A 268,096-nucleotide genomic window follows, 5' to 3' on the forward strand; every position below is an offset into this window, starting at 1 on the left:
TCCCCCTGAATCTCAATTGTTTTGTTTGTGTTGTATTTTGCTATACTACCATATTCAGTTGCAGACTACATCTCATTGTTCCACTGCAACAGGTATGACTTACTTTTATCTCTAAATTCAACCGGCTTACAGCCACTTATCATTAGAGAATACTGACATTTGAGTTGAAGCTGTCTTTACGTCACATTTATATGGCAAAACCACCAGTTGTTTACTTCCAAAGGTCATTGTACATGCAGTTGTTAAAAGGAAAGCGCCCTGCATTAGAAACACAATATTCACTCTTCAAAACTCTTCAGATCTGACAAATCAGACTTCCACAATGGTGAGTTTTATTTTTGCCAGTTCAGAAGAAACTCAGTTAACGGCTGATTTTGACAGGCTAAAGTAATGACAACATTATTATCAAGTGTGATGTTTACTGGTAATTAAATATACATAAGTACTTTGATGGTGCCTAATCAAACTGCAATTTTCCCCCCAAAGAAATACTTGGCTCTGGCTCTGCTGCTGTGCGCTCTGCTGTCACTGACAAATAGTCAGTGCTTTGTTAAGCTTCAGACATATGGTGAGAAAAAAGGAATAATACATACTGAAAGACATAAAGTATATTCTTTGTGCACACACATAAACATTGAAAAATGTTCATGATCTTTTTTTCACTCATAGGTATGACCCATTGTAAGGATGATATGGATGAGACATGGCATGCAGTGGGATCTAAATGGAGAAACAGTAAATGCTGGGACTGTACTTGCCAAGGATGCTGTGCTGCGTAAGTACATTTATTACTGTTATTTAAGTGGAGGAAAACATTAGTCATCTCGACTTTACATAATACACTGTTAACTGTGTTAACTTTACTTTATTGTCACAGGTATGCCACCCCACGACAGTTCCCCGACGACTGTGTGTCAGTGTTTGACTCAAAGAGATGTGAATATGTAGTGCACAAGAGAGATAACCCAACAGAACTATGCCCAATTTTTGCTGCAACGGGAAAGTGATTCAATCAATATTTAGAGTCTTGAATAAAAATCCATAAATATGTCTTTGGTGAGTACCACTGAATGCAAAAACAACTAAATGAAATTATTAAAAGAAAAATGTTGGTGGTGATTCTTTTTATTTAGTCATGACTGCTATCGCCTGTCTGAGTTTGTCTTATACCCACTTCTTCAACAACTCTCTGACACTTTTTTTGACTCAGCTATCCCAACTTCCATTTCCACCCCAGCTCCAAAGTCCAAGACAGAGATCTCTCACTCTGTCACCAAATACACCATCCCTTCAGCTATGAGATGAGATGTCTCATGAAGCTCTGATTTATTTGTTCTTGGTGTTTATCTTCAGTCCCAGTTAGTTTATTCAAACACATATTAAGCTACACTGTCAGCTTGCTATAATGCGGAAAATGGGATTAAGACATTTTCACCCAATCTGAGTACTCAGTGTCATGGTTCTGGGTCTCTGACCCTGTGTGGAGAGGTTGTTGGACTTCGAGGCTTTATTTATTTGTATTATCTCTTTGTTTTGTGGTTTGGTTGGGGTTTTACATTTAGTGTATTTAGTTCTCTTCCTTTAGTTTATTCCTCCCTCAGTGTTTATCCTTTCTTGTCTAGGCTAATGTATTGTAATTGTGTTCATGCAGATGTCTGTGCGTCTCTTCAATTATCACTTTTCTTGCCTCCTCCGTGTTGTGTGGTGAAGTCTCTGTCTAAGTGTTCAGTGTTTTCATGTTTTAATTATTTCCTGTCTTATTTTGATAGTCCCTCACTGGAAACAAAACATACCTGTAATAGTAAAGCACAGTGACAACTCATCATGTGATATCAGAACTGAATATCTATTTACCTTGAAGAAAGAACTAAATCATTTTCCAAAAAATGCTGCCTGACCTTTGAAATTAAACACAAGGGAGGGGTGGTCTATCCTACTGCCCGTAACTTCCAGTAAGCTTGTACGCTTGCATGCAAACTGTGTTTGTTTAAACTTGGCATATCAAGTTATTTCTCAGATTTAAAAGAAATAAAGAAGATCTGAATATTTGTTGATTTGACTGTTTAACTAATTCTTAAAATGAGTACAAACTAATAGAAAAACGACTTTCTCGAGCACCAATTTTGGTTGTTTGCTTTTTGAGACATTTTGACCTCTTCCACATGTATGTAGCGAATCTTCCCATCTACATCTACATCCAAAGGTGTTTAAAAGGAACAGTCAATTGTTGCTCAGACTGTTGCTTTTCAGCTCTATCAAATCTGACTTCCAGGATGGTGAGTTTCATTTTTGTTATAGTTAACAGTTGTTTTGTACATTTCTGACAGGCTAAAATTATATAAATTATGGCAATAAGCAGCAATTTTATAAAACTTAATGTTTACTGGTAATTAAATGTACAGAAGTAATTACTTAGATGGTGCCTAATCAAACTGCAATGTTTGCTTTCCTCTGAAGAAATATTTGGCTCTGCCGCTGTGCGCTCTGCTGTCACTGACAAATAGTGAGTGCATCAACAAAAAAATTAGAACCTGGTAAGAAAAAAACAGAAATAACAGACAGAGATAAACATACACTCACATTTTTTTAGTTCAATAGGAACTGTGCCAGAATAATATCTATCTATCTATCAACCCATTGTAAGGATGACAATAACAATTGGCATGCAGTGGGATCTAGATGGAGAGCTAATTGTTGGGACTGTACTTGCATGTTGCCGTGCCTGAGTGTTCACATTAAATTACTGGTATTTAAATAGATGGAAAAATCAATTATATTTGACTTTACATGATGCACTGTTAACTGTGTGTCTTTTGCGTTATCACAGGTGTGCCACCCCACAACGGTTCCCTGATGACTGTGTGTCAGTGTTTGACCCAGAGGCATGTGAATATGTAGTGCATAAGAAAGACGAACCAACAATACGGTGTCCAGTTTTTAGTGCAGTATTGAAGTGATTTGTTTTTTATGGCGTTCTGGAAGTCTGAAGATGGGTGTTTCATATAAATGATGCCTTTCATATCACTTTCGTGCCATTTTTCAAAATGCCTGTTAGTCGTTTTAGATTCTTGAACAAGAATTCATATGAAACCAACTCTCAGTCACTTTTTCAGCTCAGGCATCTCAACCTTCAGTTCCACAGGCAGAGATCTGGCAATCTGTCACTCACCAAAAAACAGACGTGGGAATTATTAAAGGAAAAACACATCATTATTATACTTTGGGAGACTTTTCAAGTACCTTTGCTTTACTTGAGTATTTATTAGTTAATATTTCTGAGTATTAATAGTATTATTATTTATTCTGAAAACTTTTCACTTATATTCCCTACATTTTTACACAAATATCTCTACTTTCTATTGCTGTATATGTATCTGTATATGATGTGAAGTTATGGGTTTTTTTCTGGTTTAAAGATTTTTTTAAAAGTATAAACAGCACACCTGGCAATATGTTGTTTAATTCAGCTCTGCAAATTCATAAAGAGGAGTAAACCTCAGCAGTGTAGATCAGTGTAGATTTTCACAAAGAAAATCTACTAGAGTTCATGGAAATTATTGTGAGTTGTGATTCTTTTCCCCACGCATGATCACTAAAACCCCCATCTGCCGAATCCCACTTTAACCCCTGACTATACTCACTTTTCTGTTTACGTGTGGAGGCAAAGTCACCTTCTAAAATTTAGGCAACTTAAAATAGAGGGTTTTTTTTTAAAGTTTTTAGTTTTCTTTGTTTGTGTTCAAGGTGATTTAATGCATTAGAATTAGAAATTCAATTGAACTAGAGTTCTAATACAATTCTAATATTGTGTTATATTGAATAGCATGAAGTCCTTTGCACAGATGGAAATGCCCAACAAAGAGCTGCTTTTAATGTATTATTTTGAGATTTCAGAGCCTGTACTTTTTCAGTTTTACTTGAGTAAGAAGTTGAATCAGTATTTGAGCTTTTTGAGCATTTTTTAATTATGTAGCTGTACTTCTACTTAAAAAAGAATGTCTGTACCTTTGCCAACTCTAACCCAGCAGGGATCAGATAATAGTAGACTAAGCTGCTTCACACTTGGTGGGTGTTTTACGGATGCAAAAGAAATTCCAGCATCGAGGGGATGAAGTTGCTTGGAGCAGTAGTTCTCGTAACTTGTGCGCGTGTGTGGTGAAGTTTTAATATTAAAACATTATTAGAAGAATAGTTAAATTACAACAGAAACTATGTAAAGCTGGTTGTGATGGTCAGAGAGCAAGTAGATGGACATAGTGGTGTCAGCCATTGGTTTTGGACACTGCACACTGATATTATATGAAATACTTTTGAGCTTTTTATATTTTAAACGCGATCTCACCTGGACAGGAGGATAGATTAAGTAATCAAATTACAATTATGAACGTTATAGTTGCAACACAAATAAATATTGCTGTGGCAGTTTTTATAAAGGCATGTCACTGCAGCACACTTTCAGCTCCAAATACAACCAAGCTATGACAGGTTATTGTTAGAAAAGAACAGAAAATTAAACGACATGTGACTTCAGTCTTGTAAAATGTTACACATGATTTTAATTGAAAGCTGTCATCCCTAGTCAGCCTGCTACCAAAACATATTTTCCTCATTGATTTCCTTCCTTTCTGATTTGTTGGTTTTCCCAAATCTTAATCTGAACCCAAAATTATTTTTTTTAAAAATCACCAGGAGCCTCTTGTTTTTGGCAGTTATCCAACCCTTGAGAATACCTTTATTAGTGATATGATCTATGCCTTTATTGTATAATCTATGCCTCAAACCGTCCTTTCTGTAACTTAGACTGAATACAAGTCATAAAACAGACTTGTTACTCAAAATTAGTGACTGAGACCATATCGAGAACATTTATAATGAGGTAAAAAGCAAGGGTCGTTTTCTGTAAACTTTTGTAGGCTTATTAGTATTTTTGCAACTTATTGCTCCATTTTGGCTTTTAAAAAGAATGTAGGTTTAATGCACATTCACACTGGCTTCACGGTGGCCATATAGGGGACACTAAAAATATTGGAGTGGCACACCAAAAACAGAATTTTCATTTTTATTATGCTGTTCTCAAAAATAGGTTCCTTGAAAAATATGACAAAAAAGAGAGACAGAAAAGAATTATATCCATATATTCACTTCCACTTATCCTTTTTCAGGGTCGCACTATCCCAGCTGTTTTAGGGCAAAAGGCAGGGTACACCTTAGCCAGGTCACTAGTCTGTCGCAGGGACACAGACAGCCATTCGCACTCACATTCACACCTATGGACAATTTAGAGTTTCCAATTAACCACTAACTGCAGGTCTTTGGACTATGGGAAGTCCACACAGAAAGACCCCTGATGGTGGAACTGAACTCAGGACCTTCTTGCTTCAACAAGGCTAACCACCTTGCCACCGTGTTGCCCTGTCTAGTTAATTTCCTTTTATTAAAGTTAATATCTCTGAAAACAGGTACATATGAAAACCAAATAATAATAATAATAATAATCTGTTTTAAGCAGGAACAAATAAGTTAATGTTTCAGCTCATTGCAGGGTGTTTTCCTCTCTTTTGTGCTCACTTTTATTAGAATTATTAATTAATTATTACCAACATAGGACAGCCTTGCAAGGCTGTGTCTGGTGGCGGATGTGTCTGGAGCAGATGTGTAAAGTCCAAAGTGGCCCCAGTGTTATAGGAGCATTAAAGCATTATAAGACAACAACCACCTGCATGGCTGCAATTTGAAACCTGACGTGTGTACACGTAAAAAGAAGAACTCACTTTTGTAGGGAATTGTGAGGTCATGGAGCATGTCAGTTGTTTAACACACAATAGGAACATTTATAGATTTTTTCCTTCCCCTGAAACCGGTTCATTTCTCTTGTATTTAATTAATTGTAGTTTTTACACTGAAACAGTGGCTTTATTATTGGTTTAATGAAAAGCTGAAACGGAACAGGATCCGGTGTTACTGTCACTGTCATCATTCACCGATCTGGAGTTCTGAAAGTGAAAGTCGGTTACTAATTGTATTTTTCTTGTTATTTACAGTTTTTTAAAAAAGAATTTAGCAAGGGATAGGGGGTGTGCAGACGGGTGGCAGGGAAATTCCTTAGAGCAAATCGCATCATTACATTACCTCTTTCAATGATGAGGATGTACACATCCTGGACAGGGGGGATCGCCGGTTTGAGCGGAGTCAAGGAGGCTGTTTACGTGAAAAGGGAAAGACCATCTCTGAATCGAGGAGGGGGCCTACGGGTACATCTTTCACCATCTTGCAATGCTGTGATTGCAGCCATTCCCCAACTCTCTGAGAATAGTACTCATGGCCATTGATCAGTGGTTGTTGATCAATGGTCATGAGAATTTGCATACTCATGATGAAGGAACTGACCTCCCAGCACATTGTTCATTCAGTGGTGCTGATTTCAGTCAATATGCAAATGTACGATAAGATTGGAGAAACCTGCAGTCAGCTGAGACTGAAGAAGTCATTTGGATGAGTGACGAAATGTTTCTCCCACTCAATACGCTATGTCCAGATGAACAGAATCAACCTTTGAAGAATGAAAGTCATGAAATATATATATATATATATATAAACACCCAGCACGCCCATGCAGGCGGTTTATCCTTCAAGCTCGGGTCCGCTACCAGAGGCCTGGGAGCTTGAGGGTCCTGCGCAGTATCTTAGCTGTTCCCAGGACTGCGCTCTTCTGGACAGAGATCTCCGATGTTATTCCCGGGATCTGCTGGAGCCACTCGCCTAGCTTGGGAGTCACCGCACCTAGTGCTCCGATTACCACGGGGACCACCGTTACCTTCACCCTCCACATCCTCTCGAGCTCTTCTCTGAGCCCTTGGTATTTCTCCAGCTTCTCGTGTTCCTTCTTCCTGATATTGCTGTCATTCGGAACCGCTACATCGATCACTACGGCCGTCTTCTTCTGTTTGTCTACCACCACTATGTCCGGTTGGTTAGCCACCACCATTTTGTCCGTCTGTATCTGGAAGTCCCACAGAATCTTAGCTCGTCATTCTCCACCACCCTTGGGGGCATCTCCCATTTTGACCTCGGGACTTCCAGGTTATACTCGGCACAGATGTTCCTGTACACTATGCCGGCCACTTGGTTATGGCGTTCCATGTATGCCTTGCCTGCTAGTATCTTGCACCCTGCTGTTATGTGCTGGATTGTCTCTGGGGCATCTTTACACAGCCTGCACCTGGGGTCTTGCCTGGTGTGATAGACCCCAGCCTCTATGGATCTTGTGCTCAGAGCTTGTTCTTGTGCTGCCATGATTAGTGCCTCTGTGCTGTCTTTCAGTCCAGCTTTGTCCAGCCACTGGTAGGATTTCTGGATATCAGCCACCTCCTCTATCTGCCGGTGGTACATACCGTGCAGGGGCCTGTCCTTCCATGATGGTTCCTCGTCTCCCTCCTCTTTCTTGGGTTTCTGCTGCCTGAGGTATTCACTGAGCACTCGGTCAGTTGGGGCCATCTTCCCAATGTATTCTTGGATGTTCCTTGTCTCATCCTGGACTGTGGTGCTGACACTCACCAGTCCCCGGCCCCCTTCCTTCCGCTTAGCGTACAGCCTCAGGGTGCTGGACTTGGGGTGAAACCCTCCATGCATGGTAAGGAGCTTTCTTGTCTTTATGTCAGTGGCTTCTATCTCCTCCTTTGGCCAGCCTATTACCCCAGCAGGGTACCTGATCACGGGCAGGGCGTACGTGTTGATGGCCCGGATCTTGTTCTTACCATTCAGCTGACTCCTCAGGACTTGCCTGACCCTCTGCAGGTACTTGGTGGTTGCAGCTTTTCTAGCGGCCTCTTCATGGTTCCCATTCGCCTGCGGAATCCCCAAGTACTTGTAACTGTCCTCTTTGTCTGCAATGTTGCCTTCTGGTAGTTCAATCCCCTCAGTTCTGACTACCTTCCCTCTCTTTGTTACCATCCGGCTACACTTCTCCAGTCCGAACGACATTCCAATGTCATTGCTGTATAGCCTGGTAGTGTGGATCAGTGAATCGATGTCTCGTTCACTCTTGGCATACAGCTTGATGTCATCCATGTACAGGAGGTGGCTGACAACTGCTCCGTTCCGTAGTCGGTATCCGTAGCCAGTCTTGTTAATGATCTCACTGAGGGGGTTCAGGCCTATGCAGAACAGCAGTGGGGACAGAGCATCTCCTTGGTAGATCCCGCACTTGATGGTGACTTGTGCTATGGGCTTGGAGTTGGCCTCTAGTGTTGTACGCCACATCCCCATTGAGTTCCTGATGAAGGCTCTTAGGGTCCCATTGATCTTGTACAATTCTAGGCATTCCAGTATACAGCTATGGGGCATTGAGTCATAGGCCTTCTTGTAATCAATCCAGGCAGTGCACAGGTTGGTCAGTCTGGTCTTGCAGTCTCAGCTGATTGCTCTGTCTACCAGTAGCTGGTGTTTTGCGCCTCTGGTATTCTTGCCAATTCCTTTCTGTGTCCCGCTCATGTATTGACCCATGTGCCTGTTCATCTTAGCCGATATGATGCCTGACAGTAGTTGGACCAATAACTACCGACCAATAACTGTGCGTAACTGTAACTTGTTAAAAATGAATCCTACCATTTCCAAGATAAAACACCCAGCACGCCCCTGCGGGCGGTTTATCCTTCAAGCTCGGGTCCTCTACCAGAGGCCTGGGAGCTTGAGGGTCCTGCGCAGTATCTTAGCTGTTCCCAGGACTGCGCTCTTCTGGACAGAGATCTCCGATGTTTTTCCCGGGATCTGCTGGAGCCACTCGCCTAGCTTGGGAGTCACCGCACCTAGTGCTCCGATTACCACGGGGACCACCGTTACCTTCACCCTCCACATCCTCTCGAGCTCTTCTCTGAGCCCTTGGTATTTCTCCAGCTTCTCGTGTTCCTTCTTCCTGATATTGCTGTCATTCGGAACCGCTACATCGATCACTACGGCCGTCTTCTTCTGTTTGTCTACCACCACTATGTCCGGTTGGTTAGCCACCACCATTTTGTCCGTCTGTATCTGGAAGTCCCACAGGATCTTAGCTCGGTCATTCTCCACCACCCTTGGGGGCATCTCCCATTTTGACCTCGGGACTTCTAGGTTATACTCGGCACAGATGTTCCTGTACACTATGCCGGCCACTTGGTTATGGCGTTCCATGTATGCCTTGCCTGCTAGCATCTTGCACCCTGCTGTTATGTGCTGGATAGTCTCTGGGGCATCTTCTCATCCTGGACTGTGGTGCTGACACTCACCAGTCCCCGGCCCCCTTCCTTCCGCTTAGCGTACAGCCTCAGGGTGCTGGACTTGGGGTGAAACCCTCCATGCATGGTCAGGAGCTTTCTTGTCTTTATGTCAGTGGCTTCTATCTCCTCCTTTGGCCAGCTTATTACCCCAGCAGGGTACCTGATCACGGGCAGGGCGTATGTGTTAATGGCCCGGATCTTGTTCTTACCATTCAGCTGACTCCTCAGGACTTGCCTGACCCTCTGCAGGTACTTGGTGGTTGCAGCCTTTCTAGCGGCCTCTTCATGGTTCCCATTTGCCTGCGGGATCCCCAGGTACTTGTAACTGTCCTCTATGTCTGCAATGTTGCCTTCTGGTAGTTCAATCCCCTCAGTTCTGACTACCTTCCCTCTCTTATATATATATATATATATATATATATATATATATATATATATATATATATATATATATACATATATATATATATATATATATATATATATATATATATATATATATCTTGGAAATGGTAGGATTCAAAATGAATATATATATATATATATATATATATATATATATATATATATATATATATATATATATATATATATATATATATATATATATATATATATTGGAAATGGTAGGATTCATTTTTAACAAGTTACAGTTACGCACATTTCATGTCATTAAATCGTGTATTTTATTTCTGGGGGACCGATAATAATCCAGACTTTTATTAATCCAGTCCATATTTTGCGTCATTCTCTGTCTGACGCGCCACGATCAGGGTTGCCAGTTTGGTAGAAACAGCAGGCCTGACTGAGCCGCTTGAATTTAGGGCCTAGAAAGGGAGGGCGCGGAGCCTAACAAGGCAACGAAGCGAACAAAAGGAAGTGGCTTTTACGAGCTAAATGTTTATGTTTAATATAACCTCTTTCATTGCCCGGTAAATACGCCGTTCTTATATTTGCTTTGCTCGAAGCAGGAGCTGAAGCCGTCGCGGACAACATGGAGTGATCAAAGTAAGAGGTAATGAGCGGTACACCATTTGCTTAGCTTGTAGCTCGCTATGATTATGCTAGCATGCTAGGTCATTACGCAGCTTTCAGTCGCGGGTGAATTTGCGAATGTATTTGTGATAAATATTGAACCTATTACACTTAACCCACGTATTAAGTGGAATGTTTTTGGTTATTTGCCACACGCGACTCAATATGTGGTTTATAATGGCAAAATAATATCCAGTACATGGTAGAAGCTAATAGGTGGTGCTTAAAGAGTATAAACGTGTTAAGCGTCAGTCTGACTCTGTACCAGGACTGAAACTGTTTCGCTATCGCTCGTAGTGCTGTTGTTGTTAGTGCTTTTATTGTTGCTTTGTGGCTTTTTAGGCTGTTGTTGTTGGGTTTTTTTTAAATCAATAACTTATAAATAAGTTATATTTGGAAAATAGCGTAAAGCCCTGGAGCTCAACGCATTGTCAGTATGCATAAAAAAACTAGAAATTGTGTAAGTGCAGACCCTTGAATGTGCTCGCTTCCACAGAGCTGACTGTAGTTCAGTTATTCCGTTGTCTTTCTGATATGTCAACACTTAAAGGGCTTTAAAGGCTTTGTCTGGAGCTATTGCCCTACCACAAACTTTATGGATTTATGATGTAAGAGTTTCAATATTAAAATTGATACAAATCTTCTCTCTCACACACACACACACACACACACACACACACACACACACACACACACACACACAGTTTTCCTCCCACATATGTGTGCGTGGGCGTGTGTGTGAGTTCTATGTTTCACAACTAATATTTCTGTAAAATTAGCAATACCACTTTAAGATAAAGTCATTTTTTTGGCAGACAAATTTGATAATATTCTTCGATTATTTTGCATAAAATACAAAAACAATTCTTCCCTTCTTTCCCAAGTTTGTCCTGAATCAGCACCAGTTGTTAAGGTCTTCCCGGGGCCCTTTGGGGCCCAGGAAGAGGATGCATCGTGGTGGAGATAAAGACTTCCAGACCTCAGCTCGAAAGATGGGCACATCCTTGTTGTTCCAGCTCTCAGCCCATGAAAGAGAGTTAGATTTAGTATTTCTGGACCACAGCTATGCCAAACCATGGAATGCCCACCCAGATGCCAGCAGTGCTCGACCCACGAGGACGCTGTTTGTTACCCCACGTCGCCAGCCTGAACCCGTTTTGTGAGTTAAAAATGCTCCTATTAGGCTGCTTCTCTTTAGCCATGGTAAAATTAGTAATTTGATGCACATTTTTAATCACTTGTAGTGATGCGGTATTTTTTTTCTTTGTCTGCAGAGATTCAGATTCTTTAATAGATGTGGAAACTGTAACGCCAACACCTGTTCTTCTATATGATAACCACAAAGCCCTTAGTGTGATGAAGGAGTGCGAGCGGCATGTCCTGTTTGCTCGTACAGTTGCTGAGAGTCCGCCGCCCCCTGATGACTGGGAGGAACATGTAAACAAGTAAGCAACCACCTCAATGCTCCACCTTTTATCATGTAACGTTATCCACTTGCAGTAAATCTCTTTGAAATAATTCTGCTTCAGGACTGGATGGACAGTGGCCCAGAACAAATTGTTCAACAAGGTCATTAAAGCTCTGCAAGCGGAAAGACTAGCCCGTCTGGCCAATGAAAATGTAAGTCTTTTTTGTTGTTTGTTTGTTTTGGGTACTAAAGGGTACTAAGAATTATTCACAACTTCTTTGTTTGACTGTGGGAAAAGATTTAACAGTTGAAATGATATATTATATATAATAATGGCACTTTGTGCCAATATGTTGTTGCCTAATATCTAAATATGGATATACACAGCTGATGCAATAATAGAATATGTTCCTGCATCAATAAATTAAGAACATTTTTAAATGCAGTCTGTTCTGTTTGTGAAGCCCATAAACAAACACACTTGTATATGAATGTCTGATTTAATTATCTGTTCAGTTTTACATATGTGGCTGCAGCTAAGTTATGAGGATAAGTTACTGCTGTTTGAGATTTGCAAAAGATGCATTCAAGCCCAATGGGGGTTGGATGCTAAGATCTGTAATACATTGTAGTTCATCACAAAAAGTTTGTAGTGAAGCACCCCCTGTTTGACTTACTAAATAGCAGGACAGACTTGCTGCAGTTATTCTCCCCAAGCTTCGTTAACATAATCCTCCCTTTCATTCTTATTTTTTGGCGGGGTTCATTTTAGTTTTTCTTTCAGGGCTTCAGGTGTCTAAAAGTGTTGTGCAGCCTCGCTCTGGCCCTCGGGTCATGTTTTGCCCGTGTGTGATTTAGGTTTTGAGTCCCTAGTTCTGCCCAGAGAAATTCATGCCCTATTGCTCCTTTGGTTAATAAATTTAATAAACAAAAATGAAGAAAGCTACCGGGTGATGCACTGATGGATAATCTGTTCACACAGAAGCAACTAAAAGCATGAGAGGAGAAATTTACAAAAGTTTTTTACCATATGACAACTAATTTTAGGGCTTACCATCTGAACTCGCCAGCTGAGTGATAGTGGGGATCCCTGGTTCTGTAGGTTATATTTCAGACGTAAAAATGACTGAATTGTTCTGTGATCTTGTTTCTCACAGACTTCCAATGAGCCAATTTTGCGAAGGATAGCTGTGGACAAGTGTGCGAGGAAGGTGCGGCATGCGCTGGCCAGTGTGAACTGGGACACCAAACTGACACAGTGGTTACACACCACTCTAATTGAGTCTTTAAGCCTAGCCATGCTTGCTGCATACCTGGATGTGCTGCAGACTCTCAAAAGCAAGGTACGTAATTGAATAAAGAGTATGAACTGATGTACATTTTTCTGTTAGGCCTGTGCCAGAGGGATAGGCTACAAAGTTCAACCCAGCCAGGGTTTCTTTGCCTTAGCTAGCTCAATGGGTATCAGCCAGGTTTCTTGCTTCAGGATCTGCACATGCTCACATAAAAGGGGTGTTTCACGCATCATGTTACTCTTCTTTCGCACAAAATTTCTATGATTCCAGCCTGCTTCTGAGATGTTCTCAAATGATAATGATGGTGAAATGGTGATTTAACAATCTATAAAGAACATTAGAAAGTTCAGTGCTACACTATTGCAAATAAGACAAAAGATTAATGCTGCAGAAAATTTTTAATTTGGTGATTTAGTGCTCAAAGCAGTACAATAAAGATTTTAATTCAAGGTAATTGTTTTAGCTCTCAGTGCTGCTGTGTTTTTTAGTTTTTCCCTACGGTGACGGCTGCACATTAGAGCGCTGACACTTTAAACAGGATCCATTTAAAAGTTAAGTATTACCGTCCCACAGACTAATAAAGGAAGTTTGGAAATTGCTTTCGTTTGCAGGCAGATTGAAGTGAAATAAATTTTATTGAATGAAGAGCTATTGCTGGTGTTAATTCTTATAGCTGCAGTTCCAGCAGTATAAAAGATAATCTGCAGTGATTTATTTTTAGTTTTTTATTTATTTATTCATTTATTTTCATTTTTCAACCCAAACTTGGCGTATAACCTGCTCCATTTTATGTGTTCAGCATAAGTTACTATGGTGATTTGGGTTAACAGAGGGCCTCATTCATGACACAGAAAACTGACTTTAAGCTCAACACAGGTCGCCATTAATTAATGAGACTGTTGATCCATTGTTACGTTCCTCTGTCTGCTTAGTTGCCCTCGCTGATCGACAGAATGTTGCTGTCATCGGCAAAGACCGGCGCTCCAAGCGCAGAGGCGCTGTCACTGCTACTGAAACGGCCATGGGACCCAGCTGTTGGAGTTCTGTCTCAAAACAAGCCGGTAAAATTAAATCAGTCGCTTTCAGTTTTCAACAGAAAACGTTTTCATTTAACTTTTTGCACATGTGACCCCTGAATCCTTTTTTTTTTTTTTTTCTCCTTGCAGAGCAAGCTTCCAGGATCCCCGCTCATCCTTATTGCACCATCAAGCCCAACCAATCCCGCCCTCTCCACTTCACGGAGAATGAGATTCTGGCAGTCACAGCTCTCCTTTTTTGGAAAGGTCAGATGTCCCATCAGATCAAATCTTTGTGTTTACAGAAATATTTTTCTTCCCTGTTTTGTCACAGAAAACTGCCTAAAACAGCTGTTTTTGTGTTAGGTCATCCCAATACACACTCATGTGAACAGCGGGGCCAATATTGGCATCACCCAGTGCCTAGAGCACATGTTGGGTACTGTCAGGGCCAAGGTCATGGAGGTAGGATGTTGGTTTTTATTTGATGCATTAGTGACTATAGCTGCGATGTGATTGTGATCTTTATTTTGTTAAATTCATGTAGATGAATGTGGCAGATTTTTAATTATGCACATTTCTAATTGTATTTATTAGGTAATGACTCAGATCACTGTCCAAACTAGAGATGCTATATAATGGTTATTTATTTTTTTTGTTTGTGCGTCTGTACCTGCACTGATTGCATGTTTTTATAAATGTAACCACCAGGTTCACAGTCACTTTCCTCACAAACCCATTATCCTGGTCGGCTGGAACGCTGGGGCTCTTATGGCTTGCCATGTAAGACTTTTTACCATGTATTTATCATAGTGATTTAATGTGATGGCACTAATAAAAGTGCACTATTGTCAAAGGTGTGCAATAGAATACATTTTAATAATAAACTTTGACTCCAGGTGTCCCTGATGGAGTATTTGACGGCTGTGGTCTGTCTTGGCTTCCCCCTGCTAACAGTCAATGGGCCACGTGGGGTATGACCTAAAGCATTATCTAGCTTCAGCACTGGTTTTTATCTTTGATGTTTTACTCAACTGTTAGAAAAAAATACTGTCTTCTTCTTCTTCTTCTTCTTCTTCTTCTTCTTCTTCCTTTTTTTTTTTTTAAAAATATAACTGAAAAACAAAACTTTGCTTGTGCCAGTTTTTCACATATTGCTGGTTTACAGGATGTGGATGACCCGCTCCTGGACATGAAGACACCAGTGTTGTTTGTGGTCGGCCAGAACGCGCTCCAGTGTAGCACAGAAGGAATGGAAGAGTTCAGAGAGAAGCTCAGGGCAGACAACAGCATGGTGGTGGTTGGAGGCGCGGATGACAATCTGAGGTCAGTCACAGCCTTAAAGATCTGAAAAACATAATATTTTAGCAGGGACCAGAGATGATGTTCAACGAGTCAAATGCAAGTAGATTCCTCATTATGTCAGTGAAGCTTGGAAGATATTCGCTTCACAGCAAGTAAATGCCTGTATCGAACTTATCACTGGGATGAGAAAGATTTACTCAAAAGCTTAATGTACAGTTTTGTGCACAAGTCCTTCTTTTCTATATATTTAGCTTTTAAAGTGCTCATGAGCAATCGTTCTCCAGGCTTTCTGAAGGTCTCACATAGTTTTTTCAGAACAAATTGACTGAAATTTTCAGACCGATGCTTGTACCTGACCACTTTCAAAACAAATCTATGAATGGTTCAAAGATAAGAAGGCACTTAACTCAAGAGATGGCACATAAATGAGATAAGTTTGCTGGGCAATAATACAGTTTTTTTTGGGGGGTTATATGGCATTTCTTTGCTCAAGTGTAACTACTTTGTTTGCAGCGTATATGACACTGAACTTCTTGATGAAATGTTCTGAGACCACATATATGTGATGCAAAAACGCATTTTAATAGTTTGAACAATTGATTGGCTACATGGTCAAGTATGACACTTAATATTTTTCCACTTCTGACTCTAAACCACTCCACAGAATCAATTCAGCAAAGATGAAATCAGAAGGACTGACGCAGACCATGGTGGACCGCTGCATTCAGGTGGGCCCTCATAGCTAGAAAGCATTTTTCATCTGCTGCAGTTTATATTTTGAATATTTATATTTTGTTCTTCTCTCACTGGTCTTTAGGATGAGATCGCTGACTTCCTTTCAGGTGTGCTTACACGGGCGGAGGGCCACGGTCATGGCTCAGGTGAGCTGAGAGACATGGACACAGAAAAGAAGAAAAGGCCTCGACGGGAGCTTCCCTTTGACATGGAGAGAGGACGACCATCCTCCCCTGCACTGAGAGTTCCTATCTCGCCGTCAGGATCTGAGGTAAGAAGTCTTCTGTATTTTTATGAAATAAAAAATGTTTTATGAAATGATGGTAAATTATACAATGGTGTGTATCATAACTGTTATCATTCAACAGTAGCTGTTGAGTTTTAATAATAAGACCTTGTATGGTGGAATTGCAGTCATAGCATCGTGTCTTATGATTGTAAGAAGCTACACTGTCTGCATATGAGTCACCAGGTGCTCATGTTCGCTCGATCCTCAGGATCTGTCTAGTGTCTGCAGCAGTCCCACATCCAGTCCCAAACCCAAGACATCTGGTCTTTCTCCGGCACAGAAGTCCAGCCTTATCACTGCTACACAGTTGCTCAAGACACACATGCAGCGCTCCGGCACAGTGCTCACTCACAAGCAGGCTCAAGGTCAGTGCACCAACTCACTCAACTCTGAATTCATTGAAAAGGGCTCTGTAAATACGCTTGTGCACTGTGATCCTTGGTACCTGTGTGTACACAGTTGTCCCGTTCACCCCACTTGTTTATTTGAACTTGTTAAAACGAGCCATTGATCTTAACTCCAGTGGAATTTTTGCAGAGGTGTTACAAGGTAACCAGACAGGGTAGAATGCAAGATGTGAAAATGATGGTAGAAAACAAAGATTTTGAAGAGATTATCAAGTCACGACATCTGATGGGGGAAGATGGAACGTGACTGAAATACTTTCCTCTCATCCTCTTGTCTCTTCTCTTCCTACAACTTTCCTTTCCGGCTCTTTTTTCCAATTCATTCCAGCTCAGTTTGCTGCTTTTATGAAACAAAACATGCTTGTGAGGAAAAATCTTCCTCCTGGCACTCCTCCTTGTATTTTTGGTAAGTGTCTATCCCTCTTCTTTCCTTTTTTTCTTTCCTCTTTCCCTTTCACTCTCCTTCCTTTGTTTCCGCTGCTTTAATTATAGACTAATGTGACTACTTTACTGCATTAAAACTTTATAAAGCTTTTGAGAGCAAATATTAACTTCAAAGCTTGGGGTTAGTTAAGGATAAAATACCACAGGTTCGTGTCACTTCAGTCCTTCACTGATAGTTGTGTGTTCGTCTGTGTGTTTGTCTGTGCCGTGCAGTGCCGGTGACCTCTGATCAGATGGAGGGCCTGGACAGAGATGAACTGCGGTCCCATGGCAAGAGGAGGCAGACACCTAGTCCCACTCCAAGCAAAGCCTCCAAGAGAGCAAAGATCAAGGTTACTATTGTTTCCCAAAGCGATTCAGCAGGGGGCAGCCTCAGTCCTGCTGCACATGAAGGTACAAAACCTGGGATCCTTTAACAGTGGTTTGATTTAGGAGTATTGGTAATCAGAAATTGTGTAAATTGGTGCTGATACTCGTGAAATTTTGATATTCTTGATATTAAAGATGATGATAAACTAAACTGGTTCACACACAACAAGCTGACACTTGCTCGGCGTTGTATCTAGACTAAACAACCACAAGGGTCGACTTCTGAATGTCACCCGTAGCCCAGCCCTGCTCTCCACACAACACTTTTAGCATATGCAGTCATGAAAAAACTCTGTCGGGGGAAAAAAATCCACAGTCCAATAGACCAACTTTGGATAATTGCAGTTTAAACCAGATGAAACCAGCAAGTAGGAAGGCCTAAATGTAGCAACCAGATGGACTACTCCACTGGCAGCATCTAAGTAAACAAACAGCTGGCAATAGCGTTCACTGTTAAATGACCACAGCTGCATATAAAACCTCTGGTCTAAGTGAGGGAGGTCAAGCTCACTTTCTATCAAGTTACTTTGATCTGAAGTGGGCTTGACCAGTAAATCATCTTACTGTCAGTTTAAAGAAGATTAGCTACATATTTAATTTCTGAGATGTCTTAACCCTCTGGGGTCGACGGATGCACCGACGCGTCAAAATCACATGACCAATTTAAGACAACACGGCTACAAGATGCAGTGACCCAGAGTCTCCAATTCAATTTGGACTTCAAACTATATACCAGTTTTTAAATTGTGTCGATGGGCCACGTAACACCAGAGTTATGATTAAAAAATACACGCGATGTTTCTTTCTGAACAAAACAGCGGTGTGCACGGCAGAAAGAAACGGTAAAAATGGTGTTTTCTAAGGACAGTGCTAGCAAACACTCTCCGCTTGCGAGTGAAAAAATAAAAAACACCCGTTCCCTATTGGTGTTAAAGTGTACCATGTGAGCCAATCAAAAAATGATATGGCAGCATGTGGCACTTGGTTGTTTAGGGAGAAGGGGAAGTTTTAGGAGTGACGCCCACGAGAGAAATCGGGCGACTGAAAGAAAGAGAGAGGGCGAGTTTTCACATGTGAGACATTAGTGACATTTAGCGTGTTTGGAGGCTATAGTTACTGTATTGTGTACTTTTTGTTTTGTGTGTCAGGTATACTAGCGAATGTCACATTTCCTCCAAAAAAGCCACCAAGGGCAGATTCCAGTGTAAACGCTGTGTCCACATAGAAAACTGGACCGATACACCTCCTGTTGTCAGACCTGCAGGGTTTAGGCCAGGGTTGTGGCCAGATTTAGGTAAATGGTACCATACCTTTCTTGTTTGCCAAACGTGCACAATTTTTAGAAATGTATAATTTCTATTTGGATTTCAAGTTATGAAAATGATTCGTTAAACACGTTAAATATTTAAAATGAAACATTTTTGTCTGAGTTTAGATCAATTGTGCTAATATAGTATGTCAAAATGAAAAAACAACTCCAATGCCAGATATTCGAGGTTGTGCTGAAAATAATGATACCAAACAAGGCAAGATAAACAGTTTTTTAAATGTGAAATGTAGAGGTGAAATCAAAAGTAATCAAAAACGGCCAATTATACCCTGGACCGCAGAGGGTTAATATAAGATTTTTTAAAAACGTATAGCTTCAACAGTGTATCTAAGTTTTTCTGTGCAATAAATATGTAAAATTACAGAAAAGGTTCTGATAGTTTATAGCCCAAAGCAGTCTGTAGTTATAAAACATCATTTTTGTTAAAAATAAATTTAAGTGAAGTTTCTATAGATGGTAAAAAACTGTTATTTTTCTCTAAAATAATTATTTATCTGCTGCTTAAATCAGTGCAACATGGACATTCCCAAAATGGCCAAAAAATGCCAACTGCTTTGAATTGCACTAGATGGATTAATTATTTACTTGGTTGAATTGTCAGTGAGGCAAACCACTTAGTTTGTGAAATAAAATTCCAATAAACAGCCTTAAAAAAAACAAAAAAAACACACAGACACACACAAAAAGAAGGCAGTGACTGATTCAGCCAATCAGCAATACATTCCTGCAGTCACCCACTATAAGGTGTTGGGTAATTTGCCTCTCATGTCATACATAGCTTCATACAAACTTGAATCTTTAAACACTGAGAGAACTTGTCTGGGCTTTTTTGTTTGTTTTTGTCAGAATAAAAAGATATAGTTCATTCTTTCATGCGTTGATTAAAATCACTTGTGGGCAGACAGATGCTTTGAGCAGGTTGAGTTCATTCAACTGTGCAGATGAAAAATGTGTTTTTTGTTGATTATGCATTATTAAATTTAAACTAGGGCTTTGCTAAGCCTTTTATTTTGAAAAAACAAACATTCTGCCTGTCATTAATGACCAGGTGGTTGTTTTGAGATTCACCCTTTTTCTAGAAATGATCATAATTTATTTGTTGTTTTTTGTTTTTGTGTTCCTTTTTTGTTTTTACCAAAGCGAGATAACTGACTGTCCTTCATATTTTCTTTTTTTTTTTTTCTTGCAGTGGGTGTCTCAGGAAAGCCCTTAACTGTGACAATGGGACAGACTGTAGCTGGTGCCAAGGAGCTGTCTGGACTTCTTACAGGCCAACGGTAAGCAAGCCAGCGCCATAACACACACACACACACACACACACACACACACACACACACACACACACACACACACACACACACACTGACACATTGAGGTTGGAGCACTTGAAACCCTAACTATCCCTACACCCACATCCACTCCCATTTGGTGGGGTGTCTGGTGCAGAGGGATTGGTTAGAGGTGTACTTGGAGTTTGGGAGCTGAGTGATGGCCAAAGCAGCACTTGCTGGGGTAGCTCCTGAGTAGACTGGTGGTTATGTGTGTCACTGCAGGTCTGGTAGTCTCTCAGAGGTGTCTGGTGCCCTGTCCCCAGGCTCCAGCTCATTCAGCAGCGTGCAGCCTTGCATGGTGTCGGGGCCTTCCACACCAGCCCAGGCGCAAGCTCCAGCCACTGCCCAAGGTATCTTCGTCTTGTCCTGCCTTGCACGCTTGTTTGCACTCTTAATTGTGCAGCTGATCTCAACATAGTGACATCAAAACACAAGTGCAGTTCTGCTTGGTTTTATTGTGTGGGATCCAGTTTGATCGCTGAGCTGAGAATTTGGACAACATGTTTTAGCAAACATCATCATTGATCACCTCTTGCACCATCGCTGTCAGTCACTGACCCAAACCTTGCCCTGGCTATCGTGTGTGTGTGTGTGTGTGTGTGTGTGTGTGTGTGTGTGTGTGTGTGTGTGTGTATAATTTCTGTGATGTTTCGTTGGGATTGATTTAACCCAATCAATGATTGATCTGTGTGTGTGCAGCACCTTCCGCCAGCAGTCTTCTACAAGGCCTAAGTTTCAGTCTTCAGGAGATCGTCACCAAAGCTCCTAATGTTCCCTCAACAGCAGCCAACACAGGTGGCACCCAGGTAACACTTGGAGTGGTTGTATTCGATTCCTAAACCAGATTTTGAACCATCCATTTGCGATAAATTATGTAGACTATTTATAACACTCAAAGAGGGTTTTATTTATTTTTATTTTTTTAAAGTGTGTAGTTATGTGTTAATCTATTTTTTTGAATATGCCACATTTGTAATTGGTTACCCAAATGATTAAAAGAACTGAAAACACACAGATCTAGTGGAACTTCCATGGTTTAGGTACATAAAAGAGAAACTGGAGCATATGTTTTATTGCCAAGGAAAAACTTTTTTTTTTTTTTTTGTTAATAGACATCGTCATCGCGTCTAATCGGCTTCAATACTACCAAACTGCTTTTTTTTTCTTGCTTTTTTTCCCTTTTAAGTGACCTAATGGAATAAAAGATGATAAAATCATCTTTCCTGTCCACTCATCTTCCCTCATGCTGTTTGTGCCATTCCACAGGGTCCGGTCCTGAGCTCCGCCGGTACCAGCAGCAGTACTCTGCTCCGGGCAGTGCCTGTGGTCACCACAGGAGGAGTGGCTAAAACCACCGCCATCCATCAGCTGCTCACTAATGGTGGGCTGGCCAAACTTGCTAGCAGCTTGCCTGGCTTGGCGCACATCACCAACCAGACCACCGGTATGTCTCGAGCTGCCAAGACACGACGGCCACGTTGAATGCCCAGAGTTTGTTCATCCTTTGTTTTGGAAACAGTAGTGCAGGAGGTCTGTAGGCCGGACGTAGAGGAATGTAGAGGACATCTCTGATACTTGCAGAGATGGTTTGCCTGGAATGAGCCTAACTGTTGTAAGGTTTGCAGAGGAATGTGCAGCTTACACGTACAGCAGCCAATGGCAGATTAGTGGCGTACATGTTTTCATGTTCACGGAATGGAAAGTCACAATTTAGAGTTTCCATCTGATGTCGGACACACAAAGGCATGAAACAGTTTGATCCTGAATAATTGTGAATTAAGTTAAGATCAATGTTAAGAGGGTTGACCAAATTTTAATAAGACTCCTGTTTTTCAGTCAAAACTGCTTTCTGCGTCAGCTTTGTTTGTTCAAGCGATCATTTCATGTTTGTTTCTTTTTGTTTGCCTATTTTGTAAACCCATTAAATCACCTGCTTTCAATTATTCATTTATATTAACGCTGACCTCCTAGAGAGTTGTGTTGAGAAGCAATAACGTTGGCACATGGCATTACCCAAGCTGTTCCTGTTGTAATAAAGACTGGAATCAAACTTGTGTTTTCATTGTCGTCTTGTTGTCATTTTATTTTGAGTGTAAATCAGTTGGCTTTCTCACCCCTTTCACTTACCTGAACCTCCAAATTTGCTTTTACCTTTCATGGTCACCTAATATCATGAACGTGCTTTAAAAAACAACAACAACAGCTATCCTTTAGATGACTTGCATCACAGCATGTTTGCAGCAAATTATTATTTAGTCTAATCTGGTGTATTTGGACGTAAATCATTTATAGCTTGTTATTTCTGTGTATGTTGGTGTTTGTTGTCAGGAGGGCAGAAAGCCCCCACTTCTATAACGGTGACCCTTCGAGGAGCACATCCGAGTAGAGTGGGATCTGTCAGCCAAGCTGGTGGTGAAGCTGTGACTTCAGCTCGTACCCATGAGCCCAAGGTGCGCCTCAGTTCAGCACCTAAACAGACACACTTAACTTGGAGCTTTTTTTTCTCCCCCTTATTCTTGGTTACATGTTTTTCTGACTAACACAAAGTTTGACAGATTTCTGTTATCACTGCAAATGTTCATGCAGCCCATTAAAATTTTCAGTTTGATAGCTTGTAATGGTTCTCACTGACATGGCACCCCAGTGCCTACTTTTAAAATGATTTTGTTGTCACTAGTCTATAATTTGTTGTGGAGGCAGTCTAGAAAATAATTACCGGCTTTACTGTATAGCCTTTGACCCAGTTGTTCACAGTATCTTGTAGCCTTGTGTATTTTAGGTCACATACAGCCACTGGGGCATAAACTGAGGACTGAAGGTGCATTAACAGAAAAACACTGAAGTGTTTGTTAGACATGACACACTGAGGTGAAAGTGTCAGTTACAGCTTTTCTTTTTCATGAAGAGATGACAGCGTTTGAGGAAACGGGCAAAAGTTAAAAAAAGCAAGTGAATTTCTTTCACTTTCTTAATATTTTGCCTTCACATAGCCAGACTTTCTTTTTACTCATTTTGAGTCCAGTCCTTATACCTGACCATTTTCTGAGAAAGTTGTTCGTTTGTTAAGCCACTTAACACTGACATACGAAGCATGCAGGCAAAAAAGGCACCTACATGAAGGGCTCAACCAACATTGTGTGTACGCATGAGAGACAACTTAGCAAAGATCTATTCCTAAATCATATCTTTAGGCAATCTGTTACTAGCAGTTTGTCGTTAAAACACATTTGTTCCCATTTCTTTGTTTGAATCAATGAAAAATGTCAAAAATAATATAGTTTAACAGGCACACTATTTTGCACCACCAGGGTAATTATGTACATGTATATATCACTCATCATGATGTGCAGCCTATGGACGTCATGTTCTTTAGATATAGGAAAAAATTCAGCAAAGAACTGACACAGGATCTGAGAGATACATCTGGCCCTTGAGCTCATCCATCTGCTGTTCACTAAAGTCTCGTCAGAAATGGTCTCAGTGGCTGTCAAGAAGCCATTCTTAAGGAAAGGAAAGGTTGAGATATGGCAAAGTGCACAAGAACTGGTCTCATGGAGTAATGAACACAAATGTTTGTTTGTTTTTATTTCTGGTTTAGATTGTCATGGGAATTTTTCAGCATGACAATGATCTCATACACACTTCTAATAAAGTAAAAGAAAAACAATTGATCACTATTAATCATGGATTGGCTTCCCCAGAGCCCACACTTAAACATTATTGAAGCGGTGTGGGATCAGTTTGACAGAGACCAAAACAAAAGGCAGCTTTGAATGTGCTTACAGAAAGCTGGATAACTATTCCTGAAGACTAGTTAAAGAAATAAGAGGGATGCTTTCCTAAGGAAGTTCAGACTGCTCAAGAATAAAGGTGGCCACACCAAATATTGACTTTGAAGCTTGTTAAAACAGTGCAAAAATCTTTTCTTTTTTTTTTTGCCTTATTTCCATATATGTTTGCATGTTTTAGTAAATCACCATATCCATTAAATCCCCATTTTCCATAGCAAAACATAAAGCACTGAGAGGTGGCTCGAGACCTTTGCACAGCACTGTAGAAATAAACACAAAATCCTCCCATGCCTTGTCTTTTTCAGATAAGTATTAGAGTGTGGATCACAGTGTGCTCCACTTCTGAAACTGGATGCAGCTGAAAATATCTCAATATTATATCTGAGGATTCCGAGCAGACTTTAAAGTAAATGTCAAACATGTTATTGCCCCGAAGAATTTAATATAAACCAAGAATGGACTGAGAGTTAATTAATTGCACTGTGCCCTTTTGCAGCACTGAAATCTCGGCTCACTGTGGGCAAATCCCTGATGCAAGATGGTGATGTGCAAAAGTACCTTAGGAGCCACAGCCTGCTGATGAGACTGCTCCCTCCCCATAGTGACGAACACACCGCCGCACAGTGTGCAGAAGACCTCGCCTCACAGAGGGCTCCCCTGTGGAGATGGTGGGAAAAGGCCAGGCAGTTGCTTTCAGTTGTGGACAAGTCCGAGTCTGTGCTGGATAGAACAGGCACTGCTAACTTCAGGGGATGTCGTCGTGCTACAGCCTGCACTCCTTTATTACACCTTTGACTTTAAACTGACAGCATGATCACATGTTCTTGGGAGAAAATTATATGCTGAAGGTAAACTGTAAACTACCTGGAGTGTGGTGGTGCAGCCCAGGTAAAGCCTACAAAAGGACAGCTGTGCATCTCAACAAAGATAATGTTTGAAGTCCTTAGCGTACTCAGAATATATTGAGTTCTATCATTGCTGTATCCATATATGACCATATAGATCCAATAACAGTAATCCATATAATAAGTGTCTGTCATAATTGTTTCTTTTTATGTAGCAATTTTAATAATAATATAATTTGATGTAATGTGCTTCTGAAAGGGAGACGCGTATTGCGATGCTTAGTTTGAGGTATTTGCACTTGTAAAACTCCAAGCTTTTGTTGCACTCGTTTCCACCTGAACCTGTTTTTCTATAGCCTCAAACACTGGACCAGGGTACTGCTTCCCATCTGTACCGTCTCATGACTTCACTGCACGCAGAGCTTATGTTTGAAATAAACATATTTACCTGAATGCAATGCTTTTGCTTTACTTAGCTAATGTAAACATTTAGTCTTGTGTGCTAAACACTTGTAGCACTGAGCGAGCTGAGAAACTCCGCTCTTGTTCAAAATGTTATGGAGGAGCTCGCTCCAATGCGTGATAGTCGCACTGCTGTGTTTACAGCCGCAGCATAAATACAGCCCACTTATTGTAGACGACATCCTGTCAGCAGTCAGATAAGATATAGATAGGAGTGTCTCTCTTCCTCTGTATGTAAACCTTTGTATACATTAGATAGCATGAAGGATCCCATTTAGACAACAGCAGCTGCTGGTATTTCCTCACATCATTGCCACCAGCCCCTCTTGAAGCAATCCATCTGAGATTTAGTCATCCAATCACGTCTGCAGGCCAGCTTTACTGTCCTGCAGACATTGAAGGTGAAGTACAGTGAGAATAGAAGTGTTTTACTTACACTTTACACTTCATGTTAGTAAAGCAGGCAAAACAATGAAGCAGGATGTGTGTATATTCACAGGTACAAATATGTAACATATTTTTTGTACAAGGCCCGAACAGCGCAGGGGGAAATCAGCAGTATTGGAAAGATGGAATGTGAATGAAAAGCGGTAACAGAATGAATTTAATGGTTAATATGTGTAAGCTTTAGGTCCCTCATGCTACAAGCATAAATAACATAAAAGAATGAACAAACTATTAATATCCAACACGAACTCAAGAAATGCTCCACACAAACTGGATAGGTGGAAAAGTGGTTCATCGGAGGACTTCAGTTGGAATCTGTTGGGGTTTTTTTATCACTGCTTGAAGCACAAATGAGATATGATCTCATGAGGAAGAAACTGATCCAACTTACACAGATAGAATAAAGCAAGCTGTGACACATGGCATCTTACCATGCACTGTCTCAGGGCTCCCTTTTTTCTAGGATTAAGAAAGCTTATACATTTTTCATTTTAGTAGCTTGTAATTAAATAATAATAATAATTATAACAAACTGCATGTGGAAGCTTCTTTCTGCCACTGAAATAAATAAATTACCATTTAAAATTTTGGGCTATTATTCTACAATAAACAACATAATAATACACATTTTTGTATTTTTTTTTCTATGGCAAAAAAACCCCAAACAAGTTTCCATAAACCAAACCCTGTACAGGTATGAAGTCACAAGGAATAAACAGACTTATAGAGTGGATGAAATTTCCATTGGTAGGATAAAATAAATGGGCTGGTTCTTATATAGTGCTTTTCTACTCTATCCGAGCACTCAAAGCACTACAGAAAACATGCCTTCCTCACCTATTCATACACTTCTGTCCATGCTTTTTGTCTGACATTCACACTCCAATGGATGCATCAACTTGAGCTTCAGTATCTTCCCCAGGGATGTTTTGGCATGTAGACAGGAGCAGCCAGGGCTCGAACAACCAGCGGGTTAGTAGATCACCTGCTCCACATTTTGACTTACAGCCACCCTAGAGCACCTGTCAGGTACAGCCTACCCTTCAGGGTTCAGGGCCACACGTTTTACTAAGATTAACAAACCTTCTGCTGGAAATAAGAATAATAATAACTTGAAATTTCAAGTTATTTTCTCAGAAGTTTGATAACATCGAAATTTTGACTTATGATTGTCTTTTTTCCCCCTCACTAGCGGAAACAAGCGTCCCACATCTCAGACTATCCTCCGTGGTTTTCTCTTCTTTGTTGTTGTTTTTATTTTTACTTTTTTTATTTTAACTCTTTGTGAATCTGTCTAAATGTGTTCCGTACATTACCGACAGGTGGCGCACTAACCGCTTCTGTTTCGCTCGTGACTCCTTTACTTCAGAAGGGTCTGTTTGTTTGTTTGCGCGTGCATGTCATAATGCGAGTGGGCGGCCGTTCGGTAGTGTGCGCGTGTGAATAATTGCGCTCGTGGAAGTAAAGGGAGAGGGGGAAACAACGTGGAGTGTAAAAACAAAGAAAAAATCACGAATTTACGCGCAGAGTGCGGCTGAACTTTTATAAACCGGGGGGTGTTTACAAAGCGGTGGTTCCGGGGAGATCATTCGGGTCTCTGACCGTGTGTATAGCAGAGCAGAGGGGAAACTACCGTCACTATAATAATTATCCACAAAGAGACATTCCCGGTCGGCCGGTTTCTCGTCACTCACACGCTGTTCACGCGCAGACAAGGTAACAATAAAAATTCACACGTGCATCTGTGGTAATTGGGGATTTTCTCCGCCCCTGCTGGGCTGCCATATCATCAAAGTTTCTCGGGCAGTCCTCCGCACTATCCCTAAGCTCCGGCTGGATGAGAGAAATCACTGCCCCCAGAGCCAAGAAAACACCGGAGAGAGGCTGGATTTAAAACCCGCCCTCCAGAGGGATCTCGTCCCCCCCGACCAAAAAAGAAAAAAGAAAAGAAAAGAGAAAAACCTCCCATTTTCTCTCACTCTATTTCTCTTTCCCACTTCTGTCTCTCTTTCCCTCTGTCCCTCTCTTCTCCTCTACCTTTATCCCTCGCCTTTCGCCGTTTCCCCTCCACAAACATGGATCTCTCGGCGAGGTGTTTGGTTCTTCTATCATGTCTTGGCGTGATATTGGCGATCGATTTGGACGCGATTGATCCAGGCTACTATGTGGAGCCCACTGCCACATCAGAGACGATCGACTACAAGGATCCCTGCAAAGCTGGTGAGATTTGATTTGTCATCGTTTTTTCTTTTTCTTGTACTGTGTATGATTTTCTTTTTAAAAAAAAAACCATATTTATGTGGAGGTAAAAAAAAAAAATGCCACGACTCAACGTGGAGCTCGCACAGAGCGGCCAGAGCAACGCTTTTGAAGAGATGACAGTAGTGGATGTAGTTTTTAAAAGGCTTGAGGGAACATTGTGTGCAATTGTTTTGTAGTAAGTGACATAGTTTCTGCAGTTTGAGCCATCCGAGGCGTACACAGTATAACCCAGCTCAAAGAGCGGCTCCACGGATCGTAGGGATGAAAACGCATCGATTGAAGGCTTTCTGTGTGCATTTCGCGACACATGAAAAGTTTTCTGGGGGGGTTTAGTTTTCGGTTGAAAAAGTTGGAGCCTGCTGTTTGCACTCGTGCTTAAAAATGTGATCAAATCCCTCCTGCAGGCTGTCTCCTCTGTTATATACTTAAAAATAAAATAAAAGTCTGCGCTGTTGGGGAAACAAAGGATTTTTACACTTTGATTTGCAGACTTCTTCTCCCTTTGCTGGCCGCTTTTGTCAGTGCACAGATCTCCTCTCGGTTTTTTTTTCTTTCCCTACCGGTTGTTTGCACGGCCACTTAAAACAAAGTGGAGGAGGGGAGAAAGTAGAGTACAGTCGAGTTTAGATATTTATGCACATATTTTTCTGCTGGCGGTTGTCTTTATTTGTTGCAGTACAGGGAAGAAGTAAGCCTCCACTCCTCCACAGTAAGAGCTAAAAAAAACCCCAAATCATAAATTTACAGTACTGTACAGTAACTGCATTAAGTGTGAGTATTTAAACTGTAAAGAAGACACAGGCTCCAAAGGGGAAGCTGAATAATTCAACAGACTATCTCAGATCTGGGAACACTGACACAAAAGTTAAAAAAGCTTTGGATTGCTGGAGCAAATTCAGGACGACTGTGATTTCAAGTTGGCCTTATTTCCTTGCAAATATTTCATGAAATGACCTGAGTGGCATAACTTTCCACAGCAGCCATTTTGACATGTCCTTGCAGGGTTAACATAGGTGTAATTAATATATGTAGACCAGTTCCATTCAGATGGGGGCAAAAAACCCCTGGCTTTGGCTCGCATGGGCGAACTGGGATCGCTGTGACACACTAAATTTGAGCTTAATTATTACTTACTTTTTTTTTTTTTATCAATTAGACCTGTGTTTACTTTGGGTTACATGTCAAAATGGCTGCTGTGAAAAAGTGCCTGTTTTGGACCCATGTCCTCAGTGAATTTGAACAATGTGACTGTGAGACTTGGCACAGATGGAAAAGCCTACAGGAAGATCAGTTACCAAGTGAAACGCAGGCGCAGCAGAAATCAGGAGGTACTAGCCGTGGTGCCACTAATCAGAGCTGCAGTGGCTGTCCTCCTGAAATGACCCCACGGACACACACACACACACACACACATGTAAACACACAGTGCTCTGCTTGCACAGTTTGGCTCTGAAAAAACAAAAGGACGGGTGCATCAGAGTTGGCACGGAGATCAGTTTGTGTGACAGCTCTCTAAGGGTATTCCACAATGGTAATTTCTAACTCTCAATTGCTCTCTGACAACAACAACGATAAAAATCACAAGATTAAGCTTAGCTAAGGAGATAAAGAGAAGCCTGATTAATGTTAGGACCCTATTCTTTGGTCAGACCAAGATCTGTTAGTCCAGCTCAGAGTGGGTGCATCCAATATGGACTGCCGTACAGTGGGGAAGGTGGCACTAAAATGACTAAAAAGCCGCCTCGTGAGGATGCTCCCATTCTCCAGAAGCCTGGGAACGGACCAATATTCCAGTAAATGATGATCCAAAACCCTCTGCCAAAATTAAAGTCTCTAGAGAAGAAAAAGAAGAAAGGGGGAAAAAACAGTAAAAACGATGGCCTGTCCAAGTATGTCACTTGACTTGAATCCAGTGCAGCACCTTTTCGGGGGAATTTTAAAGAGAAGCAACAAAAACACCTCAATCAAAGCGGAGCTGGAAATATATCTAAAGAAAGGCAGAATGAGACCTGTTTTTAAAATAGTACATTTAAGTATTTATCTATTTCTTAATTTATCATGAAGCAAATACTTTACTGGTCATGTTCCACAGCGGTGTACATACTTCTGGTTCATCCTTTATATATGTGCTTCTTCTGCCTGTGGTGAGACCTGCATAATTTCCCTCTATATTTGCCAAAGATTATCCGAGTTGTCATTGTAGTCTTTTCTTTTTTTCTTTCTTTCTTTGTACTGTGAGCTCACTGTCTTGCCAAATCCCTTTGGGGAAGTTTGAACAGATTGCCTTTTCCATCTGGTAAAAGTATTCAGGTTACAGATACAGAGAGTTGGCTTCAGTCACAATGACCTCTAAAGTCCTGGAAGTGCTTACTGATTTTTAGCATTTGACTGTCTCTGATGTGTCAGACAGTTATACAACAGAGTCCAGTCCTCCTACTTTTAGTTACCCAACTACCCAAAGAAGAGGAGTAAGGATAATCTAAAGACTGCGCTTTGAGAGTGTTGTTGTTGTTGTTGTACATAAACATGACAAAAACAGGCGAGTGAAGTCCAAATGATGAAGATGTTCCTTCCTGTTTTCGCTGTCCTCTTATCTGAGTCATTCAAGTGCTCGTACCGGACCTCTAGTATGGATTAACTGGTAAATGTTGATTCTTGTTGCTGAGCGGTAAACTGACAAAACAATGACAATGTCAGTTCTAGGAAGAAACAGTTTTTTGTTTTGTTTTTTAGTTAAATATTGATACAGAAAAGAAAGGTCTCATTGCTTAATAATCCTCAGTCCTGACTGATGTTTATCTGGGTCAGGATGTTATCGTTATTTGTTCTGTGGTTTGTCCAAGGTGTCGTGAGCACGGTTTTGTTTACGGTCCTCTCTGAAGACATGCGCTTTGGAGATGGTCACAAGCATGAACTCCCACTCTTTCGAACCCTCCCAGTCTCCAGCTCTTTCAACACCCACCTGCTTTTCTTCTTCCTACTAAGCAGCAAAATGTCCAAGATCTCCTCCTCACTCCTCCTCACTCAGTTTAATACATCAGAGACGGAGACATTCATTCTAGCAAAAAACCCCAAACAAATAAAACCAGACTTGTCTTTAGGCACCAGCAATGATTTTGTGGATTATTGATTTTTCTCTTATTTTTCCTGAGCCCATCACTATGAGTCAATCTGATCTCTTTCTGTGGCTGGAGGTCAGCATTTTCATGTTATGCTGCTTCCACCCAGGAAAACGCTTACTGTGAGGAGTGTGTGTGCTCGTCCTCTGTAGGGCTGTCCTTGCTTCCACACAGTGAAAGGATTTTCACAAATTACTGCCGGATACATGAAATTGAATGACTCCCATTCAGATTTTTGTAAGCGGGGGTTGGAAATCACATCTCAATATGATGCCATCTCAGTACTTTGACTCCTGATGATAGTGTCGCGCTACAGCTGCTTGATGCGTTCTTCTACGATGGCTCACAACATCAAAGAAGAGGAAATGCGCTCAAAGGCCAGAGGCAGGGATTTACCTGCTCACTGCACTGTGGTGTCTGGGCGTTATCATTCAATTTTATAATTAGTCAATTCAATTATCTCTGCTTTCCCATGCTGCCTGCCATTTTTGTCCCCCCCGGGAGTTTCCTCTTTAAAGCAAGTTTTCTTCCTTTCACTTGGCCCTCCCACTTTACACGCAAGTACCACCATGAGAAGTCATAAAGTAGTGACTGTGGTTAGCCTGGTCAAGTCTGGGAAATGAATTTAATGGGTTTTAATTAAAGTTATTTGGCACCAGTGTATCATTGCAGGAGGACTCTCTAGCTGTTGTGCTCTGCTTATTTGCAGTGCTAGTTAGCTGAGACTATTTAACTATCTTCCCTGAATAAGTCAACATTTTATTTTATTTTTTAAGTTTTACACTAACAAAGGTTTAAATGATTCATCTTTAGTCCAGGCACAAAAAAAAAAAGTATACTGATTTAATCTAGCAGTGCAATAACACTGAAATCAGGCCTTCTATTTAGGAGTTAACCAGTGGAAAATTCCTTAGTTTGCAGAACTCCTAACTTGGCAGCATCCCAGGAAAACATTTAAGACTCTAACAACCCACTGAGATTAGCGCCACTCGTTTTCAAAATGAAAAATGGATGAGAATCAGTCATGCTTTTGTTGTCTTCTCTGCTTAAATGATAATCGGAAAAGTAGTCACTGTCTGAATGCATGCATTCATTCATGAAGCAGACATCTTAATCTATTAAATACTCTGTGACAGCGTAGTCTGAGTGGGCTGACCGTCGTGCACATTAAAACTGCAGCAGGGAGAAATGTACAATGCAATTTTGAAAACAGACAACAGTTCTCCTGCAGCTCTCTCCGCTATGCTCAGAGCGTTGGCACATGCTCACGCGTCATATGGCACGGGTCTAAAATGAAAGCCGCTTTCACACGTGCACTGCAGACATTTATTTTTTCTAACGAGATTAGATTGTTCGACTCCTTTGCTTTGGACATTAATTGGACTTTAGGTGTTAAACGACCTGTGATTGGCAAAAGTCTGCTGCCCCAGCTGGGGTTTTTTTACAACTTGAAGGAAGTGCAGGAGTCCAGTTTCCCTCTCAGACCACCAGTTATTATGGATAATTTCCCCAAAGATCTGAAAATAGGTTACCTCAGAAGGCTTCTTTGCTGCTGTGGCCTCATCTGCAGACAGGTCAACCTCTGCACCTCTTCTCATCCACTCACCTATGCAAGTAGTTTTCTTCCATTTCACTCAGACTGGCCAAAACAAGACAGACGGGGTCATTCACCATTTGCCAAGAGAAAGCACGGCAACAAGATTTAGGGCAGGCCGGTCTTACCGTGCCACACTATCCCAGGTGAGGTTAGTGCGACCCATTCATGAAGGGGCCTGGTACGTTCACCCCGGTCTGCTTTCTGCTCATGAAGCATTTGTCGCTATCAACAGAGAGTTGTGTCACCCCTCACCTTTTGGTATCCGACTGTGACTCATTTGAAATGACTTAAGCTGTATGTTTGTGATGCTTTTGCATTTTTGTAAAGGTTAACAATCCTGTAGATGTAAAATCAGCTACATGCTGGCATCCCATGTGTAAGGACAAAATCCAAGTGGCTGGAAAACAGCAGTTCAAAACAGATGCCGCTCATTATCCAGCTCTATCTCCGGCTCCTGCTTTGGGGTGATGGGGCTGCCTTGTTGAACTTCAAGATGAGGCCCTCAAGCAACACTTAAGCAGATGCTTTTCTTTTATCATGGAATGCAGGCCGTATAGCCGAGCCCACACTGAGTGTTTGTTTTTACATTAAAGAGCCCCTGCCACTTCTCTCTCCGCAGGGTTCAAGTGATTAGGGAACCAATCTATAGGCGTGATCTCAGGGCTTTAGTTTGAACAATATGTTTGTCGTCAGAGCTAAGTAATAACTAATCTTGCATTACAGAAAAGCCAAGGGTGAGTGCAGAGCCTGAATGCTTTGCCAATGCTCACTCAAGTGGCTCAAATGATGCCTAATTGGTCTGGAATGATGAGCAACCTAACAGTTTTTCCTTCATTGTTTAGTTTTCCCGGAACGATTCATCTGTGCTGTGTTGAATTGTTATTGTTTTTGTTTTCTCTCTTTCCCCCACCTGTAATGAATACTAAAGGTCTTTTCTTTAACTGCAGATGGTTATTGTTTATTGGAAAGCTATGAGTTAAGGATTACTCCCAGATTAAGTTCACCCACAAGCTCATTTAAACTTTTGTTTGCACATCTGTTCTGAGAAAAACTCACACGAAACGATGTGTTATGCAAAGAGTGGTCTAAACTGAAATATTAAGCCTGGATGGTGAAAATACGTTTTGTCAAAGGTGAGAATCCTTACGGTCTGGCACTGAATTATTCATCTGTGTAAGGAGCTCAAGTAGTGTGTAGTGCTGGCATTGGGGGGGAGAGAAATGGTTGGAGAGCTGGTGAATCATTAGAGGTAGTTTGACTGGTAGCGGGGTATATCAGTAATCAGTGGCGAGGATGAGCTGGGAAATCCAATCTGCTAATGGGCTTGATGGAGTGTGAAATGTTAAAGGGGCGGCAGTCTCTCGCTGTGTGCCCTTTGCAACTGAAGCCCCTCTGTCAATACGATAGACGCTGCAGGGCGATGACAGCAGCTCGGGCTTGATCGCAGCTGTGGGCGACGAGACGTCAGGCTTTTATTGGAAAATAATTGCCTGAATCTCGAGCAGTAGTTTGTTACTTTTGTCAGAAGCTTTCTTCTAATTACACATTTGTTACATTTTTTTGTTTTAAGCGAGCGCAGTGCAAATATGCAGTTTCTTTCTTTCTCCTGCCCTGTGCTCAAATTGCAGTGTTAGAAAATGTCAAGGTAAGCATAAATAACAGCTGGTGTTTTCACAAAGGACAGCTAACTGGCATCACACTCTTCATTCCTTAGTTTGTTTCCTTATTCTTGTTGCACAGACTTTTTTTACCTGACTATTTTTTTGTGTGTATTTCAGTTTCAAACAGCTGCTAAAGAAACAAAAGCTCCTCTTGAGAGGGTTGGGGGGCTTCTACCTGGGAAAACTTAGTGATACACTCATCAGATGGTAATTGCCTTACCTCAATATACCACTGACCTCTATTGGAATTCAAATTGCAGCATTTGTCAGCAAACACAGTGGTGAAAGGCGGTGCCGGGTATTGTGATGCATTCCGTGCTTGCATATTAGCCAAGTTTTTCCCATCTGTAATCACTGGGTCACATACTGGGGGGATGCTGTAAACCGTGTTCTCCCGAGTGGAACTGGCCTTCTAAATATAGGCTGATTTCAGTGTCTGTTTAGGCTTAGTATTGATGTTTGTGCAGGTTTCAGTGGCAGATGTCGTGGTCTGGTATTCACGGAAGGAGATTTATGGGAATAGTCCAGGAGTATTTGACACCATAGAGGTCGAGGCTAGGGCATTACACGAATCAATGGGATTAATTTGATTGAGGTCTCATGTGTAATCTGACTGGATATGCTGATTGATGGGCAGTCCAAGATGAGAAGGATTAGGATGGTTTAGATTAACTTAAAAAAAAAAAAAAACAGTGATGGGGGAGGTTGGACTTAATCAGATGTCAATTTATTTTTTTCAGTCCATTGATTTAAAGATCGGTCCTGTATTTATGTGTGTTTAAGTTGCATTCTTATGCAAAAGGTGCATGGATTATTGCACAAAAAGAGAAGAGAAAGCACACTGCCTTCACCCAGCTATTCTGCATGGATATTAATATTATTATTCTAGTTGCAGCTGTTGTCAATTAGGTAATGAAAAATGTTTGGAAAGAGATGCAGCACTGTACTCCATGGTGATCACTTGCCATCTGCCGCACTCATTTGGCTGTAACCTGCCATCTCACTGTGTTTGTACTTTGCATCATGTCAGCGCTCTGTTTCCATGCAAGTTTATCACCTTTCTCCATAGCCTGTCCTCATTCCCAGCCCAGAGTTGTACACAAAAGAATCCTAAAACCCTGTGTCTGTGGATAATTAAAGCCAGGAGACAAGGGGATTAATTCACAATCCCTGAGAGTCTTTCCATAAACCTGCAACAGCGTCTCCAGGACGACTGCTGCGCCTGGGGGAAATGAGTTCATAATGCCACCGGGCTGTGCATTTGCTCACTTCATTCTCCACTGTTGTCTGAGAACAATGACACTGCGGATTAACCGGCCTGTCTCCAGAACAGTTGTGGATGATTGGGACTCGGAGAGCGCAGGGGGTGGGAGAAAGCCCGCACCCCGTTTTTATTTTTTGTTTGTTTTTTTAAATCGCTGCTTTTCACGTTAGATACCGAAACGTTACACGTGAAAGGACGTGTTGTCCAGTTTTTCTGCTTCAGTAGTGTTTTATACATTGTCTGTGTTGTCTTATGTAACTTGGAAGTATTGTCTGTTCTTTTCAGCACTCGGTTAGTTCAGGGAATCGAATAATCCGAAGATAAAAGTGGGAAAAAAAGTCCTTTTGTTCCACTGCTCAACATCTGGTTGCTGTCCCTTAACAGTAGTGTTTTTGGCAGTGGCTGTCAGCGTGAGTGCTGATTGTGAGAGGTCTGTTTTGTCTCAGATTTGGACAGTTTCTTTTTTTTTGTTGTGGTTTTTTTTTTGTTTGTTTTTTTTGACTTGCAGAAATTAGAGGACCTCTGGAATTTTTTTTTTTTGCGTGTCCTGCCATGCCAGCTGTCACAAACGCCTTTTCCTATTGTGCCATTAGCCTCTAATTAAGTCATTCAGCTGTGCATCCTTGTAGGACCTTCAGGGTAAGAAAGAAAAAAACAAAAAACAAAACAGCCTGCATCTACCAGAGCCAGCTCCAGATTGTTTCAATAATACTCCTTTGAATGCCAGAGCCAAGTAGGGGTTTTCTTTTGTGTCTCTATTGTGCTTTCCATCCCTTTCTCTCTTGTCTCAGACCTCAGTAAAACTTTTATACACATACTGGGAAAAAACTGTCATATCTGGCCAAATGTACGTGTTGCATTTAAAGAAACCAAAAATATCCTGAGCTCAGAATGAAACAAAATTAATTTCTTGTGTGTTCTGCGGTAAGGACACCTTGCATTGGGGTGTCAGATTTAAGATCACAGACTAAAACTTCTGACAAACACGCCCGCTATAAATCACTCCCATGTACTCTGCATTTTAAAGGTCCTCTGGGCTTCTTGCCCCCTGAGGGTTTGGTCTCTACCTCCATCACACTAACCCACCAAACAAGCATGCAGAAGGCTGTCATTTTCTTTCTGCTCCACAGCTGCCTTCCCTGTTCTTGTGCCGCCTTCCTCTCTTCCTTCTCAAGTTGTCATGTCCTGGTTAGCGATGGATTACAGTGCAGCCTCTTTGCCTTCTCTAGAAATGGCCCCACTCCCCATCCCCTCCCAAGTCCTGCATGCAGGCCTGGCTATAAATTCCGGAAACGTGCTGGTGTTAAAAGCCCGTAAAACCAAGCACCCAGTTTCTGCAGAGTGGACTTCTAGCAACGGGAGATTTTTAGTTTAAAAAAAAAAAAAATCTAATAAAGGACATTCTTCATTAAGTGGGACTGTTTAGTTATTTCTCTCTCTCCTTGGCCCCATTAAAGAGCTATTACGTGTTCAAGGTGCCCCATATTACTCGGTCAAGGCAGTGTCGGTGTCTCATTGTAGCATATTTGATAGCTTCCATTAACTATCCAAGTGTGCCACGGCACAGTACGTTATGTTACCTTCCGGACTCGATTCGTTTTCATAAATCATGTCAGTAGGTTATCAAGTTCATGCTCTATGCATTACACAAGTCAGTGTGTTGTTTTTGTTTTCTGTCCTGTAACTGGGTTAATACAAGGCAGCCTTCCTGTTATCTGAACTGACACACTTCTGTTTCACAACTTTACTTGGGTTCCACAATAAAGAGAGTAAACAGAGCCAGAGTCCAGAAAGGAGTGAAGTGTGTGTGTGTGTGTGTGTGTGTGTGTGTGTGTGTGTGTGTGTGTGTGTGTGTGTGTGTGTGTGTGTGTGTGTGTGTGTGTGTGTGTGTGTGGCTGGACTTCCCAGTCTGAGCAGCAGGAAAAGCTTGAGGCTACAGGACTGTGCAAACGGATGCTTCATATTGTGCGATCGCCTTACACATAGTCTGACATGTGCTGTCTCTGTGTGTCTCTTTCAGCTGCCTTTCTGGGAGACATTGCTCTGGATGAGGAAGACCTGCGATTCTTTAAAGTGGACAGAATAATAGATCTGGCAGCGAGAACCGTCCAGGTTGTTAATCGCACAAATACAGGTAACAACAACAGACAGAAAGACCTCTGAGGTTACAGTATGATGTAAAATGTAGTTATTGTAGCACCAAGGCAAAGCAGATTATATTGTTAGTCTAAATTTGCAACAAAAGAGCTGAAATGAACAAGGTTCCCACATTGTTGGGTGATTATTGCAGACAAAGACGTTGTGCTCCCAACACTACAGCCGTAAAACCGCTCCAACCTCTCGAACTGAGAGTCGGCTCCAGCAGCACCTGCCGGAAGGCAGCTTTGTGTTTTTAATGAGCCCTCTTCAAAATGTTTATGCCTACAACTGTGATGATATCATTACGTTGCTACACCTGTAGCATCATGTTTAAGAATGATTGCTGGGCTTTGTCAGTTTTATGTTCTCCAGTGAAAAGTGCTATTTAATCAACCGCTGTGAGTCAGCCGGGACCAGTGGACTTCGCAATCCTGTAAATTCTGAGCGAACATGAACCAACAAGCATATCCACATCTGTCTGTGCTTGAGCAGTGCTGTTTGTTCGAGTTAATAAGCGCGCCAAGGAAAGCAAACTTTTTTTTTGCGGGGGGGGAGGGGATTATGAATACATTTCCAGCAGCTTAAAGTATTCACCGTGTTGGTTTGATTTTTAGTATTTAGTAGTTTTAGTATAAATTTTGACCCAAGGTGGGGAATTAAGATGAGACTCGTGAATCAGAAGCAGGTTGCAAGTTCAGCCTCACCTTTTGAATAATTATCTGTGTGCTTGAGCAGTTTAGTTACAGCAAATTCGAGTGTTAAGCAGTGGAAAGGTATAGCTCAAAATAGGAAAACACAGCCGGTATAACTGTGCATTGCACAAGGTGGCTGTTTTCCACCCTGATCAACATTCATTCATAGAAACGCTTGGCGCCTCGGGCTGCACGCATATCAATACCTGCTCACCCTGCACAGGTGTGGATCCTAATTGGCAGTGAAGATAACTTTGATATGTCATTTTTCTCAATTATCATGTCACTTTAGAGGTCAAGTTAAAAGTCTTGGGTACTTTATCTTCAGATTAAAGCCTTGACCTAAAAAAACACCACCCAGAACATTCCCCGTCTAAATACGGACGAACATGGAAGATTTAATCGTTTTATTTTAATTAACACATCACGCACAAGTTTTTGCCTCCCCAGGACTTCTTATCAGTTAGCTGAGCAGATTTGGCTGTTATCAGCCTTTTCCACAACACATGCACAAGTGTACGTGCTAATTGATCTCGCCAGGCTGCTAAGATTTAGTCCTGCGGACTGAAATTCAACAGAACACATTGTTCCAGCAAATTTAAAAAGCGTGCTGCAATCTACGGCATGCGTGTTAATCAAATATACTAAGAGAAGATGAGCCGAGCCGCACCGTTTCAAGTATAGCTATGAAACAACAACCAGCGCTTGTTTTTGCAGCTTCAGGCCTTCATCGGGGTCACCCAGGTGACGTTTCCCAATAAAGTTTCTAATAATTGTACACCTTGGAAGAAGGTGATGTCTGTTTGTACCTCAACCACAAAGCGCATAGGTCAGTGTGTTAATAGGTGTTTTCTAATAGAAGTGTTACACAATTTTTTTTAAAATAAAGTTTAGACAAGCACCCTTATATCAAATGGATTCTGCTGGTTTTTGTTAATAGAACTCACAGTGATGACACATTTATTTTACACATCTTTGCTGCAAAATGAAAAACTAAGTGAAATCAGCTTTGGAGCCTTTATCTGGGAACTGTAGACGTTGTCCCAGCTCTCTGTAATACATTAAATGATTTGGCCAAATAAAAGAATAATGTGACAGTACAACAGTTCTTTGTTAAGCTTTACAAACATATGATTGTGTAAGAAAAATGACTTCATCCCAGCGCACGCACTAAATTCACTTGGTGCATATGTTTAATGGGCTTTCTCAGAAGTTTAAGGTCATCAGACTGCTGAAGTTTTCACTCCTACAGATTTCCTCATGTTTGGAGTCACTTCTTTTTTTTTATAGGGGATTTTGTGTGAAGTTGCAACACACCACATTATCGAGAGTCACATCATCCAGAATTATTAATAATAATTCTGGATGATGTTACAAATACAAGAAAAACCCCCTGATGGTGTTTGCCGCAGGAATTTAATTGTTTTTTTGCTCAATTACGTATAAATCATTGGCACCTTTTGTTTGTTGTTTCTACCAGTTAAATTGGTGTCCTAACGTAGAATGCAAGATCCCAATTAAAACCACAGCAGTAACTGCTTCATCAGATAAATCACTTCCATCTGTATTTCTGCAAATATGCATCATTTAATAGATCGACTGACTAAGCCTACATCCACTTGTGGCTTATTCATCACATGCACTTTGAGCTCATGCTTGTTCTGCAAGTTTATCAAAGTTGAGGTTCGCATAAGGATGTTTCTTTAATAATAATAATAATAATAACCAGGTTTAGGTGGGGGCTTAGTCTGTATGGTGGCATTTATGTGAGGATGAGTGACATTAAAATTAATTTGAAAGAAGAAAAGACTCGGCTTTAATAAAAATCCATTCAGCGCACAACGAGAAGTACAGTGTTATTTGAACTGTCTCTTTGATGGAATTAATGTAATTACTTAAATTAGTTTTTTAATAACCAGCCAACATTAATATAACCGGCTTCAAGCCTTGAAGAAAGCCCTTTGGTTTTTGCAAATAAAAAAATGGAATCTATTAAGTAGAAGCATAGCTTGTTATCTCTTTGTGCCAATGTTGGAGGAACGGCTGGGGGTTTTTTTCACCCAGGAATGCTCTGAGTGATCTTTATTTTGTCTCGTGGTTGGTTCAAATCCTCAGGCTCAAACATTCAAAGCAGGCAAGGTGCACGGCGCAGGAAAAGAGCTGCCACATCCAGACCGGAGCGCATTTGGCCCGACGGCGTCATCCCTTATGTCATCAGTGGAAACTTTAGTGGTAAGTAACATGTAATGTGCTCACGTGTGACCAGATGTGGTAAACATAATTAGCATCATTCATTCCCATTTAAAGTCACAAATCACGGTAAACTATAATCTGTAAAACAATACTAGATGTCTGCAAAGTAAAGTACGTGGTACCCTTCATAGTGTTTTGCTTCTAGAAATAACCGTATTTACTTCTGAGGTCTTGTGCGATCTTGTTACATCGCCTAAAAAATTGTATGCTTGTAGTTGTGCAATTTATTAAAAAGCAAACCAAATATTGAATTCTTGACATGATAAATATAACATTTTGGGACTCTTTAAATTGCGTGTGTGTGATGGTGGTTAACGATGAGAAAGGCACATTTTGAACTTGGTATGACTTTACTTTTAAGCCTCGTCTGTTCACTGTGTTTCTATTCATCTCCATTCTTCCATGAAATGCTGTTGGGAGTGCGTTTTCTCACCCTCTCCGACTTCCCTTTCAGGCAGCCAGCGGGCTATATTCCGCCAAGCCATGCGGCACTGGGAGAAGCACACCTGTGTGACCTTTATTGAGAAGACGACTGAGGAAAGCTATATTGTTTTCACCTACCGACCATGTGGGTGAGTCAGTGGGGTTTTAAGCTCCCACGTGTACAGTAGGAGCTGAACAACGGCCTGTTTCTGTTCAGTGTCTGCAGCTAATTATTTAGCGCCCTAATGCTTTTCCTTGCTTCTTGCTCAGCAGAGTTTCTCCATTGTTCATCCTCTCCTTGCAGTCTCTCTGCAGTCAGTAGGAATTGTTTTGGGTTTGGGTGTTTTGTTTTGTTTTTCTGCCCCCCTGCCAGCCCTTAAAGCGCAAACCATTCGGTGGGCAGGAATTTCCTGTGCCTGATCATCACACTGCATCAGTCACTGAGTGCTTAAATCATACCCGGTGTGCAGGACAGGGCACGAGGGAGAGACTTCCTTTGCCTGTTTGCTGCACTCTGCTGAAAGTCGGGCTCGGTGTCCACTCAGCATTTCTCTTTAAACAGATACGCAGGGGAAGTGCTGGTGGTGGCTCTCGTTGCTAAGCGACTATTGACAACCTGTTTGGATGTGCAGGGCTCTTTCTTTGTAAGCCGTCGTGAAACAGTTTTTCATTAAAACATTTGGTGTTGAAGAATGCAAATCCATTTAGGATTTTGAGAAAAGGAAGTCAGAGTTGTTAAAGAGGTTTCCAGGGAACATATCAACCTCTCAGATTTAGTCCACAAGCCGGATACCATCATGTCATTACTCAAATGTACCCCTCCTGCTGATTTATATCATTCAGTACCAACAGGAAAAAGGATGCAACTCATGAAACTTTTTCTAGCCAACTGTTAAAAGCCATTTTTAGCCCAGTTGCTGGCCTCTGGAGCAACAACGATGACATTATCCGCACAGGCAGCAGCGGTTAGCAGTGGGAACGCTTGACTCTGCTGCATATTCAGCAGGCCCCCATCTGTCCTGTGCAAAGTTCAAGGCGTGTCTCAGGAGAGCCTGACTTGGCTCGCTGTAATTAGAGAGCGGCTGTCTGGCCCACAGGGCCATTATGTGTGTGCCCATCCTGCAGGCTCCCACACTCAACCTTTCATGTCACATCGAGATGGAGCGCTGCAGCCAGCTTCCTCAGTTACTCTCAGCGTTTCCACTAGCAGACAGCTGAATGAATGTCACTCCTGTATGTGTCGACTATAAAACAGAGCAGAGATTCTGAGGTGATTTCTTTTCTAGTTTTATTATATACATAAGCAGCATGTTGAGATAGATAGAGTCAGAGATGCATTCCTTTTTCTCTCTTTGCTAACCTCGTTTTTTTCCACTCACTACTTTTTTTCTTTCTTTTTTTTAAATGAAGTGAAGCATAAAGTCTAGTCTCTGTGTTTTGACTTACACACTGCCTGCCTGTGTTTCCATGTGTGTCTGCCTGCTGATTCATAGGTGTTGCTCCTATGTGGGTCGCCGCGGAGGGGGCCCCCAGGCCATATCCATAGGGAAAAACTGTGACAAGTTTGGCATTGTGGTGCACGAATTAGGTCATGTTATTGGGTTCTGGCACGAACACACACGACCCGACCGAGATGATCACGTCAGCATTATCAGGGACAACATTCAACCAGGTAAGACCTCAGGTTTCTCCGAGATCCCCCAGCAATAATGTGTGTAAGTGAAAGACGGAGACAGAGAGTTAGATAAAATATTAAGAGTCACACATTTATTCACACACTCTGAGCTAAGAATAAAACGCCACAAACTTGCAGAAGTGTTTTCATGAACCTAATCCTGAGAGTCTATATTTACGCCTGACGTAAGGGTTCGGTCTGAATTTTTCTCTTTTACAGGACAGGAATATAACTTTTTGAAGATGGAGCCAGGAGAGGTGGACTCTTTAGGAGAAGTCTATGACTTTGACAGTATCATGCATTACGCCAGGAATACATTCTCCAGGTAGGAGCCAAACCCAAAGTTCAACTCCATAAGCCCCAGACATGAGAACTAGTCTAAGAGCGAGTCAGACTGAACCATTTCCAACTTTGGTCTCATCTCGTTTTCCATTTCCATGTTTCATGACTGCACTGGTGTGTAATGCTCCAGGTTTGTGTCTGCGAGCAGCCGCTCAGTAATGTGGCACAAATCCCAATTCTTGTAGGAAGAAATAAATTAAAAAAACACGTATTTACTTCTTTACTAGAAAGTCCAGTAGAGATCAGTGCAGCTGTACAAGCTCATCATATTAAACTCTATATTAAATGTACACACCAGACCAGCACATGCAACCTGATCTACAGAAATCTACAGCAGTGGCATATTTGTTCTTAACAAGAAATTGCTAAAAAATTTCAAAGCTTGCTGTTGATTTAGTGTCTTTTGTCACTAAGTGCAAAAATAAACCGATTTCTACCCGATATCTTTTGGCATGACATTTTAAAAGAAATAAATTAATAAATCCTCACATTGCATTGAGCCTAAAGTCAACTGGAGAAGTAGTACTATGATTTTTAAGTGATATTTGGACAAGGTTAGGTTACCTGCTGGTGTACTGGGAGTCGTATATCAGGTAAATGGAGGAAACTAAGAAGAACTTGGATGCCAGGTTCCATTTCAGACCGTGACTGGGTCTCTTTGGACTGGTCTGTGGTCTTTGTTTATAGGGTTTACCTGTAAACGGTATCATTTACACTTCTCGCTTTAATTTTGGCATTTGCCGGATTAGCAGTATGACAATAGACACATTGTAACTCTAAATAAGAAAAGTGAGATGTGAATTTTTGCAGGCGTAGTAAAAGTGTTTGTCTGGGATATACTCGCTCTTTCACACTGCCTGTTTTAAATTAAGGCTCCTTTGTTTGGTTCCTGCTGTTTTTTCCTGCAGTAGCAGCCCCAATAAAGCAGCTAGCTCAGCAACAGTAGCCCTGCCTCATCACAACAGCATTTATGGACACCACCTTCAAGGTTGTGTGAAGCTTCTCGTAAAGGGTTTCATCCATAAACCACCTCATTATGGTCCTAAGAGTTCTTTGAAAAGATTTTCATGGTGGGACAAATGATGTCACCCAAGGTTACTGCAGAGACCTATATTCTGGAGTGGAACATTTTGGCATCTTCACAGCACTTTGGTGTTATGACTACCTCCAAACTGAATGTCTTCACACACCTAGCAGCATTTTTTTAATCCCTAAATAATCTACATAGGATAAAAAATGCAAATGTTTTCCTTTTTAATGCTTTACAAACTAAATAGTCACATGATTTGAAATTTGTGCGTCATAGACTTGGGACAGTAACGTCAGTACAAAGAACTGCAGAGGACCAGCTGAAATTTTGGCATTAAATCTTCCAGAAACTTGTTGCTTAGAAAAACATGCGCTTGTAAAAGAGGAACTGTTTGTATTCTTAGTGATACTTAAATTTGTCATCGGCTGACCTCATTCTTCACTCCCTGTTGTATTCTATGGGAAGGCCTGCCAGATGTTGTGCTGTTGCTTAGCACATCACTGGTTAGCTACAGTGTTGGATGAAGGATCCATCTAAGGCGGGTGGGGGGAAAAAAAGGTACATGACTAACACAAGGCAGCCTGGTTTCTTGACCTAGTCATCAGGGACTGTGGTTAATTTCAAGTATTTTTACCATCTGGATGACTACAAAGCCAGAATAGAGGAACTAGGAGTATTTGACTCTTTCAGCTGCTGATTCATTATTGTAATTCCAAAAGCAGCACTACACTCACTGCAAGTGGCTTCAAGACAACTTGGCAGTATATGTTAAATTATTTTTGAAAGCTGTTACAACCCAGGTTTGCAGGCATGTGAATATCATGGCCATCTCCTAATGTCATGTGCGGGATATGATACTAGTTTAGTGTGTAGAACTGTCCCTCCATCTACCAGACAGCCTTCAGTCACTCAGTATGGGTGTAAATTGATCTCTGGGCACCTAAAGTTAAAGCAAAAAAAACAAGTAAGCGCAGACTATAATCATTACTACCTCCGCCTGATATAAGAACCAGCTGTTAGCCCTTCCCTCAGCTTTGCACATGCATATATTTTTATATTTCCCACCACTGGCTCTCCCATGCCCGAGGTTACAGTCTAAGAGTTGTGGCCTCTTCCCAGATAGCTGCCATGCTCTCGCAACAAACAGACAGTGGGGAGTAAATCTTTGTCTAAACAGAGGCTGAGGCTGGATGTAGGCCAGTATGCAGAAATTCCTGCCTGGCCCCGTGCATCCAAACTGTAGGTTGTTAATGCACTTCACGCCGAGCGGAGATGAATTACTGCTGCTTTTCCAGTGTTTGTTAGTGTACAGAAAAAGACTGCAGAACAGAGACAAAGGGGAAGAGAGACATTTGTACTCCTTCTCCATGCAAACAACAAACTTTTGTCTTGTCTTAGCTTCCAGGTTTACAGGAAACAAAGCCCACTACTTCCATGGAATTGAGGTTTTAAAGAGGGAATGGTTTTTATCTTGTATTGGATTTCAGTCAGGTCAGCACATGTCCATTTAGCTGTGGTCACTCCCAGGTCATCATTTGGACTTAGGCTCTTAATCTTATAAATTTGCAGTATGTTCTACAGCTGGCTGCACAATGGGGTATATTTATGTGAGGTAATCCACCCTGATCTGTTTTCAGTCCAACTCTGACTCTGTTCCTATACAAACTCCTCTGATCCAAAAAGGCTGCTTAGAAATGAGAAGCGGTGGCTGTCACTGCCGGGGAATGTTTCACAGAGCTGTATTAGCAGACGAGGGGCTCCTGTTGGCTTTTCACAAGTCATTCCAAGCACTTTCTCTTCAGCGCTGATTGGCTGATTTACCTGTGCCAGTGTCATTCTTTGTCGGTCCATTGTTGGCCGGTGTGTTTGCTCTGTGTTTTACAGTAAATCACCGTGGGAAGCCAGGGCCTTTGCCGCGGGTGTTGTTCGGAAGATTTCATGGCCTGTCTTGATGTTTTGCCGTGTCTCCTGGGGACAAGCAGGGCTGATCCCTTGCTTTTTGTCTCGGGTGTGTTACCCGACCCATGGCTCTGCCTTCCCCCTCCTTTTGCTCGAGAGATTTTTTTTTTTTTTTTTTTTTTTTAGGACGAGTGTGTGGAGCAGTGCCAGCTCAAATAGAGATCTGCCAGTGTCCCCTTTTGTCTTTTCTGACACCGACTGGAGTGGCATTGTTTTGTTTTAATTTTTTTTTTTTTTCTTCAGCAGCCAGCATACGGGCTCCTGGAAGCTCGCAGACAGGCAGAGCCTAAACTGTTAGCTCAGGCTGCTCTGTTTGCACATGCCTGGCGTTGATAGGCATGTCACCATGGGAACAGCCAGGGAGCCAGACCATTTCTTGCCAATACTTACAGAAAAATGAAGATGATAAACTAGCAAAGTGTCAAGTGAGGCAGCTTTGTAAAAAGGAGTCTTTCTGGACTAACTGTTCTGTCCTGTCTCATTTTTAACATTTGCAGATGTTTTATCTAATTTTATTTATCTTTATAGTTTTCATTTTGGATGTTTATCAAGAATGTGGCTGATGTTCATTTCCCTGCCTCCGCGGCTTATGGAATTTATTTTGAACTCCCAGTAACTCTGGAGAAGGGCTTAAGCTCTTAGTTTTGGGTCTATCGCTTGTGTGTGTGTGTGTGTGTGTGTGTGTGCGCGTGCGCGTGCGCAAAGGATGATATCTGAGCATTAACCTCTGAAATGGACTGTGTGACCTCAACCTTAAAGAAAGACTGAAATTCAACAGCAGTCCCATATCAAAGAGATGAGTAGATCTGAAAAAACTGCAGAGTAGCACCGGATGCAGGGAGATTCAAAGCCCAGGCGCACACATGTGGACACTGAACGTTCAGTATGCTGAGTAAAAGTGCAGGAAACATTTTCAGATGGTATCGTAATTTTAATGAACCTCATTAGAGAGTGAGCAAGGGTCAAACAGTAAAGTATGTCAAAGCATATACTGACTGGTTATGCTATCAAAAGTGGGGATATTCATAGATAAGAGGTTTGATGTTCATCTTAATTAGGTCGTTTCTTACTGTACAAGCAGCTGGGTCTTTATCTTAATGAAAACCCTCTTGTGTCCACATGGGTGTGGGTGAGCAACAGCTGGTTAAAGACAAATAAATTCTGATGGCATCTCATTACAAGCCTTTTACTTTTTTCTGATATCCTGAATCTTGTTTTAAATGCTAATCCAGAAAGTAAACATGATAATGAGCACTCCATGTGTGTCTTGTCTGGTAGTTGGATTTGCTCTTTTTTTTTTTTTCTACAAAAGCAATCACATTTCTTTCTGACTTTCTGACTGTCAGCACTCCTTTTTAACTGGGTATGTAGAACTCTTAATTCTTTAGTTAATGTTGACAGTGATTGAACTGCACTGATTGATGGTAAGTTACCTAATCCTGTGAACAAACACGTTTTGTGGCATGTGTGCATGCTGGAGTAGACTGCAGGAGGGTGCGCATGCAGTTGGGGTTTTATGCAACATTAACATCAGTCTCTCTCTTTCTCTCTCTGAATTACAGAGGCATCTTCCTGGACACCATCCTGCCACGCTACGATGTGAACGGCGTGCGACCACCCATTGGCCAAAGAACCAGACTTAGCAAAGGGGATATTGCACAGGCACGCAAACTCTACAAGTGCTCCAGTAAGGCCAAAATGACAGCTCTTGTCTGCTATGGGGTTTTTCTTGTCTATTTTTGAACGTATGCATAGCACAACCCTGAGAAAGAAGGAAAGAGAGGAAGAGAGAGGTCTGTAACTTCTCCTGGCCTCCGCAGATGCAGCTTACGCTGTGCACATCGGCGATTGATGTGGTGCGGTTCCTTAGCTATAGCGTACCAGACTCCCAAGCAGGGAGGAGTGTAAACACTACCCAGGGACAGGAAGTTAGTCAGTCTGTTTTCCCAGATAGATGCAAAAGAACAGCTGTTCTTCTAAAGACAATAACCGAAATGACTGTACAAGCTGTGATGTGCAGACACGCGTGTTTACTCCCAACAATGTAAACCACGTGGCTATACACTAAGGAGAGTTATGTAATCCTGGTACTTTTCTGAAGCTCTCTGTGTGTTTATGCTTCCAGAGGAGAGAGAATCTGATGCTGTTGAAGTAAACACAATTTATAGCATTAGCAGATGTACGTTGAAGAGCAGCCTTCTGCTGAATGCATTTGGTGTCAGACAGTTAATTGCAGGTAAAGCTGGGACAGCTGAGCAGTCAGTTTCAATGAGTAAACATAGTGCTTGGTCACCACAGTGGATCATCCAGTGTGGTTTCAGGGCAGAGGTGGAAGTTTTAAATGTATCTACGTGCATCACTGCAAGTGCTCTGTCTCTTTCATCATGGCAATCGCTGTCTCCTGAGGAAGACTGGATGATGTGGCACGTGCTGTGGGGGGATGAGGTAGTGAGTCTCTCCATGTGTTCTTGGAAAAAACAAAAAATTCTTAAAGAGCCATGGATCTCCCATTCATGCAGCATTCCTAGGAGTGTTTGTCATCCCAAATGTGTGTTGGTTAATGGCTCAGGATTGGCAGAGCTCCGCACAAAGCGTTATTTCACACAGCTTGAAGCTCGGGGCTCGTCGGTTTCTCGCTTTGAACGCAAACAGGCAAGGAGAGTGTTTTCTTAACTCTTACTAAATGAAGTTCAAGGTAAAAGAACAAAAACCCAAGGGTGATTGTAAATGCTTACACGCCACCCAAGACGGACAGCTGAAGATGCCAATCTAGCCTTCTATTATTTCCTCGTGCCTTAATCAAAGGCATCTTTCCCCCAGTTGGCTGGAGCCTCACGCACTCATTCTTCTAGGCTGCATATTGTTTTGGACTCAGTCATCGCACACTTAGTTTTGCCAATCAAACTAAAGGTTGTTTCTGTTTTGTTTTTTGTTTTTTTTCACTGGCAACACGTACATAATGCATCACATCCTCCAGAGGGCCGGGTTATTTATAGTGGGCCAGGTTTATTTTCAGAAGATGCTCAGAGAAAGTGTCTCACACTCTCTTGTTTCCTTTGTGTGATCATCATCTGGAGTAGGTGGGGGAGGGGATGGGTGAGATGAGGGGTTGTGGCTGAATATTATCAGCAGATGTGCCTTTGAACATGAAAGCACTGCCCTTTTCTTCACATTGAGTGTTATAATTCCAGCATCAAGCATCTGTCTCCGCAGCCGCAAGTTTCAGAGGATCTACTTCAGAGCTGTTGTGTTTTTTTTAGTAGCTTAGGTGATTTCAGACAGAGACTGACTGGCAGAGCATCGGGTCTGATGTGCAGTTGTGCGTTTGTCTCTGTGCACAGGATGTGGAGACAGCCTGCAGGACAGCAGCGGGAATTTTTCCTCTCCTGGATTCCCAAATGGATACTCGGCCTACATGCACTGCATCTGGAGAATATCAGTCACACCGGGGGAAAAGGTACGAGCTTACGGAAAGTGTCTGATCTTTGCTTAAAGGCACCTCAAATCAAATCTCTGGCTCCTTCATGTTGATGCAGTTCATTGGTTTCATCATATTTATCTGAGATTTAGCAATATGTGACCTTTGCCCCCTGCTGTCCCAATAATGGGTTTTTATTTTTTTATTAAGATCATTTTGAACTTCACCTCCATGGATTTGTACAGGAGTCACTTGTGTTGGTATGACCACGTGGAGATCAGAGATGGATACTGGAGGAAGGCACCACTTAAAGGTCAGTTTTAACTGAATTCAGAGAGCAGCTAACGAACAACAAACCTCCAGATGTCTCCTGGTCAACTTTTGTGTAAGGGAAAAAAAATTAAAAGACATTCAGTTTCAGAAAACAACTGCTGCAAGTGAAAGCTGGGTGCAGTCTTTGGTGGATGCAGTGTGCTTCGTGTGAAGTTCTGTAGAGCTCTGGAGACAGATTTCTGCCAGTACTGCGGATGTTGTGAGGTTCAAATGTTTGATTTTATGTTTTCACCTGTGACCCAGGTCGTTTCTGTGGCGATAAGCTGCCCGAGCCGATCATCTCCATTGACAGCCGCCTGTGGATTGAGTTCCGCAGCAGCAGTAACTGGGTGGGAAAAGGTTTCTCTGCTGTTTATGAAGGTGAGCACTCATTTTCTTCCATGCATGCTGAACGCAGGGTCGGATCACACATCCAACAATATGTGTAGAGGCTGTAGCAAAAAACCCCCCAAAAAAACCCTTTTTGGCTCTCCTACTGCTGATGTGTCAGGCATTTTATGCTGCATTAATCAGATCTTGGCCAGGTTTCACATTCAGCTCTATTGTTTGCAGACCGTGCAAAGGGATGATGTATGTGTGTGAGTGTGAAGGCATTCAGTTAATCCCCAATGCATAAATCAGTGAATCAGCAGTGAGCACCTTATTTTTTTCCCAAAGGAAAATACTGATGATATAGCAATGAAATAGCTCAGTGTTGTTTTAACTGTCACATGCAGCCATCTGTGGCGGGGAGGTGAAGAAGGACAATGGCCAGATCCAGTCTCCCAACTACCCCGATGACTACAGGCCAAACAAAGTGTGCGTGTGGAAGATTTCTGTCGCTCAGGGCTTCCACGTAGGCCTCACCTTCCAGTCTTTTGAGGTAAGACACCAATGCATTTTTAATGTTTTTAACAGAATAGTGTTCATGCTTTCTTCTGGATTTCATGACTAATTTTTCCCCTTTTTGACACCAAATCTTCTGCTTTTCTTTAGATTGAGAGACACGACAGCTGTGCATATGACTATCTAGAAGTGCGCGATGGGATTTCTGAAAACAGCCCTCTGCTGGGCCGCTTCTGCGGCTATGACAAGCCAGATGACATAAAAACGAGCTCAAACCATCTGTGGATGAAATTTGTCTCAGATGGCTCTGTCAACAAGGCCGGCTTTGCTGCAAACTTCTTCAAAGGTGAACTTTTTAAGTGCTGACAACATCTAGGAGAGAATGTCAGCATCTGAATTAAAGCATGTTCCAACATTCACTCTGTAGGTCATGACCTTTTTAAATTTTCTTTCATATATCCTTGTTCTTCTTGCACCTTTGCGTTCTGTGCGACCCTCTTTGCCCAACTCTGCTGTTGTTTTGGAGGGTTTTCTCTCGTAAGCCACTGAGCCAGGGGGGCCAGCTAAAAGGGCCATATCTTTGTGTGTTCAGAGATGGATGAGTGCTCCAAGCCGGACAACGGTCGCTGTGAGCAACGCTGTGTCAACACACTAGGCAGCTACAAGTGTGCCTGTGACCCAGGCTATGAGCTGGCTGCTGACAAGCGCAGCTGTGAGGGTAAGTACAGGGAGAAAAGTCACCAGCCCTGCTCACCATGTCATTTACATGCTAAAGCACTTTACACAGTTAGCCACCCAAATACAATAAGTACAGTCAGTCCTGCTCCTAACAGCCAGCATTAATAGTGGTGCTGGCCAGCCACGGCCTTTTCTGATTTGTGTTACAACAATGAAAGCTTTATTTTACCTCAAATTATATGTTGTTGTTTAAGACCCAACTGCTAGCACACACAGCTGCACAACATTACCATTTAATCCCTTTCTGCCTCTACAGGAAGTCAGCCAGCTACCCATCTCTTTGCTGTGTGTACAAATATTTCGCTGATGTTGAATTAACGGGGCCTGAAATTAAAGACGGACACATTAAAATGAATTAAAAATGCACATAACTGAATGTAGTTCTCTTATTAATGTGTTAATATTAAAATAATGCATATTAGAAAGGATATACATTCATGGTGTACGTGCAATATTTCCACATGAAGCTTGCAGACAGTTTTTTTTTGTTTTGTTTTGTTTTTTTAGCACTAACCCCCTGTTATGTTTTAGATGACTGATGCACTCGTATACACAAATATTCAATTTCTTGCTTCAGTAAACTTCAGGGTTCAGGCTTTACATGGTTAAAATACATTTTTTATATTTTAAACCTGCGTTTAAATTGAGTTAAAATCATCCCTAAAACCTGTGCTTATATAGATATCTGTTAGATATTGTGCACTATTATTATTTCTGGATTTCAACACAGTCCATGTGTCAGCACAGCTTTTTGTTTTACTTAGTTAATGACTGACGGAATTAACTAAGAATAGCCAAGTGATCTAATGAGTATCACCAGCTGCTGCTGTTGTGTTATATCCTGCGTTGCTACTACAAAGCTTTGGCAGAAAGGTCAGGCAGTAATCACATTTTTCCGAGGGTTGTTATGTTCAAAGGAAATCTCAGATGGCAGCGTAACATTTGGAACCAATCCTTGAGAAATATACAGTGATATCATGTATTTATTTATTTTTGTGTGTGGACACCTGCACGCATATCAAGCTGCTTATTTTTCTGTCTTTTGTGTCCAGCTGCTTGTGGAGGTTTCATCACCAAGCTGAACGGTTCGATAACCAGTCCAGGCTGGCCCCGAGAGTACCCCCCAAACAAGAACTGCATCTGGCAGCTGGTTGCCCCCACGCAGTACCGTATCACTCTGCTCTTTGACGTCTTCGAGACTGAGGGCAATGATGTGAGATTTGGGGTTATGTTAAATGAACAATGGGTGGGTTTGTTCTATACTTTTGCTCCTTGTCACTGCGACGCATCTCTCCTTAATCATAGCAAATGAAGCATTTCTCTCCTCCTTGAGTTTTGTAATTTAAACCAAATAACACGTCCTGTGCAGGTTTGTAAGTACGACTACGTGGAGGTACGCAGCGGGCTGTCGGCCGACTCGAAGCTACACGGGAAGTTCTGTGGGGCAGAGAAACCAGAAGCTATCACTTCGCAGTACAACAACATGCGCATCGAGTTCAAATCCGACAACACGGTGTCCAAAAAGGGATTTAAAGCGCAGTTCTTCTCAGGTAAGTCTTCTGGCAGGGTTCTGCACGGTCTCTGCTTTCACTCACTCAGATCTGCAACCTGTCAAGTCTTCAAAGCGAGCAGTCGTCAGCGTTGTTGTGTCCTCTGTGGTCCTGCAGATAAGGACGAGTGCTCCAAGGAGAACGGTGGCTGTCAGCATGAGTGCGTCAACACCTTTGGGAGCTACAGCTGTCAGTGTAGGAGTGGTTTTGTGCTGCATGAGAACAGACACGACTGCAAAGAAGGTATTGCACGTAACATTTTTTGTCTTTTGTCTTTTTGAATAGATCTATCTACTCGTCTTCTTCTTAGATTTTGGTGAGAGCGATAAACAGTCTGAGTGCAGTGCTTGAGCCCATTGTAGATTAGCCTGACGCAGAGCACCGTGTCGACATTTTATCTCTTTCTTTCTTTCTTTTTTTTTTTTTTGCAGCTGGTTGTGATCACACTGTGAATAGTGTGAGCGGCATTATTACCAGCCCCAACTGGCCAGATAAATACCCCAGCAAAAAGGCATGCACCTGGGTGCTCACCACCACTCCAGGTCACCGCATCAAAATCGTACGTGCCACAACCTCCTGCTTGTCAGTCATTTATTTATTTGTTAGCAGCTTTATCTGCATAATTGAATTGCTAAATCCGCTGAGGACATCTGTGTTTACTGTGCTCATGTCAGAAACTGTTATGGCCTTCCTAATGATGATGTGTGGCTCCCCCTTCTGTTATTATTTTTGCATTTTTGCCCACTGTGCCACAGATATAGAGTCTGTTATTTGCTGAAACAATGTCGTGCGTTGATCTTCCGTGTGCCGAGTTAATTAAGTTCTTATCTTCTAGAAATATTCCCTTACTATCTCGCTAAAAGACAAAGGGCTTTAATGTCTAAGCCTTATCTTCCTCTTCATTTCTAACAGGCCTTCAATGAGATTGACATGGAGGCCCACCTGGAGTGTGCCTATGACCACATTGACATTTATGACGGGCGCGATGGAAAAGCGCAGAAACTGGGTCGTTTCTGTGGGACTAAGAAGCCTCCACCCATCACATCCAGCGGCAACAAGTTGTTCATTCGCTTCTTCTCTGATAACTCTGTGCAGAAAAAAGGCTTTGAGGCTTCCCATACTGCGGGTGAGAGTTATATTACAGCATTCAGGGGTTTTTCTCCTAAAAAAAACAGTGTACAGTTTCTCATCGGTTTTTGTTATTTTTAAGTCAATTAGTCATATCAAACCTCATGAAGGGCTTTAGATGTTCTTCCAGGATTTGTAGGTCAATGTTCACCACCCTGTCTCAAAATGGGATGATTCAGACCATGTTCTCCTTTTGTAACAGGATGACTCTAGACACAAAAGCACAGCTGGCCCTGATTCCCATCAGCCCACTTCTTTTTCTCTGCAAAAATGCTTAACTCAACTTTTCTGTTCAGAGTGTGGAGGTCAACTAAAGGCGGAAGTCAAAACCAAGGACCTGTTCTCCCATGCCCAGTTTGGAGACAATAACTACCCCGGAGCCTCTGACTGCGAGTGGGTGATTTCGGCGGAGAAAGGCTACGGCGTGGAGCTCATCTTCCAGACCTTTGAGATCGAAGAAGAGGCGGACTGCGGCTACGATTACATGGAGCTCTTCGATGGCCCTGACACAAAGTCTCCACGGCTGGGACGTTACTGTGGCTCAGGGGTAAGAACATTATCCAATAATTCTCTGAGATTCTTTTTTGGGTAACTCCTTCTGCAGGGAAGCACCGTGACTGCCCGGATGTAATTATCAGGGAGTTGTTGGAATTATTAATCCTGTCAAAATGGGGTGACTTTTCTGACCCGGCCTGGGGATTTTGATTCTGGCTTTAAGCCAGCGGGCTCCTCCTGAGTTTAGGAGTGCTGCTTGGGAGGTGGCTACAGGTCAACATAGCTGGTCACTCCCTGGGTGTCGCTGGACTCTCTGGCACTTACTTCCAGCGGTGAAATAATCAGCCGATGGAGGCTGCAGCTGGTCTATGAAACAATGAGTCCTGTGGGGAATAGTAACTCGAGTTTCATCAGGTTAGAGAACAGCTTGATTTCATTTACAAGATTTTCTAATAAGCTTTGGCCTCTTATTCACGCACATTCTTATGAGTCATTCGCTGTAGGGGACGTAACACCCCGGGTTCCTCGGGGAGCAGCTCCTCAATCAAGTTTCCTTTTATAAAACAGGTTGAAATAAACTGACACAGTTCAGTCCAAAGTAGAGTAAAAACTCATTACGTTGTGGGGGAGGTTTACTTTCAGCCCCGAGGCTTTTCTCAGTTACACAGTAGATTGTTTCTGGGTCTACAATAAAATAGAATGGGCCGCTTTCTTCTTGTTTAAAATCCCTTTCCCAATAAACCAAGACTTACAGGGCGTTATGTTGTGGCGAATTTTCACCGGCGGCTTTAATCGGCAGTCCGGTGTGTTTACAGTTGGTTGCGCGGGCTTTGACTGCTCTGACACTGCAACGCTCGTCTTTGTGACAACCACAGGGCAGCTGATTCGGCGCCTTAACTAATGATTGCTCGAATTAATTTTTTAAAATCAATTTTCACATGATAATGGTGTTCTGAAAAACACTTAGGTCAAATGTTTCATATTTTTGTGCTCACGTAATGCAATTACCTCTTTTTGAAGCATGTGTGTAGCAACACATTATATGGCTCTATTCAGGGAAGAAATAAGCTTTCTGCAGCGGTGCACTTCAATATGAAGCTCAAGCAAAAAACAAACAAAAGGGGAAAAAAAAAAAAGAAGAGGAGAAAGCTGCAGAAGGCTAGTCTTGGACCCAGACCCTCACATGGCCCCTGGCTTTTACAGCAGTAGCAGTCAAGAAGCTCTCTGTCAGACTCACTGATTGGACTTCAGCATGTGTGAAGTCCTTTTAGTTTGAATTGAAGTTCAGGGAAGCAGAAAGCCACAAACGAATCTGTTGTTTTGTCCCTCCTGACAGCCTCCAGAGGAGATCTACTCGGCCGGTGACTCCATTGTGATCAAGTTCCACTCCGACGACACAATCAACAAAAAGGGATTTCACGTCCGCTACACCAGCACCAAGTTCCAGGACACACTGCACTCACGCAAGTGACCAGCGGAGGCCAGAAGGGGCCGTGCAGGGCAAAGGGGCAAACGGAGGGGCCCCCAAGGGAGGCGCCAGCCAGACGCTCGGATCCCTTCGGCCAACAAAATGAATCAGACACGACAGAACAGCCGCAAGACCACCAACCGCACCTCAGCTCCTAGGGGCTCTAGCTCCCCCCACAGACTGTGAGGAGTAAAAGCCATTCTGCAGTACACCTTGTTTTTACCTTTCTATGGTTAGGATTGGGGTGGGAGGGTGGATGTCTGCTTTAGGTGGACAGTAGGGGAAAATGTATTGACCCAATACCACCAGATATGTTTTTTTTTGTTTGTTTGTTTTTTTTTATTGTTCTTTTTTTTTTTCTTCTTTTTTTAAATACATGCCGAGAAAGGCACAAAGGAAAACAGTGGATTCTCAGGACCTGTAGGAAGGCGGGCATCAGCTGGACAGATCCCTGCTTTTGTCAGGCCAGCCTGCCACATGCAAGGGGAGGAGAAGAAGAGGAGGAGGCATATGGGGAACATCTCCTGCACTCCTCAGTAAAGGCTCTCTTCACCTCACTCTCCTCTCATCCCTTTGATTCAAGGATTCCTATCCATAAGAGGATTAAAAGGACTTGACTTGAGATATCGATACTGTATGTCAGTCAAGTGCATGTAATTCCAAGGCAAGGAGGAAAACGGTACCGTGACAACACCAGCATTTGTAATTGGCTTTGTCCTGACAACCAGCGGCAAGATTCTCATTGTTACCATTAACAAGAAAATGTAGGAATCTGTTATCTTATCAAAGGACTAATAAATGAAATGTGGTCCATATCTTCTGGTTGGTAATTGCTTGCCTGATGATTGGCTATTACTGTACCTCCGTGTATAAAGTAATATTTGATCTTTCAAAGGGAACGTGTGCTTTTCTCAGCTCGAACCAGTTAGCACTTTACAGTGAATTGTTCCAAAATCATGAGCTTATGGAATTTTGTGAAATGCAATGCCAGTTCACTTGTTTTTAAATGCATTTTATCTCTTATTCTGTTATTATATATATATTTTTTTTGTAATTGCTCCATTTAGTTCCTCAGGCATACTTGAACATTGTGTGTGCCCTGTAACATGGGGTAATAAAGATATGACTTATGTTTCCGTGTTGATTTACACGTCTGATGTAAAATAATTTCTCTCCAGAGAAAATGCCTTTTTCTTGCTACAATGAAGTATTTCTCAAGAACCAAATGAGCCTGGGTATTTATTGTCATAGTGATTACATATATAATGTAATGGGGGGGAGGTATTTCTGAAGTTAGCCTTATAATTGCCTTCCAATGTATAGCCAATGGTCAGTGTTGAATATACTTTGTTGCTCACTTCCTTCCTTCTCTTTATTTATTATTCAGCACCATGTTGCATGAGCCTTGTGTGGCCTGACACACTTGTTTGATGACTGACCTTTTATCCATACTGCTAATTGAGCTCAGCTCTGTAAACCTGTTTTTTAGGCCACTGTAGTTAAATTGTGTTCTGGCAGAGATTACCCAGGACGTGCAAGATGGAGTAACAGACCAGAGGACTTGAATGCTCCCTGTTTGAAGTAAGTTTGTTGAAGAACCTTTGCAAACACAGGAAAAGAACAGTCAAATATAAACAGACTATCTCTTATTCATATTATCTGTTATTCAGTATTTATAGACGGGAGCTTTTTCATTCCAGACGACAGTAGGAAAGCATTTGCTTTTCCACTTTGCTAAATATTCATTCCTCTACATGTAACATCACTCTCCCTCTGATTATTCAATTACTCTCCTATTGTTTTTTTTTTCTTTCCATGAAAATATGAGGAGCAGAGCGATGTTGCTGAACAAAAAAAAACTGCTCGAGTGCCTGACAGTAGGCCCTTTACTTAACAAAAGTACTGCACATACATAAATGTGTAACAAGACTGCAGGCTTGGAGAGATCTTTTTACAAACAAAACAAAAAAGTACCATGTAAATTAATAGACATGGCTATAGGTGGGTATAAATAAACATAAGTAGAGATACATCTCAATATTTCTCATTATTTTATATCTCAAGAGTTATTGAAATAAGTAGAAAGAGATTGAGAATAGCATTAGATAGATAGCTAGATGGGTATTGAGAGAGATCTCTATAAAGATGGGTTGGAGAGAGAAAGAGCTATCGACAAATGAAGGGGTAGCGAGAGAGATAGCAATAGATGGTAGACAGAAATAACAGATGTCGATATCAAGCTCGATACATCTAGGTACCCTACAAGAAGCACTGCGGTAATAAAAAAAAGAAGGAAATGAATGTGAAAGGTACGCAGACATTCAAACACTCCCCTTCATTCACAGTGGAAATTAAAGTCTCTCCAGAACAAAAGTCAACGGGTTTTTTTCCCTTCTAATTTTACTCCTATTTGTTCTCATCTTCCTACATCCATTTCCATCACGCTGAGTAGAAAATACCTCTTTGTGTAGAACAGCGTCCCTTTATTTAATAACCAGCATGAAACATTAATGCAATTCATTGTTTCATCTGACCTCTTTTATATGAGTTATTAACAGCCGCCCAGAGATGCGACGCATCTACAGTAGCTCTCCCGGTAATTATGTGATTATAAGCCAACAGCGACAGGCCGTCATCCCGCCGCTCCGTTACATAACCGTGCAGGAGGAAGGAAAACAAAAAGAAAAGACCCCGAGCTTTTCTGCACCTGTTTTATTTGACATCCACGAGTAACAACACGCACATAAACCAGAATTTACTGCTCCTGCTGCAGTCGGCCCCTCTCCCCCGACCGTTACGTTGTGCGGTTTGACAAATGGCCGTCACCTTCACCGTGGGGCAGAGTGGAGACGCTATTGAGTGGTGCTCTGAATTGTGGGAGAACCGAGCAGGTTACAGTGAGAGGCTGTGAGTGTGGCGGAGGGCTTGTGGAGGGTACACCTGAGGAGCTGATAAAAGGTCTCTTTTAACCCAATGACAAAAATAGACACCTTGAAGCATTTTGTAAGATCTGAGATAAAACGAAGTCACAAAAGAGGAAAGTGACTTGTGCTAAATATTGGCTTTGAGAGTTCTTCTAAACGTGTGTGTTGGCAGCATCCAAAGCTCAGTTCAGAATGAGTAAGAGCAGCATACGCAGACATTTACATCATCTTACATTACATTTAACATAAAAACAGAGTATAAATTTGGTTTATAGAACTTTTAATCCAGCCACAGTGGGACATCATAAGCTCTGATACAAATGTGGCTGAAAAATCACATTCAGTGCAAAATCGAGACAAAGAAAACAAAACGACGAATAAAAAAAAAAAAACCCAAAGAAACATTCTGATGCTTCACAACATGGCCACGTATCAAAGTGAACCATTAACACTGGTCTTCACGGACATCGCAGCGCTGCGCTGTGTCAGTGTTCACAAAAGCAGGTCACAGAACAGTCAGCAACTCTTCACAACTCAATAAGTAACACAGATGAAAATTGTGACTCAGTCAGTGTTTCCCAACAATTACTCCATCATCTAGGGCTGAAGATGAAGGGGGGGAAACAAACCAAAAACAGCTCGTGTGAATCAGAAATCAACCTACTATTATGAGTCACATATTCAGTTACACTAGATTTTAAAAAGAGACACCCAGAGTGGGGATTTTTTCCCCCTCTATACTTAACAATCCACTGATCAATACAAGTGAGAACAAAGAAAAAAAACTGTGATAACTCTGACATCTTTGTGCTGTAAAGTATGTAACCGTGTACTGAGCCGTTGTTCCACAAACATGGAAGAAAGAAAATAGTTCTCACAGGTTGCATACAGAGGAACGCCTCTGTGTGACATCAGTAGTGTTTATGTGGTGAGTGACTGCCAGGCCATGGCACCCAGCTGTCCCCCGACCCACCACAGAGCTGCTCCCAAAGAGGCGGCTGCCATCACAGCCAGGCTGGCCTTGAGTACAGCGCCTGGGTGTCTGCTGAAGCGGGCCGGGGCCACGCAGGCCAACGTGGCCACAGTCACGGTCAGGGTGTACAAAATGGAGACGGCCGTGTTAATGGCCACAATCTGGCCGAACTTGGCGAAAGGCACAATGACACAAAAGAAGAGAGGGACTGTGGAGATCGCTGTGGTGACAGCGCTGGACACTATGGCAACACCCACATGGTTCACTGCCTCCAGAGTCCGCCTCTGCCTCTCGGCCTGAGGCTCCTGCGAATAAAACAGAGATTTAAAAAGTGCAGACTCTTAAAAAAAACACGCTGTGGTCAATTTGAAATTAGAATAGTCGCGTACCAAGTTATGAGAAGGCATAGAAGGTGTGGTCTCCCCAGCCAGAAGGTATCCCTCCACCAGGTGTAGACAGTAATCCACCGAGGATCCAACAAGTATTGACAGAGAAATTGCCTCCACTGCTCCCATCTCCCATCCCAGCCAATACATGAGCGCCACTACCAGACAGATCACCCCTATTCAAGACCAAAAACATGAGGGAAATGCACTCTTGGTTATTTGAAAACATCACTTTCAAATGTAAATATGTTAGTGCGGCTCTTACCGAGAATGGTCACGAGCACGGGCAGCAGCAGCAGAGGATGTGCGGTAAACACAGAAACAGCTGCCACGCAGATGGCCAGAGACAGCAGCAGACTCCAGAGGGCACTCTCCACACCTACAACAGGACCAGAGGGCAGCACTTTCGGCATTTTTATCTGTCTCCAGTTTTAGAAAAGGAAAAAACAAACACTGCATCTCTTTGACATCTGCTCCACCTCTCACTTGCCTATGATTTCCATGAAGATCTGCTTCCAGTGCTCACACGTCTGGAAGCCTCTTTGCAGAGAAGAGGTCTGCGGGAGAGTTGCGAGCTGCTCCTGGATGAAGTTCTCCCACTGCAGGAAATCGGAATACGTCTGAAATGAGGATTTTCCCTTGTATGTGGTCTTACAAGGGAGGAGGAGGAAGAGAGAGAGAGAGAGAGAATTAAGGCGTTGCGGCAACTCTGAAACCGACGGCGGTTTGTCGCATGGAGATGAAGAGACTTACAGATTCGAAGGCCATGGACAGCCAGCGGACCTTCCCTCCATGCATTCCCACCGCTCCATGGGACAGCTGCCCTGGGAGCAGGTTGGGTTCAGGGAGAGAGTGGCACTCGGGATGAAGAAGAGGCAGAATGGAAGATAGCTTGTTGCCTGTGAGGAACAGCAGACTTTTTAGCCTGCGTGCTGTCAAATCAGAAGGCCTAACCTTGCTGATTTGACTTTATACTACTTTTTTGTGCCACAAAAAACCCCCACATTTGAAAAGTTATTTTCCCTTCCCATCAGATAAGCAAATGTTACCTGACGGCAAGCACTGTGCTCCTCCCGGCTTTACGAGCTGTGTGTTTGCACTAACAGCTTTGCAGATTTTGCAAAGATGCCCCATCTCCTGGAAAATATCAAAGTCTGGATCCAGTATAATGCTGCCCTTTGGAGAGAATCAAACAACAAATTTACAACGGTGAGAAAGTCCTTTTAAAATCCGGTGCAGCGTTCCTCCAGTCGACAGTTTAAGATGCATGTGGCGCAGGTGTGACCATCACCATATCTCCAATCACGTGGTTGTCCCTGCGCTCGGTTCGGTTCACTCCCAGGATCCCAAACACAAGGAAAACCATGGCTCCGGTGTCGACCAGAGGACGCACCGCCGGTTGGCCGCACACACCGCCGCTGCACGGATTGAAGCCAAACGTTTTGGATGGTTTCGTTTTGGCAGCAGATGAGGGATCTTTGAAAATAGAAGCAAAGAAAACCCTTTCAACCACGTTTATTTATACGGGGCAAAAATATCTGCATAACTGGTGCACTGTGAAAAGAAAAAAAAAAACTCTCCAGAGGATTCACTTTAAGAGGAGAAGTCACATCAGTGCGTTTTCTCTGTAGTTAAGACTCAGCTAAATGACAGGAAAAAGACATTTGTGCAGCGTGACTCATGCGGAGTGAGAACTGTTTTCCTGATGCTAACAAACAGTCTTTATGCTTATCACGAGATGCTTGCTCGCTCACCGCTGGGAAAAAACGTATAAAAGCTTCCCCGTGAAGGTCCATCAGGCCCAGAGCTAATGCCACAGCCTGGCGGGTTGACACACACGCGGCTGGGATGAGGTCTCAGGCGGCACTGAGCAAAGTACAACTTCCTAAAGGGAAAAAGCAGAGCTGAAAAATGACAGATTTCCCCACTAAAACAACCTGACAGCCTGTCTCAGTCTCTGTTTTACATTCTTCCTTTGTGCCTTCACCTGCTGTGCTGCTGTGGGGATGATGCTACATAAAAGGAAAAATCTGGCGTCCAGCCATGACGAGGATCACACGAGCCGGACGTGATCATCCAGCTGTCGTACGGGAGGTATACGTGGGAAACACACACTGTCATTCTGGCGGTGTAATTGCCATGGGGCTGATTAAAAGCCTATTCAAATAAAGCAAGATTAGTTGTAAGCTGCTTTAGTGGGACTCGAATTATTACCAATATAATCAGGTTGGCTTTTTTCCTGCTCTCACACCTGGAATGATGACACCTCACGCTCTGTGCTGCACAACTTCCACGGGGACGGGATGCTGGCGTTAAGGGAGAAGCGGTAAATGGTTGTAGAGGCTCCGTGGTCTAACTTTGATACGTACACTGTCACAAGAGGGCCTTGAAAAAGGTACAAAGGTCAGGATTTTAAAGACAGGAAACAGGGCTTAAATGAGAAAAGGGCTGGGTTTGGGTTTTTTTTATGTGCTGGGTTTTTACCTGTTTGGTTAGTGAGTGAGTCCTGTTTCACTCCACTCGGAGCAGCAGTGGGAGTTGTCCTGCTCGGCCTCTGCTGATGTGTAGGATACAAAAATGCAGACGAGGGAGCATGGGTGGGAAGTGGGTGGGGTTTTTCCATGAACACACCTGCAGGACACGACATGTTTTGTTTTTTTTTCTTTTGATATTCGTTCCAGATCTAAGAAGTTAACCGAGTTATGCTTCCACTCTTACCTGAGCACATGGGACAGGAGATGCCTTGGCCGCTGAGGTTGCTCCGCAGAGCCAGCAGACTCTGGAGGTTTGTATCTTGGCGGAAAAGAAGGGGAGCGTGAGTGGCCGGCCTCAGGAGACAACAGAAGGCAGCTGAGAAGACCAGAACCAGGAGAAAGACACCTGGGCCAGAAGGGAGATGAACAAACAACGACAGAAAAGAGGGTTTGATAGAACAGTTGTGGGACAGATCAGCAGTGAGGATCAATTACAGTCACTCCCAAAGAGTGTGGTTGAATCCTTCATGAGAATGCTTTGCACTCACTCTGACAGGCAGAATCCCCTCGGGGCAAACAGAGATTACAGAATTTCTACAATAATTCTTACTTAAGCCTGAGGTGACTCTCACATCTAAACCAAACATTAAGAGCTCTGCACACAATATCTTAGAAGCCCCAACCGCTGAGTTTTGGGATATAAATTGATGTTGTCTTTGCAAGTTCTGAGTTAAGATTAAATCTCACCTAGAACAGTTTTCCGTCGCTCCACAACCGGCTTAGCCACTAAGTGCTTCAAGGCCCACTGAAGATTGGTGCTCACCACACCCACGTGCCGCTGCCCCGGAGGGGACAGAGGTGTCTCGACCGACAGGGACAGGATGGCCGCATCGCCGTCTGTGTCGCAGAAGCCTGGCAGAGACGAAGGAAAAGATCCTCAGAGGTGCCCCGCGAGACACATTCTTACAACCAATCCCCCTGCCAGCCTTCATTCCGATGCTAGGCAGATAATAATCTCACCTGGCTCCATTTCCACTGACAGAAGAGCCACATCATCATCCTCGTCCGACAAAGGGCTGTGGTTCGCCGACAGGCCCGAAAACAGCTTCCAGCTTCGCGGGGTGGAGAGTTTAGGGGGAGAGAGAGAGAGACAGCTGAGGGGGATTAGATCTGGGTGGGTGTCACGCAGCACAAAAAGTAAGGAAGCAAAAGCTTACCAGCTCAACCAGGCATGTTCACGAGGCTCCACAAACTGTGTCCAGATACAAAGGGCAGCAGGCATCAAGACAGACACCCAAAGCCAGCAGCAGCTGACGATGAGAGCCATGAATAGGCCGAAGTCATGCACGGCTGGGATCTGAGTGTCAGGTGAACAAAGCGCAGTGTAAAGGACCTTGAAACATTCAATTTGTGCTTATCGTGGGAAAAATGGTTGTCTGCTGAGAGAGGCACTTCTATTCACCCACTGTAGGAGAGTCATTTATACACCCTGTACATGTCCTATTAAGCGCTGTTATTTTCTTTTCTTTCTCAGTTTCATAATTACCTGAGAGAAGGTGTTAGCGGCATAAGCGGCCGCAGTCGTGAAGGAGGTCAGAAATGTCGCTCGGCCAGCTGTTTTAATTGTGTAGATCATTCGCTGCTGCGGCTGATGCAAATGAGAAGCCTGTCTGAAAGTGCTGATGAACACAAACACATCATCCACCCCTGAGAGATGAAGGGTAGACAAAAGGAGGACTTCTTAGCACAACTCATGACAAAGAGTTGTAGTTTTCCTCATTTCAGAGCAATAGCGCCACGTAGCATTCACATACAGCTGAGAGTCAGAAAATAAAAAGGTCATTATGTTTGCATCTTGTGCGCGAAATCAGCTAAAGCCTGCAGCTTGTTAGTTTAGCGTGAAAAGCCTGGAAATGGGAGCTAGATGGGGACCTACGAGACGCAGAGAAATACAGTGAATTTTCACAGTGAAGTCAGTCATTAACACTTATACATTGTATAATTACTCTGCACACAACACAGCTTTACTACAGCATGTTATATGGAGGGGATTATGGTTTTATGGGGGATTGTGCCATTTGCTTAACTGGTGACAAGACTCCACTGAGTCACTAGAAGTAGTAATTAAATCCCCTGTAAAAGTACAAGGTGGCACTTTTACATTTTAATGAGATTTAGTGGTTCTGAGAGGCAGTTTTTTTTTTAACTTTAGACCCAGCCAGGCTTGTGGCTTCTTCTTCAATTCTGTATTTAGGTGTAGCTAAGCCAAGCTTGCCTTGAGCTTCACATACGATTACGTATAACATTATAACCACTGACAGGTGGTAACACTGATCATCTCTTCATCATGGCACCTGTTAGTGGACGAGTTATATTAGGGAGCAAGTGAACATTGGTCCTTTAAGTAGATGTGTAAGAAACATAAGGATTTGAGTGAGTTTCAAAGTGTGCTGGCTAGATGACTGGCCAGAGCATCTCCAAAACAGCAGCTATCGTGGGGTGCTCCCGGTCTGCAGTGCTCAGTATCTATCAAAAATGGTCCAAGAAACAGTGGTGAACCAGCAACAGGGTCATGGACAGCCATGGTTCAGTGATGAACATGAGAAGCGAACACTGGCCCGTGTGGTCTGATCCAACAGAGAAGCTACTGCAGCTCAAATTGCTCTAAAAGCTTAATGGTGGCTCTGATAGAAAGGTGTCAAAATACACGGTGCATTGCAGTTTGTTGCAAATGGGGCTGCGTAGCAACAGACCAGTCAGGGTGCCCATGCTGACTCTTGCAGACCATGTACATCCTTTCATGGAAACGGTATTCCCTAATGGCCGTGGCCTCTTTCAGCAGGATAATGCATCATGCCACAAAGCAAAAACAGATCAGGAATGGTTTGAGGAACAAAAACATGATTTTGTGGTGTTGACCTGGCTTCCAAGGCCCCCAGATTTCAATCCAATCAAGCATCTGTCCAATGTGCTGGTGAAACACGTCCGATCCATGGAGGCTATACAGCACAACTTACAGAGTTTGCTGCTAACATCATGGTCTAGAGGAATCCATGCCTCGCTGGGTCAGGGCTTTTTTGGCATCAAAAGGGGGACCAACACATTATTAGGTAGGTGGTCATAAGGCTGTTCAGTGTATTTTACAAACCCCAAAGTGGCATCAATCTTCATAAACACAAAGTGTTTTACAAAATGTCAAACTATTGCTTAAACGACTTACCGATACCGATAATAACAAACGCTGCAACTCCGTTGAGAATGCCCAGGTACCTCACGCCAAACACGACGTGGTATAAGAAAAGAGCCATCAGGCAGCTCAGTCCGATGCTAGCAAGTCCAAAGAAAGTCAAAAAGACTGCGCAGAGACAAGAAGAAGCTTGTAAATATTTCTGCGCCTTCAAACAGAAACATGTACACACATCGATGTAAGTGAAATACGGGGATACTGTACCAGAAAAGGAGGTAAGGACGTAGACAAGCACAGTAATACAGGCTCCGCTGACCACAGCCAGCATCATGTCATTGTGGAAGGTGTGTCTCACCTCGTCATCAAACAGCTCTGTTCCCCCATATAGCACCTTTACCTGACTGGAACAGGTCACACAGACAAAACAACTTTGAGTGTTTGCAATAGCATTCAGTACCTGTGAATACGAGAGTTTTTACTGACCTGGTAGACTGGTTGGCCAGGATGTCTGCATATTGGACCACAAAGTTTTTGAAGCGTGCTCTCTGCTCATCCGCTCGGTCCTGCAGGGAGTAGTAGGACGGCAGAGGAGCTCCGAAGTGGATTTCACTGCGTAACAGGGATGAGAACAGATGCTCCGGGGACAGACTCTCATCCACGTACCAGTAAAACTGCGGGTGGGTAATGGCCAGGCCCAGAGAACCTGCACATGAGGAGAATCAGCAAAGTTAAGTTGGGCTACCCCAAGGAGTCATTCAAGCTTGAACTGGAATTTCAACCTGCCTTTAATATCAGCCAAGTCTGGGCCCATGCCATCATAGTAGATCTTGCCTCCTCTCTCACTGGGGTAGAGGTATGACAGGAGGGAGCTGGGTGGGGAGCAGTAGGACGGCCCCAGTGGCAGATCCCTCAGTAACTCCAGAGGCTTCCAGCAGAACTGATGAAACTGTGGGTGCTGCATGAGCAGCCGCTCAACTTGGTGTATCGTCTGCAGGCGCTCTGGAGTGAAGATGTTGCGCTCGCCTTTGCCTTGAGCCACAAACACCAGCTCAATCCTCCACAGAGCCTGGCTCTGTAAGTAGTAATTGGGAACAAATCTGCGCTTCCTAATGAGGGAAAAAGTTGAATTTCCATCCCCTAATCTCGCCTCTTCTTCCCCTTTTCCTGGATTTATGCTTTCATGCGTCCCCGTTTCCCCCTGACCCAGATGAGGCGCTGTCCTTTCATCTCTGCTTGCTGCTGCTCCTCTCTTCTGATGATCGCTGGCTTGTAAAGGGTCCCCTTGAGGAGCGGAGGACCCCGTGTCCTCATTATCCATCTTATTGAACACTTCCTTCCTGCCCAGCTTCTCAAGCAGAAGCTCTCGCAGCGCCTCAGACTCCATGATATCTATGTCTCGTCTGCGTCTGTCCCACGACCCCAGCTGAGTCTTTACGGCGATGGCGAGGGCGTCAAAACGTTCAGCTGAGAAGTGGCTGTGAACCTCAAAGGCACTGTAGGAGAGGTCTATGTCCAGAGGAGGGCAGTAGAGCAGCATGTAGGCAAAGAGGGCACATGGCAGCAGGACAGCTGCCCCTAAAACCGCCCCACTGGCCCAGGGTTGCGTGTAAACCCACCCCACTGCCTTCCACAGTCCACAAACCCAAGCATCCCCCGAGGACCAGCTCTGCTCCGCGGCGTGTGCTGCTCCATCCTCTTCCTCCAGCTCCTCCTCCTCTTCTCCACCACCCCAGCTGGTGTGAAACAGCAACGGCTCATCATCCACATCCATTGCGGCACCTGTCAGGGACACATAAGACCACTTGATCATCACTCACTTAACGTTATGGCTGTTGTCCACTTGGTCAGGTGAACATGAGCACAGCTGCGACAGAATGGGGGACAAGGCAACTTTGAAAGTTGTGCTCAGAGAGCAAGGACACGAGCGAATTAAGTCTATCCTGAAGCAGCTGGCGAGAAAGGCCGTCCACTGGTTGCTCGCATGGAGAAAATTGAGCGAGGGGGACCTTTTCCCCCCTTCTTGTTCTTCCCCTCAAGGGCTCGTAATAGAAAATGGCTGGCCGAGTCCTGCTTTAAGATGCTGATCACAAGAGCTTGGGGTGAGACGGGCTAAAAAGCTGTGATTTAATTCTTTTCTCTGCCAGCCCATGCAAGCCATTATCACCCGGAGAGCGTATACTAGTGGGGTTCTACATATGACCAGTCGATGCAGTTGTTTCCACCCTGCACCAAATTAAATCATCTCACTTGTCTAATTAGTGACAAGAAGAGTGAGCGGGGTATAAAGAGTTTATCTCCAGCGATGGGCAGCCTTCGACTAATCGTGTCAATAGGTGTCACTTTCCCCCCCACCCCACCCCTACGCTTCTTTTCTCTCAGGCAAGACATTACAGACAGTTTGCATTCAAGTGGCAGTGAGTCTGCTAACTGCAGCAATTTATCTATTCTCTTTAGAACGATGCTTTAAGGTCAGCCAGGTAAGACATTGAATCATAATTATGTGTAAAAGATAGCTGTAGTCAGCTTTCTAGCTAGAGTGAAAAATCCATCATAAAAGAGAGTAATTTACAAATGACACGGATTAATCGATATTTGCAAAAAAAGATTCCTCCCGTTGGAGAGCAGGGAAGAAAGACTGTTGAAAGGCAAACCCTTAAGATGCCAAATGAACTGTAGGCGTGCTGATTTATGGGACAGTTTGTGCTCTTACATCTAAACGTAGTTGATTTCACGGTGGCAATAAAGGGAGTGCTCCACTCGGAACAGCCAGCCTCCTTGTGCGGCCACCGTGCAACAGTCAGACTCCGGCTCACAGACTGGGGGATGTATTTAACGGGCACATCATTAAAATCCTTTACCCTCCAGTTCCTCGCCCTTTGAGAGAAACACTTTTGATGTTCTCAAACATCCACCATGGTTTCACGCTGGATTTTACATTCAATAGATCTTAAAACCTGCGGAGTTGAAAGCAAGAGCTCCGCCCTGCATTTCACGTTCTTAGAAAAAAAGGCCAAATTTGGGACTTCTTTTAAAAATGGACAACACTTTGTTTTATTAAGCACCATGTCATCCAAGTGCACGAACAAGGGCACCGCTGCCCCTTTTAATGGGAGTGCAGATGGGGCGCGCGGTGTGAATGTGAGCTTCCCGCATTTTTAGAGGATAAACGCATTAATGGTGTTTGTTTGGTAGCTTTTTGTTTTTTAAGACAAAAGCTCAGGATGCATCACTAAACAAAAAGAAAACCATCTAATCATTCTTTTCAGTGACCTTTTTCTCTTAAACAACACAGACATATATTTTTAATATAACAAGGAAAAATAATTTGTTCCAAATTGCTGGTGTAATTTCAACTTATTATGACTCGTTATCTGCAGCCATCGTGGGCTATTATTCCATAATGAGTCCTATTATGTTGTTTTCCTCTAATGCTGACTTTTCCTCGTCAAATGCGTTTTCGGTCCAAGCGTCACTATTTTGCATTGAAAAACACGAAGAATTAAACTCGATATGATTCTGTACTTGGGGGGTAAATGAAATTGAATACAGCTACTAATTTTGGCAATTAGATTTTGGTAATCCTCTCTGCCCCCCTGCCCTCCCCTCTCAAGCATGTTTTGGTCGTGATGCTCTCAGCAGCAGATGAGAGGAGGCACACAGAGAAGTGCAGAAATATCATGCGAAGAGTGGGAAAGGGAGAGAAGAGAGAAGAGAAAAACGGGGAAGTGGGTGAAGAGACGGCGCAGCCATCAGACATCAAACAAACCGTGGGCTCCTTGAAAATCTGTCAAAAAGAAATTTCTGCTGGTTAATAATTATGGGGGGGAAGCAGCACTACAGGTGCATCTTAGGGCCCGCTTCGTAAAAAAGCCTCACAAGCCGAGCAGATTTCAAACTAAGGATGTATGAATGAATTAGGAGAGTGAGGCAGGCTCAGTGCAAGCTCTGCCTGCTTTTTATGATCCCTCTACTGTCTACACGTGCCTCGCAGCGGCGTGCAGGTACAGTGAGGGAGAGATAACTACCCACGGCCTCCGGGACGCATCCTTTCGTCTCTTCGTGATGAGTCTGGCACTCCTTCGCATCCAGGAACATTGCGCCTCGTGTACAATAATTATGAGTGGAGTACATCTGCAAAGCACTGCGAGCGGTACGCAGCCTGGTATAACTAATGTGTTTACAAGCTGCCAGAACTGTTCAACGTCGCTTCTAAAAAAAAATCAATAGGAGAGAGCACCCGATTTAATCCACACCGGCGCAGGTGTGGATTAAAAAATAAGAATAAACTGGCATCGTGCTTTAAGTGTATGTTGGTGTAAAAGCAGTCTGCCATATGGCTGAGTGTATATTAAAGCTGCGTCGCTCTTAAAGGAGAGGATGTGGTTTTCTGTAATGCAGTTACATTGTGACAAATGAGACAGGTGAATGCACCAGGAGGCCTGGAGTGAAGTTGCACGTGCTGGGTTTTCAGGTGTAAAATTGTGTTAATTGTCTGAAAATGAATTTTTGATGCCTTTGACATCCCGCTTGCGTTCAGGCTCACGTGGGAACTTTGTAGCTTTTACATTTTTTTTCCCAACAAGTGATGTTTGTGCTGTACCTGCCAGCTCGTTGGAAGCACAGCAGGTGTAGGTGATGGACAGAGCTGTCTCGTATGTCGTGTTCAGCGAGATGAGGGCATCCAGGATGATGAACTGGAAACCTAATGTACGCACGGCCTCTCCCGTGAAAACACAGATAAGCTCAGTGTCGGTGTTATTACCCTCCTTTACCTCTCTGGGTGATGTGAAGCCGGCGAGGTGTACGCTCCGAGCAATCCCCAGCTTGCTGTGAGCCTGAACCCTTCACATATCATCATTACTCTCAACATCTCTCTCAGCACTCTGTTTGCCCTCAATCTCTTGCCCTTTTCTTCCCATCAGTCTCGCTGCCTTTTTTTTTACCCTCACGTCCCTATCCTGTCCACAAAGGTGAGAGATTTGTAACCTTCAATACTGATAGCACACACACACACACACACACACACACACACACACACACATGCACACGCACACACACACATCCCTCCACCTTCCTCAGTTTATCTCCTCTTCATCTCATCCAATATGGATATCGCATGCTGCCTGCTGACCCACACACATTGAGCTTGGTGTAGGCTCAGCCAGCATAGCACCTCATTTAAAGGGGCATTGATTTCACCACTAGTGCTTTATGAATGTATTCCTTATGCATGAGCATTCAGCAGTGTGTTTATGGCAGACATGCCTCCAATTCTATACACGCTCTCAATCTGTGCTTCAAATCAAACTCTCAAGGTCCATCTGCACCCAGCAGAGATGTTCGTTTTCTTATTGTCTTTGAATTCCTGCTCAAACTGAAGGCAAAGCGCAAAGCTCTGTGCATACAGTGTGAGGCATCCAGGGGATCTAAAATTCAATTTCTCTCCCTCCCCTGAATGAAACTGAACACCAAAGCCTCATACTACACTGGAGGTAGTTTTTTCCCTCTATCTTGGCAGCATAAGAGGACATAGATAACAGTATGGAACCAATTTCGTACAACTTTCTAAAACAATTAGTGCACTTTATCTTTTATTTTCTAGATGAACAGCTTAAATGGTCTGCATTTCTTCAGCAATCAGCATCTCATATTCACATTTAATTTAAAGAAAAAAGAAAAGATCAGACAAAAACAATAAGTGATCCCATCAAAGCAAAAGAAATCTGCAACACAGGGGAGAGACTTACCTGAGGCTGATGAAACAAAAATTACAGGTGGGGCGATCAGGCCTGTTTGGTCCACTTGTAATGTGCTGAACTTGTGCTCTGTAATTTCATCTGCTCCACGCACTCATGTGGGGGGGAGAGAAATGATCAGTTAGTGTTTTAATGTCATAGTTAATAACTCATCAAGAGGCACACTGAGGGAGCCCTCAGCAGAGAAACCCACACAAAAACAAATCCACTATTCTCCCCTCACTCTGCAAGAATCCTCTAACCCCGGCAGTTCATAATGTGTTGTTTTCCTCTCCTTTTATGCTCCCCAGTCCTTTCTCTCCCTCCCCTCCTTTCTTACCCGGTTGTCGAGGCGACAGAGTCAGTGAGAGACATTTCTTCCCAGAAGCTCCTCTCTCTCTCTCCCATGGCTTTGTTCAGCCTGCTCTGCTGACTGGCTCAATAGTGTATGAGACACAAGGAGGGAAACGCAGCTCGAAAACCTCTCCGCACCACCCGCGACAGGCTGGCGAGCCCGCGGGGATTTTTATACCACTGCAAAAATGTCACCGGAAAAAAATTCAAGCATCAGTCAGCTAGTTACGGGTGACCCAAACGATGCAGTTGTCACGGTACCGCAGCCAAGCCCCCTCCCATCACATCAGAGTTGGTATGGTCTAGTCTAGTCTCAGTTGGTGGGGAGGTGGGGTGTGCTATAAGAGGGCAATAAGAATAACTGGTTACAGTGGGAGACAAAGTGCAGGCAATTTAAAATAATCACCTGAGAAAAAGGGTTTATTAGTTATTGCTTCATTTTCATTCTTCAGCGCCGACCGAGTGAATGAAGCTGCTCAGCCTGCTGTCCTCTGTTGTAAATGGTTTGACTGCTGTGTTATACAGCATCTCTAATATTTGGTGGAGGCTGTAAATTCAGCACCGATCTCAACTGTCATGTTTGCCTTGCTGTGCCAGTACTGCACTCTCCCGGACTGTAGTGCCCTCGCTCGCTCTCATCCAACATTAATGACCAGCACTCTCCTCACACCGCTACGTTCAACTCATCCATCACCTCGCTCCTCAACCCCTGTTCGTGTTTAACTTGGATTGCCTTGACATCAAAAGGTGACAATCCATCATCTAAATGAGAGCAGATAACTGTAGTGAAATTTCACTCTTTCTGTGGCATCGTGGAGTCAAACAGAGAAGAGAGGTTTGAAAAATGGGAAAGAGTGCGCGAGTGCTGAAATCCTGGAGGACACTTCATAGCTGCGCACTGTTTTCATCATGCTGGTGTAACTGTAACAGAGACATCTGTAAGAAAGACTTTTTCAGTCGCTCGAGATCAATATAGTGAAGAAGAGTGAGTCCAATCACATCTACTGCTAGAGCTCTGTGGGGGACAAACAACCAAAAAACAAACAAACACATTTTACGAAAACTGTTGGAGCTGCATGTTGTCTATGACACCAGACACACACACTTCACTGCATGGGATCCTTTGATAGGGTTTAATGAGACCCTCCAAATGACATTTAGTCAACATTTATCACAAATATTGGCAGGCAGGAACTCATGAGGCAGTTGACACATGATCTTAATATACATTTAAATAATACAAAATATACATTCATTCATATCTTGACACATGCATACTGAACCATACATGCAACCGTATACAGGGCTTTCAGAAAAACACAGTGAAGACAGAATTACTGTTTAATAGTACCCTTAATGAGAAATTTCCCACCCAAAGTGTACACGTTTCCCTCTGGCCTCAAGTACAGTGTATCTGTTTGGATTATTTTGGAGTGAATTGCACAGTTTTGGAGAAATTTGATGCCATCTCTTGAACAGAAGTGGGCTAGATGGCTCTCACTTTGCGGTGCTGAAGGTACCTAAAAATCAAGCAAGTTCAACTCAGCCAAGCTTTCTTTGCATTAACTGGTTAAAAAGCAAACAAAAAGAAACCCTAAAAACAGCTGGTGATAACGGGTATCACAGCGTCAGTTAGTGACTGCATCATTTGACTCTTTTTCCTTAAAATACATAAACTCAGCACCTCATATTCCAGACAGTGACATTATCTGACGTGGTGCTAGTACATATCCATCCATCCATCTTCTTCTACTTATCCAGTTCAGGTTTGCAGGGGCACTGGAGCCAATCTCAGCTGTGATATAATGAGAGGGAGAGTACACCCTAGCTAGTCTGTCACATGCCTAACACAGACAGACAGATACAGCAGTAAAATATAATGGTAACGATGTTGCAAATAAGAGGAGAAAGTAATGACGATATATATATATATCATATGAACTCATTATCATCAAAATCACACTGAGTGGTAAACACACTCGCCTATAGATCCTCGGTTCAATTCTGGGAACCCAGCCTGCGAGGGTCACAAGCCTGGATAAAATGTGAGGGTCATGTCAGGAAAGGCATCCGGTGCCAAATCAAACACACAGTTTCATCCACTCTGACGACCTCTCGGGAAATAAGGGAGCAGCCTGAAGTACCTTCCAATATACTTATTTTATCATTTGGTGGGTCTCGGTGCTGCTGTTTATTTCTAATGTGACAGCTGTATGTTAGAGCTCATAAACTTTAAACCTGATATGCTTAAACATCACAGGTGTGTACATAAAAGAGCTGTGGATATCACTTGTCGCCAGCTTAAAGTGAAATTATTAATTATATAGTCTACAAATGTAACCAATTCATTTTCTAATTTGTACTCTATTAGCTGTATTTCCAGCAGTGTAAAGAGACTTAGCAGCAGATTAGGACCACAGACGTTCTGCATCACCAACCGAATGTATGCAAATTCCTGTCACAATGCCACATACACTTTGTGCTGCTGCAGCTTTATAGCTGGGCTTCAGTGCGTTAGTAAAGTATGGCTTCAAAAAGTTGCATATACAAAACATATTCCTTCAGCAAGGAACAACTTTTTTCACTGAAAGCAAACTGAAAATAAAATAGTGTAAACACTGTGCTTCCACCTGATCCTAAAAGGAAACTGATCAGATCATGCTCCTGACCGGGTCATGTGTTCAGCATCAGTTACCGTAGCAATTTAGCCAGGTAAAGAAGAGAGGCACCTTCGGGGACCCTGAAAACTCTGACTCGAGTTACCTCTGGTTGCCCTGTGTCATGTAGGAGCCGTCTTCTTTCATACCAAAACAATCCAGTAGATAAACAGCACTGCAGGCCGAGGAGGAGAACATGTATACTTGATCAGGGGCGAACTTTCTGTTTAAAGCAGGTCTTCCTGAAAAAGTCTAATTCTTAGGATAACATTAGTTTTGGCTATTATCTGAGCCTGAGAATGGGGGAGGAAAGCCGGGAAGAGATGCATTATTTTACATATTAATGAATATTACATAATGAAACAGTGACTGGCACAGGGGCAAATGAGTCAGGTTAAATTAAGACTGAGGTTTCTGGTTGGGAATGTAACAAAAAAACAACTGCAGGCAGGATTCATCTACATTTCTAATTGTCTCGCTTTCCTGGAGGCAGTTTATCTGAGCGGCAGGAAAGGGTCAGTAATACGAACAAGCTTATATCTCTGTAGCATTAACAGTGGAAACAAGTGGATAATTGGTTTTGTGGGGAAGGAAACGAAGCTACAGGAAATTTCAGTGCTATCATGTGGATCTGAAATATAATAAGCATACTCTTTTAATGGTTAATAAAATAAAAATAAAAACACACTTCAAGTGTAAGAATTGACTAACACTATGGTGCATACACACTTTATACTTAAGCTGTCCAGCTCAATGTGGCAGTCTTCTAAAATCGTACACAAACAGAGGGAAGGATATGTTGGGCATGTTTGGTTTGCTCACCTAAAACTGGAATGTTTACAGCAGGCAGTAAAAATAGGCTCATATGCAAACGAGACTGGAAAATAAACCTGATATTGATTAGCATCGGAGCTGGAAAAACAATCCGCAGTCATCCTGTGATTTCTTTAAATGACTGCAGCCTGTCTTTAGTGTTGCATTGCAGTCTGCATTGATTTGATTTTCACTTTATTTCTATATCTGCTGAGCACTCCAACAAAGGAGATTAAAGTCAGGAAATCTAATCTAACATAGTTTTAGCACCTGCTAAAGTGGGCTCAGAGGAAGCCCGTGCCTGGAAAGCATGGAGCTGTGCAGTGTGAACACATTTCAAATTTATAAAAAAAAAATAAACACAGAGAAAATAAATACTCCATACACAACATACATTACAAAAAAAGAAAACAAACTTATGACCCATCAAAGGTTTTCACACAAAGTATTGCAGGAAATTTTTGTTCGCGGCTATGCTTGTCACATTCTACCTGTTAAATAACACTTTCAGCCTGAGTGTGATTGATCTCTCTCTCTCTCAGCATTCACAGTGAAAAGCAACAGCTCCGGTATGCTGTTCAGTGCAACCGCCAGAGAGGAAAAAAAGTAGATCTGAATGTGCTATGGTCACTGGTCCGTGAGAAAACAGTGGTACTGCCACACATTAACACAGACTGCCGAAAACTCACATACACTCTCAAACTCTCAGAGCTCTCCTTTGACACAAAAGAAGTTGTTGCATTCCTCTGGCTACCAAAGATGAGTCTCCCGGATCTCAGAGATGATGTTATTGGCTTTTTTAAGCGCCTGAGAAAGAAAGAAAGAAAAAAAGAAAGAAAGACAGAAAGAAAGAAAGAAAGAAAGGCTGGTTAAATTGCTGGCATTAAGACCGCAGAGAAAAGAAAAAAAAGAAAAAGAAAAACAACTAGCTGTTCCACGATGTTCAGAACCCATTCAGAGAACAAATTGCATCATCCAATTTTACCTCAAGCATTTGAGCAACCTCAGTCCGCTGCTGTGCTGTGTCCTGTGACTCAATGAGCAGCTCCTGGAGCAGTGGCTGTTTGTAAAGCTGACCCACCAGCTCACTCTGCAGATGTTCTTTCACGTAGTTCACCAGGAAATGCATCACTGTCTTGGGCACACTGTAGACACACAGATCGATGATATTTACACTAGGGCTACTATTCTGAATTTGCATGCTTCCACCAACCAAGAAAGCTGTAGTCTGACTAGAAACTAGGGCGAGGGACTCCAGAGTTAGAGCTGAGTCCCTGTTCAGATCATTACTGCTGATTTATTTTGTGCTTAATCTCATATTTAAAAAAAGAAACAACTTCACTAAACTAATATTAAGAAACACTGATTTGTATGTATGTAGCAGCTGTATGAGAACAGACATCACTGCAGGAATCAACATCTGCACACTTATTCTCTAACAGAGCACCACAGTTAAGACAGACACATACAAAATAAACAAAAAAAAACACCCAGAACAAAAACTCTTATTGCTAATGCTGATATATTTAATCCCCTTACAGTAATTGAAGTAAAAGTAGGGAAAACAGTGCATGAGTTAATATCCACAGAGACTAAATCTAATATCCTCACTAAATGTGTCACCCTCTAGTTTACATGTAAATATAACCCCTGCATCTTTTTTAGAGGAAAAATAAAAGCTCTCATTATATAAGAAGCCTTTGTTCATGTAGTTAGACTGCTCTTTCAATGCAGCTCTTTTATCTAAGTAACAACTGATAAGATAAAAGGTTAACAGCTGCTAACCCTGAGCCACACTGACAGCACCATCAGGCACATCTAATTGTGAAGTTAATACACGCACGCAGTGGCACGCTTGCTCTCGGTGCCCTGCGGCCAGGCAGAAAAGATGCAAATGAGGGAAAAATCTGATGGATTTCATTAAAAAACAACATTTTCATCTGACCAATACATATCAGCACTGATCTAACATTAAAAGTGTTGGGAGAAGAAGAGCATCACGATACGTCTCACCTGAACAAACACAGCTACAAATGTTACACCTGAGCTGACATTTAGACTTGTACGCCTGTCGTTCAGGAAGCCTGAACACACTTTTCTGAACTTTTGACTGAGTGGCTAAGCTGCCTGTTGGAGCCAAGCCCACCCCTGTCCATAGATAAAACCAGTCCATGCAGGCAAATGCAAGTAAATGGACTTAAACTGCATCATTACTTTAATATAACCGGAGCAGACAACATTTTATATACGAGCGAACACTTCACCCAGACTTTCAGTCAGGGAACATTTCCCCTAAGGAATAAATCAGAAACTGCTCTCTGAACACAGATCGTACAAGCACTCGCATTAAGCATCATCAGGCAAAAATCCATCAGCATGAGCTCCTTCTGCACCAAAATACAGCTCCGCGGGAACCACAGTGGTCACAGTAGTACTCTCAGACCTTGAGGGAGGATTTAGCAATGTCATGTTTGATGGTATGAAATGGACAGTGACATGGCTGCGTGTTAACTATTTAAAGTTCAGGCTCAGTGTTTTAATGGGTCAGATAGACAGACAGCCTTCAGATTTTTGTGTTACTGATGTAAAAGTCTCTAATGATATTTGGTTAACCACTGATCAGTATCATCAATTCAGAAATGGCCAAGATATATGATCTACTCTTTTATCTAAGAGTTAAGGCCACACGGAGCGCTTTCGGAAAACACAAAGAATTTCCCAAAGTTTTTGGATCCAAACTTGTCGTCTAACACAGCGGTCCCCAACAATTTTTGCGCCACAGACCAGTTTAATTTCAGACAATATCTTCACGGACCAGCCTTTAAGGTGTTGCAGATAAATACAACAAAATAAAATGACCAAGACAAAAACTGTGGTATTTTGCAAATATAATAATAAACACGAATCCACTGTGTAGTTGTGTAAATTTATTAGCAGCGTCCTTCTGAAATGCGCCAACAACACTGAGAGTAACATAAGACCCAGGGAAACCGAGTTAACGATAAAAACCATAAATTTTACACCCGAGCCTCAACTCTCGCGGCCCGGTACCAAACGACTCACGGACCTACAGCGCACTTGCTGGAAAATGCAGTGGTCTGATTGGTAAGCGAAGTTATGCTGCCGGCCCAAAAAATATTTTTAACGCTCAAAACATTTGAACAAATACATGTCCAGTGTATAAAAGCCTTTAAGCTCCTGAATAATAACCAGAGAAGTGGTTTTACAGAATGCTGTCACAGCAAAGCTGAACTTTGATCTCAATTAATCATTTTGTCCTATAAGAGACAACATAATTACCACATGAATTATTGCGAGTTCAGTAAGGTCATGTCACTTTTGACCAACTTTATTCTAACTGAATGTTTGTGCCAAATTTGAACTAATCAATAGCAACAACTGAGCTTTGAACGTGATGTAAAGGGGAAGTAGGGTCCCCTGAGGTGCTCTGGATTTGTGCCAGTCAAACCTGTCTTGGATGCTCTTGCGGACAATGAGGAAGTAGCTCTTGATGAGACGCTGGATGACCTCACAGTCCCTCTGCTCCCTCGAGCTCAGCTTTCGGGACACTGGCACAGCCTGACAGAGAGAAGGGCCAAGCAAAATATTAATACTGACCATCTGCAATGACTTCAGTGCTTTGTCATACTGCTAATCCCGCTACTCACTGTGTCAAGGAGGTTAATGGCCTGGCCTTTGCTGGGGCTCCCAAAGCCTGCAGCTGCAGCCTTTTCTTCTGTGACCTTCTCGTTCTTCCAGCGCTTCCCTCCGTCAAGAGCCTCTGCCTGAAAACAAGCAACTCAGAGGGTAAAAGACGGGTTTTTTTAGGCTGGGATTCCACTAAAAACTCTGAAAGTGGTTTTAATATTTAATTATGAATTACACTTCAGCTTTTAAAGAGCACAGTGTCTGCTGTTTAGCCAAGCAGAAAAAAAGTCCCTGCAGTGAGAAACAAACTACTACCTGCTGACTGTTGACAGATGCGGAGACCTGCGCCGCATCCGTGAAGTCTGGATGCTTTGTGTTGATGTAGGCAAGCTCTATTGCTACTAAATGATGGACCTGAAAGTAAAAAAAAAAGCAAAAAAAAAAAGCATCCAGTGGGATGACTAATATAATTAATATAAAAATGATGATCTTGCTTAAGCTGTGGATTACCATTTCATTAGTAATCGGCAAGCGTTTCCGCAATAATCCAGTCACTACTTCCACAATGGAATCGTGCAGCTTGGGAAATCGAAGAAGCTCCTTAAAAATGCAAAGACACGCTGTTGTTTAACACGGTTCTGTAATAATTACTGCGGCACTATTTTCTTTATTCAACCATGTGTAAAGTGCAATATGATCTGTGGTCCCACCTGTGTACTGAAGGAGGAACAGTGCTGGATGATCCGCTGCAGCTCTTCATGAACCAGCTCCACGCAGCGCAGACTGGGCTCCTCTAGACGCTTAATTTGCCGCTTCACCAGCAGCTCAAAGGACACCTCGGGCACAAAAAGTGCTGGCCGTGGGCCCTGCAGGGCAAATATCATACATACATACAAACACAAATACACACCAGCTCCAGACTTGACTAGAATTAGGATTTAGTAGAGCTACACAAACAGAAGCGAGAAGAAGCTTACAGTAGCATTACGGATAGCAGTGAGGATATCGAGATCAGTCAGGCCCGCCAGAGGGTCGATAGACTGCAAGGTCCGGCCAAAGGTCTCGTGGAATATGTAACAGATCCGAGCACCTCCACAGCTGCAGAAAGAAGAGAAAGGTGAAAGTTGTGATATCAGTGCTGTGTCTCAGTCCTGCGTGTCAGCAATGCTAGCTGTGCCAAGCTTAAATGCAGTCAACCAAAAAGGGTCAATATTTGCTCCCCATGTATTTTAATGAATTAATCATCAAATGGTAAAAGCTGCAGAGTGGAATGTGCCAACGGAAGATGCTGATACCACTTTAGTTTACACCTACATTAGCACGAGGACATTACTCTCATGACGCTCGTCAAATGTCTCGATGCAGTCTCAATCATCCAGGTTTGCAAATCCCAAAAAGTGGATTCTGTTCATCTGGGTAGTGCACCTACCCTTGTCGACCCTTCTGTCGACAAGGGTAGGTGCACGGTTTCACTTAACCAGAAGGACTGTCGTGAAAAATTTTGTCACTGCTCACTGACAAAAATACTTATGAACCCCTACAACAAGACCCAGGTAGTGGTTACAGGAAGAGGGTGATAGATTGTCTGAAGCACTTAGATTAAGACAATGCTGCTGACCAGACCTCATACCACAGGCTACACCCAGGGGAAACTACACCAAGTCTGTATGGTTTACCTAAGATACAAAAACAGGGTGTACCTTTAAGACCAATTGTCTGCTCAGTCACGTATAACATCTCAAAGTTTCTGGCTTTGATCCTCAACCCGTTGATAGGCAGCTCTAAACGCTATATCCAGAACACTTTGAATTTTGTTGAGAAGCTTAGAGATGTCATAATGGAGGCAGATGAAACAATGGTCTCATATGATGTTACGTTTCTCTTCACTTGTGTTCCAGTCACTGAAGCAGTGAAGGTAGTTCATAAGAGATTACAGGATGACCCCAACCTCAGCAGCAGGACCACTCTCAGCACCGACCAAGTGTGTTTGTTTGTGGAACTGTGTCTTCATTCCACCTATTTCAAATACAAGTGTCAGTACTACAAGCAGAAACATGGGTGTGCCGTAGGTTCCCCAGTTTCACCCACTGTGGGCAACTTGTACATGGAAGAAGTGGAAAACGGGGCTCTGTTATCCTACCCTGGAACACCCCCAAGTCGTTGGTACAGGTATGTGGATGACACCTGGTTGAAAATCAAACCTCAGGACGTACCACAATTCACTGATCACAATAACTCGGTGGAGAAACACATCAAGATCACCATGGAGGTTATGAAGAAAGACCGCCTTCTTAGACTTTGAGATTTCCATTATTAAGGGGGAACATTTAAAAGTTGATGGGTAACGTAAAGTATTTAAGGTTTGACCCTCATCACCCACTGGAGCACAAACTGTGTGTCATAAGGACGCTACGACAAAGAGCGAACAGCATCGCCACAGATACAGTGGCCAGGGAAGCAGAAGAACATCATATCAAGAAGGCTGAGGAGGGGGCGTAATGGTATATTTTTCACGTTTCACCAGCTTACAGTGCTGTGATTGAAGCCATTCCCCACCTCTCTGTGAATAGTACTCAAGGCCATTGATCAGCTGTCATTGACCAATGGTCTTTGATCAGTGGCTGTTGATCAATGTTCATAACAATTTCATATTAATGATCAAGAAACTGACCTCATAGACCATTGTTCGTTAGTGGGCTAGCTTCAGTCATTATGCAAATGTCCTGTTTAAAAGGTTGGGGAAACCTGCAGCAATCAGCTGAGACTGAAGAAGTCACTTCAGTGAGCGACGAAACGTTTCTCTCACTGAAAACGTCCAGATGAACAGAATCAACCTTTTGGGACGCTCATCAAAGTAAGTTAAAATGCAGATTTGTGCAACAACTGCTGTGTTGAGCAGAAGAGTTAAGGCATTTCACTAAATCAGAAAACAAAAGCTCCACCAGGTGCCACTAGAGTGTGGTCAGACTCACAGCTCTGAGGTTTGTATGTGCCTGGCTGTTCCCTCTATGGTGTTGCAATAATCGCTGGCAAACTTGGTGACTATCTGTAGCAGGGTGGCACTGTGATCCTCTACGGGCTGTCCGTAGCTGTTGAGTCTTGCCTGGTACTGGGCACTCAGCACAGTCACTCGGGTTTTGAGGTCTGGCAAGCAGTCCCGGATGTGGTGCATGAGCAGCCTGCTGAGAGTTTTGGCCAGATAGCGAGAGCCAGCACGAGACACTAGCGAGGGATAGTGGCGCTGCAAGAAAGCCTGCTCATCCTTCATTGAGTCCTCCAGGCTTTTCTGAGTATTTATGTCATGCTGGCTCCTACAACAAGAAGAAAACAGCGAGTTCAGTAAGATAATCAGAATATTAATACTTTTAATTATAGATCAACAAGCAAGTTTGTTTCTTCCAAACCTGTTAACCACCCCGATAATCCCAAGCCTGACTGGAATGACTCGACCCAGAAGGACCTCCAGCGCATCGGTTCCTGCATCCATCAGGTCCAGCTTACTGACCACCAGCAGTGTTCGACGGCCTGACAGACACCAACACAACATTCACAGATCATTCAGGGTGAACGGTTCCCCCATTTAATCATTCTCTTTATCACCACAGCCAAAGGGAGCACATGAACATTCATTTTCCTGTCAGCAAGGTTTTTAAACTGTAAAGACAGGCTATATCAGTAGCATGAAATTACTTCTTTCGACGCATTTGATAATTTAAAAATGAAAGCATGTTATGTAACAATTTAAAAATGAAGCACGTCATGCAGTAAACACAGAGAGAGAGAGAGAAAATTAAGATAAATTCTGAGGAAAAAAAACCCCCCTGTATAAATAATGTCTTACCATCTGTATCAACCTCACGAGCCAATTTTAGTGCATCAGATGTGGCCAAGTCAGAGTTGGCAGGGGACACTGCGAGGATAAGGCAGTTTGGATTGGAGATAAAGGACAAGATCATCTCTTGCACTTGAGCCTCGATGTCCTTTGGCTGGTCCCCAACAGGAACCTAAGACAACCACAGCACACATTCGATCATTATTAATGATTATCTAACGTCACTGTGTTTGCATAAATCATATCCAGTCAGCATCCCCGTCAAGAGGCTGAATCTACCTTAGTAATTCCAGGTAAATCAACCAGAGTGAGATTAAGAACTTTTGGAGAGAAAATCTTCAGATATATGGGCTCAGGACTGATCCCCTGGATATGAAAAACAGAGAAAGAAAATAATGAATCCAGTGGAAACAGCTGAACCTGCAGCATTACTGAGCGCACATCAAAGTGTTCTTCTCACTTTATTGTCGCCTGAACCTCGTTCAGTCTCTGCTTCAATTTCCCGACGAATTTCCTGAAAATCTGTGAAGATCTATTAAAAGAGTGAGAAAATTACACATCACATAATCCTAGCACACAATACAGAACCAAAGCAGTGTACATATTATTTGAATGCCTAAGATAAACAAACCTGATTCTTGCAGTGCAGAAATGTACCCCATTCTTCAGCTTTGACACCTGAACAAATAGGAGTAAGTGTGAATTTTAACACAGATAAAACTAAGACTTTGAAGAGACATTATGCTAATTTGAATATAAGACAAAGCCACTTGTGTTCATACTAGACGCAGAAAGATCAGGCTGAAGAAAATGTCAGAAAAGAAATGAAGAAGTTAAACAAAGACAAGTGCATGCAGATCAAATGTAGAGAGACCTGGGTAGCTGTTTTGGGCATTTTGCTTAATCCCATTTCCTGAAAAGCCAGTGAAGGAGAAGAGGAAGAAAGAGAGTGTTAGCAAAGCAAGACCATAAAAGGAATAGCAGTTAAAAACAGTGAGAAAAGGTGCACGTTAACTACTGCATGCAGTATACACTTTAATAACAACCTTCTGTTACTCTATTCTCCTCATTCTTCTGCATACCCTAACTTCCTAAACTTGACTTTGTTTTTTTTAAAGGAATATAACAGTGACAGATTTGTGTTTGTTTACCGTTCTCGATCTTCAGCCTCTCCTGCAATGGGGGGACATTAACAAGCTGCAACACCAGGGGTCGTCTTGTGACTATTCCTGATCCTCGAGGCAAGAAATCCCGTCCAACCAGGCTCTCCAACACAGAGCTCTTTCCACTGCTCTGTTATGACACATGATAAGACCAGTTTAACCCTGATACAGTCATCTGCAAAGTTTTCATGCAGTGTGGATACGCCATTGTGAATATAATAAAAAAAATAACATGAACCCAGTTTACAGCTTCAGCTACAGCATACATGACAGATGATGGAATGTTATAGATAAAAATTTGAGAAAACTGCATCACCATTGAGCTTTTTACTTCAAGCTCTCTTGGGCAAACTTTTTTGTCAATTCTTTAAGCAGCCTTCAGAATTAGTTCTCCAGGCTCCATGAAGGACATTCAAACCTCTTCTTCGGATGTTGTCTGCCTTTTGTTTTGTCAAGATGATACCACACTGCTTCAATTATGTTGAGGGTTGGCCTCTCCATACCTGATAGTGTTCCATTGTGTGTGTGTTGTATATCCAGGTAAACTTTTATTGCATTGGCAGTGTATCTGGGATCATTATCATCCTGAAAAATGAAGCCACCGCAAATCAGATGCTTTTCAGATGGCACTACATAGAGGATCAAAATCTGACTGCATTTTTCTGTGTTCATAATTTAATCAATTTTGATAAGACCACTGGCTGAAAATGCAGTTCTAAACCATGATAGAACTTCCACGGTTTTACAGTAGACACTCACTGTAGTGCCTCCCTCCTGACATCTCTGTAGATGATTTGAACCAAACATTTCAAATACGGATTCATCACACGATAAAACCTGCTGCCATTGATTTTCAGTCCAGTTTGTAATCTGGGATACCTCAGTGTTTTCTCCTGGTTTCCTTTCCTTAGGAATGGTTACCTGACAGCCACTCTTCCACTGACAACCCTGATGAGACTTTAGTGAATAGTCAACTGAAGCACCAGATGCATCTCTCAGGTTCTGTGTCAGGTCTTTGATGGATTTTTTCCCCTATTTCTTAAGGACATGACTTTCAGATGCAGTTCATCTGCTGTAGATATTTTTTTTATGTATACAAAGTTTTCAGCTCTTTTGGGATCTTTTTCACAGATAAAGAAATGGGAATAAAATATTTTCACTAACAAGATGCCCAAAGATACACCTCAAAGCATGTTCTGTAAGTTAGTTGTCTGCTATATTGCTCAGGCTTTGAGTTAGGGAATAAACAAATTAACTTAATGAACAAAACATTTCTGTAAAAATGCTCAGGTACAAGGACTTGACTGAAAAGGAGTGAAAAAAGTAGGCAGTCTCCAAAGAAGAACTTTGATAGACCTTCAGAAAACCTGAAGAACTATTGTTCAAGACTACTTTAATTAGAAGACAGCCTGGCTGCTTGGAAACAAAATATAACGAAATCATGGGTAGCTCAGACTTTTGCACAGTACTTTAGATGCGTCCTAGCCTACCTGAGATCCAACCACGACTATCTGAGGTAACTGTATGATCTCCGCCCCCAGTGTTAGAAAGACCTCCTGCAACCGGTTGATGGTGGGAATGAGAGTTTCCATCCTTCCAACAGACGGTTGCTACATTGGGTTTTTTTTTTTAATGAATAAATTAAAAACACAAACACACACACACAGAGCAAAGATAAAACAAACTTCAAAATAGTTTAAAAAAAAAACAAAAGCAGTATAGCTTCGTCAGAGGGAGAAGTGGTCCTGATGAGAGGGGTGTAACACCACGCTCAATCCTCCCAGGTTAAGCACCAGTTTGAAGTGGCATTTTAAGATAAACACTGGTTACGAGTTGTCAACTACTGGGATGAAACCAGGTCTGACTAACAGTGCAACAAATGGTGGTGACAGCACAAACCGAGACACTCGATGTTATGTGCCAACTATAGCTTGCTAAATCTATTGGGTAAAGGGAGGAAGTGAAATGGATAAGCTAGCTAACTGCTTACACTCGCTTAGCTGCTAAAGAAACGGTACCCGATGCTGACCTCACCAATGTTCAAGATATATTCCTTCCTATCCAAGTTTCCTGTTCTTCATAGTTTGTATTAAAACAACGCGTTAACCCTTCATTCTACCCGAAATGTCATCCAAAATTAGCAGCATAAAGATACAGACCGTCAGTTGATCACATAGGCGGAACCGTATTACTCAGTCAATCCAATTGGTCAAAAATTTGAGTCACGAGGTTTCCTAGCATCTGATTGGCTGATATGTAAAGTCCCGCCTTGTGAAACCTCAAATCAAACCACACTGCTTATACATTTATATATTCTGACACTTAAAAAGCACACAAGAAAAGCGGAAAGATAGGCTTTTTTTCCCCCTGTGTTTTAATATCTGTATATATAAACATGTTATTTACATACAATGGCCATCAGTAAGTTACAGAATAAAACATGTATGAACTTTGCACAGATGGTTATAACAGGAAACACCCAGTCATCACGCAACCCAAATATTACTAATAAATACCCTCCATTAGAAGTTAGTGTCCCCTGGAATTTGTAGCAGCCAGAGATCATGTGAAGACAGCTTCATAAATGGACTCCTTTGTATTCAGATATTATGTGATCAGGTCGAGGTTACTGTGCCACCAATGACAAGGGCCAATTTCAAGAGGCCAAGTTTTCTCATCCAAGATAAGAAAGCCCTATTTCTGAGATAAACAATCAGTGTTATCCATGCTCACCCTGGGGCTCTCTGTAAGAAAAATGACATTGTATTTTTCACAGTCTAACACTCTGAACACCGTATGCATGTCAAAGCACTGAGCGTCTCTCAAACAACAATTGGAAAAAAACAGCTTCAAGCTATGCATTCTTAGTCCATGTATGAGGTGTCCATGCCCTCGCCCTCCGGATGAAGCAACCTCCCCGCTAAGCGCTCAATGTCATCGAGGCTAAGCTGTCGAAGGGAACGTTCATAGTCCTTGAGAAAAGAAAGAAAGTAAAAAAGAAATAAAAACATATTGAAAAGTAGCAGGTTAAAAACATTTCAGTGCATTTATTTACAACATGTTCTGGCTTAGAAATAATGCATGAAGGACTGGAAGCATGACCTTCAGAAACATTTTTGTTGCTCTTAAAAGGAGTTTGTTAAGTCCAAAAAGTGTAGACGCAAGTGGAGGTAAGCTCATTTTCAATTTTGACTGTTTGTTTTGTAATGATGTTAAAATTATTTGCACGCAAATAATTAAACAATTTCAGGATAACAACAGAATTTGGCAGCAAAAGGCCAAACTAGATTTTGCTTCATCCCCCCCCCTTCAAACACACACGCATGTCTGGCTGCTACTGGTCTGAGTTGTTCAATTAATTATTTAGCCCAGCATAATTAGTGGCTCCATAGTTTAGTGGTTTACATATTTGCCTAACAAGCGAAAGGAGGAGACATGAATCCCTTTGGGGTTTCGTTGGGAAGGCATGCAGAGCTACCTGCTGTGGCAACGCCTCGTGAATGAGGGAGCAGCTGAATGTAGCTTCTAATTAGTGAGCACAGTTGGATGGATAGGAGCTGATCAACTAACAAACTCAAGAGTAGGGCTGTTCGATATAAGGATATATATCGGATGACAATATAAAAACATCTATCGTTTCATTTTACGCTATCATTTGTTTCGTGGTGTCGCAAAATAAACTGTTTACGGCAATATTTTTTCATTGTTTTGATGGTCACTATATTAATTTCTTAAAGTTATCTCTTTCTCTTATATTTAATATAACCACACTATGGACAGACAAGCGCCTGTTTTTATGCGTTGTCGTTAGCAACAACGACAGTAAAACCATTGCGTGTCCGCTTGTTTATCTTCCACATAAACCTTTCACAATAAAGCTCAAGATCCTGTTGAGACTTTTCAAAATAAACGTAATCACGTAAAAGAGTATGCAGAGTACTTAAGGATGAGAAGCAAAAAAGTGCTGACAGGTGCTAAAAAAAAAATAAACCTTAGACTCAAACGTTAGAACAGGCTTTTCCCTGCAGCACGCCGTGTAATAAATACTCACAAAGAAAACAGCGGCCGTTACAACTTATGTCTAAAAATGTGTAGTTTCATGCATCGGTTAAAACACTCGACTCCAGGTACACGACGCCCAGCTGGAAACACTTTACGCAAGTCGAGCTGCCCGCGATTCTCAGAATGTACAGAAAATGTAAAATTTTTGTGATTTATATCGTTATCGGACGATAAATGTCTTATATCAGGATATGAGATTTTGGTCATATCGCACAGCCCTACTCAAGAGTTGTCAGTACACCGACTTTCTACAGTAAAATCCGTTCTCATTAAAAGATAAAAGCATTATACAAATATTGTAGTAATTATTAATAATAGATTTCCAGAAATTAAATTAGTATCTCATTGTTACCACTACATGTTCATAAATCATCCATAACTGGCCCTTTCAACTTTAATATTTTACATTTATTAAATATGCACAGCTGTCAACTTGTGTGACGAAAAAAAAAATAGATGATGCTGCATTTATATACCTTAATAAGCTGTTCATGAACCTTTGCTGCATCTGCCGGACTAAAGTGTCTAGCAAGTATAGTGGAGATGGTCTGCCATACTCCTCCCTGTGTGCTGCTTCCGCTGCTGGTGCTGCTACAGCTACCACCGCCGCCTGGTGCTGCTGTCCCTGAAGCTGCAGTCCTCTCTCCCACGGGACGGATTACCAGATTCAATTTAGCTTCAGGACCAATAGAGTAATCACTCAGTCTGTGTTCATCTGAGGGAGAGTGATATAATGTATTGCCATTAAAAATTTACATATGATGCATGCAGAAAAGTATTAACAAATGCTGCCATCAAATGTGGCACTGTTGCCACATCTACCTGCTAGAGCTTTCCCTTTGTAGAGTAACCGTTGTTGGTTTGCTGGTATGTTGAGACGTTCAGATACAAGCTCCTTCACTGTGGAGACCTTTTCGTCTTCAGTCACCTGGAAGATAAACAACCCAATCATGTAGTACATGTGTAATTTAAGAGCATGACGCTAGCTGTTTTCTTTCTGTGCAGCTGAACAGCGTTTAAATTACACAGCACACAGTGCTGTAAAAGAGTATTTGTCCCATTCTTGATTTCTTGTTTTTTGGCATATTTTAAACAAAACAGCACGCACACACACACACACACGCACACGCACACACACCTATCTCACATTTGCCAAAAAGCATCTTGATGATCCCCAAAACTTTTTGGGAAATATTCTTTAGACTGACGAGAAAAGAACTGAACTTTTTGAAGAGTTTGAGTTCTGTGTTACATCTGGTGTAAAACACAGTGGAGGTAGTGTGATGGTGGGGCTGCTTTGCTGTTTCGAGACCTGGAAGACTTCGTGTAATTGATGGAACCATGAATTCTGCTCTATCCTTCAGGATTTTCTGGTAGAATGTCCGGTCATTAGTTTGTCCTCTAACACTCAAACGCCTTTGGGTTATGCAACAGGATAGTGACCAAAAACACAGCAGCAAAAAACAGAAAGGGGATATAAATAAGTGACATCCCCGCTTTGTACTGACCTTTGTAGAGGCCCCTTTCTCTAAAAAATAAATAAATAAAGTGCACTCTGGCTAACATTTTAAACGAAATGGCTGTAATCACTGTAATAGCGTAGATGTTGTGCATGGAACCACTTCTCTGCTGAACACAGAATTTTTAAACAATTTTAGACAAAAAATCCAGTTTGTGCTTCATAATGTTTTAAAAATTAGCTTTGTGAGAGACAGACTGAGGCTAAAGCTAACTGACAGCTATATTGGTCTTACTGCACGAAAAAGTGTTTTCCTAAGATAGGACTTCCCCTTTTTTTTCTTTACCCGAAATCACAAAGACCGGCTTCAAATGCTACTAGTCAGCTGTTGTCAGGCGAGATTGTATGCAACATCTTATCCAGGATTTGGCTAGCACGCCAGCCACTATAACATCAATGACTCTGAGGAGAAATGCCCATACAACCGGCTAGTGTAGGCTACAGTGTGTAGCACTGAATCCCAGTATTTCTGACAGGCTATTTTATTACTTCAAAAAACATATGCGTAGCCGTTTTTCTAAAGGCAGCTCGGCATGTGACATGCCAATGCTGGCTCGGCTAAACTGCTAGCTGCGATCGCAGTTAGCAAGAGGCGGTGAGCTAGCGCAGCGGTACTTCACTCACCTGTACGCTGCACTCTTTTCCTTGAAGCGGTTTCACCGTGAGGATCATTTTTGAATATGCTTTCAAAAAACAAAAAAATTACACAACAATAAAGATAAAGTAACAAAGCCTCCCGGAGTGTGCTGCTTCAGAGTACAGCTACTTTATCAGCTCGCAATTCTTTGCTTGCCAACGGCCCATTTTCTTCTCCCGCATCCCACTACCGCCGCGCGCTGGCCGGAGTGTGGCATGGCAGCTACACCAGCCTTCGGAGGAAAGTGTCATAACAACAAAAACAAACAATAATCCATTTATTTTCTCCTAATTATGCCGCAGTTGAATATTAAAAAGAAAAAAAAAGGATGGGAAAACTCAAAAAGGCTTACAACTTTGACTTATAACGCTGCTATTAGTAATATTATCAACAATGCTACACCAGGGCTAATTTATTACGTTTTTAAAACATTTTTTTCCTTTTTGTGTGTTTAAATAACACACAGGGAAATTGTGTTTAAATAAAGTGGACTAAGGCTGCATGACTCTAGCGTGTTTTTACTAGTATCGTGGTGAACACAGTAACTTATAACTGATTTTCCTATTAATGCCTCACATTATTGCAACATTATAGCGTTGTTACCATAACTCATCATCACATGTAGTTTGAAACTGTAGTTATCGGAAAACTACTTGCCGTCCAATTGCAGAGTAACATTTATTTTGTTACTTTATGCACCTACATCAAATACATATCAAGCCTACTGAGAAAATAAAAAACATGATATAAGGTAAAATTATATTAGGATGGCTGCACATCTGCTATGGAGAGAAAACGAATAAATCTTTGATCGGTGCACACGGCCAGCCTTTAACCTGCTTTATGATCGGTTGGGCATACAATCATTAACATGCATTGCACATTTTGCCGGATCCCCACCTACTCCCAAGGCTCAGGAACACCCTGAGGACCCCGTGACCCAGATGGGATCCGGTCCACACGTTTCTCATCTCACCCTCCCCGCATGGTTTCCACCGTGTGGGTCATGTGATTGCCTGCTGTCTGTGCCCAGCCCCGGACAGCCGCGAGCAAGAGAGGAGAGCATCCTTCAGCTGGGCACTTACAGACGGGATGTGCACCTGTCGAGTGAACAGTCTGCAACCAAACCAGGCCAAAACACGCCGGTGAAAGAGACCCCCATAACGCCATACAGGCTGCGTGTGGTAAGTGATGTTTGTGTTCATTTGTTTGTTTATGGTGTGAAATATCGCACAGCATTAATACAGTTTGCGGACACAGCCTCATCTGTGCTAACAGATAGTCAATTAGAAACATAACAGCGTAAAAGCAGCAAAGATTTTAAAAAAAGAAAAAATCATCGTGAAAGCATCAGCCACGCCTAACAGTCACATGGAAAATCCAATCTTATTTTTATGTTTTCATTCCTGTTAAGACTTTTGTGTGGGACCCAGCAGGAAGTTTGCACTAACATTTACTGTGCAAGCATTTCATTTCTACTTTCTTTCTATTTTGTCTTAATGTGGCTTGAATTATGTATAGAGATGCAGAACAATAGACTAGAGCTAATGCTTGCAATGTGGAGCTATACCTTACCTGTGACTCATTTGCAGTGAACATTAATGTGCTCATAAACATATGAACACACGTATAGGTGTGGAAATGTACAAGAAGCCCAAAACAGGTGGATCTATGCTCTTATCCAGGTAGAAGCCATTACACCTGAATGGATTAGCTAAATAATAAAGAGGTGTGTAGATCAAAATCAGACAGAGATCAAGTTTGTTATAGATAGATCCATACTGCATAGGAGCTGTAGGAATGTATATACTCTATGGATGGCTCTTTGTAAAAAGCATAGATGAAGTCTGCTAGTGTTTGCAGGTGATGGGGACACTTCGGGACCTTCAGTTTGCTTTGCAACTAAAGATTGAGGAGCTTCGCCAGAGGGACACGCTGATAGATGAGCTGGAGCTTGAGCTGGACACAAAGGATGAACTCATCCGGCGGCTGCAGGAAGAACTAGACCGCTACAGAACCACTGTCTCCCTCCCAGGATCCTCTGCAGTCAGTGCATGTAGGCAGTTTTGTGCTGTTCTAATAATTGCAAGGCTTATTAGGACTGATATAGAGTTCTGTTAAATTTCCCTGACTTTTTTTATTCTTTATTTTTTTGCTTCTACCTCAGCTCAAACTGATGACAACAAGAGACCCAGAAGGCAGACGGTGATTTGTGAGCCCCTCACTCTGGACCCAGTGACTCTTGCCTTGGTTTCACAGAGAAGCTGTGACAAAAGCCACGAGTAAGAGGACACAGTGTTCCCTTCAGAGCTACACCTGCTCAGATTGAAAAATTACATTCATGCATGTTCAAGGCTCACTGACTGCTGACTGCATGACTCATGATGAACCAATGCTTTTTTTATTCATTGTCAGACGCTCAAGCAATTGACACTGTTTAATAACTCATCCTCACCTGCAAATTTGATATCGTTTCCTCATGTCCTCAGGTCCCAGAGGCTGATTCGGGCATCATTTCTGAGAAACGACTTGCTGAAGCACCTTGATGAAGGAGAAATCAGAGCCATCATCGCCTGCATGCATTCCACCACCATCAATCAAGGCTGCTATGTTATTCAGGAGGGGACCGCTGGGGCTCAGGCTTACGTTTTGGAAGGTAAATCCTTTTTTCCTCTCACAATGGCCGCCATTAATCACACACGAGGATATTTATTAAGGCTTCCTTGAGATGTCAGATGCTTAAGGACAGACTGATTAAATGATGAGCTTGATCATATCTTTATATTTAAATTCTTGTACTGATAAGCAGAAGCAAATAGAAACGCAACAAAGTGACAGCGTGTGGAGCAACACATTTCTAGTTTGGGTTGAAATGTCAGCTTGAGCCTGAGGAGACGGAGAGGCTGTTTATCTCCGGTTGCCTTGCCTTTCTGTTGTTTGTGCTGTATATCTCTCTCAGTCTGTACATTATCTGACATAAAACCCACTTCTCTGCGTCGTCCTTCACCCAGTGTTTGTTTATTCGCAGAAGGGAGGCTGGAAATGATGAAAGATGGACTGAAGCTGCTCACAGTTGAACCAGAAGACATGTTTGGAGAGCTAGCGCTCCTTTACAACTGCACCCACACCTACTCTGTGTCAGGTATATCAAAGCTTTGCATCGGCTTCTTTATTTTATAATTGCGCGCAGATGTCACAGGAGAGCTGTCAACCTGAAGAATTTCTCTGTGATTATCTCTGATTCGGCGAGAATATAAATAATTCTAGTTTAAGCGAATTTCACAAGCGGTAAGATTTCTGGCTGTGGCCTCGGACAAAAGACGCCTGTTGAATTCGAAATCAAAAGACCCTCTGAGATTTTACAACAGCTTTGCATGGCCTTCTATCAGATGTGAGGAATTTAAAGCATCCTTGGTTTTTGCCGCTTAACAAGGCTGCCTGGACCGCCACATCTCCTCCCTGCAATCCAGCATCTCAGCATCTTGCAAACATTTAAAAATAATCTTCTTGTAAACGATCTCGATTTAATGACCGCTGCGTTGCAACCTCTCATCTGTGCTTTTGTGGTGATTTTTTCCCCCTCTTACAAGCAGAAACTGTGCTATCATTTCCTTTGAGGATCCGATCGCAGAGTCCTGTGGGAAAACCTTTTCAGCCGTGGCTGCGTATGTCTGACCTGGTTTCACAAATAAATAGGCTGTGAAAATGGCCGGATTAGTTTAAATTGAAAAATCTGTCTGTTTTGTCTTGTTTGGTCCCAAAAGCATCCCATTCCTCCCCTTTTTTAAAAACTCCTTTCTTTGTCCTGCAACCAGGCAGCCTTTCCAATTCACTGTTCTACATTTGTCTGCTCTCTGGTAACAAAACTCATTTGATGTCTGCTCGCTGCTCCCCCTTGTTCCATGTACCCTCTTTTTTTCAATCCATTTAAGGCCTGTTGCATTTATCTCCTTCCTGACCTGAAATTACCTTTTTTCCCATCATATCTGGTACAAGAGATTAAATTAAAAACTAATGGCTGCACGCCGTGTGCCATACAAAGGTAAAGCGACAAAGTTTGGTTTGTATCCAAAAACAGGGAACTGAGACAAGGACTGCACCACAATAATCAGATGCTCGATCTTATTAGACTGTCTGGTGGGGACGTCGTCTTCCGTTTGCAGGAAGGTTCAGTGAATCAATCAATACTGGTCATTATTAATTAACGACACTCTCTTTCAAGCTCTATTAGAAAGAAAGATGGTGATGATGGCTGAAGGAAATTAGATTTGATTGATATCAACTGACCTCTGCAAGGAAAACAAGTATTTTTAGTTTTTACGATACACGGTAAGCATTTCTAATGAAATCCTGGCCTACTTACTGGCTGCACGTCCACATCCATCACAGGCAGCGTGAGTCTCGATAGTGCTTTCACTCATCTGTCACTGACACAGCGTTTTCCTCTGTGTTTTGATCTGCAGCACGAACGGACAGCAGGCTGTGGGTTGTGGATCGCAAGAGCTACCAGACCATAATCATGCAGAGTGGTCTCAAGCGCCTTTCCCATTCAGTGGAGCTTCTTAGCAGGTGAAAATCAGACTGATGCACATGGAGCAGCTCCAAAAAGCTGCTTTGATGGGCCGTGTAGGCTTTTACCTCTGAGCACGGTATCTGCTCATTGTCCTCATGCACCTACATGAGCTATTGCGGATGATATCCAGTGCTTTTTGTTTGTATCTGTGTGCAGCATTCCCTTCCTCCAGTCGCTGCCAGCAGATGTCCTCATGAAAATGTCGGATCTCATGGAAGAGGTACACTTGAAGTTATTTAACTGTGAAGCACACTAGTGTATCCAGCTAATAGATGAGGTGAATGTTTACATGCAGTGCCTCTATAAGTGCAAAGAAAGCTCTCTGGATGAACCCTTCTTTGTTTTATTGATATTTTTCCACTGGTCACACTGCTGTCGGTTTTCATTTGCCTTCCACAGACACATTACGCCGATGGCGAGTACGTCATTCGACAAGGGGCCACAGGAGACACCTTTTATATCATCAGCAAAGGCCAGGTAAAGTGTTCTGCTCTCATCCTGCTGCGCAGATCAAGGGGGGCTTTCTGAGGAAAAGATTTACAGCCTGGATGACAGAAATGTCAAAGCAGTGGCGGAAATGACTTTATGATGGTGATAATTTACTTTGGTGCGTTGCGCTCATCACCATTACCTCTTTTTTCATTACATTTGACAGGTGAAAGTGACAGAAAAGGGGCAAGAGCAGGAAGAACAGGTAGTTCTTTCTAAGCTCTCTGAGAGACAGTGGTTTGGAGAAAAGGCTCTGTGGGGGTAAGAAGGAAAAAAAGCTCCTTCAGATGATGCTATAAAGAAATTTCTGCACATATAATGAAAAAGCACACACACACACACACACACACACACACACACACACACACACACACACACACACACACACACACACACACACACATATATATATATATATATATATATATATATATATATATATATATATATATATATATATATATATATACATTGATAGTCTTGTGTTTTCTTTTGTGATACTTTTGTGATACTTGCTTGTCTTCAGAGAGGACATTCGGACTGTGAGTGTGATAGCTGCTGGAGGAGTTACGTGCCTGGTAATAGACAGAGAGTAAGTGGATATTTTTTGTTCACAAACTGTAAGTGATTCAGCTGTCACATTACTCTCTGATTTGAAAATGTGCTTTATCTAACGTGAATATTCGTAATTGTCTGTACTACAGCACCTTTAAGGGCATCATTGAAGGCTTGACACCTGATTGCAGTCAAGAGGAGCAACAAAACAGTGAACCTGAAGTCTAGTGAGGAGCGTTAAAACACTGTTTCATTTCTATATACAGAAGACCCAGAATAAAAGCTCACCCCTGTTTTCCTTGTAAGCAGCTCAGATGCGGATCCTACCCTCCTGTCTACTTCCACCTTAAGTGATTTCCAGATTATTTGCCCTTTGGGGGTCGGAGAGTTTGGTCACGTAGACCTGGTGAGGGTCAATCTGCAAGCAGCTCGCCCTCGGCGATGTGTCTATAATGTAATGCATTTACTTCTGTTCTCTGTAAGGTGCAACTGAAGAGCAAGACAAAGTGTCCTTTTGCCATGAGGGTCCTCAAGAAGAAGCTGATTGTCAGCAGTGGCCAACGAGAGCACATCCAGAGAGAAAGCCACATCCTAATGGAGACCTGCTGTTCATTTATAGTCAGGTGTGTCCCATACTTAGGTCTAGTAAAATATTGTTGATGCTGAGTAGAAAGATCTAAAGTAATTTTTATTTTCATTGATCACAGGCTGCACAACACCTTTAAAGATGCAGAGCGTCTGTATGTTTTGACAGAAGCTTGTCTTGGTGGAGATTTATCTAATCTACTCAAAGACAAGTAAGTACTTAAGAATAAACGGAATATTTGAGGCCTGTATTTGTAGTCCCACTGTGTTTCCTCACAGTAAAATATTAAATGGCCTGCACCTCATGTCAGCCACTTCTTCAAACTGTTTCAGAGGATATTTGGATGAATGGAGCACCAGGTTCTACACAGCTTGTGTTGTAAAGGCCTTGTCCTTTCTGCACTGTCAAGGTGTCATCTATAGGGACCTCAAGCCTGAACATGTTCTTCTGGATGAGCATGGTTATGCCAAGCTGGTACTACAATCTTAACGTCACGTCTTGTTAAATGAAATGTAGCAGAGGTGAGAGCAAATGTACTCATATCTGTCTCTTGCAGGTTGGCTCCAGGTGTCTAAAGAAGGTTGAGGTGGGTAAGAAAACGTGGACGTTTTGTGGTACGCTGGGCTACATGGCACCTGAAATCATCTCGAGCAAAGGCCACAACATGTGTGCAGACTTGTGGTCGCTGGGTGTTTTTGTGTTTGAACTTCTGAGTGGTAGGTAAGCTTTTCAAATTTTTGGACAACCCTCCTTTTTTTCCAGCATATTTTTCCGAATTGCAGATTGAAGTTATCTTGACGGCCACCTGTTCTCCTCTCCAGGCTCCCATTCAGCCACTCTGACCCCCTGAAAATTCTCACTGCAACAATTCGTGGCATCGATCAGGTCGACTTTCCAAAAACCATCAGCAGAAGTGCCTCCAGTCTCATAAAGAAACTGTGCAGGTGTGAATATGAGCCACTAAGCACAGTGTGAAAGCTTGGACAGATTTTTTTTAAAATTATTGTTATTTAGTGCTTTTTCACACTTTTTCCACCCTCAACACACAAAACCAGACAGAAACAGTGCAAGTGTGCTGTAATACCACCTCCTAAAGATGAGAAACTGATTATAAATTCAGCTTATTTGCTGGTCTGTTCAAGGAGCAATCCTTCAGAGAGACTGGGCAGTCAGAGAAATGGGGCCAGGGACATTCAGAAACACAAGTAAGATGATGGATTTTTGTTTTGGGTACTCTGGAGAGAAACATTGAGGCTCTGCTTGGAAACATGTTGTTATGATGTTCTGTTTTTATTCAGATGGTTTGAAGGATTCAACTGGGATGGACTTTGTGAAAGGACATTAACAGCCCCGGTTATTCCCAAAGTAAGGCAAATTCAATACTGGCTGTTGGTCTTTACAGCTTTTCATGTTAGTCATTTTTTTTATTTCTGTCTTTTTCAGGTCAAGCATTTTTTGGGAAGCGGTTCATTTGGCCTTTATACCGAGGACTCGGTGGAGCCGTGCACAGACTGGGATGATTTCTGAGGGATTTCTGTGAACCGGAAACAAAATCCTGTCAGACACTACTTCAGGTTTTGTCTCCATGAATAATTGACTACCCACAGACTTACTGCCATTACGAATTCATTACAGTTTAAGACAAAAAATATTTTCCGCTGTAACACTTGATGCAGCTTTTGTTTGATAAGTGATCCATACTGCCTGCTGCGCTAAGCCAAGACTGTTTTTTCTGTGTATCTGCATAAAACCTTTACACATTTCCAAACATAGCCTATAACTGGAGTCAAATCGAATCCAATAAACAATAAATAAACAGATTCATTAATCAAATGAGCTGTGTCTTTCTATTCTTTCCTTTTAAACTTTGATTCATGAGATTCACTTTGTCAATGGTAGGCTGGGGGGCTGGGGGGACTGCACAATCACTTTTGATCCCTCCCTCAAATGCATGAATGCAATTAAGAAGTTACGTCAGTGTGGGCCCAGTCTTGCAGAAAAACGTCAAGGTCCGGAAGGAAAGGCAAACACACAGGAAGTTGTATAACTTTAATACAACTTTAAATTCAGAATGGGCTTTATTGGCCTAATAAGTGCTCGCACACAAGGAATCCGGCTCTATTTGTTTTTTTTTTTTTTGTTCTCAGTGGCAACATGACACAGGCAATAGCAACATATATCATATGTATATGTGTAATGGTGCAGTGTGCAAAGATGATGAAATAACTATCTATATATACCCTGCTTTGGTTAAAAATAAAGTGAATCAACTAATTGATATATATATATATATATATATATATATATATATATATATATATATATATATATATATATATATATATATATATATTGAAATAACAATTATTTGTTATTTATTTAATTATACATATAATGTGTTTTTCATATTATAACGTCTTTTCCCCCAGTGTTTCTCATCCTCTCTTAGAATAGAATAGAATAGAATAGAATAGAATAGACTAGCCCTTATTATCATTGTACATGTACAACTGTTTTCCTTTCAAGTCAGTGTGTTTGTATACAGTGTTTGAGCGCAGTCCTTTATTTTGAAGATTTGGACCGGAAACACAGGTTAATTGCGTTTAGCTGGACTGGTGGGCAAATTTCTGTGGACCTGAGGCAGGATTAAGTGAGGCTCTCAGTCAACGACCGTTTGGAAACCTGCGTTCACTCTGGTAAGTCTCTGTCAGAGTCTCTTTCTTCGGTAGTTTGTATTCAGACGTCTCAGCTCGATAAAGAAGCACAAAGCTAAACTGAGCAGGCTTAGACTGTGAAAAAAGGAAAGAAACAAAGTTTGGCTGCAGCACGCCGAGTTCCCATGCTGCCGAGCTGATAGTTGCAGATTTGGGAGGAATGTGAACAGGAATCAACCTGTTAACTTGTGAAAAGTTTTACGCAAGCAAAGAAAGATTTCTTTGAAAGTGATTCGAGGCAGCAGGAAAAATGTGCATCTGGTAAAAACATTTTTCTTAAACTTTTGTGTACTCCGTTAAAAACAAGCAAAAATGAAACATTTATGTACGTAAATCAAGTTGCATTTAAATACTGAACACCTGTGTTTTTTTTGCATGGGTTAAATATTAATAACTGAATATAGCATATAAGCTGTGAGCTGATTGGGAGTTTGTTTGAATGTATTGTGGATGTGAGAACAAGATAATCTTCTCCCATAAAAATTCACCAGCAGTTTACTCTTAATGCATTCCCAACATAGTTCAGATACACAGGTTATGTGAAATGAAATGGTGACAAACCAGAAAAATGATAATAATCGATTGGCATGGCCTTTTGTCGACTGAAAATGAAACCAGGGCTGTTCTGAGTGATTCCTTCCACCCAGTAATGAAAAGCTTCTTCCAATCGGCGTGGTTTCTTTTTCATTCATAAGGGGGTCACTGAATGCTTTTGAGTACGCATGTGATTACAGTCACATGCTCTGACCTTTGCAAATCACTAGATCGCAACTGAAGTCAACACCCGTTGGACCCAGGTGTTGGTGTTCACCACCACTATTATCAAAACACCAGTTGAAGGAAAGTGTCCCTCAAGTACACTTTCAAATACTTAGAGAATCAGTGCCGAGGAGCATGGAGGTCCAACTCCTTAATAAGATGCTTTATGCTATTTTTCTTCTTTAATTTTCACTTTATAGCTTACTTAAAGCACCAAATATATTATTGATACTCACTTGACAGTTTTTGGGGTTGGTGCGGCGGTTAGCACTAACAAGGTCTTGGTTTCAAGTCAACCCTCAGTCTTGCTCCAAACAGTCCAGACAGGTGTATGTCAGCTTACTTGGTTACTAAGTCACCTGTATGCGTGAACGGTTTTCTGTCTCTGAATTAGCCTTGCAGTAGATTGACAGTCTCTCCAGGGTGTGTCCTGCCCCCTGCCCTGTGACAGCCAGGAAAGACTCCAGTCCCATCTGCAGCCCAGAATTGGATAAGTGGAAGATGTTGGCATGTTATGTTTTGTGTTTAAATTAATTAACATATTTCCAGCATGATGGTAAAACAAAAACTGAAACTAAATCAACACATCATTCAGTCATTAACATAAGATTTTAAAGTCGCACACGTGGAACCCTTTCTCATTTATTGGGGGAAACATGGCACTGTTTATCTGTGCGTTTCAGTGGTGGTAGGATAATGTTCTAAAGACGTGCATGTTCTTTTTTTTCCTGTACCATCAGTTAATGATTCCGGATGTTTTCAACATTGTATTCCCCAAATCCAGTCTTACTGCCACAACTGTGATTTTTTTTTTAAATTTATTTATTTATTTATTTTATTTTATTTTTTTTTTTTCCCCCCCTCACACTGAAAAATGTGAAGCTCCTCTAAGGAATATAAAAATAGTTTTTATAATTTTTCATCAATGGACTCAATGATCAGCACAACCTGAAAGCGACGTCCTGGTATATTAAGAGTGCTGTGATTTCCACAAAGCAAACATTATATCACATTTTACATCTGTTTACTATCAGAAGCCTATCCCAGCAGCACCCACTGGGTAAGAGGCAGGAAAGGTCATCTGCCTGTCAGAGAAACCTCTCAAATGCAATCGCATGAAAAAAAAAATGACGCGCTTGCTAACTTTAGAGTCTAGATTGAAGTGGAACTCGCAGAAGGAAAAGTCAATTGTCGTTGAAGACACTGCTGTAATCAAGCACAGGTCACCTGTCAGAGATGAGGAAGCCTGAATGAGTCAGCAGGAAGTGCCATATTCTTTAGAACAAGAGCACTCAATAAAGACGCTGCTTACATTTGCATAAATCAATTTAGTACAGACACTTTTATTTTTTAAGTAGTTTCTTCGTCCTTGCATTCTGCATGCCACTTTACATGAACCTTTTTGCTTTATTTTATCTACATGATCTGTATTAAAAGGCCAGTGTTGGGGATAACGTGTATATATGTAGAGGGTTTGTTTTGCTGCTAAACTTGCCCAAACTTTACAGGCTATATGTGGAAAATGTAAGTGAGGTACAGAGAAAAGGGGGCTGCTGTGAATTTTGTCTGTGGTCCAAGTTGAGGATAATTACAGTTGGAGTGAGTTTCAGCCCTAATTGTAGGTTTTCTGCCATTTTTGTTGTGTAAAATCACAGCCGCTGTTCATTTCCACACGTTACATCTGCTTTTGTTTTAAATCATACTTCTAATACTTGCGTGTTGAGATATTCGGAGGCAACGTGTTTGGAGTTATCCATATGGCCTCCTGCCATCTGTTTTGTGTGTATTTGACAGTTACAGTGTTGAATGTGTCACCTGACGTTTGTAGTCAACCATTAAGAATGAACAAATACACCGGCTCAGTCAGACGTGAGCTTTGACAGCATGTTGACGTTTGAACCTGGCGCTGCTTAGTTACCTGAAACCAGAAACGTCTGCAAAAGAATGCACAACTGTAGCTTTGTTTTCGAGAATCTCCGCTTGGGTTTAAGTGAATTCGAGACCCTGGGAGACTCCTGACCGCCTTGAGGAAAGTGGTGTTTTCTGCATCCCGGATGTGTGGTCTTTCTCGCTTCCTGTTACAAGAGAAACGTCATTGGGATCGAGCGTGCATGTGTCTGTGTTCTTCACGCTTTGTTTAGGAATCACAGCCAGAAAACACCCGTGCGTTTCATTCTTTCTCCCCCCCCCCCCCACCCCACGCTTGCCTCACGTGTCCATCTTGCAGTCCTCTCTCTTCGGGTCCCCTCCAACCAGAACTCTCTCCTCCCTGGGCACATGGAGCGTGTGCAGACTACACCGGTCTTCTGGTGCTGGCACAAAATGCTGTGGCCTGTCTCCCAGCTATAAAAACCTTCCCCCTCTTGCTTTGTGCCACCTCCTGTAGTTTTCTGGGTCAGGGGGGAGCATTCCCCAGCATTGCTCCCGTCACCACAGAAAAGTTCTTAAAGCTACTATACAGAGCTCTTTTTATATTCTGTGTGATGCACAGAGCCAAATCGTTATCCGATGTTTCATGTGACAACACGAATGAGGAAAGGAGACGGCAGCTTAAGCATCTCAAGCATTTCTGCCTGCTTGTCTAATGCAGAGGAAACTGTGCATGTGTGTTAAATAAGTCTTTGGCTGCTCTATAAAATCATTTACAGCCACCACAACCGATCTGAACAGCAGCAAATTCAATTCCACTCTTTCAAGCTCTTTGTTTATACTTGCGAGCTTTACTTAACTGTGCCGGTGATGTTGCCAAAATACATTCATGAATCCCGACAGCTTACGGCTGCTTCCTACAACACTGAAAGCATATTAAAAGCTTGTGATAAAGCCAGGTTTTGCAGTAGTTCACCTGAACTCTAAAAACCACTCTTCCCTACGCTTACATTTCCGCCCTTTTGCCAAGAGTAAGACTTTTACTGTTGTTAACAAATAAATTGTACAGATAAAAGTTTTGCTGGGATTTTGTGGGGATGGTGCAGTGGAGGGACGGCACAGCAAGAAGATCCTGGGTCTGAAATTAGTCTGTCACCTTTCTCTGCGGACTTTCTGTGTTCTTCCTGTGTCAGCTTTAATGATGGATGATTACTTAGTTTTTTCCCACAGCCCACAATGTATGGCGTTAGGTTAACTGGTGATTATAAACTGGCTGTAGGTGTGAATCTGGGTGTCAATGTGTGTTAGTGGTGTGAGCAACCTGTCCAGGCTCTCCTGCGCAACATTGAATTGGATAAACAGAAGAAAATAGATGCATGTTATTTGGTTTTCTTGGTAAAACATGGACTTTGATTATTCAATTTTTATTTTTTATTTTTTTAAACTTGTGATCCTCTTTATTACTTTTATTTCATCCCAGGACCCACATGTGTTACTGGAGTCAAAATTTATGCACAAATTTGACTTGCAAAGAAAGCACACCAGGAAATGCATCTACAAAAAAACTCCTGGAGGAAAAACGACACAATTTTCATCACAGAAGTTTAATTGAGGCTCAGTTGTGTTTGAGAGCATCTTGCTGAAGTCAGTGGGAAGCTCTTCCAGTTTCACTGTGTTCAGGGAAAAGCTTTTGGTCTTACATCACGTTGCTTCAAGCCCGATCGCCTCTCTGCAAGTTGTTTCTTTGTTGCTGCTGATTTAGAGACTCCAGTAGGGTGTCATCTGGAAACCTAATGTTACAGCTGCAGTGCAGCATAAAACACACTGCCCCGGAGAGTGCTGGTGCTCATTCTAGACCTGCAGTCGTGGCTGCATAGTCCAGATGTTTGTCTGGCCCAGCTCCGCAGTCAGGTGCTGTAGGATGTTGGAGGGCTGAGCTATATTAGGTGATAGCAGCAACAATGAAATGTTTTCAGACTGTGCAGGGCACGCTGCGCTGTCCCACGGCTCATGCAGACTTGGGTCCTATTGCAGTGTTCAGCCTCTGAAAATGTTACAAGTCAGTACAGGGTCTATTCTTCTTCTCTTCTTATCCTCTGATCTCAGCAGTGACATGAATCTTTAGCAGTGTCTGCTGTGGCTCCTAGATCTTTCAAGCTTACAATAATTCATAACCCCACCATGCCGTTTTAAATTTTTTATTTTTTTTTTTACCACCTGCCCGGGAACATTTTCCCATGACACCCCATTAGTTTGATGGCAGTTGAAATGTTTGACGGTTATAAAGGAACATTGACGAGGTTGTAATTATTGACTACATGCCAGATTTGACTCAAAACCGGTTTTTGGTTGTTTTTTTGGGGGGGTTATGTCTGTAATTTCAACATGCTGCGTTCCACTCATGTGTTTGTCATACTTCTGTTAGTGAATAGCTCTTGGTTATGTCTCCACTTGTGAGCGAGAGTAAACATGCACGGACATGGCGACATGCCTGTCGTCTCCACTTGAACCTTTTTTTTTTGTGTGTGTTGCATTTTGGCATATACTCCACATACGGATGCCTTTACTTACACCAAATATAGTTTCGATCCGCTGTTACTGTTCAAACATCACAGCACTTACTGTATGAACTGTGTGCACGTCTGTCACGAGTGCAGCTCTCCGAATGACAATGTAGCCAAAAGCGCACTCTCCCTGCAGGAACTGGCACAGAATGAAGGTGCGTTTGTTTTCCTTCAGTATATTTTCACATGTGTTTGCCATTCCTTTTGTCTCCTGTCTTCTTGGGAGTAAGAGCTGGAAGCACAATGGTTCTTGTCTGGGACTTGACAATAGCCATAATGAATGGGAGTGAGAGAGAAGGGAGGGCCAGGGAGAGAGAAAGACAGAAAGGGGCCACAGGAAGCTCTCTTCACACCACACTGTCATTTTTTTCTTTTTTTTTGATGTCACGTTTCATAAAGCCCTTTGTTTTCAATTTATTTACCTAGTGAAAGTACTCGAGGGGCTCACCAGCTGCTCTGTGACTTCAGCAGGTGTAAAGAGGGAAGTGAACAGCTTTAGTTCACATAAATTGATGCTTAAAGCAGATTAGAAATCCTCCTGAGGACGAGTGTGGCATTGCTTTGCCCGTGCAGGCTAGGGAAGCGGCGCAGCATCAGCTCCGGTTAAACAGGAGGGAAGGGGAAGCTACCCTCTCCAATTGGGCACTGGGGGAGAAAATGGGTGAGAGGTTGAGGAGCGTTCAGGGAGGGGGGAGCAAATGTGGGAAAGGGGAGGTTTATTCAGAGAGGTGAATTCCTTGTGCGGTAGAAGATGAAGTGGTTTGCTTGAGGGGATGAAATTAGCAGTTTCAGGGAGAAGTCTGGTCTTGCACTTTGGTGTGTGTGTGTGTGTGTGTGTGTGTGTGTGTGTGTGTCATTTTCCCCTCCCCGTGTCTCCCTGATTCATTCAGTTCTGATATGAACAATGAAGTCTTTGGCAGAGAACCATTAGGGGTGGACCCAGCCGGTCCTCCCTCCTCACCCCATCTCGCCACCAGCCCCCGTTGCTACTGTACACACCCTGAGTCTCTCTTTCTCTCTGGCGAATGAAAGGGTGGCAGAACATGACTGAGAGTAACCTCGGTGCCTGTTTCTTTTAAGCCAATCGTTATTACTTCCTGGTGTCTCTCTACCCCCCCCCCCCCCCCACCCCCACCACTCTCTCTCCTGTATAGACCCAGAGTCTTTTCTTCTCTTCTCTCTCTCAGCTGTGCCAAACCTGTGGTCCGCTGTGGCTGGGCCTTTTAAACCGGGCTCTTCAGGCTGGATTATTGTGTTTCAGAAGTGGAATGATATATATTTTTCTTTCTTTCGTATTTTCTTTTTTCTTTAGTATGTGGATAAACAGGGTGTAGGGGGACAGATATGTAAACATCCACTAGAGTTGTCAGGATACTAGACTTGATACTCACACCCAGGAAAAAAACTCGATTTATTCAATTAATTTTTCCCTAAATAAATATTCAATATTAAGTATAAAGGTTAAGTGTAGAGATTTTATCCATTTTTAAAATTACTTAGATAATTTCATTACAAATTGTGAAGGTAATAAATACACACACACACACACACACACACACACACACACACACACACACACACACACCTAAGTAACTGAATTATTGTAGAAGAAGAGCATTACGGAAAACTAATATGAGGAGTATAAATGATCTTTGGATAAAGTGTAATATTAGTTATGCTAAAACAAAGATATTGTGAAGCGGACTGAACCGATCACTGCCTGCGTTTTAAAATGACGTCACAGCTACCACAAAATATGAAACACATTTTACTAAATTATTGTAAAGGTAGTTTAAAGTTAAAATTTATCATCTTGTCCACATTTGCCTGCAGCCTCCAGAGATGGGCAGTAACGCGTTACTGTAATCTGATTACTCTTTTAAAGTAACGAGTAAAGTAAGGGATTACTATCGCAAAAACTGTAATTAGATTACTGTTACTTTCCTGTAGGAATGCTGCGTTACTAAAATCGTGATTTTATTTTTTTTGATTTTTTGATTTTATTTTTTTGTGAGAATGTCTCATGACAGTGACGTAAGCGAGTGCGACATTCGTGACAAAAGGTGTGTGTGTGTGTGTGTGTGTGCAGATCAACAATGGATTATATATCGAGTGGGGAGAGAGAATGACCGTGCAGCATTTAAAGCGTGGAAGTACTGACCTTACTTTGAGTTTGATTCCATAAAAAGTGACAAAAACATTAGTGTCCGTTGTGCGTGGGAAGAAACCTTCTTTTTACAGTGGGAACCCCCCCCCCCCCCCAAACAAGCACCGAGTGCGCAAAGAGGTAATGGGAAATTCACAGAGAAACTCGCGGATTCATCCACTGACCGCTACGGCACACCTGCACCAGGGCAAACCTCCACCTACCGTACTCCTGCTTTACAGGTGAAAATAGAGCAAAAGGACCGCTAGTCTTTGACTTTATTTATTTTCTGCTGTATTTTAACTTGCATCTATTTGAAAGACTGGATGTAAACACAAAAAATATTTTATTTTATGTGCTGGAATGTGCAGAAAATAGGTTTAAATGTTAAGCTAATTTCTTGAAGTCAGAGAATGGTTCATATAAATTAATTTTTACTTGATGCATAAAGTTAAAAGATTAAAACTGATAAAACAAGTTTAAAAAAAAGACTTTTCCATTTGATTACATTTTGTATGATGGATTATGCAGAAAAAGTAGAATTGGGCTGAAAGATCTATCGCTTTATCACCTCTTCAGGTTGTAAATTGTTTTTAAAAAGTAAGTAATTAATTACTTTTGAAAATAAGTAATCAGTAAAGTAACGGGATTACTGTTGGGGGGGGGGGGAAGTAATTAGTTACTGATTACTTTTTCAAGTAACTTGACCAACACTGGCAGCCTCTCTTGTACAGCGTTCCCACTGCATCCCTTTACCATGTCTTCTGTCTGATTCGGCTGCTCTGCTCTGGATTTCGCTCTGTATTTGCTCGGATTAGTTCTCCACACTGGACTCTGTTTGGTTCAGCTACCCTTCCCCCGCTGCTCTGCACAGCCAGAAACCCACCTGGTTGTCCATTTGTCCGTAATCTGCTCTGCTCAGTATTCAATCTGCAATTTGTTCAGCCTGCAACAATGATTCATATTTATCTAACTGCAGACTGCTAGCTGCTACGTTAATGATAACAGGTGGCTAATGGTAATTTCTAGTCATTTCTGATAGCGAAACAGCTAATGTTAACATTGTTGAAACAGTAGCTTTACCGACCTCTGAAATTCCTCCTAAAATGTTGTTCAGTGTTGCAAACCTGAACTGCTTCAGCGGTTAGTGAGAGGAGCTGTGTCTCTCGGTCTGACTGCACATGTGCTGTGAAGTTGTTTTAGCCACGGAGGGCAAAGTCGGCACTGTTTACATTGGTACTGTTGCAAATGAGAAGGATGCATCTGCAGTTAAATAACTTGTAGGTAAATGAATGTATTCATTCCTTGTATTGCATTCTTCCCATATAAAGCATAGGGACGCAGAGCTAGATCTGGCTTTTGTTTTTACTAGAGGTGGGAATCCCTAAACACCCCATGATATGATACTGTCTCAAAATGGACTATAAGATATTGTTGAAATTTTAAAGATTTTGCTATATGCATTGCAATAACATAAACCTAGCACAAAAATTAAGGAAATTTGTGTTTTCGTAATTTCTTTGTTGTAACCATGCTCCTTTACAATAAATCCTATACCCTTGGAAAGCCTGTTTATTTCCCTGAAATGGTGCCACGTTTGTAAGGAAAATGTGTTTGGGGGTTGAGCAGCAGAGTTGACTATGTGGTTTGCGCCCATGAAAATTTGCTAAATCTTCTTTGCCAAACGGCTTATTGTCCTATTCAGGCTTGTTTGATGCCTTCTTATTTGATTGGATGATGAAAGTCTGAAGCGCATGTAGAAGACTCATACACACTCAGAATAACCTGGCACCACCACCTCATGCTGGTCACCAGCTTGGTCACATACTCATGTGGGACAGCATCCTATTCTTAAACCAGTGTTTGTCACAAGTTAGCCAGTGTGATTGTGTTGGTCAGTCTGGCACGAACAGCGGACCCACGCTGATCCCAAATGTGTTCAGTGGGGTTGAGATCAGGACTGCAGGCAGCCCTTCCAAATTCTGGAGGTAGTCTCTGATAAACCATCTTAGAAGATGTCGTTATCATCTTGTCAGGTTGGACAAAGAGTGTGGAGATATGGGAATGCCACTAGTTGCAGAATCTCATCCTCATTTCTCTGCATTGAGATTGCCTCCAATGATGATAAGCCTTGCTTAGTTTTTTTTTCCAAGTGAGGCAGATGCCACCCCACACCATCACACTGCCTCCACCAAAAGCTGTTACGGTATCGGTGCAGCAATCGGAATAGTGTTCTCTGTGTCATATCCGCACTTTGGACCTATGATCCGTATGGCATAGGCAGAATCTGGACTCATCACTGAACAGAACGTTCCTCCACATGTTGCCGTCACCAGCGCAAACTGGCCTGATGGTGAGGGGCTGTCATGGCAGGCCTTCTGGCAGCCCTATGAGACCAGAGATTGTCTGTGTGCAGTTTGTTCCAGATTGTGTGGGTAGTGAGCCGTCGGCCATATTGTCCTGCAAACCTCGACTGCAAATCTGTAGAAGACTGCCCTCAGTTCCTAAGTGCTGACAGGGTGAGGAAACGCTCTTGTTGTGTCATCTTCTCTTAGGACGCCCACTTCCTAGCCTGAATCTGACATCCCTTATATGGAACTTGGCCTTCAATTTGGAGATGGTGCTAGGGCTCACGCCAAATAATGCAGTTTAAGATATAAAAAGGAACTGTGTTTAGAAAACATTGTAACTTTTATAAATCCCCCATAAAACTAACCACACATATGAGCACTATTTAGGGATTGGACTCATGTGCTATTTCCCGTTTAGTGAATCTGGCCCCAAAACTGGTCGTGAGCGTACAACAACTTCAAGCTCTAGACAACTATTTATCCACCACGAGTTGCAATCAATCACAAATGTGATGAATTTCAGTACAGTCCCCAGGTAGCCACTGAGGTTTTTGTAGATGTTGGAGGCTGCTGTCCTATTTTTACTTGTCACTCAGCTATTAGTTTGCTCTGAATTACGAGATGGTGTTCTCGAGCTAAGTGCGTCCAGTGTGCATCAGATTGGCCCACAGACTTGTAGTAGTCTGAGTATTTTATAAAATATCGATACAATATTGCCTCGCAAAATATTGCAATACTATGCAATATTGATGGGGTATTTTTCTACCTCTAGTTTGAACAGATAAACGGATAAAGTTCAAAGTCCAGGTCAATACAGAAAATTCCTGTTATTGCATCTACATTCGCAAAAATTAGTCAGCATAGATAAAGATATGCTTACAGTTCTCCATCACACCAAGAGCTTCAGAAGCATGACTAGTCTCACATGCAACTGGCACGTCTTGTCAGTGCACCACCTGAAGATTTTTCCACTTTTGCTGGGCTGTAATTGCACCACAAATGAGCTGTATAAATTCAGAGTGCAGCAGGCTTTTAAAGAGGGCCATTTTTGAATTCATCTGCAGTGCTGCTGCACATCGCCATCATCACACTGATCATTCTTGATGATGTGACCCAAATCTCTTATTAAATCCAGCATGCTGTTTGCCAAATGGAGTGAAGGGAAAATGTTTGCCTCTTTCTTGGTTAAAATGATTTTGAAAGCCCTGAAAAGTCTACGGGGACACGTGGAGTTTAGCACAAAGTGCCACCCGACCATGAACTGAGCCTCCAACCACGTTGGTTTTACAATCATAAGAATGTATTTAGAATTAAAGCATTAAAGTAAATAAAAGGGAATAATAAGGAAGGAAGCAAACTGACCTCAGGGTGTTCAAGGACAAAAACAATAAAACAAACCCCCCCCACTCTTGATAGAAAGCAAGAAATACCCCACTAAGCTCTAAGTTGGAATGAAAGTACAACACCTAAGCTCCCTGGCTGGCCACAAAACAGGAGAAAATGTGCATAAATTGCAGAAAGCCCTTAAAAAGCTTCCACTAACATGCAAAGACACAAAGGCCCCACGAGTTTGCCTCTTTCAGCTCCCAAGATCACTGTAGTGCTGTGTTTTTTGGTGTTTTTTTTGTGCTTAATCCAGCAACCACACATCTCAGGGCTCACCAGCCAAACAGCATGGAGGTCTTGCTGCTGGAGCGACATGTGTAGTTTCACAAATGAGCAGAATAGAATAGAATAGCCTTTTATTGTCATTTCACATGTAAAACGAAATCGTGGATGATCAGCGTGTTGTTCAGGTGTGGAAGACCTGGAGCAGAGGGTGAGGGAGAGAGCAGCTCTCGTTCTGGAAGAGGCCAAAAGGTCAGTGAACATGGCGGCGATCATGACTATTATCTTTTTTTCGTTTTCTTTCTTTAGAGGTGAATTCAGTCTCATACTGCACTGTAAAAAAGAGCACACTCTGAGCAGACACTGGAAGCCAGGTAATCTTTGGAGCCATAAATCAAACAAATTGGGAAAAAATCTGGTCTGTGAGGAAGAAAATGAGGTGCTAACTTTGGCCTTGGGATTTTTAAATTCCTTTTTTTTTTTTTTTTTTTTTTTTTTTAATTGTTTTTGCAGCTTTATGTAAACAGATTAATCATTAGTAAAAAAAATAATCCCCAGCTCCCAAACAAGGTAGACATTTCTTTTAGTGCTAAACTTCACCGCAACACAGATTAATAAATAAATAAATATATAAATAAAAGTCGTGCAAAGACAACAAAGCTCTGCATCAAATTTATCAGATACACATCAAGTTTAAAAAGAGAAAAAAAGAAGCAGAATGCACACAGAAAACAATAAAAAAACCCTTCAGTGTTAGTCTGCTACTCTATATGCTTGTTGTTCTTTTAAAGTAGCAGCAGAGTTAACATCTGTCCCTATGCACCATGTAATTTTCTTCCTTTTGACTGCTTATTTTCCCTTTTCTACATCCTGTCTCCTCAGCTATGCATTTCCCGGAGTGGCTGCGGTCGCTTCGCTCCAGCACAGGACTTAAAGGCTCCGAATCGGAGGACTTGTGGAGTCTTCTGCCGTCTCTGCCTCTCTCCTCCTCCTTCTCCCTGTTGCCCTCCTCTGTGCTCGGTTTAGGAGCCTTGGCCTCCATCACAGCATACTGGCTGGTGACCCGTCCTCGACCCATGCGCCCTCCCTGCGATCTTAAAGCCCAGTCTGTGGCCGTTAACGTGAGTGAGGGACGGCTGTTGCTGGCTTAGGCGTGTGTTAGCGTGCTCTGCATTGCTGCAGGGCTGTCGGTGACAGGGTGGTGTTTATTGCAGGGAGATCCCAGCTGCAGGCGATCGGCGATCCTCAAAGATGACACTCTGCTGGAGTTTTACTATGACGACACCAGGACAGCCTATGACATGTTCCAGAGGGGCCTGATGATCTCAGGTGATGCGCACATTCACACACACTTCATTAAACACTCTCCTCTTGATGGAGAAGTCGGTATGGAACCGGACAGAGTAGAGGAAAACTGGAAAGTGGATTGATAGCAGAACTATCAGCAGACTTTCTGAGCTGACAGAGCGGTGTTGTGTCCTTCAGGAAGTGGCCCGTGTCTTGGCTTCAGGAAGCCGGGTCAGCCCTACGAGTGGATCTCCTACGCTGAGGTCTGGCATATCGTTACTTCTGTGATTCCTCCCAGTTATCTCAGCACTTCCATGTAATGTGTTTGATCTTTACTGTTTGTTCACTGAGAGCCTCTAATCCTTCAGGTGGCTGAGCAGGCGCAGGTGCTCGGCTCTGGCCTGTTGGCTAAAGGTTGCCAGCCGAATCCGGAGCAGTTTGTTGGGATCTATGCACAAAACAGGCCAGAGGTATGGACCTCCCACTGCTCTGTGGTGTGACAGCTCATCCCACTCTAGTTTGGCTGCCTTTGATCTTAAAAATTTATTAAATAACTCTCATCTCAGCGGCGGTTTTGTGGATGATGATGATTCTACCCTCGGAGCTCAGCATGCCCTTTTAAACACATTTTGAAAATTGAATTTATGATTTCCTTTTTCTTCTTTTTTTATCCATCTATTGTGAAATTGTGTTTGGCTTTATTTATATTGCCAGCACAGTGCTAGTGGTGAATGTGCGTCTCCAGGGCAGCTAATATTGAAGAGTGTCTCATTTTATTTTAATACACTTGTCGGACTGGGCAATTATTGCCGTAGTAAAAGACAATTTTCTGCTCTATTAGAGCCCCTAACCCTCTCATTTGACCGATCTACACCTTGAGTGTTGTTTATGTTGTATATGGGTTTATAAATATGAAACGCACCAGTCCCCAAGTCATTCCCAGGTAATGACTTCAGTGTAACAGTGCTGCTTTGTCTCCCTCTGCTGGTTAAAGTGGATCATCTCAGAGCTGGCCTGCTACACCTACTCCATGGCAGTGGTGCCTCTCTATGACACACTGGGACTGGAGGCGATGGTGCATATCCTCAACCTTGGTGAGAAAAGCTTCACATTAAAATACGAAAATGAAAACGTTTCACATGGTGTCAAAGGTGAAGCCTTCATCACATCAGACATACAAACTGCATATGGATATTTTGCCCTTTGAATAAAGAAAATATTGGAGAAGGAAGAAGATCATCGTGTACAGAATATGCTATAAATATCAGAAGTACTACAGGCATAAAAATACCCTTTACTAATAAAAGTCCTGCATTAATCATTGTCACTGTTATTACTGAAAAACTGCATAATTCTACCTCTTATAGGCTTTTAACTAGATTTGAACTCTCAAAGAAGAACTTCCCGAACATTTACAAAATGCTGACACAGTAGATCCTGTTGTTTCGCTTTTTTTTTCCCCCCCTCCTATGTAAATAACTAATAACCAACTAATAACTAAATTAAGCATTTCTATCTAAATGCATAGAAAATATTTCTTCCAGCAGAAGACTGGTACACTGTGGTCACTACAATACTAAGTCTGTGGGTGGATTGTAAAATTCTGAACCTACAACCTAAATGTAGCAGCAGAAACTGAGACTCTTCAGATTAGGCAGTGTTTTTTTTCTGATCTTATTTATCAAAGTTTGGTGAGCTCATGGAAACTGCAGCCCTAGTTTTCCTGCTATTGGCTGACAGGAGTAAAATGCAGTGTGGCCTGTTTTAAAGTGGGCTGTGTGAACGTGCAGCACAGCGTGTTCAGAGCATCTCTTCTACATACGTCGGTTGAAATAGGTGGTTATCGGAGTTGCTCCTGGTTTCCTGTCGGCTCAAAGCAGTCTTGCCTCTCACATCAACATTTTCACCCAGAGAACCACTGCTCGCTGGATATTTTCCACTTTTCCAGACCATTTTCTGTAAACCTTAGAGATGTTTGTGTGGGAAAACTCCAGCAGATCAACACTCAGACCAGCCCATCTGGCACCAGCATCCATGCTGCAAAGTCCTTAATGTCTACGTGGCTACAAACACTGAGCTGCTGCCATAGATGCTTGTGTAAATGAGCAGGTGTACCTTATAAAGTGGCTGAGTGTGTATAAAGATTAAACAAAGCTAGGCTACACCTGATCACTTGAAGTAAAAGTAAACCCGCCTGCTCAGTTTTAGCTGTTCCTGAGCAGCAGTATATGCGTGCGAGTTCAAAGAGTTTTGATTTGTTCTGACAGGAGAAATATTTGAATGTGAAAAATGCGATCATCCTGGCTTCATTAGTTCAAAGTGAGACTGTGTTCGGTAGTCCTTTTGAGACGGGCAGAAGAGCCGAGTGGAAAAACCCCACAGATTTCACACTTTGATGAGAACATTTCTTCACAAACTTTCTGTGTAAGTGTGTGCTCGGTGCTTTTTTAGCGGAGATCTCTGTGGTGATCTGTGACCGGGAGGAGAAGGCGGCATCTCTGCTAGAGAACAAGGAGAACGGCACGACTCCGAAGCTGTCCTGCCTCGTTCTCTTTAACGACTTCAGCCAGGCCTTTGTGGAGAGGGCGAAGAGCTGTGAGGTGGAGGTTTTAAAGCTGGAGCAGCTCATGGTGAGTTGGGGTGGGGGGCGTAGCCATTTAAATGTAGCCCCTTTTAATCGACTCATCGTTGCTGATGTGCAAATTGATACGAGCAACTCCTCTTTGTCCACATCTTAGGACATCGGTAGGAGGAACCTCAAAGATCCTGTGGTGAGTTTGTCATCTCTCAGAGCTGCTCACGTAAAAGGCTGATCTCCCCCTTCCTAAACACTGGCATGACAGCTCTGTCGTCGCTCCTGTCCAATAGGATATCATTAACACTCACTCATAAGCAGGGGCTTAAATTAAGAGCGGAGGAAGTCCGTTGTCATGTTCTCATATTTTATTGCTGCCCTCTGTAGCCGCCCCAGCCTCAGGATCTGGCCGTGGTTTGCTTCACCAGTGGAACCACAGGTACCGTCTGATCTCATAAGCCTCTCCGTAATTATCCTTCACTCACATCATTAGAGAAATGCCCTTCAGTGCCCACTAACAACCACTCTTTATGGCACCGCTGCAGTTTCCTTTGCTGCGCAGGGGCACTGCAATAATGTTTTGTTTATTTACCCAGGGAAGCCCAAGGGAGCCATGATCACCCACGGCAACATCGCCTCCAACACTTCCTCTGTCATTAAGATCCTGGAGGTCTGTCTACACTTCCACCTCGTTGTCTAATTGAGAACAGCCTCACAGCTACCGTTGCTTCCCATTTGCTTGTGTCTGCATGTCTCCAAACTGTCCCCCTCCCCGCTGTGTCTAATGGTATGATTAATTGGGTGTTTGATTGCTCCTGTCGCTGCGAGGTACTTTAACTAATTGCCCCTGTATAAAGATTCTGCCATACAACATGTTTGATTGCCTGCGAGGCTTCGCCGTATGCCGCTGCCTCAACCTAATCTGTCCCCTGTGCTTTTTTTGCTCATTTCATTTCTCGTTTTTCTCTCAGGGCTCGTTTGAGATCCAGCAAGACGACGTGTCGATCTCTTACCTGCCGCTTGCCCACATGTTTGAGAGAATGATTCAGGTAGTTGATCCTCTTCTCACATGCTTTTCTGTCTTTCTTTCCTACTTTTTTTGTGTATGAACCCTAAATTAAATCCGTTTCTATTGCAGGTCTCTATGTTCTGCTACGGGGCCCGAGTAGGATTTTACCAGGGGGACATTTCTCTTCTTATGGATGACATTAAAACTCTGAAGCCTACCTTCTTTCCCGTCGTGCCTCGTTTACTCAATCGCATCTATGACAAGGTCAGCAAACGCATTACCCGCTCCTCATTTTCTTTTACAAGGTGCAAAGTGCAGCAGATCCACCCGTTAGTAAAAATCATGCACCAGTATAGCTCACTGGCATCAGCAGGCAGCCCGGGTGCCGTAAGGCCATTGCATGGGCCTGGGTTTAATCCGTCATGAGGCTATTTTCTGCCTGCCTTCCCACTGTCCTCTCTCCACTGTTGTATTGCAATAAAACTGAAAAGCAAAAAACCCCATAAAATAGACTGATTTAAATCTAGATTGATCTTCCTTTTAAGGTAACGTTCTCGTGCACGTCCTCCAGTGTGACTTGCTCTTTTTTAGATCGCGCCTTGGTGTGGTTAGAAGTCCCGTTAAACCCACAACACTTGCGTGCTCAGTGATGTCAGCACATACCTCAAATTTGCGCAGAGAATTCACCTCAGTTCTGTTTTATTTATATAGCACAATAGATGTCACGTCAAAGCCCTTTTTAGTTTAAGGCAAAGGCCCTACGACAGAAATACTAAGACTGAGCACTTTGCATATGTAACAAGGGGAAAACGCTCCGAACAGGACTTCTGCTGACTTATCTAAAAATAGCCAATCAAATATTTTTTACCTTGTATTAAGAAGGCGGCCATAATCCTGGGTGTGTTTCTGTTTTTTGTACATTCTTGCCAATTTTTTACATAGATCCTGGGTTCGGTGACCTCACCGTTTCGAAGAGCTCTGCTCAACTACGCTGTGAAAAGAAAGCAGGCGGAGCTCAGCAGCGGGGTTGTACGTAACAACAGCCTGTGGGACAAACTGGTGTTCAACAAGATCCAGGTCAGTGGCTGACAGTGTGGATCATATACTGTCTCAGCCTGTTGCTGCTGTTTACATTCATATGTAGGTTACTCATCCATATGCTTGGCTCTGCAGTGGCCTCCTCTGAAATCAGCCCACAGAACATCTTTTCTTCTCTAAACTTCACTATTAAGTGCCATATTTTCTGAAAATCCCTGACTTTGCAGTTGTCCTCGTCTATGTTTTGTAGCACTTAACACGGTGGTACATGTAGACAAGCAGCCCTGCAAATAATCAACAAATTTGTATCCAAACTTTACAAGAGAGGCACAACTATTCCAGCAATTGGTGCCAAAATCACCCGGAGCATATTGGCCCTGTGGGAGTGTATTGGAGAAGCACGCGTGCAGGCAAACAAGGACTGAAAGATTTTGGCTTGGTGTGATCAATACAGATGGGAAAATATGACCAAGGTTGAATATGATTTAAAATGGGAATGAGCTCGCATCCACAATATGATTGTGTTTGAACTGCTTTGCATAAATGCTTCACCGTAGGAACTCTTATTTTTTATTTATTTATTTTTTTCAGGAGAGTTTAGGGGGTAATCTGAGGTTTGCATTGACCGCTTCGGCACCGATCTCCCCAGCAGTGCTGTCCTTCCTCAGAGCCACTCTGGGGTGTCTGATATTTGAGGGTTACGGACAGACTGAGTGCACAGCGGGCTGCACGTTCTCTATGCCAGGGGACTGTAGCACAGGTAGGAAACGCTCTTCTACTGTCAGGTGTTCAGGATGGATGCTGTTGTGGTTTCTCCTGTTAACAGCAGGGGTATGTTTGTGTCAGGTCATGTTGGTGCTCCTTTGCCCTGCGCCATGGTGAAGGTGGTGGACATCCCAGAGATGAATTACTATGCCGAGAACGGAGCGGGAGAGGTCAGCCACGCAAAGATATGAACACACTTTTACCTATCAGCGGATGCTGTGTGGTGACTTCTCAATGCTTTGTCCCGTTAAGATTTGTATTCGCGGCCCCAGCGTGTTCAGAGGCTACCTGAGGGATCCAGAGAAGACGGCTGAAGCCCTGGACAGAGACGGCTGGCTGCACAGCGGGGACGTGGGCCAGTGGCTTCCAGTAAGATTAGACACACTAACTAGCCTGTATGAGTCAAGTGAGTTTGTGTTACCACACTTGTTTTTGTCAGAATGGGACCCTGCGCATCATTGATAGAAAAAAGCACATCTTCAAGCTGGCACAAGGAGAATACATCGCTCCGGAGAAGATAGAAAACGTCTACATGCGTTGTGTCCCTGTACTCCAGGTGTTTGTGCATGGAGACAGTTTACAGGTACGGCACATTTTAGCTTTCTTATCCAAAGCGAAGTGTTCTCAGAGGCACGGTTCGATGTTTCATTTTGTCTTGCATTTCTTATCAGTCTTATTTAATAGGGATAGTTGTCCCTGACCCAGAGGTGTTTGTTGACTGGGCCAAGGATCGGGGATTTGTGGGGTCCTACGAGGAGCTGTGCCAAAATCCTGTAGGCCTAATTCTGGAATATAACTTTCATCTGATTAAAGTCCTCACAGCAGGATTAAATGGAAACTGGTTCTGTCTTCAACAGGATGTTAAGAAGGCAGTTTTAGAGGACATGAACGCCGTGGGGAGGGAAGCACGGCTGAATTCGTTTGAACAAGTGAGCAAACTCATCGAGGTTCAAACGCACAAGTTACAAAGTGGCTGAACTTAACTGATTTCGATGCTTCACCTTTCTGTCTCAGGTGAAGGACCTTTACCTGCATCCAGAGATGTTTAGTGTCGCCAACGGCCTTCTCACGCCCACCCTGAAAAGCAGGCGCGCAGACATCCGCAGACACTTTCAGGAACAGATTTCAAGCATGTACAGCAAGAAGGCATACTAACTCGACTCAGTAACTCGCAGACGCGACATCTGTGGGTCAGGGGTGTCCAACAAAAGAACAAAAACGGGACCTGGGAGTGAATATCCTGCTGTGCCTCATCTCAAACCCTACATTTCGTTATATCTGGAATATTATTTTGTTTTCCAGAAATTTGTCATCCACCTGTGACCACATCTCACTCTTAATTCCAAACAAGGAAATTAAGTGAGTGGATCCATATATGCCTTCCAGTCATTGTCACTAATGAGATTTTACATGGACATTATCATTGTTTAGTTGCATAGAGGAGAAGCACGGACGATATTAGGAAGAACTGATATTAACGCTGATCCTTTTATTTACACTGCACTGTTGCTTTCCCAAGCAAAGATTTTGAAAGGGACTCTTTATGTGCACTTATGGCATTGGTCCTCCTAGACGTTGCATTAACTGTAGGTTTGTATTTTATGGTTGTTGGGTCTTTGCATCACTGTCACATAAGCTTCTGATGAATATGTTTCATCTTAGTGACTACTTCAAACCACTGACTTCACCTCAAGTTAAACAATTAATATGAATGAGCGGTGAATGGGGGGGAAAAATGATTTGTAAACAGGAATTTACTAATGCCAGTAAATAAAGATTAGTAATTGATGTGTTTGCATCATTCAGTTCATAAAAACTCAGGCATGTGCAGAAGCACACGCACACAAACTCATGAAGACAACAGCAAAATAGTCACTGGTTGCTTTTCTTGCATTTAGTTTATTGCATGATGATAATAATGAAGCAGAAAATATCATCCGACGTTATTTAAAAACTTACATAAAACCCAATCTGATCACAAAGTATTCATTTTGGTATATTTAAAAAAAAATCAACCATGACTATAACTTAAACTTAGAAAAGCACCTTCATTCATCCAGTTATTGGCGTGTAATCAGACAGTCTGCATTGCAGAACACAAAGACGAGCAACCGGCTAAGCATTTCCTTCAGTAATTACACAATAAAAAGCCACAAAAAAAATAAATAGTCAACATACTTGTAACTTCAAATTCACTAATGAGTAACATTCAGTGTGTGTTTACATTACTATGTAGTGTAGTTATCATGCCAAGGCTCTACCTGATGGAAAGTGGAAACAAAGGCATGTGATGAGAGCATGATTTGGTCCAAAAATAAGACTATAAAACATTTGTCTTCCAACCCTGATGTAGATGATACAGAGAAAAATACTTTTTTAAGGCTGCCAACAATGTGTGAGATTCTTTGCTAACACACACTCTAACCAACAATAGAACAAAGGATGGATGGTGTGAACAAAAGGAAAATATGGGTCACTTTATTTCCACTAGAGGGCGCACCAGCCTTTGATTTTTTTTTTTCTTTCTTACTTGTGGGGTTTAAAAAGAAAACAAACCTGGATATGTCTGAAGCCTGAGTAGTCGACCTTTCAACACCACTCCGTGTTACACCGTTTTTTGTTTTTTTTATGTTATATCCAAAGTCAGACATGTTATCACAGGTGAGCTAATGTGTTCTGATGAACCCCAATAAAAAGCCCTCACAGAGAATGGCACAGAGCTAAACTCACAGATTACCAGAAAAGACCAAAATTGAGAGATTTTTTTTAAACCTACACTACATTACATAACACCTTCCAGTGTAATTTCAAAGTTGGATAATAAAACTATATTTCACACGCTGCTGCCAACAAGGCAGATGTGACTAATAGAAACATTTCCTTGCTCACTTTACACATTAGAAACAAATGGTTATAGATACCTCTGAAACCATGAAGCGTAACCTTGTTAATTAGTTCTGACAAGATCTGTCTGATTCCTTTACTAAAAGAAAAGAAAAATAAACGACAACATATTGGCTTATAATGTTGCACTTGGCTGATGGCTTAGTTAATGTGGCATTCAGCTGCTTTGAGTTGCTGAGATGATGAAAGATTAGGGTGTAGTGCAAGAGCAATTGGGGGTGGGGATGAGGCCGCAAGGAAACAAATGGATAATCAGGTTTAGGTCACTGCTGTCCGTTTGAACTCTGGAGGAGCTTGAAGAGAGCGCAATCCATTCAGAGAGGCATGAAAAGAGCCCGTTTTTGTATTTTCCTCACTCAGTCGTCGGCGACAATGGACAGAGCACGCAACTCGGTGAGCTTGGCCTCTGTCTCCCTCTCCCTCTGCTCGTCAGTCAACCCCGCCTGGTCGATCTGGTCTGTTAACTCGCTGAAAATCTTGTACATTTCGGTGAAATAGACCACCTGGTGGGTAGAGAAGGAAAAATAAAAACGTAAGTCTGTGATGGCAGGGGAAAAGAATATCTGTCCTCTGATGAAAATGGGAACAGGTCGATCCACAGACCTCTCAGGAAACACCAGAATCCAAAATCTGAACACCAAATACAGTCTAATCGTGTTTCTACTTACAAGTCTGAAGCTGCTGTTCTCATACTACTTCAACCCTGCTAATGAGAAGTGACTTGAGAGGAGAATGGGGAGCCCACAGATATCAAACAACTCTGACAAAGCCCCAAAACCCAGCACTTCAGTGGGTAGTGACCCTGCTTTTCTCTCCCAATCTGAACAAGAGATAGAGAGTGTTCACTGAAAGCTTTCTTGACACTTCCCACCCCTGCTTCTTCCCCTTAGTTCATGAGTCAGGCTCCCTAGAGAGTTGCTTTGATGATTAATAGACTTTAATCACATTACAAGACTCCAGAAGAGTGGGCAGAGAATGAAAGTACTGGGAAATACAACCCCTAGAAACCCACACACACATCTCAATATTTATTCATGCAGCGATGCATACGATGCCATGCTCCTTAAGGGGGGGACGACACAGACTTCTCTAAAATTGCACGTGTTCCCTTGCAACAAAACCAACTGAGAGACCCGTGGGAAAAGTTTACTGTTTCACTAAAAGGGTCACAACAGAACGAGAATTTTGCCATAAGCAGACCAGACACTGCTTCTAAACCACCTTATACAAGCCTTTTTAAGTGCTCCGCCTGAAAGACCTTTGCATGTTTATACCAATATGTGCCACCTAAACCACATGAGTGGGCTATAAGTATTGGGTTACTGCTGCTTGTGGGGGTAAAGCGGATATGTTTTTTTTCCCAAAAGTGGCTTGTTGAAAGGGCCATCGGAAATGTCCATATGAACTGTGATGATAATGTACACCAGATCAGTGTCTAGGCGCCCTCTGTAGCAAAGACTACCATTACAATTAGTCAAGTCACCACGAGGAGTAAACGCCGGCTCACGCAGCTGACCACCTACCCAAAAAAAAAGAAGCAGCTTGGGGTAAAACAGAGCCATTTTAACATACCATACTCCCAGCTGCTTAATATTTACATGGAGAGGTCACACTTTGACCTTTGACAACAAAATGAATAATTTAAGTTGGATTCGATTCAGTAAACACAGCATCCACTGTAAGAGAAGCAACTAAAAAAAAAAAGATGAATAAATGAAGACAATGCCTTCATCATCATCTGTAGAAACTGACAGGTCAGGTGGTGTCTCCCTCTGACAGTTGCTGGACAGGACTTGTTATAGTGAAACTGAAGCCTCACAACAAAGACTCCCTTTATTCTTTTTCTTTCTGCTGCTGGACGCTGAGCAGCAACAAGCGGCTGGGAGAAAAGGGTGTGGAGGACCAAATCAAGCACATGCAACAAGCACTGGGGACGAGGTCCGCTGACCACCCACACATGGCTGTGCAAATGTGAAAACGTTCATTCATGTGTGTGAATTATATGAATAAATATAAAGCTGCAAGAATGACATGGCTAGCGTGCCTAATGGGACCTCTTGCACCAGACAAAAACAGGTAAGATTTATTTAATGCTTCAAGATAAAAGATGTGGGGAAATATTATATGTCTGCTAATTTGCTAAGTTCAAAGTGCATCACAGAACTCCATAATTGTCATTAGGTCTGGGATAATCTAGTTTACTTATTAGGATTGTGCCAGTGGCTGTCCCAAGGAGGAAATGACATGGCCAGGCAGGTCTGGGGTTAGTGAGGGGGACATAGTGGCGCTAACTTGAGACACCCAGCTGCTTTAAGAGAAGCTTCAGGTTAGAGGAAGGCTTGCAGGGCTGCAGTGGAGCCAGACAGATGAGGCCTTCCTCAGCTAAACACAGCAGCGTGGGCCGTCGCTGAGGGTTAATCACATTAGAGCAACGTTGAGGGAGACAGACTGCCTAGGTTATACACACCCTTCATCAGATATTTTATGCACTGTTTAACCGACGCTCAGAGAGTGGAGCAGTGGGTGGGTGGGAGGGAGGGTGGTTGTCTGCAGCTGTGAGAGGTTCGTTGGGTGTGCACTTAAAGGTGATGGAGGTCACCAACCTGTGCCCGGATGAGAGCCTCGAAGCTGGGCTGGAAGTAGTCGATGCGGCTTTGGTAGAACTTGGGCATCTCGTCCAGGAGCTGCTTGTTCTTGGCCTCGAAGTCATCTTTGACCGGTCGGAGTTCCTCTTTTGCCTGTGATGTCGGAGAGAGAGAGCAAAACAAAAGAACTGGTCACTGAGGGTTCAGTTCTGACTTTGAGTTACATTCTTTCATTTCACTGCGATGCAATACACACTACACATTAAGGATTCGTTCGCTAAAATAAGCTTAAGGAGCTACAGATTAATACCTACAAAGCGAAACAAGTTAGTCTGAAGTGAATTCACTTCTTGAGCCATCATTTGTCTTCTTCTCTTATTGTTCTGAAAGATATTTGCTTAATTCCCACGGAGAAGCAGTGCAAAAAAAAGGCTGTAATCACGACCAAAGTGAGGAGGAGTGGGTAATGTGGGCAGACTTGGCTGTGAGTGGACTCCAGCACCACTGATCTGTGTGTGAATGTATTAGTGGGTAGTCTACTGTAGGCATGGAGTTATGGAATGCACAATGAATAAGTGTGAGAGGGTGAGAATTTTTATTAAGGGGAAGGGGGAGTTGCTATATTCAAACTGAAACATATTGTCTTTCAGCTGCATTATGATATGCTCTCTTCACTTTAGTTTTATTTACACATGCCAGCTGTAACTGAAATGGCGTGCAAGTGTTTTGTCAGGATCATTTCTTTAAGTGCACAGGGACTCAGAGGGCATGGATGTAGGGGCCTCTTCAAGGCTTTGTTCCCCTGACAGTGCTTTTCTCAATGTGTGTGGGTGGCTCACCATGTGAGGATGTGTTAGAAGCAATAGCATAGGCAACACTGCAGCACTATCTGTGAATGTGTGCTTCTGTAGTGGCCTCATGGTGTGTGTGTGTGTGTGTATATGTGTATGTGTGTGTCTACAATTCTCAATTACGTGCCTGTAGATGTGCAGCAGTGCCTTTTTGAAAAGGCACTACTTGAGAGCCTGGTAGCTTGCGTGGGTGAAGGAGCGCACATGTACAGTATGCATGTGCTCAACTATTTTTGTTCATATCCAGTCAGCATTTGTGTCTTTTTCCACCTATTGTGCTCTATTCACAATACGGACAGCATGTAAGAGCAAGTGAACTCTGCTCCTGTGCAGTTGGAGGGAGAGCTCGAGTGGATCGACACGTGCGCCGACGCGAGCTTTAAAACTGACGCTACCTGATGCAGTTTGACCATCACGGGCCCCGTTTTTTCTTTCTCTTCGTATTTCTCCACTTTGGCTTGCAACCGCTTGTAGTCCTGCAGCGTCTGTTCCCTACGTTTCACTGCCATGTTAAGGCTGGGGAAGACACTACTGTACCTGAAAAACACCAGCACACAGAAAACCAGGTTACTGAACACAACATGCATGCGCACCGTGTGAATCCATGCAACGAAAGAAAAAAAGATCCCAGACATACATATCAAACTTTCCTCTTTTTTCCCTGAGAGAAAGTGAAGTTACTAAAAATACTGAAACAACTTTCCCGTCTCCATGTAATTTGTAGACATGCACTGTGCATTGCATCGTATCTTAATAAAAGTCATTATGATTTAATAAAATCCCGCTCCTCAACATCTTATTGTAGCGGTACTCTCAAACCCCAGAGGACAGCTCTGCATTAAGCTTCCTCTAATCTATTATCTAATTACTGTAGTTCAGAATGGCATGAAACAATTCATTTTGTGACAATTATCATATTCCAAATGAAAATATATTCTTGCAACAAGAATCCAAGTCTTCAGCACTAAAAATAGGAAAACATTCATCTGTAACTTAGCAACAGGAATCGGAGCTTCATCCTGGGACTTGTTGCACTGCTTTTGTGTCTGTTTTTAATAGGGAACGGGAAAACTGTATACAGAACATGTCTAACCTAATAATAAAACTATAGAAATTTTCAAGTTAACATGTCTGAAAGTTAGACTGTAACATTAACATTATTTCTTTAAACTCAGGTTAGATCTGGCTAATGATTTATAACAAATGGTATAGCTTTAACCAAAATATTGAACGCCTGAATAAGAAAAGGAACATTTTTCAACTTTCTAAAATGTAAACACAAAGCACTGACTTTGTTTTTCAAAAACAGGCCACAAGATTAGTCACGCAGGTGCATACCAGATGTGAGTCAGCAATAAAAACAATCGTAATAAAGAATTAGATATAGCCTTTTCTGAATGACTCATTTAAAGGAATTTATCAAGTGTGTAGGCACACTACTACAATACTTTATTGTGTGCGCCTCGGCCCATAGTGTTATTAGCCACAAAATGTGTGGGCTTCATGATTTACGTTCCTCTCCATGCCAACCCTTGCCCTGTTCTGTGTGGCGGATGAGAGAACCCGAGAGTTTGTTATGAAATCCTGGATTACAACTGCGTTTGCCCGACGTGCACCTTACTACAGGCCAGATGGGGGAGTGGTGCGAACTCCATGTCAGACAAGCAGAGATTGTTTCCGACAGGAAGTTAAGCAAGGAGTGGTCTTGTAGTGTTTCAGTGACATCAACGAGCTCAGCCCAACCCAGCAGCCCACACTCCACCGCTATTTATAAAATACCACTCTGGCCCAGTTTACGGCAGGGGTGGATGCCGATCCTCAAATCTACTATCTGCTCCAGTGTACGCATATTTGAAGTGCCAAGGGATTATGCAACTGCCCTCCAGGCATGACTGCTTTCCAATGCAGTCCTACGGGCTGATGACAACACAGCAGCAAACCAGCTTTCAGACAACACAAAGGCTGGATTCTAGTTCACCTGACAGCATGGTGCAATTTCCTCATGACACACCACGGTGGCCTGCTGTTTGCGCGCTAAAAGGGGACAACGCTGTCTGCAACTACTATGTTTGAGCACAGGGAGACTTCAGGGCCAATGCTATCCTTGTGCTGGAGGAGGAGAAAAAGAGCTAGACACAAAGCCAACTACTTGTTAACCCATTAGTGTCACTTCCACACTGAACGCTGAAGTTTCAGTGTTACATTCGGTTACTGTGACTCAACGGTACACTACCCTCCCCCACATGAGAACCTGAATGTGCTTGTGCATACACTGTAATAACAGTTTTTGGTTTTTTTAAAGAAAAGAAATGTCCAGGCCCTGGATGTTTCCCTCGATATCCTGGCCTTGGTTGGATAACTACCGGTCAGCCTGCGAGGTCTGTACCTGCGGTGAGCCTAGTCTGGGTGATTTCTTAAGATGGTTGAGGGCTGCAAAGGGGCCAAGGATACACCACTGTCCACGTGACAGGTCAGGGTGTGGTTAAAAAAAAAAAAGGGCTGGATGGAAATAGCATCTGGAGCAGAGAGTGTGTTTATGAGCCGAGGCCAATCCACATACAGGCCAGCCTGACCCAGCAGCCAAGCCCAAGTCTGGTCTAGACACCCTCAGTCTAGCAGGCTGGCTGTCACTTTTGACTATGACCATCACATAACTCACTACTGAAAAAAAAAATCAGTTTAAAACACACCACTAAAAATATGGGAACGGGACCTGTTTATGTGTAAATTACCACCTTTGTTCGTCGTGGTCTCAGAAGAAAAATTAGGGTCACATCACGTGGCACCTTCATTTAAAATATGCTTGGTGTGAAAGTGAAATAACTACCACCTGTTGTATAAATGGTTTAAAAGCAGTAGACCATGAGAATGTCTGTGACGTAAATGCTAGCAACATCTCCTTAGTCTCCAACAAAAAAAAACAAAAAGCGTGCAAAGAAAGAGTGTGATCTGCTGTGACTTGCCTAGTGCTTTAAAGCCCACATAACTCACGCAGCCTCAGTGCGCGAAACACCAGATAAGATGGTAAAAAAACAAACATCCTTTTTACAAAAAAACAATCCCCCCCTCAAAAAATAAAAATAAAAAGCCTGCATCAGCCCCAGAGCTAAGGTCAACAACTCCCATTGGCTCCAAACCCCACAACCTGCTCTGAGGGCAGCGTGTTCCTCTGATTGAGAGGGATGAAGGTGGTTTGTCCAGTCCTGGCTCAACCCAGGGCAGAGGTCTCAAAACAGGCTTGACTTCTATTTCACCCAAAAGAGCAACGGAGCAAAAAGGGCTAGGTTACAAGGCCCAGATAACACACATGCCTCAATGCCCACGCACTCCCCTCCCCTCGCATAAACATAGTGATGTCATTCAGTGACCCCGCAGAGTGGATGAAACGCACGTCTGGGCCTGAGAGAGAGGAGACACTGAACGCAGGATGGGGGCAGAGTAGAGGGGGGCTGCTTTTTCGTTTGTTTATTGTGCGTTTTACCACACTAAGCATTAAGAATGGATGCCAAAATTTGAAATAGCAATCACATGGACACAATCATGTAGCTGACACACACACACACACACACACACACACACACACACACACACACACACACACACACACACACACACAATCCATTGAAAGTCTTCCATTAACATAACGTTCTCCTTTTCAACTCTTCTCTAATTGTCTTTACAATGACACAAGTTCACCAGAAGAGTATTTTGAGACAAGAAAAACAGTTACAAATATTCATTAGTGAGAGGACTAATGGAATCTTAATGGAAGCTTTAAAGTATAGCAGCTTGTGCGTCTTGGTTTTCTATAGACAACACTTTGATAAACTAATAAGTAATAGCGTTGCGTTTTTAAGAAGGAAAAAGTAAACAGAAAGGTCAGTTTAGTTTGGCATTAAAATTTGTTTATGAACTCACTTCCTCTGTTCTGTTTTAGACTCATGTAAATGCCTAACTTTATGATCTTAAATACCATCTTTGTGAGACAGCGCCCCCTCTAAAATCGGAGCTGGTGTTTGTGTACGTCGGTATGTTTGTGTGAGAGCGTGCAGTGTCCTGAGACATTTCTCCTCCTGAACCAATCCGCAGCTCTGGGCCCAGGAAGCTGGGCCCTTTGCCATATTCTGAGCCTGCCCACACGTCCGCCTGCCGCCCACCAGGAAGAGGAAATTAGAACCATTCCATCCTGTCATTGCTCCGCCACCAGAGCGCACGAGGAAGAGAGGGGTTGACACACGCGCGCTCACACACACACACACACGCTGACCTGACCTATCCATATTTTGATGGAGTATTCTCTTCACATTAGTTACTTTACAAAACGAGTGTCTCACGAGGGGAGAAAGTTGAACACAAATTTATAGAAATCTATACAAGCAGTATGCACATGCTCTCTTTCACAGTATTTAATCTCCTGGGAGGAGCCAGGAGGAGGAAGAAAACCTTAACAAGCGCTCCGGAAGACGGGTGGGATTGTCCAGCCACTCCCTTCAGTACCTCTGCTTTGCGCGTGTGTGCGTGTGTGTGCAAAGTGAGGCTTAAGGAATGGAATAGCATTCACTGCCTCCTCAAATGGGGGCGAGTATTAGGAACGAAGACCAAATAAACTTTCTTCCAGACACTACCAGCACAGCAGCCCTGTTAACTCCCAGTTCATTTTTATAATGCGTATTACTACACTGGAGGCCTTGCTAAGGTCCTGCACTGCAGCTATTCTTTCCACTCAGTTAGTGAGATATGCAGAGCAAGGTTAAATAGTAAAAACGACACGGGGCACTGGGCTTTTATCGCTCCACAGTCACATATGGAATTTAAGACACAACTGAGCTAAATCGCTTTTACCATACTTCACACGAAAAGTTCACGATCTGGCTCTCCTAAAAATGCAAATATTGCAGACTAAAACTATTTGACCGCGGCCTGTTGCAGATTCAGATTTAAAGCTGGACATTTAACACAGAAGCAGCACAAGAAACTGACACTTACTTTTTCAGAGGGTCGACAACAGTCTTCTGGATCTGGTTCACCTGTAAAAGTAAATAAAATAAAAAGCTGTTAACACAAGCACTGCTCACCTTTCTAACAAATGAAGAGACATTACAAATTGTTATTCACTGTCAAATTGAGTTACATCAGAAGTGAAGTCGGAACCAAATAGCTTCTACATCTCTTGCTCATTAGCTTCAATGTAAAGTCGCAGCACAAACACCAACAATTGTGTATATTTCAAACAGAGCACATATGAAAAAAGGGGAAGGGGAAGGGGGGGGGGGGGGCTTGCAAAGAAACTTTCATGACGTTGACTCTTTTATTGTACACAAGCCCCGAGGAGAAACCCCTGAATATTCATTGAGCTTGCGATACAAAAGGATGGAACTGTCAGGGGACGGACATGAAAGCAAAGCCCAAATGATTTCCTGTGGAGGGTGGGCTGCCATACAAGATGAAAGTTCTTTACAAACAAACATTTTAACAATAACAGTTTATATTTTCCTGCATTCTCCTTCTGTTTGGCAGAACCGACAGGGGAAGGAAGGAGGGGAAGGGGGGGGGTGTTAAATGGAAGTAAACGAACATCTCATCTCGAGGCCTCCAGCCTCAGAACCAAGTCTCGTCGAGAGAAGTTGGAGCACAATTAATAAAGTTTCTAGAGTCATTTACATTGCAGATTCAAAATGACTGCTGCTACTAGATCTGCAAGCGTAACACGGCTAAGTTAACCAGGCAATCGAGTCAAGTGGAGAGAACACGCTTGGAACAGAGAAGGAGAATTTAAAGCAGGGAGATGTGAAGTGACAGCTGCATGAGAACAGTGAGCAGCTCCACTAATCATATGCTCACTTGCTATTGGAAGGACAGTCAATCACACAACAACAAGGAAGCAAGATCGCAGCTGTGCTTTGTAAAAATGCCCTGACCATCTACGAGAACATACAGCAACACTCGCTGCTTCACACAGGCAGATTTCCAAGTACAAAATGGTTGATTGTGGTTTGAGGGAAAACACAGAACCAATAACAAATAAGTACATGGGAATTCACATTGTCTTTGTTTTACATATTCACACCATCTCCCCCTCCCCAGCTCGAGCGGTGCCGCTGCTTCTAAGGTGAGAGCATGCAGCGAGGAGGGAGAAGAACAGCGGCAGATTTGCTTAAGCATGCTGGTGCCCTCTACCCTCTGCCCCTTCCCACAGAGAGGGGGGGCAGAGCTATTCCTTGGAGGCCCCGCAGAGCCTGAGGCCGGCGCTCTAGCAGCAGTCTCCATCAGTGAGTCACGGAGCAGAGGCCATCCCGGCACACAGGCCTCCCAAAAATACACACAGATCGCAGAGGAAATCAATATCCCTCCAAACGGAGCATCCTCTACTGTGCTGCCGCCATCTACACTGGGGCTCAGCTTCGGCAGCAGTGTGCCGGCGGGGCTGTGCGCCCTCCTCAGCCCCAGAAATAAACACACAGACCTGGGCCACTGCTGCCTTCATTATCGCTGCACGTTTTATCTGCTGGCTCTCTCACTTGTGGGCCCTGCGGCAGAACATCTCGTCTCAACACGGAGAAGAGCAAAGGGTGGATGCTTTTGTGTCTGTTTTGCTGGAGCAATAAGGTTTTGCTGCTGTTGCCGTCAGAATCAACAGCCAGCTTAAAGGAAGAAGTTAAGAGTGGTGTTCTAGTGCTGTGCTGGATTTTTAAACACCTAGCAAAACCTAGAGGTGATGCACACAACAGACTGACCAGAAAGTACTCACAATCACTATTTTGCCTCTAGCTCACTTGTAGCCACTCTACAAAGGAAGCCACACAGCTCAGCCCAAAGCTGGAAGTGAACATTGTGTTAAGGCAAAGATTTTATTTAGAAGGACTGAGAGCAGTGGAGAGACTATCAGGTGTGACCTAGCTGTCAAAAGCCACTCTGAATAAAAGTGTGTTTAAAAAAACAACCAAACAAGCACAAAGAAAAATCTATCCAGCTGGTGACTGTTGTCCTTTACAAGCGAAAAAATGTCTGGATCTAAGTGAGTGGATCAATCTTTTTCAAACAAGTGACAGTCACAGAGACAAATAGGAAGGCTACACAGACAGTGAACAATACTATACATTATAAAGGCATTAACTACAAGTGACTTCTTTAAAAAAAAACAGATTAAAAGGAAGAATGGCTGTCTCTTATTCATTCACACTCAAGTGTGTGTCGTAGGTTTTTTCCCCTTCAGAATGAAAAAATAAACTGAGTGAAAATGGGAAAAAAAAATTCAAATTTGATATTGAAAAAAAATCTAAAGAATGCAAAAGTACTTCACCCTGACAGCAGGAGTGCTCTCCTGAACACTCAACCAAGCCAAGTCCTGGAACATATGCACCCTGGGTCACAAACCCACACGCTCAGTCCAACCTACATTTTACTTTGTCTAGTCACTCAAAATGGCTCCTGTAAAATTTGATGAGCCGTGAGCAAAGCAAGTCTGAAAGACTTAAAAGCTGAAGAATCAAGGAAAGGAAAGGAAAATAAATGACAGCTGCAGAATATCTGCTTGGATGCTGTCTTGTGCTTTTAGTATGTTTTATTCTCAAAACAATAATACTGAGTTTGCCTGAGTAGCACGGAAGTATATCCTAACAAGTAAAGCCAGGAGACAAGACCAGCGACACTTAATCTCATATACAAACACTGAACATTAGGATGACATTTATTTACCAGCTCAAGACAGTATGCTCATTTAAAGTGAGGACTTTTGTCAGTCGTCACTTTAATTTCTGGAACATGGACATTGCTTCACTTATATACACTGAGGAAGGTTACAGCTTGATTATCTATGGAAACCGAGTCCAGCCCCTGAGGTTTCCCAGAAAATATGAAATCAACTCTTCAATGCTCAATATGTATATTTCCAGGTGACAGATGGCCTGTTATGCCTGAAATACTTATACTACAGCTTTACCATGGAATAACAACATTACCCACCGTTTGCAAAGGAATTCATTTTCTCCCCCTTGTTGGATCATTGTTGTGGGAAAGGTTATGAAATCATTTTGGTTCACAGCAAAATATGAAAAGAAAGGGGAATATTTTTAAGGCAGCAAATGTGAAAAGCCTAGAACACCTACTAGCGGGGCAATGAGTCAAGAAAACACAGATGGAAAAAAGTCAATCGGTATATGCCTTAGTGTGATCTCCTATGTTCTCTCCTGTATTTTTTTCCTCTTTTCAAACCCTCCACAGCGTAGTGCCTTGAGGATCCACACATGCAGTGCCACTATGATTCACATTATAACTACCTGTGGCGATGATTCTAATCAAAAAGTGAAGGGCGCCCAGCAAATAATATGAAGAGCCCTGACAGCCAGAGAGATCTTCACAGAGTACAGCTGTGGAAGAGCGAGCAAGAATACGCTGTACCGCTTACAGTTCTGGAAAGACAGACATGCCGGTCTGTCTGCTGCTGGCCCTTAGGACAAAACATACAAGAATAATAAGAAAAAAGAAATGGTTTCCCAAATGCAAGCGCTGCAAATATCTAAGCAGAAAGAAAAATATGTAAAATATGATATGAAATGTACATGAAGGACGGGACAAGTGTTGGGAGGATTTCAGGTTGGGTTTGCCAGAAGTACGGCTCTGAGAGGTTTACAGTGTTCAAGCTGATCATAGGTACTCCACCCCGAGGGAGGAATAAAGTTCCTGTAATCCATCAAGAACATATTGGGTGACCTACCAATGCAAAAAAAAAAAATGTTTTTACCTGAAGCCAAATGTATTAGGAAGTAATGCAAGAAATACAACAGACCTCAGCACATAAGCTGTGAGTTACTCTTGTGAATTTTGTGGCAAGGCATGTTTTCCTCTTCAGAGAAGGCCCATCCATTGTATGAGTTATTTTAGACACCAGTGAGTCACAAATGCATCAATTTTCACAGCTGATAACCAGTAGCTTGAGCTTATAGAGGATCATACCACAGATGCTTTTCAAAAACAGCAGAAGGAAAGACATACGGATAGTTTTTAGTCCACAGGCAGCACAATATTGACAAATATGAAAACATGCATTTTCAAAAAAACAAAAACAAAAAAACAAACCCTTGTTTAGTGTCCTACTTTGCTTGTTAGAAACGGAATTTTTTCAAACGATTTGAAGAAAATCACTGTGTCAAAAAGCCAAAACAGAAAAAGAGCAATATAATAAAGATGCCAAGTGTGGGAAAGAGTCTTACCTTTTCTTGGTTGAAGGCATCCATCCTTCTCATGGCTGTATCTAAAGCAGTCATAGAGTCCAGGAAGGCCTGATCCTGCTCACACAGCGGGTTACTCAAGAGGTCTGCGGAAATCTTCACTGCTGCCTTAGACATGGCTGTCAGCCATGCAAATATGCATGCAACACACAAAGCAGAAAATACTATTAAAACACAGTTAACTTCGTGAAAACAGAAATACCGATTTTGTAAATGGTTACTGAAAATGTCTGCATCTACACATTTTAATCTAATTCCATGTAAGACTCTTACATTGTTCTGAAATTGTGGACGCAATTTTTGTGGATTAAACTGAAGCTTTAAGCGTTTCATCACTTTATATGAAGTAGGGTATTCAAAAGTGAGCCTGTCGGGAAGTGCACAACTCGAATGGCACAGTGCTGCCCCCATTGTAAAAATCTGAGGGGGTGGTGGGGCTGCCTGCCGCGCTGAATATTCACCAGTGCAACGAGAATTTTTTGCCATTTTTCTACACTGACAGCATCAATTACCGTTAATCTGCACTCGTGCCACTTTGTTTAGACACAGAGCATGTATCAGTATATGGCTTCACTGTCAAAACAAATGAGCTGCACTGAGGAGACACAAGCTGACGACAGGAGCTGCACTGAATATGGGCTTTACAGAGATTTGGAACAGTCATTGGTCATTTCACACTCCCCTGGGACCAATTTTCAACCAATCAATTATCACGGTGTAGCGTTTCTGCATCTCTCTCAGTTTGCACAAGTAATACATTGCTTGATCTGACAAACATTTTAATTACAGGGTCGTGAAAATCAAAAGGTGACCTGAGGGCTCGTTATTAGCAGTGAGGGAGAAGGTGAAATTCATGTCCTTTACAATTTCCTGAGGCAAGAGAAGTTAACATATTTTATTTGCCTTCTGTTATTTAGCCTAATTTGGCATGTGTACAGGAGCATCCCTTAAAAAGACATTACTGGCCCTCACCAGATGACTGTCAGCACGTTCGCTAGAGTGCTGCATATAAACACATTTGGCTTGATACAGAGAGAAGTGTATTAAATGCAGTGCTGACATGCAGAGTAGGTCCAGTTCTTTGTTTGGTAGCAGTTAGTGGAGATGGGACCTGTGCAACAGATGGAATCCATTAACGATAATGAGGCCCTGACAGCTATGACACTTTGATGATGCAGACATTCATATTGCAGAGCACAAAGGAGAGGAAATGAAGAAGTCTCTCACTGCTCCATCCGTCCCCGCTCTTCCACCCCCACAAGTGACTACTTACCACAGGCCATATCTACTACCACTTCCCAAATACAAAAACACAAAACCAGCAAATCGGCAAATAAATCTTTAGTAAACAAGAGTTTTGTGGCAGACAAATACATGGATAAATGATGGCAGAGATGGTAAACCAGGATCCCCAACTGAATATAGATCACATGGTCAAAAAACAAAAAACACACCTGCTATGACAGCTACAAAAGCCTAAAAAAGGAAATGATTAAGGTAGAGACTCACACACAATTGTTTCATGTCATATCATTTGGAGATCGAACACAGCACAAGAAAAAAAAAAGAAAAACACAGGCACCCAAACATCTTTCTGGCCCTGAAAAACATGCCAAGTAACATCAAGTATGTTGGTGAACAAGTGCTGATCAATGGCTCACCAGGCGGCAACGCCAAGTAAGTGACAGAACATACCTAAATCTGCCTCTGTGCTTTTCTTCATGTCTTTGTGAAGCTTTTTCGTCTGATCCTCCAGCCTGTGGGACAAGCAGAAGACTGATTATCAGAGCGCTTCTTGTCTCGTAGTACAGTAAAAATCCTAACTTGGATTAATTAATAACCTATACTGAAGTCAAGATTTACTTTATGAGCTGTAGGCATGCATTAATACATCAGTCAAACGTTGGTATCTGCTAATGTGAGCCTGGTTTTACTGATACCTTCAGGTTTATCAATTGATATATGCTGTTTAAATGCTAAAAAATTGAAATCAAGGCCTGAACTTTTAAAAATTTTCCACTGTTACAAAAGTAGGAATGCATACTTTCAAATCGATTCATCCCTGAATCCCTCTGAACCCGTTCAGTTGGACAAAAACATTGACAAGGATAAAGAAAACACAAACCTCGAAAAAAGACATAAAACAATATGGATTAAGAAGGAATTACACATTCGACTGATTCCACATAAAATCTGTTAGCTAATTAACAACAGTGTGAATCCTTCAGTCAACTACATTTCCGCTCAAAAGCATTAACGTCTTCAATCATTCCACTGCACATATTCCATTGATGTGTGTTAAAAATGGCAATTACCAGACTATGGAGGCTGAAAACACATGCCATTCATTATATCAATTAAGGCAAACAAGGGGTTTAGAATCTCCCCTGAGACTACCTTCATAACACTACTCCTATTTGATGAAAAATGTGGTGCAGTCAGGTTTTGCTTCCATCCTTGTTTTTCAAGAACAATATTAAATAGGAAGTCAGTAACGGTAATCCCATTTTTGTGCATGTCCACAAGATATAAAGACACTAGCAGAACAAGTAGAGCTCTTTCAGAGCTGCAAACCAAAACTGGAAGTCAAGCGGCTCCAATTAAACGTTTTAGATTTTTTTTCGGTTTAGCAGCTGGGAAACAAAGAACGATTGAGGATACTCACAGGTACACTAACCAAATCTAAACTGTTAAACTGAAGGGTTTGAAAATGACTGCTGATTAAAAAGCAGCATTTACAGGACCGTAAAGAAAAGTTCAAGTCTCCCAAAATGCAACATACAGACAACTTTGGTTTTAGATTTTCATCTGCAAATGGATTTTCTTTTATTCTTTTGTTTGTTTATCCAAGAAAGGACAAATAGTAAAATTATTTTTTTATATATATATATATTTTTAAACAGAACATGTTCTCTTTAAGCTTTTGTTTCTTTTGACGTTAAAGGATTTTATACTAAATCACCACAGACCAGATGGAGGTTGTTCCTAAAATGTCATTTGCAGTAAATGATGTAATTTCATCCCATACTGTTCACACCACGGGAAAGAAAAAAACAGTCTGTCAGAACAATCTCCACAGTAACTTCTTGTGTCCCTCTCACCAATTAGATAGAACTAGGTCTCACAAGCTATATTAGGCTTTCTCTAAATTAATGAAAATGCACGCTTATGTTTCAAATATCCAGAAACAGGCATTTCAAATTGTAGTAAATTTATCATCAATGCTTCAGGCAAGATTTGGAGAGTATCTAGTAATCAAGAGAGATTCTTCCTGTGTTCGTCTCACTACATTAAGTCAATTTTTAGCACATATTTGGACGAGGAGAGTCAGTGTGACAAGTTCAGGTCATCACAGTTTTCCTCTGTTGTTGAGAACATTTTTGCATCAATTAAACTCTGACGTGACATAAAATCTTCATATGATAACATTTTGTTGTTAGAGCCGCAACTTGATAACTGATTCTGACATTGTCATAAACATTTTGAAATTGTAATATGTTGTCAATCTTAGCATTTCTGTCTGAGATTACATAAAGTAGAGATATTTGACAACTCAAACTAAATGTTTAGACTGCAATACTAGACTAAGCAATATCAAGCAAAAATATAATATCAGGAAAATTAAAAAAAAAAAACATAATCCTGCCAGTCATGCATATTAGTTTGTAAGATAGTGGGTGAAAGTATCTTACTATGTAAACAAACCAGTGCGCTCTGAGCCCAGTACACTCAGAATATATTCTTGTGATGGTTATTTGTGCATGTGAAAGTCATGTTCCAGACACTACCACCTACTTAAAAATACTGCTGCATTTTCCCTTCTCTGTCAGAACTGATGGTGAGAGAGAGCCATCCTGGATGAGTGCCATGCCAGCGTGGAGTCTCTTCCCAAAAGGTGCTAATAGAGTAACCTACTGGAACAGCTGCTGCTCCTTGTACCTATGCCCCAAACCTTCTACCCATGCAGCCACAGCCACCATGCCACACAGGGTGGTGAAAACGAAAGGCATTCAAGACTTTTAAAGAAAATTGCTGAATATATCACTTATACATTGCAACATGACCATTTTACTCTGATTTGCTTTCCGGCTCATTGCTTTTCACACAAGACTGAGGTTAGAAACTGCAATTCCATGTAAATCACTCTAAAACCAAGAATTGTACCAGACTAAATCAAATTTTAATACCTCTAGACATGACTAATTTAAGTTTGTCACTGAAATAGTTTAACTTTTTTCACATAGACTTGCACAGCCGTATATTAGGACATTTGGATTTCCTATACTGCTATTACAAAATATTGATCTTAAAAAGTGATCAAATAACATCGACAAAGAAAAAGTAAAACACTGTGATCCATATTGGTTAAGTTGTGGAATTTCACTTACTGTTCCACAATAGTGTTTAAATTTTGTCTGAACCCACAAGTCAATACCTACTTATACTTAACACATATGAAGTACAAATATGCTTCATATATAGCGGAAGGAATAAGATGATCTTGTGTTAAATGCTTTATCAGCTAGCACTTTAAAGCCACTTTTACACTACATGCAGATAACAAAGAAATGATATTTCAGGCTCAGAGGAAATTATCAGGTATGTTTCCAGCAGGATGTACACAGGATATGAGGGCAAGATATGACCATCATCAATTTGGAGGATGCAACAGGTTATAGAGGAAAAGTGTGCACATACAGAGAGACTATATACATCTGCATGTAACCTTTCAGATCTCATTTGGGTTTTGCCTGTTCTTCTCGTCAAGGCTAGTTCTATGAGATTGAAATCTGTTTTACACTGCTGGTACTACAGATAATAGAAAATAGAGCTCTCTATGTTATAGATCATAGAGATTATTCAAACACTAAAATTAAAATGATGTTGAAATTGGTCTATACTTCAATATGGGAGAGTGTTAAAGTACAGATTATTTTTGTACTAGAAGAATTTAAATGTCTTCAGTCAGATGGACAAACTGCAAACACAGGTATCAGTTACTACTAAGTATACTGCATTTAGACCACAGGAGCACCATGAAGTGTTGATATGGATCTCTAGGGTGGAGAACCTAAATGTCTCTACATGCCTGCTGCTCTGACTCATCTATAAGGTCTATTGGCACCACACCTTCCTGATAAAGGGCCCTCCTACTCAACAAAACCTGAGAGGAAAATGATGCTCCCACTCATTTTGCTGGGCCCTCGGGGAGTTTTTGTAACCTCAGCCTCCCAGTAAGACTGGGCCTGATGTACTGAGCTTACAAGTTTTGAATTTTAAATGATGTGATCCCTACTTGCCTTTGTTTCACAGAGAAACTGAAATAAAGACCATTAACAGAATTTCTATATCCATGATGACATTAAATTGTAAAAATTTGATATTTCAGCTGTGGCCAAGTTTGAAATGTCTTAATATTTCATGTCAAGAAAAAACAGTGTCCAAAACTACCAAAAGCTGGAAAAGAAAAAAGAAAAACTACATGTGCAAAAAGGAATACTTAAAATGTAAATATGCAGTCAAAATAACTGTTAGTTATTTCAGATTTCTTATTTACTTTATAATCCTGACTAGTAATTGTAAATTAAGTCATTTCATGAGAATAAAATAAATAATACAAAAACATTACAGATTTTTTTTTGTTGGCAGAAGGACTAATGACAGACATTAAGATATTGAATATATACAAAGCACCAAGCTAAAACAAACAATACATGAACATGAAAACACTTGGTAACACATGCATATTTTTGTAAAATATAAAATGTTTATTTTAATACCAATGTAACTCTGAATAACACAGAGAAACTTTAGTCACTGTCTACCTCATTAGTCTTATAAAGCATAATGGAAACTTACTTTTGGAGTTTGTCATATTCTCGCTCAAAGTCTCTTTCAACCTAAAATAAAGAATGCATTGCAGGTATATTAGCATTTTGGCATAGTACAAATAATGACTCCAAAAATTGTAACGGACAATAAATACATGTGCGAAATATAATTGTTTCCAGCAACAATGATTACTTCAGAAGGCATTTGTTTTCCCACTTGGACATATTCACAGTCTTTACCTGTAGGATTATGCACCAGGATTGACGGACAGTGGTTTGAGCAGCTGAAATGCAGGTAAAATGACTAGGTTATGTTTAATAAATTATTTTATATTTAACTAAACCTCTTGCGTGGACTCCTTCCTTCCTTGTCCAGGATCTTTAGACCTACTGGTAAGATTAAAGTTTGGGCCCTTGTTAATCAACTTAGTTTGCAGTTTGCTAAATGGTCATCTAAATTGAATTGCTTTTTGAGTACAGCCGAAAGTTGTTATGGTATTTTAGACTGTGACTAACATCTTAGGAAGTTCTAGAAGTTCAGATCATTAGTATTGCAGTTCTAAATAACATTAGTTTGGATCGGGTACATCAATTTAGAGTTTTTGCGGTTGGAAGAGAGCAGCACTAGTATTTTGCTCAGCTGTTAAGTCCATGAATTTAGGGTTTCAGATATCCTTTTTGGCGAATATAGCCAAATGAGTCTCTCAGTTAAGTAGGTTTAAGTGGTTTATTTGTAGACTTAAACTTGAATAGTGTTGTAAAATATGTAACTTGGTAACATTTTGGTGTGCTGCTGTGGTTGATGCTCATACTTTAATTACAGCTTTGGTTGTTTGATGCTAGAAGTTTTTCAGAGGAGTGTTGTTTGGGAATTATATTAGTAGCAATTTCCAGTGATAAAAAACAGTTTGGCCATGCATTACTGTATGTGCTAACCAAGAACACTTATGTGTCACTACTCCTTAATTTGTACCTGGCGTACAATATTTAACTTGTTAGTTTTGTCTGGTAGCTTTGACTCTATTAACTATTTTGAATTGCTGTGAGCTTTGCAGTAGCTTGGTTATCTCTTTGTTGGCATCTTGGACATTTTGGTTAGTGTGGACGTTTCTGTTTGGAGTAACATTTTGGTGTGCTACTGTGGTTGACGCTCATACTTTAATTCCAGCTTTGGTTGTTTGTTTGGCTGGAATTTTTCAGAGCACTGTTGTGTGGGGGTGTGCATGTGTAACTGCAGGCTATGTGGTGTTGGGCACTTGTGTTGAGATCTGGTGTTCATTTAGTTTTTTTACTCATTCTTCTGAGATTAACTGATTTTCCCATTGAATTTATCTACAAGACTAGACTTGCTATTCTGAGGCAGATACTTATTGCACTCTTCTGTATACCAGTTATATTACTAGCAACTTTTGGTGATAAAAACCAGTTTGACCATGCATTACTGTACGTGCTAACCATGCACTCGTATTCACCACCACTCCTTAATGTGTTCCTTGGGTAGGAAAACTGGATCTGATAAAGTGATTGGTGTCAGGTTGTTCTGGTTGTGTGGTAGCCATTGTAATAAATAAATCAGGACCCTTCCACACTCACTCAAGGGAACGTAAACTATAGAATAATCTTAATAATCCATACAACAGTGACACCGCTTGTACTGAATGTATACAATGTTTTTCACTTTTTAAGGTCTTTTTTAAACATAGATATTGCGGTGTACTATAATGCATCATGTACCGCAGAATTATATCATGATACAATTGCCTTTGTAGGTATTGTGATAAAACTGAGCTGTTTGTTAGTCTGTGACTCCCACAGTAAAACTTTGCTTTAATCTCAGAGTTAATCTGAGTTTGGACCTACTCACAGCTGTCACCATCTCTCCCACTCCATGGTTTTTGCCTAGGATGGCACAGGAAGCTGGAATCCCTGTCTCACAGTCTAAATGCCAGGCCACAAACCTATTATGGTGGAAGTGGTTTTCTCCAGCAAGAAGAACACCCTCTCACTGTCACTTCAAGGTAACCACCTCAGCCCCCTTGAAAGACTTAGACAAATTGACATCTAATAAATCTTTGTGGACGACAGTATTTAGACTACTATTCGTGTGGTCTGTGCCATTCGTGAAGCTCAACAACTACAGCTTTTAAACTGCTGTTTTACCTGAATGTCTGGATAGAGTAAAAGTTTGTTCTTGTGACTTACAGTTTTAGAGACAATCTGTTTTTTTGGTTGTCCAATCTTGAACGGGATCCTGAAATGAACACGAAAAAACATGCAATGAGTGCTGACAGATACAAGCAACAGGAAATGATTACCAAAAAGGTGAGATTAATGAATGCTTAAATTGTCAACAGTTGCATGATGACCAACTAAAGGACAGCTCAGGTCTACCGGTGTATTAGTGCCTCTTTTAGATCACTGACACAGACAATCTGAGGCTGTCAATCCCTGTTCCTCTCACACATGTTGTCAGTGACATGTACATTAACTTTGTGTCATCACTGATCACATCTGGCTGCCACTGCAAGCAGATGTCACTTAACAGAAGTGGTTGTCCCCTCATCTGTGTGATTTTACATGACCCCAACTGGCAATCAAATGCAGATGTTATAACATCAAAAAAATAGCAACCCTCCCCCCCCCCCCAAACCACCTTCATATACCAGGACTCAAAAAGACAAAGCCATGACAACAATCAACACCAAAACATGTTACGAGGCTCACTGTATCTGCAATAGTTTCACATAATTTTCAGGATGAAGTACAACTTTTCTTCACTCGGGAAGCAAAAGACACAGAGATTCTACTTTCAGTAAAAAGAAAAAAACTTGTTTCGTCTTAGTTAAAACACAATCTTTTATCCCCATTTCAAACCCTTGCCTATGCCTTAATAAGTTGCTGCAGCGCATCAGAGTGCCTTGGATATCCATGAGACAGAAAACATTGCCTTATCATTGTGATTTGCTCTATGTTGTACGTTGTCATTGATGTTGCACTAATGGTCTGAAATCTAAGCTACATGATGGACAGTTGCTACTGACAGCCAGGGTGAGGCAGCAGCTGTGTCAAAAGAAAGGTGTGTAGACTAATGAGATGGAAAAGTGAGGGTGTGATGTAGGACCTTATTGTGCAACCAGGGAAAGCTACAGATGTGTCAGGAAGATCCTTTTGACTACAGCTCAATCACAAAACTCAACATGGTCAAAAAAAACAAAAACAGTATGATTAAGCCTGGGGGGAAAATACATAAAAAAAAACAAGTTTCACTGGTGGCTTAGGAATTACATTGATTTTGACTTTCTGGTACTTGATATTATAACAAGGACTTTGACCTGGTGACAACCTTTTTTTGGTAAATAATAAGAATAAAAAGAATAAAAACCAGTTACAAATCCCTGAAAACATTTTGCTGCTTTCGCTCGGGGATTAGTTTCACCCACTATGTCACTACTTGGGTGAGCCAACATGGAAAAAAACCCACAGAAATTACTCAGCTTCATCTGACTCACCTTTCTCCGATGAGGTGATAGGTACACTGTAATGTCAAACTACGTGCATTACATACCCACGTACCTGTCTTTGAAACTGTTTGGGATTGTTTACCCAAAGCACAACAGCTGGAGATTTAAACACGGAGAGTTTTAGATTGGTGTTCTCCCAAAGTTAAAACAAGAAGAAACAGCCTCCACACTGCCACACTACCTCTTGTAAGATCAGTTAAGATTTAAGACAAAACAACCATAAAAGAAGCACTTCAGCCCAGTCAGACAGTATAAGAAGAAATCAGCAGAAAGTTTATGACTTAAACCACACATTAAGCATTGACTACATATCCCATCTATTAATATAGCTGAACATACATTTTGTGATGATGGTTCTATTTGTTAACGCAATCTTTTGTTCTGCACATGCATTTACAACCGGTGATCTGCAACACTTTTACTTTGAAGTCTATGTGTAGAATTAAGCTACAGTTTAGGCACAACTTACAATTTAAAAAAAGTAAGTCACTACAGAAATGAAAGATACTAATCAGTTTTAACAATTAAGCCCAACTACTGGTATAAAATGAAGAGGAAAAAGTAATAGAAATAATAAGAAATTAATTAATTAAACAGAGAGAGTTGCCATTTTTAATTATGTTTATACGTTTTTTGTACGGTGCATGAAATGACTGACTGATCTTACAAGATCAATATAGTTGTCCTTAAACCAAAAGTTCAGGGAACTGATTGGAAACTTTTTGCCAAGATTGCCCAACATTTGGAAGCAGGTTTTGAGTTTGTTCTTATTTAATGGGTGTGTCAAGCTATAAATCATGACATCCACAGCAAAAAGACAACAGAAGGGTATTATGCAAGAGTGCTTTATAAAGGAAAAGAGGTACGTATATTTAAATGTTTGCTTTAAATGCTCTTGGGTTTTTCAGTTTCTCTGCAGTTTGGATCCAAATGTGCTTACATCAAGAGGATCTGTTAAACTGTCACTATATTAGTGTGAATTTTCCCTTTAATGTATCAAATGACACACTTGCTTTGGGGGGAAAAAAATGAAGGAAGCTTGTAACATTATAGATTCAGAATATGTGCACTTCAGCAAAGAGCCAAAAAAAAGTGGTCACTCTCTTCAGCTGCTCATGAGAACTGGCAAACACACCGGGTGAAGTGTGCTTTGGGGAGGGCAACTGCAAGTAGAGGGAGAGAATGAGAAAGAGGGAGGATGGTAGTCACTGTGAGAATCATTGCTACTGTTTCTTCACACAGCAATATTTCTGTAGGGGCTGTCACATTTAGAAACATTGGTAAGCCCAGTCCTGTGAACTCAGAACTAGAATCTGACATGGCAGAGGACTGGTCAGACGACTGCTAAAAACAAAGAGAAAATGTGCATTACACCAACTCAAATCCACAATTTTCTGAAACCAAATTTAAGCCAAGTGATGACACGCATGAGTAGACGCATAAATAAGGATTTTTCAAACAACTATGAAGACACATGATTAAGGTCACAAATAACAGTGCCAAAACTTCCCAAAAATACATATGAACTAAAATCTAAAAGGTCCATAGTTTCTATGAGTCTTCCAGACGTACATCTTCATCTTGTAACTGTGTACTCTCACAAAGCAGCAGTACTAAAAATATGCTTATCGGTCGGTAATAGCTACTGTTGCTGTCTTTCCTATTTAATCCAACGTTTTAATCGATCACCATTAGACTTAAGAGTAGATTACCATGTATGATTGGCTTTTCAGAACCCAACCTGTTGGCTAGGTTGAAACCCTACAATAACTCTCTCTCTCACTTAGCCAGAGACCCAGCATAGCAAGAAGTCGTTTTTAAAGAAGTATCAAAGCAATAAAAAATGAAAAATCCCACTACTGGTAAGAACATAAAATTAGATGCAGAGATTTGTCAGCTCGGTCTTTAGCCTCAGTCTGAAGTGACAGCTTTTATAACTATGCAAAACATATAGACATATAACTATGTAATAACATGGATTTAACCAAATAACTGGGGAGAACTGCAGTGGATCATGATTCTGCCCGTTCCTTGACCAAGACGCATTTAAACTGGCTCTTTACACATGCAGTCATTATCAAAAAGTTGGTCATCTCACATTTAATGAGCTATCTAATCTTTGCTGTAATAGAATACACGTCACTGCTATCAACAAAGCACGTAGGCAAGAACAAAGACATAACAGTCTTCTTGATTCTGGACACATAATGCACCAACTGGAGTAACCATTGGCTTTTCAATAAAACTGCAAATGTGTACACCATTAGGAAGATAGTGCATCATTTGACCTCAGATATTCCGTGGAGCACAGAAGGCTAGTTGAAGATGCTGGGAAGTGGAATTGTTCTGATGATGACCCTGAAGTCAAACCGCTCACGTCATAGAACCAAGTGTGCAGGCCCTGCTGGAATGCATCAGTCAGCAGAGCCCATGAAGGACTCTTTTCACTGGGTGAGCACCCCACTCTTGACCTTGCGGTTGGCGGTGCGTACTGGTAGATGTGTCGTTTGCCAGCTATTGACCAAATGACTGAACTGAATGACGCTATCATAGTTACTACTTACAGTCTTGCCTGAATGACACTAAGAACCTGAAATATATTACAAGTGAGTTAATATACATATGCGTCATAAGTGCACTGAAAAGTTATCTTCTTTGCATTTTCTCTAGAATTACAGTCATGAATTGTGAGAGACAAAACATGAATTATGCAAATTTCCTTTTAAATGTGTAAAATGCCACATGCAATTAGGGGCTGCTATGATCAACCCCTGTTATTTGTTTAAAAAAAAAAACAACATAAAAAACTGTATAGTCATAATTTAGTCATAAGTTCAACTAAATGTAAAATATGCTAAACAAGAGAGAATGCAACAGTTGTGAACATAAATATGTTTCAAATATGACAATCAAAAAACCAATCAAATGTGTGTTTTAGTGGAGTGCTGGTAAATGTATGTCATTTAGACAAGGATCTCACAATAAATGTTAAAACGAAGACAAAGTCCTGCCTCTTCCTTATGCCACATCTGTTGTCAGTGTTTATCACTCTGGTTAGAGGATGAAGGGAAACTATCCTTCTTGCCACAAAGTATTGCTCACAATATTGCACAGACTGGATTATCAAGCCTTTATATTAACGTTCTTAATTACTAATGTCTGTTTGGATTATAATGTAGCTTATAAACAGTAGTCTTTCCCTGTCAGTCTCTGGAGTAACTTTGACACAAAGAACTCAGGGCAAATACTGTACAAAAATCCAGTGTATGGGATGTTTATGCTTGCTCCTGAGTGCCTTGCTTCAGTAGTAATCTTCCACTTCCATTGTCAAAAGAGAGCAACACTAGCTAAGCATACTGGGTAGCCACTAGCTTCAGCCTGGACAATAGCTGGTGAGTGTTTACAGACAAGCAGGTGTCATCAATGCAAACTACAATGCTACACTGGCAACCTACTTTTGGCCAAAGCAATTGCAAGGAGGTTCAGTAAGGCTACGTCCACACCTCATTTCTGTCTGTTATTTATTTACTTTCTGGCTCTTTGAAACGTCGCAGCAAAATGTCGAGGAAATGCAGAGTTTTTTAAATGGACTAACAATGAGGTGGAGTTGTTGCTGCGAGTACCACTAAAGTACAAAAAAGTACAAAGCAAGTGAGAGTTAAAGAATTTGAAGAAAAGCTATCTGGAGCATGTAGAAGCTGATATTAATCTTTAATAGGGCTGTCAAAATTGAGCGCAAACAAAACAACTCCTGTGTAACGCTATCTTAGTTTAATTGGTCACATGACTGCATCACATGACTAAAATGTGTCAGCATTTTCAAAAAGGCTCTGGGTTCACTGTACACACTGCGATGCGAAAACGGCGTTTTCAAATGTATTTGCTTTGGAGAGCGTTTTCAAAACGCTGCGGTTTCCTTGAACGAAAAAGCTGTCTCAGTGTAGACAGAAGGTCAAAACGGAAAGAGAAAAAGATGCGTTTTCAAATAAAAACGTATTAGTGTGGACATGGCCTGAAGCACCATATAACTCTTTGCAATTGATTTCCCCTGCCAGCAACTATTCACCAACCAACTGGGTAAAACACATTTGTCCCTAGCAACTTGTGGTTGGCAGGGTGTCACTGACCACTCTCTAGGCCTGCTGATTTTACAGTGACTCCCAGCAACCTCCAACAACCAATCATCGACTGGCTGGGGAATACGCATTTTTCTCGTGCGACCGGTGGTTCCCAACTAGTGCCTTGTGTAACTAGGGCCTTGGCACTTTCTAAGTGGATGGAGAAAATGGTTTTAAAAGGGAGCACCGGAGTGTTAAGTGTGACCGTGTGGTAGGTTCAAAAAGGGTTTATATGCTTTGCGGATTAGAATTTTGGTTTGAATTTTGGAAATCAAGCTCAAATGTCTTAGTCAAAAAACTCCAGTTTTAACCATCTATAAGTGCTGTCATCTTTCTTTAAAAAAATCATGAGATAATGGTTGAGTGTTAGGGGAAAAACCCACAACATTAAAATAATGCAAAATTTCTCTCTTTTTTCTTGCCTACAAACTGTTTACTGTTATACCTTCACAATGATCAACTGCTTGCATCTAAGGCTTTAAGGGAGTTTAATTTAGCCACTCCACCCAATACAAATAAATAACCTGTGGAAAATAAAACAGCTTCTTACCATGTGTGTCTAAAGTTCCTGGCAAAACCCTTAACCAACAAAAAAGCTTATATAAGCAGAATGCTAGTGATTTATTTCCATCCCTGTAAGAAAATAACTAAAAGATACGAGTATTTCTGGAATATACATAATTGACACTACATTCACAACAAGAAACTAAACTTTGGTGGGGGGTTTTCTGTAAACAAATTCAAACAATGGTTTTAGCCAATTAACTACACTCACTGTTTAGGAGCACCCACTTGGTAGACAGCCAACAATAAGTGAACGGGCTCTCCATAGATGGGCTCTGATTACAGTCATTGTAAAGGGCAATGCAACAGCCTTTCAACAGTTCTTCTGAACATTCATCCAGTCGACTTTTACACACCGCATGCTGCTGGAGACCCAAGAAAGCAGAGTAACTGGAGTCTTGAGATCACTCCAGTGTGAAGGAGACTCACTTTGGAGCTCTTCTCATGTGAGATTTCATAACTATATAATCAGTAGGGATATTACCAGAACCAATACTCTTGGTACCATTCAATATCAAAAGGTTTTGTTTTTCTTTGGTAGCATATGTATCACATGGGTAATTCTTTCTGAAGTAAAGGGGGAGCATGCATTTCCACCTGTTCTAATCAGTCTATATATGCTGAAGAAGAAGAAGGAAGAAGTCCTAAACTACAGGAAAACCTACAAATGGAGTGGGGTGATGGGGGCAGGGTGATGATCGATTTACAAACCACAATATAAAAAAAGCACTGGTAGCTGCCAATGCTAACCCCTTAGCCTCCTACTAGAAGCATGTGTGGCATGAATATGAAAATCCTAGGTGATTTTCAGAAAAGTTGACCTCTGACCTTGACCCAGAGGACACTGGGATTCAAACTTCTCTGAGATTTTAGTAGATGTACCCATGGTATGAATTTGAAAATCCCAAGTCACCTTGATCTTGTTATCATGTTCACAAGATTTTGAGAAAACCTGACCTCTGACCTTCAGGTCAAGGTCACTGAGATTTGAACTAATCCAAGATTTTTGGGAGTTGAACCTATGCTATTAATTGCAAAATCCTACACCACCCTGTATTGCATTCACATAATTTTCAGAAAACCTGGCCTCTGACCTTGAGGTCAAGGTCGCTGAGATTTGAACTCATCTGATTTTTAGTAGCTGCACCTGGAGGGTGATGACAATACCCCATTAGCCTTTTAGAGCTGAAGGATAAAGGTGTATGGTGTAATCCGGTCTTTAAGCCTGACGTCATTAGGCGTGCCTGGGCCCAAACTCCGCTGCAGGTCCCTAAGTCCAACGATCACTATGGCATGACTGAGAGTTAAAAACTGTCCAAATCCTTTCATCCGTAATAAAATGATCAGCGTTGCTGCTCTACCAGGTGTAACAATTAAGTTCAACATCCAGGCATCCATGAAAACCGAATTTATGAAATTTAACGGAGTTTGAAGTTAGCAGGAAGTTAGCTCGCACTCAATAAAAGTTAATGTGAGCGTTCCCGAAGGTTCGGTACAAATGCAATCGCATGGCAGGATGGTGTAAACGGACCGAAATTCAGTCGTGAGAACAACTGAGATAATCCATCCACAATACGAGGTCAGTTATTAATATACTGCTGCATGGGCTGAGCTGTAGTTACATCTTAAGGTTTTAAAAACTGAGCTTTAAAATGATTAGCGGTAATAAAAACCGAGAGAGGCCGACAGTGATTACTGAATGTTTTTAGGGGCTTGTTGAGATTAAATAGAACAAGATACAAAGCATTAAAACATGTAAAAAACACAAAAGCCTTATTAAACGCAGAGTAGTTTGGACCTGGAAGCAGGATTCATCAAGTCATCACTTAAAGACCGGATAGATATCCCCATGTTGGTGCGTGTTCCTGCGTCATCAAACTAATGCCTGTCCAGTACCAACAAAGCAATTGACTAATTACACTGTTGTAATGTCACAGCTGTCCAATGTGGGGGGAAAAAAGTTTGTTTATATAAAGCTCGCTTCTGGAGCAAATGTTAGCATTTTAAGTGTTCTCTTTATTACTTTATACAAGATAATAAACATATTTTTAAGTAAGGTTACTCATGTTGATTTACTGATGATTGTAGCATTATCTTACCTCTTGGCTAATGCTAATTGAATGCTAAAATGTAAAAAAAAAAAAAAAAAAATCACCTAAAAGGCCTGGCATCCACATCTGCTTAAAGAATTCAAACTGAGACTGACAATCGCCCTTCTTATACAGTGCCAAAGAATGATTGTCTACCAAAAAATGACTTCTGGTGTTCGCTCAAAAAATCACTGCCAGTACCTGAACTGTTGTAAATGACTTGGTGGCCAATAATTCCTTAAACAATATCTCTCATGAATGACATCAAGTCATTTTTCTATATTCTTTATTTATCTATGTAAAAAGTCTCATTGACATTAAAAATGTCTTTTTCAAGAGAGAGCTGGCCCGGAGGCCAAAAGAAATGGGAACAAATATAACATAACAGGTCTATGAAGATATTTTAAATGGCCAAAAAAGAACCGAATTGAGTATAATGTAGAGTATGAACTAAGTAGGTACAATAATGCAGTCATAAAGACAGTTGCAAAACAGATTATTTATTTTATGTACAACTCCCTTTTTTAAATTTATGTACAACTCCCCTTTAAATCAGCTTGACTGCAGTCTATTTACCATTATAAGCACAGGCATATAATGGTAGACATATATGGTAGACATATAAAACAAAACACAGAAACATTGGAAATCACTTTTTGGCACGATTCCTGCGAGACACACAAATGAAGACGACACACAGCTATCATTGCTTAGAAAATCAAAGTTCACAAAGAGCCCAAAAGCATGTGTCAACATACCAGCTAGTCACAGCTGATTACTGTCGACCGACGTTTATATCCCTTTAAATTGCTTCACCGTAAACCCGTCCGACCTGACAACTGACGACACGAAGTTTCCACGTTTAGCAAAAGCCACAACCCTAGATTTTATTAAACAGTAGAAACAAGAAGCCTAAACTTAAAAGAGCAGTTAGGTCATTTTTCCCTCCCTAATTTTAGAGCAACTAGGCGAACTAACAGCTAGCTAACATATACTGTACAAGTAGCTCGTAAACGACTTTGTCGATCCTGTGCCAACTGTGTGTAACAACTACAGCCTTGCGACCACGTTTTACAGAAAGCGTTTTGGGGCAACCTAGTCTTACGGAAAGGTTACTAGAAGACGTTTTTATTCGTGAAACACTTGGTTTGACACGCTAAAGCTAACTCTAGTTACACTATAGGTGCCTGTGAGCGCTTCCAGATTATAGCCCGAGCCCGGTCGACAAGTCAGTCCTAAATTAACTTGAATGGATCGTTTACAGTTATATTTTATTCATAACAATGTAGTCAGGGTACATACCAGCTCATTTTGAGTGAACTTTTACTCCGGTTTCATTGGGTAGTTTTACTATCTTCCGAGTATTACTCCTTTCTACCAGTCAGCAGTCGAGCTCAAAACAGGAAGTCCGGAGCTTAGCCGCGTCTGCTTCCTCTAAGGAAGTTTTGTGGGACACGAACACAGCAGCGACAGGAAAAAAGTCACTTGGAAGCACATGTAATGTAATATCAGACTGAAACGTCGCCTTTTTGTTCTTTTGACACCCGAGTAAACTGAAGGCAAGTTATATTTTTCTTTATTCAAGTACTTATACATAGAAATAACAAAACAATTGCATTACAACAAACTGAAGTGCCAGGTAAACAGGGGAGCACACCTCCCCATCACAAGGATATAGTAAAATTCATTTCAATATTCAGCTCATCATAAAAGGACCTTATTATAAGGTAATAAAAACATGAAATAGGCTAAAGACATCCACAACATTTTAAACAAGACCCCTTGTTTTTCTTGAACAAAAAAAAAGAAAAAAAGAAAAAGCCAACAGAACAGTTATCCCAGTGTGTGTTTCCAATTGTCTGTCTTGCATTGTTGTAAGGTTTATCCCATTTCACCCAATGAGACTTTTTATTTTCATGCATAATAAAGAAATGAGCGCCACCCACTACAGCGTCTGAGGGTAGCACTTTGGAACATTTCCGTGCACATGCAAACATGAGGATACTTGTAATGAAAGGAAACACAACACAACAGAAAACAGGGAGTATTGACTCCATCTGAACACCAGTGTCACTGCCGAAGACCACAAAATCCCTGAAGCCACCCTGTAGTCCATAAGATGACGTGAGTTACCTATAATATCTACACATTATTGAGATCTCTTCAAACATCTTTTTTTTTTTTTTTTTTTTTCTTTTCTTTAAAAAAAAATCCTACAGTTATTAAATGTCATGAATGAGCCCAAACCTAGGGATTTGCCCTAGGCCAACTTTACGGAGACCAAATCAAACAGTTGCACACAAACATTAGCACAAGGCTGCCTTCAGTTGCAAGCAGAGGGAGGTCACATTTATGATTTGTTGCTCCTGCGGAGTTCTCATCATGTATTGTTTTTGATCAGCCAACCCTGCAACCCAGTTTGGCACAAAGATGGCCGCTGATATTGGCTCAAGTCCAATACGGAGCATGGGATGAAGCAAATTCCAATTTCAGAGCTTTCAGCTGCCCACTATTGGACAATAGCCCGTAAAAAAAAGAAAGAAAGAAAGAAAAAATGATTGGAAAAGCATTATTAAAGGTGGTGGGTTTGTTTCTGAGTTTAACAGTCGATTGATGTATGTCTGTACCATTCACACCTTACTCAGATGGTTGTTCAGAAGAACATGGAGCAGGCTCTATTGTTCAGCCGCTATATTACATTAAGGGAGTGGGATGATAGTGGTGGTGGGGGGTTACTCATTTTTTTAGCCACAAAACAATAAATGACAGAAACAGTGAGACTGATAAATATTACGTTTGTAGCTGTAATTAAATGGCTTCATGGAGACACCTTAGTCTACATCAATCTTTAACAGAAAGCAACATAACACAGTTTGTCTCTTGGAGGAGAGCATAACTTTGGGTCAAATCAATTCAAAATAATCCACAGTCTAACATCAAATGAATCTAGATGAGCATCAGTGATAAAACATTTTGGTTCATGTGCCGTATATATATTCTTATGTGCTGACTCCACGAGGATGTATGTGACAATACAACCTACGTTAGACGCAGTCGCTCAAACTCCAATGCAATGTGTGAAAATGAGTCGTTGTTACAAAGCCAATAATGTGGCAATACAGATAAGGAGGGGGTTACATAATGTGTCAGTCTGCAAAAGTAAAATGTATTCAGGACTTTGTTTGTTTGTGACATTATATTAGATCACAAAAGAAATCTTTAGATGATGTCCATCCATGCGGTAGAATCATTTATCTCTCTGTGATACAAAACCATTGAATTGCAGTTAGATGGCACAGGGCTGTGTTAACTTTTAGACTATCTCAAAAAGTGCAAGGAGGTCTGTTCATGTAACCACGTCGATGAGCTGAGAAAAGGCTCTCTGAGGCCAAATTAATTGGAAAATAAGTGGACACTTGCCAGGAAGCTCTGCAATGAAAACTGTAACAGGAAAGGGAAAGTATGGACTTTGGAAGCTCATTTCTGTGTGCACTGTGCTCTCTGTGGCATTGCTTTTCTGAACTTTACTGTTGGCCTTTACATTTGTCTCTTCATATTCTCTTTCAGCCTGATTGCTGTGTTTGCTGACCATTTAAATGTTTATTTCTTTTTTTTCCCAGCTGCTAACGTTGTTCATATAAATTCTCCGCCTCACATAAAGCGTACTCATTATCAGCCAGAGTGCACAGCTAATAATTCGAAATGTTGTCAAGGTGAATAACAGGAAGCATGTTTCTTTTAAAAAGAGGACCGGTGTTTGAGAAATGATATAAAATCTGAATTATGCTATCACATGGACAAGGTTATTACTGCACAAATATTTCTTTAACTCTTGTTTTGTTTGCTGAATCCATTACTGATATGTTTGATATCTGGTCTTTTTTGCTAGCCTCAACAATAATTTATTTATTCCTTAGTCTTATTTTTCTTTTTAACATGTTTCATTGGCTTTGCCCCAAAGTACAATACATTTATCGTACTGGATAAAAACGTCATATTGGTATGTCAGTTAGGATGTTTTGCATTTGCACCACATAACCATAACACAGCCTTGGAGGGGGGAAAACCCTTCTTGCTTTCCATGAGTAAAGCAAAGCACTATTATCAAATGTGGTTATTGTTATGATATCAGTCAATATCACTATAACACAGAAAATATTACAAAATATTTCCTTAAACCATAAAAGGTGTTTCCTTCTGTAAGCACAAATCTAAGCAATTTAACTAAAGAGTCATTTGTGAAAATGATCAGCATTGCACTGTAATAAACTTCAAAAATTAAAAAAAAGATCCAATCATTCGGGCGAACATCTATCTTAGAGCAACCAGTGCCTTTTTTTATTTTAAATACAGTGGGGAAGATGTGCTAATTAAAATAACCGATATTGCTATAATGGAGATACACAATATGTAAAAAAAAGAAAAGAAATCTTGTCATTTATTCAGAGAACACATTAGTGCTTCCTTAAACCAGTTTCCACTTTAAAGCATACACATGGTGCAGATGCTATTATTCTTTTTTTTAATGGGAGATAGCACACCATATTTGGCACTACTGTAGTGCTCCAAAAAAAGTTGTTTGTTTTTTTTTTGCAATCACCTATGACAACAAAATATTCTGTATTATAACTACATTACTAAAAGCTTTAAGACACATTCTGCACAAGCATTCAGTCAACTGAAAATTCTTGTTTATGCAGACATTTGTATTTACATAGTGTGCATGAAGGCATGCACATAAATTTTATGCACGATTTAATACTGAATTATGGTGCATTTGACATTTGAGTACAAAAAGTGAAACTTCTACTGTAGCTACCTGCATACATATTTGTATTCTGTACAACAACAACAACAACAAAAAAACACAACAAAAAAAAAATCCAACATGTTAGTTTACAGCTCAGTCTCTCTGTATTAAAAAAAGATGTAAACATGGATTTGGATGTTTCTCTTTTCCTCTTATGGGATACTGCTCCTCATTCGATGACTTAAAACCAAGCAGTTTAGTCCTTTTACTCCAAGAATCACACAGAAGTGGCCCCTGTCATTTTTTACCCTTATTTAGCTTTGCTTTCATATACTGCTGGTTTGCAACCCAGTGCTTATTTAAACAGTTCAATTCGTCTAACTGTGCTCTTAGTTAATTTGATTTATGGGTTGGTGGCATTTGTCATGACTATATTGCATATAATTGCAGAACTCAAGAAAACTGAGAAATGAACAGTATTGGTGAGCTTTTTCTAAAAAAAAAAAAAAAAAAAGGAAAAAGAAAGCAACAGAAATTATATCTGGTAACGCCACATGAAGCTACCATATAAAAAGGCAACCCAAAAAAAACAACCAAACCAGTGTATCACAGTGACTACAAATAAATAAGTATTGGCAAAGGCATCGATTGCTGCAGGCGTGTGTGTACATGTAACAGGACAAGACATCGGTTTTGCTTTGTGTGACCCAGTCAAGTCGTTCTCTAGATCTGACTCATTTGTGCAGGTAAATCTAAATCTGGTGTGTGGTTAATGAATCTGAGCTTTGCTTTAACTCAACGTTTGTGCTAAGCTGATACCACTGCTATGTTTTGGCAAATGTCAGGCACAGTAAAAAGAACAAGGTTGGCTGCATCATCACAATACATTTGGCACATTCCTTTGAGAAAACAACATTCAAAAAGAGGTGGAAAAAAAACAACCCCAGAACACAACAAAAAGACAGTCAAGTGCCACTAATAAGGTTTCCATGAAGGTACACAAATGTAACCAATTGCACTTTTAAACAGCCTACTAAAATTAATGCATACATCCCCAGACCACTCGTTCCTCATCTCCCTCATAATTCTGTCTGTTTCGACCCTTATCCTGGATTCTGGCTTCCTTCCAATTTAGAAAATTTCATTCAAATTTACAAAAGTGTATCCACTCCAAAACCTATAGATACACACGGTGCCCTTTCTTTGTGTTGGCACTGTGTTACAGTAGCTGAGGCTCTGAGTTGCTTGAAAGAGAAGGGCGTAGCAGCCTTTCCCCTCTTACTTAATCTAAAGGCATCCATCTCAAAAATAGAAGGAACTGAAAAGAGCAGGGGTGTAAAAGAGAGGAAAAGAGTCACCTATTTATCTCATAGCAGACGTGATCCCTTCTTCCTACGTCTCTTTATTGTGTGTGGTGAGGGTCCAGTCCAAGTGCACGTAGTGATGGTCATGACGTTCCCACAGTTGGCCCCCCGCAGGAGCTGGGTGGCGAGCTGTGGCTCCCAGCTGCCCCACTGCTCTTGTCAGCTGGCTTCTTGTCCTTCTGTTTCAGGTGCACCTTTGCGTGTCTCTTTCGCTCGTCGCTTCTGGCAAACTTGCGTCCACAGAACTCACAGGAGAAGGGTTTCTCACCCGTGTGCGTGCGAATGTGTGTGGTCAGATGGTCGCTCCTGCTGAAGGAGCGCATGCATATTCGGCACTGGAAGGGTTTGTGACCCGTGTGGATGCGGAGGTGACGCGTGAGCTCGTCTGAGCGCGAGAAGCGTCTGTCACAGTTCTCTGCCGGACAGGCGTGCGGCCGCTCGTGGACCGGGGTTTTGCTGGGACGGTTGGGGTACTTCCGTGGTCGGATGGGTTTTAGGGTGAGTGTCTGTGGTGGGGGGTGGTGCTGAGGTGGGTGCTGCTGCCCGCCGATGAAACCTGGGTGAATTTGCTGCTTGTCTTTGAATGCTCTGATGGTCTCCAGAGGCGTGATGGGTGGAGGGTTGACTCGGATGGGGTCCATGGTCTGAAAGGGCTTGTGCTCCATCACGCCGACCTCCCCTTGATGGTGGAAAAGGTTGTAGTCGGGGATCATGGAGAAAAGACTGCCATCCATGGAGGCTTTTGATGTGGAGTGATAGTCATTGCCAGGGTAGGCTAGAGGGGTGCTGGTGGCAGGGCTGTGGTGAAAGGAGACCTGATCCTGGTACAGGTCACCACAGGTGGAATAAGCAGGCAGTGGTGGACCATATACCTGCTCCATGTCTGACGTCTGTCCGCCCATGCTTGCTGCGGAGGATGATGTTTGTGTCGTTACTGTGCCGGGTGATGGAGAAACACCGAGGATCCCCGCACTCACAAGACTGATGATATTGTTATCAGAGCACCAGCCAGAGCCACCAATGCCACCTGAAGGAGGAGTGTCAAAGGCAAACTTCCCCAAGTAGGTGACAGTCTGCCCGCTGCGGTTGGACTGGAAGCTGGATCCATACTGAATCTCCGAGGTTGCTTTCTCGCTTCCCATGCCCAGATCCATGATATTATCTAGATGAAAGCAAATAAAAACACACATGAATAAATCATCAACGTGATGGCTCATATGTGAATTTGAAATGTAATCATTTCATAAGAAAAGCCCAAGAAAGTAATAACATGGCGTACTCTCTGGAGAAAAAAACAAAAACAAAACTTGGCTACATGAACTTTAAGCAGCAGTCCTCAAGGTTTGTCCGGAATTCAGATGTTATGCATACCTGTGCAACAGACAACAAATGATGAAAAATGAAAGAAGTCCCATAGAGTTCATAAAGAAATGTGAACGCTGTCGGACCTGTAAGTTAAGTGACTGACTGCTGCATCTGAGAGAAGGGTGTCTCTCTCTCGCTCCTCTCTCTCTCAGATCCCACAAGCTCTCATAAATCAAGACCTAAACACCCCCTTTGATCCAGTCATTGTGTCCCTCAGGAGGACAGCCAAACTGAATGGCAAGATTTGATTTCTTTACAGCAGGGAGGATTATAAAGGCAGACGCCACATCCATCATGCTCAAGGATTCAAAACACATACGCAACAAAGAACATCTGGGAGGAATTTTACGTGTTTCCTACCCCATTTCACAAAATTTCCTTGATATTTTCTATCGCTCACACTTCAACCAAGAACAAACAGTCTCTCGTGCACATTTGACTTTGTCATAAGATGCCTTAAAACCCACCAAATACAGATGTACTTAATGGGTGACATATACATGTGCTGGTTATATACTCAAAAAATTAAATATGAGACTTTCTTTTTTTTTTTTTTTTTTTTTTGTAAATTGGAATGCTCTCTTCGCCAGCAGTTAAAAAAGACGTCTCTTTTCATTTATATTTTCCTTCCCAGTAATTACAGCCTGCTGGAATTTGGCTGAAAAGAAAAAATTCTGTGCATTGTGCACCATACCATTTAACACATGGAGACTTGGAGCAAGCTATATTTTTCTATGACATTTATAAAACAAGTCTCAGTTTATGTTTATTATTATTATTATTATTATTATTATTATTATTATTATTATTATTATTATTATTATTATTATTATTCTTATTGTTATTATTATTATCTAATAATCTAAATCTTTTGGAGGTATTTTGTGTAATATGATATTTTAATGGAATGAGGGACATTAATTAAAATCACCACTCTTTTATTATAGGTCAGATTTGAAGAGCATAGCACACACCTGCTCCACCTGTAAAATCACAGCATAATACGTTCAAATTGTACTTTTTAAAAATTTTGTATTTTACCCCAAATAATAAAGAAACAGGAGGACAAAAACAGACGGACCTATTGTAAATATATGGCTTACAGTTTACTGAGAGAATTTCAGCAAGGGGAGAGGTTTAAAGTAGCAACACACACTCCTGTAACCCGCAACATCTTTTTTTTCCTTATTAAGTTTCATTCATTTTTTTAAACGTCCCAACCAAGGTCTCAAAATATATTCTACTGCCGAGTCAAAACAAAATGATAATAATAATAATAATAATAATAATAATAATATGGCACACGTATGTCATAAACTTGTATTTATTCCAAATTTTTTAAAAAAACCCAAAAATGTCACGTGTAACACCTGGCGCTTGGATAATTCAAAGGCACACCTCTGAGATAATTGAGGGGGAAATATTTCAGTTTAAAATGAATCTAAAGATCTGCTTTAATCTGTGAACAAAACACCTGAAGAGGAAATAAAAAGAAAAGAGGGTCGTGCATGAAGTTGTGCACAGAGCAGGTAAATCACAGTTACTAAATTAAAGGAAACGTGAAGTTAAATATTTGATATATTTTCGTGGATCACTGACCCATCATCTCAGAGGGTTAAAGCTGTACAGCGAGGGATTGATTTAATGCCAATCCACGACACTGAGCCGAACAACAAGTCGACTTTAGGTAGGCGTCTGAATTAAATATAAATATGTTAGCCCGATTTGGACTACGCGATAAATCAGTTAATATATCCGGCCTTGCCACTCACTGAATATAAGCAGGTTCAGGGGCCTGACGTCTAAACGTGTTTCATATAGGGGGGAAAGCGGCCACACACGCCTACTAAAATCTGACATGCTAATAGAGTTGTGAATGAGAGTCATTGTCTAAAGTAGTTGACCCATCTTTGCGGGATATTAGATGAACAAATCGGTGACAGTGGAGTTTGACCACATAGGCCTAATTAAACACATTTTCCCTCACCGTAAAGATCTCAGATTCAGCCACGGAGCCCTGCGCGTTTTTTTTTTTAATGGACTTTGCGCAAATTAGCCGTTTTCCACTCACACAACCTTTCACATCCAGACATTTACTCAAACGCGCTTCAGCTTTGTTGAATTAAAGCCACTTTAAGCTACGCGTCGCTACTTAAATGAAACACGTGAGCCGATGTTTTAAAAGTTTTTTCTACGCGTGAGTAGGCAGCAGTTGGCTTTTTCGGGCTGAAATCCTGGCATCTCGGCTGTACGGACAATGGAATTATGATAACGACAGCAGTAAAAACACACACGATCAACTGAGTGGCATTTTTTGCGTAGTCTGTCTAATGTAAAGAGGGCGATGTTCACCTGAACCCTCTCAAAAAAAACAAGAAAAGAAAAAAGTCCAGGTTAGAATTGAGCCTTTGTGCGCAACAGCCTAAGCGCAAACAGGTGCTCCAAAGCCCCGAGACAACTGTTGCCGTCCGCGCGCATCGCAGTTTGAGCCACTTTTCTTAAAACACACACACACTCTCTCTCTCAAAAGTAGATCAAGGTCTTACCTGTGTTCATCTGTGAATAGTGATTAATGGATTCCGTACTGGTGAAAATATTCATAGACGTCGGGATGTCCTCTTCTGGGTAGAGACTGTCAGGGATCGTGTTTATTAAACTGCTCATGGTAAGAGGGATCTTGTCCGCTAGTTTCCCTGTCATAGCAGTTATATTCAGTCCGACATTTATAAAGGGCAACGCGCAGGTATCCCAGACAGTTACAGAAAAAGAAAAAAACACCGGGTGTTCTCAAAGTGGAAAACACAGGTGTGGATCGGGCGTGAAAAAAAGAGAGAGGAGCAGGAATGAATCCTGTTGCTGTAGCTATCCAAGTATCCCGCGGAGGATGAGCAGCGCCGGTTATCTCCCCCTGTGTGATCACAGGCTATTGTTGTTATTAATCTGATCACTGTGGAAGCTGATGGGCTGCTTGTGGGGGAATTTGAAGTCTGTGAATCAATGGAGGAGGTGGTGGTGTTGGTTGCACAAGAGCAGCTCTACTTGCTCTATTGGAGCTGGATAGGGGACTCCAGTCTGCCCGTATTAAATAGGGGGATGGAACATTTGTGTGACGTAGATGACCATATATGGACATGGGCGCCTAGCGCCAGGCTCTCCACGCGTCAGTCGGTGGAAACTACAGTGGAGGCAAAAAGGCTCCGACAGACAGATAGCTGCAAAGTTTACAAAATCCACATGCCACATCCAGCTGCGTCCTTCTTCAGGAAGACCCGCGGCTCTCATGTGTTCCCGTCCTTGTGGAAACATTGCAATGATTCAGCAGCACTTATCTTTATTGTCAGTCCTCATGTGCATTTATCAGGCACACAGCCGGCTAGTTATGCATGTGTGTGTGTGTGTGTGAGACAGTAACAGAGTGTGTTGTGGCGTTGGGGATTGTTGCTGAGACAGTACACTGCTTACTATCACAAGTTGTTTCTTAACATTCTGCCCAAACTAACCAAATAGTGAATTTTTTTTTGTTGACTTTACTCCCAGGCCTGTTTTTTTCCCTTTCAAAGCTAAAGCCACAAACTTGAATATTGAAAGTGTAAGTGCTCTTCATTGTCACACACACAAACACACTTTGTACCTTCCTACATGCTCGTTGCAGAACACTGACTCCTTTTCATGCAGCATCATTGTCGCAGAAATGCAGTAAATGGCGAAGTTAATCGTTTGTAAATATTGCAAGGGCTTTGCAAATCCACAGGCTTGCTTAGACTTGGAGCCCCAGTGACCGCTTAAGTGGAAACTCCAAATAAGGCAGTGTCCGGCCCCGCCCCTAAATGTCTGTATTTGGACATGTGAGTTCCGGGTGGTAGTAGTGGAAAAGTGATCGGAAGCCACAGACGTTTAAAGAGATGACAGTGGACAAAGCGTCATGGCTCGCTTTTCACCAACTTGTGAAAAAAAAACAGAAAAAAACCCCAACTTCTTTTTTATTTTATTTTTAAATACACCCATGTAATTTGGTTTATTACACTAAAAGTTAAAAACAAAGAGAGAAAAGATAATAAAAAATAAAAAGCTTTGGAGTCACCATCCACTCACGATCTTTGAATGGTTTCACTCCTAATTAATGATTTTAAGAAAGGTTTCTTTAAATCGATTTTCCATTGCTGCTGCTGTGTCAATGTAAGCCACGCAGGCCTGTGCAACATTCTCAGAAAATACTGAATGAAATGTCAGAGCTTGAATATTTCAGACCTGAGAAATTAATAGTACCTCAATGAACCAGAAGTGTAAACAGTGTGGGAGAATTAGTCTGAATCATGCTCAGTGTTTAGGGGGCTTATACAAACAGATCAGCCAGTGATCTCGTATGTCTCATTACTGAGTCCTCCATGTGCTCGTGTCTGCGTTTTATGAGTGTCAGTCATACCAGTGGGCTGTCCCCCTCAGGGTGTCTTCACTCCGCTCTTGTAGGATACCTTAAATCGGTTAAGCAGACAGCAGTTATCCCGGTAAACTTGATTCGAATTGCAACATTCTTATAACAGGCTGAATATAGATTTTCTGTTTTGGCTTCATCACGTCATACTGATTCATTCCCTCGGCTTGCTCACTGTATCAACTTTTTTTACACTGGCCCAGGTCAAAGGGCATCGCGAGTTAAATTTGTCTTGATTCTGTTTGCCAGGGGTGAAAGTAAAAGTTGCAGAACATCAATTTGCCTTTTAAACATTATCAGAAGGTTTTCTATTAAGTTTTGTATTTTAGTAGCAGGAAAACCTGATAGGATGAGATTATTCATAATAATGTTTCTAAAATCACTATTTATCATCTTATATTACTGTCATCTTGCAAAAATGCATGAGTTCATCAATGCAGTGATCCATGGAAAAAGGCTTCCTCAACTGTTATGTCTATAGATGCAAATCAATCAGAATCCCATCGGCATGACTGAGGACCTTCTGTACTGCAGTGTATCTCGCCAAAGGGAAGTGCCGGGTGGTGGCTCTGTGGTTGGAAAGTTGAACAGTCGAGCTGGAACACCTACCGTACCTGTTGCTGTTTTATTTCCTCGACTGTGAGCCGGGGCACATGAGGCAGGCCTGCGTTGTTTGTCCATGGCCCTGCGGCGTTAGATCTCTTTGACTGCAGTGTCCGGGCTCTTTTGCATACAGGGATTCCATGGAAGCACATGCTTACTATAAAGCAGGAAACTTCCCAGTCAGTGTGGATGTGCAGGCAAATAAGTTTTGTTTTTCCAAGCTTCATGGGGATAGCTAAAGTGTTTTTTCCTTACTATTAAAGGAGTTGGAAAGTTACACTGCCTGCAAATTTACATTCTTTATTATTTCCTGTGCTGTTCTTGTGTAACCTGTGGTTACTGCAAGCATCGATGAGGGGGCACAATCATCATGGTGGCTTGAGTTGGGGCATGTCCAAACCTGAAAACAGCGTACGGCATTTTACTATGGGTTTCCGGCAGAGTGACATTTTTCTGTGATGATTTGTAATACTGAGGAACAGTGCTAATAAGTCCCTTTTCACTCCATAATGTAATAATAGAACAGAAGTGCCGCCCTATTATTAACCACTCCTCTCGGTTGAAACTTTAGTTAACACGCCAGATTATTCAGTCCTCCATTTTTTAAGCTTTTGCAACCAGCTAAACACAATCATGATCATGCTTTTGCAAAGAAATAAAAGAGTGTCCCATGTTTGCTGCGTGAAACAACTGGTAAGATATGATCTCACTTCCTGTTTGTAAGTTTCAGTGCCAATTCTGACAGGTTATTGATTACTTTAAAGTTAACTTCATCCACCAATTTCTTAACTTTTTAAAATTGGGCATATGGTTTATTAATTTACATCATAGTCACACTAGTACATCATCCAATTGAGAAGAATTTGCAACAAACAACCCAGAGACCTGACAGAAAATAAGGGACATGCAGCTGACATTATATGCCTAAAACCTCTCCTCTTTTCAAATTGAATGAAGTACAAAATAAAGATGGTGTTATATTCAACAATATGTTGAACTAGTGCTTGAGTCCATAAACTCATCAGGCCATTTTTTACTGGGATCACAATCAAGCCAAAAGGATTGTTTTTACCCGAGACATCTATGCGTGTTTTTGAAGGGATGCCAAATGCTATCAGTTTTTCTGTAAAGCAAATTTACCTTGCCTATGGGTATAATAACATTACCTTGACTATGCAGCTGGGCTCATTTTAGCCGCCAGCTGAAGTGGTTTTGCTTTTCTGAAACGTATCTGTATCTGAATATCCTTCAGATACAGTCTGTAGTATAAAGGTGCCTCCAACTTCAAACTATTGGAGATAACAGTGTATACCAAGTTTCAGACATTTAACATGGTAAAAAGGATCAAGATATTATCCCCTATCTATGTAAAATTTTAAATTTGGCACAAAGGACAGTGGAAGAAGTGTAATCAAGTTAGAGAGAAATATTCTTCCTATGCAGATTTAAGGCTCGTCTCCTTAGTGTGCCTTATTATTGTTTTCCAGGCAGCAGATGAGGATAGCCCAGTAAGAACAAACTCTACCTTCCCCCCTGATACTATCATTGTCCAATTACTACCTGATATTCCGAAGGGTCCTTTTAAAACAGTCCTTTTATTGATGCTAACTTTATCCTGCACACATACCTGTAAAATTAAAGTACATTAAGGAATCACCTGCTTTTAACCTCATAACTTCTCTTGTACTGTAGATCCAGTTGTAGAGAAGATTTTCCAGTAATTATAGAGTTGCCGGCGTGATCCACAAGCCAGTGTACTTGAATTGAACCCGAGGCTGTTTCGTATGGTATGCCAGTAACTCGGGACTTGTGTGTGAATGAGAAACACATCGTAAATGGCTTTGTAAAACCACTAAGGTTAATGGTCTAATGGTTACACTCTGTACAGTTTGAGGGGAGAATGTAAAATATAATACATAAGCTTTTAGCTTTATTTTTAAGACATGCATCCATAAAGGTATTTAAGTTATCTCCCTATTGAGTCTGCCATTTGTAGTAGAGCTTCACTAATATGGATACCAATGTGCATTTAGAAAGCAGGGCCAGCACAGATACCTCAGCAAAAAATCTTTAGAGGTCAAGAGGTGTATTTTAAAATTCTGGATTCCTTGTTGTTGAATGTAAACAAGTGTTCAATAGTGCCTAAAAACCTGGATAATCACGTGAACTTTTGTTTTTAGAATTGGGACTCAAATTTCCAGGTGGGCTAAAACACACACTGAGATTCATATAAAGACAATGCCACTCTGTCGAGGTTAAACGCACAGAAACACGTGTGCAAAATGGTGAGCGGATCATGCCGTCGAGTTCACTTTGCCACTGCTCACAGTAAGTGATGAAGTTCAGTGAAATAAATCTACTTCTGCAGCGAAGAGAAAAGAAGAATGGAGACTCCAAGTAAACATGCATATTAGATCACTCAGCGGTGGTTAGGCAATTGAATTGATTATACAAATTCCTTTTAATTAATCTAAGTTTGAATAAATTAAAAAAATATTAAATGCCTTTCCCATATCATCAGGGGATGTGAGAAGCTTTTTCAGAGAAGTGCAATATACTGTGCAGCGATGAACTACAGCTGTCAGTTTTTCTTAATCATAATATTTCAACTCTCCTGACATTCGGAGTAAAAATAAACACATTCAAGGAAGCTGAGTGGCAAAACCCAGCTGTTTTGGCAGGATATCTCCAAGATATAAAGCAGGGAAAAAAATGCACAGTGTATTTGGAAGTACAAATCTTGGCATTTCAGTGGTGTACTGATGGATTCAAGTAGGTGGTTTTTTGGAAGAATGCTCTCCCACTTGGCATGCTTCACAATGAGTGTGGAATTATACTCGACTTGCCAATTGTTAAAAATGTGATTTCATAAGTCAAATAAGATGGGTAAATCAAGGTCAAGAGTAATTTTCAAACCGACAGATACTTAACATTTATTCAAAAGCAATGGATTCACTGACAAACTGTGTGCTTATGGTTGTTTTTGTTTGTTGACTTGGCTGCTTTGAATGCTAAGTCGGGGAGGCAAACAAAGCAAACGCAGGACAAGTTGATCAATGATCTCCCAGAGTTCACGGAGGGGCCGCGTAAGGGTTTTAACCAAGGCTGGCTTAACCACCAAAGGAACAAAAACCTCCATTACCTACTCCCGCCTAGCCCACCGATGAGACACCAAATTAAGGTCAATGAAACCACCAACTAGAGATTGATCATCAGGACATCAAAGTCACTGATGTAAATCCAGCCTTTTTCAGACATCTGGGGTATTGATACAAGCCTCTCCCAGAGGAGAGTTGCTGGTTAGAAACCGATATTCCTCATGGCGTGGGGGGTGGGGGGTCCTCTGACCCACCTTCTACAAAGACCTGCGAGGTCTGAAAAGTATCTCATCGCGAAAGGGTTGAAAAGTTTATCCGCATCATCCTCTACAGACTTGCCAGGTGAGGCTCTTACGCAACTGTGCAAAGTTCAAACTGGGTTTGCTGTCCCAAAGTTACACTCAAGGACACGTTTAGATCACAGCAGCCTTTACTTCAGATAAATCAATCAAGCGCATGAAAGCAGCTCATTGTTTCCAGTGGTCAATGGAAATATGATAAACAATTACACAAACAGTAAGTTCCTTTCACTTGGAGCATGACAGGCCCTGTGGCTCCTCCCCTGCCCTGTCACTAGAGTATTTTGGTTCAAGTTCCACTGCGGCATCCGGCTGTGTTGCGGTCTCGGTTTCACCTCCCACTTCCTTTTTTTGGCCCTGACGTGTTTCCGCCCCTGAATTAGAATCAACTCTTTCCACACAGAGTTGTGATATCAGGCCGTCTTCCTTCTCTTGTCGACAGTGTTCGGAAACTAATAAGAAACCCCCTGGTAAAGCTAAATTCTACCTCCCAAATCCTTTGCTCCGTACCACGTGACAAGAGATACGGGCCGAGATCAAAACCCTAAGCAGCTGGTGTAACACAAAGAGGAAATCTCGCTCTCTAACGTAATGATAAGATAAAGGCAAAGAGGGCTCGCTTGTGCAAGCTTGAAGAATGTATGCTGTTTAGTAATTGCTGATAGAGTAAAAGTGAGGAGAAATCTTTCATATTTGTCTACTGACAGATTCTTCTTCTTCCATTTCAGGCATCTGAGCATCCTCTAGTCTTTGTAGTTCTGGGTGAGAAACTGAAGAGTAGCCACGGGCTCTCCCAGATCAAAACTTGTGATGAAGGCTTGAAAATCCCATTTACCTGTGGGAGCGGGGAGACAAACACAAAGATATTTATAAGTATTTACAGACACTTGGAGGGGAAATGTACTCACTTTTCACTCTGATCTGAAACCGTTTTCAGATTGATTTCAATAAATTATTATTATCTGTTAGATAATAAGCAATATTGTATATAAATAAAGTACATTTTAGGCAGAGTCTCCGGTGGATTACAAGAGCATTTCTTATGACCACTTGGTCTGTGTTTAGGGCATCTGAGGCCTAACTGAGCAGCACATGGCTCTGGGATGTGAGTCACTGAGAACAGCACTGCTGAAAATAAAACATGTTGCTGTAATGATGGAGGTGGGAACGCAAGGACGTATTGGCAAGAAGATATGATTCAATCGCCTGGACTGTTTTTTTTCTTCCCTCCCCTTTTAAACAAACACCAGACGGCCATCCGGCTGGTATGACAATATCACTTCTTAGATTTTGACAACCGCTGATTCCCTGCAGCTTCCTCTCCCTTAACACACAAAAAAAGGACGAAAAAAAAAATCACAATTATCATTCCAGGGAAAGAAAACCCTGCATGCTTTCAACTTGCAAACTTCAACAGCAGAACGAATGTCTGTCTATCTGTGTCTTCATATGTTTGGGTGCGCGTAAGACAATGCTTTGCTGCTTTGCTCTGTAATCCAGGGAATCACTGACATCCTGGTATTTCCGTATGCGCAGTAATTACATTAACAGCTGCTCAAGAATAGCGTCGGAAAGTCATCTTTTGAATAGAAAGCCAACTATTGAAATAGTCCAAATCTGTAGAGAGAGTGGCCTCACAGTTTGGGGTCAAATCTGACTATGCCTGGATAGAAAAAAAATATAAAAATTACTGCTTTTGACCTCTCGCTGCAGCTGCTTTACAGGCCCTCACTGTAGCTGTTTTCACCATCAGAGAGCCACATTTGTATCCTCCGGCATTTTTGAATGAGATATGGGAGAAGAAATACGCTTTGCCAGTGCCACAGACATCAAGTGCACTCACCCACCCCCTACCCCATCAATGCAGAAACAAATCAGAAGGGTTCATTTACATGTAGCACAAAATGTCTTGTACATGGTTATAATTTTCACGCTTTTTCCAGCAGACATTACTGCACCTAGCTCCTATCAAATTTTAAAGTCGAGTATATATATTTGATATACGTTTTAATAATTACACAACCGTTTCCCCCGATTCTCACCAATTTGATTTAGCTTTTAAGACTGACACCTCAGAGTGTTCGCAACTTCGGGTCAAGTTCTGAGCTCAGCTGGGGCGGGTGGGGGGAAAATGATGAATAATAACTGGGAGATGAGCAGATGAGTACCCGAATCTTGCCAGGTCCTCTCCTTGAATGAGAGCTGCCTGGAGAAAGGTCTCTGATAATCAAGTGAGGGCAATGGAGTCAAGTGACCTATCTGTATGATAGGGCATGCTTCCAGTGCCCCTTCTGGTCTGTGCTTCAGTCACAGATAATGCACCGCCTCTGCAGATCCCCTGCATGTCCACAACAAGGTCCCTCACACCCTTAGAGACACCACTTAAAAAAAAAAATAAAAAAAAAGGGGTGAGGGGACAGACGGCAGCTATATCCCTATTTTGCCTCAATATAGGGATATAGTTGATGAGTCATGTGGCAGAGTTGAACCTCATGACAGTCATGCTTTAATATTCAAACTTTCACTTACCCTTACTCATAGGGAAAAACCTACCATAATACAAGGAAACATTTCCTCTAATAGAGCATGTCACACTGGCGATTGTTTTATTGTAGCATGATGATCAAACAGAGAGTAGAAACCAGGCGCTGCTTGTAAGGCTTTACCCACATAATCCCATCTAAAGCTGTGCAATCATTGGGCAAAATCCAAAATGAGGCAAATTCAGAATATCTAGTGCTATCACACTGGCTGGTACCCCGCAAACGCCTAGACTCGCAAGTGACCTTAAAATAGGCTGGTGCCTGTTTGTAGTGCCGAGACGCGTTTCCGCCTCTCCCATCTGCGTGTTCATGGAAAGGACAGATAGTGTGGGACCTGAGGGCGATCTTAAAGTCTTCCTGCCTCTCCTTTTGTTTCCACCTTGCTTCCACGTCTGGGCATGGCAGAAAGATCAGGACTGCTGTGAGGTGACACAGAACTGCTACATTTAGTGGTGTGGGCGGTGTCCCTGTTAAACCTCTTACAGTGTCTCAGAAATACTAAAAAAACCCAAGTGATGCTGCTTTGTGGTAGTGTCGAAGGAATCATATCAGGCTAAGAGCTCTTCACGCAGGATTCATAGTTATAACTAAAGCAAAACGCAACCTTAATTTCTTTGTATCTGTCAGAGGTCAGGGGTCGGACACAGAACAGTTCTTCGGGGATGCTTAAACAGGGTCAGTGTGAGTGTGTCGGAGCTTACCGTAAACACAGCAGTAGCTAAAGCGCTTCAATCTTGAGGGGAATTGTTGAATTATAGTTGGCCACTCTGTTTCTCTCTATGCTGGAAATACTGAGTTTCCAATTATATAAAACGGAGAGGAGAGAGCTCATCACACTGGAGAGGCAGGACCGGATAATGACTAGCATTTGCTCGAGAAATGACTCAAAGAATTATTTTTCATAACAGTTTATCGGAATAATCAACTATTCTCGTGAATATATCATCTCTGGAACACCTTCAGGGTGCTTCTTCAAATTTGGCACAAATGTTGACTCATAATTACAATTTGGTCTTTTTGACCTGGCAAAAAAAACAACCAAAACATGTTTTGGCCACAACTGAAGAATTCATAGGATCATTTTGAAAAACTCCCATACAAACCACTAAATGAAAGATCAACTTCGCTGACACATCATATTGATCTGCAACATTTTCCTGGCTGTCCATCAACACCGTAACTCATGAAGATAAGCAGGGATTCTTAGCATATCTCATATTTGGTCAGATGCAGAATTGGTGACACTAATCTTTGCTTCCCACCTTTAAACGCCGCTGCTTCTTTGAGGCAACGTCCATATATGAAACACTGTCAACACAGATTTATTGTTAAATTGTATTTTATTGTTACATTTCATTATTGGATTTTATTCAATTACTCCAAAATCCTCATTACTTTTTTAAAAAAAAGTGTGCAACTCTCATTTTCATTATCAATTGCTGTGTTTTCTTCACTCATCCCAAAGGAAATTATGAGAAGCTGGAAGCAGCAGATATCTTTCTGATTTTTATGAGTTTCTTAATTATCAACTAAGTGACTCATTAACAAATTACTTCACTTATACTTATATTGTGTCAGCTGGAAGTAACCCATTTTAGAAATACTATAAAGATATTTGTGGATAAGGGAAGTTGAGGAAAAGTCAAGACACTTTAACTTTTACTCCGAGCCTGTCAAGACTCTGTAAAAAAAAAAAAAAAAAGACACATAGAAAAAACACAACCAGCCAAAATTCAACACGTTAAAGTGTTCCTTTAAGGCAGCCGACTCCTGGCTGAAACTCAGGCCTGCTGTAGCAACCAAATCCTGGCTCTCTTGACTCCACGCAGCTCTGATTAATGGTAGAGGCTGTGGGTGGGTGGTAGACATGGATCTGCCCATTACCACACTGCAACATTGCAAATGGCTTCAATTACTGTGGAGTGTGCTGAGCTGGCAGTAGGGGCTCTAGGAAGCAAGATAGGCAATGTGTACGATCCAGCAGCTAACGCCACTGTGAGCCATTCATTCGCATGACGTGACTGTCGCCTTCCCAACAATTTATCAGGGACAAAAAAAAAATAATACAGAACACATGGCCAATTTTTTTTTTCATTCTTATCTTCTCTTTTTTACTCATCATAGTTTTTGCTTCTGATCAGTCGATACCAGCTGCTGAGCTTCAAGTCAGGACGTGGAATGCTCGACGCGCGAACAGCGTATGTGCAAACTAACGTGTAGGCTGAAACATCACCCCAAGGCTTCTCTCGAGGCCTTGGGGTTTCCCTCCCGGCATTGTAACACTGTTTCCCTTGACAAACTGACTCGTCGGCACCAAACAGTAGCAGGACATATTAAGGGCTTGCCAAGTGGCTGACAAGTATCACAAGGGTCTGAGTGCCCACGGCTGCCCCCCTCCCCAACCCTGGCACGGGGGCAGCCTCCAGTCAGGGACAGCCAGAGCAATGGGGATTCCCTACGATGACGCCCCTGTGCCCCATGCCAAGAGCGCAGCCCCCCTGTAGTTCCTTGTGTAACAAACCAGCTGTCCCCATCAGTTCAATGACCCACATTCATAACCTTAACGCAGGAGGCACTGCCGACTCCCACGGCTCCTCGCAACAGCCCTGCTCCACCTCTAATTGTTCACCCCCTTTATTAGTAAAGTGATGGCCAGAGATGAAAAGAAAACAGAGAAAAAATCTGAGATGAAATTGAGTCAATGACTGCACTACTGGAAGTGGAAAACGATCATTAGGAGTCTTCCACCCACGGCTAAATGCTCTCCCTTCGCAAATCACATCAATTAATGTCATGGGCTATGAAAAATTCTCTCTGTGTCATACCACATGGAGGGAGGACAGACGCTAATAAGTGAACATACTTAACGGAGGAGGTGGGGAGGCATGGGATTCCCTCCGTTCCTCTTCTCCGTGCGGGATTAACGAGCTCCGGGACAATTGGGCAAAAATAAGGAAGCAGGTAAACCAGAGAATAGGGCCTGAAATATCCCACATGTTTTGTTTCTGCTCATACACCACATTCTTAATGTGTAAAACACTATTGTCAATTATCTATTCTCTTGACATATTATTGTGTCCAGAACTGACCCATCAAATGAAGCGCGTGATTATCCGGGAGAATTTTTTTAATTTCATTTCCCTTGTATCGACAGAGCAGCTAGCAGGAGAGAGGAAGTCTTACAGCGGGAGTTACGCTCATCCACTCGATTAAGGATGGGTGGATCCACTCAGTTCAAATGCTTCATAACGAGTGGGCAACTTCTGTGTGAGAGCAGTTTATTTTGCACAAGAATACATTAAAAATATTCTAAATAGTAAACTATTATTCATGCTAGTATTACTTCAGCTTAACCAGCTGTGACATCGCGAATGCCCCAACGATGCGGCAAGAGTTCATCGCAACCTCCCCAAAGTGCGCCGAATAAGTAACATACTACAAACTATATCTCTTTTGACACTTCTTTTTCCAAAGGTTTCAACATCAAACAGACCTCAGCCTAATGTGCCCGGATTGTTTGCTGACAAAGCTGTCAAAACTTCAAACAGCCGAGACTGGCAGCTCCACTTATTCACGGCCGCAGCGCTTGAAGTCTCAAACCACCCTGATCTCCCCTCAAATCACCGGCTGTGACCTGACTCGAATAGACAGATAGACACGCCTCCTGTGAGGTGCTGTACTGTGCATCCAAGTGCTACAGCCCACCTTCCCACACAGACTTCAGGGGGATGGAAAAGTACGAAAAAAAAGAAATAAATCCAAAAGCGTAAACAAAACAATACCTCTGCAAGACAAACAAGGTTGAATCAAAGGATGTATGGATATAATATCATCAAACTAAAACGACCTTTCACGTGGAAGCATGTGACGTAGTTGATGGGCCTTTTAGGTTTGGCGGAGGTTAACAAGACGTGGTCAGGCAGACTCGTGCAGGTGTGCGTGGGAGCCAATAATACTTGTCTTGACCCCGCAGGCATTAACGCTGCAGCAGACTTACTCACTAACCTCATTAACATTTCCCTTGTTAAGTTCAAGCATTTGGAGAAAATTATCTTCCTAAAGCAACTCCGAATGCTTTGATTAAAGCATCTTAATTGTGAATTATGCAGAATGACATGGGTCTTTATGAAACAAAGGCAGCACAGTGAATCGCAACACTAACAAAGATCAAGTTTATAGTAAAACGTACTCAATCAACACAGATATTTCAGGAGTTGCAGAGCCTAATGTGGAAATATTACACCCTAAATTAAGGAGTACTCCCTCTAAAGGAAATGAATATTGTAAAATGACGTGGCTTCTTATTGTCTGTTCCAAAAATACTTTCCCAAAAACCACAAAAACCTATAATGTGAGAGGAACTGTTAGGTTTCAATTCCTTGCTGTAAACTTTCATTGCTGATTCAACAGATAGATGCTGGCAACCAGCCACTGTTGGTATATGATAGATGATACTGCAGTGGGAAAACAATGTAGCAGACTGAAGAAGCTGGTGAGTGGAGTTATTACCCCGGGATGCCTCCTCCTGCTCCGTGAGTGACACAGACGCGTCTGGAGGCTGCTCGAACAACATGAACTGGTAGCGGTGAAAACCAGAGTTCGATGGCGGGGTTGGCGGCTTATAATCTGTACGAAAAACCAAAGAATCAGAATCAGGAGAGCTGAGAGTGGGGACTGGCATTTTATAACAATTGACTGTAAGTGTGTGCTAAATCTTTGACATCCCAATTCTTTTTGTTGTACAGCAAAATCCACGTGGATTATTTAAACCAAAGGGAGCTGTACGGCCATAAAAATCGTTAACTCTGAATTCTGAGAATTCTTTAGTCAGTCTGGGTTGTGGGTAATAAACTGGCTACAGATTTTCTTTGGATAAATCCTCTTTAATCATCACCAACACTGCAAGACAGTAAACATAACCAGCTCCACGGGGGAGGATGATGGCGGCGTGTGCATCTCTGTGTGTGTATGCGAGTACTGGTGCACTTTTTAAGCCCTTTAAATTCACAATAGTGGGAAGGAATTAAAATTACTCTGAGGAGAGGGGTCACGAAAGAGTGACTTAAAGGTTATACAGGAAAAATGTTAAATTCCTCCAAGTGATACAAAAATACTGAAATACTTTAGCATAAATTATAGTAAGACTTAAATCTACAAGTCCAAACAATAATATGGAATTATTCCAACTAATTATATATAATATATACCAGAGCAAATTGCACAGCCTACACACAATCAATGAGTCAGATCAACTTTCTGGAATTAAACTAAACCTGGGAGTAATGAAGCCAAGGTTACACAACGAATAGTCAATAGAAGATCTTACTTACCAGTGAGGGATGTTCCTTCTATTTGTCCTTCCTTGAGTGCACTGCCCTGGAATTTAAAACACAAAAGTTAGCCGGGCAAATTATGAAGCACAGCCTGTTTGTTTTGTGACAAACCCAGCGATAGCAAAGATTTGATAAGAAAGACAAAACAGACAGCAAGCACAGGCTGCTCTTCTTTCAGATTTATGCTCCCATAGGCAAATGTTCTACATTCAATTAGTCCAGTCTTTATAACCACAAAGGCTGGCCATTTAATTTATTTCAAGCCAATGCTAGTAGACTGTATCCTGCTGAAGTAACAGCAAGCTCGAGATCCAATAAACAGTGAAATATTTGGCGATTATTGGGGAAAAAAAAAGCTCCAGTACAAGCTTGCATCCACACTGCAGGTTAAAGTATGTCAAAATTAAATATATAAAAGACCAGGTATTTTAATATCAGAATACAAGAGACAATTTTCAGACAAAAGACAGTTCCCAAGAAAATTAAACTACTGAGAAGATTTCCAATTTCCCATATTATTAATTGTATATTAACTTCTTGTTGCCTAGAAACAGATATCATGTAACCCAATGTGAAGTGCAGATATTTTCATAAGCATTTTCTGCTGTATATTTGTCAGGTTAAACTCCCTCAGCCCCAGGAAGCACACAGTCAGGCACTTCACACTGCAAATTGCACACAGGCATGTTTGTTTAATATACTTGGCTATTTACTGCAAGACGGCTGCATCCTTGAGTGGGTGGAAAAGGACTAAATATGCTGTCTGTGAAATGGCCCAAAACCCACTTGAGGTAAGCGTGGAAGTCCCCATCACAGACTGGAGTATGTGGTCTCAGCACCTATTTCTGTCCTCTTTTTGCCACGCACAGGCTCCCCCTACAGGCTGACGGGGGTACTGCGTTAACAAGCAGCACCAAGGACAAAAGACAGGCAGGACCAAGCTGCTTTCCCCCCCCAATCTCAGCTTGAAATTCAAGTTCCAGTTTAATAAGAACACATATCCACAGAGAATAAAAACTGTAGTAGGACAGCAGCCCAGAGCAGAAGAAGGTAAAGCAGAAGGATAAAAACAGAAATAATGTTTTAATTTTCATCTTGGGAATGGTGCATCAAGATTATGATTATGATATATGTTTTGAAGAGGATAAATGCATCCAACTGTTGGAACGACATCTTTTCGAGGACACTAATAAACACTTTCAATGCCTATCCAGGTTTCTTGACAAGTAAATTAAAAGCTTTATTTTGCTATTTACTCATACGTGGGACAGGGGACTATTTAAAGCAGACCAACCATAGTTTGACTTCTCTCTTTGCTTCTTGAAGACTGCAGCTGTCACCTCGCAGCAGATGAAATGTACTTTGAGGATGATAACGGTTCATAATGCCAATTAAAATGCTAAAACTACAGTTATAGGCACACAGAGTGTGCAGGTCTATGTCAGAATGACTGAGATGCACAAACGACCTTAGCATATTACTATCAGTTTCAAATAGTAATTCACTCTTTCAGCAGATTTAAAGCATGCATTCTGTATCGTGCATATGCTCTTATCTATAATCCTGTAACCTCTCTTTAAAAATAACAGCAAGCATTGGAGTGTTTACACAGACTGATCAAATTCAGAAGATTAGTTTCAAATGTGAGTATCTTCATCCACCGATCGGTGAGAAAAAAAAAAAGCTTTATTTAGAAATAGCAAGTGTCCTGCAGCCTGCAGAATCCAAACCCATTGCCATAGCAACAGGTAGTCAACATTTGAACGTGCAACATTTTCCCACATCTTAATGCTCAGTTCTCGCTCATCCTCCCAGGCACCCTGTGCCCTTTTAATTTCATTATAATACATAGTGTATAAACAACAGCAAATGAATAAAATATTGAAATTTAGCCAAATAATAAAAGAAGTCAATAATATGCGGAGTCAATAATATGCCGATCTAACACACAATCACATATATTATTATTCACAAGAAATCAAAAAAAAAATAAAAAAAATCACAAAAGTAGTTTAAGGGTTGGAGTGATTAATCTGTACGGAGCAGAGCTGCTATCACAGTCGCTGTGACCGAACAGGGCCGTGCTGGGGTTGCTGATCCTAATGTTCACTGGGGAGTGACGCACTTACTCACTGTGACCCACAGGGCAATCTCACATGGGGGGCGGCCTCCCTCAGGGACTTGGTTGTGGGGTGTGACGCCAAACATGACAAGTTGGCATCGCTGAATGACAGCCACGATCTGTGTTAATAACCTTTATGAAGAAACGCCCATTTTAAGGTATGGGTATGTGTAGCATGTTATCCTTGCAGTATTTATGATAATAAAAACAAAAAAACATTTGGATCTTTTGAAGTTGTGGAAAAAAATACTGAAAATTCAAAAGACAATCATCAGGCTGGACCGTGGAACAGTTTAATCAGACTAAAAACTTTAAGCATAAAATGATTTTCGTATTAACCCCACCCATGAAAAATCTGTGAGTGATTCATCTGATTGTTGATGAAGAAAGAATCCAAGACTGAGATTCACTAGTATGCCAAGAGAATTTGAATGCTGCTTATAAATCTGTAACATTTATAGAAAAAAACCCCTTCTGTAGTGAAAATAAGCATAATATTACTTTACTAACCGAGATAACCTAAGACATCAAGATACTCTGAGGCACGATATCCAAGACTTTATACACTGAAGCTGTTTTCACACCTAAACTCTGAAATAAGTCACAGGAGTCAGGTCGGGACATCGTTTGGAGTTGCCCTTTCTAACAGTAGCACGCAGCAGGAGATAGTCTGCCTCAGCTGCAGTCTCACAACTTGAAATGCTCCGGTTCGTTTAGAAGAGGGAGCTGTCTGCATTTAACTGCAAGGACACATGATCCCCAGGCTGTTACCTGCACTATTAACACATGGACTTCACACTGACTTTGCACTACGGGGATCTAGCAGGTTAAATTTGTCAGGTAATTTCTAGAAAGGTAAATGGAGTAAATGACTCTAGGTGACTTGATCTATAACACAGATCTATAAGTAAAACATAGATATTAGAAGAAATGGTTTAATGACTGTGTAATAAAGGGCTTGATGATATATTTTCCACTCTAACATATACACATAAATTGTATATTAACACTATAAACTTCTTCCTTTCTCTTAAAAAATACAGTTTCCTCAAAAACATGCCCAGGGAATAAACAGTGCAACGCTTTTGCTGTACAAAATCTATGTTCACCAGCAGTTGTATTTTTGGCTTGTTTTTTTTGACCTCAAGCTGAAGATAAAAGACACATTGCATAATGCAGATGTCAGAGAAAACAGTTGTTTTCAGCTATTTTCTATATGCTCGACCATAAAGCCAATGTGAAAAACGCAGCTTATTCATTGAAAACATTCAAACATAGATCTTCTATCATTAGCTGTTCATGTAAGAAATGAGCTCAGATTGAAGCGCTGTGTAGAAAACCAGCAGAACATTAAAATCAGGATCTTTACAAAATAAAGAAAAAAAAGCCTAATGGAGTACTCACGGCTAATATGTCAGTGTTTTAACTGTTGTGCTATTTCAGCAGCTGAAAGTTGAAAGACACTAGAAACAGCTTCATTCTCTATGCAAGACAAACATTACCACTGTTTCCCTGTAAGTATTTTCTCATTTACATTTTAAATGTCTGTGTTCGTGAGATTCTTCTATGCTCATTCACTGCACTTAAAACACAGATACCACCAAGCTTTCTGTTCATAATGCAGTAATGCACTGCTCACCATGCATAAAAAACATGGTGATGGGTATTAAAGTTTCATACCAACACATATATTCATAGTACTGTATGCTCATTGAAGTAAATATCTAATCAGTCAATCAAGTCAGGAAATAGACGACTTGCTGAAGTTCAAAGTGAGCATCACAGAAGGGATGAAAGGTGACTTAAGTGACTTTAAATGTGTCACAGTTGTTGGCGGCAGACCGGATGGTTTGAGTATTTCAGAAACTGCTGATATACTGGGATTTTCCCACACAGCCATCTCTAGGGTTTACAGAGAATATCTGCCGGCAGTTGTCTGAGTGAAAATGCGTTGCTCGTACAGGAGGTCAGAGGAGAATGGCCAGACTGCTTTGAGCTGATTGGAAGGTAATAGTAACTCAAATGCCCGCTGGTTACAACCAAAGTATGCAGAAGAGCATCTTTGAATACACAACACGTCAAACCTTGAAGTAGATGGGCTACAGTGGTAGATGACCACAATGAATGCATCTCCTGCCAGTTAAGAGCAGGAAACTGCAGCTACGGTACTGCCTAAATCTTCTGTTTCCAAAATTGTCCACTGTCTGGTCTAAGATTAGATTCTGCTGCGACATACTCAGTAAGGTTTGAATTTGGCGTAAACATGAAAGCATGGATCCATCCTGCATGTATCAATGGTTTGGGCTGGTGGTGTAATGGTGTAATGGTGTGAGGGACATTGTTATTGGCACACTTTGAGTGTTTAAAATGTCGACTTGAGTATAGTTGGTGACCATGTAAGACCACAGTCCACTTCTGATAACTGTACTCAGCAGAATAACAATTATTTCTTGTTTCTTGTTTAATCTATGCTATGAATTTTTTAAATAATCACTGTAAAGTCAAATATTACGAATTCCTGAATTTTAATGCTCCAAACTCTTTCACCAAGAAACAATTTAAGTTCTTCTCTTTAGAAACTATAATGAAACAAACAAAGCATTTCATGGATTACCCAGACTGAGTTAACTCACCAGTAAAAAGACTCGAGTTATTTGGGAGATATTATAAGCAATGCATATGTCTCGTATCCTCATTTGAGGGGAATACCCATTTAAGCTGTGATAGTGAATCACACACTGAGCAATGTGGGAACACCAGCTACTAACAGAGATAAAAACTGAAAGTGTCAATGTGATTTATGCCGATGCACGAGGGTGTTTAAGTCTATCGAGGGGAGACTAACTAAATATCTCCTGGTATGCACTAAAAACAGTGAACAAGGAGCAGCAGTGGGATTGGAGATTTGACGCCTAAATGGGGCAGATTTGGTTTTTGTGTTGTTCAAGGTGGATCTCTTTTGTGCCACTCTTATCATAAAGGTGAATCCAAACAACATAATATTCTGCTGGTGGCACGTGCACTGGTAAAAAAGAAATTTACCACTTGTCTTAATTTAAGCTAAGTATTTTTGTTTCTTGATATGTTTGTGAGAGCGAGGCAACGCAGTGAACAGGGGGAACCCCCTTTGAAATGGAAGGCCTGAGTTCAAGACACTAGAGCAGGAAACGCACGCCCTTGGAGGTTGCCCTTAAAAAGACAGTGTCCCTGCAAGCTGTTGAAAAGCTGACCCCGACCTCTGAGCCACCCGCGAAGGCCAATCACGGCCAATCATACAAATATCAACATCTATATTCATTACACAGTTTAAACACATATGAAATATCATTAAGTTATAATCCAGAGTTCGTTTCCAGATCTTAAAGAAACAGCATTTACTAAATATTTGTTTTGTCACTCGTCTCGGCTCGTTAAATGTAGGAGCCAGTCACGTCTAACTTATGTGCGCCCAGCTGTGGTGTTACATTCATCGTGGCGTTGCTTGCCTTCATGTTTTACTGACTATTTCACACTCTGACTCAAACAAAGGCAGAAAGGATCCCAAACAACCTACACATTATGAGCAATGAATAATTTCTGATAATCTAGAAAAAGGCATGCGGCAGAGCTTTTTCTGTGGGTCACGTAAAAGCCTGACACGCTAACCACCAACCAGCAAATTTATCTCAATCCATAAAATGAATCAGAATTAGTTCAGACTTGATAGCGGTATTATTACCATCATGAAATTCTTAAAAAAGATAGTAGATGGGACCCCAGGCGCATCTCCGCTTTGTCTGAAAATGGTGAAACAAGGTGAGATGTGTCACTTTATGAAAGTGAGCTTAATGCTATACATGAATTTCTAACTTCTCTTGATCTTAGGGCAGTAGATGAGCAGTGTGTTTGTATAATGTGTCTACATAACTTCCGCTAGGAATCCTCCGACACGAGCCGATAGGTAGGAGTCCACAAAGAGGCGGTGGGTGGGTGCAGGGGTGCGGTTTCAGCAGGAATACCCGCTTGCCCAACAACCCTTCTCCTTCTCTATGTGGGTGAGTGCTTCCCTTTGTCAGCAAGAGTTACTCATGCACCTCCTTGTATATCCACCACTTCCCCCTCCCTTGCACACCCTGTAAACCCACACCTACGACAATCAGCACCCACGTCCTTCTAATGCAGTTCTGAGAGCATCATTCTCCCTTTTACTTGCAGTCAGGCTAACAGACGGGGAGAGAGAGCATGACAGATGGTGTTCACAGCTCTATTTCTGAGGCTGGACTTGTACTGCCACCGCCACCCCTCCCCTCCACCCTCCCTTGCCGATTCCACTCAAGCCAAGTGCTTATGACTACCTCCTCATCTTCGCCTCAGTAATCAGCCCATTCATTTGCAGGGTTATTGTGAATTAAAAGTCCTTGCCTCACAAGGAACCTCACGGTTTACAGGTTAAACACAGAAAAATCGCATCATTGCTCAACTACAGAACGTGTAATCCAGATATAAATGGAAAAAGCACCAAATTTATGTTCAAAATTATTCAGAGTTTAGGCAAAGTATACAACATTTTGCTTACAAAACAGTAAAAAATTATGCAGTAAATTAGAATATTTTGTGAGTCTGGATTCAGCCCCCACCCCCTTTCTTTTATGTCCCAAAATGCACAGGAACTATAGGAGCAGTGACCCAGTCAAAGGCAGGCTCTCCTATGCACGCTGTTGTCTTTATCAGCATAGCAGACATTCCCATCAGTCGAGTTCAAACTTGTGGCGTGTGCCACTTCTTTTACACCACAGGGGTTTCTCCGGTATCTCTACTCATGCTGAAAAGGTTTCCTCGAAATCCCCGTTTTAGTTTTTGCCCTGAGCAGCGATACTGGATGATTACAACACATAAACAGCTGCATGCATGACACCTTTTAATGACCTGATCCTCAGATAGGATGTGGAAACAATCTTTCAGCCGCCAACTTTGGCCACCAACTGTGACGCCATGTTTATGGCCATGTAAGTGTCATTCTCCTGCATAAAAGCTCAGATATGATCAATACTGGGCACCAAAAGCTTAGCAAAAACTGACAGCCAGCCAACAGTTTGTGAGCACTGTGGAAAAAGTTGCCAGTTTTCTAAAGGTTGTTACTTCATCTCAGATGGGTTACTTCATCCTTGCCAAACCTGTCCAGGCCCCATGCCAAACTTTAAACTAGAAGAAGGAACACTTGCGGTACACTCTTGCTTTTCCTCGTCTTTACTTCAGTTTTAGGACGATGGCACCAAGCAAGTATTCTACAGCCACACATTTGGGATTATGGTTGATCTGGCTTCATAAACTTTGGCTAACAACGGAGAAAACTAAAAGCCACTATGTGTTACAGTCTGGGGTACCACTCAGGATTTAATCGGGCTGACGTGTAACTGGTTTGTCATCTCACCCATGTGTTGTGACTGTGCCAATCCTCCTAATCAGCACAACAGTGACTGCTGAGCCTCCGAAGAAGTCGGAGGCTGATATAATTGAGCAATTTCACATATTGCTGTAAATCTGGTGGCCTAAAAGACAACAGGTATTGGCCAGAAGAATTTACAGATTCAACTGTGAACTCCTGCTACTATTTAGCCCACCTGAGGCACCTATCACTAAGCTGTTATCACATAAGCAAAGCATGCCTAAAATTTTCCTGGACTTAATGGACAGTCTAGTGCATTCCCCACTAGTGAGTGGGCTTCATGTTTTCCGTTGCCTGCATGCTCTGTATACACAGAGTATTTCCAGTAGAGTAACTGCAACTTAAGATAACAGCTTAAGATTTCATTACTGCTCTTTAAGGATCCCTCAACACGACTGCACATTAAAGATTATTCAGGGTTAGGAGGAAAGCCGCCTAACGTCTGATTTAGACTTCTATGGTGAATCTTTGTAGAGCCTACAACGCAAACTACGTGAGTGACTAATGCTGTTTTCAGCATTTGCACTTGTGTGTGGTGCATTATTTGTTAATTACCATGTGGTAGTGTTCTGGTGTTTTACATGCAATTCCCCCCGCAGCCGTCACGAGGAGCCACCTTTCTACCAACCAACAGAACCTACTCGTTTTTAGCTACACTGGATGTACGTGTTATGTTACTAATAATGCACAGTGAACTTTTCCTAGTTCTGCACATTGAAGGTTTTCCACTGGCAAACCAGCAAGATACTATTATTTTAATAAGCCCTAGTGAGTGCAGAGTGTTTGTCACATGGATAGCATTGCTTCATTAGCAGCTCAGGTAAACAACTTTAGCTTGCTGGTGGAAAGTGGGCACACAAAAAAGGTTACTATATTCTCTGGCGTGGCTTGTGTCTTTGTGGAGCTAGCTGCAAGACAGCAGGTATATAGAGTTTCTTTTTGCTTCATGATTTCTATTATAACAAAAATTAACTAATGCTGAAGAGTAGCTTCATAGCTAACAGCACACTACAAGCCAAGTGTACATCACTATTAACTAGGACTGGATACATTGATATTGCTGATGGCTCACTAACAGGCCTTGACAAAGCACAGTACTGCATGACCTGGGAGTTGCCAATATGTTCAGCCAATAAGCACAGCTTTTGCTTATTGGCTGAGCTGGTACTGAAAGGCTGACACTTTTAACATACGGGTTATGCTCATTTTTGTACAGTTAGTGAGGCAGCTGTACACCATCAAAATGCAGGAAAATGCACAAGTGGTAAACTTCATCTTATACATTCAAATATACTACAGTGATGGAATTATCAAGAGTTATCCAAGTAGTCACACACAGCTACAATGTCTTTAAAACATGTACTAAGTCAAAGCATTTTTAGTGGTATTTGTGGCTGTGTCTTTTGAACCGAATGGGATGGAATCTGGGGTGTATGGTTAGTAGAAAAATATAATTTGGAGGAGAGGGTAAAAGGAACTGGGGGCGTCATCCTTGATCTGCTTCAGTGCATGAACAAATTAAGCCACTTAACAATAGCCTGCTGGACTAATAGCTTCAGTAAAGAAACTCATTGGGCTTCGGTAATGAACCTGAGATGGAAACATAAACAGTCCAGTTATTAAGTGAACTCCAGCCACCGCTGAAATCACCTGACACACTGTGACATGCTAAACCTACACTCCTTTGGTAATGCTCATTAGCAGGGTGGGATGCTATTACTCAAATCACTGACTTAAGAAACTAGCCGCCCAAACTCATTATCGCACTCATCTATTCAGTCTAATTTGCACACATTACAAAGTGGCTGTGCTGGGCTGGTCATCTCAAACTCAGTGAGCAGATTGGGCCTAACAGGACAGAGTACAGGCCAAAGAGAGCTTTAATAAGCTAATTTTATCCAACCTGGGTGCTGCTTCCCTTACACCTACTGCGTGTGTGTTAGCAAGTATGGGTGCTGATGAGTCTGTACTTTAGTACTGTTGAGGGAAGCCCAAGCTTGAGTTCCCAAGGTAACAGTCGGTTTGAGTGGGGGCTGGCTGACTCATTTGAAGGGAATCCTGGAACCAGAACAAGGCTGCCCACTCGCCCCACCCCCAGCTTCATCAGCACAACAAGCAAACAAGGCGCTGACATGTCCCCATGTAGGGCTTCCCACTGACGGGGGTGGCACTGGAAAATCCCAGCCTGAGCTTGCCTACAAGTAGCATCAGAGGACATGCACGCACAAGCACGAGGCCTCCGCGCTTCATGGCTTCGCTGGTTTCTGCCGGCAAGACTGGAAATCCATGGAGATTGTAGATGAAGAAATTACAATAGAGCGGTAGGCCTACAAATACGTCGAGACACGTGCTGGATTTGATTAGTACATAAAAGCACGGGGGAGATGTAAGGGGGGCAGAGGAGGAGGTTGGAGCTTACTGACGAGTCCATGGCACTGAATTAAATCATCTTTTTTTTTTTTAGCTGTGAACAGTGACACAAAATAAATGAGAATCAAAAACCTTGTGGGCTGGCACATGAAGTAGGAGGAAGGGAGTCAGAGGGAGAGGAGGATGAAGGAGGAGTAGGTGGACAAGAGAACTAACTCTTTCCCACACAGTTAATGGAATTATTAAGAAATTAAAAGAGATCAACAGGCGTGTAATTGACCATTTAATTAGCTCAAGGTCAGGTTGTTCTTTTGACTTTGGAGGGGCGGTTGGCCGAGGTCTAGATTCGTAGGAAAACTTTGGGCAAGCAGCTTACAATTTACAACAATTAAATCGTCACGTATTGTTTCCGCACAGTGGTAACACAGTCTTTCGATTAAATTAAGCCAAATATGCGTTATTCATAAAAAGCCAAAGTCATAAAGTCGACATACTATTAGAAAACACAATAAATGTTTTTGGAAAAAGTACATTCTGGCCACAAAACAGAAACTGTACATGTATATTCAGTAATCTCGCTGTGCAGAGTAGCCATTTGATTTGCTTCTGTCCACAGTTACATCTGTTGATAACTCCACAGTTCATTCAGTGTCTTTAGTCATTAACAACTGAGAGCTGGTACAAAGGGATTTAAGAGGCAGCATTACTGTTTTGAATCGCTGGATGTTTAATTCTTCTATTATAATTGAGGCAGGAGCGAGACAGAGGTTATGGTAACTGCTGGAAACCTGTCCCACTTCACAGAAAGGTTAATGAACCTTACAAGTCCTATGGGAGATGGAGTATGCTGTTAATTTGACAAACGTGGGAAATAAATGCTTTTATGCTTTTATTGACGGTGACCAATAGCGGCCTTTGCTGGAATGAAAGGTTTTAGTCTTTTAGGTGCTTTGCTATGAGGCAAAACAATAATGTGGAATGCATTTGTTGGAAGAAACTAAGTACATAATTGTTTGAATAGCAATTTCAGGCCAAAAAGCATCTTCATTATTAATTCCTACTTTTGGGGAAAATATACTGCGCAAAATGTACAGTAACCTAATTCATGTTATGAAACAGCTGCCTTTATTCTGAATACATTTGTGGGAATGAGGGATTTTTAAAAAGCTGTACTTTAAAATCTACATATTTCCACATTCCATTTTATGCACCATTGGTCTGGGTTTCATTTTAACAGGGCACCAAGGGTGTAATATGCTGACAGTTGGAGAGGATCATGTGAAACAGAGTTGGTGTTCACCTGAAATAGTCTGTGGGCTAGATGGAAACATCGCAAACGGCGGCTGTGATCTGATCAGGATGGGGTTTTAGGCACAGGACCAGCTATGTATACAGTACGCACGATTAAGAGATTAAATGGATAATCTCCTTCCCATTCAAAGACATTGATGGAGGCAGAGAGCTGGTTTCACAGACTTTCATTCTGGTTTTTAAATCTAACCCAAGAGATTCAAAATCCATGTTCATCAGCTGCTCACCTCTATGATCTCCCATAAAACAAACCTATAGAAAAGGGGTGAGCTTAAATCAATAGAGAAAAGGACAGAAAGCCTTCTGGAACAATTTAATTCGAAGAAGATACAACAACTCATGTTTTCCCCCCAGCAGGTGACACTGATACCATGAAATCCTCATAACAAAATGTGTCAATAAATGTTCTCTGATCTTCTACCCCTTCGGTTAAAGACGTCAAGAAATCAAGTACTCTAAATCAAGTGCAATCCAGCGATCTACATTAGAGTTTTTCTTATGTGAACATAATAATCAAAATATGGCAACATATCTCTTTCCTTTCCTGTATTTTCCAAATTGTACTGAATTTATTTCAGTTTAAATGCACAACTAACACTGTGGCATGGCTACTTTTACTCAAGTAAAATGTTTGAGTACTTTCTGTGCCACTGATTAAAAAGCCCCCTATCATTTTCATTCAGGTGGAGCTGAAGAGTGTTTTTAAGGTTAAAAGAAATCTACGTTGACTGTTTGTAGGAGGACATTAAGAGCAGACAAATTCAAGCATTTTCGAACACTTCCTTTTTGTTCTTCGTATAAGAAGATTACACAAACATGGGTCCTTTTAAGCGGATTGAACAAACATCTAGGGCTGTCAGTTTTTTGGAGAGGACAGTGCCCATTCTCAGCAGGTGCAATTTCTATGATCAGCACAGCTCCTTTTTAAGCTCTCTCTTTTTAACATCAGGTTTTATTTTTGCGCAGATGCCTAACTGGCGTCAGAGCAGCTTAAAAGACTGCAAACTATCACCGTCCTAACCTTATAGACCTGCCTCACATGTCTTCATGCAGCCAGCCCTGGTCTCGTTCTTCTTGATACCCCCTTCTCTACTGAGCCAGCTCACCCTCTCTGTCTCTCACTCTCACTTTCTCCCAGCTATACTATGGGCACTGATTCATGTGCCTGTGCGTGCACAATGTTTGCCAGAGGAACGCACAAGAATCCGAGCTCCACAATCCCTCTTAACCTCTGACCTTGGCTTATTGTTACCTGTGAGCAGCACTGTGGCAAACATGTTGTACAAGTACTGTACAGCCCTGCAAGCTGTTTGTGTTCTGCAAGTATGGAGGGCAGGGGAGGAGGGAAGGAAGAGAGGGAGCTATTTAATCCCCCCCAAAGGAACTCCCCTCTCAACCCGTATCGTGAACTCGCAGGCAAATCGCGTTGCTGGAAGGCACACCACACACACACTGCTGTCTTTTTAATTTCATCAGCTGAAAGAAATCTATACAGTGCTTTGGAATCTGACTGAGCTGCAGAGAGAAGTGAACTATACAGCACCCTGGAATGTAAACAGGTTTCTCACCAAGTGTAGCATAAAAATACCACATTGCAACAAACCTCTTGGCTATGATAATGGTCAATGGTACAGATCAGAGGTCTTAGTAGATTTTATGTTTGTTAGTCCTACAGCATATCAATAAGAACAACTTGAACAAATCCAGAGAGCAACTCAGAAGAAATGCAGCATTCATACTGAAATTACTCAAGTGTAATAAGCATAAAATACCGGATTCTAGTGAATGCTTTCTATTGACGGCCGATTTTCAGTTGCCATTACAAAAAGCATTATCTCCTGGGAATATTAGGAGCACTGTCATTAAAATCCCTTGCAGTCAGCTGCTTGGTTGAGACCAGATATGGGCTGTAATCTGCGGAGAAAGGGCTCCTTTATTATCCAATGTTAGTAATTGTCAAGCATTGTTACATTCACAGAAACGGGCACAATATTTATTTAATATCAGTAAAACCGAGCCAGACTAGGTTCTATTTTTCTATCCGTCTCTACAGATAACTGTCAAAACTCCACCACCAAGCGTCGGTAACTCTGACATACCGTGCACACTGCTTTCTGGGCACGTGTGCTGCGCTTTCTTACCAGTTGTAATTATTTATCCATTACACAATACACTGTAGATCTTTGCACTACGCTCCACTTTCCGACTTTTACAGTTAGGATAACTTTTGGAATCCAAACAATCAGTACGTACATTTAGACAGGCCCCTATAATATCTGTCAACTTTGCATTCATAGCTGTCACACTTAATTATCATGCCAAAATACAAGAAAATACATTGGCTGCAGGAGGTCCTTTGTGAAGTCTTTGTTTTTGTGTACAATTAACTGGCAAGCATGCCATATACTTAAGTAAGGGCTATTTTAGGTGAGCATAATTGTTAGTGAGTTGTTTTTATCAGCATGCCTCACTCCCCTTCTCCAGGAGACACCCCTAAGAGGAAGCATTTTCCACGGCTGCGGCCCGAGCAACCCCCCGCTAACCCTGACATTTGTTCATTTGCCCGCCCCTCTCTTTGTGGTTTCCGCGCCCGCTTTTTCCTCCCCTCTCCACGTCTGTCAAAAATTGACCACTTTACAGGGGGAACAGGTAGGCAGACTCCGTCAATCCCCCCCCCCCCCACCTGTACCCTGAAACGCACAAATTCGCACGCGGGGCCGACTGCCAAAGATCCTGCTTTACTGACTGAAGTGGAAGGTGGGGGGTGTGTGGAGGGTGGGGGGATGACAAAGACGACAGCTTGTGTGGGGGAACATTGTCTGCGGCTGCGACGAGAAATCTTTTCAGGAAAAACAGGATTTTATACACAATGGTCGTGGGTGTGAAGAAAGGGGGCACATATTAAAAGAAGTGCCTTAATGTGTGCATAGCTACTGGTTTCTTAAACTGCATTCTCATGGACAAGGTCCAATCTGCTCTTTTTTCCCCCTACAAGGCTCTAGTGTGACAGACTGGATCAAAGAGGGCTTTCCAGGTTGTCCTTGTTTTCTTGGAGAGCATTCGTGATATATCCAGGACAGGGCTCAGGCTGGAAATTAATCCAGCACGCTGACACAGTAGACCTATCTGCTTAAATAAAAATAAATGTGCAAGAGATGCGATTTTGGATGCTTCAACTCCCCCCCACCCCCCGAGAAATTTAATTCACATGACAATACAAACAGGAATTTGGGTTGTTATTAGGCCACGCGTAAATGCTGATTATTCCCTCTGCGCCCAAACAACCTTTCCAATTGCTCACAGGAAACCATCGCAGCTCACGTTCTTCATGCAGTGAAACCTCCTCAATCATCTCACCACAGCAACCGTGGCGGGGAGGTCAGTTGTTATAGAGATGGCAAGAGGCTTGGTCTGTTATCAGCTACAGTATTGTGTGTGCGTATAAGCGTGCGTGCACTTGAGTGTGTGTTTATTGTATGTGGACGGGGGATGGAGCTGACAACTGAGCGGAGGATTCTTATGTAATTCTCCCTTTAGGTGGCAGAGAACAGTGAGAGCAGCAGCCCACACTGAAGAAGAACCTGTTTGTTAATAAACTGCAAGTAAGATAACATTGATGTATTATTACATGGTGTTTGTACTCAAGACAAGGGCTGTCGAGATGCAAAAAAGCGCCAGGCAAGTTGGCATGTCGCTTCACAAAGCATTGATTTTTGTCCTGCTAGCACTCCTCCAACTTCTTTCAAACATACACACACGTCCCTGGATGCAGACATCAGAGACATACATGACGGCTGCGCGAAAGAAAAAAGTAATGCAAGAAAAATAAAGCAAGAACTAACAAAGACTAGCGTCCTAAAACGGCAGAGACGAAGAGGAAAGGCTGCTGGAGTTGATATTTTTTTGCAGGGAGGGAGTCCAAAAGATGAACTCCATGTAATACCACCTCTGACATTCAGCCTGGCTCTAGTTGACAGGATGAGCATATGTTCTAAATGCTTAAGCACCTCCAGCTGTGCTTCACTGTTAAGGACTATTGTTGACTTGAACCAGGGGAGGCTTTTGGCTTGTTACGGGGAAAAAAAAAAAGGGGGGGGATGAATGACCTGCGTGCAAAACTTTATCAGGGTTAAACTAATTCGAGCTAAAATACAAAATATGATATCTAATACACAATTTTATGTCGATATCTTGAAACTTTTGAAAATATTCTTTAAATTCTGGCACAACTCTCGTCATCAATCACTTAAACAGGTGCTCCGCTTTACTTCACATATTTATGTTACTGACAACAATCTGTTCGTATTCTTTAAGACACTTACCACAAAGAACATGTGTTTATCCTGTCAGTTTAAGTTTAAACAAAGGATGACAACAGGTGCACCGAGTGGAGTTTAGACTGGATAAAGTTGCTTCACAGGACTCGGAGTCAGTAGGCACTTCTGCGTAAAAGTTTGCGAAACCACAAACAAGCAAACTGTTAACCTGGGTTATGAGCATGTTTAGCAACTTTGGAGGGAGAAAAAAAATCACATTAAAAAGGAAAATTGTTCACTTCCTTTGCGCCCACCCCCTTGTCATAAGATATGGATGTCCCGTAAGGTTATTTGTGTTTGCTGGGAAATGAAGTGCTCAACTGGATTAAAAACATACTGCATATGTTTGGAAATCTGTTTCCCTGGGCGTATGAGTGGAGTGAGCGAGCGTGAAGCAGCAGCTTGCGTCTCCTCCAAGAGAGAGGGCAGACACTCTCATCATTAGCTGGGCTACAATGTGCTCCTCTACCTGCTCCAATCTGCACAGCCAGGCTCCGCTCTGACGCCAGACAGATGTTCCCAGCACGAGGTGCAAAGTATCGAGAGGGGAAATGAGAGTGAGCAGGAGAGAGGCAGAAGAATGGAAATATTCAGCAGAGTACACAATAAGAGTTTAATTATGAATAATACCAATGGTTCTTTGTTCTCACAATGAAGCTAGCTATGGTTCGCCTGGCCTTTGGGAAACTGTTTTTGGCTTCCATATGGGGGCAGCTGTCTGTCAAAAATAAACGCTTAAATCATAACATGCCACAGTAGGGATAATTACGGGATAAAGAACAATACAATTATGTATGTTTATTTGCAATATTGGACAGGTATTTTGCTAAAACAAACTCTGAGGCTATTGCAGAGGTTAAAATTGCAACGCTATTGTTGAATGCTTCTTAGAGAGTAATGATCTGCAAAACTGACAGTTTTTGCAAAACTTCACATCAACTATAAACTTTGGATAAAGGCTCATCACTGAGTGCACAGGCAGAAATGTCTCAGTGCATGTAAAACACACAATATCTCCTGAAAAGACACACACTAAACATATTCACAATAATGGTAAATAAGTACAACGAGAATCTGTTGTTGTTGTTTCAAAACAGTCTGTGCCAACATGCAACTCTTGTCCTCTTTTCTGTGTTTTTGTGGTCCTTTAAGATGAGGTGTTTAGAGTTTAAAAAAAAAAAAAGAAAAGAAAGAAAGAAAATGCTAAAATTTTAATGCTTTCAAGAGCTAAATGGTGAATGAAATGCTGCGAGGCATTGCACGTCTAATAGTTTGCAGATAAAGGACATCTTGAGGTGTGGAGCAGATGATCTCTGCAGGCCTCAGAACTCACAAACACAAAGCCAGCTGGTCTGACACAGTCACAATACTTCACTGTTTGTATTTGCCTGAGCAGCAGCAGAACGCAGGCAGTGTCCTGCTTTGGGAGCCGCTACAACAGAGATGGATGTTAAAGCATGCAAGTCCCTCATGCACCATAATCGCGAATGCACGAAGGATGTGCATGCAACTGGCCTTCGATTAGTCATGAAGAGGAAGCTGATATGTGATGGCTTCCAATCCTCAAAACAGGACAGAGTGATCGGAGTCCAAACAGGCTACGAGGGGTCGTAAATCTCATGTCTTGTTTAAAGAAATGTATCTGAGCTCGGATGATGGCTGCTGCATGGTAGCCTTAGTGTTTCTGCTTCTGGTGGCTATAAACAGACTGTAGAATAACTGCAGAAAAAAGTTGGAGCTCTGAAAAATCCAATAATCATCTCTGTATTGCTTTTGCATGCTAAAAATACTGCAAAGTCACTGACACTGACTTAATATACTGAGTGTATCCCAGCTCAAAGTGCAAGGGGCAGGGGACATCCTGGACATCAGTCTTCATGTATGGAGCATTGTAAACAAAGTTGCAGGCATTCTGCTGCACAGTGAACTAGATGAGAACATTTTAAATCATCTTTCCTGCACCGTGTTTTATAAGAATATTTTTTTAAATATCATTCCATATCGGACAATCTGCTCCCTGAATATCAGCTGATGATATTGGTCTGGCTATAATTATCTATAAAAACCTAAGGCTTTTTTATCTCTTTCTAACCAGTGAGTGCAAAAGTGCATTAACTATAGCACTGCTTTGCAACTTCATATTGCATCATGTTGACTCAACATGCACCAAAATAATGAGAGTATTAGAAAGTTAAAGTAACACCCAGTGCAGTTTATATATATGCTAACTCTATTCAGGTACTAATGATTTGCTTGTTATAGTAATTATTGCTGCGAGTCCGTACCCGAACATCTGTATTGATTTAGTCTCTGGGAGAGCAAAGAGAGGGAGGGAGAGGCTCACAATCTGGAATTCGACTTCGAGAGCGAGACAACAATCTGTTGATGGTTATTTTGGTAATTGTCCACAATTGATGAAAAAAACCCCAAAAACAAAACAAAACAAAAAAAACAAAACAGCGTGTGCTGCAGAAGATTCTAAATGATTGTTACTGTTGTTCAGGGGGTCAGGGAAAATGGGCAGTCGCAATGAAAAATGCATATAGAGCATCTAATAATGCGAGCTCTCACAGAAAAGTGGACAGCTGGTGAGAGAAGACAAGACACCCAGCCACACAGTTTACACTTAATTGCTGGAGTGAATTGTTCTTGGCAGCCAAAAGTAAAGATGTGATATGTGATACACAGTTAAATAAAAGATTTAACACCTGACAAACATTAAAATATGATTGTCTTCAAATTGTATTTGTACAGTTGTTCGGCATGTTTATAAATGTTTGCTGATGCTGTTGGATATAGTTACATTTATTTTTGGGATTTTTTCCTACTGTGTCAGGCACAAATAACAGCTCGACCCAGTTGGGTTTATTTTGAAAAATGACAAAGGAGCTAAAACGGAGGGACTACTTACCGCGTAGTTAAAACCAGAATCTGACTTAATGCTGTTTGTTTAACACAGACTTTAAAGCACAGCTACAATCCAAGCCAAATAGTTGAAGCAAGTCTTTTCCTAAATCTCAGTTTAGCTAAACCCACACTTTAGTAATTTGGTTTATTATCCCACACTTGGTTCTTTGATAGCAGGCAGACTCATAATTATACGGATGTGTTCTCTCATTTATCAACGTATCAAAACTGCTGTCAGGATTTTTTCCCCCCATTTAACTTAACTAGCTTGGCCCACATTTGTTATTAATCTCTGGCTCTCTTCCACAGTGTGTCTTTTGTCCCTCCCCCTCACCCCCAACTGGTCGCAGCAGATGGCCGCCTGGTCTGCTGGAGGTTTCTTCCTGTTAAAAGGAAGTTTTTCCTTCCCACTGTCTCCAAGTGCTTGCTCACAGGAAGTTGTCTGATTGTTGAAGCAACTGATGTTGTGATTTGGTGCTATATAAATAAATTTGAATTGAACTGAGCTTTAGCAACATCAGGACTGAGCTGTATTTTCTGGTTTGAGTAAACCACACTTGGATGTGCCACAGATTTTACAGCAGGGCTTTGGACCGACACCAGCTTGTGACCCCTGAAGCTGGTTTTGTGTCTGAAACCAGAGACCTTTTATGCACAAGGCAAATATGTTAATCGCAACAACACAATGTCATTATCTTAAGATTACTATTGATAATCATTCCAAAAGAAAGACATCTGCTACTTGGTTGGTCCGGTCGGCCTGATAATGTTCACACTCTGATTCACAAGTATCCTTCTCAAGTGCGTCTTACACAGCAGTCACGTAATTAAAAAAACCCTCAGCAGCATGTTTTGATAGGTGAACAGCTGAACATGCAGAGCAAGGTAAGGTGAGGAACCTATCTAAACACAAGGTACTCTAGCAGGTCTTTGCTGTGCTATCATTGATTCTCTAATGAGACTTTGGTGGAGATATCGGTGTAAATCTGTAGCGCTGTGCTGCTCAGTCCAGCCTGACCTCACTTTATTCTCAGTTATTCTCATAACTCCGGATATGGATAAAAAAAAAAAAAATAAATAAAATCCACACTAATTATGGAAACATCCTCATCTAGGGCAAGATTGCATGACCTTGTGCTAATGAATATATATGAAAAGACTATGGCTGCTGCAGCTCACACCATCTGACGAGTGAGGATCAAAACACTGATCCCTTTGACATTTGAAAGCATGACCCCTGACTTCAGCTAAAGAAACTTTCCTTTCAGAGTAATCTACCATCAAACACATTGTTACAAATAACTAGTGAATGTCAAATATTAGCACACAGAACTTTTTATTTTAAATTCACATGAAACAATAATGCAAAGAATAAATTTAAAAAAAAAATCCTCAATCATATTTGACTGTGACTCTAGTCTTTTCTTTCTGAATTACATATACTTATGCATTCATTCAAAAATTGACCGACATTGCTGTCAAAACCGCTGAACCAAATCAAAATCCAATACATTCACATCGGCACTTCAAACAAAACTGAGATTTTATGATGTCACCTAGGCACCCTGGTCAATTAAACACCTCCCACTACAGTTGGCATCACTCAAAAGGCTCATTAACCCTTCTGACCAACCACCAGTCACAATCAGAAAAACATCCCATCACATTGGCCAATCCCTACATGGGCAACGCAGGTCAACACCCACACAAGTGACAGGAAATTGAATTGCTAGAGAAAATGTGCTCTGTCTGAGCACTTGAAAGACATTTGTTTATTCACAGCTAGTCGTGCAGCCAGGCAGACTTTATTGGCTTAAAAATAAGAAGCAAAGGTGATGCCTAATACAATTTTACAAAGTGCAAATCACTCCCTTTTTTTATATCATTGATGTATGTGAGAAATGTGAGGTAAATATTCATAGATTCCTTACAGTAAGCCAAAGTGTGGTAAAATAAACCAACTCTCACCAATGAGCTCAATCACAGAACGCACAGTCTACATCTACTGCAGGTTTTCCAGAATATACATCCCAAATACATCACATTTGGATCTTTAAATCAATGTGCCGTTTACTTCGTGTATGACCACGCCTTATAAAAACGAAATGGCAGCAGTGATACATCGCTGAAGCGTCTTTGTGTGCTTGTTTCTTAAACCACTAGTCTTAATCTACCGAGTTGATCTCCCGGTTACCGGGGGATTATAAAATGTCGGCAAACCTCTAAATATTTGAGGCAATCAACAACTCAACATGCATTTGGCGTTAGAATGCAAGAATGTGAAAACACACAAACGAACGGATAAAAAGGAGTGAAATATGAAGAGAAATAAGGGGATCGGAGCTGTGCCCATTTCGGGGGTGTAAAATATGGAGAAGTGTGGATCATTGGGGGAGCTGCTCTGCCTGGGGGAACAGATGAAGGGAGGACATTCTGCCAAGATCTCTCCACTGAAGGGGGAGCTGAGGGACTGGAGCTCTATGGGAGAAAAGAGTGTGCGCCTCGCATGCTGCTCTCCTCAATCTCGGTCTCACACGCCTGCATTGACACATCCCAGGCTCTCTGCAGCAGAGGGAAATTGCTGCTGACAGGGCCTTGCAAACTTTCACAGCCATTTAGAAAGACTTACTCCCACACTTTTGTCACAGGCATTTATTGCACAAGATACATGATATGAAAAATTAACATTTTTCAAACTTGGCATCCTTTTTTTGAACCAAGTTAGGCTTAAAAACCATTCATAATTTTTCAGCCTTACGATCGGCCCCAGTGCAGATGTAAACACTACACATGCCAAGTGAGACCCCGAGATTATGAAAATGCACAATTTTCAAGAAAATTTTTTTTTAAACAGCCACGCGCTACATCATAAATTTGTACCCCATGAGTTTCTAATCCAATAACAAACACGGCCTGTGTCACCATCACCAAAACACAAGTCTTGTTTTTCCTTAAAGCGGCGCAGTTTTTCAGTCTTAGCGTACCTGTATGTCCACGACCAACCAGTGCCTCCAGTAAGCAGATGTTGGCTTGCTGCGGTTTGGAGCATCAGGATCGACCATCACCAAGACGTACGTCTTTTTCTGCAAACAGAAGGAGATTCATATGTTATTGATTTATTTAACACAGACAAAGTGTTTACCGCAGTGCCATGCACACTGTGATTGGCCCAGAGGCACTTTGAGCAACAGCAGTACCTGATCCCTTCTGCTTTCTAAACAGCCATGTGCCGTTTGCACATTACGTCGCCCAAGGCTTGACAACTGGAGTTGGTTTAGATACTCAAAAACACACACTTTACTTTCTAAGCTTTACGTTACCCTATTTAATGCTGTGTGAATTCTTATTCTATTTATAAAATGTATGCAGACAGCAAACAAAGCCAGAAGGGTGGGTTTTCTTCTGTGTTAACAGTCTTAATTCAGCTGCCAAGGTTAAAGTGCTCAAAGTATGAAGAAAGCTGTCCTAAAAAGGCAATGATACACATTGGAATACAGTAGCTGTGCTAATCACAAACTTATTCTTCCAACAAGTGAGCTCTGTTCCTTCACAGTTATTCTTAAAACTTCATATCATTAATGTGACATCAACAAAATGACAACGTTTTGGATCCGATACCAAATCCTCTCGTTAACATATTCACAGTAACTTTCTGCCACTTACCAAGTATCTTTATACCCCTCAATCTGTCAATGGATAAAGTGAGAGAAAAAGCATCTTAACTAACACTTGATCACAGTTATTGGACGTTGACTTGGCGGCTTAATTGCCGGAAAATCTTCATTCTGTCTGTCCCTAAAAGTTAGAGAATTATGAGAGCAGATTGAATTATTGCGAGAGCACATTTGTCATCCCTGGTCTAGTGCCCAAAATCTGCCAGACCATATGATGGGCTTTTTTTATTTTGTTCACTTCCTCTACAAACAGAGACATTAATCAAGGCTGTTTCAATCCTCGCTGTCCCCCTTACTGTATATCGTGCTTCCTACAGAGGCAATACCATAATGCTATCAGCTTTAATACACAGAGAACAGATGCATCGTTTCTTACATTCTCACGTCGGCTGCCAAATAACACTGTTGGGAAAGTCGGTGCAGGAAAACATTTTCCATGTAAACATAAATCTTACATTTCTGTTTGTTGTGTCCTATCAATACATTCGTGCAGGCCTGTGAAAATTATCCTAAGCCGATGTACTTGAATGAGATAAAGAAGTAGTCGTGTATTTTTTCCGCAGATGCTCATTTTCAGAAGGATTCTCTGCCTACCTGACAAGCAGTAATAAGCGTAAACAACTAAGCCTAATAATAGGATAATACTGTAGTCTCAGTGATAGTGCCTGCAGGTAACATCCAGACACACCAGCAACAATAGAGCCTCCTCCACAGCCTGTCAAAAGTGACTCTATATCAGTGACCCCCCCGGGCAGCTTACCAACCATGACCTGTTGCCTTCTCAAGAGTTGTAATCCTCATTTGTACATGTTTGCTACCAGGCAAAGAAACTGTGATAATGTAGTTACACTAATATTTAAGTCAGACCCTGATGCATTCAGAAATAACATGGTTTCTAACAACAGATGCACACACCACACACACGTGTGCACGTAGACACACACGTGTGCACACAATGACTAAAAGGGGGGGGGAATTTTAAGCATTTAAATTAAAAATGACCTCCAGTCACAATTACCATTGAAAGAAATTGCACTTCATTGGATATTTCACGAAGGTTACCATGGATGGAAAGACACCGAACGGGTGTCTTCTGAATGCCAAATTTAGAACAACACTGAGAACATTTCACATTAATTTCCAACCGTAACAACAAAAACACCGCCTATTTATGGTGGGCACTGAATTTAAATGATTCCTGCATATATTTCTTGCTCGAATTTCTACCTGTAAGAATCTGTCGGGTCCAGCTGGCATGGGCAGCAAATAATACAAGAAGCTCCCTCCATGCTTGCACTTCACACATTGTGGCATGTACCCTTCTCTATTACGAGGACATTTTTTTTTCTCCATCTGTCAAAATCCACATTAATTACGCGCAGATATGTGCAAAAGACTCCGGGGAAAAACAGATGCATATTCTGCCATCTGAAATTATTTAGCGGTGCTCGAACAAACTAAACGTATATCAAAACATGTTTTAACGGGGGGCTAATTGTCATAGCTGTACACTGGGAGGCACACATTTTTAAAAACATGCTAGAGTTTCTCATTAGTATTAATTATTAGTAATATCTGAGCCATGCTGATAATTTAAAATTCACTTCTGCTGCTTATGATATCTATGACTGGTGACGGTTCATTTTCTATATTTTGGACAACACAAAAATTTACATAGTGTTTAAGTATTCAGTTTCTTCCATATACTTAGCTTATACTTATAATTAGACTTTGCACAAAGGTGAGAGGTCAGCAACCCACTCGGTTATTCTTTGTAATGGGTGCAGGCCTTGAAAAATGTCACAATATTCTCAGAGCTAAAGAAAGCAGAAGTGAAATCTGAAGAGGTGTTGGCCACAGACCACAGAGCTCCGTCAGGCCATTATACAAGTGGAGATGTGAGGGCCCCGGGTGCAAGCTGGAGGCGGGAAAAGATTGAGCTTGCATTCTCTTGGGATTAACCTCCCACTGCCTGCTGTGATCACAGCAAAACGGCCCATTGAGACCACACCTTGGATGCCAGGGGGGTGCAACGGACCCTGAAGTCAACTGGGCACCTCGTTAATGGCTACTGGTCAGTTGCAGAAAGGAAAAAGGGGGGGGGGGGGGGGGGGCTGAATAATATACAAATTCTATACCTCTTTGTGATTTTATGTAATAGGAGTGTAAAGGTGATATTTGTTAAATTACATGTATGCCAATAGCATCGAATGGATATAGTATTTGCAAAGCAGGAGACGTCAAAGAACAAAGGCAGAGGAAATCTGGTGTCTCTCTGGATGCATACTGTATTACCTTTGAGTGAACTCTGCTGGGGATGAGAATCAGAAAGGATGGGTAATCGCTGCTCTCGTAGAGCCTGCCTGGGCTATCGAGCCCACTTCTGCTAACTGATGACACCACGGAGGGCGAGAGTAAGTTAGCGAGAGGGAGGGAGGAAGGAGAGGCCCCTCTGTGAGTTTACAAGTTCATGCTTTATCCCTGACCCAATCCCAAACTGTGTCGTCCGTGCAGCTGCCTATTAATACATCCTTCGCTTTATCCTCCCAGCTCTTCACTTCCTTCAGCCTCTGCGCACAGAACCTGTAACGTTTCATTAAATGGTCAACAGTGCTCACTGCTCGACCCCGAGCAAAGCAATGCATCGATCCCAAATCCTTGTTTAAGCAGCAAAAACACTTGAACTCATTTGGTAATTAACAGGTATCTGTGTTGTGATTAAGAGACGGCGATGGCTTAACAACCATCGACTGCAGCTTATAACGAGGTTCAAAGATCATTCTGTAAATACAGAAAAACAGGAACTGTAGAACACGACTGCAGAAGTAAATTTATCAGAGGGCAGAGAAAATGAGTCTCCACCTAATCAGCTGTTCTGTTCTTTGTACAACCAAACAAGATTAATGGCATTTTACTTACTGTGTATAAAACCATATCAAGTGAAGTCACAGAGAAAAGTTGAGTGGACTTTTACATTAGGGACACTGAGATAAGGTCTCCTTATAGAATCATGATAGCAGGGAGAGGGACAGACGGGTGAATGATGGGGAAGGTTAACAGTGGTAAGACTGTTGGGGTCAGAAGATGAGGTTCATACTGGTGACGAAGAGGTCAGAGGTCAGCCAGGCAGAAGTAATTGGATCCTTACCAGAAATATGTGGGACATACAGCCAAAGATTAGATGGAAAAGGAGCGCTGCAGCATTCACCTAGAGGTCGCTGACCTTACAGGTAAGGAGGCCCCTCATCGTCATTAATAGCAGCCCATCCCCCAATGTTCATCGGCAGAAGCTTGGGAACCTCATTTTCCTCACTGCTAGCAGCGTTTTAAAACCCTCTTCATAGTCAGCCATAGAGAGCACGCTGGTAATCTGCACCACAGGAATTGGGTGAAAGACAAAGAACATCAAACGATATCTTTTTTTGCAGCGATTAAACGGTCTTGTCATGTCTACAAAGACTCTAGGACCACTTTTACAGTTCACTTAAGGGAATGAGGTTGTTGAGCTGAATTATGGGTAATGTAGTATCCCAATGGGTGTTTTTTTGTTTGTTTTTTAAAATACAGACAATATATTTCCTTATGTGGCCTAAAATATCTGTCTGCCAGCTCTGGACTGAACATGGTTCTCCAATGGCAGCTCCGTACCAGACCATAGGAAGCTATGTTCCCGTCTACCTGCAAAGAGTACCTGTTGCCAGACAGTGTCCAAAGTGTGTGATACGTGGTTTGGTACTTCAGCCAGACACGGAGAGGAGCGAAGTTAGAAAAATGAAAAGTGTCCACTGCAGCAACTGTTTGTAGCTGTCTGAGTCTTTAAAAGATTCTTCATTCATCCATCCAATTAAATCCAAATCACAACAGTCCCCTTAAGGTACTTTATATTATAAAGGAACAAACCTCCAATAAAAACCCCAATAATCAGATGACCCCCTATGAGCAAGCACTTGGCGACAGCGGGAAAGAAAAACTCCTTTTTACCAGGAAGAAACCTTCACCAGAAATAGGCTCAATGAGGGGAAGCCATCTGCCCAGACTGGTGGTGGCCGAGGGAGGAAGACAGGACAAAAGACACACTTTAGAAGAGAGCCAGAGCTTAATAAGAACTAATGATTAAATACATAGTGTTGTGTAAACACACGGTGAGTGAAGAAGAAATACTCAGTGCACCAGCCCTATTGCAAGTCTGCAGCGTAACTAAGGGAAGGTTTAGGGTCACTTGATCCAGCCCTATCTATAATGAGCATGTCAAATCAACACTTCACCTCTTTTTCTGATTTATTAAAGCAGAGAAGAAGTTGTGAAATGCCACTTTCAGAATCAGAACTGGGTCTGGTTTTAAGGTGACCAACATCACACGTGTTGACATTATAACAGAAACAGTGTTGTTAAAAAAACAAAAACATAACTATAACACAAACAAAGTTCATCACTTAGCTTTTTGCATGTGCTTTGAATCTTCTCCTTAAACTATTACAAACAGTTATAAATAGTATAAATTCTCTGACTCACACTTGAAACTGACCTTTAAAGTCAGAGTTTCTATTTAAAAAACATTTGGTCATTTTGCTCTAATAACCTTTAGTACATATTTACTATATGGAAACATGACGCAGGTCATGTTTTTTTTTATAAAACATTTGCACTATAAGATATTATTTACACTTTAGGATATTTAAAAAAATCCTTGGCTCCTCCACTAATGTCTCGATCGTAGAATCCAGAGCATGATGAAACTAGACAGACAGAAAACCACTTCCTAAAATACAGCTTTATATCTCTACATGAGGTCATAAAACCCACAAGGTTCTTTTTAGATTACATCTAAACATAACCTAAAAAAAACAAGACCTTTGCATGTTTAGACACAGAAAGTTCTTGGTTTAAGGTTAGGCAAATTTTAAGGTTGTGACTAAATACCTTACAGGGGTATGAACAGAACTAAAATATTGTCTCAGCATGCTGCACTTTAATTTAATGTTTCTTTTTTGCCTCACTGTAAATGCTCACATTATGAACCCATACATGAACGTGGGGTTTAAATAAGTCTTAAGTTAGTAACTTTAACTACCAGATATCTTAGGTAGACAAAGTCAGCAACACATAAAGTCAATGCTTTTAGAAGTAACCTGAGTCCTGACACTATTATAAACTCTGATACTGGTAATAGTTTAAAACTCACATGGTTTATTGGCACAAATAAAGAATGCAAAGAGAACACCAATAGTTCTCTGTGTGTTCTTAAACGCCTCACACAGTGCGGGCTGCTCACTACCTCCAAACCTTCCTATTTTTAACTCAGCCTCCTCCCACACAGGAATGGAGTGTGAAGTGGCTTATAAATCCACACTTCGAGGAGCCACATGGTCAAAGCAAAGTCACATGTGGCTACAAACGCAGATTCTAGGCCTAAAGACAACATAGCTACTAGATGGCCGCTAAGTAGCTAAACAGATGAGTGAGCGAGCTATGAGGAGGTTGCAGTTCAAGGGGACTGAGTGGAATATGAAACACAAGTTTACATAATTGCATAATCACGTTTTCTGCTTGAGCATAAAAATATGCTAATATGGTATATTTGAATCTAATTAGCACATGGCGCAAGGCAATACGAGACAATGCAATTACATTCATAGCCTATAGTCCACCTAATAAATGTTACTACAGTGTGTGTTATTCAAGAGTCCTGAACAATGTGCATTATTTCAGCCTCCAAAACCACAAATGAGCAGCTCTTGGATAAACTCTGGAAATTTTTAAATTCAGCCTAGCCTGAACTTTGTTTATAAAGCCTTGCACTTCTGGTGTGAACTTTGTAACTACTATGAAGCCATAGCTAACAGTAAGATAGTTCACAGTCTGATTGAAGCTTGAGGGGGTGAAGGAATTAGTAGCAGCCTAGGGAACCATTTCTGCATTTCTCTCAACACTGAAGACTTCTTTCACCGCACCATGCTTGCGAACACAGCCGTGCTCATGTTAAGCTTATTAGTCACCCTGGATGCGATCTTGCTAGCTGAGGCTTTCAACACTTTCTACTGGTGGTTTTACACACATACACCTACTCACTGTCATGAAAGCATTTCTGCAAATGCACATGCTCAGACACAGCAACAACCACTAACAGGTATTCTGAAGAAACATGGGGCCAGGTGCTTGGATGCGAGCATGAGATCCAACTAGTGCTAAATGAGGCAAGAGGGAAATATTTCTGTCATGTAGTTTGGCTGCCAAGAACACGCAGTCAAACGGGGCAAATTACCTCACTGGACTCATATCCGTAATTAATCTGTCAAGCATGTCGCACGCTGAGAGTCAGATCTATTTTACCAGCAAGTGCTGCCTGAGAAAGTTAAAGGTGAGATCACTGTAATTATTTCTCCTGGATTTGGAAATCTAAATCAAGCACTTTAAGGTAATTGGTGGATGAAAAGTAAAACAATGCAGATCTATTTTGGATTTGCTAATAGTGTAAACGCAACCCAAAAACAGCAGGTTTGCACACATGATGTGAGATTTCAATTCTATAAACAATTGAAGCTCTTATTTAATCTTTATTTTAACAATCAAGTTTATCCTGGTAGGCACATTTTATTTATTTTAATGTTTGGGAGGAGATGAGGGGAAAAAAAATTAACATTACTGTTTTTGTTTTAACAGAACAATTGTTTTGGTCTCCCGTCATCTAACGCCACATGTTCAAGTTCTCAAGACAGGCGATTAATTGCGCATCGTGGTGGTAAAATAAATTGTAAGGTTACAACGGTTACACTTCATGATGAACCATCATGCAGCAGACAAGAGTCTGAAGATGTTGGGAAACATGCTGCCTTGAAGGGAGACTAGTTGTAAGCACTCTGACACCCCATTCCTATTTGGCCATCGGAGCTGTTAAAGGTGTCAGGGCTGTTCACAGGCACTGCATGTTTCACCAGCCAAGATGGCTTCCACATTTTTTCTATCATGATTAATTATGGTTTCTGATGGTAGTACAGTGAGAAAGTGTAAATTATTCCCACATTTTCTTGTGCCCTCCGTTCAGTCACTGTTGTGTAGGAAGATGCTATTGACGCCATTCATGGATGGCGACCAAAAGGCATCTACATGGGGTGGCAAACTCTTGTGCCTATTAAGGGGTGGTAGTGGTGGTGGTGGGGTGCTTGGCGTGTGGGCTGAACCTAGTCCAGACTGCCAGTTGACAGGGCCGGATTTTCCAGTATGGAAGAGTCTTGTTTCAGTGGGCGAAGCTGGGTGTTGGGAGACTGGGAGAGAGGACTGCCCAGGGCTTGGAAGCTTGAAACTGAATATTTCAAACAGACAAGCACCGTCTGTGTTCCAGTGTCACCAGCCCACCCGTCTGACAATCAGGTCCATGTCATCATGGGCTCTGAGTAATTCAGGGAGCACTCATATCACCTTAGAAGATATGGTGATTTCAGACGTCAGAGCAGTCAGCGGCAGAAATAGCACCGAATGATATTCAGCACGAAGTATGGAAGACAGTAAAGTACAGTAAAAATGTTCACCTACAGGCAAAAGCGTTAAAACCACAGAACAGCAAAAGCTTGGTGAAATGCAACCACAATGCTGTGCTTTGCTTTGAATCCTTAAGAAAATGCACAATGTAGTCTTCAAAAACACACACACACACACACATATCCTGCGTACCCAGCACAGAAAATCCTTAGTTTTGGAGAACTGGTTGAAATAAAATAATTCGTCTGACAGATCATTTTGTGCGTGCTGATATATTTAGTGCTGTCAGAGAGGACATCACAGAGAATGGCACTTACATCACAATGCAAAAACTGTTATCAGAGGAGGTACAGGTTTATGGTTCAAGGGCTCGTCCATTCATAGAGAACAAGCTCAGCCTCTCTGCCTGACACACTGATAAAGACAGCACAAATAAAACAGCTCCACAGCTCCATCTTTGCCTCTCCCCAAGGGAATAATATATCACCCATCTGAATGTGGCACATATTGAATCATTTCCAGCGTTGATGATTCATTTGAATAAATCAGCCTTTTTTATTTTGCCAACTTGAACTGATAGTGAAATAAGGAAAACTGAAGTAACATTGTTAGATGTGAGGAAGGACAGGTGTTAGAGTGTTCTATAGGACTGGTAATCCTAATCCCCTTTCAAGCAACAATTAATGACTGCAGCAATAATCTCCGCATATATGTTCCTGCAATTCCTTTTTAACTGTCAACCATAACCTGCCTAGCTCACATAGACGAAATCCAGGGGGATATGTCGCTGCAGGCAGATAGGATCTTATCCTGGATTTGCATAGATAAATGCACAGCAATAACTCGTGCAGGGACAGATATGGTTTTGACCTGCGATGTGTCATCCATCTGACCATGCACTATTGACCGAACCTGCTCTCGGGAGTTTCGAAAGAAACCGCCGGGCCAGAAAAAGAGGTCCGCACGTTATCTGCATTAATTCTTAACAAATATCAAATATTTAAAGTGGAAAGAAAAATTAAATATGGAAGCTTCCCAAACAAAAACTTTCAATGTCTTCCACAAAAAAAGCTACGGATACACAGGATCAGCCTATCGGCAAATATGAAAAATCAGCAGCTTGTGCAATGAAAGGGTTATATCCGTATTCAAGCTAAGAGACATACTCTAACATACACAGACACAAATCCTGTTGAGCTGAGCTGAGCAGAGATACCCTACCAGCCCTCCAAGGCACAATTAGGATTTCACGGGGGGAAGAAATCTACATTCCTGCACACATGAAAAAAGTCCTTTCTCCCTCCTCACAACAATATCAACTTTTTACTCAAGGAAAAACCTGAAGCACCACTCGATAGGATTTGGACAAAGAAATATAAAAAAAAACAAAGCCAGGAAAAAAAAATATCTAAATTTAAGCTGCAGTTGTTAAAAAAAAAAATATTATGGTTGCGGAAAATCCAGTCCTAAGCCTCCCAGTTCCAATCAATTTCTTCTATTCTGCGTGCTATGAAAAGAAGCTACCACTCATAGTTTGTTTGAAGTGGAGCTTTGCTACGTTCAACAACATTTATCTGGATACCCTCAGCGCATGATTTTAACACCTGTCAGACATTTAGTCCAAGTACAAGAGGTCATGTAGCTGTTTGAATATGAAAAGAGATAAACCAAAACAATACATTCCATTCCACAAGCCACAATCCTAATAACTGCACAGATTCACGGGAACACAGTCAAGTCATTAGGACAGGAACATACAGCATGTTCTCTGTGAGAGTCTCAATGATCACTGTCTGTTGTGTCTTTCCTGTCCAGTAATATCTGTCAGGAACCTACATAAAAATTTTATTGTTTCGTAAGCAGCAAATGCATTTCCTGAAACCTATATCTGCATGTTAAATGTAACAACACAGTTCAGAGTTCTTCTTCTTTTGGGAAAAGAAAACATTTATAATGAGTCATCAGTGTTTTATTACAATCTAGATCAGCGGTCCCCAACCCCCGGGCCTCGGACCGGTACCGGTCCGTGTGTCGTTTGGTACCAGGCCGCGAAAGTTGAGGCTCAGGTGTGAAATGTACAGTTTTCAGGGTTTTTATAAGTTTTCAGCGTTATTTTGTTATCGTTTTGATCGTTAACTCTGTTTTCCTGGGTCTTTTCATGTGCGTTATGAATAAATCTTCTTTTTTTCGGTACCGGTACTAGTTTTATTTTGTTGTATTTATCCGCGACACATTAAAGGCCGGTCCGTGGCACAAAAAAGGTTGGAGACCGCTGATCTAGATCATTAGTTTCATTGTAAATGATCCATTGTTCAGCGACATAACAACACTATTACGCTCTTTTCATGCCGTGTTGTATATGATCTGGAATTGTGCTCTGCAATCAAATCTCTACATAAATGCATACAATTTAAGAGATTAGAGTTATAACAGTTACTATACTCATAACTGATGTGTCATTATCGCAAATAAGTCGGCAACTGGTCTCATAAATAAGTTTTTTGTAGGGCTGTTTGATATAACGATATATATCGGATGACGATATAAAAACGTCTATCGTTTCATTTTACGCTATCGTTTGTTTCGTGGTGTTGCAAAATAAACTCTTTACAGCAATATTTTTTCATTGTTTTGATGGTCACTGTAGTGGCTATATTAATTTCTTAAAGTTCTCTCTTTCTCTTAGGACGGACAAGCGCCTGTTTTTATGCGTTGTGTTAGCAACAACGACGGTAAAACCATCGCGTGTCCGCTTGTTTATGTTCCACATAAACCTTTCACAATAAAGCTCAAGATCCTGTTGAGACTTTTCAAAATAAACTGAATCACGTGAAAGAGCAGATTATTTACGGATGAGAAGTAAAAGAGAGCCGCCAGGTGCTAAAAAATAAACCTTAGACTCAAACGTTAGAACAGGCTTTTCCCCGCAGCACACCGTGTAATAAATACTCACAAAGAAAACGGCGGCTGTTACAACTTATGTCTAAAAATGTATAGTTTCATACATCGGTTAAAACACTCGACTCCAGCTACATGACGCGCAGCTGGAAACACTTCCCGCAAGTCAAGCTGCCCGAGAGTCACAGAATTTACAAAAATGTTACATTTTTGTGATTTATATCGTTATCAGACAATAGAATTCTTATATCGGGATATGAAATTTTGGTCATATCGCACAGCCCTAGTTCTTTGAGTCATTTTTCAAGCTAATCTACCCAAACTAGTCAAGATTCTGTTTCTCAGGAGAAAGTATTTGCTGCATTGATTTATGTGATGTCCAAATAACCCAAATAACACAGTTTGTCTGTCTGTTTGTCAGCAGTCAAGCAGTCCAGTTTTCAAGATGCCATGTTTACATTTTGTGAGATGGTAGACACCAATAACAGCTTGAGCTGATTTAATTTAGGTGACAATCGGGTCATGGTTAAGGTCACGCCCTTTGGAGGGAGTTGTGCTCTCTGAGTGCTCTTGTTACAAAATATTTTGTGCCATGTATGTGTGACAAACAACACCTTTTTTTTATGTGTCATCACTCTAAAACGACACACACACACACACATAGGCCATGAGTGACCTGTTTTTTTACCCCGTATGCAGATATGTGGTATCAGGTCAGCTACACTGCACCATAAAGGAGAACTTTAATATTCCCTCAGCAGTAACACTTAAAGGTTTTGTGGTCAAAGCTTCGCATTTATTCGTTCATTTTTTCCCTTCCCCTCACCCAGTTGCGGCAGAGGGCTCTCCCTCTGCTGGAGGTTTCTTCCCGTTAAAAGGGAGTTTTTCCTTCCCACTGTCACCAAGTGCTTGCTCATAAGGGCTCATCCTATTATTGGGTTTTCTTTCTGTATTATTGTATGGTTTTTGCCTTATATATAAAGCACCTTGAGGTGACTGTTGTTGTGATTTGGTGCTATATAAATAAAATTCAACTGAATTGCATTCCTAATGCCCCACTTCAAAAATAGTACAAGTACCGTGAGAAAATATAAGCCCCTTCCTGATTTCTTGGTTTTTGCATATTAGTCATACTTAATGTTTCAGATCATCAAACAAATTTTAATATTGGTCAAAGATAACCCGTGTGAATACAAAATGCCATTTTTAAATGATGATTTCATTCATTAAAGGAAAAAACCTATTCAAACCCATCCGGTCCTGTCTGAATTTAACCACATCTTTAAAAAAAATGTTGACCACAATGTCACATTTAACTTTGACACACATTAAGCTAAATACCACGATGACAATGGATGGTCAAAGACTTCAGTTACAATGAATATCTCCAAGTGTAAACTCTTAGCTCTCCTGATGAGATCTGGCAACACTAATGCCCTCAGGCACATCCATAGAGCATTATGCCAAGTAAGGACATTAGCAATACTCAAGTTTGACCAGGACCTTTTAGTTGGCCGGCTTGTTAAGTGGTGTTTTAAGGAAAAAACACATTTTAACTGTCACAACTGATTCTCAGATTTGTGTCGCGTCTGAAGAAAAGGTTAAGCACATCATCTATCTGAAAATGCCCAAATCTGCAGTCAGGCATAAACTTGGCACCCAGATATATCATGCCATCACTACGCTTCGGTTTTCTCATTATCCATACCTCTTATGACATTCACAGAAAGAAACAAAGCATCCTGCCAACACCTACTCTGTGAGAGAGCTCTTTCAGTTCAGCTCAAAAGCTGAGAGCTCCAAACCTCCACACCACAGTGTGGGCAGTGCTGGCAGAGCCATGTGCCTAAGAACACTGACTGAGTGCAACAGTTGGACTAATAACAGAACAAAAAAATAAAAGTAAAATGGACGCACAGCGGGGACAGCCACAGCTCCACAGATGAGAAGCAGGTCGACTTCTGCCCACCTCCCTCTTTATGAGGAGCGGAAGGTGTCCACAATGCTTCTGAGGTCTTAGTGCCATGAGGGGCGGTGAGCTTGCAGCTTCAGCCACTTCAGGGTAAAGCAAATCACTTTAATATGTTAAGAAGATTAAGCTGGATAAATGTCTAGATACATTTTTTGAAAAGCCACGTAAATCTCTAGTGTTTTTATTTGGGGAGGGGCGGCATGTGAGTCAGTTGAGACGATCAACACAAACCCACCAAAACGCAACGCTATTGGGTGGAAAAAATTGGGCTTATTTGAGATTTTGCATTTTAAGCTTCTTGAATCTAAGACCATCCCACCTCTTTCTTATTATTTTTAACACCAACCTTTGGGACAACAAAACTAGGAAAGGGGGGAGAGGAAAAAAAAAACAAAAAAAAAACACTGGTCACAGTTTCATGTGCTCTCTCGGCTTAGGCTCAGCCGTCTTATCTTGCTTATGCTGATTTTATAGCTTTAATTGCGCAGGTCAATGTTTTCCTTGAGACTGTTAATCTGCTGATAGCATGTAAAAAAAGAAATGCACAACAAAACCGAAAAAACAAAGGTTAAAGTTCAAGTTCTTTAAAATGTAGGCAGCTGAAGGCCTTTTCAGGATCGGTTTTCAGGTAAATCATTAAAGTCACATTGATTAATTTGAAGCGAGTGCATACTAAATGTGGGACGGATGACTGACTTTCTTTGCTATCTTAAGAATTAGCAGTCTGAGGGTGTCCGCCTGTCAGCTCGCTGTGTTAGAAACACTGAGTGTGAAAATGAAAGGGCGAAATGGAACAAATAATGTAAAGGGATTAACAAATCATTTGCATAACATTTTCTCTGCTTCCAAACTACAGGGTAAGGAAATTGACATGGAAGACAGTTTTATCATTCCCTCAGATCAATCGACGCGCCAATGGACCTGACTGCAACGACAGCGAGCAGCCTTCTAATGTCAAATGCAACCTAACTTACCTCAAAAAGCAGTGAAAAAAAAGGAAAGTGTAACTAAACAAGTTGGGAGAAACGAGAAACACTAGAAGAACATTCTCCAAAAAACTTAAATAGAGTCTGTCTTTGAAAAGATACTTTGCCTGAGCCAAACATGTATTAACCTGTTTTTTTTTCTTCTTACACTCTTTCTCCCCATCTCGAGTTTAAGACAATAAGACCACTGGGGAGATGAAGGGGATGGCATTATGGAGAGTTAAGCATTATGAGCAGCCCCGAAGCTGTTCTTAAAGAAGGTGAATCAGAGGATTGGGACACAACTGTAACTAAACCCCTGTGCCGGACCACAAATGAGAAGCACAAAACATTTTGGGCAAAATGCCACTAAGCCAAGCTTCTGGGTCTTAAGTAAACTTCACTTGATCACTTATAACTTTGCGATTACTTAGTCGTAAAACAAAAGAAGCTGTCCAAGAAAAGGGGGGGGAGTCAATTACCTCAGTTTCACACATAGGCACCTCAGTAAATCTGTCTGGAAAGTTTCAAGTCTCTAGTCACCCTTTTTATATTTAAGACGCAATATTCTACGACTAAGTATCCAAAGGAAAGTTTCTAGTTTATTCTACCTCCGCTCCCCCCCCCCAGCTGGACAGAACACATTAAGGAAAATGTGCAAGTTTCTCACTGTGTCAAAGCACAACCGAGTCGTCTGCAGATCTTACAGTGATTCTCTGGCAAATGTTAGGTTTCTGTGGCTCATATAAATAGAAATTTAATCTTGTATGTTTGTCTAAGTATCCACAGCAGACACACTTCCCATGCGGATTATGAATCTCTGAACAGATCTTGCAGTCAATGTATATGAACCGACAAGAGAGCGAGAGAGAGAGTTTCTGTGTGAATATTGAATAATAATGAGGCAGCACAGGTTCAGGTGGTATTTTTATTAAAGACCTGCTGCTTCGCTAAGTCGTCGCTATTACCTTTGCGCTGAGGCAAGTTTGAATCTAATTAACGAATTTCACAACTGTCGCCCATTGTCTTCAGTTGTTACGTTTTTAAAAATGAACGACAGCCTTTATTTCTCCTGCCAAGAAAAAAATTGACCTTTAAAAACAAACAAATAAAAAAAAAGTCCAATCAATATAAAAGAAAAGTTCCTCTTAAATGTATGTTGGTAGGTTGAGCTGGCTTTAGATTTTAGGGCTTTGGTCAAACCGTGAATCATTTTCTCAAATTCAGCTTGCCTGCTTATAAGCCTGACCATTGTCAGTGGTAAGAGCATACCAGAGCTTCTTTAATCTGTTCTTATCCTCCCATTGATAACACAATACATTTTCATGGTAATTGAAATCATATTTTACTCACAGCCGCTATATACAAGTACTGCTGCCTACGCTCTTAGAGCAAACGTAAGGTGAAGGAATGCCACGCTACTGCAACAACAGGGTACAAAGAGTAGTTAAAAAACGAATATACTATCATTACAGTGGATGGAAAAACAAAGGAAAAGGTGGTAGAAATGAAAAATAAAAATAAGTAAAAATGAGATATACAGGTGTCAGGTACAGTCTACATATAATTTCAAATAAACTGTTCTTTGTTCTTCAGACTTGCCAAATGAGGGCAAACCTTAAACCTCGCGGCTTCCTGTATAACTACCTCTGTTTTCACCTGTAGCGGTCCACATGCCACACACATGCTCCGTGAGGTGCAAATTATTTTTCTTCTGTGCGAGGAGGAGGTTTATTGCCTCGCTTCATCGCAATAAATATGCATCATCAATCCAGTACTCCTAGTAGCACAAGGTTGGAATTCTTCCCCTCTTTAGAAGCTTGTGTGAATCATACATGTTGTGTAGTAATGGGCTGTGTCTGAATGGAGCGGGATACGGGTCAGCTTAACGGGGTGTTATGATGACAAAGGGGAACATTAGTTAAGGAAATAAACTCCCTGAATCCCAGCCAAACAGGCTGATTTTAATCCAGCAGAGCCAAAAACACCCACCCGATGACAATGAATATGCAATTAGATGGTACATGTTTCACTAACTGACCCTCAACTTCATATAAAAAGTGCAGGAAGTGCCATGTTGGTTCAGCTAGATGTGCATCTTCTAGATTCTCTGCTGAATCAAGGCCATCACCTACGGAAAATAAAAACCCTTATCTCGCCGCTATCACATCCCCAACATGAAGACCTATCAGGAATCCTGCATGGGTGGACATGTAGGCTTTCCTAGGAATGACAGGGTCTGTTAGAGAGGAACCCCACCCTCGCTTTCTCCAGCATGCCAACACAGAGGAGAGTGGGCAGCGCTGAGACGGCAGCCTGCCGTGGGCACTGCCAGGCTTAAAGCTGCCCTGTCGTCATCAGAGGCTTGCAGAAAAGAACACTGAGATTCACCAAAAAAAGAGGAGGGGGATCGTTGCATTTAAATCCTCTCTCAACGCCCCCACATGTTTTAGCAAAGCATAAAAATCATTCACGGAAAGAGAGAAAGCGAAAAAGAAAAAAGATAGAGGGAAATAGAGAGGAAACAGCTATTAGCAGCAGTAAGCAAGCTCAAGAGATCATAGTGAGGCAGCTCTAATCGCAGTAATGGTTTAAACCCTCATTCCATCCACCAGATGCAAGAAATGTCTACCCAAAAACAAGGCTTTGAAATCCCCCATGTCTAAGAATGTGCCCTGTGGCTATGGTCCTTACTAAAAAAAAAAAAGAAAAGAAAAACAACTCTAAAACTGTCTCCAATTTTGGAGTAACTATGTGGTAAAGATAGCAGTCCTGTGGCCTGTGTTGTTTACACAAACTACATCAATGAAAAATGACCATCGAAATAAGAGTAAAAAAAAAAATCGTTTAAATAAAACGTACCACACATTAGCGTCAGTAATAACAAGCATGACAAGGCTTACGGATGCACAAAAGAGCATCTAAAATAAATAATTGAATTAATTGGTTCATTAAAAAAAAACACAAGACAAACATGTCCTTCAGATTTAAACAAAATAGTCAAACTGTGTAACATTAGTGCGAGCAGGCTTTGTATGTCACTTATTCCTTAGTGCCTTTAGATCTTACATTAGTTAGTTGAATTAATAGCAGCCAGTGATATAGGTGTAGACATGTGCACATATAAATCTTTGGTACTTCACTGGAAGTAAAAACAGAAGACCAGAAGTTTATCCGAGGGCTGAATTAAGACCCATGGGAAAGGCTTCTTACCTGCTTTTTAAAAACACGTGTAAGGACATGTATAAATGTAAAAACCTTTTTTTTTTAACTTTCCATAATTAAAAACAAAACGACTACAATAAATCCAATCTGCCTTGTTACAAATGGTCAATAAAGCCTGAAATAAACCAGGACAGAATTCACTTAAAGGCTCTCTTGTTGTGCCAAAATGCACGCCTGGGTGACCTGCAACACAGCAAAATATGCACAGTTTTAAATCCTTTTCATATAATAAATGCTTTCATTTTCACTCTTGCTTTACTCTTTCCTGTAAGCACAGCTCTATTTCAAAGGTTTTCTGTCCTCAGGCAAGTTTGCTGGTTCTCCAAAGAGCATTTATCTACATGATGAACTCACTATTGCTTTCTGCGAATCAAAACTTCCTAAAAGCATTTTGGCATTTGCAGCAGATATTAATATCGACTGAAACAACAACAGTTTAGATTTGAAATAGGACGACTTGAATTTTCTTTTTCTGAAATTTGGTTAGGAAACTTTTTAAAGCATAAACTTGAATTCTTCATAATGACCACCTGGTAAAGTGCATACACATTGATATTTAGCAACGGTAGCAAAATGTTACTTTAAAACGTGTTATACAGTGCATACAGAGATCTGACTCACAGTACATAAATATAATTGACTGATTCCAACTCATCATGTTTATCTTGATACTAAAAGTAACAGGTTCCAATTATTTCTTCAAATGCTCTTTATACAGGCAACTTTCAAGGGTGAAGATAATAAAGATATCAATATAATCACGTATGTGGAATATGTGCTAAATTTGAGGAATGAATTAGGTTATAAGTGTAAAGTAATGACCTTCTTTCCTAATTGATCCCAATCATAAGGTGACTGCACTGTGTATTTTGTATATTACAACTGGAGTACAGTCGAGAAAAGCCAAACTATAATGACCAATTGCTTATTACTACTCATTGTAGCAATAAGCAATCTAAATATGTGTTCCAAAGAATTTACAGTCACAGAGGAGTGTTTTAGACCACCAACAGGTTCAGAGGTTAAAATATTTATGAAACTACGTTCATGTCAAACATGGGGCCTTCAGCAATCTGTACTCCGAGCTCTTTCTAAAATGTCTCCATTTGTCCTACACCGATTAGCATTTTACCTTTACTCAAGAGACTGTGCGTAATTCAGCCGTGTTTTCAGTTCAGTCACATGAACCAATGCGTATCCCACTCACTTCACACGGTAGATGCTTCTGAAGATGCAGAGAGTAAGCAGGATTTCTAAAAACACTCCATTAGCACACACGCCAGGTTTTCATAACACATAAGTTCAAAGTGGCGAACAGTAGCGCTGAAGTTTGGACACAGAAATCCGCAGTTTTTGTGATCCTTTGCTTTTGTTTTTGGTCATGAGCACATATTTAGATTGAGGTTTATGGGACTACTGCCCATTGTGTTCTATTACAATTACTCAGCAGGCATGCATCCCGTCCCAGTAATGAAGTGGGTGTTACAGTGGGTGGATTTCAGCGGCCACTATTCTGTATTCTTGCTACCGGGTACAAGGGCTGTGTGGCAGAGAATAGCAGCAGCGCTGGCAGCATGGCACGGTGACAGAAAGCGTGGTGGACCAGCAGACCAACCGCAGAACCACGGGCGACAATCTCAGCCTTCAATAGCGTGTGTTTACATAAGTGTCAGGAGAAATGGAGAATTGAGAATTTCAAAGCTGAGCAAATAAAGTTTGTATTGATTTAATCTAACATGTAATCTGTTTTGCTGTCTGACACTGATTCAAGCAATAAAAGAGAATCATGTAAGACAGCATTACAGATAATACGACCATAGATCAAATGGAGTTTGGGCAAGAGAAGGGCAATAGATCATGTTCAAGCTAGACTGCTTAGCTCTGAAATTCATAAACTAGCTCCTAAATCGAGGTGGCTTTCAATTTAAGTTTTCAATTTACAGATGTAGGATTTTTCAGCGCTCTTTCTGTGGAATGGGTCGCATGTCTCTTTCAATCTGCTGCTCACAACTACACAGAAAATGATCCACTGATAAGTAATCGCATAGAGAATTTCACTACACAGATCATCTGAATGTAAGGATTTGGAGAGAACAATAAAGCATCCTCAGCTAGGTGCACTGTCACCTCATTTTCCATTCTTGCTTCAGTCTATTATATATAAATTGTATTTAGGCATGGATTGTTAATGTCATTTTCTTCTTACAAGCAGTAAACATCATCTGATTCATATTCAAATTAAACTTATCCAAAATATTAAGGCTAACAAGAAATTTAAAGCTGTAGCTTCAATTAAATACTTGTGATTTAGGCTGGATCCTTCTCAGCTGTACTGATAAAAATCTTTCTCATCTTGTGTTTAGTGTGTTTTAAACTTGAGTTAAAACTGTTTTCATCTTAAACTTTATTAACTCGTGAAAGATATCATGTCAGAGATTCATTACTGAGAAGCATTCACATCTTTGTTTGCTGTCTGTTGCAGCTCATTTTAATAACTGCCACTAACACCTAACTGAGGGTGGTGATTTATTGTGTGTTGCTTATGAGTTATGTATTTTTTTTCTTTTTTACATTTAGTCATTCAAAGACCAGAAATGAGGACACCAAGCAATATTACCAACTTTACAATTTGATAGTACAAACTATAAGTGCAGATACAACATAACCTTTGTTTGAGACAATTGTTCCTTGAGAGACTTACAAGTGTGGGGTAATTGCACCCCCCTCTGGTGACAGAGGCTGCTGCAATGAAACAATGACGAGTGCAGCTGTGGTAACAGAAGAGGACAGGGATACTCAAAAGTTAAAGTGTTCTGTGATACATATATAAAAAACACTTTATTTTAACTTATGATTTAGAAAGCTGTTATTTAAATTATGCCTCTCAGAAATGTAACGCTAGAGCTGTCCCACTTAGGTACACATGAAACCTTTTTTTATTCATTCCTGCCCCCTAGTGTTGGAAACAAGCATGTGCATATTTCCCCACTTAACGCTGTCTTCACAGAGACAAAATATAATGTTTAACTTTGCCCCCAAACTATAACTGCTAGAATAATTCTGACCATTTTCCCTGCAGAATACTTTAACTAATAAGACAAAATGCTCATATTTAACAACCCTCAGCAGTGGAATAATTATTCTGTGGACACAAATACAGGATTAGAAGGGGGTATTTCATTGCTCTGACATTCCTTAAATGAGGTCTTACCTTCTGCGCAGTAGAGAAGTACACCTGTGGGGCTTTCCAAACTTGGCTGAGTTGCTCTCTGAGGCTCTTTGGGATTATGAGGCATTCATAAATGTCCAGCTCTGGGTAGATCACCTCTAGTTCACCACTTTATTGAAGAGACATATTAAAATTAAACTAATTCTATATAGTTTGTATTATGTTGTATTAAGGATGAAGTGAACAGATGCACATCGTAAGATAAACACAGGTAGTTTAACAAAGTGTATATAGCCTGCATACAGCTGTGGTGACATGTTTACCTCCACTCATTGTGGGCATAGATGTCATGGTAATTTGGGGGGTTTAATGATTTTTTTTTAAACGGTTCTTTTTCCAGGTAAGAATGATTGCACAGCTTTCATCTTTAATGACTTTAAAAAACAAGAATCGGTGCACAAGTTTGAATTTATTTTGGATTTTCTCAAATCCACAAAGGGTCAAAAGTATATACATGCTACCCCACTAATATTCGTTTCAATGTCACTTTGCAAGATGCACCTGTAGCAGACACTTTGGAATAACTCTGCCTGGATATTTTAGCACTTTTCTTAGCAGAATAGGTAGAATTCATTTAAACTGATTGGTGTTCGGGCATAGGCTGGGCTTTTAAGCATAGTTAACCAATTTTCAATCAGGTTGAGGTGATGTCTTTGGGTTAAGGTTAGCCTGCTTTAGCCACTCCATATTCAGTTTGATGTATATTTGGGATGATTGTCCTATTGGAAAACCCAATTGTGTCCAGATTTCAACTGTCTCGCTGTTGGAAGATTTTAGAGGTAATCCACCTTCTTCATTATTTCATCTACTTTGTGCAATGTACCACTGGTAGCCAAACAGCCCCAGAGCATGATGCTACCACCACCATGTCTGACAGCTGGTACATGGGTCTTAGGCTTGAAAGCCTCACTTTCAGTCCACCAAACACGCCTCCTGTCATTCTGGCGAAACAGCTCAATCCTTGTTTGACCATAAACCTTTTCTCTAGCAGTCATTTGGCTTGTTTATGTGACTTTGAAAAAGGGGCCTTTTACTTGTTTGGCACCCCCTCATGTAAAACTTGCTTCAATCAGTTTCCAGTTTATGGCAGGCTTGAGCCTTGGCGGTTCCTGGGTTGTTCAATTACTTCTCATGTGAGAGTGACAGGTTGGGTCTTCTTCCAGTTAAAATTCAATTCAAAGTTAGATTTTATTTATATGGCGCCATATCACAGCAATAGTCGCCTCAAGGCGCCTGTTTCAGACCACGGCAAAGTGGTGACACATCTGAATAACTTGTACTTAAGTACAGTTCTTTGAATTTGGAATATGCAGTTGTTTAGAAATTGCTCCAAAGTAGCCCTTCCCAGCTTGTGCAAATCTACAATTCCCCTTCTCAGAGCTCCTCAGACTTTCCCATTTTTCTGAGTACTGGTCGATCCAATGCTGTCAAACAAATCCTTTTCACAGTGACAGACAAACTACCACTTGTAGTCAACCATGATCACTACCAAGAACTTAATAGGCCTTGGACTTGTCAAGTTAAAAGACACTGCAGCATCTTCAGCACCACTTATGAAAAGACTGTGCATGCATACTTTTGACCCTGTGTGGATTGGAGAAAATCCAAAATAAACTCACACTAGTGCACCTAATTCTTGTCATATTATAACTCTAAGCTGCGCAACTGTTCCACCCTGGAAAAAGAACAGTTCAAAGAAATTTTAAATATATGAACACAACTGTATCATTGCAAACACACTATGATCACAGCTCTCATTGGTGACTTACTGACAGAAAGAAGCATCCTGAGAGCTGAGGGTGTGTTGTTTTGCTTCCGTGTAGAACAGCCCCAAAAGGATGAGCCCAAAAATAGGAGCCAGTATGGCCTGCAGAACAACAGCGATTAGCCAGCCATCTATCATTTAGGAAATATTCTGAGTCAAACAGTGTTATTCTGCAGCAACAGGCTCTCAGAAACATTGAATTACAGAGTGGCAGTCCAGGTCCAGGTCAACAAACGATTGTGCATACCGGCAGATGTAGAAGAGTCTCTATTTGCTCTGCTTGTTCATCAATGCAGTGTGGCTCCACAAAAGCAAAAGAAAATCAATGATGAGCGTCATGTTTGCCAGACATTGATGGAGATAAATGTCTTTGGAAAGCCACAGCTGTAAGTGATTTTGTAGTTTTTAATGTTATGTAGACACATATTGATACATTGATGCTTAAGTGTGAACAGAAACTCCAATCATAAAGAAGTATCTTCATAAAAGACACACAAAAGCACAAATCAATCACCTGCAGTTAGCCTGGACAGTTGAACTTTTTCCCCTTCACTTACTTAAAAGTCAGCTGATTAGCAAAGCTAGTATGCCTCCGCCCTCCCCGGTCCTTTGTGCTTGATCAGGTTTGGTTACAATTAGGTCGCCTACTGCCACACTCAGCCAATCAGAGCTTAATCTAAACTCACCTACACCTGTTCGACTAGATGACACATCAGCAGCATATCACTACGCATGTTTGCACACCAAGAGAAAAATAACGTAGTTTGCATAAAAAGCACAGGCGGAATTGGGTCCTCACGGCTGTAGGCAACGTCATTGTCCAATCACAAATTTTTAATTTATGTCACGTGTGTCCTTAAACCGAGCCGGTCGCGCGCTACACCGCAAGAATTGCTAATGCATTAGATGCTATATTTAACTTTTAATGGCTCCCATCTCCGTTTCACGTCATTGCTTTCCGTTATATTTTGTTTTCTACTGGTAAACTCAAGGCTGTACTAAAAGCGAGTCCCCATGTCTTTTAATGTGTTATTAACACTAGCAAGTTTAGCCTTTACTTATTTTAGCTTGTTTATATTTATGCAGTGTATTACTGAGCGTCGGAGTGTCTGCGCAAGTCCACAGCTAACCTGAAATAAAACTACACACAGGCAATAGGAATCTAAACTAGCATTAAGAATAGTAGCATGCATGTGTCATAAACATTACCATGTCTCAAAAGTTGTCGGCTGGGGCTTGTTTGGCTGCAGGTTCCTCCTTCTGCTTCAGCTGCTGCTGCCGCCTCTGCGCAGGGCTCGGTCCTTCTGACGTGTGATGAGGCTGCACAAATTTCACGTAACACGACCAAATAAACAGACTCCACCATACCGGACTCCACGTGTTGCTCTTTGTTTATTTAGTAAATATTATTTACACGTTTTCAAGAACACATGCTACAGAATTTCATATTTATAGCTCCCAAACAATAAAAACAGCTCTTGAGAACGAAGACAAAGAAAATAAAAACCTGGTGACTAAACAAAGTGTCATCCAGGTTTTGAACACTGAGAAAACATTCAAGTTTTTTTTCTTTTCTTTTCTGTTATTGTTTTGTTTTGTTTTTTTAATTTTATTTAATATTCAACCATTTCTGATCAAGGCCTCTTAAACTATGCAGTAGTGATTGTGCAGCATATAATATATATTCCTGGTGCTGCTAAAGCTCCCTTTGGTTTGTGCTTCTCTGCAGCTGTGATATTAGCACCCAAACAAATGGAAAAGGGCCCCAGTAGTAACTAATTTATAATTCATGATCTTATTTTTCTTCTTCTTTATTTTAACCTGATGTTGTCTACTTCTTCATCTAATGATGTTGCAGTACCCTTTAATGCAATTTGAAGAGAACCCGGTGCTACAAAGCAGTGCAAGTTTATACTTTCAAAGTCAGACATTTCATTATGCATAGTACAAAACAGTATGTATGTTAACCTATGCAATAGCTTGTATCGATTGCTATGTCGAGTTCGACTTGCAGAAGTCAAATATATATGTATTTACATTTAGAGTTACCATCTAGCTTCCAGTGTCCACACTATCTTAGCATTTTGCTACTATGCAGTCTCAGAAATTGGAGCTCAGTGGAGTACATAAAGAAACTTTAAAATAATGAAACAAAATTTTGAAATCCCTGCATTAATTTCATGGTTAATGTCACAAATTTGATGGTTTCTCATTAGTCTAGTGTGGCCTTAATAGCCAGAGTCTTTAATCTTGTCGTTCAGCTTTAAACAAACAAACAAAATCATAAACCTTTAGCAGTGTTCAAACTGACACACACTCACTGGACTCTTCGAATCACACACTGACTGATTGCTTTATATCCAAATTATGGATTATGTACATTTATAGATACACACACAGCCTAGAGAGCACCATTATAGCTTACGATATAGCAAACAAACTAGTGACCACAGTAACACTACTTTACATTCAATAGCACACACTACAGTACACTGTACATTAAGGCATGAGGTGTTCTTGATGCAAAACAGCAGAAGATTCGCTGAGAAATGCGATGCACTGAGGAATGGAAACCATGTCTTAACGAACGATGAACTTCATCAGTCCTACCATCAAGGCAAGCTATAGCAATATAGACCCTCCTGCTGCTAAAGTACACCAAACTGTATTTTGAGTTATCTAAACACTATCTATTACTCAAATAATTGAGCACTTAAAAACATTCAGAATTAGAATAAAATCAGAGGGTCATCAGCCTTCTGGTGTTTGCTGTCATCTATGCTGCTGATTAAAATTCCTAAAAATGAAAGTTCTCAATTTTTTCTTTGCTTAACAACAGATGATTTAATATAAAAGACAGCAATTTAAAGATACCGCTTCGAACACCAGGACCACCACTCTGATATGCGTTACATTTTTAAACGACTGCAAATTAATGTCTTCTATTTTGGCGGGGCTCTGTTCATGCAGTGTAGTTATTACTCAAGGAATTGATACAAGCAATACATTTAGCCTTTTTCACTGAATTAATTCATACCACTTAATTATTTTAAACTCTTTTCTTGGCTCTAATTATGTCTACTTAAAATGCAGTTGAAAAGAATTATCATAATGGATTAAAGCAAGCCTGAAAAGCAAATGCTGGAACTGATTCTTTTACATAGCATTAGCATGTTTTATGAATGTAGATCTTTATAATGCAATGTGTCTACTTTACTATCCTATTTTACTAGTAGTCAACTGTATATTTGAACTGCCTGTAAATTGTATGTATAGTAAGATATATAATGGAGGTAAGCACAATGAGTATTAAACAAGTTTGTAGCTGCACAGTAACTAAATGCAAGTCAGATGAGTCAAGTCTGTATTCAGTGTGTGTGTATTACTCGGTAATACTGTATAATTCTGCTCACTGCCTGCAGTGCACATTTTTAGGTAACAGCACATTAGAGTGATGCAAGTTACTTGCAGTTGATATATTTTTTTTACAATTTACAATACCACCCATCTTCACTGAGCGCCGTGACTGCTGATCGAAATGCTGCAGCCCTTCTGACAGTCAAGTACAACCGTAGATGACAGCTCTGAACGTATACTGTGAGGCGTGCAAAACAAATCAAGAAAAATGATTTGATTGAAACCTTTTCACAACTGTTTTGGAAACATTTTGAACATCTTAGCAATGCAGCCAGTTCCCAGTTCCTTTAAAAGAAATAATAAAGATCTGTTTGAGTGTGTCATGATGCCAAACTGTCCTTAACGCTGTTCAAAAGGATGCCAATACTGGAAGTTCGTGTGTGTGTTTGTCTCTGCAGAGAAGAGTCCAGAAAGTGCTGGGTGTGTAGAAGATGTACTGATGAATTCACATGAAGGGCCGTGAGGAGGCCTCATGCATGCGCGAGTCTTACATATCCAAATGCAACCTCTAATCAACTAAGATCAATCGCTAAAGCCTAAATCATCACCAGAGAGAGAGAGAGATACACATCGCTGTCACAGAGTCCACGTGGTCTCTTCAACTCCAGAAATGCAGCTTTGTGGGAAACTAGCGGAAACCTTCAGTGAAGAACTGATAAAAATCCTCATTGAATGACACGTAGTAAATATTATTGATCTGGTTTGTTTTTGCTGGCATTTTACTGAAAAGACTGATTCTTTCTCTGATTTGGGATCTCTTGTGTCTCCGGACACTGAATCAATTCATGTAAACGACAGCCCTTTTGTGACAAGAGGACACAAATCACAAGTTGATTGTGTCCAGGCTTGCATCGCCTTCAGTGATGCAAGCTGTACACATTCAAAAATAGAACGACTGTACAAAAATATACATGAGTAGAAGTTGCCAGTATTTTATAACTTATGCATCCACGATAATAATAGGCATGATCGGAGTAACTGTTTCCAGGTAGGCCATGCTATTGTTACATCCTGTGTGTTATATCTCTGAGACTTAAATTCTGTGTTGAATTGCTGGTTGTTGCAGCTGATTAGCAGCACTTGGTTATCAGTTCAATGTAACTGATGACACCACGGGTGAAAGGTTCTGTGCCAGCAGAGTCCTGTTTTTTAAACTTAAAACTCAGGTGGCAGAACGCACAACAATCCGCGTGAGGTGATATTTGCGCCAGATATACTGTACCGTTTGTCAGTAAGGTTCATATCACTGAGATTTGAGTCTCGCGTATAACAAGCTAAAAATCTAAGAAACAAAACTCATTACTTTGACCGCTAGACTGAGCTGAGCTTGGAAACCTGGAGTGCTGTTTGACTGCAGAGGTAAGCAAACAGTAAATGTAACTGTGTGCCTGAATAATTGGGGCATATCTAGCCAGCAGCGCTTATGTTTGACTGGAGCTTTTACAGCTTGCATCCACACTGACGCGCTGCAGAGTGGGCCTCTCCTTACCACTCCGTCAGATGACTGCAGATGAGCCAGAAGATGGAGAGTTCGAGTTAGGGGAAGAAGGAAGGTTCCAGAAGAGCCACTTGCGTTTACACTGCCTCCTCTGGTACAGGTAGTCCTCCTTGTCGCGCTCTTTGCGTGCCCTTTGGTAGTGGTCGTCTTCTTTCAGGTACCACACCGGCGGCCAGCGATGTTTCTCAAAGTATTCTTGGTTCTCTGAATCACAATAAATATTTTCAAGACAATCTTTTCTTTAGTTACTCTCTGTCTCACACTGGTGTTCGCTACTAATGAGAGGAGAGCATTAAAGATTAATCAGATGTTTGTTACCTGCAGACTTGGCCTTCATATCTCGGGGAAACTTGCGGCAGATGCTGTTGTAGTTGGTACAGATGTGGTGAAGACACCAGCCAGTGAGCTGCTGGGCACCGTGGAACTGTCAGCACACAAAGTCATATATCATCACTCTGTGTGTTTTGTTTTGGAGATAAAAAGCAGTGCTGGGGTTTGCTGACATGAAGTGCACATATTAAAAAAAACAATCTATATTTGGAGTACAGAGGCCATTTGAGTTGACCTTACATTTAGACTATCTTGTTTACACTTCTTTGTCAGAGCCATTAAGTAAATTTGTACTGCACTTAGAAGCTTAGTCATGGTAGCATTACTGTGCTAATTTTAGCATGCTGCAGTTAGCATGGCAACTAACAAAGTACAGCAGAAAGTAACAAATTCTAAGGATTCCAATATATATCAACAGTCTTTCTCCAATATATTTCCCACAAATCTACCCCTTTTCTTTTCCTTGCTAACAAGCGAAAACACAAACACACAGAAAACAAACAAAAAAAATCTAACAGCCATTAGCCAGTTTGATTTGTTTGCTATATTCTGGTCTGGCAAAGCAGGCGGCAGTGTAGTAATTTAAAAAAACAACATGAAAATTCATTTTAATGTTTGTGTTTCAGTGGTGAATTGCACCAAATAAATTAAAAATGAGCAAAATGAGCTTGCCGGGTAAATGGAAAATATACCCATTTGAAACTTAATGACAGGATGATGTACAGTGCTGAGCATGATTCCTGTCTCCCAGTTGCTCACTACACCAAAAATCCTTCAGCTAGGTAAGGGCAGTTTAATTTAATGTGTCTTTTGCCCCACCTACTGCCTGTGAAAACTATTTTAGCCTCAAGAGAAGTCCCCTCTGAGAAATGCCCTCATTAATAATAAAAATAAAATCTATTTTGTCACAGCGTTGTGTAAGTGCGTTAAGAACAATCCCTGCTCGGAATGATTGGCAGGTCACACTACCTGGGCCATATCCAAGTACACCAGCACATCTCCATCGATGTCAGCCCCCATCATCGCCGCCTCCGTCAGCACTGTTACTGTGTAGAGTTCTGAAAGAAACATAAAAGTTGCTCTCTGTAGGCAACAGCTTGGAAGGGCACACTGCGGCTGCATGTCATACAATCCTGTACTTTACAGGAAAATGATACCAAATGTAATACCTGTAAGTGCAACCAGGTGGGGGAGGCAAAGTCGATTGGCAAGAACAATGAGCTCCATTGCATCCAGATCCGAGCGAGAACAAAAGCGGCCCGTGTACAGATATTCTAGCACAGCCCTCATACAGCTGCGAGTTGTGTTGGGGAACAGCACCTTAGGAGCAGAAAACATACAAAATATAACATGATTCAGGTCCTGAAGGATTCAGCAGGTGTGCACAGAGAGAGGAAGAGCGAGAAGGAATCTCCTGTACAACATTTTACACGATCAGACTACAAAAAATATTTACTTTTTGTGCAGCAAGAGAGGGACACATCGTGAGTTTCATAGGTGATCTAAATATAGCTTTACAGAGCTATCTGATACACTATGGATCATTTGAAAAGACACAATCTCAATTCCAAACGATCTAAAAACCTTTTCTCCTATCAGGCGTTTTATGAATCTGTAGTACTTTTAATTCATAGTAGAATCAGGCACAATTAGCAGGCCTCAGAGAACTGCAGTACACTTGGATCACAAAGCCAGTGTAATTGTATTAGAGCAGATTTGCAGTCCTCTAATTATACTTTTTACACACTTCACGTAGTCCATTGGTGTGCTACACGAGCCACTTTGTGTATTTGAGATGTGCTACACAAGTGTGCTTTCTTTAATTATAAGCTAATTAAATGCACTTTTATTTGACTGGTAATGAGTATGTAACTATAAATGCTGAACTACGTGTTTCATACAGGGCTGATTTTAGCCTGTCCTCGACTCACCTCTTTGGTGCAGCTCTCAACAAAAGGCCCGCCAAACATAGCTGCCATCCAGTCACAACTAGAGATGAGTAAAGGCTTGTGGGCCATGATCGTCCCATCATCTAGCTTGAAAACTACATCTGCAACGCAGAAGTGAGAGCTAGTAAAACCTCACTTACACCGGCATCCACTCTACTTCAAGCTGGGCAGACAAACAAATACATGTAATGATTTGCTCTCACCAGAAAAAGTGCCTTTGGCCAAGCACTCTTTGACTCTGTTTGTCCGCCGCACATGGAAGGCTTTGGTGATTTCTTGGTTCATGAAGGCTTCATTGTTGAGTATGTTTGCCACCATCATCCGCAGGTCAAAGACCTCCAGCAGCTCAGCGATGTGAGCAATGTGCATTAGCTCTTTTTCATTCTCGTCTAGCTGGCCAGTGTACAAGTAGCGAAGAACTGCTCGAAAAGGACCGAGCTGCATGGACTGGTCCATGTGGACTACAGTCATAGGCCTGGGGCTGTATGTTATGGGGTCGTCCACAAGCTCTTCCTGGATGCTGACAAAGGCTCGGCTCCACGAGGAGAGCAGTCTGCCCCGCCGGGCGACCTCGGAGTCTTTCAAGGTCCCATCACTAGTGCAGGCCCTCAGGTTGGCCTTGTCTCCATCATCGCTGCTCTCACAAACATCAAAGCTTGCGGCACGCATCAGCAGCTCTCGCCCAGAGATCGGACCCCGAGGGGGCTTTTCGGTCTCCTCATTTTGCATGTCCATAATAAAGAGGTCGTAGAACTTTGAAGAGGATGTCGCCAGGTATATCTTGTGTGCGAAAATCTTTTGTCGCTCCTGCAGGACCAGGATGACATCGGCACAGTGTGGGTCCTCGAGAAGACCGGCTGGATGCTCCTCTGTGGTGGTAGGGGGAGGTGGCACAGTGATTATAGGTGGGGGAGGTTTTGGTGGCAAGAAGGGTGCCTGAAGGAGAGGTCGCTGGACATTTCTGAGGTGAGATTTCCAAAACTGCAGGTGGCGGCGTGAAATGAGCGCAGCTCGGATGGCGTTATCAAAGACGTCCTTGACTCCAAACTGAGCAACAACACTGGTTTCATAGTATGGTACTCCCAGCTCTTTGGCCACCTCCCGGCCTCTTTCTGGGGGAAGAATCTCACTGGATTTTATTGGTCTGAAAAATAACATATCAGAAGTTAATCGGAAGTAAATCAACCTTTCGGCCATGAAACTTGAAGGTTCTTGCATATAGAGAGATAAATGCAAAACTGAGTACCTAGCTAAAGGCCTCCGTGCCCTGTTCACTGCCTCCAGGTCAGCATAGCGCAGGTCCAGCTGACAGCCTACCAAGATGACAGGAGCACGGGGACAGAAGTGTTTGATCTCAGGGTACCACATAGTCTTTACATGGTACAGAGAGTTGGGATTGGCGATTGAGAAGCACAAGACCACAACATCAGACCTGAAGGGAAGCCAGAGGGCAAACTTGCTTATTTCAGGTAAGATGAAAGCAACTGATGGTAAAAAGACCATAGAATTTCACATTTTCCCACCTGCCATATGCAAAACGCCGGTCCTTATGATGGTCTCCAAAAGTATCCCAAAGGCGGAGTGACACACTGACATCATCCACAACATCTCTTGAGCGCTCCAAAACCTGATAGATGCCAAAAAAATATTTGTATTTCTACAACCACCAGCTTCTCTATATCAAGGGACAAAAAACCCAAACTATTTGAGCTTTCTTACTCACCTCCTGGCATACTCTGTATTGGTCAATTGCCCAGACCGTGGGTACATGTGTGGCGAGTAACTGGTACTGAGTCAGGGTGGCATTGCAGGCCCGGGCGCAGATGAGGCGGGTCTTCCCAACTGCATTGTCTCCTACCACCACACACTTGATAGTTTCAACGTTTGGTCTCTCATAGTCCATATCAGAATCCGTCAGCTGGGGCCTGTCAGAATATAAAGGTGTGCAGAAAGTCGTGTATTAGCACTTTCAGTCCTATACTACCCTGCCATGAACGCTACAGGGACTGACACTGACAAGGCTTCATCTGCACTGCTAATTCTGCCTGCAGAGCTATCAGGGGATGGTCTCGTGACTTCCTTGTGTCTATTCACAGGTTCCCTTTTATTGTTCCTGATGTAGAAAAGAATGAAAGTACTGAGCAAACAACAACGGGAAATATACAGCAAATCAGAGCTAGGCGATAGGTTGGTTTTATTCAACCTTAATTAAAAGGTAGAGAAAAGGCACTCTTAGTTTCAAAAGAGTTAAATAAGTTTAAATGCTACTGCTCCTCTTTTAATAAAGGCTGCTGCAATGCTACATGTGTGACACATCCCTGCAATTCTTCCAACCATCAGCAAACCTAAAATTCCCTTTCTTTTTTCCCCATGTCATTACATCTCAAGCATAGCACCCCAACCTTATACCTCAGAGCTTATAACTTAAGTCATCACAGCCCTCATGCATGCGGCATGTACCTAAATGAAACAATAGGAATAGGTAAACAGACTATTTCTGTGTCTTGAAAATGGTTGCTGACGATTTAGGTCGCTGTTCCAGTTTCCAAGGGAACTGTGGTTGGTGTCAGTGTGTTAGACCCTATATCAGACAAGCCTCTGTGATTTATGCTCTTTTTTGATTTGATGTATAGAGACAACACCACTGTTACGTGTCGTAACGTGATTTTGAACCATCTGAAACCCAAGTCACGCCATGTTTAATTTACACATCCAGAGCTTACACGAATAAACAAGAAATCTCCATCCGAGCCCCCCCCCCCCTCTTGAAAGCGTAAGCGGACTGGAATATAGCCTCCATTCATATTTATATTCTCAGATAGTGCTGCCTTCTTATGAATGAAGCCAGCTACCCCTACCTGGAAGTCAAGTGCCCACTATCAGGAAAAAACAAAAAAGCAGCTCCCTTTCTAAAGCATAACTTCTGCTGTTCTTATACTAAAAGGACTTTCTATCCAAAACACTTTTGCAGCATCATTTGCTTACTTTGGTTCACACAGTGCTCTAAATATTACTATCAAGGGTTACTATGATTTCTTTGCCTCATGGTCACTTTGTAGCCATTCATAAAAAAATCGGGCTCTTCATTCACTGCATAGTCCGCATCACCATAGGCTTCTCTCACCTTTCAAAACAACTCGCAGTCTGACCTTAGGCTGGGCCTGTCTGATACTATAGAGATACCCCGCCCCTACAATTGCTCATTCAAATGCCCTTTCCTGTTACAGACTACAATGCGCAACTCACGAATTAATTAATGATTTTTTAAAATGTGGTGAGATATACTATATAACGCACAGTGCCTTAAGTCGATCATCTTAAAAACACATTTTTTAAGGAGCCTCGGTTATCTGCCATAACAAGGATGATAAAAACGTGCATACCCTACCAGAAGGACCGAACAGTGCCTCCCTCCACCACCGAGACACTAGTCATGAGGCTCTGCTGCATTACACGTTATGTAACGCCCCGTCACTGACTCTTGAGCCTGTTTATCCGGCTCCGAGTTCATCGCAAAAACCAGCCTCCCCCCATAAAATAAGCGAATTAAAACCACTCTGACGACGCTGTGGTCATAACGGTTGCCGACCATCCTTACCGCAACATAAGGAAGTGCTGCATCGGGTTGGTCGATGAACGAGATAAAAAGCAGGGCTCCATCGGATGCGTCTTGCACCTGACGGCAGCTCGTATTTAACTTCATCTTCAAGGCGAGGTGAACGAGGCTTGGAAATAGCCGATGTTTCAGGAAAGGTGCTCTGGATCGGTGTGACGAGCCCGATGGCACTGGCAGAAACGCGGACGCTGAGGTGAAGTCTAACGGTGCGATGCAGAGCTGCAGCCCTGGCCGTCATAGACCCACCTCCACTTACTGGATGGCCTCCGTAGCTAATAATAGGCAGGCGCACAGACGGGAAAAAAAAGAAAAAAGAAAACCCCCAAACCTATTTATTACAAAACACTGATCCGCTCATACTTTATACTTTATTTAGCCCAGGTTATGATTAATTCATGCAACCCGCGAGACCTCGGACACGTTAAGCATGACTGATCAGCTCCCTTCTAATCATAGTGGTGTAAGAAGGGGTGTGTCAGGTGGATTTACAGCGGAGAAAGACCAGGGATTAACTTTTGAATGCATGTATACACTAAAACACACACACACACTCACACACCCTACACGTGCAGCAACTTGCAGGCATGTCGGATACACGACAAAAACGGAATAAATTCCTGTTTGTTTAAGACATAAGAGACTTCACTGTAATTGTGACACTACCACACCATGAAAACGAAGTTAGATTGTACTCAATACAATTAGTAAGTAAATAAATTAATTAATTTAAAAAAAACCCACAACAATAAGAAAAAAATAATAACAATCTAACTAAAAAACGCTTAAACACTAATAGAAATTAAGAAATAATACAAATATATTAAAGGAAATACACAGACTTTAGCAGACTTTTGAGACTCTGTCCCTTTTTTACAAGTTGTTATGAAGTGCACATTTTATATTTTGATATGACTCACATTATCACTACAAATACGTTAACTGTTAACATTTGCCTCGTCATTACAGTGTCACGCAATGTTCCCTCTAAGCTGCGCGCGTGCGCAATTGCGCAATGCTGGCACGGTCTCTGCGCACAAAAAATCTGCGTTGCGCACAAAAAAATCTAACCTGATTTGAAATTAAAATTGAAACTTTAACAATTCTGTTTTGCAGTGTTAGTCAGTAAGTGACTGGCTGCGCCAGTGGGCTAAAGCAGTTAATTAAAAGTAGTCTAACATAAATGTAAATGTTGTAATTAATAATTAGCCAATTAATTAATAAACCATGTAACTTGGATGGATTCGATGCTGGCGTGACCACAGTGGACATGTCTACTGATGTTGCTCACAGTGGTCCAAGGGACCGCTCAGGGAGTTTGTGTGTTCGCTCAGACACATGAAAAATTAGAGGGAACATTGGTCGCAAGCACGTACTTTGACTTTTAAATTCCCAAATTTGAATTATTTTTCTTTCATATTACCAAAATGATTCTGTTTGGAGCTTCTTACTTAGCAATAAAGACCCAAGAGACCTACGAGAGTCGTAGGTCTGTAAGTCACCGCCGTTCATCAGTTTGTGTTAAAGCTTTTATTTTCAGCATTAAAACAACTGTGTTCAGTGAATCAGATTCTCCTGGATTTACTTGACATTTATCATAATCACCATACATCATCCTTCAGTGTCAGCAGCTAGCTAATGTCAGCTATTTAACTGCAAAAACATATCAATGGATCTAATTGGCAGGAAGTTTAGCTATTGTTTAACTTCAGTGATTTAACACACACGCACAAAAGAAAAAAAATAACTCACTCATGGGTACTGACAGCCATGGTTTCCAAAGTTAAGGCCTACTAAAAGTGAGTTTGCACTGTCAGTGAAGTAGCACTTCCTTAAAGTCCAGCTCCCTGGCAGACCGCTGTTGTCCTCAGCCTCAGTGTTCCAGTTATTTTGTCATCTGTGTTAGAAAGCACAACAATGCAGTCTGGTGTTTGTTATCTATGTTTCAGAAGCAAGAGGATCAAATTACAGCTGACCTTTACACCGACTTGCAAATGTTACAATACCGAAGCTTACGTGGAGTTGCTCAAAAAGAAATCAGACCGCTGAGCTGATTTTAACAAAGAAACTTCTCCAACAGATTCATGTCCTAGTGCGGGTTCATTTCATTCAGTATTTCCAAAACACGTGACAAATCGCAAAGTGAAATGCCGGTTTGTTGGCGCTCTGGAGCACTGAGTATTACTGGCCTGATTCATTTACTGTTTACGCACATACACTGTGCGGTGCATGGTTTGGTTTAAGGAAACTGCAGTGTTCAGTCTCCTCCAGCAGGTGAGGCTGACAGTCTAAATTTGACTTAATCCTCTTTTATATAGAGGGTAGAGAAAGTCCCTTCAAAATAAAAGCCACGCGGCATAAAATGTTATAGGCAAGGCAAGTTTATTTATATAGCACAATTCAACAAGGTGATTCAAAGTGCTTTACAGAGACATTAAAAAACAAAAATAATAAAAAGCATGATTTAAAATTGATTAAAAAAACAGTAAATAAAATCAGTAGTTAAAATATAAGTTTTGAAATTTAAGCTTAAAAGTGTGGATTTGGTGCTTTATTCAAATGCAGCTGAGAATAGGTGAGTCTTCAACCTGGATTTAAATAAACTGAGTGTTTCAGCTGATCTGAGGCTTTCTGGGAGTTTGTTCCAGATATATGGAGCACTTTTGTTTAAGTAGCAGTCTTTTATAGCTCTCAGTCAAAACATAAAGAGCGTGTTATCTTCAGGATATGAATACAAATTGAAAAAGACACGCCTACGCACGTTATTAACTCATTATTAGCGTATTTATTTATTGTTTCAGATGAATCTGCTGTCAAAGAGTTCTTAAACAAAAGGCTGATAAACAAATGATTGTGCTTTTGTAAAAGTAACATATCTGTTCCTTATTTGTTATCAGTTACGTTCCTGATAACCCGTAGGAAATGTGGGAAAACAACAAGGTGTTTTTTTTTTACAACATGCAAAGCATCCCAACTGGCTTTAGTTTCTTCTTTGCATAACTTTAACAGTTTGGACGGTTATAGATCAACCAAGCGTGACACCGATTATTTGTTTCATACTATATGATTCACAAAGTGAAGTATTGATTTTCTACAGTTGGAATTGTGCAACAGCAGAACTCAGGTATAAAGGTTGTGTAAGCAATACCTTTGTGCTCAAGTCCAGCCAGACTGGGGTGTCCGGGATCATTCAGCTTGTCAGAGGATCATTGCAGTTTTTGGTGCTTGCTTTGTTTTCTCTATGGCTTCTGCTGAAACAGACCAGACCGAAGCTCTCTTCTCTCTGAAGTCCTACCATGTCTCAGAAGAACTCGGCTTCATCCTTCCAGATCCTTTGGTACGTTGAAAAGCTCTTTTGAAGTTCTGTGTGTGTTATTTTAGCTTTGCTTGTTTCAAGTTTGTGATGTAACATTATTACATTTTATTCACATTGTATTACTTAAAAACCAAACCTTTAATAAGAATTTGCCAATTACATTAATCCTTATAGCGCCAAAAAAGCTGTTATAAAAATATTAACTTTAGTATTGATTGAGACCAACAAAGATGAAGGAAGTGAGCATTATTCCTGGAAGACGTTTACAAAATCACATTTTTGCATATAGAAGAGAGCAAAAATGGAGAGAACAATAATGTTCATAACTTCTGTAGTCAGAAATAAAACATGAAGCACAGTGATGGATGGGAGAACTGGTTCCTAAAAAAGAAGCTTAGTAAGTTAAGGTCCTGCTTGGACACAAGCACACAACACACATGATGGTCACAAGTTGTGAACATTTCATTTTGAGCCCCTTGAGCCATTTGGATTTTAGTGAATTTGTTGCTTTGCCATTTGAGGACAACATGAACTTGGATTTGTTTGCATTTTACACCAACTACAGTTGTGTTAAATGGTACTGACCAACATTAACATTTTCTCATGATGTGCATTTAAAGGAAGAGCTTCCACCTTATTACCAGCCATGGATGGATATCGCCCTGAGAATCCCAGAGCTTGCGCAGTCCCACGAGTTGCGCTCCCGTATTAACAAGGTATTTATAATGACAAGCACCATTCACGATGACTGTGAAGCAGTTGCTCAGTACAGTTGTCTATGACCAGATGCCACTGCTGAGCAGCAACTTTCTGCAGAAACACAAAGAGTTACGACTGGCCCACCTGGCTCTCAGCATGATGACCATGGGCTACGTCTGGGAGGAGGGAGAGAAAGATACAGTTGAGGTAACTAACTGTCTGTTAGTTTTTCTTTTTCTTTTGCCTCCTGTTTTCTGAATGCTACATGTTACCTTAAGTGATTCAGTTATTATGACTGATTTCTCTTTCATATTCTTTTAAGATACTGCCACGCAGTCTGGCTGTTCCATACTGGGAGGTGTCACAACGCTTAGGGCTTCCCCCAATTATCACACATGCAGATGCAGTATTGGCTAACTGGAAGAGGAAAGATCCTGACGGGTAAGGCCGCTAATCTCCTGCCAGCAGTTTGAGTAAACCCAGCAAATGTGTATAAATATGTCCTGTTTTTCATGTCCATCTGTATATCTGCTGTGCCAGGCCTTTCAACATGGAGTGAGTAAAATTCTGTTTCTGCACACAGTATAATACAATATGTGCTATCATACTATAATATGCACAAAGTTTCATGGCTTACATTTGTCAAACAGGAACCTGGAGTTGTTGGTCAGCCTCCCGGGTGGAGAAAGTGCCCGAGGTTTCTTCTTGGTCACTCTGCTGGTGGAGCTAGCTGGAGTTCCTGCGGTGAAGGTGAAGATACATTAAAAACAGGAAACATCCTAAAATGTGCACTTGATAATTGTTGTTAACAGACAAATATAAGGGCACCCTTAAAGCGAGGACATTTCTAACCGAACCACTGCTTTGTAGAATATTCCCACGGTGATCAATGGTGTGAGGTGTGGCGACACCGAGGCTGTGGCCAGAGGCTTGGAGGTCATCAGCCGGTCTATTGAGGACATGACTGACGCACTCAAACTGATGCAAGGTACTTATTCAGATGTAAAACCTAAATGTGTTACAGCCTTTTTCCAAAAATGTTTGCACGTTATGTTATGTGAAGGCTGATGTGCAGGCAGGAGTGGTGGTAAGGAGGACCCAATGTGCAGACACTTGGAGGCAAACGTTAATTCAAAAAACTCAGCTTTATTGCTGGATGGTAGAAAACAGAAACCTAACTGAACTAAGAACATAAACTAAGCACCAAACCAGTTGACAGGCAAACCACACAGCATGGTAGACAGTAGATCACAACACAGAGGAAAACACAGGGCTTAAATACACAGAGGGAGCAATCAGTGAATGAGAGACAGGAGAGAAACACAGCTGGGACAAATCAGGGCTAACGAGACAAGGGAAGCAAAACCAGATGCATTAATATGAGACACGGACTTTCAAAGTAAAACAGGAAACATAACACAGAGACACGGACTTGACAAGGGGATACAGCTGACAGGGGAGACAGCGCAACTATAGAACACAGAAACATAAACCATAAGACAGAGAACTCTAACAAAGACACCAAAAGACTAGAAATGATAAATAATGGCAAAATCAAAGTTCAATAATAATGAAAACTCAAAACTCTGGGTCAACGACCCAGGTCTCCCAAAACATTATGCTGTAGACAGGGTTAGGGTTAGTTCAGGACATGGACTTGTTTAACTTTGGTCTTGCTTTTCTAATATGTATGGAATATGATGCGGTATGATTGCTGAAATGATGTTCTCTATCTTGTTTAAACAGTATGTATGTTTTTTTTTGGTTGAGTTGTTAACTGTGTTTCAAAAAGTGTTTTTATCCCTATGCAGTTAAATAATTTAGCATAGTTTGCAATGCAGTGGCAGCCGAGGGTCCAAAGATCACAGCTGTTTGTTGTTTGCTTTCAGCATACAAAGACTTCTCAGAGCTTTAAATGATGTTTAACACGGGTAGAAAACTCCCTTCCCTGAATCTTTTTAAATTTAAATTGGGAGTTATTTGTAAATGACTGAAACGTTTACCTGTGCTGTCTTGAAATGTATGACCCTGCCTCTTGCCCAAAGCCAGCTGGGATAGGTTCATTGATAAAGAAAGAAAAACGTTTTTTAATGATTGCAAATGATTCAATTCTTGCCTTTTTCTTTTCTTTTTTTTCGTGATTATTGTAAAATGAATCCCATTAACAACTGTTTTCTTTTCTTCCCTAAGTGCATGTGGACCCTTCAGTCTTCTATGGCATTATGAGGATCTACCTGTCTGGGTATAGAAATCTATTGCTGTTTTCTCTCGATTCACATAGTTGCAAAGTGAAACATGTTTTTGAGACCTATGTGCGTGCCCGTGTCACATAATCATACTTAGATGGAAAGACAACCCGTGTATGCCAAAGGGGCTGGTTTATGAAGGGGTCCAGACAGCGCCGATGAGGTATTCAGGAGGGAGTGCTGCACAAAGCAGTCTGCTGCACTGTTTTGACGAGCTTCTGGGAGTCAAACATGAACCAAAAAGTGGTAAAAAGGCTGACGAATTGTCAATAACATGATCCCAACTGTGCCAGAGATGAATGTAAAGAATTCACTGCTTTTGTTTTTCCCCAGCTTCCTTTCTAATCTACATGAGGGACTACATGCCACCCCTTCACAAGAAACTGATCAACGACATCTCCTTGCAGCCGTCCCTGAGGAGTTTTGTCCAGCAGCAAGATCGCAAGGACCTCAACAATGTCTTCGATCTCTGTGTTAAAAAGCTGCTGGCTTTGCGCAGCTACCACATCAATGTCGTCAGCCGCTTTATCACAGTACCTGCTGCCCGTGCTCGACAACTGCGTGACCAAAACCACAACTCAGATGGCGAGATGATCAGCAGAGCACCCACAGCACTTGAGGAGAGGGGCACCGGAGGCTCAAGCATAATGTCTTTCCTAAAAACTGTGAGGGATCAAACAAAAGATACGTTGCTGCCCGAGGCGAGCAGAGAAATAAAACATCACAGCTGAACTGTCATCACAGAGGAACCGCGAGTCATGCAAATCAAATAAAACCACCAGAAAAATCAACTCTGATGACTTTCCGCACTATTTCACTTGTCTTTAAAAGGATAGCTTTTGGCAGAATGAAAGCGAGGGGCCTCTTTTGATTGTCTTCCATGTAGCTTTGGCGGGTCTGTAAACAAACCTCAGCCTAATAGACACGAGTGATACCCGTCAATCGATCCAAACCATGATTTAAACCACTACTGTTGCTTTCCATTACACGCAACCACTAATCGCTTCTTTAATCTGAACTGGAATGTGAAAAAAAGAGCATCATTTCAAGATCCAAATATTTTGATGACATTTAAACATTAAACAGTTGAAATCAGTACTAACACTCCTGTAATTTTGGTAAATGAGACTGAGAAACCAAGATCAAGTGTATTTTTCAAATCACAAAGATTTCTTGGTTTCTCCAGCCTGAAGATTATCTTAAATCATCCACCGCTGGTATGGAAGTAAAAACAACTGACTTTCTGCTTTTAAGTAAAATAATCAGGGAAAATAAAGTACTGCAGTACCGTGTGAAACCATGGTAGGGCACTAAAGGGCAGCATTACGATGAGCTACCAGAGTGGGCAGCCTATGAGAGAAGCAAGCCTGATTTGGCCTTGACAAGCAAAACTGACCCCATGATGATAATGTGTTATTCATTAATTGCAGTCTTGTGATGATGTATTGAAATTCACATCCACTCATTAAAGTACCAGGATGGAACCTGACTCTTCCATCTCAGAAAATAATCGTCCTTTGTTGTGTCTTAACTTCGTGGCACTGATTCAAAACAGGGTTGTCATGTCAGAACACAAAGCAGAGCAGAGACGCATCGACTTATCAGAGTGGTTACCTCAGCTATCCTGCCTTCTTCCTCCAGCCCACATCCAGCCCTCACATGCCCCACCATACTTCCTGAACCCACTGTGTGGAAAACCCAGGGCAATGAAGGGATGGATTGTGCCATGAATGGCTCATGCTGTGTAATCTTCTCCTTTCCTGGCTCATCTCCACTGGTATTTCATTACAATAACAGCCTCGCCAGATCAGATAAGAGAGATGGTGTGGCAATTAGACATGACAGTTTCCCCAACCTGAGTGACCTACTTTATCTTGAACTCTTTTCACATGCTGGTGAGCGGGAATGACAATAGAAGAGGCAAATGGAGAGAACACAATTACACACGCGGCCTGTGAAAGGTTTTAGCGTGAGAGATATGTGTCTGTGCATATGGAGACAGCAATTTTAATTTCAGTTTACTCTGACAAATTCAGAGCAAATACCTACAAATTTCAAATTAAGCTGGGTGTCATTTGTGGGTTTTGTACTTAAACCGAGGCACTCAGGCAGCCATAGAGAATGTTTCTATAAGATGACAGGGAGGTCTTAGGCGAGGAGGTGAAAGGTGAACAGAAACTGGAAATGGGTGGTGATAGGCCGAACAGTGTATTCACATCATGGGGATCTGATTAGAGCCATCATTGTCCAGCCAAAGTAAATAATGTCTTTCCTTATTGCCATGTAGGTGGAGGACTCCCTGACAACCCTACAGTAAACACAGGCCATCTCTAAGGATGTCTTCATTGTGTAGTCGGGGCTGGGCTTCTATGGCCGCTATAGTTTCACCTTGCATCACACAGCTGGTTTCAGTATAGGAATGACACATGTGCATGAACACACCTGTACTAACAAGGTTGTGACATGTATTATGTAAATAATAGGGTGAAAGGTGTCAAGTTTTGCCTTAAAGGTTCATATCGGCTGCAAAAGTTTAGTCGTGATTGTTAAATATGTGACATTTCTTCACTGCCGCACGCATCAGGAGTCTCTGTTTTTTGAGAAATCTCCTAAGACATCCATATTCCAGCTATCTGACAGGATAACAGACAAGGGTTGTCCTTTTGGTTAGAGAATCGGATATCTGTGCCTTGGTGGTTAACCACGGGATATCCTGGATTCTGTTATTTCAAAATTGAATTTATGATGCTGCTGCTTACCTCAAGCCAAGCAAAGCCAGGACCTTTTCTCACCCTGTGAGGGAGCAGCCTCGATGGCAGCAGGGAGGGACTGATTGTCTTTGGCGTGCACATGACGGGTGTAGTCTGGAATTATGGGCTACACATACAGCACAGTAGGTGACTTGGTGTTGGGTTTCAACTTTCCACTCATCTTGACTTCATTATCTTTGTCAAACATCTATTTACACACACCCAGAGTTCAGAGACATCTTCATCATTTACTGATGGGAAACACCCTGAATTTGAACTCTTTTCAAAGCTATTTTATGAACTGGGCAAAGAGAGTCTGAGACCCCCAGGGGCACCCGAAGCAAGGTCAACTACATATCATGTTGGTCTGTGTAGAATAATTGAAAATTTGTAACCAATTTTCACGTCTAAATACCATCCTCCTCGGGCTAAGAGGTCTAAGTGAAGAAAATAATTTTAAGTACTTACATGTTTGGTTATTTCTGGTTTTGGTAAACTGCTTTTGGAAATTACAAACAGAGTAAAGTGTCACATAAGTAAGATCAATAATGAGAACAGGCCAAATTCTCTCAAGGAAAGGTGACCCAGTGCTACTTTTATTACCTACTTTAACTTGGGACACACTGGGAAAGGCTAATGCCACATGGCTGTCCAACAAGCCATAGCCACAATATAAGACTCTTTTTTTAATTTCATTTTTCATTTGTACTGAGATTGACTGTCTGAAAGCATATTTTCTCCCATATTAGCTTCTATATGCTGGTTCCCACTGAAATTACTCCTCTCATACAAGGTCTTAAATATTCAGGCCTCATCTTATTTTAAAGATTTCCTAGTACCGTATCACCCCAAGAGAGCACTTTGCTCTCATACTGCTGCCTTACTTGTGGTTCCTAGAGTATTAAAAAGTAGAATGGGAGGCTTTCAGGCTGCTCTTCTGTGAAACCAGCTCCCAGTTTGGATTTGGGAGACAGACACTGTCTCTACTTTTAAGACTAAGTTTAAAACTTTCCTTTTTTGATAGAACTTATAGTTAGACTAGATTGGCTGACACTGAATGCTGAGTGTTTTGTCTTCACTTTGCATTTAATCATTACTTATTATTAATATTTAATCTTTCTTCCACAGTTTATGCTTTTTGTCCCGTTTTCCTCCCTTCACACCCCAACCAGTCACGGCAGGTGTTAATAGGGAATTTTTCCTTTCTGCTGGCCCCAAGTGCTTGCTTGCCTCCTTGTTTGACAGTTGGGGTTACTCTGTTTTATTCTAGGGTATCTACCTTACAAAATAAAGCACCTTAAGACAACTGCTGTTGTTGTTTGGCACTATTTAAGTAAAGTTGAATTGAAAAACTGAATTGAAATTAAAGTCTGATGAAATATATGTGTCAATTATGAAAATAAATGACAGAATAAATAGGGTGTCTTCCATTTCTCAGCATAACATAGATTGAACCTTTAGATGGACTAGGAACACTGTACAAAAATCGCATATGAAAAAAGTGTTATAAGCACAGATTATGAGCTACAGAAGATGACTGACAAGACTTGCTTCTAGAAGGTTTTTTTTGTCCACACGTAGCTTTTTTGTGTGTGCTGGAATCACACAAGGCTTTAAGCACCTCTCTCAAATGCTTATTGTTGCTAGGTTACAGAAACTGTCTTCTTTAAAGTTTTCTCCTTCACCATTGTTGACAGTGTGGACATCTTAAAGGCAGTCCCAACCTGATTTTGATTGGTGAAAGAAGGTACAGTCACAAGCACTCTGCAATGCAATCATTTTTGCACAAAGGACTCGCTGTTAGTAATCAACTTCATAGGAGTTGTATAGAAAGTAAATGCTGACAGCTGTAAATCTGTACATACAGATCTTAATAGTAATATACTTTCAGCAGGGTTTCCAGCAAGCTATTGTTAAATTTAGTCGCATTAGACTCATGTTGCAATGTTACAACTGTCCTTATCATCGGTTTCTCTGTCACACATAACACGGCGCACATTAAAGCATTACAAAACTTCATGAAAACATCAACTGCCAATCTGTTGTGTGTTTCCAATGCTAAATCATCATCCCAAAAATACATGCAAAGTTACTAATTAGTCACCGTTTGGTTAAAAGTTATAGGTTTAGAATGTGTTTAACATTACCAATGTAACTAACCTCCAGCATGCAACGCTATTCACATTATATTGAACAATTAATGGGAAACAGCGATTAGTGTTCCTAATGGGGAAAGGTTTTCTGTCAGACTTTCAGTTTTCTTAAGCTAATGCACAAGGAGCGATTTGCTTGTTGCACATTGCTTTGAAGCTAGTTGGTTACTAAGCCAACGTTCAAGGCTGTGGTTGCCTAGGTAACCAAAGCCTGGTTGTCCCCCAACCCAGTCAGTTCATTTAATGCTCTGCTCTAATCAGCCCTCCAAGCATGGATGCACTTGGTCACGTAACAGACACGCTCTGCTGCTCTGTTAGCTAAGTTAACTATTTACAGAAGTAACAATGCCGTGCAGGTGGAAGTTACTTCATTCAAATATCTCTCCCCCACAGTTCTATGGTCTCTGGTTGAGACGGTGCTGTAAATTGCTTCTTGTATAGTGCAGCTTTGTAACAGTTTGTTACAGTGTACAGCAGAGGTCAACAAGGGCCCAACAAGAAATCTTTATCCCAAGGCCTCCAAGGTGGTTAATCCAACCATGGCTCTGAGTACCCTAATAACAGGCTGTCATCACCGCCAGTTTGAAATGTACTTTTGTTTATCCCTGTGTCCTCTTTCTAAAGAAAGTTAGGCAACACTTTTAGTTTGAGGGTGGGAATCAGGAATCCTAATTTGCAGTCTAGTTGGATAGCATTTGGGTGGTCTGAGTAAACATGTGAAAAAAGATGATGCAGTTTACCCCAGGGGTACGGGGTTCTTCAAATACCGTGGTCCTAACAGCTCTCTGACTGGTGAATCATCTTTCCTACAGTACCTGTGAAGGTTTTTCGTAAACCAAACGCAGCTCACAGTCACTCTGTTGTGGGTTTCCAATGCACTTTCATGCTTACCAGTCACAGTTAAATAAAACATCAAACTCATGTTTCACCTCGCCTGTCTTTCACATAATTTGTAAAACTACTTGTGCGGTCTGTAAGAGCAGGTTAAAGGCTTTTGATGTAGTCACTGAACAACAACTTTATCTCTTCCTCCCCACAGACTAGACTAGAGCAGCATGCCCACATGAAAAAAGATTTTAAAAAAGAGAGAGGAGCTGTCGTGTTCACAGTCATCTTGAAAGGCTGCTTTTCAGGTGTAAAATTACAGTTGTTGCCCAATTTGATGATCCAATCCAGATGACATCATTGACTTAAAAGGAAAGCACTCATCACATTTGCAACCTGAACTCTTCCACTGAAAAACCTGTAAATTTTCTCCACAAGTGATGGATACACTGCTTCCTGCAGTATTTTCTTGGAAGGAGGACTGTCTCACCTTTATGCTCCATCCTGCCAGGCGTGGGAGTTGGGAAGTGTAATCTGGACAAGAATGTAGCTATACAGAATGTAGATTGCAGTTAAGTGTTAGATCATCTGTTTTATGCCTGAATTATGCTTCATTGGGAAATCCACATCCGTAAGTTGTAAGTTAATCCATAACTTACAACTCCTTTTAACCCTTTGCCGTAACCTTCTACGTAACTTGACATTCCCTTCTAGAGAAATAAAACTGCATGTCGGGTTGATGTAGCCTACAGCAACCGAATGGCGTGGAAGGTTGCGGTGTAGAGTTAAGAGGAGTTTCTGGTTACGTTTTACGTTTGGACGTAGATTTCCCGTAGACGTTTACATGCTTACTGTGATTTGCAGATGTCATGTGAACATATCAGTTTTAACTTAGCATGTTAGCATGCTAACATTTAGCCTATACCGCTAAACATAAAATACAGCTGAATCACATGAGAAAGCATTTTATTTGCAAATAAAGTTACAAATAAATAACAAATAAATAATGTGTCAGAAACCAAAGTAATGGATGAACTTAAATTTTAACTAAATGATCGATGAATCTCTGACAACATTCCCACCGGAGTGGTTTCTCTTGGCAAATGCTGGAGCTAGAGGTAAATTGAGAGGATTACTAAAGACATTCAAATAATTTGTCAGGGGATCATAAATGTCAAAAGAAAATTTCATGGCAATCCATCTTGTTTTGCAGGGTTTAAATACTGAACTACGACACACTCCCATTGTAGTGACCTTCAGCACAGCTAGCTTATTGACCTATCTCTCATTTCATCCATGTTTGTGTGAAAGATGGCCTCCTTTAAATAAATGCACCGATGCAGCAACAAGAAAAACAAAGCTATTTCAGAGAAATATGCTCTGACAAGGTCAGTAAACTGAAATAAAAAATTCTAGGACAACGGGTACCCGAGCGATGCATTCATTCCTCTTTGCTTTGTAGTGGCTGAACATTGAATTCATGGCCATTGGATATTTTCAAAAAAAGTGAGGACATGTCAGGCACACTGGGACTTTAGGAAAGTGATGAACAAAGAAGTTAAAGAGAAGTTAAAGTCAGAATCACATTAAGCTGTGAATAATTTTCAATAATATAATTATATAAAGCCCTACCATAAACTGGTGACATGCCCAAGTCCTCCTCCCCCCGAACCCCATGACCGTGAACTGGATAAGCAGCTGGATGGATGAAGAAAAATAGTTGGATAGGTGGATGATTTCATCATCCAATTAAATTGCAGTCTGCATGAAAATTGCCAGTTAAAATTACAGCATTTATAATTTGAGTTTTCTTACTTTTGTTCTAGCAATTGATTGCTGGATAACTCCCGGTGACCAAAATTTCCCCTACAATTCGATTAGACTTGCTGAATGGTTTCCCGAGAGACCTAAACCGCACGTGTTAAATCTGATTTCAATAGCTGCTGGAAGAATACATGACATTCAGATGGTTTTCCTCACCGGATTAGCAGAGGCCCACACGCGTCACAGCCTTTTGTCTTAAAGGTTAACACAACTTTGAGCTGTGTGACAGGGAACAGCCACAACCACTCGTCATTGCTGAGTCACTGCTGCATGGTCCTACCAGGTGCAAATAAGACAGCCCTTTGATCCCCCCCACACACTCCTACACGTGAGTGCACACACACATGCAAATGCACTTTAATGAGCAGGCACATGCCATCCCTAAGTGAGGACAGATGCATGCTTGTGCAGTCCTGCACTCCGTCATGACCTGCTGACAGAAACAACGTGCGTGTGTGTGTTTTTACTCCTGCTTTCCCTGCTTGGCTTTCCTCTCATGCCACACTATTGTCCTCTCTCTCTCGCTCTGCTGATTGACTTCCTCTTCCTCTGAGTTGTCACTAATGTCACCTTCCCTGCTGGCGCCCACACACTCTTTTTATCAACGGCTTCTCATCCGGGTTATGAAAATACAGGAAGTTTCCTGGGGATCTCCTGCATGGAAAAGAAATGTCCATCTCTCCCTGTCGCACACTCGTGTACTTCATGATAAAAGACACAATGTGCGATAAGGGGCCATGAACTGGCTCAAGGGTACACCTACACCATAGCTACTGGTCACCTCAGGAGATGAAGATGATATCTGCACTAATGATGTTCGCACCTCCACATTTAACACTGGCATCCACAGGAGCTTTGCAACAGGTTGAGTGACAAGCCAAATCTGTGACATGGCTATATAGACAAAAATAGACAAACACTGGAAGATCAGATTTCACTGCTCAGTAAAGGCTTCCAAGCAGTGAAAAGATAAATACTATAATTCACCACAAAACTGTTTGTGCAGCGGGAGAAGAAAGTCTTTCCTCCCAAACCCTCCTGCCATTCAGTCATGGACATTCTGTACTGCAGTTGTTGGAAACAGATCCCGGTTTGCTTTTTCTGCATGAGCTAAAGCTCATTAATCCACACTGGTGCTGGCTTACTTACGCAAGAAAGAATTGGGACTTCCTTTGGAAAGCAGCTGCTGAGAAATGGAATGAAAATCTCGCAATGGTCGACTAATTCCAAACTTCCCTGGAAAAACATTCCACTTCCTTCCAAACGAGATCCCGACTTGTTTGCATACATGGCAGGGAGAGGGTGGGTAGCTCCAATCGGGGGACAAGGTGGAGACGGACAAGGTCATGCAGGTGGGAAGAATGGTCAGGTGCTCGTCACAGGGCTTAGATGCAGAACTGTTTCAGCACTGAAACAAAGCCTTTTCTTTCTCTTTTTTTGTGACTCAAAACAATTTAAAAAAAAGTCTGCATTTTAGCAGATCCAACACCTCTTTGTGCTCCTCCTGACCGTGGCATATCAGCATTTTCACTGATTAAACATGCAGGCTACATGAAAATCCAAATAAGATTTGGGACTAGATTTTATGACTGAAGCAAACCGTTATAACTATTTGCATATTTTTAAGCATCATACGGGCTTTAGAAGATTTTTGCAGTTTGACAAGACCAAAAAAGATCAAGTTGCGATATGCTCTTTTTTAATAAATGGATTTCAAAGTTGTTTTGGGCTGTGCTGTTTACATCATAACCGCTTCTGTTTCCTTCATTCATGTTTCAGGAAGGCTTTAACACACTGTACTGTTCAAGGTTATTCAAGCTTAAAACATTGAGTGGTTCTACTGAATGAAGCTGACGTCAGCCAACATGCCCACACTATGTGACTATATTTAGTCTATATTATATTACAGTGGAAACTAACACTTGATATCATCATTGTTTGCAAAGATATAGAGTAATTACTGACCACAACAGGGTGCTTTTTGTTGTTTGTGCCTTTTGAGTTTACCTTGGGTGCATTTGTTGGTGTTTGTGTGTTTGTGCGTGCGTTGGTGTATTATCAACAACAGAGACAAAATGCAGTCTTGGAACTATCATGAGCTACCCTTACACCCACGGCAGCAGGTAAAGCAGGTGTTATATGTTTATCTGTCTTTTTGTCTGGTCGTCCTTCTATAAACACTGATTTTTTTTTTTTGTATATTCACGATAGCTTCACATCTGTTTTGAATTCAGTCACGAAGCCTTGCAGGTGTGGAGCTGACATCACAATGAGTTCGAAGAGGGTTTTGGTCTGATAACGTGGAGTGTGATCCCGTAATGTTTTCAATTTTGGTTGTTTTGAGGAAAACCTATTACCACAAATTAACCAGAAATACTGGTTCAATTACTCCACAAGCCTAGCTGTTCATATGGACCAAAAAGCATCCAAATAAGAGTACATTTTGACCTTTTATCCTTTCCATCTCTTGCTTCCCACACATTTTGCTCGTCTGTGTTCCCAAGGGACTGTCCTGAAAACTCATAAAATGAACTATTACAATTTGTTCTGCCAAACAAGTTCACCTTAGCCAGAAACAACCAAATTTAGATTTAGGATACTGCAGTTACACCATGTAATTTTACCAAACTGAGGGGAGCCTGCTTGTTATTTTACAGCCTTGTTCAATATTTTCATGGATAAAATTAATTTTTGAGAGCTAAAATGTCTTTTCATAACAGAAATCTGGAGACTGCTGCTGCAGTTGGGAGTCTCGTGTGTGTGGTGTCATCTGGATTATATATGTGGAGTTCAAATACACATTAGGTAAGCAAACTGAGGATATTTTAAATATACTTAGAGAGCCTTTGTACTCAGATATTTGTATTAACCTCACAGACCATTGAATGGCATAAAGAGACCAAACCATTTCAAATTCAGTTTCTCGCAGTAAATGTTAGAAAAAAAAAAGTTTTAAAAACACCAAGTGGCACCCACTGTGGGATTTTTATATATTTTTTTGAGTAAAGTTTATTCTTGTGAGATTTGAGTGCAGGGGTTTCATTTTTTCCACCATTTTCTGTCTTTCCAGCACTTGTGTGCATCGCTGCATGCAGATAGTTAATCCTCCTCACTAAATGAAACACCTATCCAAGAATAACCCCTCGCACAATGATTCTCTCCTGTGTCAAGACAGTGTGTCTGGCCAAAGCTAATTCAATAACTTTAAGCACGTTTGATCATAAAAATTAGTAGTGAAATTACCGCGCTTGACATTTTCATCTTTTCCTTTTCAAAGTGCGGTGTTGAAATCGGTCATGCAATCACCAATAGACATGAAACAGAAAAGTGTTTTTTGGCAAAAGGTCATATGTAAACACATGCACACACACACATACAGACACACACACGCAGGAAACAAATCCTCAGCAGCGGCAGCAGGGGCCGAAATTTCACTTTTCAACACCAGTCTCTGAGCAAGAGAGGTCTATAAAATGTAATTACCCTGAAAACGCTGCAGTAACACCGTGCTATACTCTGACTTATGAGAAACACTTAAATTGTATAAAAAATTATGATTCTAACATGGACTCAGTGACAGTACACATAGTATTCAAGGTAAAATTAAGTTTTCATGATGCAACGTGAAAACAGCTGCTTTTCTATTTCAGTCTTGGACAGCGTTTTCCCTTCAATTGTTTTAAAAGTGGAAAAATCACCACTTACAAAAAGTTCATCATGCCACGAGGGTTGAAAAGCAATAGAACATTGAGTCCTTATTAGACCCAATATACAGCACAACAGTGCGAAAAACAGATGTACTTTAAGTGAGCTGATTATCCTTCAGCACTTCGTCCTGCTGTGAAGAATGCCTCATCTCTGCTAAAAACCATCGGCAGTGTTGCAGTGCACCCAGCGACTTTTATGAGGTTTAGTGACTTAGTGTCTTCATCTTAGCTCAGTACATTTTGTTCTTTTTGCTGGCGAATTGGTTATTGGTAATATCAGCTCATGACATGGGTTTATTCGTTTAAAAATCTGTGGGTTTTCCTGCAACGTGATGAATAGAATTCATAGGTGAAAACAAAAGCGCAAGGGACGGTTTGACCTCATGTTTCAAGGTCACCAGCTCTTTTTAAAGTGCTATTCACACAGCCCAAAAAAAAAATCCAGATTTCCATAAAAAAAAGATAAATGTCTCATTATGTTACCACCCCTATGTGTGCGAGAGTGTGTGTGTGAGAGAGAGTGTGAGGAGGGTTATGAGAACCGCGTCAAATTATCGTCACAAAAATGTAGGATAATTAGGTAGCATGCTCTGGTTATGTAGTCCTCACCTGCTGGCCTGGCACCAAGCAGACCCAGAAGAAATTATCATGCACCAGTCTGAAAAATGCAGACAGGCTCGTTTCATTAACAGTACCTTGTAGACATGCATGTTCCACTGTGCTCCTGTTGTGTCTGAAGTTTAAGGCTACAAAGCTGGATGCCAATTAGAGGTTTTGTAGCATGATTTAGGTGGAAAGGATCTGCGTGTGTGATGGAGAGAGTGGGGCTCTATAGAGCAGCGTGAAAGTGCAAAAGATGGAGAAAGATGTTTTTACTGGTTTCTTTTCGTTATTATACCATCAATTACACCTTTCTTTAAAAGGAAAACTCTTGGAACATGATGTGTTCATCAGGAGAATAATGTGAGTCATAGCTTAAGAAAGACAATGCAGATATACGATGCATATAAGCACAAAGGGTTATGTCAAAGATGCTCAAGGTACAGCCTTAAACCTGCATTCTATCTAATGACCAGCAGGAGGCAGCTCCTCGAGTTGTATAGAAATCTATGAAAGAATGAGACAATTACTGATTTTATTTATCATCTCAATAAACAGCTCAAAAGGGTTTAGTGTTTCAGTCACTAGTTTCCAGTCTCATTGAACTCAGAATTGCCCATTTAGAGTAAAACGAATGATTAACCATGCTTTGGTTTAGGGAGTGGCGCCACCAAATGATCATGTAGTGTCCTTGATTTCCATCCAATCGCAGCACGGTGGTGTGGTGGTTAGCACTGTTACAGCAAGGAGGTCCTTGGTTTGAAACTGGCTGGTGCCCTTCTGTGCAGAGGTTGCATGTTCTCCCTGTTGTCCCTCTGGTTTCCTCCCACCGTCCAGAGGCCCCACCATGACCATGACCTGGAGAAGTGGAAGAAAATAAATAGATGCATGGATCTGCTCTTACAATAATCCATTACTTCAATGGCCAAAACGCTTGATGTCTCCAAAATGGAAGTTCACAAGATGATGGGCAATGTCGAAGTTTTGCAAAATGACCAAGAAATGCTGCAGTACTAAAAACCAGGTGTGTCTTCTGTCCTGTAAAATACCCAGAATGTATGCACCACTTAGTATTACTTATACACTACTTACATTTACTTACACTGTAATTATTTCTTCTTTCCTGTAAAATACATGAAGTTTTGCAATACTTAAAATTACTCACAAAAGGAAATTACTTACAGTATAATTACTTTTTTGTTTCCTGCAAAAACCTGACTCATTACTTATTCAAGTGTACCTACCGTTAAGTACGTGCAGGTAAATATAATTACATGTAATTTCATAATTTCAAAATTCATTGAAATTCTATTTAATCACAGGGGAATTAGTCGTGGGCCATATTATGAAGTGTCACCTAGTTTTTTACAGTATTGTACCTCAAAATCTGAGCTAATTTCTAAAACAGTACATGAAAATGATAATATTGAGAGGTTAGATTCATTTTCAAAAAGAACACCATTCACAAGAGTGCAGGTACAATACACAGACACAGTTAACAGAGTAAGCTAAAACTTTGGCTTACTCTTTAGCATGTCTTGTAAAGTTGTTTCATTGAATCTCTGAATTGGAGTTTTTGATACAGTCCTTTGTTAATTCAAATGACAACAAATGTTTCTATTCCAATCCTGATTTTCTCCATTAATCTCAATAATCAGATCCCACAAAATGCGTTTCACAGTTTGTACTCAACTGTGTTAGAAAAGCAGCGATCCCGCCGAGAACTGCGGTTATCCCCTTCTTCTCTGTGGATAATTTCCAACATTACTATTTTTCTACCTAATGTGAATTATGAGAACATCAGATAATAGATGTTCGAGATAAAACCCAGACCCCAAGGAGCCAGTTCAGGTATATACAAGTCAAACGAGTGCCAACATGCAGAGCCGAGCGAGTGTGTGGTGGTGATAAATTTCTTCGAGATTGTTAACTTTTCATGTAACTGTACTCTGTCAATTTATTTTAAAAGATTAAACAGAAAAATAAATGGATGCCGAAAAACTGCAGGAGTGCGCACATGTCTCTGCCCTGGAGACCTCGGAGATAATCCGCTGGATATAAACACCTTTCTCATTTGTCACAGTTACTTTCAGTAGCGTCCAGGTGTATGACTGGGTTTTTGTATCCATGTTTGAAAAGTTTAGCTGGCTTTTGCCATCCTGCCACTGAAGCGCTGAATAGAGTCATATGGAAAATGGAGTCATTGACTCTCACAGCTGATGACGAGAGTAAGATAGAGGGCTATTAAATCTCTCAAGGGAAAATAATGCAAATAAAGGGTCTGCAGCACCGAGGGAGCTGATAGCGTTTTTCCTGTGGATCGGAAAATGGAGCAGGCTCTGTCCTACACCGCTGGTGGGAACGTCTGTCAGCAAGCCACAGCCGGGTCACATTAACTACCAGTTTTCCCACAATCTGGCCTTTATTACAAGGGCTAATAGCAACCCTAGAGTCAGGTAGATCTGAACTGCCCCACAGAGAGAACTCTGAACACAGCCTAATTCATACAGGACGGTCTAAAAATATCTCCCTGACTGTGTTTGATATGATGCCGAGGAAAGGAGTCAGTTCCTCAGCTATCACAAAGGATGTTGTTGAGGATGTTGTGTACGCTGAAGGTGGTAAAGGAACAGTATCCAGTTAATTTCAGACTGGTGCCGAATCTGTATTATTTAAATGGGATACAGACCTGCAACCTTGGCCAGAGCGGGGCTTTAAATCTCACTTGTATAGCAAGTTTTAAGCTGTGATGTGGCCACAATCCTGCTTGGTTTGGAAAGCGATCTGTGACTCAACAAAAACACACATCAAACTTTTGCACTCATAACCCAAAGGAAAGCACCGTTCCCTGTTGCTTTGTAACATTTCCACCTTACTCATGTTGAGTCACAAAGCAGAAACAGGGAAGGATTTTTTCCCCCACTTCACAAATAAGTCATTCAGGTTTTCTTGGAAGCAGCAAAGACCAAGATGAGATCAGCTTTAAACTTACACTTATCACTTCCATATTTTGTCTATATCAGGTGCCAAGCTTTGTGAGTGATTAATGTAATGGCTCCACAGAGGCACTTCACACAAATGTTAAAAACAAGAACGTGTAGCAGGTCAGAATTTCTGCTGATATCGACTCACTGTGGAAACATATATCACTAACACATCAATGCAATGTTTATATACTGAAGCTCTGTGCTGCTGTAGGTCTGGAATGATGCCTGCAGCCACTTAGTCACTGGACCACCACTTTTGAACAATAATTGTTCATTGTTAAATTGGAGGAAAGAGTGGATGATAACAGTAAATTCATGGCGTAAACAGCCAAAGGTAAACGTTTGTACTTTACTATGAACTTAGGTCCAATATTGGGGTAAAAAAGCAGCATACTTTTTTCATTTTGGCATTCAGTATTTAATTTAAAGGTGTCCCCTTCACACGGTGGGCTTGGGGATGTGACAGCTAGCGATGGCTCCTCACAGCAAAAGTCTGGCTGGGTCCTTTCAGTGTGGAATTGTTGTCCGTGTGCCTGTGTGGGTTAGTACTCCAGTGTCCTCCCTCAAGCCAAAGGCACACATGTTAGGCTAAATTTAAGCGTTAGTTGGCTGTAGGTGTGGATTTTTAATTTTTAATTAAATTTTATTATATAGCCCCAAACCACAACAGTCACCCCAAGGTGCTTTATATTGAAAAGCAAAGACTCTACAATGATAAAAAGAATACAGCAACAATCAAGAGACCTACATTTGAACAAGCACTTGGAAAAAGTAGAGAAGAAGAAGTCCCTTTTAACAGGAAGAAACCTTATGATGCTCCAGCCTCACCTTGCCTTTGAAATGGATATGACCTTGATGATTAAGAAATTTTTCTTTTCCCAAGGTCCATGTTTATGCTCTAGTCATTTTAAAACCTCAAAACCAAGGTGTCATTAATTCTGCAAGCACTAATCAAGTAATAAATCGTTTTGTCATATCACAAGCGTTTCTGGACTGTCAGCCTCTTTAGATCCTTTTCCTTCTCCATGCACCTTGGAAGTAGTTGTGGTTTTAACAGAAACCTCCTTTCAGTTTCCTCCAATTCTCTATAGTCTGCTCACTGCGTACGTAGGAAAGTGTTATCCCTCATCTTTAAATGCCCTATAATTCCTATGCCCTTTGCACTGTCAATAGCTGTAACACTGAGCCACCAGGGACCCTGGCTACAATGGTTTGGTTTTCAGCACTGAGTAAACAGGAGATGCAGCTAATATTGTGTGCACAAAGATAGACTTTCCAGCAAGTGGAGCACCAAAAAAAAAAAAAAAAAAAAAAGCAGCTGCGCATTATGTGAAGACTGGAAAGTCTCTGTGACGATGATGGGTCCCAGTATGAGGAAGTGAGGATTGAACTGCTCCCCAAACACATGGGAACCAACATAAGTGTGAAAGAGAACGGCGATTTAGTGTGAACTGAAGGGCAAGCCGTTTGAAGTATTTCGTGATGGATAGTCTCAATCCTGGCAGTGCATCTCAGACGCTTGTATGAATCTACGTGTGAAAAGAATGTGCAGAGGAAAAAAACACAGGATAAACAATACAGTAACAGCAACAGAAGGAAATGAAGTCAAGTGAACAGGAAGCTGCCGGACTTCCCGTTCAAGATGCACATAATTGGTGTTAATGATTGTGAGTGCTCCGAGGGCAGTTATTCACAGCTTCTTGGTATTTGCCAACATTTATCAGTAGTGCTCTCAGATATAACAATGTGATACTTTGTCATGTTATTGACATGAGAAAGGCTGTGTTACTGCCACTTTTTTATTTTCCCAAATGCGCTCCTTCCACTGCCACAGGATTGGTTTTTGTTTTTTGTTTTTTTTGCAGTAGTCTTTACTATCAATCATAAAAGCCTGACGTTACACAGAACACAAATAAAGTATACGAGATGCACTAAAGTGAGCAATAGCAGGCTTCATATTTAACCGACTAGTCATTATTATTTCCAGTAAGGTTAATTTAGAAAACTCTGGCAGCACGGGGAGACAGAGAAACGCAAATGAATACCAGACTTTTGCACATAGTTAAAGTTAGAAAAAAAAAATATAGCATAAAAAATGAATTCACCAGAACAAGTGATTGCTCTGCAGTGCAGACTCGTTTGGGATACAGAGGAAGGCCTTGTGTTTTTATAGAGCAATATTCTAGAGGCAATGCAAAGGCTTTTTAATAGAGTACCGTTTTATGATGACTGACTTTGGAAATTAGTCTCTTTCTTTCTATTTTTTGCACGCAAGTTGGGGATACATCATCCACAGATGAAGGGATTCCATGCTGTGTCCTTAGCATCAGTCACAGTGAGCACAGTCACCTTAAAGAGCCCAAGCCTAAGAATAGAAAAACGAGAAATGCGAACAGAGCAGAGCAAAACGATGTTACTCTGCTCACACACGGTTGGCACAATGGCAGCTTTATGACTGCTCACAGGTGGCCCTTTAAAGTTTACAAACATCCTCTATAAAGCTGCCAAGTGACTTTGTACTGACTCATCTTCACCAGCCCACCGCTCCGCGTGCACCTGCGTGCTCGCATGCAGGCCAAGGTTGCCAAGCGCTGAAAGAAAGACAGCATTTAATGTTTAACATGCTAAAAAAAAAAGGAAATTAAAAATGTGCAAATTGTTTGAGCAGATTAACGTCACAGGATTAGCCCCGCACCTCCTCGCAGATTGAGTTCTTCTCGTGCATCCACGAAAACAAAGCGATCGCGATTTCTGCAAACAGGCTGGTTATCATCACAGATGTAACTGTGCTTCCCAGGACCTGAGCTGTTTACAAGCTCATGAATTTCTTAATGGAAAGTATTTGCCCCCAACAAAGTGACCGCCAGTACTGTTGGATGTGTTACTAGGTGCATGCCTCCTGTTTTCCACATAAACCTGCTGACTCTTAAATTGTGTCGTGCTCAGTTAAGGCTTTTTCAGAGTGATCACGCGTCTTCGAAGTCAGTTTGCATGCAAAGGTGGAGAGAAAACAGGAAAAATCATTTTAAATACACACAAAAAAATCACACTCTTTTAAAGATATATATTAAAGACTTTCACCATGACTACCGTGGCCTTTCATAATAAAGAAAATCACCAAATGGTTGAATATTCTTATAAAACACTGCAGATGCCTCAAGTGACTTTATTCAATTTTATTCTATGTTATTATTTATTTATTACTATATTGGGTATTATGTTTTTTTGGTGGGTCTTTGTTCCTTTTAATTTTTCTAGATAAATTTATCTCCAGAAAAGTAAAGGGGCCAAAATGCTGAATTTTAACATGTGCACAAACCAATGGGTGGAAACATCCATCTCTATTTTTGCAACATATTGAGGCTTTTGAATGTTTATGAATGTTTTACATGTATTTCTGGTCTTGTCTTCTTGACATACTGCAGGGGATCACTGTGAAACTCCTGCGGTCTGTCAAAAAATGTGGGAAAATATTGGAGATTATTATATACGACGTAAAAACCAAACCTTTCAGCCCCGCAGAGCCATACATAAATAATGTGAAGAAAATCCACTTGCTTCAAATCAAATATAACTATGACTGATGTTCTGCTGCGCTGGCAGCTGTGCATGTAAACTATTACATCTTAAAACTTCAGGGACCCCAACAGAACTCACTGGGGTCCAGTGAGGACATTTGCAGATGCTGTGGTTTACACATTCCCCACTGTGCACATAGTCAATCTTCAGTTCTGTTCATGCAAGCGAGATTGGTTCATTTGTCATCCTGGATAAGAATCCAAACACATGCGCTAACAAATACCAGAGAGTACATCACTGACTTTATTGGTGGTGTGGTCAGTGAAATCACTGAGAGCTGGGTCAAAGTTAGGTAGATGAAACTTACTTTGCTATGCAGAGGCCACGGAATGAGACAGTTCGTTATTCCTAGTTCAGAAACACATAACCTTACCAAAACTGTAATAATGTCTGTGCCAATTAATACACCATAACTGCAGCCCTTTAATGAGCTCTCCAACCGGGCAATTGAAATTTAAAATGTCTCAGGGAAGTCAACATAGATTTGCCAAGAATGCTCACATGAAAGGTTGCAAAGATCCCTTTTGTTTTCGTTATTCGTCCCACTCACTGTGAGTGTTCGATGTGGTTTATTCTGCAAACTTATATAAACCCACGGGACCAAAGTGCTGCAGAAAAGAAATCATAAAGCACTCATTTACTTTCCCTTTGACTCACACAGATACACCAACCGTGCAAGAAAATACCTTGAGCGAGACTTTCTTGTGCCCTTTCTTCTACATCTAATGATTGCGGACATCTAGGAGTAAACCGGTCTCAAACTTTCCAAAACAGGTTTAATGAAAAGTCTGAGAGATGGTGGGAATATGTGCCAAGAGCCGGCAGACTTAAGTTTTAAGTCACTGATCAACCATATTCAATCAATGTGCTACAGCTGTAACATGACATGACACTGTACCTGCGTGTGTGTTAAGCTGTTTCCTGGAGTAATCTTCGCTGAAAGTTGCTTAATGTCTAAATGCTAACTCTTGGACTTGAAAGCTCCTGTGGACTGAACATGTGTCAGAAGCATTCATACTACAGTAAGTACACAAGCAAATAAAATATTACACATCACATTTCAAGATATAAAATGGTATAATTCTTCTCTAAGGATGGCAGCATCAGTCACTTGGTCCTTGTCATTAACTTAAAGTTTGGATGGACTCAGCACTTGGCAGAAATATTTGTATTACAGTAAATAAGTAGGTTATTGAGTAAGTTAGCAAATAAAAAAAGATTTATGTATGTAGCGCCTTTCAATATACAAAACATGTGGTGCTTCACAATAAGTAAAACCACAAAAAGAAACAACACTAAATAGTACACTGCCGCAATTAAAATAATAGTCTTCATCTGCTCTTTGAACAAGTTCACTGAGCTCACAGATCATAGATTGGAGGGCAGAGAGGTCAAAGTCTGCAAAGCCTTTGTCACCTTTAGTTATGTATGTTTTTGGAATGGATGACCAGCTCTGATCAGAGATCCTGCTGGAGACGGATGGCTGCAGAAGTTCAGTGATGCAGGAAAGTGAAGGTGAAAACCAGAAATTGAATTTAACGTGGAGCCAGTGCAGTGAGATCATAAGCAACGCTTGGCTGATCTGATCAAGAGCTTTCCTCATATTGTACAACTTGCAGATGATCCAGGGAGGATGCCTGAGGCAGGTAGTCCAGGCAAGATGAAATAAGAGCGTAACCCATCACAAGGGCAGAATTTTAATTTGTAGTGTATGGTCATTGATCTGAGGTATAGTCTCCAGTAAGTTACTTCTGCACAGTGACAAGTGTCGCTTGCAGTGATCCATAAATAAACACCCTATCTCTGCGGCTCCCTCGTAGTGTTTTTAGCATCTTTCAGACCATTATTATGGTTTGCATATAGCTGTCTAAGCTGTGATCAACCCACTGTATGCTTCTGTTACAATACCGCACAGGCAATAGACAAGGAAGACTTAAAGGCAGATATTTTTCCAGGTTTATCTGTGCCTGCTGAGTGTTTCAGTGGACAACTTTTTCTAATGTTCTTTGCTGCCTCAGCTTTAAATAAAGTGTGCGCAGCTTGTGTGGCTTATTTAGCTCCGACTAAGCTGAAACCAAATGCAGCAGCGATATGTTCTTCCACGTTCCGTTTTCATTGTTACAGTGCCACATCACCACAGCAGTCATCTCAGCACCTTTTCCACTGTGAGGTAAAGACCTTATAGTATTTTTGGAAGACGTCCAACAATTCCCTTTGAACTGCACTTGCTGACAATGATAATGACTTTTGGGATGATGTTTTCTTTTGTCACCCAGGAAAATATGGCAGGGCTTAATGGTAATTAATCTTTTTTAAGCGTAATTGTTTTGTTAGAAGTGAGTGACAGGAAAAAAAATACCTTGGTGCGTCTTCCTTTCTCTTCGTGTCACCTTTTAATTTATCTGCCGCATCTTCTATTTCTGTATTAATATCCATCCTTCTGCAAACAGCCACAAAGAGGCCCAGCCTTGCCTTGTTTGCACTTCCCCAGCACTCCCAATTTGATTCGCTTCTTGATGGATCAGTGGAAAATGTATGGCAATTTCACCATCTCAGTCTGTTGCACAGCAATGCGGGAGGATATATTTGGAAGCTGTGAATGGTGAATGACCTTTCTGTCAGTAGACTTTGCACTGAATAGACTGAGAGAGAAAGCTGCCCATACTGTTCAAATACATCAGCTATTAGGCTTAGTTTATATAGAAACAGTACCGTCTGGCTCTAAAGAACAGTTTGACAGGACACGTGGCAGACACATAGCTGGCCTTTTGCAGAATTCAGCCTGCACATTTTTGGACGGTCTTAAAAGTCACTCAGCATCACCTGTTTTACTCTATATGTGGATGTCTTCTTTCCATTAAGCTAACAATGAACAGATGTGTTGTTGATCATTGCTTTCACCGAATAAGAATCTGCCCGTCTCCATGACACGAGTACTCGTGCTCTGGTGCTGCAGAAAAAAGCGCGATGTCAAACAGATATTTAAATAGCGCGCAAGGCTTTGACATAAAGTAATAAAAATACTTGCAACACAATTTCATAAGTGCTGTCAGTGTTGTCTAGGCATCCCAGTTTAAAATTAAGTTTCACCACAGAGTCTTGCGCTTTGACATCTGTCAAAGTGAGACAGCGGCAGCGAGCAGTGAATAGGTGGTATTGTACAGCTAGAGCCTTGGTGAAGATAACTTCATCGTGAAGGTTGCTCTCACAGTGCAGAGGAAGAAAAATGGCTTTTATTAACAGACTTTATTCACAGTTGCAGAAAAGAAGGTCCATGAGAACGGAATAATTAAAAAAAAATAACCTTTAGCATTTAAATTAAAACAGCTAGCTGGTTGATGAATAACATCTTTATCTTGGAGTTTAAATGAAAATTACATAACTCTTATAAAATACGCATGAGGGAACTGTGGAGACAACAGTGGATTACGTTGGACGGTGTCTTGTTTTAGTATATACTGCGTATTTGAGCAAACTGTAATCTTGTGTACGTCCTGTAGTACTTTATGTGTGTTCTTGTAAAATAATTTATTGTTATGACCTGTTTTGGCATCGACACTGAATCTCATCTCTGGATGTCCGTTAGCATCTAGCACCGCAGAACTGCCTGTCATTCCTGCAGGACGATCATTTTATTTATTCATTTGTCACTAGAGGCAAAAGAAATAAAAGCTATAGTCTTTACCTTACAGTATAAAGCACCTTGAGACGACTGCTGTTGTGAACTGAATTGAAAAAACCTTTAAACAACACAGACAAATAGTGAACTTGGTCTAGAGATGTCTATTAACACATCACACAGATGGAGACTTTTACCAACTTTAACTTTTAAACTTTAACTCTGATCTTGGCTCCTAAAATAGTTACCACATTTTTTCAGCCTGTTGGTGATGGCAAGCTTGGGCCATTGCCATTTTTCAACTAAGCATCTAATTTGCCTGATCTGGTACTTAGTACCAAGGCCTAACTAGTAATATGGTAAATCAGCCTTCTGGCTGCTCCCAGGAGGACCCGAGTGGTGAGGGAGTGGACTGCTGTGAGCCCACAGAGGGCCAGCACAGCTCCTGGATCTAGGCAAGCTTCCAGCCCCCAGCACGCATACCAGCCCATCTTCCTACCCCCAGGGCTTTCTCACTGATGGCTTAGACTGGCTTTTCGCTGTGCCATGATGCTTTCATTAAACTAGTTTATTCCCTGTTTTCCACTGCTGGGCATCTCTCCCATCTGCATTCACTCATAGCAATTGGCCAAGCTGCTGAGGCTCTGGAGGACATGGAAGCTGTGTTTCAGTAGGGATGCATGGCCCTGTTTTCTAAGGATCCAGTTGCAAAGGTAGAAAAAAGACTGCGTCTGTGTCGCACAGATCTACATCACAGGGCTTTATAGAAGAGTGGCTTATGTTGGCAATGAGAGAACAGTCATTCTTTTGTAATTACCTGCATTGTTGCAGAGGCACTTTGCATAATCCAAAGTAAGTTATGTAACCAGTCTTAATTGAGCATTGGGAAAGTGAAACCCACACATGTAGCTCGCGCACCAGAGATATAGGAACAGAATGATGAAAAATAGTTGATGGAGGAAAAAGTTAAAGACTACCAACTGCATGCAGAGGTGCGTGCAAAGCTAGCTGCAGCGGATGCAAGACTGGCTGATCCAGAATTAGAGATGTCTGCGTCTTGTGTTGTGTGTCCAGCTCAATTGCACCTTCCAGTATTTGTGAGTCTCCAATGGTTTTGCTACTGTTTGCATATTGATAACCACAACTTCACTTATTACAGTCTAATAAAACAAGATCTAAACTAATTTAATACCACAATGCTACTAACTGGTAATACTGTGTCTTAGTAACGACCTGTGAGACATAATCTTCACTTAAACCTCATCAAATTTAGGAAATTTAGGAAAACGGGCTCTATGTGTTATTTTGCATTCAAATGAAGTTTTGAAGTTCAGTATCTTTGTACAACTAGAATTACATAAAGTTAGCATCTATTTTGTTGTTAGAGCCAATCTACAGAGAAATATTTTTGATACTGTTTCAGTTATTATGTTACATGCTTGATTTTGTATAATATGTTGTTAGAGAATATATGCTGCGTGTTTAATTTGTGTCAGGTAAGAAAACATCACAGCGCATGTGTGGTAGCAGGTTAGAATGAGCCAGGATGGCAATGGAAATTTTTGTGTGCTGTAGCAGCAAACAGTTTTTTGACCGTGACATTGTTTTTTTGTATGTACGAGTCAGAAATAAATCTGGACAGCTCACATTAAGAAGTGTAAGAATTATTTTTTCAAAGCTTGGGACTGAAATTCGTCAGCACATTTGTCTTGACTCATTACTGAGTATAAGACAAGTACCATACAGCTGCTGTGCATGTTTATTCATTCACTGTGTGAAAGAGTAATGTCACTGCAAGCAACAGGAGTGCAGGGGATTTTGCTTTGCTAGATGTTTTTCACTAAAATGGAGAAGATTATAGAGGTAGCAAGCTGGCGTATAGTGGTTAGTGCTGTCCGCTCACAGTGGGAAGGTTCCTGTTCTGCTGGTCATGTTCTCTCTGTGCTTGCACGGGTTTTCTCCTTGTTTTCTTGTTACCGATTACAGCTACAGTATTACAGTATATAGTTATACCCCTCTTAAATATGTATCTGCACTCTATTAAAAGGGGAAGTCTTCCCAATACATTGTACTCTGCGAACATATCGCTATTCCATAAGAAGGACAAACCAGCTGATCAATGTGCTTCCTATCGCCCAATTAGCTTAATAAATGTTGACAGCAAAATTTGGTCCAAAATACTGTCTAGTAGACTAGAGAACTATATACCTAAACTTATTAAGGCAGATCAGACGAGCTTTATCAAGAATAGAGAATCATTTACAAACATGAGAAAATTACTGAATATTATAGAACACTCCAATGTAACCAAAACACAAGGACTTGTTGTATCACTTGATGCGGAAAAGGCTTTTGACTGCGTTGAGTGGACTTATATGTTTGCTGTGATGGAGAAATTTGGCTTGGGCTTTATAGACATGATCAGACTGTTATATGTCACACCAAGAGCAAGTGTTTTAGTAAATGGTATTAAATCATCAGAATTCTGTTTACAGAGATCAACAAGACAGGGGGACCAGACTTCCCCATTAATTTTCGCTTTAGTAATTGAACCACTGGTAGAGGCCATTAGAAATAATCAAAGTATATCTGGATACCAAATTCAAGGATTTGAATTTAAAATTTTGCTATACGCAGATAATGTTCTGCTGTTTGTCACCAATCAGGGCTGGACTGGGACAAAAAATCGGCCCGGGCATTTTGACTAGAGACCGGCCCACCAAAAATGTGACGTCATTCAGGGGTAAAACCGCAAGGGATTCTGGGAACTTGTGGCAAGAGGTACTAGCGCATGCAGGCTTTCAATTGAACTCAGTTACACAGCGATAAAAAAAAACACAAAAAATGGCAAGAAGCTGTTGTATTATTAACTGCCAAAAAGTGATTGTCTGCCAAAAACTGATTGCTCGTATTTCAAGTTCAAGTTCAAGGTTCTTTATTTGTCACATGCATAGTTATACAAGTATAACACACAGTGAAATGTAGCCTGACACGCTCCTCGACATGTGCAAAAATGTTATATAGTGTGTACATTGGGTGAATGTGCAGTAGTAGCAGCAAGCAGGTGAATTCTGTACATTTATATGAATAGACATCTGACTATTTTACAGGATAGACAATGTAAACATATTCAAAATTAAAGGAATTGAAATGTACATTGTGCCTTGGTTTAGTGTCTGGAAGAGTCCTGTCTCAGTCAATTATAGATGATGTGAGAGGGCGGGTGTGTGTGTTTAGGGCACGGATGGCTTGGGGATAGAAGCTCCTCTTGAGTCTCTCTGTCCTTGCCCGGAAGATGCGGAACCTTCTACCAGATTGCAGAAGTTGGAACAGTTTGTTGCCAGGATGGGACGGGTCCTTCAGTATCTGCGCTGCTCTAGTCCGGCATCTCCTGGTGTAGATGTCCTGAAGCGGGGGGAGAGCAATCCTGCAGCAGCGTTCTGCTGTACGGATCACTCTCTGGAGAGCTTTTTGGTCCTTCACACAGCTGTTCCCAAACCACGATGTCATGTTCTGTGTGAGGATGCTCTCCACAGCGCCTGTATAGAAAATCCTGAGGATCTTTGGAGAGACCCTGAACTTCCTCAGTTGTCGTAGGTGATACAGGCGCTGCCTAGCCTTTTTGGTCTGGACCTGAATGTGGGCAGCCCATGTCAGGTCTGAGGAGATGTGGACACCAAGATACCTGAAGGACTGCACCCTCTCCACTGGAGCTCCATTGATGATAATGGGCTTGTAGTCTCTGTGCTGACCCCTTCTGAAGTCCACCACCAGCTCCTTGGTCTTGCCGACGTTCAGCTGGAGGTGGTTGTCCTGGCACCACGATGCCAGATTCTTCACTTCATCCATGTAGGCCGCCTCATCGTTGTTGGAGATGGCACCCAACACCACTGTGTCGTCAGCACAATGGTGTTGGAGCCATGGGTGGCCACACAGTCTGAAGTGTAGAGGGAGTAGAGCAGTGGCGAGAGGACACATCCCTGTGGTGCTCCTGTGTTGATGGTGATGCTGTTGGAGAAGCACCTACCCACCCTCACCACCTGAGTTCTGCCAGTGAGGAAGTCCAACACCCATGCACACAGACGGCTGTTAAGTCCCAGATCCCTGAGCTTTGTGAACAGTCTGCAGGGCACTATTGTGTTAAACGCTGAACTGTTATCAACAAACAGCATTCGCACATAGTTACCCTGTTTCTTGTCCACGTGGCTGAGAGTGGTGTGTAGGACGTGGGCGATGGCATCCTCTGTGGATCTGTTGGATCTGTAGGCGAACTGCAGCGGATCTGTGGTGTCTGGGATGGAGGAGGAGAGATGATGTTCTTCAGCAGCCTCTCAAACACCTTCATTACTACCGAGGTCAGTGCAACTGGCCGGTAATCGTTCAGGGATGAGGGTTTGCTGTTCTTGGGCACAGGGATGATGGTGGATCTTTTGAAGCATGTGGGGACCACAGACTTCGCCAGGGACTCGTTGAAGATGTAAGTGAACACACCTGCTAGCTGGTCAGCACAGCAGCGCAGCAGACGGCCGGTGATGCCGTCTGGCCCCGCCGCTTTCCTTGTGTTCACTCTCCTCAATGCCGCTCGGACATCATGCTCCGCGATGCTGGTCACCGGTCTCTCGCTGATGACGTCACTGTCCTCGGTAGTCAGGCGGTAGATAGCATTAGCCGCCTGGCTAACCTCGAAATGGGCGTAGAACTGATTCAGCTCGTTGGTGAATGCAGAGTCGGCGTTGATCGGCGCAGTGTCCCTGGCTTTGTAGTCCGTAATGGTGCGTAGTCCGTGCCACATACTCCGTGTGTCGCCCTGGTGGAAGCGGGACTCCACACGTTCCCGGTACCTGCGTTTGGCATCTCTCACCGCGCGCCGCACGCCGTATGAGGCCGCTTTGTAGGCGCTCATATCGCCAGTGGTGAGACCCGCGTTGTAGGAGGCGGTCCTGGCATTTACTGCAGTGCGGATCGATCTGTCCATCCATGGTTTCTGGTTTGGGAATGTGGTGACTCTCGCAGTGGGGATAATCTCCTCCACTGGCATATTGACGAAGCATACTGCTACTTCCGTAAACTCGTTGATGTCGACTGCGCATGCTCTGAACATGTCCCAGTCGACGTCGTTGAGTGCGTCCTGTAGCGTAGCTTCTAATTGGGCAGTCCACCGTTTTACCTCCCTCGTGGTCACGTCTTCCCTCCGTATGTTTTGTTTATACTGGGGAATGAGAAAGATGCCGTTGTGGTCAGACTTCCCAAAAAATTTAAATTGCTATAAGTAACTTGTTGGGCTATAATATGTGAAACATATGTCAAATGCATCCCTCATGGATGACATAAAGCCATCTCTCCATCTCCATCTCTCTCTCCTGCTCTTTTATTTCTCTCTCTTGCTCCATCTCTCTCTGCTGCTCTTCTGTCTCCTCTGTCACAGACTTCTCCACTTTTGATGATAAATCAGCCTGGTGCAACATGTAAGGATTGGCACAATTTGTTAAGATTTTGAGGAGTTTGAGAAACTAACATTAAGCATAAAATAAAATTTACTATCAGTAACTTCATAGCACCCGCCCAGCAGTATATAAACTCCGTCATGCTAGCTAGTACGCAGTACCAGTTATTCTAAGCGACTGTAAAAAGTCAGCACAACTTAAACAAACTACAACTAAACTTGGTTTATATCTGACACAGATAGACAGCAGGTCATAACTTCTTACCTGAAGTTCAGTTTCTCTGCCACTATGACCGGCGGCCGCCTCGGGTCTCTCCTCCTCTTGCCTCCGCTTTCCCTTATCCACCTGCTGGCCTCCACCACTTGCTGATGTTGCTAAATCTGTGGAAGCTATGCCATAGCTACCGCCAAACAATTCAGTTATTTTTACACATTTGGCAGCGTCTGCCTGAAGGGCTTGTTTCTTTTTGGCCCTAATTTTTTCTGCACCTCCTTTCCTTTTTTTGTTCTCCATTTTCTTTAGTTCGTCTATAAGATTGCTAAACAAGGGGGAGGGTGCATCCGACCTCCTCGGCTGTAATTGGTCCAGCCCAGAGTCGATCATGACCAAATTGGCCAATCCAACACCTTTCATTATTTATACCCTTCCAAAAAAAAAAAAAAAATTGATCGGCCCATAAAAACAAAAAATCGCCAGCGGCCCACCGATGGCCAGTCCAGCTATGTCACCAATCCTCAGGATTCTATACCCTCTGTGTTATCTATTATAGAAACTTTTGGATATTTGTCCGGGTATTAGGTTAATATGAACAAAACTATTGCTATGGCAATGGGAAATCTGCCTATGACATGCAATATCCCATTTACCTGGTCGGGTTTGGGATTTGAGTACTTGGGGATACACATTTCACCTAATATAAGGAGTATATTGAAACAGAACATAGACATAGTTCACAAAAGCGTCAAAAAAGATCTTTCTAGATAGATGGATCTCCCGGACCCCTGGATGGGAAGAATAAATTTAATTAAAATGAATGTGATGCCACGGCTTTTATATCCCTTACAAATGCTCCCAATAACTCTTACCAAAAAAATTGTAAAAGAAATCGAAAAAGATTAAGTATGAAAACATTACAGCTGCCCAAAGATAAAGGGGGTCTTGCCTTTCCTAACATTTTGCTGTATAACTGGTCATGTCATAGTAGAGTTATACATGAATGGCTCCACGCATATCTAAAAGAGACAGAGAATCCCCTTGAAGCCTGGACATGTTCGCCCTTTAATCTCCTAAGCGAACTAGTGAGTAAATATATTAAAAAACATAAAAAGTAATGATTGATACTTACTTAAAAACATGGTGTGATATGAATAAATACACTGAAAGTAATCCTATACTGAGTTATCTAACACCTTTTATAAATAATCGGCACTTTTAACCGGGAATGAAAATTGTAATATTTCAGAGATGGTTTGGTGGAGGAATACGTTTAATTGTTTAATGGGAATGTTTGTATGTCTTTTGAGCAGGTCCAAAAGAAATATGGAATACATCAAATGCATTTTTTTTGCATTTTTACAGGCTCGTCACCTAATTACTTCAAGTTTTGATACTTTGCATAACACAATGCAACTAGGACCCATGGAAAAACATTTTTTACACTTAAATGCAGATAATAGTACTATAAGACAGTTTTACAATACACTACAAGGTTATAACAAATATAATATTGGAAAACTGATTAGGAGTTGGGAGGGTGACCTCCAGTGTCATTATGATGATCATGCCTGGAGTGAGTGCATACAATTTGTGCATTCTTTATTTCTTAGTAACAGATTTAAAGAAATACAATATAAAATTTTCCATAGACAGTATACTATTTTTCTGAATAAAATTGATCTGAGCAGGTCTGCACAATGTATTAAATGTAAATCTGTGGCGGGGTCCTACTTGCACTGTCTTTGGACTTGCTCAAAAATCTCAAAATTTTGGCTCTGTGTAACAAAAGAATTAAAAGGTATATTTAAAAGCAGAATACAAAAAGTTCCTGCTCAGTATTTATTGGAGCTGCCAATTCTGAACAAATTTCCAGATAAAAACAAATATATTCTACTATGTAAATTATTGTTTTTGGCAAGAAAATGCATTCTTTTCATTTTGATTAATGAAAAACCACCAACAATAACTAAGTGGTATAAAGAAATCTTTAGAGTTTTACAAATGGAAAGACTGAGTGCAAAAATAAGTGGCAATGATGATATTTTTTTTTGGATATATGGCGCCCGCTATTTGATTACTTACCTGATGATCTGAAGAAAACCATAGTGACAGGGACAGCCCCACTCCAATGGCGGGTTGAGTTTGTCAGGACAAATGTGTAAATGAGTGGTAGACCGATTTATATATACTGTATTAGTTCTCTGTTTTCATGTCTCAAACTGCTTATTGTGTCTGTTTTTTTTTTTGTTTTTTTTGTTTTTCTTTGGGGTTTCTTGTTGTTGTTTTTTGTTCTATTTTGTATAAACAAAAAAGGAAATAAAAAAAAGGAAAAGAAGAAATAAAGAGCTTCACACAGCACCGAGACACAAATTAAGTATCTGTGGAAGCTGCCAGGGAGCCAGGAATATCTTGAAAAGCTTCAGTTTTCCACGGCATGAATTGCTGATGTTATCACAAATCTGCAGGGAGAACAGCCCTCGCTGGGTTATGGACAGCCTGTCTGAATTTTAGATAAAAACCTGCTGACTTTTAACACCATAGTATATAATCTATATCATTTTAATCCTCATCGAACCGTTCAGCGACCCTCATTTGAACACAAACGTGGCATCCACTTGTATTTTCCTCAGCAGAATCTGACTGACTCCTGTGATTTATATCCAATGTGCATATCAGTGCAAACACCAGTTTTATTACTTTAAATTACTTGAGATGCTTTTGACCATGAAGATGCGCATGGCATGGAAAAATTTGGCTGCAGCAAGAGACAGAGGCTGTGTACTTCGTTGCCCACAAACCAACAACGCCATAAACATTCTGGCATCCGGCTTATGTTCCCATCATAAGCTTTTCTCAAATTCAATTAAAAAATCAACATTCTCTAAGTGATGCTGAAGAGCTCTTGATGGAGTGCTATGTACATAACCCTGATTAGGGATTATGCATAGATGTAATGAATACCGCAAAACCATTGAGAAACACTCCAGCATAAATCAAAAGCGCAACGATCCTCTGCATTTCAACCTCTTTCCAGTTCTTTCATTACAAAAAAAGGCTGTATATAAAACACATTTAACAACATGGGAATTAGTGTGATGGCGAGAATTATAGCTTGTTAGTGATTGTGTGGATTTTTAAGACTTTATTTACTTTGAGACTTTACTTTTTCAGAAAGAGACACAGAAACATTAGCAGACAAGAGAATTTTATATGACTTTCACTGACTATTTTTCACTAAACTATTGGTTCTTAATAGTGTCCATTTAACCACAGGGTACACAGTGCAACAATAAATCTGGTGTATATACACAGACAAAAATATTTTTCCATTACAGAACAAGACACATGCCACAACAGGGCAAAACATGTTCTGTTTTTACTGAAATACAATATACTAGCAATTAACAACGATACAGGCAAACATATCTTATAAAAGAAAGTTTCGATTAATTCAGTCACACCCAACTTTATCATCTGTTTCACTCTAACTGAGACTACGGTTTACAAAGTAAACATCGTGCTATTATAACCATAATTCTCCCCCAAATTGGGATGTTGGGTAAAACGTAATAAAAACAGAATGCAATGAATTTGCAGATCTCAGAAGCCCATATTTTATTCCCAATAGATCATAGAAAACATATCAAATGTTCGAACTGAGACTTTTTATTATTTCATGTAAAACTTGTTTTAAATTGGATGGCAGCAAAATGTCCCATAGGAGCAACAAAAGGCTGGAAAAGTAAGTGGCACTAAAAACAAACAGCTGGAAAAACATTTTGGAAACAATAAGGTTAGCTGACAGCTGATTGGATGTAAAAAGAGCGTGTTAGCGAGAGTTTCTCAGAAGTATAGGTGGGCAGAGATTCACCAATCTGCATCTACAAACTGTAAAGGAATTTCAGAATAATGATGTTCAATGTTAACTTTTTATACCTCATCAGCTTGAGCACATAATATCATCAAAGGATTCAGACAACCTGGAGAAATCTCTGTGTGCAAGGGACAAGGCTGAAAATAAATACTGGATACCTGGGATCTTTGGGTCGTCAGGCAACGCTGTATTAAAAACACTGCATAGACTCGGGAACACTCCCAGAAAGACACAGTTCACTGTACCATCTATAAAGTTGGGTTAATTGGAGATCGGAATTTCAGGAGCAGGCCCATGCCTCCAAAAACGCTCCTTCGGGTTCTCATCTAGGTTCCCGCAGTTCTGCAAGCTGTTCATTCTTGTTTACGTGTCCCACCCTCCTTTAACTTCTTCACTTCTATTTAGTACTTTTGGATTCTGCCAGGCCCGGGAGTCCCCTTCGAGGCCTTCTCCAAACCCAGTTCATGCTCAGTTCATGTCCAAGCATTCACCTTTACCTACTAAAACTCTGTCAAACCTAAAATGAGGACGTGGGCCCAGCTAGTGAAAGCTCCTTTAAGCAAAGAAGAAGCGACATGTGAGCACGATACAGAAACAGAATCCAGAGCACAATCTCTGGGTCAAAGTTCATTCAGAATGGACTGATACATAATTACATCCTGAGGTCAGACAAATCAAAATTAGACATACTTTGTGGAAAATATGGATGTTGTCCTCTACAAAAAGAGGAGACGGACCATCCAGTTTGTGGCACCGGTGGATTTGAGAACTTTCCCATCTAAAAAGGCACATCAGTGTGCAACATACACTCACATCCAGATGATGTCTTTTTCAGGGAAGGCCTTGCATATTTCAGCAAAACAATGCCAAACAGCAATCTGCATCTATTACAACAGTGTATTACAACTTCATAGCAGAAGAGTCCTGGTGCTGAACTTTCACCGAATGAAAACATTTGAAGCATCATGAACCATGTGAAGATCCAGGACTGCTGCACAGCTACGATCCTATATCAGACAACATTCCTGTCTCAGAAGTCCAGAAGCTGCTCTCATCAGTTCCCAGATGTTTACAGACTGTTGTTAAAAGAAGAGGGGACACTACACAGTAGTAAACATGGCACTGTTGTTGCCATCAATTCAAAATGAGATTGTATTTTTTTAAAATGGTAGATTTTATGCTATTCCATGTTTTCTGTGTTCTGTGAATAAAATATGGGTACATGAGATTTGCCGATGATTGAATTTTGTTTTTATTTTTACACAGAACCCCAACTATTTTGAAATGGTTGTAAATAACAGTTGAAAATAGTGACTGTGGCCGTAAACAATATAAGAAATTGTTTACTGAGGTCATAAATTAAGTGAGAAGTAGTGACATTTTCCATAAACTTCCACACAATCAGACTTTTCTTTTCAAACATAGGAATTGCCCCTTGGTTCCATTTACATGCTCCCCCCCCGCCCCCCTTTTCTTTTTTTTACTCACCAGTATCTCACAGACAGTATTTACTCATAGATCTGTGGTAGCTCAGTGACAGTTCAAATTTCTCTTTTTTTTCTTTACCTTTGAACGGTGGACGCTAACACTCTCTTTGTTTCCAAGGATCAAAAGCTTTAATATGAAATTTAAATCAGCAATGGTGGTTTTTCCTTGTTATTAACTGTTAAGACCTTATTACGTAGGAGTGAATGCCCCTGGGCTTTCTAGCAAGGTCTTAAATAATTCAGTAAAGGAGTCCCTACTGGTAACCATTTAGAGTATACACGAGTGCAAGCATCACTCCATCCAACACCGTTGGCATGGATTAATGTGTGACACACATGCACATCTGTACAAATGTGCACGTACACCACCACTTAAAACAAAAGACAAAATCAGAAAATTGATTGGTGTCAGACAAAACTGTGCAAAACACTCAAAAGTTCAAGCGATGCAAAAGCTTTCTTTATCCGGTTTCTGACTAGTGTTGATGCAGCATGTTGGGATGACCGATGATAATAAATTCAAGCCCATAATAAATTTGAAATCAAAAACTGATGTTGCTCCTCCACAAATGCATCAAATAACATGATCCTACAGCCAATATAAATTTGATATACTGCTATAAACCTAAACTGTCTTCTGCTCTTCATCATACAACCCTCAGCTAGACATAACTCGTTCCCTTTGGTGAGTGAGCTGGTGTAATCATCATGTCAGTTTTAGTATGAGATAATGCTTTCAATGCTTCACATCAATTTGCGGATCTTTGGTTTCTTCGCGTAGACTCTGGGAAAGTTTGTGGTGTTGCAGTCCCCCGCAGTCTGTGTAAGCTGTAATTGTGCTCGCAAGAGCTGAGCAGTCACATGCTCCTTCCAGTCACCAAGGTATAACTCAGTCAACACGTTGCGTACTGTTTACCCATCTCCCTTTGAAGCAGACTTTTAAAGCAGTGTTTACCTCACTGCTGCCTTAAAAAAAGAGCTCAATCACTTGGGTTTTGGAGACATTTAAAATTGAGTAAGTGAAAACACTTGTCTGTGTGAACGGATGTGGGCACCCCTCCAAAATGTATTCCTGAGATGCCTGGGCTGGAGTCAGATCCAGATGGGTCTGAACTGAAACCAGATGGCTGGGTGAAGAGAACCACTGCGTGCTGCATATAGACGGGCTCCTTTTATGGTACAGGTACCCTGGTTTTTTGGTTGATCGGCCTGCGTGAGTGTGCACGCTTTTGAAGTGTTAATGCGCAAAAGCACACGTGGGCAGTGGAATGTGAAAAGCCTTTTCACTAATTATGTAAAGTCCATAAAAGGATCTTTTTGAACAGAAAAAAAGGAAGAATTATTCTTTAAATGACCTCGTAAACATAGCTGAATATAAGAATATACTAAAGTATTCTTTTTTTTTTTTTTTTACTGGAACACAACAGTCCATGACATTAAAACAGGA

The 268,096-nt window shown here is 41.4% G+C and overlaps 12 protein-coding genes and 1 long non-coding RNA gene across 36 annotated transcripts; 5 read left to right on the forward strand and 8 right to left on the reverse strand.

Annotated features, from left to right (window-relative positions):
- Positions 1 to 10,016: 10,016 nt before the first annotated feature.
- On the forward strand, positions 10,017 to 25,304 carry kansl3 (KAT8 regulatory NSL complex subunit 3). Of its 8 annotated transcripts, none has more exons than XM_026187403.2 (23): positions 10,017 to 10,266; positions 11,171 to 11,445; positions 11,561 to 11,731; positions 11,816 to 11,906; positions 12,852 to 13,037; positions 13,922 to 14,050; positions 14,156 to 14,272; positions 14,372 to 14,470; positions 14,717 to 14,788; positions 14,905 to 14,979; positions 15,174 to 15,331; positions 15,975 to 16,038; positions 16,128 to 16,316; positions 16,543 to 16,699; positions 17,070 to 17,147; positions 17,399 to 17,578; positions 20,074 to 20,161; positions 20,438 to 20,565; positions 20,915 to 21,021; positions 21,482 to 21,659; positions 22,544 to 22,665; positions 24,312 to 24,412; positions 24,503 to 25,304. In XM_026187403.2, the coding sequence occupies exons 2-22, from the start codon at positions 11,234 to 11,236 to the stop codon at positions 24,366 to 24,368; spliced, it is 2,658 nt and encodes an 885-aa protein (XP_026043188.1). In that variant the 5' UTR covers positions 10,017 to 10,266; positions 11,171 to 11,233; the 3' UTR covers positions 24,369 to 24,412; positions 24,503 to 25,304. The 8 variants fall into 8 exon arrangements, with proteins under 8 accessions (XP_026043188.1, XP_026043190.1, XP_026043191.1 ...); XM_026187404.2 differs by having other exon boundaries at positions 10,064 to 10,259; XM_026187405.2 differs by lacking the exon at positions 24,312 to 24,412.
- A 1,946-nt stretch (positions 25,305 to 27,250) lies between these two features.
- Positions 27,251 to 57,357, forward strand: bmp1a (bone morphogenetic protein 1a). Of its 2 annotated transcripts, none has more exons than XM_026186954.2 (20): positions 27,251 to 27,980; positions 37,684 to 37,797; positions 40,610 to 40,726; positions 41,202 to 41,319; positions 42,664 to 42,842; positions 43,065 to 43,170; positions 47,739 to 47,863; positions 49,518 to 49,633; positions 49,805 to 49,907; positions 50,171 to 50,287; positions 50,644 to 50,789; positions 50,903 to 51,098; positions 51,345 to 51,470; positions 52,543 to 52,736; positions 52,860 to 53,040; positions 53,158 to 53,283; positions 53,472 to 53,599; positions 53,953 to 54,166; positions 54,465 to 54,715; positions 56,000 to 57,357. In XM_026186954.2, exons 1-20 carry the CDS (start codon positions 27,836 to 27,838, stop codon positions 56,132 to 56,134), a joined length of 2,937 nt encoding a protein of 978 aa, XP_026042739.1. In that variant the 5' UTR covers positions 27,251 to 27,835; the 3' UTR covers positions 56,135 to 57,357. The 2 variants fall into 2 exon arrangements, with proteins under 2 accessions (XP_026042739.1, XP_026042740.1); XM_026186955.2 differs by having other exon boundaries at positions 52,543 to 52,703.
- Positions 57,358 to 58,828: 1,471 nt separating this feature from the next.
- disp3 (dispatched RND transporter family member 3) lies at positions 58,829 to 72,213 on the reverse strand. Of its 2 annotated transcripts, none has more exons than XM_026186726.2 (22): positions 72,151 to 72,213; positions 71,823 to 71,924; positions 66,859 to 67,854; positions 66,559 to 66,778; positions 66,340 to 66,476; positions 66,109 to 66,243; positions 64,435 to 64,595; positions 64,106 to 64,245; positions 63,909 to 64,000; positions 63,636 to 63,800; positions 63,133 to 63,294; positions 62,899 to 63,045; positions 62,666 to 62,799; positions 62,402 to 62,571; positions 62,169 to 62,299; positions 61,706 to 61,890; positions 61,464 to 61,590; positions 61,168 to 61,313; positions 60,905 to 61,064; positions 60,680 to 60,793; positions 60,418 to 60,590; positions 58,829 to 60,333 (listed from the first exon to the last, which is right to left on the reverse strand). In XM_026186726.2, the coding sequence occupies exons 3-22, from the start codon at positions 67,844 to 67,846 to the stop codon at positions 59,977 to 59,979; spliced, it is 4,044 nt and encodes a 1,347-aa protein (XP_026042511.2). In that variant the 5' UTR covers positions 67,847 to 67,854; positions 71,823 to 71,924; positions 72,151 to 72,213; the 3' UTR covers positions 58,829 to 59,976. The 2 variants fall into 2 exon arrangements, with proteins under 2 accessions (XP_026042511.2, XP_026042510.2); XM_026186725.2 differs by having other exon boundaries at positions 71,823 to 71,912; positions 72,151 to 72,175.
- A 3,742-nt stretch (positions 72,214 to 75,955) lies between these two features.
- Positions 75,956 to 86,480, reverse strand: LOC113033207 (dynamin-1-like protein). Of its 8 annotated transcripts, none has more exons than XM_026186729.2 (18): positions 86,437 to 86,480; positions 85,768 to 85,887; positions 84,266 to 84,407; positions 83,989 to 84,027; positions 83,746 to 83,792; positions 83,575 to 83,646; positions 83,394 to 83,480; positions 83,124 to 83,286; positions 82,687 to 82,807; positions 82,255 to 82,593; positions 80,260 to 80,380; positions 79,993 to 80,148; positions 79,793 to 79,882; positions 79,598 to 79,696; positions 79,303 to 79,419; positions 79,104 to 79,213; positions 76,620 to 76,779; positions 75,956 to 76,441 (listed from the first exon to the last, which is right to left on the reverse strand). In XM_026186729.2, the coding sequence occupies exons 2-18, from the start codon at positions 85,867 to 85,869 to the stop codon at positions 76,385 to 76,387; spliced, it is 2,022 nt and encodes a 673-aa protein (XP_026042514.2). In that variant the 5' UTR covers positions 85,870 to 85,887; positions 86,437 to 86,480; the 3' UTR covers positions 75,956 to 76,384. The 8 variants fall into 8 exon arrangements, with proteins under 8 accessions (XP_026042514.2, XP_026042512.2, XP_080143617.1 ...); XM_026186727.2 differs by having other exon boundaries at positions 86,307 to 86,448; XM_080287491.1 differs by having other exon boundaries at positions 79,598 to 79,882.
- Positions 86,481 to 86,946: 466 nt separating this feature from the next.
- ubl4a (ubiquitin like 4A) lies at positions 86,947 to 90,693 on the reverse strand. The gene is made up of 4 exons (XM_026186732.2): positions 90,483 to 90,693; positions 89,162 to 89,267; positions 88,816 to 89,054; positions 86,947 to 87,249 (listed from the first exon to the last, which is right to left on the reverse strand). The coding sequence occupies exons 1-4, from the start codon at positions 90,528 to 90,530 to the stop codon at positions 87,142 to 87,144; spliced, it is 501 nt and encodes a 166-aa protein (XP_026042517.1). The 5' UTR covers positions 90,531 to 90,693; the 3' UTR covers positions 86,947 to 87,141.
- Positions 90,694 to 91,520: 827 nt separating this feature from the next.
- prkg1l (protein kinase cGMP-dependent 1, like) lies at positions 91,521 to 98,531 on the forward strand. Of its 2 annotated transcripts, none has more exons than XM_080287494.1 (20): positions 91,521 to 91,679; positions 92,350 to 92,551; positions 92,663 to 92,777; positions 92,985 to 93,151; positions 93,524 to 93,637; positions 94,959 to 95,064; positions 95,225 to 95,288; positions 95,468 to 95,545; positions 95,724 to 95,818; positions 96,084 to 96,149; positions 96,262 to 96,339; positions 96,422 to 96,518; positions 96,596 to 96,735; positions 96,820 to 96,909; positions 97,031 to 97,172; positions 97,255 to 97,418; positions 97,520 to 97,642; positions 97,841 to 97,903; positions 97,997 to 98,063; positions 98,142 to 98,531. In XM_080287494.1, the coding sequence occupies exons 2-20, from the start codon at positions 92,362 to 92,364 to the stop codon at positions 98,223 to 98,225; spliced, it is 2,043 nt and encodes a 680-aa protein (XP_080143620.1). In that variant the 5' UTR covers positions 91,521 to 91,679; positions 92,350 to 92,361; the 3' UTR covers positions 98,226 to 98,531. The 2 variants fall into 2 exon arrangements, with proteins under 2 accessions (XP_080143620.1, XP_026044547.2); XM_026188762.2 differs by having other exon boundaries at positions 92,359 to 92,551.
- Positions 98,532 to 99,264: 733 nt separating this feature from the next.
- On the forward strand, positions 99,265 to 119,171 carry acsl2 (acyl-CoA synthetase long chain family member 2). Of its 2 annotated transcripts, XM_026188732.2 has the most exons (21): positions 99,352 to 99,394; positions 110,898 to 110,961; positions 111,592 to 111,830; positions 111,924 to 112,038; positions 112,195 to 112,259; positions 112,365 to 112,466; positions 112,991 to 113,090; positions 114,448 to 114,626; positions 114,735 to 114,767; positions 114,959 to 115,010; positions 115,168 to 115,241; positions 115,543 to 115,620; positions 115,710 to 115,844; positions 116,523 to 116,657; positions 117,210 to 117,378; positions 117,465 to 117,553; positions 117,636 to 117,752; positions 117,823 to 117,966; positions 118,055 to 118,156; positions 118,241 to 118,312; positions 118,398 to 119,171. In XM_026188732.2, the coding sequence occupies exons 3-21, from the start codon at positions 111,594 to 111,596 to the stop codon at positions 118,536 to 118,538; spliced, it is 2,139 nt and encodes a 712-aa protein (XP_026044517.2). In that variant the 5' UTR covers positions 99,352 to 99,394; positions 110,898 to 110,961; positions 111,592 to 111,593; the 3' UTR covers positions 118,539 to 119,171. The 2 variants fall into 2 exon arrangements, with proteins under 2 accessions (XP_026044516.2, XP_026044517.2); XM_026188731.2 differs by lacking the exon at positions 110,898 to 110,961 and having other exon boundaries at positions 99,265 to 99,394.
- A 91-nt stretch (positions 119,172 to 119,262) lies between these two features.
- On the reverse strand, positions 119,263 to 150,518 carry bin3 (bridging integrator 3). The gene is made up of 9 exons (XM_026188735.2): positions 150,377 to 150,518; positions 140,984 to 141,032; positions 138,810 to 138,850; positions 134,646 to 134,707; positions 132,933 to 133,069; positions 128,710 to 128,750; positions 124,119 to 124,260; positions 122,891 to 123,025; positions 119,263 to 120,790 (listed from the first exon to the last, which is right to left on the reverse strand). Exons 1-9 carry the CDS (start codon positions 150,382 to 150,384, stop codon positions 120,644 to 120,646), a joined length of 762 nt encoding a protein of 253 aa, XP_026044520.1. The 5' UTR covers positions 150,385 to 150,518; the 3' UTR covers positions 119,263 to 120,643.
- Positions 150,519 to 155,102: 4,584 nt separating this feature from the next.
- egr3 (early growth response 3) lies at positions 155,103 to 159,599 on the reverse strand. Its single transcript, XM_026188734.2, has 2 exons — positions 159,100 to 159,599; positions 155,103 to 156,350 (listed from the first exon to the last, which is right to left on the reverse strand). Exons 1-2 carry the CDS (start codon positions 159,251 to 159,253, stop codon positions 155,272 to 155,274), a joined length of 1,233 nt encoding a protein of 410 aa, XP_026044519.1. The 5' UTR covers positions 159,254 to 159,599; the 3' UTR covers positions 155,103 to 155,271.
- Positions 159,600 to 165,098: 5,499 nt separating this feature from the next.
- Positions 165,099 to 217,873, reverse strand: pebp4 (phosphatidylethanolamine binding protein 4). Of its 2 annotated transcripts, XM_026186665.2 has the most exons (8): positions 217,726 to 217,829; positions 216,764 to 216,817; positions 216,521 to 216,618; positions 214,734 to 214,860; positions 194,297 to 194,395; positions 172,859 to 172,904; positions 172,038 to 172,154; positions 165,099 to 165,820 (listed from the first exon to the last, which is right to left on the reverse strand). In XM_026186665.2, exons 1-8 carry the CDS (start codon positions 217,726 to 217,728, stop codon positions 165,729 to 165,731), a joined length of 636 nt encoding a protein of 211 aa, XP_026042450.2. In that variant the 5' UTR covers positions 217,729 to 217,829; the 3' UTR covers positions 165,099 to 165,728. The 2 variants fall into 2 exon arrangements, with proteins under 2 accessions (XP_026042450.2, XP_026042451.2); XM_026186666.2 differs by lacking the exon at positions 216,764 to 216,817 and having other exon boundaries at positions 217,726 to 217,873.
- Positions 217,874 to 217,889: 16 nt separating this feature from the next.
- rhobtb2a (Rho related BTB domain containing 2a) lies at positions 217,890 to 230,321 on the reverse strand. Of its 2 annotated transcripts, none has more exons than XM_080287495.1 (10): positions 229,076 to 230,321; positions 225,434 to 225,635; positions 225,234 to 225,337; positions 224,957 to 225,142; positions 223,914 to 224,854; positions 223,693 to 223,811; positions 222,931 to 223,081; positions 222,731 to 222,819; positions 221,750 to 221,855; positions 217,890 to 221,635 (listed from the first exon to the last, which is right to left on the reverse strand). In XM_080287495.1, the coding sequence occupies exons 1-10, from the start codon at positions 229,093 to 229,095 to the stop codon at positions 221,430 to 221,432; spliced, it is 2,124 nt and encodes a 707-aa protein (XP_080143621.1). In that variant the 5' UTR covers positions 229,096 to 230,321; the 3' UTR covers positions 217,890 to 221,429. The 2 variants fall into 2 exon arrangements, with proteins under 2 accessions (XP_080143621.1, XP_026042444.1); XM_026186659.2 differs by having other exon boundaries at positions 227,309 to 230,321.
- Positions 230,322 to 230,474: 153 nt separating this feature from the next.
- ido1 (indoleamine 2,3-dioxygenase 1) lies at positions 230,475 to 235,094 on the forward strand. Of its 4 annotated transcripts, none has more exons than XM_026186663.2 (10): positions 230,475 to 230,660; positions 231,260 to 231,355; positions 231,426 to 231,545; positions 231,661 to 231,779; positions 231,879 to 231,893; positions 231,989 to 232,088; positions 232,209 to 232,326; positions 233,529 to 233,580; positions 233,682 to 233,830; positions 233,918 to 235,094. In XM_026186663.2, exons 1-10 carry the CDS (start codon positions 230,565 to 230,567, stop codon positions 234,313 to 234,315), a joined length of 1,263 nt encoding a protein of 420 aa, XP_026042448.2. In that variant the 5' UTR covers positions 230,475 to 230,564; the 3' UTR covers positions 234,316 to 235,094. The 4 variants fall into 4 exon arrangements, with proteins under 4 accessions (XP_026042448.2, XP_026042449.2, XP_080143622.1 ...); XM_026186664.2 differs by having other exon boundaries at positions 231,456 to 231,545; XM_080287496.1 differs by lacking the exon at positions 231,879 to 231,893.
- A 10,867-nt stretch (positions 235,095 to 245,961) lies between these two features.
- LOC145419424 (uncharacterized) lies at positions 245,962 to 254,612 on the reverse strand. Its single transcript, XR_013900809.1, has 2 exons — positions 254,369 to 254,612; positions 245,962 to 246,301 (listed from the first exon to the last, which is right to left on the reverse strand). It is a non-coding gene; the product is annotated as an uncharacterized LOC145419424 (long non-coding RNA).
- Positions 254,613 to 268,096: the final 13,484 nt, after the last annotated feature.

The sequence above is a fragment of the Astatotilapia calliptera genome, chromosome 12 (genome assembly GCF_964374335.1).
Source record: "Astatotilapia calliptera chromosome 12, fAstCal68.1, whole genome shotgun sequence".
In the NCBI taxonomy this organism is placed as follows: Eukaryota; Metazoa; Chordata; class Actinopteri; order Cichliformes; family Cichlidae; genus Astatotilapia; species Astatotilapia calliptera.

Coding starts and splice junctions, on each gene's coding strand:
- kansl3 (XM_026187403.2), top strand. CDS start 11,234: ATGCATCGTGGTGGAGATAAAGACTTCCAGACCTCAGCTCGAAAGATG. Junction 14,471..14,716: donor TCAGGGCCAAGGTCATGGAG/GTAGGATGTTGG, acceptor TGTAACCACCAG/GTTCACAGTCACTTTCCTCA. Junction 14,980..15,173: donor CAGTCAATGGGCCACGTGGG/GTATGACCTAAA, acceptor GCTGGTTTACAG/GATGTGGATGACCCGCTCCT.
- bmp1a (XM_026186954.2), top strand. CDS start 27,836: ATGGATCTCTCGGCGAGGTGTTTGGTTCTTCTATCATGTCTTGGCGTG. Junction 41,320..42,663: donor TTCACCTACCGACCATGTGG/GTGAGTCAGTGG, acceptor GCTGATTCATAG/GTGTTGCTCCTATGTGGGTC. Junction 53,600..53,952: donor CAGGTCACCGCATCAAAATC/GTACGTGCCACA, acceptor CATTTCTAACAG/GCCTTCAATGAGATTGACAT.
- disp3 (XM_026186726.2), bottom strand. CDS start 67,846: ATGGATGTGGATGATGAGCCGTTGCTGTTTCACACCAGCTGGGGTGGT. Junction 64,001..64,105: donor GAACATGCCTGGTTGAGCTG/GTAAGCTTTTGC, acceptor CACCCCGCGAAG/CTGGAAGCTGTTTTCGGGCC. Junction 62,300..62,401: donor TCCCCACAGCAGCACAGCAG/GTGAAGGCACAA, acceptor TTTTCCCTTTAG/GAAGTTGTACTTTGCTCAGT.
- LOC113033207 (XM_080287491.1), bottom strand. CDS start 85,869: ATGGAAACTCTCATTCCCACCATCAACCGGTTGCAGGAGGTCTTTCTA. Junction 83,793..83,988: donor TGCCCAAAACAGCTACCCAG/GTCTCTCTACAT, acceptor CTATTTGTTCAG/GTGTCAAAGCTGAAGAATGG. Junction 76,442..76,619: donor AGGTTGCTCAAATGCTTGAG/GTAAAATTGGAT, acceptor TTTCTTTCTCAG/GCGCTTAAAAAAGCCAATAA.
- ubl4a (XM_026186732.2), bottom strand. CDS start 90,530: ATGATCCTCACGGTGAAACCGCTTCAAGGAAAAGAGTGCAGCGTACAG. Junction 89,268..90,482: donor GAAAAGAGTGCAGCGTACAG/GTGAGTGAAGTA, acceptor TTTATCTTCCAG/GTGACTGAAGACGAAAAGGT. Junction 87,250..88,815: donor TTCATGAACAGCTTATTAAG/GTATATAAATGC, acceptor TCTTTTCTCAAG/GACTATGAACGTTCCCTTCG.
- prkg1l (XM_080287494.1), top strand. CDS start 92,362: ATGGGGACACTTCGGGACCTTCAGTTTGCTTTGCAACTAAAGATTGAG. Junction 95,546..95,723: donor ATATCATCAGCAAAGGCCAG/GTAAAGTGTTCT, acceptor TACATTTGACAG/GTGAAAGTGACAGAAAAGGG. Junction 96,150..96,261: donor TGCCTGGTAATAGACAGAGA/GTAAGTGGATAT, acceptor TCTGTACTACAG/CACCTTTAAGGGCATCATTG.
- acsl2 (XM_026188731.2), top strand. CDS start 111,594: ATGCATTTCCCGGAGTGGCTGCGGTCGCTTCGCTCCAGCACAGGACTT. Junction 114,768..114,958: donor GGAACCTCAAAGATCCTGTG/GTGAGTTTGTCA, acceptor TGCCCTCTGTAG/CCGCCCCAGCCTCAGGATCT. Junction 117,379..117,464: donor GCCAGGGGACTGTAGCACAG/GTAGGAAACGCT, acceptor TGTTTGTGTCAG/GTCATGTTGGTGCTCCTTTG.
- bin3 (XM_026188735.2), bottom strand. Junction 134,708..138,809: donor GAATATGACAAACTCCAAAA/GTAAGTTTCCAT, acceptor CTTGTCCCACAG/GCTGGAGGATCAGACGAAAA. Junction 133,070..134,645: donor AAGCACAGAGGCAGATTTAG/GTATGTTCTGTC, acceptor CATGGCTGACAG/CCATGTCTAAGGCAGCAGTG.
- egr3 (XM_026188734.2), bottom strand. CDS start 159,253: ATGACAGGGAAACTAGCGGACAAGATCCCTCTTACCATGAGCAGTTTA. Junction 156,351..159,099: donor CTATTCACAGATGAACACAG/GTAAGACCTTGA, acceptor GCTTTCATCTAG/ATAATATCATGGATCTGGGC.
- pebp4 (XM_026186665.2), bottom strand. Junction 214,861..216,520: donor CAGGATGCTTCTTTCTGTCA/GTAAGTCACCAA, acceptor TCTTCAATAAAG/TGGTGAACTAGAGGTGATCT. Junction 165,821..172,037: donor GCAGGAGGAGGCATCCCGGG/GTAATAACTCCA, acceptor CCGCTCCCACAG/GTAAATGGGATTTTCAAGCC.
- rhobtb2a (XM_026186659.2), bottom strand. CDS start 227,370: ATGGAGCCCTGCTTTTTATCTCGTTCATCGACCAACCCGATGCAGCAC. Junction 223,082..223,692: donor TTGAGAGCTGCACCAAAGAG/GTGAGTCGAGGA, acceptor TCTGCTCCTAAG/GTGCTGTTCCCCAACACAAC. Junction 221,856..222,730: donor TGTACTTGGATATGGCCCAG/GTAGTGTGACCT, acceptor GTGTGCTGACAG/TTCCACGGTGCCCAGCAGCT.
- ido1 (XM_026186663.2), top strand. CDS start 230,565: ATGGCTTCTGCTGAAACAGACCAGACCGAAGCTCTCTTCTCTCTGAAG. Junction 232,089..232,208: donor CTGGAGTTCCTGCGGTGAAG/GTGAAGATACAT, acceptor ACTGCTTTGTAG/AATATTCCCACGGTGATCAA. Junction 232,327..233,528: donor CGCACTCAAACTGATGCAAG/GTACTTATTCAG, acceptor TTCTTCCCTAAG/TGCATGTGGACCCTTCAGTC.